The sequence below is a fragment of the Balaenoptera musculus genome, chromosome 2 (genome assembly GCF_009873245.2).
Source record: "Balaenoptera musculus isolate JJ_BM4_2016_0621 chromosome 2, mBalMus1.pri.v3, whole genome shotgun sequence".
NCBI lineage: Eukaryota > Metazoa > Chordata > Mammalia > Artiodactyla > Balaenopteridae > Balaenoptera > Balaenoptera musculus.
In genome coordinates this window covers 81,424,871-81,713,228 of record NC_045786.1, presented here as the reverse complement: position 1 = coordinate 81,713,228, position 288,358 = coordinate 81,424,871, and the positions used below count along the sequence as shown (strand labels likewise).

The following is a 288,358-nucleotide window of genomic DNA, read 5'->3' as shown; positions in this document are numbered from 1 at the left end:
AGTGGCTGTACAAATTTACATTCCCACCAAGTGTGTAGGAGGGTTCCCTTCTCTCCACACCCTCTCCAGCAGTTATTATTTGTGGATTTTTTGATGATAGCCATTTTGACTGGTGTGAGGTGATATCTCACTGTAGTTTTAATTTGTATTTCTGTAATAATTAGCGATATTGAATATCTTTTCATGTGCCTCTTGGCCATCTGTATGTCTTCTTTGGAGAAATGTCTATTTAGGTCTTCTGCCCATTTTTTGATTGGGTTGTTTGTTTTGATGATATTCAGCCTCATGAGCTGTTTGTAATTTTTGGAGACTAATCCCTTGTCAGTCACATCATTTGCAAATATTTTCTCCCAATCTGTGGGTTGTCTTTTTGTTTTGTTTATGGTTTCCTTTGCTGTGCAAAAGCTTTTGAGTTTAATTAGGTCCCATTTGTTTGTGTTTTTTTTGGCTGCATTGAGTCTTTGTTGCTGCGCGTGGGCTTTCTCTAGTTGCAGTGAGTGGAGGCTACTCTTCGTTGCAGTGCGCGGGCTTCTCATTGTTGTGGCTTCTCTTGTTGGGGAGCATGGGCTCTAGGTGCTCAGGCTTCAGTAGTTGCAGCACGCAGGTTCAGTAGTTGCGGCACGCAGGCCCTAGAGCACATGGGCTTCAGTAGTTGCGGCACGTGGGCTCAGTAGTTGCTGTGCGTGGGCTCTAGGGCATGTGGGCTTCAGTAGTTTTGGCATGCAGACTCAGTAGTTGTTGCTCATGGGCTCTAGAGCGGAGGCTCAGTACTTGTAGCACACGGGCCTAGTTGCTCCGCGGCATGTGGGATCTTCCTAGACTAGGGATCAAACCTGTGTCCCCAGCACTTGCAGGCAGATTCCCAACCACTGTGCCACCAGGGAAGTCCCTCCATTTGTTTATTTTTGTTTTTATTTCCATTATTCTGGGAGACGGATCGAAAAAGATATTGCTGTGATTTATGTCAGAGAGTGTTCTGCCTCTTTGACAGTTTTATAGTGTCCAGTCTCACATTTAGGTCTTTAATCCTTTTTGAGCTTATTTTTGTGTATGGTGTTAAAGAGTGATCTAATTTCATTGTTTTCACATGTACCTGTTCAGTTTTCCCAGCACCATTTGTTGAAGAGGCTGCCTTTCTACCATTGTGTAGTCTTGGCTCCTTTGTCGTAGATTAATTGACCATAGGTGTGTGGATTTATTTCTGGGCTTTCTTTCCTGTTCCATTGATCTATGTGTTGGTTTTTGTGCCAGTACCATACTATTTTGATGACTATAGCTTTGTAGTATAGTCTGAAGTCAGGTAGCCTGATTCCTCCAGCTCTGTTTTTCTTTCTCAAGATTGCTTTGGCTATTCAGGGTCTTTTGTGTCTCCATACAAATTTTAAGATTTTTTGTTCTAGTTCTGTGAAAAATGCCATTGGTAATTTGATAGGGATTGCATTGAATCTGTAGATTGCCTTGGGTAGTATAGTCACTTTGAGAATATTGATTCTTCCTATCTGCAAACACGGTATATCTTTCCGTCTGTTTGTGGGTTTTTTTTATTTCTTTCATCAGCATCTTATAGTTTTCTGAGTACAGGTTTTTTACCTCCTTAGGTAGCTTTATTTGTAGGTATTTTATTCCTTTTGATGCAATGGTAAATGTGATTGTTTTTGAATTTCTCTTTCTGATCTTTTGTTGTTAGTGTATAGAAATGCAACAGATTTCTGTGTATTAATTTTGTAACCTGCAACTTCACCAAATTCATTGATGACCTCTAGTAGTTTCCTGGTAGCATCTTTAGGATCTTCTATGTATAGTATCATGTCACCTGCAAACAGTGACAGTTTTACTTCTTCTTTTCCATTTTGGTTTCCTTTTATTTCCTTTTCTTCTCTGATTGCCATAGCTAGGAATTCCAAAACTATGTTGAATAAAAGTGGCAAGAGTGGACATCCTTGTCTTGTTCCTCATCTTAGAGGAAATGCTTTCAGCTTTTCTTTTCTTCTTGTTTTTTTTTACAATGATATTTTATTTATTGATAGAATAATGAATATAATTGAAATGGGAAGATAAAATCACACTAATGACATCAAAGAAAACATTTATAGAATTTTGGAAATTAGAAAGAAGTTTTAAAATTTAGATTATTTTTTATAAACAGAAAGTAAAAAGTGTCAAGTGGCAGCACTGTCAATCCAATCATGTCCAATTGTTCTTTGTTGTTCCTGATACCACATGTTATTCACTTTGACACTAAAACTCACCACTGGAGTTAAAATGACTCGGCCCAACCAAAGTTCTTTTGTTAAGAGTGCAGAGTAGCAGTAAGACAACTAGACAGTGATCAGTTAAATGGCATTTTTCTATATGCCAAGAGTTGTGAGACTTGGCACTTAAATCTTAGTTAACAAAAAAAAAAAAATCATTGTCAGATACTACAGCTCTATAGGGAAATTGAATCACAGAAGAGAATCCCAGTCTTAGAAATGTGATTCACATAAATTTAATTGATTCATATAATACAAATAGTCCAGAATTGACTCATGTAAATAGTCCAAGAGAAAATCATATCTGTAAGAGATTTCAACCATTCATTTGAAAGAAAAGGACTCTTCTATTGAAAAGAAAATATAGATTGGGCAGGGAGAAAGGTGATCACTGAATAATAGAATACCTTGACTAAGAAGCTGAATTAAACAAAACTGTAGTTGTTGAGAGTTTCTTCAGTGTTGAGGATAATTAAGATATATGGCCAACTCTGAATTCCTCCACAAAATAAGATTATCTCAAATTTAGAAGTCATGCATATTTTGAAAAAGAAAACAAATAGTAAATGAAAGAATTAATTAGCTAAGGAGGTTGAAGAAGATTACCACGTGAGAGGTTGGTGATATTATTCCCTGCGGGGCGCATCTGCCTGTCTCTCAGTGATGGACATCATTGCCGCGGTGAACAAGAATGGAAACTAGAAGACAGTTTACAGAGAAGCGTTTCTTTGTTAAATAGAGACCAATTTCAGATTTGGGAGAGCAATAAAATTTGTCACACATGATTGACATAACAAGCAGTGACAGTTTTCCTTTGATACTTGCAAACTGTTCCAGCTGTACAGCACATGACTGATCTACTGGAGGTAAGGGGTATCAGTAAAGGTGGTCAGAGACAAAAAAGGAAAACCAGAATATTTTGAACCCCTTGCATAAGTGAGTCTATTAAATTGTGAGTCTGTTGAACACTCACATGACCAGTGGGGAAAAAAATACATTATCTTAGAATATATGATTATGTGTGTTTGTGGGTGTGTATATCCACACACCTCACCTCACTCACTGGCCCCAGGAGAAAAATAACCTGCTTTATTTCATTTATCCCAAAGATGATGGATTCTCTAAGAGACAATGATGAACAATATGGGTTTTCTTGTTTTGTTTGTTGACAAAGACAACTCTAATAAGCCCAAATCAATAAAATGTGTCAAAATGTTTTATACAACTTACACTTATGGAATCAGAGTGTATGTTACTTGAATATCACAAAGTTTTTTCCTGCTTTCTGGCATCATCCTTCCCTTTACTAGTCAAATTAAACAGCTCAAATACTCATTCTATACATAGGAGGGTCATAACCCTCCCTCACCAGTCCCTCCACTACCAGTGTCAGTGGCCACTTGTGATATCGGGTGTGGTTGGTTTAACGCTTACTTCTGACCCACTTCTCTCTGCATCTCAATTATCCATGATTGCTGATCTCGGAACCATGTCCCAGCTCTGCCACAGGCCTCTGCTCCCTTTATCCCTGGCCATTGCCTGGATCACCAGGATGCTCTTCCTTCTTCTTTCATTTGTTGAAGGACAACGTACATAAAGTTAATGTGTAATAGACCTTAACCAATCATTTTATGTGTAAAAGAGAGGGTTTAATAGTCAAATAAACAATTTTCAATCTAGTCTCACACATCACTGTTCTTAGAAATATACAAGCATTCTTCTCCGTATGGAATCCCTCACCATTTCCACTTGAAGTTCTAAGCCTCCTACTTGCATGTCTGCTTCTTATGAAATCCATAAAAAAAAAAAAAACAAATCCCACAAAACAAAACAAAACCTAAAATAAAACAAGCAAACCAACCCTACGAAACAAAACAACGTCCCTGCTAATGCCATCAATATGTCACATACTTATCACTTTACTATGTAGTCATTTAAATCTATGCCTAAAATATCTCTGATTTATGTTATACTTATCTTTTACAACTTTGCAATCTATCAATTTTTTCTCCCTCTAACAAAATACAGTTTTGTTTCAAAAGGAAATTCAGCTTTCCCTTTAGGCCCATAAGTTCATATAGCAACAGATTTTAATATATCATTTCTCCCCAAAATGTAAAGATGTAAAATATAGAGGATAATGGAGATTGTTAAAAAGAAATTTTAGACTACATTAAAATTATAATAAAATGTAATAATGCTAAGGCTACAAAAATGAAAACAGTAATCTAGAAAAAGAATTGTGTTTGCTATACTAATTCAGTGCTTATCAAATACCTATTTTGAGATAAGCAGGGGATTCCCAATGGAAGAAATGTCATAAACAAGTTGCAAAGGGAAAATTTTGGATCATCCTTGATTTTTTCTGAATATCAATTAATTTCTTAAGGAATACCTACAAATGTGTTCCTTTGATTTTCATAGATCAGGCATAGCTCCTCCTTTTTTTTTTTTTTTAAAACATCTTTACTGGAGTATAATTACTTTACAATGTTGTGTTAGTTTCTGCTGTATAACAAAGTGAATCAGCTATACGTATACATATATCCCCTTATCCCCTCCCTCTTGCGTCTCCCTCCCACCCTCCCTATCCCACCCCTCTAGGTGGTCACAAAGCACTGAGCTGATCTTCCTGTGCTATGTGGCTGCTTCCCACTAGCTATCTGTTTTACATTTGGTAGTGTACATATGTCCATGCCACTCTCTCACTTCGTCCCAGCTTACCCTTCCCCCTCCCCATGTCCTCAAGTCCATTCTCTACGTCTGCGTCTTTATTCCTGTCCTGCCCCTAGGTTCTTCAGAACCAGTTTTTTTTTAGATTCCATATATATGTGTTAGCATACAGTATTTGTTTTTCTCTTTCTGACTTACTTCACTCTGTGTGACAGACTCTAGGTCCATCCACCTCACTACAAATAACTCAATTTCGTTTCTTTTTAGGGCTGAGTAATATTCCATTGTATATATGTGCCACATCTTCTTTATCTATTCATCTGTCAGTGGACACTTAGGTTGCTTCCATGTCCTGGCTATTGTAAATAGAGCTGCAGTGAACATTGTGGTACCTGACTCTTTTTGAATTACGGTTTTCTCAGGGTGTATGCCCAGTAGTGGGATTGTTGGGTCATATGGTAGTTCTATTTTTAGTTTTTTAAGGAACCTCCTACTGTTCTCCATAGTGGCTGTATCAATTTACATTCCCACCAACAGTGCAAGAGGGTTCCCTTTTCTCCACACCCTCTCCCACATTTATTGTTTGTAGACTATTTGATGATGGCCATTCTGACCGGTGTGATGTGATACCTCATTGTAGGTTTGATTTGCATTTCTCTAATGATTAGTAATGTTGAGGATCCTTTCTTGTGTTTGTTGGCATTCTCTATATGTTCTTTGGAGAAATGTCTATTTAGGTCTTCTGCCCATTTTTGGATTGGGTTGTTTTTTTCATATTGAGCTGCATGAGCTGCTTGTATATTTTGGAGAATAATCCTTTGTCTGTAGTTTCATTTGCAAATATTTTCTGCCATTCTGAGGGTTGTCTTTTCATCTTGTTTATGGTTTCCTTTGCTGTGCAAAACCTTTTAAGTTTCATTAGGTCCCATTTTTTAATTTTTGTTTTTATTTCCATTTCTCTAGGAGATGGGTCAAAAAGGATCTTGCTGTGATTGATGTCATAGAGTGTTCTGCCTATGTGTTCCTCTAAGAGTTTTATAGTGTCTGGCCTTACATTTAGGTCTTTAATCCATTTTGAGCTTATTTTTGTGTATGGTGTTAGGGAGTGTTCTAATTTCATTGTTTTACATGTAGCTGTCCAGTTTTCCCAGCACCACTTATTGAAGAGGCTGTCTTTTCTCCGTTGTATATTCTTGCCTCCTTTATCAAAGATAAGGTGACCATACGTGCATGGGTTTATCTCTGGGCTTTCTATCCTGTTCCATTGATCTATATTTCTGTTTTTGTGTCAGTACCATACTGTCTTGATTACTGTATCTTTGTAGTATAGTCTGAAGTCCAGGAACCTGATTCCTCCAGCTCCGTTTTTCTTTCTTAAGATTGCTTTGGCTATTCGGGGTCTTTTGTGTTTCCATACAAATTGTGAAATTTTTTGTTCTAGTTCTGTGAAAAACGCCATTGGTATTTTGATAGGGATTGCATTGAATCTGTAGATTGCTTTGGGTAGTATAGTCATTTTCACAATATTGATTCTTCCAATCCAAGAACGTGGTATATCTCTCCATCTGTTGGTATCATCTTTAATTACTTTTATCAGTGTCTTATACTTTTATGCGTACAGGTCTTTTGTCTCCTTAGGTAGGTTTACTGCTAGGTGTTTTATTCTTTTTGTTGCAGTGGTAAATGGGAGTGTTTCCTTAATTTCTCTTTCAGATATTTCATCATTAGTGTATAGGAATGCAAGAGATTTCTGTGCATTAATTTTGTATCCTGCTACTTTATCAAATTCATTGATTAACTCTAGTAGTTCTCTGGTAGCATCTTTAGGATTCTCAATGTTTAGTATCATGTCATCTGCATACAGTGACAGTTATACTTCTTCTTTTCCGATTTGGATTCCCTTTATTTCTTTTTCTTCTCTGATTGCTGTGGCTAAAACTTCCAAAACTATGTTGAATAGTAGTGTTAAGTCTGGGCAACCTTGTCTTTTTCCTGATCTTAGTGGAAATGGTTTCAGTTTTTCACCATTGAGAACGATGTTGGCTGTGCGTTTGTTATAAATGGTCTTTATTATGTTGAGGTAAGTTCCCTCTGTGTCTACTTTCTGCAGGGTTTTTTTCATAAATGGCTGTTGAATTTTGTCAAAAGCTTTTTCTGCATTTATTGAGATGATCATATGATTTTTACCCTTCAGTTTGTTAATATGGTGTATCACATTGATTGATTTGCATATATTGAAGAATCCTTGCATTCCTGGGATAAACCCTATTTGATCATGGTGTATGGTCCTTTTAATGTGCTTTTCGATTCTGTTTGCTAGTATTTTGTTGAGGATTTTTGCATCTGTGTTCATCAGTGATACTGGCCTGTAGTTTTCTTTTTTTGTGACATCTTTGTCTGGTTTTGGTATCAGGGTAATGGTGGCCTTGTAGAAAGAGTTTGGGAGTGTTCCTCCCTCTGCAATATTTTGGAAGAGTTTGAGAAGGATGGGTGTTAACTCTTCTCTAAATGTTTGATAGAATTTGCCTGTGAAGCCATCTGGTCCTGGACTTTTGTTTGTTGGAAGATTTTTAATCACAGTTTCAATTTCAGTGCTTGTGACTGGTCTGTTTATTTTTTCTGTTTCTCCCTGGTTCAGTCTAGGAAGGTGGTGCTTTTCTAAGAATTTGTCCATTTCTTCCAGGTTATTCATTTTATTGGCATAGAGTTGCTTGTAGTAATCTCTCATGATCCTTTGTATTTCTGCAGTATCAGTTGTTACTTCTTTTTCATTCCTAATTTTATTGATTTGAGTCCTCTCCCTCTTTTTCTTGATGAGTCTGGCTAATGGTTTATCAATTTTGTTTATCTTCTCAAAGAACCAGCTTTTAGTTTTATTGATCTTTGCTATTGTCTCCTTCATTTCTTTTTCATTTATTTCTGATCTGATCTTTATGATTTCTTTCCTTCTGCTAGCCTTGGGGTTTTTTTGTTCTTCTTTCTCTAATTGCTTTAGGTGCAAGGTTAGGTTGTTTATTCGAGATGTTTCCTGTTTCTTGATGTAGGCTTGTATGGCTATAAACTTCCCTCTTAGAACTGCTTTTGCTGCATCCCATAGGTTTTGGGTCATCGTGTTTTTATTGTCATTTGTTTCTAGGTATTTTTTGATTTCCCCTTTGATTTCTTCAGTGATCACTTCGTTATTAAGTAGTGTATTGTGTAGCCTCCATGTGTTTGTATTTTTTACAGATCTTTTCCTGTAATTAATATCTAGTCTCATAGCGTTGTGGTCGGAAAAGATACTTGATACGATTTCAATTTTCTTAAATTTACCAAGGCTTGATTTGTGACCCAAGATATGATCTATCCTGGAGAATGTTCCATGAGCACTTGAGAAAAATGTGTATTCTGTTGTTTTGGGGTGGAATGTCCTATAAATATCAGTTAAGTCCATCTTGTTTAATGTATCATTTAAAGCTTGTGTTTCCTTATTTATTTTCATTTTGGATGATCTGTCCATTGGTGAAAGTGGGGTGTTAAAGTCCCCTACTATGATTGTGTTGCTGTCGATTTCCCCTTTTATGGCTGTTAGTATTTGCCTTATGTATTGAGGTGCTCCTATGTTGGGTGCATAAATATTTACCATCGTTATACCTTCTTCTTGGATCGATCCCTTGATATTATATAGTGTCCTTCTTTGTCTCTTGTAATAGTCTTTATTTTAAAGTCTATTTTGTCTGATATGAGAATTGCTACTCCAGCTTTCTTTTGATTCCCACTTGCATGGAATATCTTTTTCCATCCCCTCACTTTCAGTCTGTATGTGTCCCTAGGTCTGAAGTGGGTCTCTTGTAGACAGCATATATACGGGTCTTGTTTTTGTATCCATTCAGCCAGTCTGTGTCTTTTGGTGGGAACATTTAATCCATTTACATTTAAGGTAATTATCGATATGTATGTTCCTATTCCCATTTTCTTAAATGTTTTGGGTTTGTTATTGTAGGTGTTTTCCTTCTCTTGTGTTTCTTGCCTAGAGAAGTTCCTTTAGCATTTGTTGTAAAGCTGGTTTGGTGGAGCTGAATTCTCTTAACTTTTGCTCATCTGTAAAATTTTTAATTTCTCCATCGAATCTGAATGAGATCCTTGCTGGGTAGAGTAATCATGGTTGTAGGTTTTTCCCTTTCATCACTTTGAATATGTCCTGCCACTCCCTTCTGGCTTGCAGAGTTTCTGCTGAAAGATCAGCTGTTAACCTTATGGGGATTACCTTGTATGTTATTTGTTGCTTTTCCCTTGCTGCTTTTAATATTTTTTCTTTGTATTTAATTTTTGATAGTTTGATTAATATGTGTCTTGGTATGTTTCTTCTGGATTTATCCTGTATGGGACTCTCTGTGCTTCCTGGACTTGATTAACTATTTCCTTTCCCATATTAGGGAAGTTTTCAACTATAATCTCTTCAAATATTTTCTCAGTGCCTTTCTTTTTGTCTTCTTTTTCTGGGGCCCCTATAATTCGAATGTTGGTGCGTTTAATGTTGTCCAGGAGGTCTCTGAGACAGTCCTCAATTCTTTTCATTCTTTTTTCTTTATTCTGCTCTGTGGTAGTTATTTCCACTGTTTTATCTTCCAGGTCACTTATCCGTTCTTCTTCCTCAGTTATTCTGCTATTGATTCCTTCTAGAGAATTTTTAATTTCATTTATTGTGTTGTTCATCATTGTTTGTTTGCTCTTTAGTTCTTCTGCCTCCTTGTTAAACATGTCTTGTATGTTCTCCAACCTATTTCCAAGATTTTGGATCATCTTTACTATCATTTCTCTGAATGCTTTTTTAGGTAGACAGGCCTATTTCCTCTTGATTTGTTTGGGCTGGTGAGTTTTTACCTTGGTCCTTCAGCTGCTGTGTACTTCTCTGTGTTCCCATTTTGCTTAACTTACTGTCTTTGGGGTCTCCTTTTCTCAGGCTGTAGGTTCATAGTTCCCATTGTTTCTGGTGTCTTCCCCCAGTGGATAAGGTTGGTTCAGTGGGTTCTGTAAGCTTCCTGGTGTAAGGGACTGTTGCCTGTGTTCTGGTGGATGAGGCTGGATCTTGTCTTTCTGGTGGGCAAGACTGCATCCAGTGGTGTGTTTGGGGGTGTCTGTGACCTTATTATGATTTTAGGCAGCCTCTCTGCTAATGGGTGGGGTTGTGTTCCTGTCTTGCTAGTTGTTTGGCATAGTGTGTCCAGCATTGTAGCTTGCTGGTGGTTGAGTGGAGCTGGGTCTTTGTGTTGAGATGGAGATCTCTCGGAGAGCTCACGCTGATTGATATTATGAGGGGTCGGGAGGTCTCTGGTGGACCAATATCCTGAACTCGGCTCTCGCACCTCAGAGGCTCAGGCCTGACACCTGGCTGGAGCACCAGACCCTCTCAGCCCAGTTCATGCCCTTCCCATCACTCTGCCAGCTCCTGCCTCCAGCCTCCCTCCCTTTGGGTTTGATCTTTACTTCCCACACTGGGTGGGGGGCAGAGGGCAGTGCAGAGGATGCCAGCAGGCCGTTGCCCCACTGCGTCCTCATTCACACCCCACGCCAGGCTTGCTGCGTCTCTCCCAGTCACGGGGCAGGGTCCTCAAAGACAGCCTGACTGCCGGAGAGATCCACAGATCCGGCGAGGAGCTTTGCCTGCATTCTTTTTCTGAGATCATGGATCATCTTCACTATCATTATTCTGATTATTTATTTCTGGAAGGTTGCGTATCTCCACTTCACTTAGTTGTTTTTCTGGGTTTTTTATCTTGTTCCTTCATCTGGGACATAATCCTCTGCTGTTTCATTTTGTGTAACTTTCTGGGATTGTGGTTTTTGTTCTGCAGCCTGCAGGACTGTATTTCTTCTTGCTTCTGCTGTCTGCCCTCTGGTGGATGAGGCGGGAGGGACTGGTGGTGGGTAGAGCTGGGTTTTGTCCCTCTGGTGGGCAGGGCTGTGCTCAGTAAAACTTTAATCTGCTTGTCTGCTGATGGGTGGGGCTCTTTTTCCTAGTGTTGGTGGTTTAGCCTGAGGCAACCAAGCACTGGAGTCTATAGGCTGTTTGGTGGGGTTAATGCTGGCCTCTGGGAGGCCTCACGCCAATGAGTACTTCCCAGGACTGCTGCTTCCAGTGTCTTTGTCCCCACAGCGAGCCACAGCTGCTCCCTGCCTCTGCAGGAGACCCTCCAATACTAGCAGGTAGGTCTGGCCCAGTCTCTTATGGGGTCACTGCATTTTTCCCCTGGGTTTTGGTATACAAAAAATTTTGAGAGTGCCCTCCAAGAGTGGAGTTTCTGTTTCCCCCAGTCCTGTGGAAGTCCTGCAGTCAAATCCCACTGACCTTCAAAGCCAGATTCTCTGGAGACTCCTCCTCCCATTGCTGGACCCACCAGCTGGGAAGCCAGACATGGGGCTCAGAACTTTCACTCCATTGGGAGAGCTTCTGCTGTATAATTGTTTTCTAGTTTGTGGGTCACCCACCTTGCAGGTATGGGATTTGATTTTATCGTGATTGTGCTCCTCCTACTATCCCGTTGTGGCTTCTCCTTTGTCTTTGGATGTAGGGTGTCTTTTTTGGTAGGATCCAGCGTTTTTTTTGGTCAGTGGTTGTTTAGCAGTTAGTTGTGATTTTGGTTTTCTCTTAAGAAGAGGTGAGTGCCCATCCTTCTACTCTGCCATCTTGAGGTAATCCTCAGTACTGATCTTGAGAGTAAGAATGGGGGACAGGCATGGATTCCAAAAGAAGGAAAAGAGCTCCCACTTTGAGGAGCTTACACTCTCATTTTACACTCAGCTGTTGCCCTATTGCCAAGCAGCAGGATGAGAAGAATATTCATATTGACATACTGGCAAACATTTACATGTTTTTAAATGAATTTAATTTTTCAGTTTTTAAGTGACCTTCAGTAGATACGTTCCTATTGGTGATATAACACAAGGAAGCTGGTATTTGGAAAATTCACTCATCTATTTGATTTCCTCTCAAGAGCTAATTCCGAGGTGTGCATTTTACTCATGGCTACATGTAGTGATTAGATAAACTAGATAACTGTTAAATCTCTAAGGTAACTGTTAAGTCTGAGCTAGTTTAAAATGTGATTGCAGGGGTTCTACCCTAGCCACGTTTTCTACTGATCTGTTGCTCTTTGCTTTTGGGATCATGGAAAGAAAGAGAGGGGGAGAAATGTTGAGGGAGAAGGATAATGGTATATGAGGAGCACTCCTTAGAAGTTTGAACTCACTGGGTTGTAGAATTAGATATAGATTCAGAGACTTCCCCTCCCCCAAATCACTGAAGCTGTGATAAGAGTTAATAGGTGCTACTACCTAAGGTATTCTCTTTCTTAGTCCACTCATGGAGCTAAGCAACAATGTAGACATGAAAAATGAACTTTTATTTGAATTTGAAGCACATCGTTTGAATTTTTTTCCTACAGCACATATATGGTCTGGCTGAGGCATAAATTGAGAGATTGGGAAAGGATAGTCTTTGATTTAACTTTTGCCACCAACAAATCACATGTGAATAAACAAGAGTTAATTGAATACAATACATAGCAAAAGTCAAATGCTGTATTTGTAAGCATTTCTCCAAAGGTGTGAATATTGCAGTCCCCAACCCACCGAAAACAAAATCAAAACCGTTTATTCACACTAGTGGGTGTGTTTAGCCCTAGGTACCCAGTGTTGGCCTGGCCTTTGTAATTGACTTGAGTGCTTCTGCCCCAGTCATTACAAAGCTCCCATCTCAGGGCAGGACAGTGAGGAGTCGGGCATGAGTCTTGCTGATGGCTTGTCTTTTCCAAAGCGTGTTTTGTGGAACTGGGCCTTTAGGGCTGCAGTTTCCTGCACAAATCTTGGCCTCCGTATTTTCTCCTGCAGTCTGGTTTCTGGTTTGGATGCGCCCAGATGACCGGTGACACCCCACAGGAAGTAAGTGTATAAAAGGCCAGAGGCCACGGTTGTTCATGGGAGGAGGACTACCTGGCAAATGTGGGTGGTTTCCATGTGGAATACTGTTGAGAAGTGCTCCAGGGCAGGGACTGACCAAACTTTTTTACTGGTCGAAGCACTTGTCTGAATTTCTTGGGATGAAAATCATTCCCAGCAGGTCGCTGGTCTCATCTGGTTGCAAGGATAAGTCATGTTTCTTCTGCATCTTTTCAACACATTGACCTTGCAACGTCTGCACGTGGAAGCGTCTCAGAAGTGTGACCAGGGTGACCTTCATCATCACCATGGCAATGTATTTCCCCACACAGGCCCGGGGCCCAAAGCCAAATGGCTGAAAGTACCTGTAAGGAACCTAGGAAAATGATCAGACAATTAGCCAGAGAAGTAAAGGCTAGAGTCATGCATATCTGTTTGATTCATCCTGAAAACACTGTGAGTCAGAATGCTCGGTTTCGGCGACTTGGCCATACTGCTCCTTCACGGAGAGGAATGACTGTAACTCAGATAATTATGCCTCTTTCTCCCTCCAGTTTGATTCACCCTTTGTGATATGGACACAACTTCAAACAATCCCCAGTTTTGCTTTTCATGTAAATATTCAACTAGCTCTGTGGGAAGGCCATGGCTTTACTGCTGTTCTGCCAGTCATTGAGGCAAAGATTTTTTTTGTGCCAGGCCATATAACATGATGAAAAGGACTAATTTAGGCAAACTTGTGGATTCCCCACCTATTAGTGCCAAGGATCTAAATATTTTTAATCCCCGTTTGGGCTCACATAGTGCCTGACACGTAATAGATGCTCAATAAATTATTTTTGACCAATTACCAACATGGCATGGGTTGCTTATATAGAAATGGAATGAATTAGAGAACTGGTTTAACTAAGATCATATCTCTTCCCCATATGCAAATGGAAAAAGGGAGCACAGCGGGAACTATTTGGATAATTCAGGTTAAAACAAATCATTGCCTAGAATTTGACATAATGGAGGCATAATCACCAGTACACTTCAGTTATAGAAAAAGAACAAGATGAGGCTCTTCTAATTACCAAGTTCTATTTAGAATGGGGCCTAGTGCTTGTGGGGCCATTTGGGAAACCAAAGGCCCACTGCGAAAACCAAATCTTTTCTTCTCATTTGATTTCCATCTGAAGCAGAAGTGGATTTCCTTGACTTAGATGATGCTACGGCTGAATCTACATGGTGACAAGGTGATAAGTTTAAATGGAAACATGGGTTGGTTAAACAAAATCGCCTCATTTTAGGCAAATTAAGGGCCTGAATTGTTCACCTTTTGATATACTGTGTGGCCTCCATGAAGACATTCCTGAGAGCTGGAGAGCCAGCCTCCTTGGCTTGAGGACAGACATGGTGGCCATGTTCCAAACTAGGGGAAATGTATTTTCCTAGTGAGGTGTGAAGAGAATGAGTAAATAGAATGAAATATACACGGTGCAAAGACAGAAACAGAGAGGATTTAACAGTTGACATTTTCAAGAGTGGCAAACTTAGTTTTAAGGAAGGGCTCTTACATTCTTGGCAAAGTTTTCAAGAGTAAATTCATTGGGCTTGGGGAAAAACTCGAGTCTATGCATTCTTCCAATATTCAGGATAATGTTAGTCCCCTTTTTCACTGGGTAGCCATCGATGACATCATCCTCTAAGGCTTTGCGCATGACCAGGTCCAAGACAGGCTGGTACCGCATGCTCTCATAAATAAAGTTTTCCATCACTTTTAGTTTTTGAATATCATCATTCCTTATGTCTCTTTCACCTGTAGAAGAAGATAAAATAGTCAAAGCTCAGGTTAGTTTCAATATACGATCAGTATTAAAAATACTACACTTTCGATAGAACAGTTTTCTCTTGGTTGAAAAAATTTATATCTATAATTCTAATGTAAACCAGCAACCTGGGTAAAATATCTTATGTTTGGTCCACAGAGTATCTTATGAAAATTCAGATTTGAAGTCAATTTTCTTAATACCTGGGGTTTTCATATTAAAGTCTAAATTTCTAGAAAAAAAAAAAAACAGGTAAAATTGGACCCACATCCCCACATGGCAACAGTGAGCTGACGTTGAATGGCTGATGAGCCCTTTAGAGGGACACCCTCTCTGCAGCATCATGTAGACCTACCCAAACTGCTTCAAACATTTACTTGCCGCCTTTGGGGTTCTTGAGTTTTGTCTCCTACTCTAAATTCTAGAAGGCATTCATTCCTTTTCTAGTCAAAGTAAGATGGTAAGTTTAATCCGGTTCAAAGAAATTTTCTCTTCTGGTATCCTGTGCAGTCATTTGTTAGAAAATATCACTGATAGTCCCTCTTCCTCATCTCATCAAGAACAACCTGGTGTGGTAGTGTGGCAAGAACCCCCTCTCCCCACCACAACAAAAGGGGTGCCTCAGATCAGCCCTGGTTGAACTGGGGATTGACGGATCCCCCGATGTCTCAGGTTGGCCTCACACTCGTCAGAGAGGTTCAGATTACTCTCAGAATTGGCAAAACTTCAAAGCATCCTCAAATGGGGTACCACTTCTGCAGAATCAAAATCAACCCAGGGTCCTGAGGCAGCTCTGTCTCCTGTACAACTATGTTATTCAGGAGTGGTCTCACTTAGTCAGAGAGCTCTAACCACCCAGACCCTCACATACTGCTCTCTGTACACTTAAGAGTTTAATGGGGTGTGTTTATCTGGGGTGGGGAGGTAGAGGGCAGATGATGGAGTAGGTAACCAAAGGTGTACCCTTGGAATTAATTACCAGGCATGCGGGTCTAGAGGGAACACGTACACATGTGCTAGTGGTTGTTTGGGCTTTCCATCTGTGCAGAGGTCTGTTGAAGCATCAAGGGAACATCATGGGGCGCAAGCACTTTTCACCTCTCAAGGAAATTGTATTAAAGGTTAATGATCTCAAGAGCAATTTCCCCTGTGTTACCTGTACCCCCATCATTCTGTGACTCTCTCTCTCACTCCACTGAGCTTGTTTCTTGAATTCTATTTTTCTCACGAGACTGAGAGCCCCAGGACTGCAGGGATGGCACTGGCTTGTTCACCGCGGTGCCCTTGCACCTGGCACAGGACCCATAACCTGAAAAGGGTGCTTGAGAAAACATTCCAGAATTTGAAACCCGGATGTCATTCTGGCTCCTTGCTATCTACCTTCCCAGGCAGTGGCCGTCCTATGGCAACACATCTGCAGAACACTTTCACATATTTAATCCTTGTATGAAATTTCCCCATGTCATCTGTTTCAAGCAGCACTCAAATGGTTTTAAAGATAAATAAGATAAAAAGTTTAAAAAATACATGGTGCCTTTTAACAACAAAATAGGTTGTTTCACAGAGACCTGTAAGTTAAGAAAGAAAAATCTATATCATTACTGATACCCCTTCGCATGTGTCTGAAATGTGTTCCTAAAGAGATTACTTATGTGAAGCACATTCCAAATAAGGTATTCTGTTTTCTCCAGAAAGCAATTCTGACTTCTTCTGAACGTGGCAGTGTCTCCAGGGAAGGGTGGGGATATCAGAAGCAGTGGCAGAGTGATGCTGAAGCAGAGGCAGAGGAGGGAGGGGGCAGAGTTGGGAAGAGCTGAGCAGGGACCTGGAGGCTCTCCTGCAGAGGAGGAGGAGAGGGTGGGGGAGGGAAACTGCTCGCTCCCCTGCCTCTGCTATCATCACCCTTTCCTCCTCCCTCTGCCACCACCTGGAAGAACGGGCTGCTTGAAACCCAGAAACACTGCAATAAATGATAGCCATTTCCCTGGGTGGACCCTCAAAAGCCTTTTGTCACTGATAAGGTAGCAAATCCTCGTGGATGATCCCATGTTTTTTTAAACACAGACAAATAGAACCGCATATATGTGTTCATGTGCCCATCAGAAAAGACCTTGAAGAATACACATCAAAATATTAACAGTGATTCCCCCTGGGGAATGGGAAGGAGAGCGGAAGAGACCAGGAGATAGTACTTTCTGCTTTATACATGTCTCTATTATTTGGAGTTTTTCCAATGAGCGTGTATTTTTTTATATTAGGAAAACACAGAAAGCTGTCTGGCGTAATGAAAATATGACACAATGATTTGCTTTATTGTTCTCTGCGTGGATTCCAGAAAAGATTTTTGACATAAGAATTTTAGGACATAGTAGCAGATATTCAAAAGGAATTATTTTCTAATCTCTACTATTTGTTTGATAAATTCTTACCAACAACAGTCTGGATTTCCTTCATTATTGCTTCTTCAACCTGGGGGTGCTTTGCAATGAGAAGCAGCATGAAGAACACAGAGACGGACATGGTGTCCGGTGCTGCGATCAGCATTTCCAGTACGCACTGGTTCACATTCTCTCTTGTCAGGTCACCACGTTTCTGAACAATTGAAAGTGGGGAGAAACTTTGGCAACATGAATGAACGGTTCAGAACAGGAGGGGAGGTGGCACTCGAGGATTAATAACCTCAACAAAATGAAATCATAGAAACTATGTGTCTCTGGGACGGATGATGGACATTTGCATTAACAATCTTCAGCTCAAAGCTGAAGAACTTAACCAAATACCTATGTGTTTAGTGTCTTTAGACTCCCCAGTTTTCATATTTTTATTGTGCAGAAACACAGAAGTTTCAGTCTTAAAGGTCAATCTTACCTGATGTCTAATTGGGGGCTATTGGATTAGGCATTATAGAAATACTGGAGCATATAGTCAAAAGCAGAAACATGCAACAATTAACAGGAGAGAATTTTTAGACACTGATACACAAACAGTCATACACATATGTTGTATGGGAATTATGGGTAGTTCAGGTCTGTACCTCAGCCAAAATCAACTCAGTGGCAAAATCCATAGAGTCTTCCAGTTTCTCTGCTATGAAAATCCTGCGTCTTTTTTTTTCTACCAGAATTTCCATTTCATCTTTCAACTCCTTGCTGGAAAAAGCAGTGAAAATATTATCTACTTGTACACAGATATGACATCTAGATAAATGGATTTGTTTGCCATGTTTAAAAATAAAATGATCTGCTTTAGTGGAAGCCATTAGTGCTCATGAATAACTGAATTTATACTTAATTCTTCACAGATATCCTTAAATTACATACACATTATATCATGTTAAGGAACCAGAGTTAGCCCAGTTATCTCGGCAGTGGTAGCAAAATCAAGGCTGTAACTGTAGTTAAGGGTTGAAAACTGGTACCAAATGGCTAAATCCAATTACGTTTTCTGCTATTTGATTGGGCCAGCACAGTGCTTAAATTAAACGTCAAAAACCAAAGCCAGTGAATGCCTTTAGTGGGAGCATGCACTCTCCAGTCTGCCATGGGCACCTGCATTTCCTGTGTCTTATATTCACCCAGCCTACTTTTATCTTCATAGTCCCTAAGACTATTGAGTTTGAGGTTCCTCTTCTACATAGGAAGTATTCTTCCTGATATTTATCTCATACCTTGCAGTTTCTGCCTCATAGTAAGACTAAGTAAATATTTGTTGAACGAATGACTGGCTGCATCAGTATGCATATGCATTTTGACAGTGTGGAGGAGGGAAAAGCACCTTGGATAAAGGGTCAGGTTCTGGTCCAGGTTGTTGTCGTTCACATAACCTAGTTTAAGTCTCTGAGTCTTATGTCTCTTTTAAAGTGAAGGGATCAGGCTAGATGAACAATAAGGCCACCTTGAGATCTCAATTCTGTTATCTTTGACTTTGTCTTTAAGTGTATGCATTCACGTATAATTGTATTGTTCCCGCCAATCTCAGGGAACACTATTCTGTATTATGTTAAATGTACAATAAATCTTTCTTTCAAATTCTTGTTGGCACTGTTGCCTACACACTTAAATACTCTGTTGACCTAAATAGTCTCTGTGTTTACTGTAGTTCAGCAGGAAAGTAAGGGAGGATTCTTTAAGATTCCTCCTATTTTTTTTTTTTAATAAATTTATTTATTTATTTATTTTTGGGTGTGTTGGGTCTTCGCTTCTGTGCGAGGGCTTTCTCCAGTTCTGGCGAGCGGGGGCCACTCTTCATCGCGGTGTGCGGGCCTCTCACTGTCGCGGCCTCTCCCATTGCGGAGCACAGGCTCCAGACGCACAGGCTCAGTAGTCGTGGCTCACGGGCCTAGCCGCTCTGCGGCATGTGGGATCTTCCCAGACCAGGGCTCGAACCCGTGTCCCCTGCATTGGCAGTCAGATTTTTAACCACTGCGCCACCAGGGAAGCCCGATTCCTCCTATTTTTAAAAGTTTTTTTGGGTATCTCAAGGAAGATGTTTAAACATTCTGAGAGATATTCTTCAGGGTAGTATTTTCATTGTGTCCTTCTAAATAAGGATGCCTACTGTTGTGTATCTCTGTGAGTATGCTTATAGGCACACACACACACCATTCCAAATATACAGCAGGGATATATTCACATTCATTCATTCATCTACCCATCCATTTGTTCTGCAAATATTTGTTGAGTATCTCCTACACTTATTCAATGGGGGGCTAGAATGCTCATAGCATTCCTACCTGAGCAGTGGCCCCCAAATGGTCTGGGATGTATTGAAATGCCCCTAGACTTTGAATTCATAGAGAATTTCTTGATAGAGCTGCATCCATTTCTAAGCATCTACTTCCTCCCTGGGCCAGATTCAGGGGCTTGTGAATATCCACTGTGTCCTCCTATTCAGGTTAAAAGTTGCTTCTGCTTAAATGTATGTATTTGAATATGTATGCCATTAAAAACTAGGAGAACTGAGATCAAGGGCAGTTTCTAGGAAATAGGAAGTCTCTGACTTACAAACTTGTGTTACAAGAATGCCTCTGTGAGTCTGTTGTTTGGAACTCTGAATGTACTTTATACCAAAATAATGGTGGCAAGGTTACTAGTCCAGGCCACAAACACCTATTTAATGTATTCTGGGGCTGAAAAGCCTTACACTTGACAAAATAAAAAGTAGAAAATAATACTGCTCTAATATTGGGAATTCAAAGAGGCATAAATATACAATTGAATAAATAGGGAAGGAAGCTGATGTCACATAATCCTTTCAATAAATATTTTTAAAAAGTATTGGTATGATAGAGAAAGACAAATAGTCTATGATCTCACTTATATGTGGAATCTTATAAAAACAATAACAAAAACAAAAGCAAAAATCCCAACCTCATTGTTACAGGGAACAGATTGGTGGTTACCATGGGGGTTGGGGGTTGGGGTGGATGTGAAATGGGTGAAGGGGGTCAAAGGTACAAACTTCCTTCCAGTTATATGCTCAGTAAGTCATGGGGATGTAATGTACAGCATGGTGACTACAGTTAATAATACTGTGTTGCATATTTAAACGTTGCCAAGACAGTAGATCTTAAAAGTTCTCATCACAAGGAAAAAATTTTGTAACTATGTATGGTGAAAGATGTTAACTAGAGTTAATGTGATGATCATTTCTCAATATATTCAAATATTGAATCATTATGCTGTACACCTGAAACTACCATAATGTTATATGTCAATTATGCCTCAGTGAAGAAAGAATTGACGTTATTGCAGGGGCATTGTGGAAGGAGATTAAAAGCTTTCTCTAGGTCTTTACCGTAGTAGGAGATAGAAGATATAAACTAGTTCACTAACCATTGGCAAATATTATGTAGAGATGGAATGTTGCTGAGCTAAATTTAAAGTAATCAAAGAGAAACTGTTATACAGTTAAACTGTTATACATAAATTTATATGGGCCTTCTGACCATAACAAAGTTAAACTAACCTCCAAGAACTATACAGTGAGACTCTTCAGACTACCACCAAACCTGACCACAGTGAAGGGATGAATCCTTTATCTTATTGGTTCAGATCACAATAAGCTAAGTGAAATGTATTCAATATAAAGAACCAAGCGTCCAAATCATCTACCTGATACTCACCAACCACTTGAGAATATATAAAGCAAAATCAAGTTGACGTCCTCCCTGGAGACTAATATTACTGAATTTCAAAATACACAAACAGGATAAAGTTGGGCCTTTAAACAAGTTTGGGAAATTTTAGAAATGAAGAATTTAAGATAGTCGGGTACATCTGGGGAAGATATGAACTGTGGGATGGGGAAAGCTACCATATTTATTGCCTATTATATGTCATGCTCTTTGCTAATTGCGCTACATATAGGATCTCATTAACCTATATCCCCACCCCAGAAGGTGGGTTATATTTTACTTTAAATAATTTCCCAAGGCCATATGGTTACTAAGTGGGAGAGACAGGATGCAAACCAGGTCTGTCTACCTCTAGATCCCTTGGACTTTACACTGGTGTTTAGAGGTGGCACGTATAGTGGCTGGCTGCTTACACTCTAAAAACCCATTGATTATCCAATAGGCCATTAGACATTTGTCCAGTCTTCTGCTAGACTAGTCTGAGACCAAAGCAAAGCCACTCAATGACAATTTTAGGGTCCCCGAAGATACGTAACTAAATAAACAACACATCTCATGAACGTTCATCATGAAAAAATTCTTTTGCAACTACTGTCAGTTCCTACAAGTTGAATTAAGTTAAATTCATTCAGAAGCAGCACAACAGTATGATTTCATGTTTCCATTTTTCTAGACATGTAGAGAGAATTTTGACAAATAATAATGATAGATTCAGCCAACCTTTCTCTTCAACTCAAAATACACTGCAGTGTCACAGTTCCAGAGATGGAGTTCTCAGCCTCCTAGGGGAAAACTGCCCTGGGCCAAAGGCTTCCTTTCCTCTGTGGTCTGGCCACATGCTGCTGCCAAATTGCTATAAGAAGTGTTTCATCAGCAACTTAATCAACAGCTCCCTGTGGTTCTGGAGAGGAGAAAGCTTGCCAAAGAGGCCAGCAATAGCTAAGACACAACACAAATCAATCTCACCGATAAATATTCCAAAATGTGTTACTTACACAGACTTTTCATACTTTCTGCATAGCCAAGAAATCTTAAAGAAGATGTCTGGTTTGAGAAGGAGAGCTTGCCATGCATCAAAATAACCCTGGATTTTAACCACGATGGCTCTTTCTGGAAAAACAGAAAAAGATCAGAGCAGATGAGCAAAAATGTGAGCCCAAGAACTGTACACTGATCAGAGAAAATCCCCTGGAGACTCTCCTACCATCTGGGACTCTAAGCAGGGCAAGGTTCCACCTTCACTGGGTGTTTCAGCCACATGAATGCCACCAAACAAATCAAGACCAATTTATTCTGCTTGTCTTCTAAATTGGCCAAGTTAGTTAGAGATTTGCCAGTTTTCAAGTCTGCTAGAGACACAGCCTAGAATCTCACATACTTCTCCTTGGCTGAGCCTCCAACTCCCTCCTATTTTCCTGACCATGGGAAATAAGAAGGGTACTAGTAATTATGGCCATTATGTCCTCAATTCTGGTACCTGGAAAGGCAAAAAGCCTCACCACTCTGCTATTTATATTTCAGTCCAGAGTGTAGAATTCTTCTTGAAATCTTCAGTACCTTGTCCTGAGTCTCGTGCACAGTCAGCTCTTAATGGATGTTCTTGAACTAAATTGAATACTAGAGAAAAGAAAACCCCTGCTTTTTTCAAATTATAAACAAGGGAAGGGAAGAGGCATTTATTTTCAACTGCTAAATACCAGGATCAGGGTAAGGTGCTTTACAAAAGAGATTTCATTTAATCCTTACAGTCTTGCTAGGGGAGTGAGAATGTCATCATTGTGCAGCTGTAGAAGCTGCAGGTCACAGAAATGAAGAAGCTTGCCCAACACCGTAGAGCCAGTGTGGCAGGAAGTCCCTAGGCTGGAGCTCAGTTCTGTCTGACCTCAGGGCCATGTCCTTTCCTCTTTGGTGCACTGGGTCCCTCAGGCCAATTGAGAGTTTAATAAGGACCCGGTGAGCAGAGGGAAATACACATAAGTCTGTATGGGTTATGCAGGTTCTTAGACTGCAGTCTGCATCCATAAGTTAACAGAGAGCTGTACAATTCCCTTTGCTTGATCCCTCCTAAGAATCAAGGCCAGTGGGGAACCAAGGAGCAGGGACTTATAAAATAGGTACCTGTCATACCTTAGGAGAGATGTGCGTGGAACAGGCAAACAGGACTTTCAGAGTCCCTGTGTGAAAGGGGATGAGGCAAGAGGCTGTGACTAATGTCCTCAGAGTGAATGGGGCTCCCATCCTAATGTCAATCAGCTGGGGTTCCTATGACTCTGGTAAGGAATCATTAAAGAGCCGGGGAGATGAGGCGGAGAGAGTGGAGCAGAGAAAGGGAGGGCTTATTGCTTGTCTGCTTGTCCAAATGTGGTCAATCAGGGAGCAGGTGTGATAGCTCAGCTGGTTTGTGCAAGTGTGAAGATCGTGCCTTGTTCTTATGCCTGTGATGTTCTTCCCTCAGATCTGCACATGGCTCATGGTCACACTTCATTTGGGGCTATTTTCAGATGTCCTCTCCACAGAGGCCTTCCTGACCACCCTTTCTCTCCACAAGAGCTTCGGCCTCCCTCTGACTTCCCCCTTCACTCTTTAGACTTTTGCCCTGCTTTGTTTTTTCTTCAAGGCACTTATTATTGCCTAAAATATTACTAGATAGTTACTTGTTTACCATACATATCTCTACTGGGATGTAAACTCTTTGAAGGCAAGGACTTTGTCTTGTCCACTGCTCTGTCCCCAGAACCTTAGCCTGGCATAAAATAGGCAATCAGTTAAGCATTAGTCGAAAACAACCCAATCAAAAAGTGGGCAGAAGACCTAAATAGACATTTCTCCAAAGAAGACATACAGATGGCCAATAGGCACATGAAAAGATGCTCATCATTGCTAATTATTAGAGAAATGCAAATCAAAGCAACAGTGAGGTACCACCTCACATCAGTCAGAATGGACATCATTAAAAAGTCTACAGGGACTTCCCTGGTGGTCCAGTGGTTAGGACTCTGTTCTTCCACTGTAGGGGGCATGGGTTCGATCTCTGGTTGGGGAAATAAGATCCTGCATGCTGTGCGGCGTGGCCCAAAAAAAAAAAAATCTACAAATAATAAATGCTGGAGAGGGTGTGGAGAAAAGGGAACCCTCTTACACTGTTGGTGGAAATGTAAATTGGTGGAGGCACTATGAAAAACAGTATGGAGATTCCTCACAAAACTAAAAAAAGAGTGGCCATATGATCCAGCAGTCCCACTCCTGGGCATATACCCAAACAAAACTATCAATGTAATTCAAAAAGATACATCCACCCCTATGTTCATAGCAGCACTATTCACAATAGCTAAGACGTAGAAACAACCTAAATGTCCATCGACATAGGAATAAAGAAGATGTATATATACACAATAGAATATCACTCACCCATTAAAAATAATGAACTAATGCCATTTGCAGCAACATGGATGGACCTAGAGATTATCATATTAAACTAAGTAAGTCAGAAAGAGAAAGGCAAATACCATATGATATCACTTATATGTGGAATCTATAATATGACACAATTGAACATATCAATGAAACAAAAACAGACTCACAGACATAGAGAACAGACTTGTGGTTGTCAAGGGGGATGGCAGTGGGGGAGAGAAGGATTGGGAGTTTGGGATTAGCAGATGCAGATAATTATTTATAGGATGTATAAACAACAAGGTTCTACTGTATAGCACAGCGAACTATATTCAATATCCTGTGATAAACCATAATGGAAAAGAATATGAAAAAGAATATATATATGTAAGACTGAATCACTTTGCTGTACAGCAGAAATTAACACAACATCGTAAATCAACCACACTTCAGTAAAATTAAAAAATAAATATTAGTTGAATGAATGTATGAATCAATGAACACTGCTTGAAATCAAGTCAGGAGAAATTACATTAAGCTGACAGCAGCAGAATGGAATGAATCCACATGATTAATGTTTGTTCTTTTGTTGGCGGTAGAGTTGCATGTATGTGTTTAATATTTGTTTCTGTAATATAGTGAGGAAAGCAGTTTCTTGAGTGAGACATCTTGCCAGGATTGTTATAAATGCTAAGTGACAAAGTTTATGTGAAGCAACTTTTTATACTGCTTGGCACATAAGTAGACACTAAATTAATGTTAGTTATCATCATTTCCAGCAGCAGCAGTACCCTTATCATCATATAGATAGAGTCAAAGTTTTCATATTTATTGGCTTTGTGAGAGAGGTGTGTATGTGTATTCATATATATATATAGTATGTATATGTGTGTATGTGTGTATATATATACGTATATATGTACATATTTATACATTGTGGCAAAAAGAATGGTTGGAAATGGTTAAATACATAGGTTTGGTGGTAGGATATATTTATGAATAAATCAAATGATCACATCTGTTAAGTTTCAGCTGTGGGTAGGATCTTATTTCCTAGTGCAATGAGGAGAGATACAAAAGAAATAGAAGATGGCGCCTGCTATGGATATTTATGATCGTATAAGTGAACAAGGCAGACATACCAGGAACAATTTTTAGGAATACTTAGAAAAGTTTAAAGAAGAGCAGTGTACAAAAGAGCATATCTTTACTTGAGTCTGTTATCCTTCTCATGCCCTGTTTAATAAAGGGCCCAATGTCAAGTCACAAGAATGAAAATTTCAGTACCGTCCAAGGGGATCCCCAGGAAGAGCTTGTTAGAGGTGTCCAGCATGATGCGCCGCATGAGGGTCAACACGTCCACATAGCCCAACTCGTTGCGGACCTCCTCCAGCCTGTCCAGATGCTTGGTGATGGAATCAGCACAGACGGTCACCATGCGCACCAGGCCGGGGCCAGACAAAGCTGAAGGGTACACGTCAGAGTGAGCCGCCTCCAACTCCAGGGCACACAAACTATCAGGCAATTTTGGCGTTTTGTGTTTGAAGCTTAATTGTCCACATTTTTATTATGGGTGGAGATTTTCATATCCTTCTTTATACTTTTTCTGTATTCTCTTAATTTTCTCCATAGCAGGTTATCACATTTATGGTTAAAAATGAATGATTGAATAAATAAATAAATAAATATTTTTAAAACAAACTATTCAAAATTAAACTTTTCTTCATACGATGACATATTTGTGAGACAGCAAATGAAACATTACTTGTGGTCATAAATCACAAATCAATGATTTTCCATATTTATTATATACATTTTCCTCTAAAGAAGGTTTGAATTTGGCCAGGGTGATGTATTATGTTTCAGTGGGTGGCAGAATATTGCTGCAGAACTATTCAAATTGGATCTTACCTTTTAGATCTAAGGTGCTTCCTGTTTAATTGTAGTTCATATGTGTAAAATGCTAGTCTTCTAAATTACCAAATGTACCCTTCTCTTAATTTCGGTTTCTTTTCAAACAAATCCAGATTTATTGTACTTAGTTAATGTCATAACAGCAAAACAAATCTTTGTTGTTTGAGCAGTCTTCCTCACAGGACTGGGAACTGTTTTAGGGCAGTGACAACCTATTAACATTGTACTTCAAGGCCATAGTACATGGTGGCCCTTGATTTATATTTGTCAAATTGAGGAATGAATGAATGAGTGAATGAAATGAATGAAACCAGGTAGACTGAACTGCCTCTGATTTCTCCCTTTGCTTGGCTCCTAACCCTCTGAGCAGCTAGTGGTCCTGAAGGTAGGTGGTCTAACCTGAGAGTTTAACTCTTAAAAATTCTTTCTCTCCTTGTTCTGAGTTTCTTTAAGATTTCTTTAGTAGTAATCACTTTTTTTTTTTTTTTGGCCACCCCTTGTGGCATGCAGGACCCTAGTTCCCTGACCAAGGATCAAACCCACGCCCCCTTCACTGAAAGCGTGGAGTCTTAACCACTGGACCGCCAGGGAAGTCCCTTTTATGTCTTTTTTATTCAGACTTGCTGTTAAAGGCAGAGTCCTCAGACAAAACAAATCAGCTGTGCTGCAGAAGCCCCTGAAGGCACACTTTGCAAATAAGAAAGGAGACCTGGTGAGTGGTCCTAGACTATAAGCATTTCCACCCATATATAAAAAAGAAGTTTGGGTTGGCAGCATACTTTCTTACTTTAGGAGGGACTTGGAGATATGAAAGGCCAGGATGCTGTTTCCTGGGTGACTGTCACATCCACAAGTAGGACAAATGATTCCTTAATGACTCAGTACTTTGCATGGAAGGGTCGGCTTTATCACTCCCAGGCTGATGTATGATTTGCCTCTATGTTCAAGAGCTTGAAGCCACATTTCAAACATATAAACAGAATGTAATATCACTGAAAGGGTCACAGGCCGAGGAATGTGGGCAGCCTCTAGAAGCTGGAAAAGTCAAGGAAACACTTTCTCCCTAGAGCCTCCAGAAAGAAACACAGCCTTATCAGTGCCTTGATTTTAGCCCTGTGAGGCCTATGTCAGACTTTTGACCCATCAAATTGTAAGGTAATGAACGTGTGGTTTGAAACCACTAAGTCTGTGTCAATTTGTTAAGCAGCAGTAGGAAACTAAGGTAGTGGAATCTGTGCTAGAGTTGTGCTGAGTCTTGGTGATGGGCAGCTCTGTGGAGGGGGATCACCACTAGACTGGGACAGGCATAGTTTTTCCCTGTCTCGGCAGCTACACAGGAGGCATCTAGGTTCACTACAGAGGCTGGCTGGAGGGAAGAATATCCATGGTCCCTGGTCAGACCTACAACCCATCTAGCACCAGAGTCCATCAATGATAAGGTTTCTAGTACATGACCATCTTCTCTGATGTTAATGTCAAAGGTTGGTCATGTTTATTTCCCAAAGGCTTCCATTCCATCGGCATATAGTAAAGAGGGAAATCACTAGATAGGGAGGTTCGGGATCTGGTCTCTGCTCATTGATTCCTCGCTGTGTTGCCTGGGGGGAAATCAGAAGCGCTCTAAAAATGTATTTACTTAAGTATAAAACTCAGAGGCTAGACAAGATACAGCCCTTCTCAGTTCTAAAATTCTCTAATTTGCAAATTTCTTTCTGTTAAAACATCTGGGATGTCAGTCAGTGATTCAGCAAACATGTTGGCATTGTTAAATCAACTATATGGCTGATACACTAAATTCTTAACTGAAGTGACCTTAAGTATATAGGGTGCCAATTCCCCTTCACATTCGTGAAATTGTTTGTGTGTTAACAAGAAAAACAGAGTTTGTGGTGGTTAAATATGTAGGATCTGGGGTTGTATCCTATGCTACCATTTACTAATGGTGGAAACTTGGGCAAGGTACTTAACCTCTTTATGCCTCAGTTATCTCATTTGTAAAATATAAGTGATAAAGAGTATTTACCACATGGGGTTGCTGTGGGATTAAAGTAACAAGTGCTTAAAACACTGCCTACTACATAGTACATGTATAATGAATGTTAGCTCTTACTATTTCAAAACTGTGAAGCAGCAGAAGTTAAAAATGGTTTCAAGAAGGCATATTCATAGACAAAAGAGCAGAATGTAGCCAGACATCTGAATACCTTTCATAAAGTAAGTTCTAGCAGCTTTCCAGAGGACTGGATTATTGTTAAATATGATGCCTTTCTCATGCATGCCAATGCACTGCAACCCAAGTTTGCTGCCGAATCGGGATGTGTAGTGGTTGTACTTCATTACGTGGAACACACTTGAGGACCTGCAGAGAAAGCAAACCTTGGGGTTACCTGTTGAGGGTCAGGAGAACTCAGTGTGATGAGTTTGCTTACCAGGTGGCTCTCATACCAAATGCCTGTTGATCTAAATGCAATGCATAATTTCTAGTATTCAGATTAAATAAGCACTTGTGTTAGCACAAGAACCTCCTTCTCCAGTTGAAACATTTCTACCTGCTAGCTCTCTGTTTGAGCATCCCTAAAGATCGAACACACACACACAGAGTTATTCGTTATTTCCCCGTACCTAACTCCAAGTCACTAAAATACGACCCTCTAACGTTGTCAGAGCTGCAAGGCTGTAAGAAACTGAACCCTCCACAACACCATATTCCTGAGAGCCTCCAGCCCCCAAGCAGCCCCACTCCAGACAGTGCTCCCCATGTAGAAGTGAGCCTCATAATCAGAAGTTGCTGGAATAACTGAAGTCTTACCTCTTTAGTTTGGAAGCAACAGTTCTGCCTTGTACCACCCATCCCCCAGAGGCTCTAATCAGGCCTGGTCCCTCCAGGGGGGTATCATTCTAGGACTGAAGGACATCTCCTGGGCACCTCTGGCCCTGGGCTTGGCTGGCTGGGCTGGGCTGGAAGGCTCTCTGTGGTGGTGACAGCAGCTGTCTTGGGGCTCTGCATCCATCATGGTTCATCAAGGTCTCCAGGGTCACAGAGTTCTCCCAGGACATAGGACACGCTGAGCCATTAGATAGCCCTTGCTGTGGCAACCCTGGGACCTTGCCAGGAACCCAGGCTTCCTTGAACTTCCTGGTTCCTCTTCCACTGCTCTGCCCTCTATTCCCACCCCCAGGCCCGGCTGTTAAGGCCTGAGCTGGGCCTTTAGAGCAACTAGGAAGGAGCAGGCAGCCCCTCCCCACCCATCTCCTCCTCTAGGACTTGCTTTCTGCCCCAAATCCCAGTCTAATTGGGGCACGATAAGGCAATGAGCATTATAACATGTTGTAAAATCCTAAATGAAGACATCATGGGACCTCCGTGTGTGAGGAGAATATTGTCTTCTTAGGACAGTGGTACAGAATTCTTCTGCAGAGACTCACTTTGTTGAGAAGATGTTTTATTTATTTATTTATTTATTTATTTATTTGGTTGGTTGGTTGGCTGCACCAGGTATTAGTTGTGGCAGGCGGTCTCCTTAGTGTGGCATGTGGGCTCCTTAGTTGTGGCATGCACGTGGGATCTACTTCCCTGACCAGGGATCGAAGCCAGGCCCCCTGCATTGGGGGCATGGAGTCTTAACCACTGCACCACCAAGGAAGTCCCGAGAAGATGCTTTATTAAGATTGCTTATAAATTAGGCTATGGCATTGGAAGGATAAATGGATCATTTAAATAATTTGATGATTGAGAGGATAAAGGATAAATGGATAGTTATTCTCTTCAAGATAAAAGGTGGGGTGGGTTTATTAGATGGTGGATGCAAGCAGCACAGGGAAGGCTTGAGAGGAAACAGCTGAGATGAACCCATGTTTATGACGATTTGGGGAGGAGAGGGACTCCTCATTCACTGCTCAGTGAAAGAGGGACTTTAGAAGAAAAGAATGTCTGTTGGGAACTCATGAAGTTAAGAATCAGGTGTGGGAGGTATAAACTAATTTTCATCTACCAAGAGAAAAATTAAATTCTGCAGGTGACTGCATTTCCTGTGCAAAGGGGCTGAGGTTGGAAAAGGTTCATGCAGGGCTTAGACAGAAGCAGGCTACCTGGGTGAGGGCTAAGTGGTGTCTGTGACCATGATGAGCACGGCTCAGGAAGCTGGAAGTCCAAAATGTCCTCCTTAATAAGCTATGTGGTTGACCCTCCTTATGGTGAGTGAGATGGAGGGGGTATGAACACAGACGGGATGGAGTTTATCAGAGCATAGGAAGATATAAGCAGGACATGTGGTGTTTGTATGTCCATTGTTTTCATAAGTGCCAGTGTTTGTATTATAGGCGAAGACTGAACACCAAACACCCCTTGGAGAAATCAAACGAGATTATCTAAAGGTACAGAGGAAAGTCAGTTCAGTGAGGATACACGGCAGACAGACCAGGGCAGAAGGAGGTGCAGACAGCCACCCCAAAATCCTTACCCACAGGGGCACCTAGATATGGTGAGGGAGGGAGGAGAGAGAAGTCATGTCTCAGCCACCTCCCTCCAAGTTCAGCCTTTTTACCTATGACCCTGGTAATGCCACCTCTGAGGCGTGGGGCCCTCGACTGACTCTGCTGCTGAGTAGACAGTAGGACCCCAGGGTTTGTGCTCAGACACAGACAAGGTCTCATGTATCACCCTCCACCTCCCTGTGCTAGCAAAGCTGTTCCAAGCACATTATCCAGACTCCTCTGTGGGGCAGGACAACAGGCTCTTCAGATTACAGGGTTTATGTCACAGTGTTTATACATGGACCACACGGCCAAGTGCAAATTCCCCTTAGTAACATGTAAGCATGGCAGTTCTGCAACTTCAAAAAATTTCCACTTGAGTAGCTTTAAATTGATAGCCATTTTTCTTGGAGATAATCAGAAAAAGGAAGCGGAGTTTGGGAATTAAAAAGGGGCAGAGTGGAGAGCAGAGAAGGAGTAGAGGTTTTCTGCAGTGCAGCTACGGGATACATGAAGAAAGCCAATGCATTAGTCTGTGTTTTGGCCGTGTTTACAGGGCAGGAGCCAGAACGTATATAAAAGTTGCCCATCCTGTGTGCCCTGGTGAGGAGCTGCCATAGGCAGAGCTAAAGTGATAGAACCATTAACTTCGGGGCTCGAGAGGTAACCTGCTCAGGTCTGCTAGGAAAGTTAAAATAGATCTTCCAGAGCTTTCCCACATGAGGATTACCCATTATCCCATGTCTCCAAGGCCAGAGTGGAGTTCAGAGACACAGATCATAACATCAGAAAGGAACCAAACATTTGGGCAGAGGAATATAAAGAAAATATGCACATTATTGCAGGAAAGTAAAATATGTTTATGAACATCTTTTTGATACTGCAGATGAGGGAGAATCTGGTGTGCAGGGGATAGAAGATGGAAAGAATTGCACAGTGCTCAATTGCACAAATTCAAGATGCATAACATTTCTGGTGTTAGCTTTATTTTAGATGTTATCTTTTCTTATTTTGGTGAACTTAATATTGTTGAAGTTTTTAAGTTCAACACGAGTAAACAGGTGTTCACTGCAGCTTTGCTATTTTGTCCCCACTTCTCCACTGAAGTTTTGTTTCTCAACTGCAAATTTTCCTACTATGGGTGTTCTCTGAACACATAACCCTCAAAGATGGGGAGTGGCTACTATAGCCTATGTAACTTTTCTTACACTGGGCTAGGGTGGCCATCTTCTCATTAGTTCCTCTCTCTCTGAGTTGACATTTGGCTCCTAAGAGGATGACTTCATCTCAGTGAGGTTGTTCAGTAAATGTCTGTGAGGACATATTCCCATAGAAGACAGTGGGCCAAAGAGCTCATCTCTGGCTGAGTAGATTAGGCTGTAGGCTAAGTATTTAATCCATCACATTTGTGATGTATTCCAAGAGCTTTAAAAGGAAGCCCCTGAAATAATGGCAATGGAGAGAAGTGAAAACACGATTAGTACCCGAATGAATTATTTACTTGATATTTGTTTCAGGAAGAAAACTCTATTTTTAATCAAAATGCTCTCTACTAAGTCAAATATATTCTTGCATTGATGCAAGATAATATTCATCAAATTATCCTGAGTTTTGGACAAGTTTTTCTCTTGCTAGCAACTGTAAAAACAAAAACAAAAATCCAGATACTTCTTATGTACATTCCAGGGAATTAATTTGACTGACACACAGATAAATTTTTGTCCTGTGTAGAAACATCATGCTATAGTAAGGACTAAAATTCTTATTAATTAATAGATTTCAGAACTTTAGCTATTCTTATCTTCCCCTACTCTATAATCAAAGCAGAAAGTAATTTGTATACTCTTTATTCACAAACTCATATCTGAAAATTTTAAGTGTTTAGACAACAAGCAGAATACTATTTTTCTGGTCTGACCTTCAGAGCTTTTCCGTATATCGTGAAACACATTGGTCTGTCCATATGTTTTGAGGAATTACTGGTCAGTTAAAAACTTCAACCCAATTAAATGTTAGTTAATAAAGAGCGAACGTTAAATCAATTGTCCTTTAGGGGGCGCCAACATCTCAGTTATCCTGAGACAGAGGCTCTGACTTGGCAAAGAATGAAGTAGGCAAGACAGAAATGATACACATAGCAAGCAAACTGTCACCAAGGACGAGCAGTTTAAAATAAGGTCACTTATCAAAAGTAGGCTGGCTTTATCTAACTGGAGTAAATCGGGAAAGTGAAGAAGGGAAGGCTGGTGATGAACTAGGGATGTCAGCCCAGGGCTCCCCTGATATTCAGGAGAACACTAGAGGTCTCCTTCCGACAGTGTGGGCTGGCCTGTAACACCAGGTGAGGGAGATGTTACATTGACTGACTGACTGACTGACTGGCTGGGAGAGTGAGGAGTTCTCACCACTGAGGAGAGACAGAGTGAGTCCCCAAGCTCAGAAGGGACAGTGGGCAGTGTAAGATGCCTGATCCCTGGGGTCATTATTCTTCTTGAAACGTGACTGAAGTCAAAAGACATCCCCAAAGATGGCGAACCTAACGTCTCTTCAAAATGAAAAGTAGCCAGGAAGTAAGTCCTTAGGTGGTAAAGAAAAAGCCACCCTCCCGTTCTGAGTTTAAAGAACTCACACACCCGTGGTCAGGTTCAAGATTGATGAGTACTAGAAATAGGGGGGAGGCAATCAATGGAATATTTGGTACCAAACATTTATAAACACGTGCCTTGTGTAGACCTGTTCTGTGCCTGTGACTTACACTCCATCAATTCTACCACGTTTTCCCTGTCCTTTGCCCTCTAATATCCTTACCCAGGTTTGATACTGAGGTCACTGCAAGAGAAGAAGAATCTTTGTAACAAAGAGATCTGACTGTAACCACCCTAAGCTGATCAAATTTAGTATCACTAATATGGGACCACCTTCTCTGGTCTCTTGATGTGATGCAATGTGAAGTGCCTAGGACTAACAGGAACGTATTATTACACAACAATTAACCTGAATCGAATAGAGCCTATAGACCTAGTGTTCAGTTTATAAGCAATACCAGGAGTAGAAGAATATGTTCAATGACACCATAATGAGACAATGAGAGAAATTTGGAATGTGGGACATCCTGTAAGACAACTGATGTGGTCTCTTCAGAAGGTCAAGGCCATGGGGAAAAAAGGCGGAGGACTGCTCTTCTAACTTTCCTGTTCATTTGAACTTTTCTTACTAGAAAGTTGGAAAAGTATTTTCTTGTCGATCTTTAGAGTCTCTCCTTTTCATGCATCCTCAACTCCCTTGACCCTCTGCTTACTTTGTCCTAGTTGCCTGGTAAAACCTCAACCCTGGCTGAATCCAGCTCTCAGTTTAGCTTACTCTGTGCTTGCACCTGACAGCTGAATGGGGCCGGGGGAAAAAACCATACATGCACACGGACACACACACACACACACACACACACTCACACTGGCAGGTCTCAGTTAAATTTCAAGTGGGCCCTTAGTGCAGCTGGCAGTTCTACTACATTTCCCAAGTCCAGTCACTCTCTTGCTTTCCTGGATGACTGTTATATCCTGTCTCCTCTGTCCCCCAGTGTTGTAGTTCCTCACCTTTAATCTCAGCTACAGACTTTATTTCCTATTTTACTGAGAAAACAGAAGCAACTGGAACCTCTGCAAGTCCAACCACCAGGATCAGTGCCCATATATTCAACCTTCCCTCCTGTTACTGTGGATGAACTTCCAGGTCCCTTTTCAAGGCCACATCCACTTGTTACCTGGACCCGCTTGTCATCTCACCTGGCACACTCCTCCTGTCTGCTGCATCAACACTTTCCTCTGTAACTCATCATTCCCATCAAAACACACATGTCATAATATCTTATATCTTAACAAATAAAAACTCCTTGGACCAAACATCCCTTTCAGCTCTGTTCCATTTCTCTGCCTCCTTTATGGCAAACTCCTGGAAAGAGTGTCTATACCTGCTGCCTCCAATTCTTCTCTCCCCATTCTCTACAGTGGTCAGACTTTTGCCCCCAGCACTCCACTGAAACTGCCCTTGTCAAGGTCACCCATGACCTTCCTCCCTGGTGCTAAATGCAATGCTCACATCTCTGTCCAGTCATGTGGCACTATCTGGAGAGTTGACAATTCCATCCTCTCTGACATGCATTCTCGCTTGGCTTTCAGACCACCACGCTCTCCTGGTTTTCCCTTCTCTGTGTGGCTGTCCTTCTCAGCCTCCTTTGCTAGTTTCTGACTACAGTCGAAGGTCTGAATGGTTAGAACTTCCTTCTTAATATCCTATTCAGCAGTACTAGGCAAGTCAAGTCAGAATATCTGAAATGGAATCCTGATTTCTCCCCATCCCAGAGTTGCTCCACCCACCTCATCTTCTATATAGCCCATATCTACCTGATAATGGTGTGGACAACCATCCTGGTTTGCCCAGCTTAAAAATCCCACAGCGTGGGAAATCCTCTGGTTCCAAGTAAACCAAGACAGTTGTTCACCCTACTGATAATACTATGTTTTAGCCTTTTATTGTTGGTATATTAATACTGTAACAATATATTCCTCTACAAGGGTAGGGATTAGGGAGTGATTTGTTCATGATGATACCTGTCGTACATAATAAAGTTCTCAATAAATATTTATTTAATGAATGAATGGAGAGCCAATAATTTCTATGGTAGTTTAGGATCATCCAGTGCTTAGTATAATTCTCAATAGTGGATGCTTACAAAATAAATGAATGGATTCCCTATAAATTTATACACAATAAATACAGGTATACAAATACTATAACAATAATTAGTATTTAAATGGCTAACAGATGTGCAAATATGACCCCAATTAGCATGTTAATTGCTAATTCCCCTTTATGGATGCTACCCACATTCTCCTTTTTGATACTATTACAAACACTAACACATACACACAACATACAGTGTCATGCGTAACGTCTGTAGACCCTCAGTAATTTAGAGCATCCCTGCCTGGGAATCGTGCACACTTTACGCACTTTAAGATGATCAGATGGAGCTCCCTCCAGAGCCCCCAGTTGCTCAGGCAGAATCCTGGCAACACTCGTGCCTGACGTCCGCCCCTGAAGTTCTGCAGCACCCCCAACTTCAGAACTCAGCTGACTTGAAAGTTGGGGCATAATCTCAGCACAGTTGTAATGACTACAGATGTCAAACTTTTCGAAAGAGAAAAAATCTGGCAAACTATTCAGAGAAAAAGAAAAAGCTTTCTGAGGTCCAATGGGGTCTTTTCAAGAGGTACGGGTAGTTCTGGAAGGACCTGAAGAGCAGACAAGGGAAGGAGATGGGGACAAACATGTCCTATTCCCGCGGGGAGCTCAGCCCTTAACAACAAAATTGAGCAGCTCAGAGGCAATTATAGAGAACACAGAGACTCCAACCAGAGAAAAGCCTATGAGGACAGAACAGGGAAAGAACTGGGAGAGCTGGGGGAAGGGTAGAGTGGGATGTTGTCCAGGTCCTCAGCGTGAATCAGCACCTGACCCTGTCAGGGTGGCTAAGGTCACCTTCCTAACTAAGATAGCAGAGTGATCAGATGCCACCTGTGCTGTAACGAGGATCCTATTTCAGGAATTGCCTTTGGGGTTCCTGGGAATTTGTCTGGTGATCTAAGTATCTAGTGTCTAAGAGCAATTTCTGTCCTGTTCCTCTGGTCCTTTCTCACGTGCTTCATTCTTCCCTCCAGGTCTAGTCTTGCACTCCCACCACCTGAGCTACACTTAAGGGTAAGAAAATTAGACAGAACCCCTCCAACCTGCTTAGGTGTTTCCCCAACCCCAGGGAAAGGCCCCCTGCCCCAGAAGCTTCTTACCTTCTCTCCTCCCTCAAGCTCTGCAGCACATTGGAATCACCTGGGGCTCTAAACACTACCGATGCCTGGGTCCACCCCATCAAGAGACTGTAACAGTTGGGTTGTGGCCTGGGCAGTGGGGTTTTGAACAGCTCCCTGGGTGACTTTCATGTGCAGCCCGGGTGAGAAGCACTGCTCTAGATCCTGAGCTGCAGGCGTCATCCTTTTGGATGAATATCCTGCAGGTCCCTTTGCCTGTATCTGAGGGAAAGGGGTGACAGGGAAGGCAGACGCTGACTTGAGGAGGGCTGGAAGGCAACTTGCTGTGCTGGGGGATCCAAGAGCAGAAGGCAGTGTCCCAGTCCTCCAAGCCCAATCGCCATCTGTTCCAGGACATTTCTGAGGCTCTAGTCAGTTGTACAAGTGAGTAAAGTGTTGATTTTGAAAGTGAGAGCATATCAAATTCACTTAAATTTGGCTAGGCAGAGCTCCATAGACCAAGAGAAGTAAAATACAAGAGTAACTCTGGCCTCGCCGTTAGAGCAGTGGATCTGAAATTGGAGTGTGCCTCAGAATCACCTGGAGGGCTCGTGGAAACAGATCGCTGAGCCCCGCCCCCAGATTTTCTTATTTAGTGGGTCAGGGTGGGACCCAAGGATGGGCATTTCTCACAAGTTCCCAAATATGTGGATGCTGCTGGTTTGGGGGCCACCGTCTGAGAACCACTGCACTGGGGTGTTTCACTGTGAACCCAATGAAATGACATTTCCACCTGAAGCTATTTATGGTTAGATGTGTAACACGGTCTGCCTTAGCTACTCGTCAAACTTTTACAACACCAAACTGAGTGAAATGAAAAAAAAAAAAAAAAAAGGCAAAAACCGAGATATTTGTTTGGTTGAAAATAACATTTTAGGATAGTAAGAAATATTTGGAAGAATAACATTTTTCTCCCCTGTTCCCTTCTTTCATGTATTTGGTTCAAGGAATTAGTCTTTGAGTTCATCATGGTGTTTTATGAAATGATGTTCATTATCTTGGCCTGAAAACAATCAATGTAGTTTCCAGAAATGCTTTACTTACTTTTGGGCAATAGTGTGTATCTGAACAAATGATTCTAATAAATCAGTAAAATCTCCTGGTCAGTCTTAGTTTGTATGTAAATCCTATCAAGGATTATAAATATAAAAAAATCGTGAATGAGACAGTTTGAAGCTAGCTTTGCTGACAGTCTAAGAAAGAGAGCTGAATGTTCAGAACATCTAGTGAAGTGTGCTCTCTTTTAAACTCTCCGTTTTCTATGACCAATCAGTAAGAAAACTAATATTTCAGAAGCCTAGTTTTTCACAGTGGGCGCACATTTTGTTAACCCTGGAGTGAATTCAATCTGCTAGTTATCCAGAAAATATAACAGAGCAGGGGGAATTGGAGGAACACCATTTCTTTTAACCGGCAATATTATTTCTGATTTATGTAAAATCACTCAGCAAGGACACTGGCACAGAGTCACCAATGGGATAGCAGTGTATGAATGGCGCCTTCTTCACTGTCTACCCTCCTAGAGTTTCTTGGTAGCCTGGCATTAGAAACATGACAACAAATTGATATAGTCAGATTTTTCTGTCTCAGGCTTTTGCTTCTGTTATTGTTTTTTTTGTTTGTTTGTTTGTTTTATGCTTATGGTAGAGATAAGGCTAACAACTTAGGAAAGTAAAAAGTTAATATCTCTAAGTACGTTTTGTCAAAGCCAAATCACCTGGATCTAAGTTTCTACATTCACTGCTCAGGGAGATTTTGAATGATTTCTCAACTTTCCAGAGTTCTTTATCTGTGTACCTTTGGCTTCAAGCAAAGCCCAATTATTCCACTTGTCTACAGTTTTAGATTTTTACCTGGAAATCACTCACCTTCCTTTAAGTAGTAAAAACATAGTCTTCGAAACAAAGACAGCAAGATATCAAAATCAGTTTGTTTTTTAAAAGGAAAAATCCCAGCCTTGATATTAAATATACATCTTTGATTATTAACAGACTTACTTGCTAATAATGACAGTTTCCTCTCCATATATCCAGGCTCTCATGAATTCTCCATACGTCTTATTGTAGTAATTGCAGGCACTGCCAATCCCCATCCAGAGGAACCTGCAGTAGGAAATGAGGGGCCCAATTCCCAGAAAATAGCCAGGACCTAGGAAAGTCATCAGATTCCAATCAGTATTTCCTCAACACCAGAAGGAGCAATTACTTTAAATTACTGATGTTCTTGTTCTTTTTTATCTAAATGTTCTTTTAATCTTCTGACATATAGGTGAATTACTTAAAAAGAAAAAGGGAAAAAGATTTAAAAAACAACATAAGCGTAACATGAGGCTCTTCACAGCTCCGAGTAAAAAGTATTCCAGAATACATAGTACTCCAGTTCCATTTGATCTCAAGCATTTCATTCTGAATGGACTGGAGTAGTTGTCTATTCTTTAAATTTATTTATTTATTTATTTATTTTTGCCTGTGTTGGGTCTTCGTTTCTGTGCGAGGGCTTTCTCTAGTTGCGGCAAGCGGGGGCCACTCTTCATTGCGGTGCGCGGGCCTCTCACTATTGTGGCCTCTCTTGTTGCGGAGCACAGGCTCCAGACGCGCAGGCTCAGTAGTTGTGGCTCACGGGCCCAGTTGCTCCGCGGCATGTGGGATCTTCCCAGACCAGGGCTCGAACCCGTGTCCCCTGCATTAGCAGGCAGATTCTCAACCACTGCGCCACCAGGGAAGCCCCAGTTGTCTATTCTTGCTGTGTTAAACGGTGTCAATGAGTTTCAAATACAAGTCAATCAGTCCCTCTGGTAGCAGGCATGAAAACCAGGACAAGTGACAAGCTGACAGATCTGTCTGGCTGCCTAGTTTTGTCTGAAAACTTTGGGCTTGAAAGCACCGGTCAACGGAATGGGTGGGTTTGAATTAGTTTGTGGTTTTGGTGTCATCTGTTTAACTGTGAGAAACATGGTCTGCAAAGACAATGTCCAAACAAAAAACATCCATTCCTCTTTTTTTTCCTTCAAAAGGATTTGGTTTAGGAAGAGAATCTTAAGCTAAATCTCATTAGACAAAATAAAGCTAAGCATTGAGGAATGAGGCAGTGGGTCTGATCAGTGTCTAGACCAGAGTCTGAGTCCAGTGATGTGGTTTTAGTGAAGAGCTGTGGTCCTTACACCCTTGCTGATGCAGACGATGACAGAATTGTGAAGACTGTGAACCTGGTGAGCAGCCAGGGGAGTTGCTGTTGCTTGTGTCAGAGAACAAACTTGGCAGCTTGATTTTAGTGGTGGTGGTGGTGAAAAGTTTGTCGAAAGCTTGTTGGAATGGTTTTAGGAGTTTTATTGTAAAGTTATACCATTTCTATATATTACTCCTTTAATTCCGTTCTGTCAGTGAAATAGTCATGGAGCCAAAACTCACACAACTGTCTGAGACAGTACAGTACTCTCACTGCCTGGTCTGGAGTTCTGTAATAATCTACATAACCTAAGTTTTTGCATGAATCATCTAAATTGGAAGTTTAGCCCCAGATTTGACAAACAAGGATTACTCCTTAATCTGAAGTAGCTGGGTTAATGTGGACAAGACTGTCTGCTTTTTTGTCTCTAAAGTGAAGGTCTTTGTTAATGTCTACAGAACCAAAACGAATTTTAGTTTCTTTGGTCAGGGGGTCTTAATCTTAGGATTGTTCTAATAGTGCTATGAATAGATGACTGACTTTATATTAAAATAATTTCATTAAGTTCTTAAAAGAATTAAGCAAGCTGATTTGATTGTATACATATTTCCTTAAAATATCATCAGATATACTGACCTCTTATCAACTGACATATTATGCATAATAACAAAATACTTTGCTAAATATTTACAGCTTGAAACATTGTAGACTGTCAATAAATATTTCCTGAATGAATTTTAAAAGTTAATTAGACTTGTGTAAAGCATGAAGATTTAAATGTTATCCTTATTTAGAATATTTTAGGTGTATTTACATTTTGATAAAAATGGAAAAATATATTATTTCTCATACACTTAGTCCATGTGAAGTCAAACGTCTGTCTGTTTGGGAATAGACTTATTCAACAAACATTTACTTCATATGCTAGGGCCATGAGGAACAAAGACATACAAATCAAGGCTTCACTTTTCAGTTTTTATGTAAAAGCTTCGTGCCATGTAGAAAGTCTTAGTATTTGGGAACCACCATTCTAATTTAAAATATGAAAGTGGAGAGCTGTATCTCCTGAAAAAGGGAGATTGTGATTGTGTTGAACTCCCTTAGGAGTTGAGAACCTGAGTGTTCTAACCAGAGAGAATTAGAGTTTTGAGTCCTTAGCGATCCATCTTATGTCAGCTTAATTCATCCAACAAACACTGAGACCCTTCTAGGTATAGATATAGCTCCAAGTTAGACCTGTGATGGTATGATAAGTATAACTAGGTCCCCATCAGGTCCTGGGCAGGGAAAAGAAATGTGAAAAAAAGCACAAAATCAAATAATTATCACACAATATGATCCTTTCACTTAATGTGTATATCTTATACCTTCCGGTTGGAGAGAAGAATGCTCTAGGCGGGGAGAAATTTTGGTAGAATATTAGGGAAGTACTCTGGTTGTGTCTACATTACACTGCTCTCTGCTTCTCAGATTTGGGAATGCTCATCTAGGCATGTGTGAGTGCAGGAGTCTCTTGCACACCCTCAGGGGAGCAGTAAATACGTCACTGCATTTTTGTGCAGAGATGGCCTCCATGAAGCCAGCAGCTGGGGCCTCCCACCCTCTGTCCTAATCACGAAGCTGTTACGTTCCATGCTGGGTGTATACCCTAGAGAATCCTGTGCACACGAATGTTCATAGCAGCACTGTTCACAGTAGCCCCAAGCTGGAGACACCCTAAATGTCCATCACCAGTAGAATGGGAGATTAAACCATGGGGTGTTCATATAACTGCATACCATATGAACTGCAGCTGCATGCCACAACCTGGATGAAACCCACAGGCAAAAAAGTGAGCAAAAAAGCAAGATAGAAGAATAATGTAGGATTCTATTGCTAAAGCATGTAAAACCAGGCAAAACTAAAGTACGTTGTTTGGAATATGAAATTCGGTGAGAAATCTATAAAAAAGCAGGGGAGCGATCGGTAAGAAATAGAAGGTTGTTTACTTCTGGGGATGAGAGAGGGTATGATTGAAAAGGCACAAGAGGAGTTTCTAGGATGCTGCTAACATGCTACTTCTTGTCCTGGTCTGTGATGACATGTTTATTTGTGCATTTTCTGTAAAACAGATTTTTAATGGGCAAAAGGAGACTATTGCCATGTCCTTTTTTTCCAGTGCTCCCATAAAGAATGTGGTGCCCAGGGCAGAGAGGGCCTCTGGGGGAGAGGACCCACATGCAAGGTTGGGCATCGCCCTGTATCCTTGGGGAAGGGGAGAGCTGCCACGTGCCAGGTGACTATAATCCTGGCAGAGATCAGTGAACCTGGGGCAGTTTCCCCAAATTGAAGCTTACAGAACCCCCAAATAGGAATGATTCTTTCCTCTCTGAACCCTCACGGCCCTCGCTGGCACTAAGTCCTCTGCCTATGTGTGTCACCTTTGCACACTCCTCGAGCCCCCTGTCCCCATCACCTGATAATGCAGGGCCTCTCAGTAAGTGTGGGTTTAAGAAGCTTAGATTTGAGTCCCAGTTTCATCACTTACTAGTTACGGACACCTAGCCTCTTTAAGTCTCAGTTTCTTCATCTGTAAAATAGGCATCAACACACTCTACTCACCAGAGTGCCCAGAGGTTCACAGGAGAAAATGGGTGTGAAACTGCTTTGAAAACTGTAACTTACTAGAGGGCTTTGGCTCATTGTACCCTCTCAACTCTTTGGCTTCACTGACCCTGAGATTCCCCATATGTATAAAGCTAAGAACCCAGAGAGCCAGTGCTTGGAGGGATCTGGCAAAAGGAGTTCAGAAGTATTGGTCAGCAAGACCCATCCAACAAGGCCAGTGTCCTCACCTTCCCTTCCCCAACCAGGAGTCGCGGGATCTCAGCCTGGGCCAGAGGTTTCTAGAACTAGAAGGTTCTGACCAGACCTCACATTTTCCCAAGGAAAGCATGGAACTAGAATCTCGCTGGTAGCAAAATGATCATCTACCTGGGATTTAGGTCTTCCTGGTGGTTCCCCTATTGCCACTCTCCTTCCAGTTGAGACGCTGGCAAGCCATCTCCCTTCTGTGGCTTTAAGCCCTCCCCCGTGAACTGAGGAGTTTGAACTCCATAGTTACTCATACTTGTCACAACGGTTTGCCTGGACAAGGCAGAGCCCTTCTCTGAGGCTCAGTTTCCCCTTCTGGCAAATGAACGGGTTGGGCTCCATTCCGTGGCTCTGAACCCTGACTGCTCAGGAAAGCCACCTGGGAAGATGTTAAAAAATCAAAAACCCACATGGCGACCCTCCTCAGGCAGGGCTGAGAACCACAGGACTATGTGATAGTGTCATAGACTGTCAGTGTATGACAGCATGATGTCCCCAGCCCAGAGGTGGTGGACAGAGTGAGCTACCATCTAGGCTCCTGGTCCAGGGCTTCAAGGATGCCAGTTCTTGTGTTTGCCCCTCCCCAAAGGTCCAAGGGAGTTCTACCATCACCTGCAACATAAACATCTGGGGGGACTTGTTAAAAAATACCTCCTCCCTCACCTCCACCATTCACGGACCCTGACTTGGGTGCCCACTGGGGGAGGAGAAATCCAGTGAGGAAGGAGCAGTGGTGGGGAAGGGGTTCAAGTTAAAAGACTGTGGAACAGTCTTCCTTCAGACCCCCATCAGGAGTAGAGAACAAAACAAACTAAACATTCCATTCCATTGGGCCTTATAGTAAACTAAAATACCAGGCTGAACTGGGCAGAGAGACAGTCAGTTCTCTGGAAAACGATGGAGAATCCAGACCCAGGGCACTTTGCAGCAGCGCCACACTCCCACTCGACATCACTCTGTGAAGAGACCCACGACGCTTGAAAGTGTGTAAGGACTCTGCTCTTGAAATAAAGCCTTATCGGATATCTTATGGAACTGGGGACAGATGCCTGCTATGAGGAGTTTTCCCTGAAAACTAAAAAACCATCTGATATTTCTGAGTTAATCTGGTAGTGTGGAGTGATGGGGTTTCTACTGGAATTATCTGGATAATTATATTATACTCTACTTTTGATTGATCCACAGAGCTTGTGGAAGTTTTTTTTAGGTTTTCAAGGGAACTATAGTCATCCCCATTTTTCTTCCACTGTCTAGGTCCCATCCAGCCCTTGTGGTGGCACCAACATCACCACCATGCCCCAAAATAAAAGAAAATAAAGAATGGGATAAAGAGAAGGAATAAGTTCAAGAAAGGGAGAGGGCAGAGGACATGGATGAGGCAAAGTGGGAGGGAGACAGAAAGGAGTACAGAAGGCATTCCAGAGACTTGTTCACCTTTAGAGGAAAATTGGAATGAATTTGAATGAAAAAAAAAACACCTGGAATTTTACCTTGCTCCACTCCATCGCAAACTTACTTTAAAGGATACTTGTGCCAAGTCTATCTTACCAAAACAAAATGCCGACTGGAAGCGGTTATCTAGTATATTTTTTAGTGCTTTCATTTAACATGTACAGATAATTGGTATAAAAGTATTCACCTTCACCATTGTAAAGCAATTATACTTCAATAAAGATGTTTAAAAAAAAATATTCACCTGAATTCATTTGCTAATATGCTGTGGGCTTCAGCCATCTCCTCAGGTTTACTCTTCGCTGTTTTGCAAATTTCCTTTACCCTCATGGACCAAAAGCCCAAGGAAACACTCTCCTTAGATACAGAGCTAAATGACTGTGTTACCTGGTATTGAGGATGTGTTTTTATAATTCCAAACCAAGAGAAGAAAGCCAGTGAGCAGCAGGATTGCAATGCTGGCAACAGGCGCAACTTCGGTCACCATGCTGGTGACGTTATAATGCCTTGGGTTCAGCACTTCCAAAACCATCTTGTGTTGCTTGATCTTAGGGGAAGCAATTTAAAGTCCTGTGGAAATCAGAGTGGCAGAAAAATTAGAGAATCCCCCAAAGGTACATCTAGGACTCCTGTTGCTTCAGAGGATGCTGTACTGTAGAGATGGGTGCTTTGTTTGATAACGTGATTGGACACTTAGACAAGACAGATTTGTAGTTACAAGTCAAAACAATCAAGCCCAAGAGAGATCTTTTGGCTTGAAGTGCAGCATTTCTGACCTTGGTAGAATCTCATGTTTGTTTAGACTCTTGGTCTGATAGAACCATATCATCTTGCCGTTGAGTAGGTAAGAGTGACTGAATTCTCAACTGAGAGCTAAATTTCTTACAAAATACATGAAAATGAAGCTCATTCCAGTGGTGGAGTCATTCTGTGACTTCATCAGCAGATTTTGTTTAGGCAGTCTTTTTCCCTGGTGGACAAATCAACTGAAAAGAAAAAAAAAAAAAAAAACATCCTCCAACCCCTTTCCTTGCTCAAAATTACTTCCCTAAAAGGGTAAGCTTCTCCAGTAAGAAGGTGTTTCATGGGCATCATTGAGGCAATCTCAGAGCCTCCCATAAAGTTGTCTGTTGAATTCAATGTAACTCACTCAGGGCAGTCTTTTTCTATTGGCTTTGATGAGGCTTAAAATCTCTTGCACCACGCTAGATGAAGCAGTGTACATGGAGGCCAATGTCAGAGTGAGTAGGAAAGAAGAATAGGAGAGGAAGGAAAAAGGGAGAGAAGAAAGAGAAGGAATAGGGAAGCAGGAAGAAAAGAGAGGACAGACATAGTAGTTGCCACCAGAAATAGGCTCAGGTGCCATTCAGCAACCAAGCTCCCCACAGCAGCCAGTCTCCTGTGGAGGACAATTTTCAGTTTGATTTGATGATTCTGTTTTTTTTGTTTTTTGTTTTTTTAAATTGGAGTGCAGATATATTTTTTTCTAGTTTTACTGAGATTTAATTGACATACAGCAGGTGTACAACATAATGATTTGGCTTATATACATCCTGAAATGATTATCAAAATAGGTTTAGTGAGCATCCATCATCTTGTAGAGATACAACACTAAAGAAATAGAAAAAATATATTTTTTCCTTTTGCTGAGAACGCTTAGGATTTACTGTCTTAACAACTTTTATATATAATGTACAGAAGTATTAATTATCTCTGTCATGTTGCACATTACATCCCTAGTCCTTATTATTGTATAACTGGAAGTTTGTACCTGTTGACCACCTTCATCTAATTCACCCCTCTTCCAAACCCCCACCTCTGGTAGCCACAAATCTGATCTCTTTTGTGTGAGTTTGTTTCTTTGTTTTTGAAGTATAATTGACCTACACAGTATGTTGGTATCTAGACACAACATAGTAATTCAATATTTCTATACAGTTAGAAATGATCACCATGATAAATCTAGCTGTCATCTGTCACTGTACAAAGATACTACATAATTACTGACTATATACCCCAAGTGTACATTTCATAATCATGTCTCATGTATTTTGTGACTGAAAGTTTGTACCTTTTAATCTGCCTCACCTATTTCTTTCTTCCCCCCAACCTCCTCCCCTCTGACAACTATTTGTTTGTTCTCCGTATCTACGACTCTATTTCTGTTTGACTACGTTTGTTCATTTGTTTTGGTGTTTAGATTCCACATATGAGTGAAATCATGAGTATTTCTCTTTCTCTGTCCAACTTATTTTCACTTAGCACAATACCCTCTAGGTCCATCCATTCTGCTGCAAATGGTAAGATTTCATTCTTTTTTATGGCTTAACAATATTCCATTAAACACACACACACACACACACACACACACACACACACACACACCTTCTTTATCCTCATCTATTGATGGGCACTTAAGTTGCTTCCATAATTTGGCTTCAGTGAACATAGGGGTGCATATATCTTTTCTAATTAGTTTTTTGTTTTCTTGGAATAAATACCAGAAGTGGAATTGCTGGATCATATGGTAGCTCTATTTTTAATTTTTTGAGGAATCCCCATATTCTTCTCCATAGTGGCTGTACCAGTTTACATTCCCACCAACAGTGCATGAGGGTTCCCTCTTCCCCACATCCTTGCCAACACTTGTTATTTGTTGTTTTTTTGATAATAGCCATTCTGACAGGTGTGAGGTGATATTGCGGTTTTTGTTTGCATTTCCCTGATGGTTAGTGATGTTGAGCATCTTTTCAAGTGCCTGTTGGTCATCTGTATATCTTCTTTGGCAAAATGTCTTTGCCCATTTTTAAGTAGGTTTTCTTTTTTTTTTTTTTTTTTTGAGTTATATGAGTTCTTTGTATATTTTGGATATTAACCCCTTGTCAGATATGTCATTTGAAAATATCTTCTTCCATTCAGTAGTCTTTTTGTTTTATTGATAGTTCCCTTTGCTGCACAAGAGATATTTAGTTTGCTATGGTCCCTATTCTTTATTTTTGCTTTTGTATCGCTTGCCTGAGGTGACATATCCAAAAGAATATTACTAAGACTGAAGTCAAAGAGCATACTGCTTATGTTTTATTCTAGAATTTTTATAGTTTCAGGTCTTAGATTTAAGTCTTTAATCAATTTTGAATTTATTTTTGTATGTGGTGCAGAAAGTAGTCCAGTTTGATTCTTTTGCATGTAGCTGTCTAGTTTTCCCAACACCATTTATTGAAGAGGCTATCTTTTCCCCATTGTACATTTTTGCCTCTTCTGTGGTAGATTTTTAAAATATTTATTTATCTATTTATCTGGTTGCACCAGGTCTTAGTTGTACACGTGGGCTCCTTAGTTGTGGTTCCAGGGATCCTTTAGTTGGGGCTCGCTGGCTCCTTAGTTGCAGCACACAGCCTCCTCAGTTGTGGCATATGAACTCTTAGCTGCGGCATGCATGTGGGATCTAGTTCCCTGACCAGGGATTGAACCCAGGCCCCCTGCATTGGGAGCGTGGAGTCTCATCCACTGCGCCACCAGGGAAGTCCCCTTGTTTTGTAGATTAATCGCCCTTTATGTCTGTTAATATTTGCTTTGTATATTTAGGTCCTCCTTTTTACGTGCATATGTATTTACAATTGTTATATCCTCTTGTTTTATGGATCCATTTATCATTAAGTAATGTCCTTCTTTGTCTCTTGTTGCAGTCTTTGTTGTAAAGTCTATTTTGTCTGATATAAATATTGCTAACCCACCTTTCTTTTCATTTCCATGTGTATGGAATATCTTTTCCATCCCCTTACTTTCAAGCTGCATGTGTCTTTAGAGCTGAAATGAATCTGTTGTAGGCTGCATATATGTGGGTCTTGTTTTTGGATCCATTTAGCCACTCTGTGTCTTTTGATTGGAGCATTTAGTCCATTTACATTTAAAGTAATTATTGATAGGTATGTACTTGTTACCATTTTGTGCATTGTTTGGGGGTTGTTTTTATGGTTCTCTTTTGTTCCTTTCTTCTTCTTTTGCTCTCTTCCCTTCTGATCTGATGGTTATATGTAGTATTATGCTTGGATTCCTGGCTTTTTGAGTGTGTGTATCTATTACAGATTTTTTGGTTTGTGGTTACCATGAGGTTTAAATATAGCAATCTATGTAAATACATGATTATTTAAAGTTACTGATCTCTTATGTTTGAACACATTTTAACAACCCTGCATTGCCCCCCACCACCACCCCACTTACTGTTTTTGAACTATATTTTAGATCCTTTTGTTTTTCATATCCTTTAACTACTTATTGTAGATATAGAAGATTTTACTACTTTTGTCTTTGAAATCCCACTAGCTTTTTAAGTGGTTTATCTACTACCTTTACTGTATATTTGCCTTTACTAATGAGATTTTTTTCCTTTGCTAATGAAATTGTCATATTTCTAGTTATTGGGAGTCTTATTCATTTAGAGAAGCCTTTTAAACATCTCTTTTAAAGCTGGTTTTGTGGTGCTGAACTCATTTTTAGCTTTTTCCTGTCTGTAAAACTTTTGCTCTCTTTTTTTTTAATGTGAAGGAAACACTTGTTGGGTATTCTTAGTTGTAGGTTTTCCTCTTTTAAAACTTTAAATGTATCCTGCCACTCCTTGGGCCTGCATAATTTTGCTGAAAAGTCAGCTCATAGTCTATGGGATTTGCCTTGTACGTAACTTGTTGTTTGTTTTTTCCCTTGCTGCTTTTAAATTTCTCTCTTTATCTTTAATTTTTGCCATTTTATTTACAATATTCCTTGGTGTGGTCCTTTTTGGATTGATTCTATTTGGGACTTTCTGTGCTTCCTGAACCTGGATGTCTCTTTTCTTTCTCAGGGCAGGGAATTTGTCAGTTATTATGTCTTCAAATGTGTTCTCTGCCCCTTTCTTCTCCTTCTGGGACCCCTATAATGTGAATGCTAGTATGCTTAATGTTTTGCCAAACCTCTCTTAAACTGGTAGGTTGGTTTTGTTTCCCAATCTTGGAGAAGTGGCCTTATGTAGGAAATGTCCTATGGGGCCCAGCAGTGCACACCCCTCTGGTCACCTGAGCAGTATGCTTTAGGGATATCCTCTTTGTGGACTGCGTGTGTCTGTCTGTTGTGGCAGGCTGACTACTGTGGGTGTGGTGGTTGATGTGGCTGCACCCACGTCACTTTGTTGCCAGGCCCTGCCTTGTGCATAGGCTGCCACCTATGCGTAGGTGGGCAGGGCTGGGAGTGACTGGCTATGGAGCCCTGGGAAAGAGGGTCCTTGTGCTAATGCTGGTCTGGTGGTGGGCAGAGCTTGGTCCTGGGGTGGCTGGCTGTGGGTCCAGGGCTCCCAGAGTTGGATCAGCCTGTTGATGATGGGGCCATGGCTCAGAAGGAGATGGGTCTGGTGTCCTCCTACTGGTGGGCAGGGCCAATTCCTGACTTGGGTGACTGTGGGGTCTGGGGTGACCCAGAGCTAGTGACAGCATGCTGGTGACTGGGGCCAGATTCTGTCATTGCTGGCTGAGGGGCCCAAGGTGTCCTGGAGCTGGTTCAGGCCTGCTGCTGGGCAAAGCTGGGACCCAGGGCATGGTCGGGAGGTGATACTGGGCTCCTAGTGGGTGGGTTGAGTCTTGACACATTGGCTGCAAGGCTGTGGTGGTTCTAGGGCCACTGTCATCCCACTGGTGGTTGGAGCTGGGCCCCAGGGCTTTCTAGGGATTGTTCCCACCCACAGGTGGGTGAGGCCAAGGTCTGGGGCTTGTGCTGGCAAACTAACGGGTGGAGCTGAGCCCTGGCTTCTCTGGCTATGGGGCTGGTATTCCTGGACCTGGTGTTGGCTTACTGGTGGGTGGTGCCGGGGCCCAGGGTGTCCTGGGGGTGGTGCTGGCCCACTGGTGAGTGCCCCAGATCCTAACATAGCTGGCTGCATTCCTTGATGGTCCCAAGGCTGGTGTCCACCCATGGGTGAGACCAGGTCCCAGGCCTGGGGTGGCTCTTTGGTGGCTGGAGCTGTGTGCTAGGGTCTCTGGCTGCAAGGTCTGGAGTTTCTGGAACAGGTGTTAGCCTGCTTGTGGGCAGTGCCAGGGCCAACGGAGTCACAGGGCTGGTGCCGGCCTCCTAGTGGGTAGAGCTGGGTCCTGGGTCTCTGGCAGCAGGGCCCTGGGGGTCCCAGAATTGGTGTCAGCCTGCAAGGGCTGGGACCTAACCCCTTGTGGGTGAGGCCAGGTTTAGGGCTAATGTAGGGCTTCTGGTGGGTGGGCTTGGGTCTGATGGCTAGCGTCAGGGTCTTGGAGGTCCTGGGACTTTGCTGACCTCTTGGTGGGTAGGGCCAGTCCTGGGGCTGCTGGGTTCCCAGGGTGTCCTTCAGCAGCAGGCCTGCTGGTGAGTGGGGCAGTATCCTTGCCCAGCTAACTGCCTGGACTGGGGCTTCCCAGAACTGGCACAGACTCGCAAGTGGGCGAGGGCAAGTCCCTGTACTAATAATCTAAACAGAGAATTCCACAATGGTGATTACCAGCACCAGTGTTCTCTTGGTGGGATGTGCTGTCATTAATGACTGCTGCCAGTGTCTTAAGTCCCTAGGCTGATTTTCAATTGCCTCCTGCCTCTCTGGGAGGCTCTCCAAGATGAAAAAGTAGGTCTGACCCAGGCTCCTTTCAAATTACTGTTTTAGCCCTTGGTCCTGGAGCATGTGAGATTTTATGTGCGCCCTTTAGGACTGGAGTTTCTCTTCCCGCAGCACACTGGTTCTCCGGAAAGTAGCCCCACTAGCCTTAAAGCCAAACGTTCTGGGAGCTCCTCTTCCTTATGTAGGATGCCCAGCTGGGGAGCCCAATATGGGGTTCAGATGTCTGACTCATTGGGGAGCACATCTGCAATCATAATTATCCTCCCATTAGTGGGTTGCCCACCTGGGGTGTAGGGATCTTAACCATGTCTCCCGTCCATCCTACCTGTCTCGTTGTGGCTCCTTCTTTATATCTTTAGTTGTAGAAGATCATTTCTGCTAGTCTTCAGACCTTTCTCATCAGTAGTTGCTCTGTAAATAGTCGTAATTTTGGTGTGACCCTGGGAGGAAAGGAGTTCAGGATCTTCTTGGCCACACCCTCCTTCCTATGAGATTGAAGGAATGTGTGAGGATTCTGTAGGCATTCCTTTTGTTAATTTCAATGTGGGCTCTGTGGCTGGCAGCCCTAAGCAGCCTGAGGGCCACTGGGAAGGAGGTAAGAATGTGCAGGATGGGGGAGAATTTGGGGGCTGGTTGGGCCAGGCTTGGTCTCGGAAGCAGAGATGATTGGGCCCCAGGAAGAAAGGGGTGCAGGCCAGCCACAGGCAGGAGGGAAGAAGGAGCAGGGGCCCAGGGTTGGCTAGGGAAGAGGAGGGGAGGAAGGTCCCTCAGGAGAGCTGATATGGGGAGCAGACTGAGGCCAAAATTATTCCAATGCCTAAGAATGAACAGAAAGTCTAGGAGAGTCCTACTGCTGTCATGTTTCTGAAGTATGTTGTACTTATATCCTCAAGTGCTTTTGTTCTTTTTAAAAAATTTAAATTATGAAATATGCGTGCACACAACACACAGAGTATTTTGCCAACCATGGACACCCCTCCTATTTGCCACATTGGCTTTAGAACCCCTGCCCGTCACTTTAGAGAACTAGAACTGTACAACTAAGTCCAAGCCCTCACCCCCTCTTCTCTCCGCAGAAGTGCCTATGCTCCAGAACTCAGCCCTCCATCCTTGTGTGCATGGTTTTAAATGTGCCCCCGTCCCCTGCAGGAACTCTGATGGGAGTGTCTGTAATCAGAGTCCATGGCACTGCAGAGAGAGCCAAGGCTGGATACACAGGTTCAGAGACAGGTGCTTCTGGGTAGGAGGGGTTGCTCAGGACATGGAAGCCTTGGGGAGCTGCAAGTGCCTGAGGACATGCGGAAGCAAGGGGTCTTGAGGGCTGGCACTTGGGAGACCAGGGCTGTGGAAAACCTGTAGGTGGTGGGTCTGCAGGGGTGGATTTCCCCAGTGAATTGCAGGGAGATTGTGGTGTAAACCCTCCCAGTGACCTCATGTGTGACCCCTTTCTGTGACCCATAGGCCATCGGAAAAATGGCAAAGATAATGAAATGCCCGGAAACCAGTGAAGGCTCTGCAGTGTGCATGTGCTGGTTGGTGTGTGTGGTGCAGGAGGTGAGGAAGGGTACCGTGGGCTTCTGCTTACTCCCCCAATGCTGCTCTCAGCACAGGAAGGGATGCATCTGGGCCTCTTGCCCCGCTTTTCTGTTTTTCTCAAACGCTGGGACTGAAATGTAGAGGGCAGAGACTTGCACATGTGTGGAATAATTAGTGACCCAATTATCCCATTTTATTGAACCAAAGACACTCACCAACACTGTGTCAGGCACTGAGGAGTGTACAGAGGTGACCAGTTTAAAGTTTCTTGCCCCAGGAGGTTCACAGTGTCTGGGGACAAAGGCCTGGGTCCCAGCCCCAGGGAGAGGCTGCCATGGGAGAGAGATCCAGGCCAGTGTGAAGGACCACAAATGTGTTCGAGGTTCCTGCTGATGGGGTGAGAAGAGCTTCCCCAAGGAGAGGCGCTGAGACAGGAGAAGACTTCTTTGGGTACAAAGGGGCTTTTAAGCTGAGAGTTGGCAGGAGTGAAGGCAGGAGGGGATGAAAGGTACATGGAGGAGGGCACATGAGTGGTGAGCTGGAAAGGAGCAGCTTTGGTGACAGAAATGGCCAATGGGCAATCCTTGGAGTCCCCCACCCATAGGGGCCCCTGTAGGCTTCTTCATGGCATTGTGTGGGGTGGAGGCAATTGCAGGCCTCAGCAGCCTGAGTAACCAGGAGACCCCCTTAATGGGAGCTCATGGATTTTACTACTTATTAACTTCCCCTGCTGGCGCACAGGGTCTTAGCAGCTATTTCAAGGTTCCCTCTTCCCTCAAAGATTTCTGGGCATTCTGGGTGTGTCTGATGTGACGCCAGGCCTTTGCTGATCCATAATGAGGATCCCCCTGCTTCTCCCTATCCCTCCCACTGAACCCTAGTTTGCCAGTGAGTCAGAACCCCAGTTGTATACATGGTTAAAGTCTTTTCTCAAAAGGTCTTCGGGTCCATGTCTTTCAGGAGATGCAACTAGATGCTGGGATGCTTCACCTCACACCACCCATGAAAGGTTTCCAAATCTGCTTGTGGCCCCAGCTGGAACTCCTGATGCAGATGAAGAGAGGGAGGGTGGGCATGACACAACCTTGGTTGAGTACATGCTATAATGGCAGGATCAGGGCCTCTTAGGCATCTCATCTCATTGCATCCAATGTGTGGGGTACATTCTATCCTCATTTTCTAGCTGGGGAAACTGAGACCAGTATTTCCATGATAACAAAACTTGTACAGCTGGAAAGCAGCAGAACTGGCCAGGTCTATGTGGCTCAGAAGCCCCTTCCATCACACCTTCTTGTCTTTCTTCTCCGCTTACCTCCCGATGTTGTAGAGAAGGAAGTACAGCTGGCAATATGGTCACACACAGTCTCTGAGCCAAGACTGGCATTTGGGGAGCTCTCTACCAGCAGACCTTTGTTCTTCTCCCAACTCTCCGCAGCCCTTCTCTGGGCCTGAGGTCTCTGATCTGTAGAATGGAAGTGTTATTCTGCTCATCTCCATGGTCCTTTCAGCGGTGACAGGTCGTGATTTGTGCTCTGCCCCCCCCCCCACCCTCATCAAGGATGGTCAGGAGGCCCTCAAAAGATGCCAGTCACATGGTAGAGTGCCATGAGCCATGCCTGAGCATCTGGACAGTGGAAAGACTTCCTGGGTGGACCTGGGCTGCTTCCCCAGAAAGAGGAGCCAGCAGTGGTGACTGGAGAATCTGGGGCAGATAAAGGGTTCTGCCTTCAGGTTTGGGGGGCCTTATTTTATGTTCAAAGGAGCATATTTTCTTCTTTTTATCCTACACCTAGCCAGCTTTACAGTAGGAAGTAAACAAGCAAGTAGACAAATCTATAAGATATAATTCTGATTGGCAAAGCAGGGTGTAGCTGTTTTCTAAGGAGACTTGGCTGCCAGTAACCAGCTGTGAGACCGTGGACAAGTTGCTTCATTTCTCTGGGCCTCTGCTTCCTTTTTTGGTCAGTAGTTGTCTGGATTAGGTACTGGGTGGTCTGACATTCCTTGGCTTTGTGAATGAAATGGTAAATATGAGTAGCATCAGGGCCAGCTCCATGGGCATGTGAAGTGTGCAGTCACATGGGGTCCTGTACTTAGAAGAGCCCCATGCTTGGATTAATGTTCTGCTCTTACTGTCTTGATTTTAATACTTTTTTTTTTTTTTTTGAGCAAAGGGCCTCAGATTTTAATTTTGCTCTGGGTCCCACAGATTGTGAAGCCAGTCCTGGCTGGCAGTGGCTGTCCTCTGTTCCAAGGTCCTGGAGCCCTCTACCAAGTTGTGAGGTGGGGAATTTTCCCCTGGCCCTTCATATGACCTTTCGAATCCTCTTCTGTCCCCTGGAGCTAAGGCCTGCTGCAGACACGGGCTACTACTCCAGGGTCTATATCGTGTCCTTCTGCATGTGCCCATCTATGGCTCCCCCCACCAGCACCCGCACTTCTTCCCACTCCGTTTAGTGACCCAAGCTCTGTGCTTTCCCATGGTAGGGGCTTAGTGAACATTTGTGGACTAAGCAGTTGTGTAAATGTGTGATTGGTTAGTGTGTTAGTGAAACAGCTCAGCAAATGTCCTGGTGGAAGGCGCCCTGGTCTAGGAATCAGTTCTGGGCTCTGCTCACGACACTCCCTGAGCCTCCTTTGCCTAAGGAGCAAGAGAGGGGCTTGGGGAGATAGTTGGAGCTCTCCACCAGCACTGCCACTCTGAGACAGGCCTTGCCGGCACCTCTGCCGTCATGTCACCAGGTCCACCTGACACAGACACCTGTCCTGGAGAAAGTCACCTCAACTGACCAATGACCAGAGGTCATACATGTTCTCCTCCAGTAGACCTCTGGGGACTCACACGTCATATAGGAGCAGGATGTAATGCGGTGTTGAGGAGAGAGATTAGGGAGGAGATAGAGGTGGTTTAGAGATGAGAGTGATTTCCTAAATTCCATTTTGAAGTCAGTTTTCAAAATCAGAGACTTGGAGAATACCCCTCTCCCCACAAAGAAACACCAGATTGTGAGAGACAGGAAATGTCCATCCAGAATTCCATTTTTCAAAGACAGGATCTGGAAGGTAATAGCCTGGCCTCCTGCTCTCGGGGACTGGAAGCTGAGTGGATGTTCTTCATGGCCTCAAGCAGCTGGGCTGACACGATTTTGACTGGCTATTTACTTACAATATGGCCAATGAAAAAATTAATCAATCTAAGCAGTAAATGGAAACTTTTATTTGAGCCAACTGAGGTTTATAACCAAGGAGACAGTCTCTGCAAAAGTTCTGAGAACTGTTTCAAAGAGTCACGGTGGGGAGGTCAGTGTATATGTGATTTTGGTGAAGGCGTACGTGCAATGAAGCACTCATTTCAGTACAGGATTGCTAGTATTCATGAGAAACAAACAGTTAATGGCTTCTGTGCTTTTCTGACTATTTGAAGATGCAAGAAACTGGGTACATAAAAAAATTTCTTTGGAAAATATCGAATTATCTGAAGGCCTGTGCCTGAATTCCATTCAGTGGGTACTGTAGGTGAGTGACTGCAGTGGCTAATGACTTGATTCTTGTCAAACTGGATGGTGGGCAACCCTCTTTATTTTACAATCACTTTCCTTTTGGTCTTAATTTCAACCAAGTTTTGGTAGGCATTTCATGACCAATTTGTCCTAAGGTGCCAGGAAGCTTCATTCCCATGTCATGTGAGGATTTTGTTATTACTTATTACTAGACGAGGCTCTGTTAACAGTAGCCAAGTCTCTGGACTGCCTGTCTTACTAGTCTGTTATGGTGCAGGAAATGGTTCCCTCTTGTGTTTCTTCCCATATCTAGAGTTACACTATTGAGATCATTGATCTTCTAGGACTATATATTTGGTGAATAATTTCAGGTTGCCTAATCATCATTCATTTTATCTGAGGCTCAGTCACATGTTTAGTAATGCAAGAAACAATAATCTTGTAAATAGGCAGATACAGGTAATATAGCTAATAACATTGGTGAGATCATAAGTAAGTATTTAAGCTAAGGACTTCCATTAAGTTTGGTCCAGTATCTCCCCAGGTTGTCTGACCAGTCTGACCTGCACCAACCACTATCATTAAGGGAAATGATATATTGGCATTGTACATAAAGTATTCCAAAGATGTTTACATGTACAAGGTGAATGGTGGGTCATTATAACCATTACAGGAATGAAAAAGAAATGTTATCTTCTAAGTAGTTATGTGATTGGCGTCAGAAGAAGAAAAAGGGATCTTTATGGTTAAGCAGGTATTTCTGCCATTGGGGAGGTCTGGTTAATGCATAATGCAGATGCACAATGCACATTAGAGAGGAGGAAAGGGGCCAAAGGGCAGAGAAAAAGCTTTATGTTGAAATTTTTCTGGTCTTGCCTTAAAATGTGAATTTTTATTTTACCAACTTCAGTCAATTTACTGTTGAGGTATTAAAGTGAACTCAGAAAGCAGTTAACAGCAAAATCATCTCCTTTATTTCAAGGGGATTATTTATAGAAATCTTGCTTTAATATGCCAACTATATCTCCTCACAGGAGGGCCTTAGTCGTACTTCACTCCAGGGGAAGCTCTCAATTCCTTTCCTTTCCTTTGCTTGTGAAAAAGCTCTTTAGCCTCCCAATAGTCATCTCCCCCTGACATCTGAAGGAAAACAGGTCTGTTTCCTAGTGAGTTTGGTCTGAGAAGGGGCTACAGTGGGGAAAGCACAGCTGTTTCTGTGTTGCCTTTGAGCTAAGTCTATAGACATTTGTAAGTCTAGTCTGAGATATCATAAGAAGAAGTGGACTGTCTGTGCACCAAGAGACCCCAGAAGGGCATTACCATGGAGGATTGACTATCATCTAAGTTTTGAACTCTGCCTTGTGGGCTTGTGCATATGTCTTCCCCACTCTCAGCACCCGTCAGTCCACTCAGGCTGATGGAGTTTGCAGAGACAAACTCCAAGCCTAAATGTCAATGTGCTGATTGATAGTAAGAAAGTGTAACTGCCAGATGGACTGCACATTCAGGCACTCTCTGTCTGCAGGTACACAGCAAGGCAGATGAGAATCACACTGTCTCTTGATGAGCATGAGAGAGGGGAAAGAGGATTTAGTTACAGGATGTGGGTTCATTTAATGGCACCAGATTTCAGCAGCCCTACAGACCCATCTCCCCGGGAGGGACATGTTCTTCCAAGTGGAACAGAGCTTGTGAGGCCCTGACAAGGCCCCTTCTTCCAGCACAGCGCATGAGTGAGCACTGCCAGTAACTACCTTACCTGGTTTCCACGGCTGACCAGCTTTCTTCAGATTGATTCAGTCTTTCTGAAACTATGTTAATACTATCTGGTCTTGTTTGAATGGGAAGCAGGCTGCCTAGGGTATCTGTTGTGGATCAGGTTCTCTGGAGAGCAGACTCTGAGGCAGAGACTCGTGTGCATTGGGAGTGCTCTTGGGATGAACACCTATGGTGGAGTGAAGGAAGCAGGATTAGGAAGAGGGAGCTGAATGGCCATGCAGAGTGACAAGGTCAGCCAGTCCCATGGGAGGCCCTGGAGCTGGAGTGGTCCCTTAGAGTTGTTCTGTATCAAGGTAAGGGACCCAGGCTTTGTTCCCTGTATCCATCACTGGATGTGGGTTATCACCAGATGTGGGTTATGGGAAGGGGTCATGGCTTTGGGTGAGGTCGCTCTCTTCAAATGAGAGCAAGTCCTAGAGGAAAATTCATCTGAGCCATAAGATGCCAACACTCCTGCAGCTAGGGCAATAGATGCCTCAGTTGTACAACTTATACTCTTTCAGTCCACACTGTGACTTGTGAATATGAACCCTGATCCCAGAGCCTGATTCACAGTGACTGTTGAGCTCCGTACAAGCCCAGCCATGTCCGTGCAGCGGCATGTGAGATGAGAGTCAGAAGTGGCTGCATGGGATTTCATTCATTTGAAACCTTATTATTAGTTGTTATTGCCTCAGGCATCCTCAGGGATGGTAAATCCACAGGGTGGAGGGAACATATGGCCATCACATCCAGTGGTGTGGTCGGAATCTGGGTTATTACCACACTAACCGTACACCTCCTCTCCCACCGTGCAGAGGGACTACTATCCTTGAGCCCTCTGTTCATTCTTCTGTGTCTTTCCACCTGCAGCTCCCTGTGCCTGGGATGCTCTCTGCCTAACCTTAGCCCACCTCTAGCTGATAAACTTCTTCAGGGTCATCTTTCAGGCCAGCTCTTTCCATGGCCTAGCAGAGTTTCTCATGCCCTCTCTGAGACCCCAGAGCACCTGTTATCCCTGCTTCAGGCTGCTTTCTCCGTAATTGTGGGTCTGCTGGTCTTTCTTCTGCTGAGCTCCTTAAGGCCAGGGACTGGATCTCACCCCATATGTATATCTGAGCACAGAGCCATACAGACTCGGTGCATGAGCTGAATGGATGAAGGAAGGAACTTGAAAGCTTTGAGTCAGAAATGAAGGAGAGCAGTCAGGCTGAAGAGAAGGCGTGGTGGATTGAATTAGAAAGAGTTCATGTCAGGAAGCCCAGCAGGGAAGCTCCTCATCCTTCTTGACCTGAGCTGCACAGTTTCACCTGAAACCTTCTGTCAATACGCCCTTTCCCATGACCACAGGTGGTACCGCCCTCATTTCTCTACCCTGTGCCCAGTGCTGTGGCTGAATATACCAGCAGTCAGTGCCCAGTCAAAATGTGTTTAATAAATGAGGAGAAAGGGTTAATTTATTTTGAAAGCAAAAATGATAGGCTTGGATGACAGGCTGTAGTAGCTGGAGAACAAGGAGGGCACGTGTCACAGGCGAAGGCAGGTTTGAAGGTGGAAGAATCAAGTAAATCAGGTTTGAACATAGAGTACTATCAGCTCACAGGGTCCGTACACTGAATACGGATATTTAGGTCAACAAAGCAGCACTCCAGTTAAGAGAAAATGTGGAAATCGTATTGCAGAGCAGAAGAGGAGCATGGCACATAGATCAGGTGAGAGCTCCTGTTCTATTTGTCATGCTTCACCTTAAATACTGCAAGCAATTTTTCAAGATCTTTCAAATACCATGTGCTTCTATTCAGAAATGACGAGTATGGGTTTCCTGCCCAGACTGCCCTGGCTTCTCAGTGGCTGTCCCTCGGAACCTTCCTTTGCTGTTTCCCATTTAGAAATGTTCACTAAGTGTCCACAGAGACTCACTTGCCTCCCTGCAGAGCACCTGCTTTTTGATAAGCTACAAAATTAGCCTCACCATATTCTAGCTCCATAAAAATAGATTTGTCTTTGTAAAACACCACACAAAACTTCATTATATAAAACAGTTGAAAATTTACCAAAGATGTATATATATATATATAAGGAGTGGAAAAACCATTCAGAATAAACATACAGACAAATGTAGCGACTTGTTTTTTTCTCTAACCAGGCACTATCCTGCCTGACTTTTCCTGAGAGACTCATCCCTCCAGGGGTTCTGGCTGGCTCTCTTTCTGAGTTCTGTCCATCTGCCTCAGCTTCTGTTCTAGGATTTTGTGAAGTTTATTTCTGCCTTTTCTGAGGTTTGAAAGAAACTGCACTGTTTTCCTCTTTCTTCCTACATAGATTTTCACACAAAACACAGGGACGAAAGCCTTGTGGTAGGGGTGACTTCTTGAACCAGTTGAAGATGGACCGAGAAGGTTGTTTAAGCTGCCTGAACAGAATCACTGATTTTGTGGAGCTGGGGTGAGCCATCAAACTGCACTGATCTCATATTTCTTGTAAAATGAGGATAATCATAACATCTCCCTCATGAGGTTGTTTTAAGATTAGATAAGAAGAGGACAACAAAATGGTCTTTTGTTTTTGTATGTAGACCTAGATTCATTTTCTACTACTGTGTGTTGGTGACTGATATAGAAAGAAATAAAATTTTCTTCCTTCCATTAAGTGATATAAACTTAGGGAACTTTTGAACTATTTAACTATTTATAAACATTTAACTATGTACGAGCCGCAATCAGAAGATGGTAGAAAAGAATTCATTTGCAATAGTAACAAAACAGATAAAATACCCCCCCCCCAAATAAATGTAATGATCTAAATAGATATATATCAAAAACACATTTAATACAGTGGAGAAAAGACAGCTTCTTCAGTAAGTGGTGCTGGGAAAACTGGACAGCTACATGTAAAAGAATGAAATTAGAACACTCCCTAACACCATAACACAAAAATAAACTCAAAGTGGATTAAAGACCTAAATGTAAGGCCAGACACTATCAAACTCTTAGAGGAAAACATAGGCAGAACACTCTATGACATAAATCACAGCAAGATCCTTTTTGACCCACCTCCTAGAGAAATGGAAATAAAAACAAAAATAAACAAATGGGACCTAATGAAACTTAAAAGGTTTTGCACAGCAAAGGAAACCGTAAACAAGATGAGAAGACAACCCTCAGAATGGCAGAAAATATTTTCAAATGAAGCAACTGACAAAGGATTAATCTCCAAAATTTATAAGCAGCTCATGCAGCTCAATATCAAAAAAACAAACAACCCAATCCAAAAATGGGCAGAAGACCTAAACAGACATTTCTCCAAAGAAGATATACAGATTGCCAACAAACACATGAAAGCATGCTCAACATCATTAATCATTAGAGAAATGCAAATCAAAACTACAATGAGGTATCACCTCACACCGGTCAGAATGGCCATCATCAAAAAATCTACAAACAATAAATGCTGGAGAGGGTGTGGGGAAAAGGGAACCCTCTTGCACTGTTGTTGGAAATGTAAATTGATACAGCCACTATGGAGAACAGTATGGAGGTTCCTTAAGAAACTAAAAATAGAACTACCATATGACCCAGCAATCCCACTACTGGGCATATACCCTGAGAAAACCATAATTCAAAAAGAGTCATGTACCACAATGTTCATTGCAGCTCTGTTTACAATAGCCAGGACACGGAAGCAACCAAAGTGTCTGTCGACAGATGAATGAATAAAGAAGATGTGGCACATATATACAATGGAATATTACTCAGCCATAAAAAGAAATAAAATTGAATTATTTGTAGTGAGGTGGATGGACCTAGAGTCTGTCATACAGAGTGAAGTAAGTCAGAAAGAGAAAAACAAATACCGTTCTCTAACACATATATATGGCATCTTAAAAAAAAAAAAAGGTCATGAAGAACCTAGGGGCAAGACGGGAATAAAGACACAGACCTACTAGAGAATGGACTTGAGGATACGGGGAGGGGGAAGGGTAAGCTGGGACAAAGTGAGAGAGTGGCATGGACATATACACACTACCAAATGTAAAATAGATAGCTAGTGGGAAGCAGCCGTATAGCACAGGGAGATAAGCTGGGTGGTTTGTGACCACCTAGAGGGGTGGGATAGGGAGGGTGGGAGGGAGGGAGACGCAAGAGGGAAGAGATATGGGAACATATGTATACGTATAACTGATTCACTTTGTTATACAGCAGAAACTAACACACCATTGTAAAGCAATTATACTCCAATAAAGATGTTAAAAAAAAACCCCACACATTTAAAATGCTGTATTAAGTCACATCAAAAAAGGAGGATACAAAAGAAGCCTTGAGCATTAAAAAGGTCTGCTGTGTTTGAGCTCTGTATACTTGAGAAGACTTTGATACTGATACATCCGTATCAAAAGATGTAAAGTCTCCCTAAATTAATCCAGAAATATGTTACTTTCATGATAAAACTCACCGTTGTATGCTTATAAACTGATCCTAAGGTCACATGAAAAAGAAATAAGTGGAACTGCCCTGGCGGTCCAGTGGTTAAGACTCCATGCTTTCATTGCAGGAGGCACGGGCTCAATCCCTGTTCGGGGGAACTAAGATCCCACGTGCCATACAGTGCAGCCAAAAAAAAAAAAAAGAATAAGCATATTCTTGGAGAAAAAATTGTGGAAAAGAATGAGTAATGAAGAGAGACTTGTCATGCTAGACATTATAATGTTATAAATCTACAATAATTAAGATAACCTGGTGAAATTGCATGACTAGATCATTAATATAGACTAGAAAGTAAGACAAATACATATGGGAATTTATTACCTGATGAAATTTGCATAGGTTAGGGAAAAGGTAAATTATTCATTCAGTGGTTTTCAGGCAACTAGATCACTATATGAAAAAAAAGTTGGATCTCTCACTTTCAACACCAAATTAAATTCCAGGTAGACAAAAAAAGAGAAACATAAAGAATGAAATAATAAAAGTAGTATGTGAAAATATGAGCAATTTAACTAATAATAGTAGAAAGGGTCTTCTAAGAAAACACATACACATACACACACAAACACAAATTGGTAAATTCTACTGCATAGAAATAACAAAAAATTGTGCATAAAAAAAGAATACTCAAACAAAATTAAAGGAGAAAGGGCCACACAAAACTGGGAAAAACGCTTACAACCTGTGTAACTGATAAGGGGCTGTCTTCCATAATATATTTCTTTATTCCAAAGTTATTTATTCATATGTAAAAAAAACTTCTGCAAGTAAATATGAAATAGACAAATAAGAACAAAGTTATCAAAAAAGGAAATATAAATGATTCAAACATGAAAAGATGTTCAACTTCAGTGTATAATAATAGAAATGCTAAGAATGCCAAGAATAGAAACAACCCAAGTGCCCATCAACAGATGATTGGCTTAAGAAGATGTGGCATATGTATATATATGCATACATATACACACAGTGGAATATTACTCAGCCATAAAAAGAATGACATATTGCCATTTGCAGTAACATGGATGGACCTAGAGAATATTATACTTAGTGAAGTAAGTCAGACAGAAAGACAAATATTGTATGATATCACCTATATGTGGAATCTAAATAATAATACAAATGAATCTATATGCAAAATAGAAACAGACTAACAGACATAGAAAACAAACTTGTGGTTACCAAAGGGGAAAGGGAGGAAGAGAGGGATAAATTAAGACTATGGGAGTAACAGATACAAACTACTATACATAAAATAGATAAGCAATAAGGTTTTACTATATAGCACAGGGAATTATATTCAATATCTTATAATAACCTATAATGGAATATAATCTAAAAATATATATATAACTGAATCACATTGCTGTACACCTGAAACTAACACAATACTGTAAATCAACTATACTTCAGTTCAAACAAATTCACTTAAACATGGAGATACCACTACACACCTATTAGAATGGCTAAAATCCAGAGCAATGACAGCACTGAATGCTGGGAGGGTGTGGAGCATCAGGAACTCTCATTCATTACTGGTGAGAATGTAAAATGGTATAATCCCTATGGAAGACAGTTTGGTGGTTTCTTACAAAACTAAACATAGTCTTACCATACAGTCCAGCAATTGTGCTCCTTGATACTTACCCAAAGGAGTTGAAACTTATGTCCACACAAAAACCTGCACACAAATGTTTATAGCATTTTTGTTCAAAATTGCCAAAACTTGGAAGCAACCAGTATGTCCCTCAGCAGGTGAATGGATAAATAGACTGTGATACATCCAGACAATGAAATATTATTCAGCACTAAAAGGGGGAAAAAAAAAAAAGAACTATCAAGCCATGAAAGACATGGAGGAAGCTTAAATGCGTGTTACTAAGGGAAAGAAGCTAGATTATAAAGGCTACATACTGTATGATTCCAACTATATGACATTCTGGAAAAAGCAAAACTATGAAGACAGTGAAAGAATCAGTGGTTGCCAGGGGTTATTGGGGAGGGAGAGAACAGAAACTTTTGGGGACAGTGAAATTACTATGTATGATACTATAGTGGTGGATACGTGTCATTATACATTTGTCCAAACCCGTAGAACAAATACCACTAAGAGTGAACCCTAATGTAAACTATGGACTTTGGGTGATTATGATGTGTCAGTGCACATTCAATGATTTTGGTACATGTACTTACTATGCTGGTGGGGAATGTTGATAGTTTAGGAGACTGTGTGGTTGGGATATAGGAGGTAAATGAGAACTCTCTATTTCCCACAATTTGCTGTGAACTTAAAACTTTTCTAAAAAATAAAGTCTTTTTAAAAAAATTTTTAAAAAAAGAAATGCAATTAAACATATGATGAGATATCTTTTAAAAAAACCTATGAGATTAGCAAAGACTGTCAACCTAGAAAAACCAAGGGACTTTTTCAAAGGTGAAGGCTTGTGAGCCAGACAAACGGATTCTATGCTTCTAAGAATTGCTCTGTTTGGATTTTGGACTTCTTGAAGAAAGGTAGATGTCTGTGAAGTAAACTGGCATTTAAAAATAGAGTTTGCAACAATACTGCAATTACAATTGTTGCAGGCAAAAATCATCAGTAGATGCTAAAAGTAGTGGAAAAGTCACGATTGAGATACAGTATTTATACAGTCTCAAACTACCTTCCTATAAGCTACTTATTAATAACAAAGTGAGAAGTAGTAACTGTATGGTAGTGAATCCAGGCAGCCACCATCCTGTAAGGAAGCCCAACTGGCCACATGTAGAAGTTCTGAGGCTCCCAGTAACAGACATCAAGTAGGTGATGTATGTGAGTAAAGGAGCCTTCAGAAGATTCTAGCCTTTAGACTTCAAGTTTTCCAGCTGAGAACTCCAACATCATGGAGCAGAGACAAGCCATTACTGATGTACCTTGTCCAAATTCCTAAACCCCAGAATCCATGAGCATAATGAATGGCTGATCAATGGTGGTGAGTTTGGGGATAATTTGTTATGTAGCCCTAGTAACTGGAACAGGTGGCATCTGCCAAATTTCTCCACCATAAAGTTACCATTTTTTCCTTTGTAAGAAGTAAATAATTTGCTAGGAAATACTTTGAGACTAGATAAATATCTGTTCCTCATTAAGTTTTCACCCTTATCAAACTAGTTTTAGTGTCCTTTGATGATTTTTTAATTCCATCATTCCTTCTGTATTTATTAGTTAGCACTTTTCTATAAGGAAGAGTTTTATCCGTTCCCCTACTTATGAATGTATGTATGTATCTATTCATAACTGTGTGATCTTATGGATTCTTATTTTATACAGTGGAATATAACACACTTTTATTATTGATGCTCAAATTGTTGCAGATTTGGCCAGTAGAAGTTCCTCTGAGCTGATCCTGGGTCATTTTCCCAAGTACTCATTGAGCATCTCCTTAGTTTCTGGTACAAAAAGATGTCCCAGGCTCATCTTGTGCTTTTCATGGTCCAGTTCTGGAATACAAGGCTTTTCTCCAAGGAGCCCTGGTCATTTTAGTGAATAATGGTAGCTAGAAAACAAGACATAAGTGCTAGATGTGTTCATTGCTATTGGGGTGTCATTGCTTTAAGTGCTCTCAGTGGACAGAGCTAGAAAATTATTTATATACCTATTTATCTGTTAAAAAGCTTGAGTTCATATGGATACCTCCAATTTCAATCTATAACCTCAGGGAACATGCTAATGTTTCCTTTATCCATGTTTGTAACTCTTTTCTTTGATAGTAAGAAATCTGGCCCTGAGTCCTCTTAAAAAATTTACTCATTTGCTCAAAACTAGGATACACAGAAAGTAGTTTTAGAGTTACTAACCCATGAACTGAGAAATGCAGTCTACTAACTGTAGTTCAGCATTTGTTTTCAGTCATTTTTTAGGTAAAATTTATATAGTGTAAAATGCACGTATCATAAGTGTACAGTCTGATATGACACATGAGCACACACATCTTCCTCCTACTGAGGCACAGAACATCTCGTCACCCCAGAAAGTCCCCTCATGCCTCTCCGGAGTAAACCACTTTTCTGATTTTTTTTCACTATAGATAGTTTTGTCTTTTGTAAAACTTCATGTAAATAGATTCATACGTTGTCTACTCTTTTATGACTGGCTTATTTCACTCAGCATAATGTCTATGAAATTCACCCATCATCTATCAGTAGTTTGTTGATGATTATTGCTGAGTAGTATCCATCTTATACCACAGTTCATTTATTCATTTTCCTGGAGGTAGAAATTTGTATTGTGTTCTGCTTTTGATCATTATGAATAAACTGCTATGAGGGGGCTTCCCTGGTGGCGCAGTGGTTGAGAATCTGCCTGCTAATATAGGGGACACGGGTTCGAGCCCTGGTCTGGGAGGATCCCACGTGCCGTGGAGCAGCTGGGCCCGTGAGCCACAACTGCTGAGCCTGCGCGTCTGGAGCCTGTGCTCCGCAACAAGAGAGGACGCGATAGTGAGAGGCCCATGCACCGCGATGAAGAGTGGGCCCCACTTGCCACAGCTAGAGGGAGCCCTAGCACAGAAACGAGGACCCAACATAGCAATCAATCAATCAATCAATCAATCAATCAATAAATCTTAATAAAAAATAAACTGCTATGAATATTCTTACACAAGTCTTTTTGTGGATATACATTTTCATTTCTTTTGAGCAAACACTTTGGTGCAGATGTACAACAGGCATGCTCAACTGTATAAGAAAATAACCTTTCCAAAGTTGCACCATTTTACGCTCCCACCAGCAGTTTATGAGAGTTTCAGTTGCTTCACATCCTCATCAACATTTGGTATTTTCAGCCCTTGTAATTTTAGCTATTCTAGTAGTTTCAATTTTTATTTTGAGTGGCAATGACTTGGAGCATTCTTCCCCAACATTTTAAGCATGGGCATCCCCAAGTATTGGGGTTTGGCTCATTCTCCATTCTCTCTCTTCCTTTGAATTTAGTTCAGGGAGGGGGGAGTGTTGTATGGTTCTTCAATTAAGCCTGAAGAAATGTATCAGAAAGTTCAAGGATGCTCCTTATGTTCCTAATTCACATTTCAATAAGCTTTTATTAATGAGACAAAAGGTTGTGATTAATCATGTGCATATAATTTACTTGTGTTCTGTTTTGAGATATATTTATAAAGAAAATGAGTATCTGGCATTCTTTACATGCTAACATTTCCAGAGTTTTTATGAAAATTATACAAGTGGAAAGATGAATTCTCATAAAATTTTCTTAACAGCCTTTTTATTTTTAGAAAGTAATGCAAACTGTTCAAGGCTAGCATCAACATATTACCAGACCAATAACTGTACTGGGTGTTTTAATAATACTTTCCTTTGTGCATACTTTCAATATGGCCACCACACCACTATACAGTATTATCTGCACTTTATATATGAAGAAGTGTGGGCCTCATGAGAGAGGTGAAGCAACTTGCTTAAGACCTCACAGTTGGTAGCAGATCAGGAATTAAAACGAAGGAGTCTGTGTCATGGCCCATGCTGATTCCATTAGGAGCTGCCGGCGCCTCCTGGTGAGCGCAATGTATTCCTTGGCTCTAAAAGCATCTTGTTCCTTTGTTTCAAACAGCACCATGGAACATCTCAGGGGCCATATCCAGCCAGGGACAGGGAATGTCTAAATTCGGATGAGGGCAGGGGTGGTAGACCCCAGAACTTTCAGGCAGGGGCAGATGTCTCAGCTCGTTTCCCCTAGAGAGGGACGCATCTTCAGTTGAGCATAGGTGGGGAGTGGCATTGTGACCTGCGCTCTCTGGCCCTCCTTCCATGATGGGGAGCTGAAAGAGGCCCTGGTGTATTCCAAGGACTCAGGAATCTCTGTCAGGATTTTCAGGGCCTGGATTGGAACGTCCAAGAGGGCTGAGCCTACCCTCTGCTCCTGAATGCAGGGTCAATAAATTCTTCACCTCCTCATTCCTGATTCTCTGGTCAGAGAATTTCAGTCATTTCAAGGCAGCCTCCATCCATATTTCTAGGTCCTTCACCTGGGTCCACATTACAGTGCCAACGCCCTTATCCAACTATTTCATTTCTTGTTCTTCGTTAAGAGGTTTTAGTGGCATAATAGCTCAGGAAACATCCTCCAGCTACAATATACAAGTTATTTTCCAAAGGTAAACCTCAACCTAAACATTGATATGTCTAATAATATACTTGTCCAGTGTAGATGTTTCTCAGACTGTGGACAACTTTGACTGCAGTTACAGCACCAGAGACAAAGTAATTTGTAAGGGCAAACTCTTTGAAGAGTTGTGTCTATAGGCTGAAACTTACATCATTTTAAAAAATACAGACTTTCATAAAATAGAAACATTTATGGTTGAATCTAAAGATTTGCAGGAAGTCCCTGGTGGTCCAGTGGTTAGGACTTGGCACTTTCACTGCCAAGGGCCCGGGCTCAATCCTTGATCGGAGAATTAAGATCACCCAAGCCGTGTGGTGCAGCCAAAATAATAAAAAAAAGTAAAAATATAAAGATAAGCTACTTGGGTGTCCATGATAATACTGCATTTGTGGCAAAGAGTGGACCTTCCTGAGGAGACCATGAGACACAAATATGAACCTGTCCTCTTTTTTTTTTGAACTTGTCCTCTTCTGTGTGTTAGAATATTAAAAAAAAAACACCCAGTAAAATCATGAGTCTTATGCAAACATAAAGGAAGACTTGGCCAAAGATTTTATCTAACTCATTGATCGAATGAGTTCATGGATAAGATGTTCTCATTTGCCGTCAAAAGAACCGCAAATTTGTATGAGGTAAAGGAATGTTAAAATAACCTTGTATACGGACTTGAAACTTGCTTTATTATTTTTTTAGGAGTTCAAGAATTTATTTACTTGTCTTTAGACAAGAATTCTTTGCATTGCTATACCTTATTTTGAATTTTCAGAGTTGTAAAATAAATCAAAGGCAATGAGAAGCACAGAGCCCTCACAGAATCGGAAAAGATTCCAGCATCCCATTGAAAGTCTATCCAGTAATCTCCTTTGCCTACTCCAAAGTCTTACATTTTTCCTCGCATTTGAATGATTTTCCTTGGATCATCTCCTCTCTTTCCTGGTTTCTGGGACAGAGTTTTCCCTCTTTGTCAGGAAGCCTTAGATTGTGGGCTTTGGAACCAGGCAAACCTGGGGTTCAGATCTCAATTCTGCTTTTACTAGGCATGTGGCCTCATTGAAATCACTTCTTCCCTGAGTCTACTTCTTACAGTTGATGTGAGGATTAAAGTGCCTGGTACACAGATATAACAGAACCAAACCCTTACTTTCTACTTTGTGTGGGACATGGATGCAAATCTAATGTAGTCAAACCTATCACTACCCCTATTTTAGAGACGTGGAAACTGAGGCGCCAGGTGTTTACGGCGCTAACCCAGGGTCATGCTGTTGGGTCATGTGGTGGAGCTGGAATTCAAACCCAGGCCAGGTGGTTCTGGTGCGACACTCAGCCTGCACTCAGGAAATGAAGGTGCCATGGCACTGCTTAGTTTCTTTAATCCAACCACGTCTTGATATGAGTGAGTTAGCTGACTACCCTAGGAAGCCAGCTACGGAGTTGGTGGTCATGCCTCACTCCCTGGTCACTCTCTACTCCTCTGTGTCACTGGGGTGGGTGCCACAGGGTGCACTGCTCTCTCTGGAACCTGCTGTGTCAAGACCCATGGATCTCTTGTTTTGTTGTTTTTATTTTTTATTGAAATCTAATATAAAACTTGTAGAAAAAGGCACAGCTCAATGAATTTTCACAAAGTGAACATATATGCATGTAAGCAGCAGATCGAGAAACAGAACATGGCTGGCACACCCAGAGAACCCCAGAAGTTTTTCATTATATCATCTAGTAACTTGAGATTTATGGAAATAATTCAAATGGACTCTTCTAGAAGAGCATAAACTGACAATATAATTTTAGGGTCACCCTCAAGCTATGTCAGTTCAAGCAAAAGTAAGAGAATCACTTGAAAATTATGTGGAACAGATAGTTGGAAAGACATATAATTTTCCAAAGTCTATCCAAGGCTTCTGAGGATAACTGAGTTCCCAAATAATTTCAGTTACTGTTTTATGCTCAGGCAGTCCTGTGGTTTAGAGTTTAACTTCCCTGTGCTTGTCTGTGTCCTGCAGAAGTCTGGTCAGCACCAGGTCTCAGCACACACTGCTTCTGAGGGTCCAGGATAACCACCTTTAGCCGGCACCTCCTGGTCCTTCCTCTTTCCCATCCCATGACCCACCCTGGTCCTCTCACCAGCTTCCTTGTACTCAGTGTGTCCTCTAGTTTCTTCATCCCACACTCTCCATCTTCATAGGCTACTTTCTCCACCATGGTCCTTCAACATCTTCTGCCCTGAGGCAAATATTCAAATCAGACAGGTAAAGCCCTTACTAAGAAAGAAAAGCTGATGTTTGTGTTGGTTTTTCTTGAACTCTGTAGACCAGATACCAGCATTGAGAGAATTCCCCACCTGCATCCCTTCTCTAGAAGACCAAGTCTCTGAGCAGAGCCAGAAGGAAGAATCCAATAGAAGAATATGGATTAAAAGTGGGGTTTCAACCACCTCAGCTAATTACAATGACTACTATTAAAAAATGGAAATTAACAAGTGTTGATGAAGACGTGTAGAAATTGGAAACTGGTGCACTGCTGGTGGGAATGTAAAATAGTGCAGCCACTATGGAAAATAGTATGGCTGTCCCTCCAAAAATTAAAAATAGAATTACCATATAATCCAGCTATTCCTCTTCTGGTACATAACCAAAAAAGCATATTCACACTACTCAAAATGTGGAAGCAGCCCAAGTGCCTATGAATAGATGAATAGATAAACAAAATGTGGTATATACATACAGTGGAATATTATTCAGCCTTAAAATGAAGAAAATCCTGACACATGCTACAACTTGAATGAACCTTGAGGACATTATGCTAAGTGGAATAAGCCAGTTGTAGAAGGACAAATACTGTATGACTCCACTTATATGAGATACCCAGAGTAGTTAAAAATTCATAGAGACAGAAAGTAGAATAATGATTGCCAGGGGCTGGAGGGTGGAGGGATTGGGAAGTTATTGTTAAATGGGTATAGAGTTTCAGTTTTGGAAGATGAAAAGTGTTCTGGAGATGTATGTTGGTGATGGTTGTGCAACCATGGGACTGTACTTAATATCACTGAATTGTATACTTAAAGATGGTTAAAGTGGTAAATTTTGTGTTATGTGTATTTTACCAGAATAAAAAAATTTTATAAAAGAAAAAGGTAAAAAAGTGAGTTTTCAGTTCACATCTCCCACCTGAGCATCTCATGCCTGTGTTGTTACCATGAGCTTGATGCCAATCCTTAGAAATGCAAGGATGACCTGAATATTTTATATGTCTATTCATTTCCTCCAATTTCCCCTGTAATCAATAGAACCAAGGTTCATGGGCACAAGAAAAGCGATATGAATACAGGCCAAGTAGAGCACGTCTGGCCCACATCCAGATGTTTTTGGAGTGAAGTGTTGAAGCAGTCAGCTGCATTCATCAATGGGCAGAATGTCTTTTGCCATTTCTGCCTCACTTAGCACAGGCTTTCTGAGACACTGCCTTGCTTTATGCTTTGGGAAGGGAGGGCCAGGGTCCGGCCAGGAACAGAGGACAGCCATGTGAGTCCAGGAGGTGAATGCAGTGCTGAACTGAAATTTCGACCCCATCCCTGGGCTGGTAGTACCACCATCGAGGCAGCGAACAGCCTGACATACCGGGCTGGGTGTAGCCTGAGCTTTCTGGAGGGGAAAATGAGAGTTGAGTGGGCATGCACTGGGCTGAGAAACAGGAGACTGAGTTTCTTCTTTGTTTTGGTGTTCATGAGCTGTGTGGCCTTAGGCAGAATTCTTAACATCTAACCTTCAGGGTTTGTAGATGGTAGATCTTTTTGCTCCAGCAATAACATTCCATAAATCTACGAAAAGAATAAAAATCATGTAAAGAATTTCTCCTGAGTCCCTGAGATATGATTAATTCCTAATGAGAAAATATGCAATTGTTTCATCCTAATGAACTTGTTACTTTTATTTCCATGGTCTATAATTGTAAGGTCTTTTGAAAGGGGTGGGTTGATTAACTTCTCTCTTTTGTTTTCTTGTGATTAAAAGATGAAAGCTTCTTTGATTGCCTTTATGGCCACCTTTAGGTTACTGGCATTCATATCATAAACAACTAGAAGCTTTGAGAAAGTATCAGCATTGAGGGTACATCTTCTTGAGATTGAGTATAAAGCAGGTTGTTTCATAAGAGCTGTTCCTCCCCATGCTGTTGTTAAATGTGTTCCAAGTGGCCTGACAGGAAACATGCTCATAAAGGCCTCAGAGAGTGCTGATCAGAATGCATATCATTGGAAACATGCGTAGCCAACTGGAAAACCGAAAATGACTTGACAGGTTGTGATGAAGGGAATGTAAAAGCTGGGGCAGCATTGGACTCAGAAGGATTAAGATGATCCTGTTTGTAGGTACCTGCATCCAGCAATTCTCTTGGAAATGTCCCATCTCTGGTCACGTAGACCAAGTCACAGGTGATTCATCCAAGGAGGCAAATGAGGCCAAGAGGAGCAGGGCAAGGGCTGATCTATACAGACGAAGCAGCCAAAGTTCAGTCTTAGTGCTCTCCAGGGTAGGAGTAAGCAATGTTAGTCCTAAGTTACAAATCTTTTTTTTCTTTTTAATTTACAGTTTGCAAAAGTTTACTGTCATTGTCGTTTATTATTGGTCTTACCTGCAGTAAGAATGGCAGGACAGATTTCTGCATTCAGTGTCTCTCAGCCTTTCCATGTAGCAGAAACAACACTGGACAAGGAGCCAGTGTCTCTTATGCTCTTCCCCTACCCATTGTCTATCATGGGGACGCCATTAAGCTTCTCCAGGGCTCAGTTTCCACATTGAGTAGAGTTGGGGGTGGAGACAAGGTCTGAGCCATATGCTCGTAAAGGCCCTGCCTCTCCGAGGGTCTTTGAGGCTTTGATTTATTTGAGGGTCTCAAATGTAAAGCCTGACCCTAATAGTAATTTTGGGTGCAGAGGAGAGCTGGTCTCTGATTGAAGGTTTAGGAAATTGGGCACCTGAGCAAAAGATTAAAGGAGCAGAGATTCTATAGGTTCGGGAAGGGACTACTAAGGGCAGTCCTCAGTTGTGACAGTAAAATGATCACTGGACTTTGGGTCATAATATCTGGATTCAAGCCTCTCTTCTTGGGTCCTCTGGCTTCCACTCTCATCCCCCAGGAACCGTTCTCCACACAGCAGCCAGAGTGATTATTTCAAAATATAAATTAGGTCAACTCATCATCCTGCTTAAACCTTCCAGAGACATCTGATTGAACTTAAATTGCACATGCCTCATTAGTGTGCTGGTAAATATTTGACAACTGGTTTTCTTGGAAGGGGCTTCTGGGAGGAGAGAGAAGAGACTTGATTAGTAGTATTTGCCTATTTCCATGGTGTAAATACTGCCATTATGGACAACTTCTAGCTGCCAACTTGACAGTTAACAGCTCACAAAATTCCTGTAACCTGAATAATTGACTTGTGTGAGCTGCGAAGAGGTGGACTCAGCATAACCCTCTTAAAAGCCAGCTTCTTACTGTGGCCCTTGTGGCCCAGCATGGTCTGCTGTCTTAGGTCAATCTGCCACAACCAAATACTACAGCCTGGGTAGCTTAAACACGGAAATTAATTTTCTTATGGTTATGGGGACTAAAGTCTCAGATAAAGGTCCGGCCAGTTCAGTTCTTGGTGAGGAATCTCTTCTTGGCTTGTAGACGGCTGCCTTCCAACTTTGTCCTCATGTGATTAAACTGCTGTCTAGTATCTCTTCTTGAAAGGACACTAATCCTATTAGGTCCTACTCTTCCCAACCTTATGGGAAGACTCACTTAACCTTAATTACTTATGTAAAGATCCTATCTCCAAATATAGTCACATTGGTGTTTAGGGCTTCAACGCATGAATTTAGGAGGAACACAGTTCAGTCCATAACATCTTCATCGTTTTCCTCATCGTTTTCACCTTGTTTCATGCTCCCTTCTGATCATGACACTGCAGCTAGACCGCCTGTGAGTCCAGGAATACTTCAAGCTTCATCAAACCCAAGGCCTTCTTACTTGCTCTTCCTCTCTCTAGAAAATTTTTTCTCCAGATGTTAAATTAATCTGTCAATCTGGTCTTAATTTCAGTATCTCAGGGATGCCTTATCTGACCATCTAACGTTAAAACAGAGCCTCTAACCCCATCATATCTCATCGTCCAGTCTAATTCCTTCACAGCCCTTACCATTATCTGAAGTGATATTGCTCATTATCTGTTAGCTTATTTATTTTCTGTTTCAACATATAAACTGCAAGGGAACAGGCACTTAGAACAGGGCCTGGCTACATAGATGTGCTAATATATGTTTGTTGAAGAAATAAGTGAGTAATAGGGCAACAGTGCATTATTTTTGTTGTAAGATGGAAGTTACTTAAGCATTAGGAAAAGCAATTCAATTATGGACATTTATAAAATTCAGAGTGTTTCTTTTTTAACGTTCACATAATTTAATTTTGATCTAGAAATGAGTGTAGATAGACCTCTTAAGACAAGATTAGGACCCATCTTTTCTTCAAAGTGAGCTATGTGAAAGACCACTGAGCCAGGAAGAGACAGGTGGAGGAAGAAAACGGAAAGATGCACTGGACCATCCATTTTCCTAAGGGCCACGGGAAGAGAGGACCAAAGGAAGAGCAAAGAAAGAACATGGACACTCTCTGAACCCCTTCGCTGCCCCTTCCGTGTGTGGTTCTATCCAGTACTCCAATCTATGTCTAATCAAAGGATCCTGGGAGGCACATGTTATACCCACTTTTTCAGATGGGTCAAACTAGGCTCTGGGAAGTTACGCAACATGCCCCCTGACACATAGCGGTAAACAGCAGAGCTAGAATTTAATCCTAGGTTCAACTAGTTTCAGCCTTTGCCTGACTGTGCACGTCTAGTGGAGGCAGCACGTGGCAGTAAAGGGAGTGGGCTCTTTTTCAGGGAAAACTCTCTGAGCAAAGAAACCACAGAAGTGATGATGGAAGATGCCTGAGAGAAGATTTTTGTTGTGGGATCCTTTTTCTTAGTATATTGGGAGGCATGAAGGGACATGTCTGCATTGTCTGACTCCTTGTAAGAGTTTGCTGTGAGCATCAGAAGGGTGGAGAAAGCACATGGAATTGATCCTATATCAGGAAGAAAGTCCAGGATTCCCAGGAGAGTTTTGTAGCACTTTCTCTGAGAAGGACAAGATGCCATTTGGTAGCTTCTGTGAGCTGTGGCTCTTTGGAATCATACAGTGTGATATTCACAGTCTTGGGGCAAGTGGCTGCTTGCCTTGGGTCTCAAGATGGGCGGTTTGTGCAATAGAACTGAAGGACGGGGTGCATTTCCTTCCAGGGCCTTCCCCTCAGGGTCCCAAGGGAGTTACAGCCACACAGGGAACTGAAGACCTGACCAAACAGGGATGAAGATTCAATAAGCACAGGTGCGAGTATGGTGAGTGGGTCTTGGGTGTCACGTAGGAATGTGAAAACTTCCTTTGATCAATACTTGTAGAACTTTAACTTGCAACCAGATTGCTTGGGGATCATGTTGCAATGCAGATTTGGGCTCGGCAGGTCTGGGTTGCTCCTGAGAGTCTCCATCCTAACAGGCTCCCAGGTGTTGCTCCTCCTGCTGTATGGACTTCACTGTTAAGACTTTAACAGTGCTCACCTTGGACCACCTAGGTCTGCATCAGCATGACCTGGGAGCCTGATAGAGGTACAGAATCTCAGGCTCCACACACACCTACTGAGTTAGTAACAAAATCCCCAGGTGACTCAGATGTTCAAGTTTAGCTAACATTGCTCTAGAAAGTGAGAACTGCCAGCCATGTCCTGGGAGGGGGTATAGTGGGGGAGTGTAAATAATGATTCCGCCCCGGCCCCCCCCCCCAAATATGTCCACATCCAAATCCCTAGAACCTGTGAATGTGACCTTATTTGGAAAAAGAATCTTTGCAGATGTAGCTAAGGATCTTGATATGAGATCATTCTGGATTACCTGCCTGAGCCCAATCAAATGATGAGTGTGCCTAGGAGAGAGAGGCAGAGAGAGATTTGAGACAAACCCAAAGTGGAGGAGGCGACGTGACCACAGAGGCCGAGATTAGAGTGATGTGGCCACAAGCTCAGCAGGCCAAGAAGAAACTGGTGAGATAGGAAGGATTATCCCATGGAGGCTCCCAGGAAGAGCAGCCCTGCCTACATCCTGATTTCAGACTCTGGCCTCCAGAACCGTGAGAGAACACATTTCTGATGTTTTAAACCTCCCAGTTTTTGGTAGTTTGTTAGGGATGGTCCAGGAAATTGATTCAGGGAGGAAAAGCCACACCTCATGTAGGCAAGAGCTTGTTGTGGTAAAAGGGGGTTGGGCGCCTCAGCTTCACAGCTCACAATAAAAGGCCCATGAAGCCAGTGAACCGGTGACCCTGCCCAGAGCAATTCAGGAAGGTGGCTGGGGTGTAAGAGAAAGAAAAAGGATGCTCAACATCACTGATCATTAGAGAAATGCGCATCAAAACTACCGTGAGCTATCACCTCACACTGGTCAGAATGGCCATCATCAAAAAATCTACGAACAGTAAATGCTGGAGAGGGTGTGGAGAAAAGGGAGCCCTCTTGCACTGTTGGTAGGAATGTAAATTGATACAGCCACTATGGAGAACAGTATGGAGGTTCCTTAAAAAATTAAAATTAGAATTATCCTATGACCCAGCAATCCCACTACTGAGCATATACCCAGAGAAAACCATAATTCGAAAAGAGTCATGCACCACAATGTTCATTGCAGCACTATTTACAATAGCCAAGACATGGAAGCAACCTAGGCGTCCATTGACAGATGAATGGATAAAGAAGATGTGGCATGTATATACAATGGAGTATTACTCAGCCATAAAAAGAAACAAAATTGAGTTTTTGCAGTGAGGCGGATGGACCTAGAATCTGTCATACAGAGTGAAGTAAGTCAGAAAGTGAAAAGCAAAAACCGTATGCTAACACATATATATGGAATCTAAAAAAAAAAATGGTTCTGATGAACCTAGGGGCAGGACAGGAATAAGGACGCAGACGTAGTGAATGGACTTGAGGACACGGGGAGGGGGAAGGGTAAGCTGAGACGAAGTGAGAGAGTGGCATGGACATATATACACGACCAAATGTAAAAGAGCTAGCTAGGGGGAAGCAGCCGCATAGCACAGGGAGATCAGCTTGGTGCTTTGTGACCACATAGAGGGGTGGGATAGGGAGGGTGGGAGATGCAAGAAGGAGAGGATATAGGGATATATGCATACATATAGCTGATTCACTTTGTTATACAGCAGAAACTAACACACCATTTTAAAGCAATTATACTCCAATAAATATGTGAAAAAAAAAAGTAAATGGAGATAACGGAGGTTCAGGAAGATGAGTGAAATGTGGGAGGTGGATTTGCAGAGGAAGAAGAAAGAGAAGAACAAAAAGCAAATACAAACACATGGCATATTTGAGGGGAGAGGACAGCAGACCTGGGAGCAGCAGCCAGGGCAGGAGTTCCCTGACCTGAGACAGGCTGAGGGGCACTACAGAAGGCAGGGGCTACCAAGAGAACCCCTGTGGAAGTAGCCACAAAAGATCTACCAGAAGTAGGAGCACAGGTTACTGGAGAGAATAGAATGAGATCTAAGATGGAGAACCAGCAATAATTGCATTGAAATATGACAAAATATGTTCTTTTAGTTGATTTGCAAATGAGTTATACTTACAAATACACATAGTGTTACCTCTCCTGGTAACCAGTGTGATCAAATATGATCGTTGTGCACAAAATACCACATACTTGGGATCCTTGTGGTCAGGACTGATGATGAAGCTAAGAGAGGTTCTTCTGGAAGATGGCCTCTTGAGACTGTATATTCCACAGGACCAGTTCTTTGGCTTCCTTTAGAAAATGTTCAAGTGCTGACCACTTTGTTTTAGAACTGGTACCAACTCACAGACTTGAGGAATCTCAGTGGCAGAGGAGGTCCCAAGGTTCATGTAGTGTAACTCCCTAATGAGCAGGAACCCCTTCCCTAGTAGCCCTGACGGAGAGGTATCCAGCTCCCCCTGCTTGGCCATGTTTCTCTTGTTTTAAATGTGTAGCCAGGTCTTGTTCACTGTCCATGTCAGGCTGGTTCATTGGCATTTAGTGGCCTTACATGCAAAGGACACAGTTTAGAATATGTACATGTGACACCAATTATTTTTGTGAATCTAATAGAACTTGGTTTTCTTGTTGGCTCAAAGATTCTTTCCTCATTCATCCACCAAAAATGTACTGAGTTCAGGCTTTGTGTCAGATAGTGAGATGAATAATACATAAATGACTAGAGAAAATATATCAATTAATTTCCTTTGATTCCTTAATATAGACAAATCGATATAACTGGTTTGACCCACCCTTGGCTGGTGGTTGGAGAGACAGGCCAGAGTCCCAGGTCATTGTTGTTGGGCTCATTCCCATGGTGGAGTGGCTAATCAGAGCTAAAATAGGAGCAAAAATGTATCACTTTCTCAATACCTGAATTTCTGCCACCCCATACCACAATTTTAACATCTCTACCAATGAAAAACTACAGGCATATATATTTATAATGTATTTGATTTTACAAAGGACCAAATCCCACTCTTAGTTGTTGTAGCTTTCAGGAAAGGTCATAGACTTTGCATAAGTCAGGGATTCAACTTTCTAGCTAAGAGATATGGGCAAGTTACTCTTTGAGAATCAGTTTTGTCATTTGTAAAATGTGGAATAATTTCTACCTTGCGTGACTGTTGTGAGGTTTAAATGAGATAACCTGGTCCATGGTAAGCACTTGGAGATGGAGAGCTGTTAGTGTGGCTCATTAACAATTTATAACAATTCTTTCGTCTTCCACTTGCCTCCAGGACAACACACAAAGAAATGTCATCCACACCTGCTATATCACAGGCGGGAATCTCTCCAAAGTGACAACTGATTTCTCTTTTCCAGTTTTTGGTTGTTTCTAAATCTCTGTGAGTAGTAAAAGTAGCAAGCTGCATTTGGGGAAGGTTGTAAGCTTGCCTGAGGGAAAGTTTTGGAGGCCAGGCAACGGGTTAATTTCCCCTGGGGAGGGAGGTACTAGTGAGCCTGATCCAGCTCATGGATGACTTCGGTTTGTCTGACACTGAATTTTAGAACACTGAACCTACGTTCAATGCCTGTAGGTGAGACGTGCTCCTTTTCTTCCACAAGTTCTCCTTACAGTTGTCCTGATCATAGGTGTCTCACTCCTCTAGACATTCTGATTGTGGAACCCTTACTAGCTAGCCACCACTCCATAGGTAGGACCAGCTTCATGTGTAGGTAAAGTAGGTGCTATTATTTTAGGGGTATCTGGAAGGCAGCACCTCCTTTCTTCCCTCCTTTACTTCCACGAACCCTGCTTGCTGATGCTTATAATTCTTTTAGACAGTTCCTTAGAAAAACAAAAACCTATGTTGGAAGGGAGGAAAACATTTTGAATATTAGCTATGCTTTATAACGTGAGTAGTTAAGTTTAGCAGATCAAGAAAAAAATCGGGGGGGGGGGCAGGTTTTGATAAGAGAACTTGAGACACTGAGCCTGTGTGTTGGGGTTTGTGTGGGTAGGTTTGAGAAACTCTATGAAGCAGGTAGCAAAGGAATATAAGTGGATGGAAGGGCAGAATTTATCTGTAAAATGGGGGTGTACCTGCCACTTAGTATTGTTGGGAGAATTAAATGAAATGATTGTGTAAAGGACTTAATATAATAAGAAAGTAAGTACAGTTACTATTGTTTTTCTTGGTCTGAAAGAATGAACACCTGTCACAATAAACTGGAATGGGAAAGAGGCAGAAGAGTGAAGTGTTCTCAGCTCCTCATCCATCCAAGCTGCACTAGGCTAGAAGAGGAAGCCTCCGTGCCTGTGTCTGGCTGGGTCTCCTCCATGCCAAACACCTGGCCATTTGGAAATAACCAGATGAGTGACTGTTTCATTCATAGCTGACATCCTTGCCAAAAGAAGAGATTGCCTAACAGCTGTCTCCATCATAATGGGCTTCTTAGCACTTGTCAGTTTGGCCTAAATGGAGAGAATTTTATGGCCATCATGAGGTCTAGTTTGCCCCCTGTGTGTTTATAGTAAATTACTACTTTTTTCTCCACTGTCTGTTTTTTTTCATGCAGGACCACATCTGAAATGAATTGAAATTGTGCAAAACTAGAAGTGTTCCTAGTGGTTAGGTCATAACTTAATGGAACCTGATAATTTCCAGTTGAGGCAGCTGATAGAATCCACACGTTAATACTACCACCTTATACTAAGTGAAGTTTTACAGCACTTTCCCATGCACTACGTCTCTTGAGAAAGAGCCTCCAAACATGCATGGGAAGTGGGTAAGGCAGGTAGAATCATCCAGATTTTCTGGATGAAGAAAGTAAAGTATTTCCTGACTTAGATTCCTTGGGTAATGAGGCAGGGAATGAGCAAGGCTTGAAAGGGGTTTACCCAACACCACATGAGGGAGAGCCAGGAACCTGGGACTAGACTCCTCAGCCTTCCAGCAGTGAGTCCTGCTGCAAAGAGGTGGCATGATGGAGGGGCCAAGACTTTGGGATGAGAAATGGACTAGAATCCAGCTCCTTTACTGGCTGGGTCCTTGAGGGCAAGTCTCCCCAGATCCCTGGGCCTCTGTCTTGTCATCAATAATGTGGGGCCTCTTGGGGCAGTTATAGTAATGTGAGAGTTGTCGTGAAGCTTAAAATGAGATCGTAATGTTGAAGCATCTGGCACATCTTCTGCCCCCTCCACTGCATGAAAAGAGGTTTCAGGGTGTCATGATCAGCCTAATTACTGAGCATCATTATTTTCAGGCCCAAGGCTTATTGAGATGTTGCCCTATACCAGACACTGTGCTGAGAGCAGCACGTAAATTATCCCTTTAATCGCCACATCAACCTTATGAGGAATTTATTATCCCCATTGGATTGATGAGAAAAGTGAGGTATGAAAGACTAAACAGTTTGACCAAAGCATACATTTAAGAAATGGCTGAGCCCAGATTCAAGGCTTCATTGCCTCCTTTTTTATAGATTCGTGGAGCTGAAAGGAACTTTAAAAATCACCTGGGCCACAGGCTCAACTTCCATGTCTCATAACTTAAGAACTTAAGACTTTGACATATCCATCTGAAAGTACACAAATTCCATTCGACTCGTCAGTTTGAAAAAGTTTAATTTAGCCTGACTTTCTACAAGTACAGGTAAGAGTTTCAGTCCCAGAGACCAACTAATACAGGAGATTGAGGAGGGCCCAGCTAACATTCTTTCCATGGGCCAATGCCACACACTTCTGTGGAATATTAGCACCGTGAATGGTGAAGGGTGCTGCTTAGAAATAAAAAGTGACAACTCCCAGCTGGCATTTCTGAATACGTGGGGCCTTTCTGAATGAGATGATTTTCCATTTGGGGGAGGGAATAGTAAGATGTCAATGAAGGCAGGGGTAGGTGTCTGGAACATCCAAAGACAGGAGACTACAGTTTTCCTCACAATTTGAAAATGATAGAAACCTTATATTCATGCATTTCACTAATAGTCTATACATCCCAGTTTGTTTTTTTTTAACATCTTTATTGGAGTATAATTGCTTTACAATGTTGTGTTAGTTACTGCTGTATAACAAAGTGAATCAGCTATATGTATACATATATCCCCATATCTCCTCCCTTTTGCGTCTCCCTCCCACCCTCCCTATCCCACCCCTCTAAGTGGACACAAATCACTGAGCTGATCTTCCTTTTGCTATGTGGCTGCTTCCCACTAGCTATCTATTTTACATTTGGTAGTGTATATATGTCCATGCCACTCTCTCACTACGTCCCAGCTTACCCTTCCCCATCTCCATGTCCTCAAGTCCATTCTCTACATCTGTGTCTTTATTCCTGTCCTGCCCCTATGTTCTTCAGACCTTTTTTTTTTTTTTTTTAAGATTCTGTATGTATGTGTTAGCATATGGTATTTGTTTCTCTCTTTTGGACTTACTTCACTCTGTATGACAGATTCTAGGTCCATCCACTTCACTACAAATAATTCCTTTTCTTTTTATGGCTGAGTAATATTCCACTGTATATATGTGCCACATCTTCTTTATCCATTCATCTGTCGATAGACACTTTGGTTGTTTCCCTGTCCTGGCTATTGTAAATAGAGCTGCAGTGAGCATTGTGGTACATGACTCTTTTTGAATTAATGGTTTTCTCCAGGTATATGCCCAGCAGTGGGATTGCTGGGTCGTATGGTACTTCTATTTTAAGTTTTTAAAGGAACCTCCATAAGGTTCTCCATAGTGGCTGTATCAACTTACATTTCCACCAACAGTCAAGAGGGTTCCCTTTTCTCCACACCCTCTCCAGCATTTATTGTTTGTAGAGTTTTTGATGATGGCCATTCTGACCGGTGTGAGGTGATACCTCATTGTAGTTTTGATTTGCATTTCTCTAAAGTTTAGTGATGTTGATCATCCTTTCATGTGTTTGTTGGCAATCTGTATATATTCTTTGGAGAAATGTCTATTTAGATCTTATGCCCATTTTTGGATTGGGTTGTTTATTTTTTTGATATTGAGCTGCATGAGCTGCTTGTATATTTTGGAGATTAATCCTTTGTCTGTTGTTTCATTTGCAAATATTTTCTGCCATTCTGAGGGTTGTCTTTTTGTCTTGTTTATGGTTTCCTTTGCTGTGCAAAGCTTTTAAGTTTCATTAGGTGCCATTTGTTTATTTTTAATTCCATTTCTCTAGGAGCTGGGTCAAAAAGGATCTTGCTGTGATTTATGTCATAAAGTGTTCTGCCTATGTTTTCCTCTAAGAGTTTTATAGTGTCTGGCCTTACATTTAGGTCTTTAATCCATTTTGAGTTTATTTTTGTGTATGGTGTTAGGGAGTGCTCTAATTTCATTCTTTTACATGTAGCTGTCTAGTTTTCCCTGCACCACTTATTGAAGAGACTGTCTTTTCCCCATTGTATATTATTGCCTCCTTTACCCAAGATAAGGTGACCATATGTGCATGGGTTTATCTATGGGTTTTCTGTCCTGTTCCATTGATCTATATTTCTGTTTTTGTGCCAGTACCAGACTGCCTTGATTACTGTAGCTTTGTAGAATAGTCTGAAGTCCAGGAGCCTGATTCCTCCAGCTCCGTTTTTCATTCTCAAGATTGCTTTGGCTATTCAGAGTCTTTGTGTTTCCATACAAATTGTGAAATTTTTTGTGTTAGTTCTGTGAAAAATGCCATTGGTAGTTTGATAGGGATTGCATTTAATCTCTAGATTGCTTTGGGTAGTATAGTCATTTTCACAATGTTGATTCTTCCAATCCAAGAACATGGTATATCTCTCCATCTGTTTGTATTGTGTTTAATTTCTTTCATCAGTGTCTTATAGTTTTCTGCATACAAGTCTTTTGTCTCCTTAGGTAACTTTATTCCTAGGTATTTTATTCTTTTTGTTGCAGTGGTAAATTGGAGTGTTTCCTTCATTTCTCTTTCAGATTTTTCATCATTAGTGTATAGGAATGCAAGAGATTTCTGTGCATTAATTTTGTATCCTGCTACTTTACCAAATGCATTGATTAGCTCTAGTAGTTTTCTGGTAGCATCTTTAGGATTCTCTATGTACAGTATTATGTCATCTGCATACAGTGACAGTTTTACTTCTTCTTCTCTGATTTGTATTCCTTTTATTTCTTTTTCTTCTCTGATTGCTGAAGCTAAAACTTCCAAAACTATGTTGAATAATAGTGGTGACAGTGGGCAACCTTCTCTTTTTCCTGATCTTAGTGGAAATGGTTTCAGTTTTTCATTATTGACAACGATGTTGGCTGTGGGTTTGTTATATATGGCCTTTATTATGTTGAGGTAAGTTCCCTCTATGCCTGCTTTCTGGAGGGTTTTTTATCATAAATGGGTGTTGAATTTTGTCCAAAGATTTTTCTGCATCTATTGAGATCCTCGTATGGTGTTTCTCCTTCTGTTTGTTAATATGGTCTATCACATTGATTGATTTGCATATATTGAAGAATCCTTGCATTCCTGGGCTAAACCCCACTTGATCATGGTGTATGGTCTTTTTAATGCTCTGTTGTATTCTGTTTGCTAGTATTTTGTTGTGGATTTTTGCATCTATGTTCGTCACTGATACTGGCCTGTAGTTTTCTTTTTTTGTGACATCTTTGTCTGGTTTTGGTATTAGGGTGATGATAGCTTCGCAGAATGAGTTTGGGAGTGTTCCTCCCTCTGCTATATTTTGGAAGAGTGTGAGAAGGATAGGTGTTAGCTCTTCTCTAAATGTTTGATAGGATTCACCTGTGAATCCACCTGATCCTGGGCTTTTGTTTGCTGGAAGATTTTTAATCACATTTTCAGTTTCAGTGCTTGTCATTGGTCTGTTCATATTTTCTGTTTCTTCCTGATTCAGTCTAGGAAGGTTGTGCTTTTCTAAGAATTTTTCTGTGTCTTCCAGGTTGTTCATTTTATTGGCATATAGTTGCTTGCAGTAATCCCTCATGATCCTTTGTATTTCTGCAGTGTCAGCTGTTACTTGTACTTTTTCATTTCTAATTCTATTGACAAGAGTCTTCACCCTTTTTTTCTTGATGAGTCTTGCTAATGGATTATCAATTTTATTTTCTCACAGAACCAGCTTTTAGTTTTATTGATCTTTGCTATCATTTCCTTCATTTCTTTTTCATTTATTTCTGATCTGATCTTTATGATTTCTTTCCTTCTGCTAACTTTGAGGTTTTTTGTTCTTCTTTTTCCAGTTGCTTTAAGTGTAAGGTTAGGTTGTTTATTTGAGATGTTTCTTGTTTCTTAAGGTAGGATTGTATTGCTATAAACTTCCCTGTTAGAACTGCTTTTGCTGCATCCCATAGGTTTTGGGTTGTCATGGTTTTTTTTTTTTTATTTGACATTGAATAACCAAATTTTTTTTTTGAATTTTAGAATTTAATTTACTTTTTTATACAGCAGATTCTCATTAGTTACCCATATTATATATATTATTGTATATATGTCAATCCCAATCTCACAATTCATCACACCACCACCACCCCCCCTCCCCTTTCCCCCGTTGGTGTCCGTACATTTGTTCTCTACATCTGTGTCTCTATTTCTGCCCTGCAAACCGGTTCATCTGTACCATTTTTCTAGGTTACACAAAAATGCGTTAATATACGATATTTGTTTTTCTCTTTCTGACTTACTTCACTCTGTATGACAGTCTCTAGGTCCATCCACGTCTCTACAAATGACCCAATTTCGTTTCTTTTTATGGCTGAGTAATAGTCCAATGTATATATGTACCACATCTTTGTTAAAATTTTTATTTATTTATTTATATTCTTTTAATGTTTATTATTTATTTATTTATTTTCCTTATTACTCATCCATTTTACACACATCAGTGTATACATGTCAATCCCAATCTCCCAATTCATCACACCACCACCACCATCCCCCCACCGCTTTCCCACTGGTGTCCATACGTTTTTTCTCTACTTCTGTGTCTCAGTTTCTGCTCTGCAAACTGGTTCATCTGTACCATTTTCTAGGTTCCATATATATGTGTTAACATACGATATTTGTTTTTCTCTTTCTGACTTACTACATTCTGTATGACAGTCTCTAGATCAGTCCATGTCTCTACAAATGACCAAATTTTGTTCCTTTTTATGGCAGAGTAATATTCCATTGTATACATGTACCACATCTTCTTTATCCATTTGTCTGTCGATGGGCAATTAGGTTGCTTCCATGACCTGGCTATTGTAAATACTGCTGCAATGAACATTGAGGTGCATGTGCCTTTTTGAATTACGGTTTTCTCTGGGTATATGCCCAGTAGTGGAATTGCTGGGTCATATGGTAATTCTACTTGTAGTTTTTTAAGGAACCTCCATACTGTTCGCCATAGTGGCTGTATCAATTTACATTCCCACCAACAATGCAAGAGGGTTCCCTTTTCTCCACACCCTCTCCAGCATTTGTTGTTTGTAGATTTTTTGATGATGCCCATTCTAACTGGTGTGAGGTGATACCTCATTGTCGTTTTGATTTGCATTTCTCTAATAATTCGTGATGTTGAGCAACTTTCCATGTGCTTCTTGGCCACCAGTATGTCCTCTTTGGAGAAATGTCTATTTAGGTCTTCTGCCCATTTTTGGATTGGGTTGTTTGTTTTTTTAATATTGAGCTGCATGAGCTGTTTATATATTTTGGAGATTAATCCTTTGTCCGTTGATTCATTTGCAAATATTTTCTCCCATTCTGAGGGTTGTCTTTTCGTCTTGTTTGTAGTTTCCTTTGCTTTGCAAAAGCTTTGAAGTTTCATTAGGTCCCATTTGTTTATTTTTGTTTTTATTTCCATTACTCTAAGAGGTGGATCAAAAAAGATCTTGCTGTGACTTATGTCAAAGAGTGTTCTTCCTATGCTTTCCTCTAAGAGTTTTATAGTGTCCAGTCTTACATTTAGGTCTCGAATCCATTTTGAGTTTATTTTTGTGTCTGGTGTTAGGGAGTGTTCTTATTTCATTCCTTTACATGTAGCTGTCCAGTTGTCCCAGCCCCACTTATTGAAGAGACTGTCTTTTCTCCATTGTATATCTGTACCCCTTTGTCATAGATTAGTTGACCATAGGTGCATGGGTGTATCTCTGGGCTTTCTATCTTGTTCCATTGATCTATGTTTCTGTTTTCGTGCAAGTACCATATTGTCTTGATTACTGTAGCTTTGTAGTCTGGTCTGAAGTCAGGGAGTCTGATTCCTCCAGCTCCGTTTTTTCCCTCAAGACTGCTTTGGCTATTCAGGGTCTTTTGTGTCTCCATACAAATTTTAAGATTTTTTATTCTAGTTCTGTAAAAAATGCCATTGGTAATTTGATAGGGATTGCATTGAATCTGTAGATTGCTTTGGGCAGTATAGTCATTTTCACAATATTGATTCTTCCAATCCAAGAACATGGTATATCTCTCCATCTGTCGGTATCATCTTTAATTTCTTTCATCAGTGTCTTATAGTTTTCTGCATACAGGTCTTTTGACTCCCTAGGTACGTTTATTCCTAGGTATTTTATTCTTTTTCTTGCAATGGTAAATGGGAGTGTTTTCTTAATTTCTCTTTCAGATTTTTCATCATTAGTGTATAGGAATGCAAGAGATTTCTGTGCATTAATTTTGTATCCTGAAACTTTACCAAATTCATTGGTTAGCTCTAGTAGTTTTCTGGTGGCCTCTTTAGGATTCTCTATATATAGTATCATATCATCTGCAAACAGTGACAGTTTTACTTCTTGTTTTCCAATTTGTATTCCTTTTATTTCTTTTTCTTCTCAGATTGCCATGGCTAGGACTACCAAAACTATGTTGAATAATAGTGGTGAGAGTGGACATCCTTGTCTTGCTCCTGATCTTCGAGGAAATGCTTTCAGTTTCTCACCATTGGGAATGATGTTTGCTTTGGTTTTGTCGTAGATGGCCTTTATTATGTTGAGGTAGGTGCCCTCTATGCCCACTTTCTGGAGAATTTTTATCATAACTGGGTGTTGAGTTTTGTCCAAAGCTTTTTCTGCATCTATTGAGAGGATCATATGGTTTTTATTCTTCAGTGTGTTAATATGGTGTATCACCTTGATTGATTTGCATGTATTGAAGAATCCTTGCATCCCTGGGATAAATCCCACTTGATCATGGTGTATGATCCTTTTAATGTGTTGTTGGATTGTGTTTGCTAGTATTTTGTTGAGGATTTTTGCTCCTATATTCATCAGAGATATTGGTCTGTAATTTTGTTTTTTTGTAGTCTGTTTGTCTGGTTCTGGTATCAGGGTGATGGTAGCTTCACGGAATGGCTTTGGGAGTGTTCCTTCTTCTGCAGTTTTTGGGAAGAGTTTGAGAAGGATGAGTGTTAGCTCTTCTCTAAATGTTTGATAGAATTCACCTGTGAAACCATCTGTTCCTGGACTTCCGTTTGTTCGAAGATGTTTAATCACAGTTTCAATTTCATTACTTGTGATTGGTTTGTTCATATTTTCTATTTCTTCCTGGTTCAGTCTTGGAAGATTATACCTTTCTAAGAATTTGTCCGTTTCTTCCAGGTTGTCCATTTTATTGGCATAGAGTTGCTTGTAGTAGTCTCCTAGGATGCGTTGTATTTCTGCAGTGTCTGTTGTAACTTCTCCTTTTTCATTTCTAATTTTATTGATTTGAGTCCTCTCCCTCTTTTTCTTGATGAGTCTGGCTAATGGTTTGTCAATTTTGGTATCTTCTCAAAGAACCAGCTTTTAGTTTTATTGATCTTTGCTATTGTTTTCTTTGTCTCTATTTCATTTATTTCTGCTCTGATCTTTATGATTTCTTTCCCTCTGCTAACTTTAGGTTTTGTTTGTTCTTCTTTCTCTAGTTCCTTTATGTGTAAGGTTAGATTGTTTACTTAAGATTTTTTTGTTTCTTGAGGTAGGCTTGTATTGCTATAAAATTCCCTCTTACAAGTGCTTTTGCTTCATCCCATAGGTTTTGGATGGTCGTTTTTTCGTTGTGACTTATCTGTAGATATTTTTTGATTTCCTCTTTGATTTCTTCAGTGATCTCCTGGTTAGTTAGTAACGTATTGTTTAGCCTCCATGTGTTTGTGTTTTTTACCTTTTTTTCCCTGTAGTTGGATTTCCAGTCTCATAGTGTTGTGGTCAGAAAAGATGCTTGATATGACTACAATTTTGTTAAATGTACTGAGGCTTGATTTGTGACCCAAGATGTGATCTATCCTGGAGAATGTTCTGTGTGCACTTGAGGAGAAAGTGTAATCTGCTGTTTTTGGATGGAATGGCCTATAAATATCAATTAAATCTATCTGGTCTATTGTGTCAATTAACACCTCTGTTTCCTTATTAATTTTCTTTTTGGATGATCTGTCCATTGGTGTAAGTGAGGTGTTAAAGTCCCCCACTCTTATTGTGTTACTGTCGATTTCCTCTTTTATAGCTGTTAGCAGTTGCCTTATGTATTGAGGTGCTCCTATGTTGGGTGCATATATATTTATAATTGTTATATCTTCTTCTTGGATTGTTTCCTTGATCATTATGTAGTGTCCTTCCTTGTCTCTTGTAACATTCTTTATTTTAAAGTGTATTTTATCTGATATGAGTATTGCTCCTGCAGCTTTATTTGATTTCCATTTGCATGGAATATCTTTTTCCATCCCCTCACTTTCAGTCTGTATATGTCCCTAGGTCTGAAGTGGGTCTCTTGTAGGCAGCATATATATGGGTCTTGTTTTTTGTATCCATTCAGCGAGCCTGTGTCTTTTGGTTGGAGCATTTAATCCATTCATGTTTAAGGTAATTATCGATATGTATATTCCTATTACCATTTTCTTACTGGTTTTGGGTTTGTTTTTGTAGGTTTTTCTTCTCTTGTGTTTCCCACTTAGAGAAGTTCCTTTAGAATTTGTTGTAGAGCTGGTTTGGTGGTGCTGAATTCTCTTACCTTTCGCTTGTCTGTGAAGCTTTTGATTTCTCCATCGAATCTGAATGAGATCCTTGTTGGGTCGAGTAATCTTGGTTATAGGTTCTTCCCTTTCATCACTTTAAATATATCATGTCACTCCCTTCTGGCTTGTAGAGTTTCTGCTGAGAAATCAGTTGTTAACCTTAATGGAGTTCCCTTGTTTGTTAATTGTCGTTTTTGCCTTATTGCTTTCAATAATTTTTCTTTGTCTTTAATTTTTGTTAATTTGATTACTGTGTGTCTTGGCATGTTTCTCCTTGGGTTTATCCTGCCTGGTTCTGTCTGTGCTTCCTGGACCTGGGTCACTATCCTTTCCCATGTTACGGAGGTTTTCGACTACAATCTCTTCAAATATCTTCTCAGAGCCTTGCTCTCTTCTCCTTCTGGGACCCCTGTAATGTGAATGTTGTTGCGTTTAATGTTGTCTCAGAGGTCTCTTATGCTGTCTTCATTTCTTTTCATTCTTTTTTCTTTATTCTCTTCCGCAGCAGTGAATTCCACCATCTGTCTTCCAGGTTACTTATCCGTTCTTCTGCCTCACTTATTCTGCTACTGATTCCTTCTAGTGTATTTTTCATTTCAGTTATTGTATTGTTCATCTCTGTTTGTTTGTTCTTTAATTCTTCTAGGTCTTTGTTCTTTAATTCTTCTAGTTCTTTGTTAAACATTTCTTACATCTTCTTGATCTTTGCCTCCATTCTTTTCCTGTGGTCCTGGATCATCTTCCCTATCGCTATTCTGAATTCTTTTTCTGGAAGGTTTCCTATCTCCACTTCATTTAGTTGTTTTTCTGGGGTTTTATCTTGTTCCTTCGTCTGGTTCACAACACTCTGCCTTTTCATCTTTTCTGTCTTTCTGTGAATGTGGTTTTTCTTCCACAGGCTGCAGGATTGTAGTTCTTCTTGCTTCTGCTGTCTGCCCTCTGGTGGATGAGGCTATCTAAGAGGCTTGTGAAAGTTTCCTGATGGGAGGGCCTGATGGTGTGTAGAGCTGGGTGTTCCTCTGTTGGTCAGAGCTTAGTAAAACTTAAATCCACTTTTCTGATGTTGAGTGGGCCTGGGTTCCCTCCCTGTTGGTTGTTTGGCCTGAGGCGACCCAACACTGGTGCCTACCCAGCTCTTTGGTAGGGCTAATGGCGGACTCTGGGAGGGCTCACACCAAGGAGTACCTCCCAGAACTTCTGCTGCCAGTGTTCTTGTCCTCATGTTGAGCCATAGCTACCCCCTATCTCTGCTGGAGACCCTCCAACACTAGCAGGTAGGTCTGGTTCAGTCTCCCCTGCGGTCACTGCTCCTTCCCCTGGGTCCCAATGTGCAGACTACTTTGTGTGTGCCCTCCAAGAGTGGAGTCTCTGTTTCCCCCAGTCCTGTCACAGTCCTGCAATCAAATCCTGCTAGCCTTCAAAATCTGATTCTCTAGGAACTCCTCCTCCTATTGCTGGACCCCCGTTTGGGAAGCCTGACATGTGGCTCATAACATTCACTCCAGTGGGTGGACTTCTGTGGAGTAAGTGTTGTCCAGTTTGTGAGTCACCCACCCAGCAGTTACGGGTTTTGATTTTATTGTGATTGCGCCCCTCCTATCATCTCATTGTGGCTTCTCCTTTGTCTTTGGATGTTGGGTATCTTTTCTGGTGAGTTCCAGTGTCTTTCTGTTGATGATTGTTCAGCAGTTAGTTGTGATTCCAGTGCTCTCGCAAGAGGGAGTGAGCACATGTCCTTCTACTCTGCCATCTTGAACTAATCTCCTCGTTGTGTTTTCATTTTCATTTGTTTCTAGTTATTTTTTGATTTCCTCTTTGATTTCTTAAGTGATCTCTTGGTTATTAAGTATTAGTTATTTATTGTTTAGCCTCCATGTGTCTGTATTTTTCACAGATTTTTTCCTGTAATTGATATCTAGTCTCATAGCATTGTGGTCAGAAAAGATACTTGATATGATTTCAATTTTCTGAAATTTACCAAGGCTTGATTTTTGACCCAAGATATGATCTATCCTAGAGATTGTTCGTTCCATGAGCACTTGAGAAGAAAGTTTATTCTGTTGTTTTTGGATGGAATGTCCTGTAAATATCAATTAAGTCCATCTTGTTTAATGTGTCATTTAAAGCTTGTGTTTCCTTATTTGTTTTCATTTTGATACATCCCAGTTTTCTGAGAGTTAATGAAAACAGACTTCACAACACATTCAGAGTGCTATGTTAAGTACATTAAGTACTTAATAATGAGGTAAAATTCTGAAGAGAAAACAGGATTTTCAAACATATGCCCTTCAGCCCAGTGAAGAGTCAATGACACTCAGAATTCTTAGACCAAGCCTGTACAAACATATGGGGTTTGTCAATACAGGAGAAAGAGAATTTCAAGTTGAGTAATTACCCAGATAATTTGATTCTGGGAGAATTTGCTTTCATCATGCAAACCAGCAGTTCCCCTCTTCCTGTCCTCCTCTGGTCTCCACCTCCTAGTCCTGTTTTCCCCTAGCATATTTTTGTATCTGCATTATCTATAGACAACTATATCCACCTCCATTTCACTTTGACTGTATAGATGATGGCCTTGGCTACGTGTATACACATTAAATACAGTAGATGTTCAAGGGAATTGGATGGGTGAAGTGCAGTGGTCCAAAATCTGTTTTCCTCCACTGTACAGCTCTAGTCACAGTAAACTGTGTGTTTACAGTCATGTCGTGAGTTAATGCGAATTAATGAATTTAGACATTAAGTCTAAAATCCTGGACTGTCTTTTGGAGATCTGGATTATTTGGATGCTTGTCTAGACTTGACTACAGACATATCCAGGTGCACAGGCCTATTTCAACATATGTTTAGGCCATGTAGATGGTCCAGATAATTCTAAATTCAAGTATTTCCTACTTTTTAAAATTGAAGTATAGTTGATTTACAACATTGTGTTAGTTTCAGGTATACAGCAAAGTGCAAATATTTCCTGCTTTACTAATGCCCATCCCTGACCACTTTGGATACCTCTCCCTTTTACCTGGATTCTGGGTCAATTAGAATGTCTCTGAGCCAGAGTGTTGATTCAGTACTGATCTTGAGAGTAAGAATGGAGGACAGTAGGAAGCTGCATGTCACCAGGCATGGCCAAAAAAAAAAAAAAAAAACGAATGGGGGACCGGCATGGATTCCAAAAGAAAAGAGCTCTGCCAAATAGCAGGATGAGAAGAATATTCAGGTTGACTCAATGGCCAAGATTTACAAGTGTTTAAATGAGTTTAATTTTTCAGTTTTTAAGTGGCCTTCAGTATACACATCCATATTGGTGATATAACAGAAAGAAACTGGTATTTGGAAAATTCACTCATCTATTTTATTCTCTCTCAAGAGTTAATTCCGAGGTTTGCATTTTTACCCCTGGCTACATGTAGTGATTAGATAAACTAGATAACTGTTAAATCTCTAAGGTAACTGTTAAATCGGAGCTAGGATAAAATGTGATTGTAGGGGATCTACCCTGGCCATGTTCTCTAGTGATCTGTTGCTCTTTTCTTTTGGGGCCATGGAAAGTAAGATGGGGAGAAATGTTGAGGGAGAAGGGTAATGGTATATGAGGAGCACTCCTTAGAAGTTTGAACTCACTGGGTTGTAGAATTAGATATAGATTCAGAGACTTCCCCTCCCCCAAATCATGGACCTGTGGTAAGAGTTAATAGGTGCTACTACCTAGGGTATTCTCTTTCTTAGTGCACTCATGGAGCTGAACAACAATGCAGACATGAAAAAAGGAATTTTATTTTAATTTCAAACCCATTGTATATGAATTTCTTGCCTAGAACACATATATAATCTGGTTGAGGCATAAATTGAGAGACTGGGAAAGGACAGTCTTCCATTTAACTTTTGCCACAGTTAAATCACATGTGGTTAAACAAGAGTTAATTTAACATAATTCATAGGAAAAGTCAAGTGCTGAATTTGTAAGCATTTCTCCAAGGGTGTGAATATTGCAGTCCCCAACCCACCGAAAACACAATCAAAATCCCTTTATTCATACTAGTGGGTGTGTTTAGCCCTAGGTACCCAATGTCAGCCTGGCCTTTGTAATTGACTTGAGTGCTTCTGCCCCAGTCATTACAAAGCTCCCATCTCAGGGCAGGACAGTGAGGAGTTGGGCATGAGTCTTGCTGATGGCTTGTCTTTTCCAAAGCATGTTTTGTGGAATTGGTCCTTTAGAGCTGCAGTTTCCTGCACAAATCTTGGCCTCCGTATTTTCTCCTGCACTCTGGTTTCTGGTTTGGATGCGCCCAGATGACCAGTGTCTCCCAGCTCACTGACACCCCACAGGAAGTAAGTGTATAAAAGGCCAGAGACCACAGCTGTTCATGGGAGGAGGACTACCTGGCAAAGGTGGGTGAGTTCCATGTGGAATACTGTTGAGAAGTGCTCCAGGGCAGGGACTGACCAGACTCTTTTAGTGGTCGAGGCACTTGTCTGAATTTCTTGGGATGAAAATCATTCCCAGCAGGTCGCTGGTCTCATCTGGGTGCAAGGATAAGTCATTTTTCTTCTGCATCTTTTCAACGCATTGACCTTGCAATGTCTGCACGTGGAAGCGTCTCAGAAGTGTGACCAGGGTGACCTTCATCATCACCATGGCAATGTATTTCCCCGCACAGGCCCGGGGCCCAAAGCCAAATGGCTGAAAGTACCTGTAAGGAACCTAGGAAAATGATCAGACAATTAGCCAGAGAAGTAAAGGCTAGAGTCATGCATATCTGTTTGATTCACCCTGAAAACACTGTGAGTCAGAATGCTCGGTTTCGGCGACTTGGCCATACTGCTCCTTCACGGAGAGGAATGACTGTAACTCAGATAAGCCTCTTTCTCCCTCCAGTTTGATTCACCCTTTGTGATACGGACACAACTTCAAACAATCCCCAGTTTTGCTTTTCATGTAAATATTCAACTAGCTCTGTGGGAAGGCCATGGCTTTACTGCTGTTCTGCCAGTCATTGAGGCAAAGATTGTTTTTGTGCCAGGCCGTATAACATGATGACAAGGACAAATTTAGGCAAAGGTGTGGATTCCCTGTCTGTTAGTGCCAAGGATCTAAATATTTTTAGTTATACAAATATTTAATGGGACATCTCTGCCTGTCTTGTCCCCATTTGTAATCACATAGTGCCTGGCACTTAATACACGCTCAGTAAGTTATTTTTGACCAATTGCCAACATGGCGTGGGTTGCTTATATAGAAATGGAATGAATTAGACAACTGGTTTAACTAAGATCATATTTCCATATGCAAATGGTAAAAGGGGGCACAGAGGGAACTATCTGGATAATTCAGGTGAAAAAAATCTTTGCCTAGAATTGACATAATGGAGGCAGAATCTCCAGTACACCTCAATTACAGAAAAAGAACAAGCTGAGGCTCTTCTAATTACAAAGTCTTATATAGAATGAGGCCTAGTGCTTGTGGGGCCATTTGGGAAACCAAAGACCCACTGCAAAAACCAAATCTTTTCTTCTCACTTGATTTCCATCTGAAGCAGAAGTGGATTTCCTTGACTTAGATGATGCTACGGCTGAATCTACATGATGACAAGGTGATAAGTTTAAATGGAAAAGTTAAGTTTAAATAGGTTAATTAAAGAAAATTTGCCTCATTTTAAGCAAATTAAGGGCCTGAATTGTTCACCGTTTGACCTATTTTGTGGCCTCCATGAAGACATTTCTGAGAGCTGGAGAGCCAGCCTCCTTGGCTTGAGGACAGACATGGTGGCCATGTTCCAAGCTAGGCAAAATGTGTTTTCCTGATGAGGTGTGAAGAGAATGAGTAAATAGAATGAAATATACACGGTGAAAACACAGAAACAGAGAGGACTTAACAGTTGACATTTTCAAGAGTGGCGCACTCAGTTTTAAGGAAGGGCTCTTACATTCTTGGCAAAGTTTTCAAGAGTAAATTCATTGGGCTTGGGGAAAAACTCGAGTCTATGCATTCTTCCAATATTCAGGATAATGTTAGTCCCCCTTTTCACTGGGTAGCCATCGATGACATCATCCTCTAAGGCTTTGCGCATGACCAGGTCCACAACAGGCTGGTACCGCATGCTCTCATAAATAAAGTTTTCTACCACTTTTAGTGTTTGTATATCATCAATCCTTATGTCTCTTTCACCTGTGGGATCAGATTAAAAGGACAAAGGAGGTCATGTTAGTTTCAACATGTGATGGGCATGAAACTCCTAGTTTCAGATCAGTATAGTTATAGGTCAGTTTGGTCTTGGTTGAAAAAAATTATATATATAATTCTAAAATACTTTATGTTTGGCCCACAGAGTGTCTTATGAAAGTTTAGATTTGAAGTCAATTATCTTAACATCTGAGGGGTTTCATAGAAATGTCTGGACTTGTAGAAAAATAAAAAAACAGGTAACATTGGACTCACATCCCCACATGGCAATAGTTGGCTGAGAGTGTGTGGCTGATGAGCCGTTTAGAGGGACTTCCTCTCTGCAGCATCATGTAGACCTACCTAATCTGCTTCAAACATTTATTGCCACCTGTGTGGTTCTTTTTTTTTTTTAATTTTTATTTATTTATTTATTTATTTTTGGCTGTGTTGGGTTTTCTTTTCTGTGCGAGGGCTTTCTCCAGTTGCGGTGAGCGGGGGCTACTCTTCATTGCGGTGCGTGGGCCTCTCACTGTTGCTGCCTCTCCCATTGCGGAGCACAGGCTCCAGACGCGCAGGCTCAGTAGTTGTGGCTCACGGGCCTAGCCGCTCTGCGGCATGTGGGATCTTCCCGGACCGGGGCACGAACCCATGTCCCCTGCATTGGCAGGCGGATTCTTAACCACTGCACCACCGGGGAAGCCCTCCTGTGTGGTTCTTGAGTTTTGTCCCCTACTCTAAATTCTAGAAGACATTCATTCCTCCTCTAGTCAAGTGAGATGGTGAGATTAATGATGTTCACAGAAATTTTCTCTTCTGGTATCCTATGCAGTCATCTGTCAGAAAATATCACTGATAGCTACCCACCACCAGTTCCTCCAATCAGGAAACTTGCAGAAGCCTCTTAGATAGCCTCATCCACCAGAGGGCAGACAGCAGAAGCAAGAAGAACTACAATCTTGCAGCCTGTGGAACAAAAACCACATTCACAGAAAGATAGACAAGATGAAAAGGCAGAGAGCTATGTACCAGATAAAGGAACAAGATAAAACCCCAGAAAAGCAACTAAATGAAGTGGAGATAGGCAACCTTCCAGAAAAAGAATTCAGAATAATGATAGTGAAGATGATCCAGGACCTCGGAAAAAGAATGGAGGCAACGATCGAGAAGATGCAAGAAATGTTTAACAAAGATCTAGAAGAATTAAAGAACAAACAGAGATGAACAATACAATAACTGAAATGAAAAGTACACTAGAAGGAATCAATAGTAGAATAAGTGAGGCAGAAGAACGGATAAGTGACCTGGAAGACAAAATGGTGGAATTCACTGGTGTGGAACAGAATAAAGAAAATGAATGAAAAGAAATGAAGACAGCATAAGAGACCTCTGAGACAACATTAAACGCAACAACATTCACATTACAGGGGTCCCAGAAGGAGAAGAGAGCAAGGCTCTGAGAAGATATTTGAAGAGATTGTAGTCGAAAACCTCCGTAACATGGGAAAGGATAGTGACCCAGGTCCAGGAAGCACAGACAGAACCAGGCAGGATAAACCCAAGGAGAAACATGCCAAGACACACAGTAATCAAATTAACAAAAATTAAAGACAAAGAAAAATTATTGAAAGCAATAAGGCAAAAACGACAATTAACAAACAAGGGAACTCCATTAAGGTTAACAACTGATTTCTCAGCAGAAACTCTACAAGCCAGAAGGGAGTGACATGATATATTTAAAGTGATGAAAGGGAAGAACCTATAACCAAGATTACTCGACCCAACAAGGATCTCATTCAGATTCGATGGAGAAATCAAAAGCTTCACAGACAAGCGAAAGGTAAGAGAATTCAGCACCACCAAACCAGCTCTACAACAAATTCTAAAGGAACTTCTCTAAGTGGGAAACACAAGAGAAGAAAAACCTACAAAAACAAACCCAAAACCAGTAAGAAAATGGTAATAGGAATATACATATCGATAATTACCTTAAACATGAATGGATTAAATGCTCCAACCAAAAGACACAGGCTCGCTGAGTGGATACAAAAAACAAGACCCATATATATGCTGCCTACAAGAGACCCACTTCAGACCTAGGGACATATACAGACTGAAAGTGAGGGGATGGAAAAAGATATTCCATGCAAATGGAAATCAAATAAAGCTGCAGGAGCAATACTCATATCAGATAAAATACACTTTAAAATAAAGAATGTTACAAGAGACAAGGAAGGACACTACATAATGATCAAGGAAACAATCCAAGAAGAAGATATAACAATTATAAATATATATGCACCCAACATAGGAGCACCTCAATACATAAGGCAACTGCTAACAGCTATAAAAGAGGAAATCGACAGTAACACAATAAGAGTGGGGGACTTTAACACCTCACTTACACCAATGGACAGATCATCCAAAAAGAAAATTAATAAGGAAACAGAGGTGTTAATTGACACAATAGACCAGATAGATTTAATTGATATTTATAGGCCATTCCATCCAAAAACAGCAGATTACACTTTCTCCTCAAGTGCACACAGAACATTCTCCAGGATAGATCACATCTTGGGTCACAAATCAAGCCTCAGTACATTTAACAAAATTGTAGTCATATCAAGCATCTTTTCTGACCACAACACTATGAGACTGGAAATCCAACTACAGGGAAAAAAAGGTAAAAAACACAAACACATGGAGGCTAAACAATACGTTACTAACTAACCAGGAGATCACTGAAGAAATCAAAGAGGAAATCAAAAAATATCTACAGATAAGTCACAACGAAAAAACGACCATCCAAAACCTATGGGATGAAGCAAAAGCACTTGTAAGAGGGAATTTTATAGCAATACAAGCCTACCTCAAGAAACAAAAAAATCTTAAGTAAACAATCTAACCTTACACATAAAGGAACTAGAGAAAGAAGAACAAACAAAACCTAAAGTTAGCAGAGGGAAAGAAATCATAAAGATCAGAGCAGAAATAAATGAAATAGAGACAAAGAAAACAATAGCAAAGATCAATAAAACTAAAAGCTGGTTCTTTGAGAAGATACCAAAATTGACAAACCATTAGCCAGACTCATCAAGAAAAAGAGGGAGAGGACTCAAATCAATAAAATTAGAAATGAAAAAGGAGAAGTTACAACAGACACTGCAGAAATACAACGCATCCTAGGAGACTACTACAAGCAACTCTATGCCAATAAAATGGACAACCTGGAAGAAACGGACAAATTCTTAGAAAGGTATAATCTTCCAAGACTGAACCAGGAAGAAATAGAAAATATGAACAGACCAATCACAAGTAATGAGATTGAAACTGTGATTAAACATCTTCCAACAAACAAAAGTCCAGGACCAGATGGCTTCACAGGTGAATTCTATCAAACATTTAGAGAAGAGCTAACACTCATCCTTCTCAAACTGTTCCAAAAAATTGCAGAGGAAGGAACACTCCCAAACCCATTCTGTGAGGCCACCATCACCCTGATACCAGAACCAGACAAAGACACTACAAAAAAAGAAAATTACAGGCCAATATCACTGATGAATATAGATGCAAAAATTCTCAACAAAATACTAGCAAACAGAATCCAACAACACATTAAAAGGATCATACACCATGATCAAGTGGGATTTATCCTAGGGATGCAAGGATTCTTCAGTATACGCAAATCAATCAATGTGATACTCCATATTAACAAACTGAAGAATAAAAACCATATGATCGTCTCAATAGATGCAGAAAAAGCTTTGGACAAAATTCAACACCCAGTTATGATAAAAACTCTCCAGAAAGTGGGCATAGAGGGCACCTACCTCAACATAATAAAGGCCATCTACGACAAACCCACAGCAAACATCATTCTCAATGGTGAGAAACTGAAAGCATTTCCTCGAAGATCAGGAACAAGACAAGGATGTCCACTCTCACCACTATTACTCAACATAGTTTTGGAAGTCCTAGCCATGGCAATCAGAGAAGAAAAAGAAATAAAAGGAATACAAATTGGAAAACAAGAAGTAAAACTGTCACTGTTTGCAGATGATATGATACTATATATAGAGAATCCTAAAGATGCCACCAGAAAACTACTAGAGGTAATCAATGAATTTGGTAAAGTTGGAGGATACAAAATTAATGCACAGAAATCTTTTGCATTCCTATACACTAATGATGAAAAATCTGAAAGAGAAATTAAGGGAACACTCCCATTTACCATTGCAACAAAAAGAATTAAATACCTAGGAATAAACCTACCTAGGGAGACAAAAGACCTGTATGCAGAAAACTACAAGACACTGATGAAAGAAATTAAAGATGATACCGACAGATGGAGAGATATACCATGGTCTTGGATTTGAAGAATCAATATTGTAAATTTCATGTAATGTGTGAAACATTTACATTAACACATGAAATTTCTAAAAATCTTATATGTTCTGGTATAATGTTATAAGTCATAATCCTAGTTGTTACTTTAAAATGTATATCTCAGAAATAACTAATTTTCTTGTCAACTGCAAAAAAAAAAAAAGAATATTGTGAAAATGACTATACTGCCCAAAGCAATCTACAGATTCAATGCAATCCCTATCAAATTACCAATGGCATTTTTTACAGAACTAGAACAAAAAAATCTTAAAATTTGTATGGAGACACAAAAGACCCTGAATAGCCAAAGCAGTCTTGAGGGAAAAGAACAGAGCTGGAGGAATCAGACTCCCTGACTTCAGACTATACTACACAGCTATAGTAATCAAGACAATATGGTACTGGCACAAAAACCGAAATATAGATCAATGGAACAAGATAGAAAGCCCAGAGATAAACCCACACACCTATGGTCAAGTAATGTATGACAAAGGAGGCTAGGATATACAATGGAGAAAAGACCGTCTCTTCAATAAGTGGTGCTGGGACAACTGGACAGCTACATGTAAATGAATGAAATTAGAACACTCCTTAACACCATACACAAAAATAAACTCAAAATGGATTAGAGGCCTAAATGTAAGACCGGACATTATAAAACTCTTAGAGGAAAACATAGGAAGAACACTCTTTGACATAAATCACAGCAAGATATTTTTTGATTCACTTCCTTGAGTAATGGAAATAAAAACAAAAATAAACAAATGGGACCTAATGAAACTTCAAAGCTTTTGCACAGCAAAGGAAACCATAAACAAGGTGAAAAGACAACCCTCAGAATTGGAGAAAATATTTGCAAATGAGTCATCGGACAAAGGATTAATCTCCAAAATGTATAAACAGCTGATGAAGCTCAATATTAAAGAAAAAAACAACCCAATCCAAAAATGGGCAGAAGACCTAAACAGACATTTCTCCAAAGAAGACATACAGATGGCTAAGAAGCACATGAAAAGCTGCTGAACATCACTAATTATTAGAGAAATGCAAATCAAAACTACAATGAGGTATCACCTCACATCAGTTAGAAAGGACATCATCAGAAAATCTGCAAACATCAAATGCTGGAGAGGGTTTGGAGAAAATGGAACCCTCTTGCACTGTTGGTGGGAATGTAAATTGATACAGCCACTATGGAGAACAGTATGGAGGTTCCTTAAAAAACTAAAAGTAGAATTCCCATATGACCCAGCAATCCCACTACCGGGCATATACCCAGAGAAAACCATAATTCAAAAAGACACATGCACCCCAATGTTCATTGCAGCACTATTTACAATAGCCAGGTCATGGAAGCAACCTAAATGCCCATTGACAGACGAATGGATGAAGAAGATGTGGTACAATTATACAATGGAATATTACTCAGCCATGAAAAGGAACGAAACTGGGTCATTTGTAGAGACGTGGATGGATCTAGAGACTGTCATACAGAGTGAAGTAAGTCAGAAAGAAAAAAACTAATATCGTATATTAACACATATATTTGGAACCTAGAAAAATGCTACAGATGAACTGGTTTGCAGGGCAGAAATTGAGACACAGATGTAGAGAACAAATGTATGGACACCAAGAGGGGAAAGCAGCGGGGGGTGCGGGTGGTGGTGTGATGGATTGGGAGATTGGGATTGACATGTATACATTGATGTGTATGAAATGGATGACTAATAAAAAACTTTTGTATAAAAAAGTAAAGAAAATTTAAAAAAAAAAGAGGAAAATATCACTGTTAGTCTCTCCTTCTCATCTCATCAAGGACAACCTGGGGTGGTAGAGTGGCAAGAATGCTGTCTCTCCACCAAAACAAATGGGGTGCCTCATCAGCTCCAGGTGAGCTGGGGATTGATGGACACCTCCATTGTCTCAGCTTGGCTCGACACTGGTCAAAGAGGCTTGGATTACTCTCAGAATTGGCAAAGCTTCAAAGCATCCTGAAATGGGGTACTGTTTTTGCAGAATGAAAGTCAACCCAGGGTCCTGAGGCAGTTCTGTCTCCTGTACAGTTAGGTTATTCAGGAGTGGTGTCACTTGGTTAGAGAACTTTAACAACACAGCCCCTCACGTACTGCTTTTTGAACACAGTAAGAGTCTAATGGGTGTATTTATCTGTGGTGGGGAGTTAGAAGGCAGATGATGGAGAAGGTAACAAAAGGCATACTTTTAGAAGTAATTACTAGTCTTGTGGGTCTAGGGGGAACAAGTATACAGGTACTAGTGGTTGTCCCAGGTTTTTTTTTTGTTTTTTTAAAAAATTTTTATTTATTTATTTATGGCTGTGTTGGGTCTTCGTTTCTGTGCGAGGGCTTTCTCTAGTTGTGGCAAGCGGGGGCCGTTCTTCATCGTGTTGCGCGGGCCTCTCACTATCGCGACTTCTCTTGTTGTGGAGCACAGGCTCCAGACATGCAGGCTCAGTAATTGTGGCTCACGGGCCTAGCTGCTCTGCGGCATGTGGGATCTTCCCAGACCAGGGCTCGAACCCGTGTCCCCTGCATTAGCAGGCAGATTCTCAACCACTGCGCCACCAGGAAAGCCCCGGTTGTCCCAGTTTTATCTTTCAAGAGGACTGTCGTGTCAGGGGGATATCATGGGGCACAAGCACTTTTCACCTCTCAAGGAAATTGTATTAAAGGTTTATGATCTCAAGAGCAATTTCCCCTGTGTTGCCTGTATCCCCATCATTCTGTTACTCTCTCTCTCTCACTCCACTGAGCTTGTTTCTTGAATTCTCTTTTTCTCACGAGACTGAGAGCCCCAGGACTGCAGGGATGGCACTGGCTTGTTCACCGCGGTGCCCTTGCATCTGGCACAGAACCCATAACCTGAAAAGGGTGCTTGAGAAAACATTCCAGAATTTGAAACCCGGATGTCATTCTGGCTCCTTGCTATCTACCTTCCTAGGCAGTGGCCCTCCTATGGCAACGTGTCTGCAGAACGCTTTCACATATTTAATCCGTGTATGAAATTTCCCCATGTCATCTATTTCAAGCAGAACTCAAATGGTTTTAAAGATAAATAAGATAAAAAGTTTAAGAAATACATGGTGCCTTTTAACAACAAAATAGGTTGTTTCACAGAGACCTGTAAAGTCAAGATAGAAAAATCTATATCATTACTGATACCCCTTCGCATGTGTCTGAAATGTGTTCCTAAAGAGATTACTTATGTGAAGCACATTCCAAATAAGGTATTCTGTTTTCTCCAGAAAGCAATTCTGACTTCTTCTGAACGTGGCAGTGTCTCCAGGGAAGGGTGGGGATATCAGAAGCAGTGGCAGAGTGATGCTGAAGCAGAGGCAGAGGAGGGAGGGGGCGGAGTTGGGAAGAGCTGAGCAGGGACCTGGAGGCTCTCCTGCAGAGGAGGAGGAGAGGGTGGGGGAGGGAAACTGCTCGCTCCCCTGCCTCTGCTATCATCACCCTTTCCTCCTCCCTCTGCCACCACCTGGAAGAACCGGCTGCTTGAAACCCAGAAACACTGCAATAAATGATAGCCATTTCCCTGGGTGGACCCTCAAAAGCCTTTTGTCACTGATAAGGTAGCAAATCCTTGTGGATGATCCCATGTTTTTTTAAACACAGACAAATAGAACCGCATATATGTGTTTATGTGCCCATCAAAAAAGACCTTGAAGAATACACATCAAAATATTAACAGTGATTCCCCCTGGGGAATGGGAAGGAGAGTGGAAGGGATCAGGAAATATTACTTTCTGCTTTATACATGTCTCTATTATTTGGATTTTTTTCCAACGAGCATGTATTTTTTTTTATATTAGAAAAACACAGAAACGTGTCTGGCATAATGAAAATATGACACATTGACTTGCTCTATTGTTCTCTGGGTGGATTCTAATAAAGATTTTGACATAAGATTCTTAGGACATAGAAGCTGATATTCAGAAGGAATTGTTTTCTAATCTCTATTGTTTGCTTGATAAATTCTTACCAACAACAGTCTGGATTTCCTTCATTATTGCCTCTTCAACCTGGGGGTGCTTTGCAATGAGAAGCAGCATGAAAAACACAGAGACAGACATGGTGTCCGGCGCTGCGATCAGCATTTCCAATACGCACTGGTTCACATTCTCTCTTGTCAGGTCACCACGTTTCTGAACAATTGAAAGTGGGGAGAAACTTTGGCAACATGAATGAACGGTTCAGAACAGGAGGGGAGGTGGCACTCAAGGATTAATAACCTCAACAAAATGAAATCATAGAAACTATGTGTCTCTGGGACGGATGATGGACATTTGCATTAACAATCTTCAGCTCAAAGCTGAAGAACTTAACCAAATACCTATGTGTTTAGTGTCTTTAGACTCCCCAGTTTTCATATTTTTATTGTGCAGAAACACAGAAGTTTCAGTCTTAAAGGTCAATCTTACCTGATGTCTAATTGGGGGCTATTGGATTAGGCATTATAGAAATACTGGAGCATATAGTCAAAAGCAGAAACATGCAACAATTAACAGGAGAGAATTTTTAGACACTGATACACAAACAGTCATACACATATGTTGTATGGGAATTATGGGTAGTTCAGGTCTGTACCTCAGCCAAAATCAACTCAGTGGCAAAATCCATAGAGTCTTCCAGTTTCTCTGCTATGAAAATCCTGCGTCTTTTTTTTTCTACCAGAATTTCCATTTCATCTTTCAACTCCTTGCTGGAAAAAGCAGTGAAAATATTATCTACTTGTACACAGATATGACATCTAGATAAATGGATTTGTTTGCCATGTTTAAAAATAAAATGATCTGCTTTAGTGGAAGCCATTAGTGCTCATGAATAACTGAATTTATACTTAATTCTTCACAGATATCCTTAAATTACATACACATTATATCATGTTAAGGAACCAGAGTTAGCCCAGTTATCTCGGCAGTGGTAGCAAAATCAAGGCTGTAACTGTAGTTAAGGGTTGAAAACTGGTACCAAATGGCTAAATCCAATTATGTTTTCTGCTATTTGATTGGGCCAGCACAGTGCTTAAATTAAACGTCAAAAACCAAAGCCGGTGAATGCCTTTAGTGGGAGCATGCACTCTCCAGTCTGCCATGGGCACCTGCATTTCCTGTGTCTTATATTCACCCAGCCTACTTTTATCTTCATAGTCCCTAAGACTATTGAGTTTGAGGTTCCTCTTCTACATAGGAAGTATTCTTCCTGATATTTATCTCATACCTTGCAGTTTCTGCCTCATAGTAAGACTAAGTAAATATTTGTTGAACGAATGACTGGCTGCATCAATATGCATATGCATTTTGACAGTGTGGAGGAGGGAAAAGCACCTTGGATAAAGGGTCAGGTTCTGGTCCAGGTTGTTGTCGTTCACATAACCTAGTTTAAGTCTCTGAGTCTTATGTCTCTTTGAAAGTGAAGGGATCAGGCTAGATGAACAATAAGGCCACCTTGAGATCTCAATTCTGTTATCTTTGACTTTGTCTTTAAGTGTATGCATTCACGTATAATTGTATTGTTCCCCAATCTCAGGGAACAGTATTCTGTATTATGTTAAATGTACAATAAATCTTCCTTTCAAATTCTTGTTGACACAGTTGCCTACACGCTTAAATACTCTGTTGACCTAAATAGCCTCTATGTTTACTCCAGTTCAGCAGGAAAAGTAACGGAGGATTCTTTAAGATACCTCCTATCTTTGAAAGTTTTTTGGGGGGGGCATCTCACGGAAAATGTTTAAACATTCTGAGAGATATTCTTCAGGGTAGTATTTTCATTGTGTCATTCTAAATAAGGATGCCTACTGTTGTGTAGATCTGTGAGTATGCTTTATAGGCGTGTGCACAAACACACACACACACACACACACCATTCCAAATATACAGCAGGGATATATTCACATTTATTCATTTATCTACCCATCCATTTGTTCAGCAAATATTTGTTGAGTATCTCCTACATTTATTCAATAATGGGCTAGAATGCTCATAGCATTCCTACCTAAGCAATGGCCCCCAAATGGCCTGGGTTGTATTGAAATGCCCCTAGACTTTGAATTCCTAGAGAATTTCTTGATGGAGCTGCATCCACTTCTAAGCATCTCCTTCCTCCCTGGGCCAGAGTCAGGGGCCTCTGAATATCCACTGGGATTCCCCCTATTCAGGTTAAAATTTGCTTCTGCTTAAATGTATGTATTTGAATTTGTATGTCATTAAAAACTAAGAGAATTGAGTTAAATGTCAGTTTCCAGGAAATAGGAAGTCTCTGACTTACAAATTATATTGCAAGAATTCCTCTGTTTGTACCAAAATAATGGTGGCTAGGTTCCTAGTCCAGGCCACAGACACTTATTTAATGTATTCTGAGACTGAAAAGCCTACATTTGACAAAACAGAAAGTAGAAAACAATACTGCTCTAATATTGGGAATTCAAAGAGGGAAAAATGTAAAATTGAATAAATAGGGATGGAAGTAGATGTCCCAGAAACCTTTACATAAATATATTTTTAAAAATATTGGCATGAAAGACAAATTCTATATGATCTCTCTTATATGTGGGATCTTAAAAAAACAATAACAAAAGGAGAAATCCCAACCTCAGTTTTACAAGAAGAGATTGGTGATTGCCATGGGTGCTGGGGGTAGGTTGGGTGTGAAATGGGTGAAGGGGATCAAAGGTACAAACTTCCCTCCAGTTATATGATCAATAAATCATGGGGATGTAATGTACAGCATGGTGACTACAGTTAATATACAGTATTACATATTTAAAAGTTGCTAAGAGAGTAGATCTTAAAAGTTCTCATCACAAGAAAAAAGTTTTGTAACTATGTATGGTGGAAGATGTTAACTAGATTAATTGTGATGAACATTTCTCAATATATTCAGATATTGAATCAGGCTGTACACCTGAAACTAACGTAATGTTATATGTCAATTATGCCTCAATAAAAAAAGTATTGGCATTATTGCAAAGGCATGCAGGGGAAGGAGATTAAAAGGTTTCTCTAGGTCTTTACTGCTCTAGATCAGAGGAGATATTACATAGTTCACTAACCATTGGCAAATTTATATAGAGAGGGAATGTTGTTGAGATAATTTTAAAGAAACCAAAGAGAAACTGTTATACAGTTTCATGTTATAAGTTTCTATGGGCCTGCTGACCATACTGAAGCTAAACTAATGGCCAAGTTTAACTGCGGACCAATAAGACTCTTTAGACGACCACAAATTCTGAGAGCAGTGAAGAGATGAACCATTTATCTTATCGATTCAAGTCACAATAAGCTCCAGTAGAAACAAAGAGAAATGTTTAAAGGGCCAACTGTCCAAATCATCCACCTGATACTCATCATCCACTTGAAATATATAAAGCAACATCAAGCTGACTTCCTGGAGACTAATATTACTGAATTTCAAAACACGCAAACAGGATGAAGTTAGCTCTTCAAACAAGTTTGGGAAATTGTAGAGATGGAGAATTTAATATAGTCAGGGACATCTGGGAAGGATATGAACAGAGGGATGGGGAAAGCTAACATGTTTACTGCCTACTATGTGTCATGCTCTGTGCTGATTGCCCTACATAGAGGATCTCATTAACCTATATTGCCACCATGGAGGGTATGTTATATTTTACTTTAAAGAACTTCCCAAGGACATTTGGTTACTAAGTGCTAGAGATAGGATACAAACCAGGTCTGGCTACCTCTAGATCCCCTGTGCTTTCCACTGGTGGTTAGAGGTGGCATGCATAGTGGCTGGCTACTTACACTCTAAAAACCCACTGATTATCCAATAGGTCATTGGGCATTTGTCTAGTCTTCTGCTAGACTAGTCTGAGATCAAAGCAAAGCCATTTAATGACAGATTTAGGATCCCCCAAGATATAAGATGCATAACTAAACAAACAACACATCTTATAAAAATTCATCATGAAAAAATTCTCTTGCAACTACTGTCAATTCTTACAAGTTGAATTAAGTTAAATTCATTCAGAAGCAACACAACAATAAAATGAATTATGTTTCCATTTTTCCAGGCATGCAAAGAGAATTTTGACTAATGATAAGGATAGGTTCAGCCAACCCTTCTCTTCAACTCAAAATACACAGCAGTGTCCTAGTTCCAGAGATGGAGCTCTCAGCCTCCTAGGGGAAAACTGCCCTGGGCCAAAGTCTTCCTTTCCTCTTTGGTCTGGCCACATGCTGCCAAATTGCTGTAAGAAGTGCTTCACCAGCAGCTTAAGAGCTCCCTTGCGGTTCTGGAGAGGAGAAAGCTTGCCGAAGAGGCCAACAATAACTAAGACACAACACAGATCAATCCAATCTCAGCAATAAATATTCCAAAATATGTTACTTACACAGACTTTTCATACTTTCTGCATAGCCAAGAAATCTTAAAGAAGATGTCTGGTTTGAGAAGGAGAGCTTGCCATGCATCAAAATAACCCTGGATTTTAACCACGATGGCCCTTTCTGGAAAAACAGAAAAAGATCAGAACAGATGAGCAAAAATGTGAGCCCAAGAATGGTACACTGCTCAGAGAAGATCCCCTGTAGACTCTCCTACCACCTGGGACTCTAAGCAGGGCAAGGTGCCACCTTCACTGGGTGTTTCAGCCACATGAATGCCACTAAACAAATCAACAGTAATTTATTCTGCTTGGCATCTAAATTGACCACGTTAACCAGAGATTTGCCAGTTTTCATGTTTGCGTCAGAGACACAGCCTAGAATGTCACATCCTTCTCCTTGGCTGAGCCACCAACACCTTCTGTTTTCCTGACTGTGGGAAATGAGAAGTAATTAATGCTGTTATGGCCTCAATTCTGGCACCTGGAAAGGCAAAAAGCCTCCCCACTCTGTTGTTTATATTTTCGGTTCAGAGCGTGGAATTCATCTTGGGATCTTCAATGCCTTGTCCTGAGTCTTGTGCACAGTCAGATCTTAACGGATGTTCTTGAATTAAATTGAATACTAGAGAAAAGAAAACCCCTGCTTTTTTCAAATTATATACAAGAGAAGGCAAGAGACATGAAGATGCAGAAACTGCAGTTCACAGAAATGAAGAAGCTTGCCCAACACCATAGAGCCAGAGTGGCAGGAAGTCCCTAGGCTGGAGCCTGGTTCTATCTGACCTCAGGGCCATGTCCTTTCCTCTTTGGTGCACTGGGTCCCTCAGGCCAAATGAGAGTTTAACAAGGACCCAGTGAGCGGAGGGAAATACACATAAGTCTGTATGGGTTATGCAGGTTCTTAGACCGCAGTCTGCATCCATAAGTTAACAGAGAGCTGTACAATTCCCTTTACTTGATCCCTCCTAAGGATCAAGGCTAGTGGGGAACCAAGGAGCAGGGACTTCTAAAATAGGTACCTGTCATACCTTAGGAGAGATGTGCATGGAACAGGCAAACAGGACTTTCAGAGTCCCTGTGTGAAAGGGGATGAGGCAAGAGGCTGTGACTAATGTCCTCAGAGTGAATGGGGCTCCCATCCTAATGTCAATCAGATGGGGTTCCTATGACTCTGGTAAGGGATCATTAAAGAGCTGGGGAGATGAGGCGGGGAGAGTGGAGCAGAGGAAGGGAGGGCTTATCGCTTGTCTGCTTGTCCAAATGTGGTCAATCAGGGAGCAGATGTGATAGCTCAGTTGGTCTGGGCAAGTGTGAAAATCGTGCCTTGTTCTTATGCCTGTGATGTTCTTCCCTCAGATCTGCACGTGGCTCATGGTCACACTTCATTTGGGGCTATTTTCAGATGTCCTCTCCACAGAGGCCTTCCTGACCACCCTTTCTCTCCACAAGAGCTTCAGCCTCACACTGACCTCCCCCTTCACTTCCTAGCCTTTTGCCCTGCTTTGTTTTTTTTTAAGGTACTTATTATAGCCTAATATATTACTAGATAGTTAGTTGTTTACTGTCCATATACCCACTGGGATGTCAACTCTTTGAAGGCAAGGACTTTGTCTTGTCCACTGGTCTGTCCCCAGAACCTAAGCCTGGCATAAAATAGGCAATCAATAAATATTAGTTGAATGAATGTATGAATCAATGAACACTGCTAGAAATCAAGTCAGGAGAAATTACATTAAGCTGACAGCAGCAGAATGGAATGAATCCACATGATTAATGTTTGTTCTTTTGTTGGCGGTAGAGTTGCATGTATGTGTTTAATATTTGTTTCTGTAATATAGTGAGGAAAGCAGTTTCTTGAGTGAGACATCTTGCCAGGATTGTTGTAAATGCTAAGTGACAAAGTTTATGTGAAGCAACTTTTTATACTGCTTGGCACATAGTAGATACTAAATTAATGTTAGTTATCATCATTTCCAGCAGCAACAGTACCCTTATCATCATATAGAGTCAAAATTTTCATAGTTAGTGGCTTTGAGAGAGAGGTGTGTATGTACATTTATGTGTGTGTGTAGATAGATGGAATGTGTATATGTGTTTGTATGTGTGTGTATATATATAAATATACATACATATATACACATTTATATGTATATATCATGCCCAAAAGAATGGTTCGTAATGGTTAAATACATAGGTTTGGTGGTAGGATATATTTATGACCAAATCAAATGATCACATCTATTAAATTTCAGCTGTGGGTAGAATCCTATTTCCTAGAGCAATGAAGAGAGATACAAAAGAAATACAAGATGGCCCCTGCTGTGGATATTTATGACCTTATAAGTGAACAAGGCAGACATACCAGGAAAAATATTTGGGAATACTTAGAAGGGTTTAAAGAAGAGCAGTATGCAAAAGAGTATATCTTTCCTTGAGTCCGTTATCCTTCTCATGCCCTGTTTAATACAGGGCTGAATGTCAAGTCATAAGAATGAAAATTTCAGGGCTTCCCTGGTGGCGCAGTGGTTGGGAGTCCGCCTGCCGGTGCAGGGGACGCGGGTTTGAGCCCTGGTCCGGGAGGATCCCACATGTCGCTGAGCGGCTGGGCCCGTGTGCCGCAGCTGCTGAGCCTGCGCTCTGGAGTCCGCGGGCCACAACTGCTGAAGCCCGCCTGCCGCGGCTGCTGAGGCTTGCGTGCCTGGGGCCCGTGCTCTGCAGTAGTAGAGGCCACAGCAATGGGAAGCCTGTACACCGCAATGAAGAGTAGCCCGTGCACTGCAATGAAGAGTGGCCCCTGCTCGCCACGGCTAGAGGAAGCCCGCGCACAGCAACGAAGACCCAAAACAGCCAAAATAAATAAATAAATAAATACATTTTTTTTTAAAGTGAAAATTTCAGTACCGTCCAAGGGGATCCCCAGGAAGAGCTTGTTAGAGGTGTCCAGCATGATGCGCCGCATGAGGGTCAACACGTCCACATAGCCCAACTCGTTGCGGACCTCCTCCAGCCCGTCCAGATGCTTGGTGATGGAATCAGCACAGACGGTCACCATGCGCACCAGGCCGGGGCCAGACAAAGCTGAAGGGTACACGTCAGAGTGAGCCGCCTCCAACTCCAGGGCATACAAACTATCATGCAATTTTGGCGTTTTGTGTTTGGAGCTTAACTGACCACAAATTTTTATTCAATAAATGGGTGGAAATTTTCATATTCTTTACATTTTTCTATATTCTACTAATTGTCTACTAGAAAGTATCACTTTTATGATTAAAAATGAATGAATGAATGAAAAATCTTTTTAAAACAAATGATTCAAAATTAAACTTTTATTCTGCCTATGACAAATCATTTGTGAGATTGCAAATGAAACATTTAGTATTTGTGATCATAAATTACAGATCAGTAATTTTCTATATTATGTACATTTCTCGCTAAAGAAGGTTTGGATTTCACTTGGGTGATATTTTATGTTTCAATGGGTGGCAGAATATTGCTACAGAACTATTCAAATTGGATCTTCTTACCTTTTAGATCTAAGGTGCTTCCTGTTTAATTGTAGTTCATATGTGTAAAGTCCTAGTCTTATAAATTACCAAATGCACCCTTCTCTTAATTTTGGTTTCTCTTCAAACTACATCTAGATTTATTGTACTCAATCAATGTCATAACAACAAAACAAAACTTTGTTGGTTGAGCAGTCTTCTTCACAGGACTGGGATCACTGGGGACAGTGATAACCTATTAGCACTGTACTTCAAGTCCATAGTACAGGGTGGCCCTCGATATATATTTGTCAAAAGGAGGAATGAATGAATGAGTGAATGAATAGATGAATGAATGAATGAAACCAGATAGAGTGAACTGGCTCTGATCTCTCTCTTTCTTGGCTCCTGACCATCTGAGCATCTAGTGGTCCTAATGGTAGATGGTCTAACATGAGTTTAACTCTTAAAGTCCTCCTTTCACTGTTTGTTCAAGGTTGCTCTAAGCTTTCTTTAGGAGTAATCTCTCTTTTTTATGTCTTTTTTATTCAGACTTGCTGTTAAAGTCAGAGCCCTCAAACAAAACAAATCAGCTGTGCTGCAGAAGCCCCTGAAGGCACACTTTGCAAATAAGAAAGGAAACCTGGTGAGTGGTCCTAGAGTCTAAGAATTTCCACCCATGTACAAAAAGGAAGTTTGGGTTGGCAGCATAATTTCTGACTTTAGGAGGGACCTGGAGATATGTAAGGCCGGGATGCTGTTTCCTGGGTGACTGTCACATTCACAAGTGAGATAAATGATTCCTCAGTGAATCAATCCTTTGCATGGAAGGGTTGGCTTTGTTTATCACTCCCAGACTGATGCATGATTTGCCACTCCCAGACTGATGTATGATTTGCCTCTACGTTCAAGAGCTTGAAACCACATTTCAAATGTATAAACCACATTTCAAACGTATAAAAGGAATGGGGAGCCTCTAGAACCTGGAAAAGGCAAGGAAACACTTTCTCCCTAGAGGCTGCAGAAAGGAACACAGCCTTGCCAGTGCCTTGATTTTAGCCCCGTGAGACCCATGTCAGACTTTTGAGCCATAAAACTGTAAGATAATGAATGTGTGGTTTGAAGCCAAAGGCTTCCATTCCAGCAGCATATAGTAAAGGGGGAAATCACTAGATAAGGAGATTTGTAATCCAGTCTCTGCTCCTCCATACCTGGCTATGTTGCCTGGAGGAAGAATCACAAGCTCTCTAGAAATGTACTCCTTAAGTATAAAACTCAGAGGCTGGATGAAATGACATATACAACTCTTCTCAGTTCTAAAATTCTGTAATTTATTTGTAAATTGCTATCTTAAGACATCTGGGATGTCAGCCAATGATTCAGCAAACATGTTGGTTACGCTAAATCAACTATATGGCTGACATACTAAGCTCTTAACTGAAGTGATCTTAAGTATATAGGGTGCCAATTCTCCTTCACATTCATGAAATTGTTTGTGGGTCAACAAGAAGGACAGAGTTTGTGTTGGGTGAATACGTAGGCTCTGGGGTTGTATCCTGTGCTACCATTTGCTATTGGTGGAAACTTGGGCAAGTTATTTAAACTCTTTATGCCTCAGTTTTCTCAGTTCTAAAATGGAGGTGATAAGGGTATTTAACACATGGGGTTGCTGTGGGATTAAAGTTATCAAGGGCTTAAACAGTGCCTACTACATAGTACATGTATAATGAATGTTAGCTCTTACTATTTCAAAACTGTGAAGCAGCAGAAGTCAAAAATGATTTCAAGAAGGCATATTCATAGACAAAAGAGCAGAAAGTAGCCAGACATCTGAATACCTTTCATAAAGTAAGTTCTAGCAGCTTTCCAGAGGACTGGATTATTGTTAAATATGATGCCTTTCTCATGCATGCCAATGCACTGCAACCCAAGTTTGCTGCCGAATCGGGATGTGTAGTGATTGTGCTTCATTACGTGGAACACACTTGAGGACCTGCAGAGAAAGCAAACCTTGGGGTTACTTGTTGAGGGTCAGGAGAACTCAGTGTGATGAGTTTGCCTACCAGGTGGCTCTCATACCAAACGCCTGTTGATCTAAACGCAGTGCATAATTTCTAGTATTCAGATTAAATAAGCACTTGTGTTAGCACAAGAACTTCCTTCTCCAGTTGAAACATTTCTACCTGCTAGCTCTCTGAGCATCACTAAAGATCAACACACAGACACACACACACACACACACACACACACACACACACACACACACACACACACACACAGAGTTATTCATTATTTCCCCTTCTCTAACTCCAAGTCACTAAAATACTCCCCACTACTGTTGTCAGAGCTGCAAGGCTGTAGGAAACTGAACCCTCCACAACACCATATTCCTGAGAGCCTCCAGCCCCCAAGCAGCCCCTCTCCAGACAGTGCTCCCCATGTAGAAGTGAGCCTCATAATCAGAAGTTGCTGGAATACTGAAGTCTTATCTCTTTAGTTTGGAAGCAACAGTTCTGCCTTGTACCACCCATCCCCCAGAGGCTCTAATCAGGCCTGGTCCCTCCAGGGGGGTATCATTCTAGGACTGAAGGACATCTCCTGGGCACCTCTGGCCCTGGACTTGACTGGCTGGGCTGGCCTGGAAGGCTGTCTGTGGTGGTGACAGCAGCTGTCTTGGGGCTCTGCATCCATCATGGTTCATCACGGTCTCCAGGGTCACAGAGTTCTCCCAGGACACAGGACACGCTGAGCCATTAGATAGCCCTTGCTGTGGCAACCCTGGGACCTTGCCAGGAACCCAGGCTTCCTTGAACTTCCTGGTTCATCTTCTACTGCTCTGCCCTCTATTCCCACCCCCAGGCCCGGCTGTTAAGGCCTGAGCTGGGCCTTCAGAGCAACTAGGAAGGAGCAGGCAGCCCCTCCCCACCCATGTCGTCCTTCAGGACTTGCTTCCTGCCCCAAATCCCAGTCTAATTGGGGCACGATAAGGCAATGAGCATTATAACATGTAAAATCCTAGCTGAAGACGTCAGGTGGCCTCCATGTGTGAGGAGAATATTGTCTTCTTAGGACAGTGGTACAGAATTCTTCTGCAGAGAGACTCACTTTGTTGAGAAGACGTTTTATTAAGATTGATTATAAATTAGGCTATGGCATTGGCAGTATAAATCAATCATTTAAATAATTTAACATTTGAGAGCATAAAGGATAAATGGATAGTTAGTCTTTTCAGGATAAAAGGTGGGGTGGCTTTATTTCTTCTATTGTATTTTCAATATGCAAATCCAGATACTTCAATTTGTATTCCAGGGAATTAATTTGACTGATACATAGATAAAATTTTGTCCTGTATATGACATCATGCTATAGAAAGGACTGAAATTCTTATTAATTAATAGACTTCAGAATTTTAGCTCTTCGTACCATCCCCTAAATCACTCTATAATCAAAGCAGCAAGTAAGTAATTTGTATAGTCTTTACTCACAAACTCGGATCTACAAATTTTAAGTGATTAGGTGACAAGCAGAATACTATTTTTCTGCTCTGACCTTTAGAACTTTTGAGTATATCATAAAACACATTGGTCTGTCTATATGTTTTGAGGAATTACTGGTCAATTAGAAACTTCAACCCAATTAAATGTTAGTTAATAAAGAGCGAACGAATAAATCAGTTGTCCTGTAGGGGGCGCCAACATCTCAGTTATCCTGAGACAGAGGCTCTGACTTGGCAAAGAACAAAGTAGGCAAGACGGAAGTCATACACACAGCAAGCAAAGTGTAACCAAGGACGAGCAGTTTAAAATAAGGTCACTTATCAAAAGTAGGCTGGCTTTATCTAACTGGAGTAAATCAGGAAAGTGAAGAAGGGAAGGTTGGTGACGAACTAGGGATGTCAGCCCAGGACTCCCCTGATATTCAGGAGAACACTAGAGATCTCCTTCCCACAGTGTGGGCTGGCCTGTAACACCAGGTGAGGGAGATGTTACATTGACTGACTGACTGACTGACTGACTGACTGGCTGGGAGAGTGAGGAGTTCTTACCACTGAGGAGAGACAGAGTGAGTCCCCAAGCTCAGAAGGGACAGTGGGCAGTGTAAGATGCCTGATCCCTGGGGTCATTATTCTTCTTGAAACGTGACTGAAGTCAAAAGACATCCCCAAAGATGGCAAACCTAACGTCTCTTCAAAATGAAAAGTAGCCAGGAAGTAGGTCCTTAGGTGGTAAAGAAAAAGCCACCCTCCCGTTCTGAGTTTAAAGAACTCACACACCTGTGGTCAGGTTCAAGATTGATGAGTACTAGAAATAGGGGGGAGGCAATCAATGGAATATTTGGTACCAAACATTTATAAACACGTGCCTTGTGTAGACCTGTTCTGTGCCTGTGACTTACACTCCATCAATTCTACCACGTTTTCCCTGTCCTTTGCCCTCTAATATCCTTACCCAGGTTTGATACTGAGGTCACTGCAAGAGAAGAAGAATCTTTGTAACAAAGAGATCTGACTGTAACTACCCTAAGCTGATCAAATTTAGTATCACTGATATGGGACCACCTTCCCTGGTCTCTTGATGTGATGCAATGTGAAGTGCCTAGGACTAATAGGAACGTATTATTACACAACAATTAACCTGAATCGAATAGAGCCTATAGACCTAGTGTTCAGTTTATAAGCAATACCAGGAGTAGAAGAATATGTTCAATGACACCATAATGAGACAATGAGAGAAATTTGGAATGTGGGACATCCTGTAAGACAACTGATGTGGTCTCTTCAGAAGGTCAAGGCCATGGGGAAAAAAGGCGGAGGACTGCTCTTCTAACTTTCCTGTTCATTTGAACTTTTCTTACTAGAAAGTTGGAAAAGTATTTTCTTGTCGATCTTTAGAGTCTCTCCTTTTCATGCATCCTCAACTCCCTTGACCCTCTGCTTACTTTGTCCTAGTTGCCTGGTAAAACCTCAACCCTGGCTGAATCCAGCTCTCAGTTTAGCTTACTCTGTGCTTGCACCTGGCAGCTGAATGGGGCCGGGGAAAAAACCATACATGCACACGGACACACACACACACACACACACTCACACTGGCAGGTCTCAGTTAAATTTCAAGTGGGCCCTTAGTGCAGCTGGTAATTCTGCTACATTTCCCAAGTCCAGTCGTTCTCTCGCTTTCCTGGATGACTATTATATCCTGTCTCCTCTGTCCCCCAGTGTTGTACTTCCTCACCTTTAATTTCAGCTACAGACTTTATTTCCTATTTTACTGAGAAAACAGAAGCAACTGGAACCTCTGCAAGTCCAACCACCAGGATCAGTGCCCATATATTCAACCTTCCCTCCTGTTACTGTGGATGAACTTCCAGGTCCCTTTTCAAGGCCACATCCACTTGTTACCTGGACCCGCTTGTCATCTCACCTGGCACACTCCTCCTGTCTGCTGCATCAACACTTTCCTCTGTAACTCATCATTCCCATCAAAACACACATGTCATAATATCTTATATCTTAACAAATAAAAACAAATAAAAAAATAAAAACAAATAAAAACAAATAAAAACCAAACATCCCTTTCAGCTCTGTTCCATTTCTCTGCCTCCTTTATGGCAAACTCCTGGAAAGAGTGTCTATACCTGCTGCCTCCAATTCTTCTCTCCCCATTCTCTACAGTGATCAGACTTTTGCCCCCAGCACTCCATTGAAACTGCTTTTGTCAAGGTCACCCATGACCTACCTCCCTGGTGCTAAATGCAGTGCTCACATCTCTGTCCAGTCATGTGGCACTATCTGGAGAGTTGACAATTCCATCCTCACTGACATGCATTCTCGCTTGGCTTTCAGACCACCACGCTCTCCTGGTTTTCCCTTCTCTGTGTGGCTGTCCTTCTCAGCCTCCTTTGCTAGTTTCTGACTACAGTCGAAGGTCTGAATGGTTAGAACTTCCTTCTTAATATCCTATTCAGCGGTACTAGGCAAGTCAAGTCAGAATATCTGAAATGGAATCCTGATTTCTCCCCATCCCAGAGTTGCTCCACCCACCTCATCTTCTATATAGCCCATATCTACCTGATAATGGTGTGGACAACCATCCTGGTTTGCCCAGCTTAAAAATCCCACAGCGTGGGAAATCCTCTGGTTCCAAGTAAACCAAGACAGTTGTTCACCCTACTGATAATACTATGTTTTAGCCTTTTATTGTTTGTATATTAATACTGTAACAATATATTCCTCTACAAGGGTAGGGATTTGGGGGTGATTTGTTCATGATACCTGTTGTACATAATAAGTTCTCAATAAATATTTATTTAATGAACGAATGGAGAGCCAATAATTTCTATGGTAGTTTAGGGTCATCCAGTGCTTAGTATAGAGTAAATTCTAATAAATGTATGTTTACAGAATAAAAGAATAAATTTCTTATAAATTCAGAAATGACTAAAACAGATATACAAATACTATAACCTTAATTGTTATGTTAATTGTTAACATATGGCCAAATATCATCCTAATTATCATGTTAAATGCCAGTTCCTCTTTATGGATGCTATTCACATTCTATTTTTGATATTCATGACAAACACTAACATATACACATGACGTATAGTGTCATGCATAACTTCTGTAGACCCTCAATAATTTAGAGCATCTCTGCCTGGGGAATCATGCATACTTTATCTACGGATGATCAGATGGACCTCTCCCCATAGCCCCCAGTTGCTCAGGCAGAATCCTGGCAGCACTGGTGCCTGACTCCCCACCCCATCCTGCTCCAAAGTTCTGCAGCCCCCCACTTCAGAACTAAGCTGCTTGGAAAAGTTGGCCCATAATCTCTACACAGGTGTAATAACTACAGACGTCAAAATTTTCAAAAGAGAAAAAACCTGGCATATTATTCAAAGTAAAAGAAAGCTTTCTGACGTCCAGTGGGGTCTTTTTAAGAGGTATGGGTAGTTCTGGAAGGATCTGAAGAGCAGACAAGGGAAGGAGATGGGGACAAACATGTCCTATTCCTGTGGGGAGCTCATCCCTTAAGAAAATCGAGCAGCTGGGGCTTCCCTGGTGGCGCAGTGGTTGAGAGTCTGCCTGCCAGTGCAGGGGACACGGGTTCGAGCCCTGGTCGGGGAGGATCCCACATGCCGCGGAGCCACAACTAGGCCTGGGAGCCACAACTGCTGAGCCTGCGCGTCTGGAGCCTGTGCTCCGCAACAAGAGAGGCTGCGATAGTGAGAGGGCCGCGCACCGCGATGAAGAGTGGCCCCCGCTTGCCGCAACTAGAGAAAGCCCTCGCACAGAAACGAAGACCCAACACAGCCAAATATAAATTAATTAATTAAAAAAAAAAAAAAAAGAAAATTGAGCAGCTGGGAGGCAATTAAGGAGAACATAGAGACTCTAACCAGAGAAAAGCCAGTGAGGACAGGAAAGGGAAAGAACTGGGAAAGCTGGGGGAAGGGCAGAGTGAGTTTTTGTCATGTTCTCAGCGTGAATCAGCACCTGACCCTGTCAGGGTCGCTAAGGTCACTTTCCTAATTAAGACAGCAGTGTTGCCAGATGCTACCTGCACTGTAACGAGGATCCTATTTCAGCAACTGGTCAGGGTTCCTGGGAATTTATCTGGTGATCTAAGTATCTAGTGTCTAAGAGCAATTTCTGTCCTGGTCCTCTGGTCCTTTCTCATGTGCTTCATTCTTCCCTCCAGGTCTAGTCTTGCACTCCTACCACCTGAACTACACTTAAGGGTAAGAAAATTAGAACCCCTCCAACCTGCTTAGGTGTTTCCGCAACCCCAGGGAAAGGCCCTCTGCTCTGGAAGCTTCTTACCTTTTTTCCTCCTCAAGCTCTGTAGCACATTGCAATCATATGGGGGGCTCTAAACACTACTGATGCCCGGGTCCCTCCTTCCCAGGAGACTGTAAAAGTTGGGTTTGTGGCCTGGGCAGTGGGGTTTTGAACACTCCTTGGGTTATTTAATATGCAGCCAGGGTGAGAAGCACTGTCCTAGATCCTGAGCTGCAGGCATCATCCTTTATTTAAAAAGTAGTAAAAGAGTGGCCCCCGCTTGCCGCAGCTGGAGAAAGCCCTCGCACAGAAATGAAGACCCAACACAGCCGTGAATAAATAAATAAATAAATAAATAAAATTAAAAAAAAAAAAGTAGTAAAAACACATCTTTAGCAACAGACATCAAGATATCGAAATAAGTTTGTTTGGTTTTTAATATGAAAATCCCAGCCTTGATTTTTAAATATGTCCCCGATTATTAACAGACTCACTTGCTAATAATGAGGGTTTCCTCTCCATATATCCAGACTCTCACGAATTCACCATATGTCTTGTTGTAGTAATTGCAGGCACTGCCAATCCCCATCCAGAGGAACCTGCAGTAGGAAATGAGGGGTCCAATTCCCAGAAAGTAGCCAGGACCTAGGAAAGTCATCAGATCACAATCAGTATTTCCGCAACACCAAAAAGAGCAATTGCTTTAAATTACTGCTATTCTTGTTCTTTTGATCTGGATGTCCTTTTTTATCTTCTGATGTATATAGGTGAATCACACACATAAAATGATTAAAACAACAACACAAGTTAACATGACGCTCTTCACAGCTCCATGAGTAAAAAGTAGTCCAGAGTCTACACCACTCCAGTTCCATTTGGTCTCAAGCATTTCCGTCTGAACGGACTGAAATAGGTGTCTACTCTATTCTTGCTGTGTTAAATGGTGTCAATGAGTTTCAAATACAAGTCAATCAGTCCCTCTGGTAACAGGCACGAAAACCAGGACAAGTGACAAGCTGACAGGTCTGTCTGGCTGCCTAGTTTTGTCTGAAAACTTTGGGTTTGAAAGCACCAGTCAATGGAATGGGTGGGTTTGAATTAGTCTGTGGTTTGGGTGTCATCTTTTTAACTGTGAGAAACATGGTCTGCAAAGACAATGTCCCAAAAAGCATGCATTCCTTTTTTATTTCCTTCAAAAAGGATTTGGTTTAAGAAGAGAATATTAAGCTAAATCTCATTAGACAAAATAAAGCTAAGCATTGAGGAATGAGGCAGTGGTCTGATCTGTGTCTAGACCAGAGTCTGAGTCCAGTGATGTGGTTTTAGTGAAGAGCCGTGGCCCTTACACCTTGCTGACGCAGGCGATGACAGAATTGTGAAGAGTGTGAATCTGGTGAGCAGCCAGGGGAGTTGCTGTTGCTTGTGTCAGAGAATGAACTTGGTAGCTTGATTTTAGTGGTGGTGGTGGTGAAAAGTTCGTCAAAAGCTTGTTGGAATGGTTTTAGGAGTTTTATTGTAAAGTTATACCATTTCTGTATCTTATTCCTTTAATTCCATTCTGTCAGTGAAATAGTCGTTCAGCCAAAACTCACACAACTATCTGAGACAGTACAGTGCTGATAATTTAGATAATCTAAGTTTTTGAGTGAATCATTTTAAATTGGATGTCTAAGCCCAAATCTGGCAAACAAGGTTTATTCCTTAACTTTGAAGTAGCTGGGTTAATGTGGAAAAGATTATCAGGGTATTCTTTTTGCCCTTAGTGGAAAGTCTTTATTAATGTCTATATAACCAAAACAAGTTTGGGAGTCTTGGGGTCAAGGGGTCTTAATCTTAGGATTGTTCTAATAACATTATATGTAGATGATTGACTTACAGAATTTTTTATGGGACTGGGGACACATGCCTGCCATGAGGAATTTCCAAGAAACTACAAAACCGTCTGATATTTCTGGGAATTTTGAGTTAATATGATAGTGTAGAGTGGTGTGGTTTCTACTGGAATTATCTGGATAATTATATTATACTCTACTTTTGATTGATCCACAGAGCTTGTGGAAGATTCTTTCAGGGTGTGAGGTTCCAAAGGAGCCATAGTGTTCCTCATTTTTCTTCCACTGTCCAGGTCCCATCCAGCCCTTATGGTGGTACTCACAGCACCTCCACACCCAAGAATAAAAGAAAATGAAGAGTGGGATAAAGAGAAGGAATAAGTTCAAGAAGGGAGAGGGTAGAGGACATGGATGAGGCAAAGTGGGAGGGAGACAGAAAAGAGTACAGAAGGCATTCCAGAGACATTTTCACCTTTAGACCAAAATTGGAATGAATTTAAATTAAAAAAAATCCAAAACCTGGAATTTTACCTTGTTCCACCCCATCTTAAATTTACTTTAAAGGATACTTTTGCCAAGTCTGTTTTACCGAAACAAAATGCAGACTGGAAGGGATTATCTAAGATATTTTTTAATGCTTTCATTTAACATATGCAGATAATTGGTAGAAAAATGTTCACCTGAGTTCATTTGCTAATATGCCTTGGGCTTCAGCCATCTCCTCAGGTTTACTCTTCGCTGTCTTGCAAAATTGTCTTTACCCTCATGGACCAAAAGCCCAAGGAAACACTCTCCTTAGATACAGAACTAAATGACTGTGTTACCTGGTATTGAGGATGTGTTTTTATAATTCCAAACCAAGAGAAGAAAGCCAGTGAGCAGCAGGATTGCAATGCTGGCAACAGGCGCAACTTCGGACACCATGCTGGTGACGTTATAATGCACTGAGTTCAGCACTTCCAAAACCATCTCGTGTTGCTTGATCTCAGGGGAAGCAATTTAAAGTCCTGTGGAAATCAGAGTGGCAGAAAAATTAGAGAATCCCCAAAGGTACATCTAGGACTCCTGTTGCTTCAGAGGATGCTGTACTGTAGAGATAGGTGCTTTGTTTTATAATATGATTGGACATTTAGACAAGACAAATTTGTAGTTACAAGTCAAAACAAGCAAGCCCAAGCCAGTATCTTTTGGCTTGAAGTGCGGCATTTCTGACCTTGGTAGAGTCTCAGTTTTGTTTAGACTCTTGGTCTGATAGAACCTTATCGTCTTGCCCTTGAACAGGTAGAGTGACTGAATTCTCAACTGAGAGCCAAATTTCTTACCAAAAGACATGAAAATGAAGCTCATTACAGAGGTGGAGTCATTCTGTGACTTCATCAGCATCTGGTTTAGGCAATCTTTTCCCCTGGAGGCCAAATCAATTTTTTTTTTTAAAAAGCAATCCCTCACCCCTTTCCTGTTCAAAATTACTTCCCCCAAAGAGTAAGGTTTTCCAGTAAGAAGGAAAACTTCTAACTTCTCACTCTCTTCATCCATTCTTCTTCTGACCTTTTGACCATCTTTATGACCATAACCTTAAACTCTTTATCATGTAGATTGCTTATCTCCACTTCACTTAGTTCTTCTTTTGGGATTTTATCTTATTCCTTCATTTGGAACATATTTCTCTGGTCCCTCATTTTGCCTAATTCACCATTTTTATTCCTACGTGTTTGGTAGGTTGGTTTTGTTTCCAATCTTGGAGAAGTGACCTTATGAGCAAATGTCCTATGGGGCCCAGCAGCGCACTGGTCACCCAAGCAGTAAGCTTTAGTGGTGCCCTCTATGTGAACTGTGTGGGTCTGTCTGTTGTGGCAGGCTGACTACTGTAGGCATGGTGGTTGGTGTAGCTGCACCTGTGTCAGGTTGGTTGCCAGGCCCTGCCTTGTGCATAGGCTGCCACCTGTAGGTGGGCAGGGCCGTGTCATGAAATGATTGGCTACAGAGCCCTGGGAAAGGGGGTCCTTGGGCTAATGCTGGTCTAGTGGTGGGCAAAGCTTGGTCTTGGGGTGGCCAGCAGTAGGTTCAGGGCTCCCAGAGTTGGATCAGCCTGTTGATGGGTGGAGCCATGGCTTAGGGGTATCTGAGCCTGGTGTACGCCCACTGGTGGGCAGGGCCAATTCCTGACCTGTGTGGCCGTGGGCTCCGAGCTGACCCAGAGCTAGTGATAGCCCACTGGTGAGTGCACCAGACCCCGACACAACTGGCTGCAGTGCCATGGTTTTCCCAGGGCTGTTGTCCCCCCAGTGATGGGTGAGGACAGTCCCAGGCCTAGGGGTGACTCACTGGTGGGTGGCTCTGTGTCTGGCTTCAAGGTCCTGAGTTTCTGTTGTAGATGTTAGCTGGCTGGTGGGCAGTGGCAGGGCTGAGGAGGGGCCTCAGGGCTAGTGCTGACCCTCTGGTGGGCAGAGCTGGGTCCCAGGGTCTCTGGCTGCAGTGCCCTGGGTTTCAGGAGTGGGCGTCAACCTGAGGGTGGCTGGGACCAGTGCTGGGGCCTACCTGTGGTTGGTGAGGCTGGATTTAGGGCTAATGTAGGCCTTCTGGTGTGTGGGCCTGGGTCTGATGGCTAGTGTCAGGGTCCTGGAGGTCCTGGGGCTTTGCTGGCCTATTGGTGGGTAGGGCCAGCCCTGGAGCTACTGGGTACTCAGGGTGCCCTTCGGCAGCAGGCCTGCTGGTGAGTGGGGCAGTATCCCTGCCCAGCTAACTGCCTGGACTGGTGCTTCCCGGGACTGAGGCAGACTCGCAAGTGGACAAGGGCAGGTCACTGCACTAATAATCTAGACAGAGAATTCCACAATGGTGATTACCAGCACCAGTGTTCTCTTAGTGGGATGTGCTCTCATTAGTGACTGCTGCCAGTATCTAAGTTCCTAGGCTGAGTTTCAGTTGCCTCTTGCCTCTCTGGGAGGCTCCCTAAGATCAACAAGTGGGTTTTACCCAGGCTTCTTTCAAATTACTTCTTCTGCCCTTGGACTTGGAGCATGTGAAATTTTATATGCACCTTTTAGGACTGGATTCTCTATTCTCCACAGACCTCTGGCTCTCCCAAAAGTAGCCCTACTGGCCTTAAAGCCAAATGTTCTGCAGGATAGAGAGCCCAGAAATAAAGTGCATTGACCATGCACTTGTGGCCAATTAATCTACAACAAAGGAAGCAAGAAAATACGATGGAGAAAAGACAGTCTCTTCCAAAAGTGGTGCTGGGAAAACTGGACAGTGCGGTAAAACTGGACAGCTACATGTAAAAGAATGAAATTAGAACATTCTCTAACACCATATACAAAAATATACTAAAAATGGATTAAAGACCTTAATGTAAGATCAGATACTGTAAAACTCCTTATAGGGAAACATAGGCAGAACACTCTTTGACATAAATCGCAGCAATATCTTTTTGGATCTGTCTCCTAGAGTAATGAAAATACAAACAAAAATAAACAAATGGAACCTAACTTAACTTAAAAGCTTTTGCACAGGAAAGGAAACCATAAACAAAGCAAAAAACCCACTTAGGGAATGGGAGAAAATATTTGCAAACGATGTGACCCACAAGGGATTAATTTCCATAATATACAAACAGCTCATGCAGCTCAATATAAAAAAAAACAAACAACCCAATAAAAAAAATGGGCAGAAGATCTAAATAGACATTTCTCCAGAGAAGACATACAGATGGCCAACAGGCACATGAAAAGATGCTCAATATCACTAATTATTAGAGAAATGCAAATCAAAACTATAGTAAGGTATCACTTCACATGGCTCAGAATAGCCATCATGAAAAAGTCTACAAATAATAAATGCTGAAGAGGTTGTGGGGAAAAAGGAACCCTCCTACACCACTGTTGGTGTGTAAATTGGTGCAGCCACTATAGAAAACAGTATGAAGTTTCCTTAAAAAACTAAAAATAGAGCTAACATATGATTCAGCAATTCCACTTCTGGGCATATGTCCAGAGAAAACTGTAATTTGGAAAGATACATGTACCCCAGTGTTCATAGCAGCACTATTTATTACAATAACCAAGACATGGAAGCATCCTAAGTGTCAGTTGACAGATGAATGGATAAAGAAGATGTGGTATATATATACAATGGAATCTTACTCAGCTGTAAAAAAAAAAAAAAGAAAGAAATAATGTCATTTGCAGCAACATGGATGGACCTAGAGATTAACATACTAAGTGAAGTTAGTATCAAAGACAAATATCATATGATATTGCTTTTATATGTGGAATCTAAGAAAAAGATACAAGTGAACTTATTTACAAAACAGGAACAGACTGACAGACATAGAAAACAAGCTGTGGTTACCAAAGGGGCAAGGTTGGGGGAGGGATCAATCCCAAAGGGATCAATCCCAAAAATCCCAATATTTATTGGGATTAAAATATATACACTACTATATACAAAATAGATAGCCAACAAGGACCAACTGTATAGCCCAGGGAACTATACTCAATATCATGTAATAACTGCTAATGGAAAAGAATCTAAAAAAGTATATACATATAAATCAACTATATTTCAATAAAAACTAAGTAAAAAAATAAATAAGTTTGATTTTAGCCATTACAGAAATACAGAAGTTCTGGGGGGGGTGCTCATCTTCTTGGTGTAGAACGTCCAGCTGGGGAGCCCAATGTGGGGTTCAGACGCCTGACTCATTGGGGAAGACATCTGCAGTCATAATTATCCGCCCATTAGTGGGTTGCCCACCTGGGGTGTAGGGATCTTAACCATGTCTCCCGTCCCTCCTACCTGTCTCGTTGTGGTTCCTTTTTTATATCTTTAGTTGTAGAAGATCCTTTCTGCTAGCCTTCAGACCTTTCTCATCAGTAGTTGCTCTGTAAATAGTCGTAATTTTGGTGTGACCCTGGGAGGAAAGGAGTTCAGGATCTTCTTGGCCACACCCTCCTTCCTATGAGATTGAAGGAATGTGTGAGGATTCTGTAGGCATTCCTTTTGTTAATTTCAATGTGGGCTCTGTGGCTGGCAGCCCTAAGCAGCCTGAGGGCCACTGGGAAGAAGGTAAGAATGTGCAGGATGGGGGAGAATTTGGGGGCTGGTTGGGCCAGGCTTGGTCTCGGAAGCAGAGATGATTGGGCCCCAGGAAGAAAGGGGTGCAGGCCAGCCACAGGCAAGAGGGAAGAAGGAGCAGGGGCCCAGGGTTGGCTAGGGAAGAGGAGGGGAGGAAGGTCCCTCAGGAGAGCTGATTTGGGGAGCAGACTGAGGCCAAAATTATTCCAATGCCTAAGAATGAACAGAAAGTCTAGGAGAGTCCTACTGCTGTCATATGTTTCTGAAGTATGTTGTACTTATATCCTCAAGTGCTTTTGTTCTTTTTATAAAATTTAAATTACGAAATATGCGTGCACACAACACACAGAGTATTTTGCCAACCATGGACACCCCTCCTATTTGCCACATTGGCTTTAGAACCCCTGCCCGTCACTTTAGAGAACTAGAACTGTACAACTAAGTCCAAGCCCTCACCCCCTCTTCTCTCCGCAGAAGTGCCTATGCTCCAGAACTCAGCCCTCCATCCTTGTGTGCATGGTTTTAAATGTGCCCCCATCCCCTGCAGGAACTCTGATGGGAGTGTCTGTAATCAGAGTCCATGGCACTGCAGAGAGAGCCAAGGCTGGATACACAGGTTCAGAGACAGGTGCTTCTGGGTAGGAGGGGTTGCTCAGGACATGGAAGCCTTGGGGAGCTGCAAGTGCCTGAGGACATGCGGAAGCAAGGGGTCTTGAGGGCTGGCACTTGGGAGACCAGGGCTGTGGAAAACCTGTAGGTGGTGGGTCTGCAACGGTGGATTTCCCTAGTGAATTGCAGGGAGATTGTGGTGTAAACCCTCCCAGTGACCTCATGTGTGACCCCTTTCTGTGACCCATAGGCCATCGGAAAAATGGCAAAGATAATGAAATGCCCGGAAACCAGTGAAGGCTCTGCAGTGTGCATGTGCTGGTTGGTGTGTGTGGTGCAGGAGGTGAGGAAGGGTACCGTGGGCTTCTGCTTACTCCCCCAATGCTGCTCTCAGCACAGGAAGGGATGCATCTGGGCCTCTTGCCCCGCTTTTCTGTTTTTCTCAAACGCTGGGACTGAAATGTAGAGGGCAGAGACTTGCACATGTGTGGAATAATTAGTGACCCAATTATCCCATTTTATTGAACCAAAGACACTCACCAACACTGTGTCAGGCACTGAGGAGTGTACAGAGGTGACCAGTTTAAAGTTTCTTGCCCCAGGAGGTTCACAGTGTCTGGGGACAAAGGCCTGGGTCCCAGCCCCAGGGAGAGGCTGCCATGGGAGAGAGATCCAGGCCAGTGTGAAGGACCACAAATGTGTTCGAGGTTCCTGCTGATGGGGTGAGAAGAGCTTCCCCAAGGAGAGGCGCTGAGACAGGAGAAGACTTCTTTGGGTACAAAGGGGCTTTTAAGCTGAGAGTCAGCAGGAGTGAAAGCAGGAGGGGATGAAAGGTACATAGAGGAGGGCGCATGAGTGGTGAGCTGGAAAGGAGCAGCTTTGGTGACAGAAATGGCCAATGGGCAATCCTTGGAGTCCCCCACCCATAGGGGCCCCTGTAGGCTTCTTCATGGCATTGTGTGGGGTGGAGGCAATTGCAGGCCTCAGCAGCCTGAGTAACCAGGAGACCCCCTTAATGGGAGCTCATGGATTTTACTACTTATTAACTTCCCCTGCTGGCGCACAGGGTCTTAGCAGCTATTTCAAGGTTCCCTCTTCCCTCAAAGATTTCTGGGCATTCTGGGTGTGTCTGATGTGACGCCAGGCCTTTGCTGATCCATAATGAGGATCCCCCTGCTTCTCCCTATCCCTCCCACTGAACCCTAGTTTGCCAGTGAGTCAGAACCCCAGTTGTATACATGGTTAAAGTCTTTTCTCAAAAGGTCTTCGGGTCCGTGTCTTTCAGGAGATGCAACTAGATGCTGGGATGCTTCACCTCACACCACCCATGAAAGGTTTCCAAATCTGCTTGTGGCCCCAGCTGGAACTCCTGATGCAGATGAAGAGAGGGAGGGTGGGCATGACACAACCTTGGTTGAGCACATGCTATAATGGCAGGATCAGGGCCTCTTAGGCATCTCATCTCATTGCATCCAATGTGTGGGGTACATTCTATCCTCATTTTCTAGCTGGGGAAACTGAGACCAGTATTTCCATGATAACAAAACTTGTACAGCTGGAAAGCAGCAGAACTGGCCAGGTCTATGTGGCTCAGAAGCCCCTTCCATCACACCTTCTTGTCTTTCTTCTCCGCTTACCTCCCGATGTTGTAGAGAAGGAAGTACAGCTGGCAATATGGTCACACACAGTCTCTGAGCCAAGACTGGCATTTGGGGAGCTCTCTACCAGCAGACCTTTGTTCTTCTCCCAACTCTCCACAGCCCTTCTCTGGGCCTGAGGTCTCTGATCTATAGAATGGAAGTGTTATTCTGCTCATCTCCATGGTCCTTTCAGCGGTGACAGGTCGTGATTTGTGCTCTGCCCCCCCCCCCCCATCAAGGATGGTCAGGAGGCCCTCAAAAGATGCCAGTCACATGGTAGAGTGCCATGAGCCATGCCTGAGCATCTGGACAGTGGAAAGACTTCCTGGGTGGACCTGGGCTGCTTCCCCAGAAAGAGGAGCCAGCAGTGGTGACTGGAGAATCTGGGGCAGATAAAGGGTTCTGCCTTCAGGTTTGGGGGGCCTTATTTTATGTTCAAAGGAGCATATTTTCTTCTTTTTATCCTACACCTAGCCAGCTTTACAGTAGGAAGTAAACAAGCAAGTAGACAAATCTATAAGATATAATTCTGATTGGCAAAGCAGGGTGTAGCTGATTTCTAAGGAGACTTGGCTGCCAGTAACCAGCTGTGAGACCGTGGACAAGTCGCTTCATTTCTCTGGGCCTCTGCTTCGTTTTTTGGTCAGTAGTTGTCTGGATTAGGTACTGAGTGGTCTGACATTCCTTGGCTTTGTGAATGAAATGGTAAATATGAGTAGCATCAGGGCCAGCTCCATGGGCATGTGAAGTGTGCAGTCACATGGGGTCCTGTACTTAGAAGAGCCCCATGCTTGGATTAATGTTCTGCTCTTACTGTCTTGATTTTAATACTTTTTTTTTTTTTTTTTGAGCAAAGGGCCTCAGATTTTAATTTTGCTCTGGGTCCCACAGATTGAGAAGCCAGTCCTGGCTGGCAGTGGCTGTCCTCTGTTCCAAGGTCCTGGAGCCCTCTACCAAGTTGTGAGGTGGGGAATTTTCCCCTGGCCCTTCATATGACCTTTCGAATCCTCTTCTGTCCCCTGGAGCTAAGGCCTGCTGCAGACACGGGCTACTACTCCAGGGTCTATATCGTGTCCTTCTGCATGTGCCCATCTATGGCTCCCCCCACCAGCACCCGCACTTCTTCCCGCTTCGTTTAGTGACCCAAGCTCTGTGCTTTCCCATGGTAGGGGCTTAGTGAACATTTGTGGACTAAGTAGTTGTGTAAATGTGTGATTGGTTAGTGTGTTAGTGAAACAGCTCAGCAAATGTCCTGGTGGAAGGCGCCCTGGTCTAGGAATCAGTTCTGGGCTCTGCTCACGACACTCCCTGAGCCTCCTTTGCCTAAGGAGCAAGAGAGGGGCTTGGGGAGATAGTTGGAGCTCTCCACCAGCACTGCCACTCTGAGACAGGCCTTGCCGGCACCTCTGCCGTCATGTCACCAGGTCCACCTGACACAGACACCTGTCCTGGAGAAAGTCACCTCAACTGACCAAATGACCAGAGGTCATACATGTTCTCCTCCAGTAGACCTCTGGGGACCCACACGTCATATAGGAGCAGGATGTAATGCAGTGTTGAGGAGAGAGATTAGGGAGGAGATAGAGGTGGTGTAGAGATGAGAGTGATTTCCTAAATTCCATTTTGAAGTCAGTTTTCAAAATCAGAGACTTGGAGAATACCCCTCTCCCCACAAAGAAACACCAGATTGTGAGAGACAGGAAATGTCCATCCAGAATTCCATTTTTCAAAGACAGGATCTGGAAGGTAATAGCCTGGCCTCCTGCTCTCGGGGACTGGAAGCTGAGTGGATGTTCTTCATGGCATCAAGCAGCTGGGCTGACACGATTTTGACTCGCTATTTACTTACAATGTGGCCAATGAAAAAATTAATCAATAATCAATCTAAGCAGTAAATGGAAACTTTTATTTGAGCCAACTGAGGTTGATAACCAAGGAGACAGTCTCTGCAAAAGTTCTGAGAACTGTTTCAAAGAGTCACGGTGGGGAGGTCAGCGTATATGTGATTTTGGTGAAGGGGTACGTGCAATGAAGCACTCATTTCAGTACAGGATTGCTAGTATTCATGAGAAACAAACAGTTAATGGCTTCAGTGCTTTTCTAACTATGGGAAGATAAAAGAAACTGAGTTCATAAAAAATTTCTGTTGAAAATATCCAACTATCTAAAGTCTTGTTCTGCCAGTTTTCCCTTAGCATAGAGTGCCTCACCCTGATCCTCACCCTGAATTCCTTTCAGGGTACATTGCATGTCTGTGATGGCAGTGGCTAATAATTTGATTCTTGTAGAACTGGATGGTGGGTAACATTCTTTATTTTACAGTCCCTTCCCTTTGTTTAGGTTTTAATTTCAACCAAGGTTTGGAGGCATTTCATGACCAATTTTTCCCAAGGGGCTAGGAATGTTTATGCCCATGTCAGGTGAGGATTTCATTGATAGGCCACTTATTACTGGACTAGGCCCTCTTAACAGTAGCCAAAAGCCTCTGGACTGCCTGTCTTACTAGTCCATTATGGTCCAGGAAATGGTTCCCTCTTGTTGCTTCTTCTCATATCTAGAGTTACACTATTAAAATCATTGATCTTATAGGACTGTATATTTGGTCAATAGATTCAAGTCATCTAATCATCAATGATTGTATCTGAGGCTCAGTCACACATTTGGTAATGCGAGAAATAATCATCTTCTAAAAGAGGCAGAATACAAGTAATATAGCTAATAATATTAATAGGGTCCCAATAAGTATTTAAGCTAAGAACTTCTGCTAGGTATGGCTCAGTGTCTCCCCAGGTCATCTGAGCAGTGTGATCATCAACTGCTGTCTTTAAGGGAAATGATATAATGTCATTGTACATAAAAATAACCAAGATATCCACAGGTAAAAAGTGAGTAGTGGGTCATTGTGACACCTTACAGCGTTGAGAAAGGAATGTTATCTTCTAAGGACTTACCTGGTTGACGTCAGAAGAAGAAAAAGTGATCTTTATGGTTAAGCAGGTATTTTTGCCATTGGGGAGGTCTGGTTAATGCATAATGCAGATGCACAGTGAACATGAGAGAGGAGGAAAGGGGCCAAAGGGCAGAGAAAAAGCTTTATGTTTAAATTTTTCTAGTCTTGCCTTAAAAGGTGAATTTTTATTTCACCAACATCAATCAATTTACTGTTGAGGTTTAAAGTGAACTCAGAAAGCAGTTACCAGCAAAATCATCTCCTTTATTTCAAGGGATTACTTACAGAAATCTTGATGTAATATACCAACCATATCTGCTAACAGGAGGGCCTTGGTCCTTGCTCACTCCAGGGGAAGCTCTCAATTCCTTTCCTTTCCTTTGCTTGTGAAAAAACTCTTTAACCTCCCAACAGCCATCTCCCCTGACATCTGAAGGAAAAGAGGTTTGTTTCCTAGTGAGCTGGGTCTGAGAAGGGGCTACACTGGGAAAGCAGAGCTGTTTCTGTGTTCCCTCTGAGTTAAGTCTATGGACATTTGAAAGTCTAGGCTAAAATATCATAAGAAGAAGTTGACTGTTTGTGTACCAGGCGACCCCCAGAAGGGCAATGCCATGGTGGATTGACTGTCATCCAAATTTTAGGCTCCACCTTGTGGGCTTCCACATATATCTTTCCCACTCTCTCAGCACCCATCAGTCCACTCAGGCTGATGGAGTTTTCAGGTGGTGGGCTCCAAGCCTGAATATCAATGTGATAATTGAAAATAAGAAATTTTAACTGCCAGAAGGACCACGCATCCAGGCACTCTCTATCTGCAGGTACACAGAAATGCAGATGAAAATCACACTGCTTCTTGATGAGCATGAGAAATGGGAAAGAGGATTTAGTTACGAGATGTGGGTTCATTTAATGGCACCAGATTTCAGTAGCCCTACACATCCAGCTCCCCAGGAGAGAAGTGTTTTTCCAGGTGGAACACAGCTTATGAGCCCCTGACAAGGCCCCTTCTTCCAGCACATGCATGAGTGAGCACTGCCAGTAACTACCTTACCTGGTTTCCATGGCTGACCAACTTCCTTCAGATTGATACAGTCTTTCTGAAACTATGTTAATACTATCTGGTCTTGTTTGAATGGGAACCAGGCTGCATAGGGTATCTGTTGTGGATCAGGTTCTCTGGAGAGCAGACTCTGAGGCAGAGACTTGTGTGCATTGGGAGTGCTCTTGGGATGAACACCTATGGTGGAGTGAAGGAAGCAGGATTAGGAAGAGGGAGCTGAATGGCCATGCAGAGTGACAAGGTCAGCCAGTCCCATGGGAGGCCCTGGAGCTGGAGTGGTCCCTTAGAGTTGTTCTGTATCAAGGTAAGGGACCCAGGCTTTCTTCCCTGCATCCATCACTGGATGTGGGTTATCACTAGATGTGAGTTACGGGAAGGGGTCATGGCTTTGGGTGAGGTCGCTCTCTTCAAATAAGAGCAAGTCCTAGAGGAAAATTCATCTGAGCCATAAGATGCCAACACTCCTGCAGCTAGGGCAATAGATGCCTCAGTTGTACAACTTATACTCCTTCAGTCCACACTGTGAATTGTGAATATGAACCCTGATCCCAGAGCCTGATTCACAGTGACTGTTGAGCCCCGTACAAGCCCAGCCATGTCCATGCAGCGGCATGTGAGATGAGAGTCAGAAGTGGCTGCATGGGGTTTCATTCATTTGAAACCTTATTATTAGTGGTTATTGCCTCAGGCATCCTCAGGGATGGTAAATCCACAGGGTGGAGGGAACATATGGCCATCACATCCAGTGGTGTGGTCGGAATCTGGGTTATTACCACACTAACCATACACCTCCTCTCCCACCGTGCAGAGGCACTACTATCCCTGAGCCCTCCGTTCATTCTGTGTCTTTCCACCTGCAGCTCCCTGTGCCTGGGATGCTCTCTGCCTAACCTTAGCCCACCTCTAGCTGATAAATTTCTTCAGGGTCATCTTTCAGGCCAGCTCTTTCCATTGCCTAGCAGAGTTTCTCATGCCCTCTCTGAGACCCCAGAGCACCTGTTATCCCTGCTTCAGGCTGCTCTCTCTGTAATTGTGGGTGTGCTGATCTTTCTTCTGCTGAGCTTCTTAAGGCCAGGGACTGGATCTCACCCCATATGTATATCTGAGCACAGAGCCATACAGACTCGGTGCATGAGCTGAATGGATGAAGGAAGGAACTTGAAAGCTTTGAGTCAGGAATGAAGGAGAGCAGTCAGGCTGAAGAGAAGGCATGGTGGATTGAATTAGAAAGAGTTCATGTCAGGAAGCCCAGCAGGGAAGCTCCTCATCCTTCTTGACCTGAGCTGCACAGTTTCACCTGAAACCTTCTGTCAATACGCCCTTTCCCATGACCACAGGTGGTACCGCCCTCATTTCTCTACCCTGTGCCCAGTGCTGTGGCTGAATATACCAGCAGTCAGTGACCAGTCAAAATGTGTTTAATAAATGAGGAGAAAGGGTTAATTTATTTTGAAAGCAAAAATGATAGGCTTGGATGACAGGCTGTAGTAGCTGGAGAACAAGGAGGGCACGTGTCACAGGCGAAGGCAGGTTTGAAGGTGGAAGAATCAAGTAAATCAGGTTTGAACATAGAGTACTATCAGCTCACAGGGTCCGTACACTGAATACGGATATTTAGGTCAACAAAGCAGCACTCCAGTTAAGAGAAAATGTGGAAATCGTATTGCAGAGCAGAAGAGGAGCATGGCACATAGATCAGGTGAGAGCTCCTGTTCTATTTGTCATGCTTCACCTTAAATACTGCAAGCAATTTTTCAAGATCTTTCAAATACCATGTGCTTCTATTCAGAAATGACGAGTATGGGTTTCCTGCCCAGACTGCCCTGGCTTCTCAGTGGCTGTCCCTCGGAACCTTCCTTTGCTGTTTCCCATTTAGAAATGTTCACTAAGTGTCCACAGAGACTCACTTGCCTCCCTGCAGAGCACCTGCTTTTTGATAAGCTACAAAATTAGCCTCACCATATTCTAGCTCCATAAAAATAGATTTGTCTTTGTAAAACACCACACAAAACTTCATTATATAAAACACTTGAAAATTTATCAAAGATGTGTGTATATATATGTGTATATATATATATATATATATATATATATATATATATATGGAGTGGAAAAACCATTCAGAATAAACATACAAATGTAGCGACTTGTTTTTTTCTCTAACCAGGCACTATCCTGCCTGACTTTTCCTGAGAAACTCATCCCTCCAAGGGTTCTAGCTGGCTCTCTTTCTGAGTTCTGTCCATCTGCCTCAGCTTCTGTTCTAGGATTTTGTGAAGTTTATTTCTGCCTTTTCTGAGGTTTGAAAGAAACTGCACTGTTTTCCTCTTTCTTCCTACATAGATTGTCACACAAAACACAGGGACGAAAGCCTTGTGGTAGGGGTGACTTCATGAACCAGTTGGAGATGGACCGAGAAGGTTGTTTAAGCTGCCTGAACAGAATCATTGATTTTGTGGAGCTGGGGTGAGCCATCAAACTGCACTGATCTCATATTTCTTGTAAAATGAGGATAATCATAACATCTCCCTTATGAGGATGTTTTAAGATTGGATAAGAAGAGGACAACAAAATGGTCTTTTGTTTTTGTATGTAGACCTAGGTTCATTTTCTACTAAGTGTGTTGGTGATTGGTATAGAAAGAAATTAAATTCTCTTCCTTCGGTTAAGTGATATAAATTTAGGGAATTTATGAACTCTTTAACTATTTATAAACATTTAACCATATAGACGCAGCAATCAGTTAGAAGACAGGATGGAAGAAACGAATTCACTTGCAAGAGTGACAAAACAGATAAAATACCTCCCTAAATAAATGTCATCATATAAATGGATATACACCAAAAACACAATTAAAACGCTAAATTAAGCACACCAAGAAAGGAGGTTACAGAAGAAGCCTTGAGCATCAAAAAGGTCTGCTATGTTTGAGATTCTGTATATTTGAGAAGACTTTGATACTGATACATCTATATCAAAAGATGTAAAGTCTCCCTAAATTAATCGAAACTTAATTACTTTCATGACAAAATTCACATTTTTATGCATATAGATTGAATCTAAGTTCACATGAAAAAGGAACATATTCTTGGAGAGAAAAATTGTAGAAAACTGTAAATGAAAAGGTACTGGTCATATCAAATATTATAATGTTATAAATCTATAATAATTAAAACAACATGGTAAAATTCATGACTAGATCATTAATATAGAATAGAAAGTAAGGCATATACATATTGGGAATTTGTTACGTTATTAAAGTTGCATCAGTTAAGGAAAATGTAACTTATTCATTTAATGGTGTTCAGACAACTAGATCATTATATGAAAAAAAAGGTGGATCTCTAAATCACTTTTCGCACCAAATTAAGTTCCAGATAGACCAAAAAAAACCATGAAGAATAAAATAATAAAAGTAGTATGTGAAAATATGAGTGATTTGACTAATAATAGCAGAATTTTCAAGGATCTTTTATTAAACCACAAACACACACACACACACACAAATTGATAAATTCTACTACATATATATAACAAAAAGGTGTGCATAAGAAAGAATACTCAGAGGGCAGACAGCAGAAGCAAGAAGAACTACAATCCTGCAGCCTGTGGAACAAAAACCACAGTTACAGAAAGATAGAAAAGATGAAAAGGCAGAGGACTATGTACCAGATGAAGGAACAAGATAAAACCCCAGAAAAACAACTAAATGAAGTGGAGATAGGCAACCTTCCAGAAAAAGAATTCAGAATAATGATAGTGAAGATGATCCAGGACATTGGGAAAAGAATGGAGGCAAAGATCGAGAAGATGCAACAAATGCTTAACAAAGATTTAGAGAATTAAAGAACAAATAAACAGAGATGAACAACACAATAACTGAAATGAAAAGTACACTGGAAGGAATCAATAGCAGAATAACTGAGGCAGAAGAATGGATAAGTGACTTGGAAAACAGAATGGTGGAATTCACTGCTGTGGAACAGAATAAAGAAAAAAGAATGAAAAGAAATGAAGACAGCGTAAGAGACCTCTGGGACAACATTAAACGCAACAACATTCACATTATAGGGGTCCCAGAAGGAGAAGAGAGAGAGAAAGGACCCAAGAAAATATTTGAAGAGACTATAGTTGAAAACTTCCCTAACATGGGAAAGGAAATAGCCACCCAAGTCCAGTAAGTGCAGAGAGTCCCATACAGGATACACCCAAGGAGAAACACGCCGAGACACATAGTGATCAAATTGGCAAAAATTAAAGACAAAGAAAAATTATTGAAAGCAGCAAGGGAAAATTGACAAATAACATACAAGGGAACTCCCATAAGGTTAACAGCTGATTTCTCAGCAGAAAATCTACAAGCCAGAAGGGAGTGACATGATATATTTAAAGTGATGAAAGGGAAGAACCTAAAACCAAGATTACTCGACCCAAGAAGGATCTCATTCACATTCGATGGAGAAATCAAAAGCTTCACAGACAAGCGAAAGGTAAGAGAATTCACCACCACCAAACCAGCTCTACAACAAATGCTAAAGGAACTTCTCTAAGTGAGAAACACAAGAGAAGAAAAGGATCTACAAACACAAACCCAAAACAATTAAGAAAATGGTCATAGGAACATACCTATCAATAATTACCTTAAATGTGAACGGATTAAATGCTCCACCCGGAACACACAGGCTTGCTGAATGGATACAAAAACAAGACCCATATGTATATGTTGTCTACAAAAGACCCACTTCAGACCTAGGGACAGAGTCAGACTGAAAGTGAGGGCATGGAAAAAGATATTCCATGCAAATGGAAATCAAAAGAAAGCTGGAGTAGCAATACTCATATCAGATAAAATACACTTTAAAATAAAGAATGTTACAAGAGACAAGGAAGGACACTACATAATGATCAAGGAATCAACCCAAGCTGAAGATATAACAATTGTAAATATTTATGCACCCAACATAGGAGCAACTTAATACATAAGGCAACTGCTAACAGCTATAAAAGAGGAAATCGACAGTAACACAATAATAGTGGGGGACTTTATCACCTCACTTACACCAGTGGACACATCATCCAAACAGAAAATTAATAAGGAAACACAAGCTTTAAATGACACAATAGACCAGATAGATTTAATTGATATTTATAGGACATTTCATCCAAAAACAGCAGATTACACTTTCTTCTCAAGTGCGCACGGAACATTCTTCAGGATAGATCGCATCTTGGGTCACAAACCAAGCCTGAGTAAATTTAAGAAAATTGAAATCATATCAAGCATCTTTTCTGACCACAACACTATGAGATTAGAAACGAATTACAGGGAAAAAACCGTAAAAAACACAAACACATGGAGGCTAAACAATACACTACTTAATAACCAAGAGATCACTGAAGAAATCAAAGAGGAAATCAAAAAATACCTAGAGACAAATGACAATGAAAACACGATGATCCAAAACCTATGGGATGCAGCAAAAGCAGTTCTAAGAGGGAAGTTTATAGCTATACAAGTCTACCTCAAGAAACAAGAAAAATCTCAAATAAACAATCTAACCTTACACATAAAGGAACTAGAGAAAGAAGAACAAACAAAACCCAAAGTTAGCAGAAAGAAAGAAATCATAAAGATCAGAGCAGAAATAAATGAAATAGAAACAAAGAAAACAATAGCAAAGATCAATAAAACTAAAAGGTGGTTCTTTGAGAAGATAAACAAAATTGATAAACCATTAGCCAGACTCATCAAGAAAAAGGAGAGGAGTCAAATCAATAAAATTAGAAATGAAAAAGGAGAAGTTACAACAGACACCACAGAAATACACAGCATCCTAAGAGACTACTACAAGCAGCTCTATGCCAATAAAATGGACAACCTGGAAGAAATGGACAAATTCTTAGAAAGGTATAACCTTCCAAGACTGGACCAGGAAGAAATAGAAAATATGAACAGACCAATCACAAGTAATGAAATTGAAACTGTGATTAAAAATCTTCCAACAAACAAAAGTCCAGGACCAGATGGCTTCACAGGTGAATTCTATCAAACATTTAGAGAAGAGCGAACACCCATCCTCTCTAACTCTTCCAAAAAATTGCAGAGGAAGGAACACTCCCAAACTCATTCTATGAGGCCACCATCACTCTGATACCAAAACCAGACAAAGATACAACAAAAAAAGAAAATTACAGACCAATGCCACTGATGAATATAGATGCAAAAATCCTCAACAAAATACTAGCAAACAGAATCCAACAACACATTAAAAGGATCATACACCATGATCAAGTGGGATTTATCCCAGGGATGCAAGGATTCTTCAATATACGCAAATCAATCAAGGTGATACACCATATTAACAAACTGAAGAATAAAAACCATATGATCGTCTCAATAGATGCAGAAAAAGCTTTGGACAAAATTCAACACCCAGTTATGATAAAAACTCTCCAGAAAGTGGGCATAGAGGGAACCTACCTCAACATAATAAAGGCCATATATGACAAACCCACAGCAAACATCATTCTCAATGTTGAAAAACTGTGAAAGCATTTCCTCTCAGATCAGGAACAAGGCAAGCATGTCCACTCTCGCCACTATTATTCACCATAATTTTGGAAGTCCTAGCCGTGGCAATCAGAGAAGAAAAAGAAATAAAAGGAATACAAATTGGAAAAGAAGAAGTAAAACTGTCACTGTTTGCAGATGACATGATACTATACATAGAGAATCCTAAAGATGCCACCAGAAAACTACTAGAGCTAACCAATGAATTTGGTAAATTTGCAGGATACAAAATTAATGCACAGAAATCTCTTGCATTCCTATACACTAATGATGAAAAATCTGAAAGAGAAATTAAGGAAACACTCCCCCTTACCATTGCAACAAAAAGAATAAAATACCTAGGAATAAACCTACCTAGGGAGACAAAAGACCTGTATGCAGAAAACTATAAGACACTGTTGAAAGAAATTAAAGATGATAATGACAGATGGAGAGATATACCATGTTCTTGGATTGGAAGAATCAATATTGTGAAAATGACTATACTACCCAAAGCAATCTACAGATTCAGTGCAATCCCTATCAAATTACCAATGGCATTTTTTACAGAACTAGAATAAAAAATCTTAAAATTTGTATGGAGACACAAAAGACCCTGAACAGCCAAAGCAGTCTTGAGGGGAAAAAATGGAGCTGGAGGAATCAGACTCCCTGACTTCAGACTATACTACAAAGCTACAGTAATCAAGACAATATGGTACTGGCACAAAAACAGAAACATAGATCAATGGAACAAGATAGAAAGCCCAGAGATACACCCACGCACCTATGGTCAACTAATCTATAACAAAGGAGGCAAGGATATACAATGGAGAAAAGAAAGTCTCTTCAGTAAGTGGGGCTGGGACAACTGGACAGTTACATGTAAAAGAATGAAATTAGAACACTCCCTAACACCATACACAAAAATAAACTCAAACTGGATTCGAGACCTAAATGTAAGAGCGGACACTATCAAACTCTTAGAGGAAAGCATAGGAAGAACACTCTTTGACATAAATCACAGCAAGATCTTTTTTGATCCACCTCCTAGAGTAATGGAAATAAAAACAAAAATAAACAAATGGGACCTAATGAAACTTAAAAGCTTTTGCAAGGCAAAGGAAACTACAAACAAGACGAAAAGACAACCCTCAGAATGGGAGAAAATATTTGCAAACAAATCAACAGACAAAGGAGTAATTTCCAAAATATATCAACAGCTCATGCAGCTCAATATTAAAAAAACAAACAACGCAATCCAAAAATGGGCAGAAGACCTAAATAGACATTTCTCCAAAGAGGACATACTGATGGCCAAGAAGCACATGGAAAGCTGCTCAGCATCACTAATTATTAGAGAAATGCAAATCAAAACTACAATGGGGTATCACCTCACACCAGTTAGATTGAGCATCATCAGATAATCTACAAACAACAAATGCTGGAGAGGGTGTGGAGAAAAGGGAACCCTCTTGCACTGTTGGTGGGAATGTAAATTGATACAGCCACTATGGAGAACAGTATGGAGATTCCTTAAAAAACTGAAAATAGAATTACCATATGACCCAGCAATCCCACTACCACGCATATACCCAGAGAAAACCATAATTCAAAAAGGCACATGCACCCCAATGTTCACTGCAGCACTGTTTACAATAGCCAGGTCATGGAAGCAACCTAATTGCCCATTGACAGACGAATAGAGAAAGAAGATGTGGTACATATATATAATGGAATATTACTCAGCCATAAAAAGGAACGAAACTGGGTTATTTTTAGAGACGTGGATGGATCCAGAGACTGTCATACAGAGCGAAGTAAGTCAGAAGGAGAAAAACAAATATCGCATATTAACGCATATATATGGAACCTAGAAAAATGGTACAGATGAATTGGTTTGCAGGGCAGAAATTGAGACACAGATGTAGAGAACAAACGTATGGACACCAAGGGGGGAAAGCGGCGAGGGGGGGCATGGTGGTGTGATGAATTCGGAGATTGGGGTTGACATGTATACACTGATGTGTATAAAATTGATGACTAATAAGGACCTGCTGTATAAAAAAATAAATAAAATAAAATTCAAAAATTCAAGAAAAAAAATGTCCAAAGTGGTACCTAGTAAAACTATGCTATGGTCCCCCCCCCCAAAAAATAAAGAATACTCAAGCAAAATTAAAAGAGAAAGGTCAAACACAGAACTGAGAAAAATGCTTGCAACCTGTGTAACTGATAAAGAGCTGTCTTCCATAATATATTTCTTTGTTTGATAATTACTTCTCCATATATAAAAAAACTCCTGTAAGTAAACATGAAATGGATAAATGATAAGAACAAATAGTTATCAAAAAAGGAAATATAAATGATTCAAACATGAAAAGATGCTCAACTTCAGTGTATAATAATAGAAATGCAATTTAATGTATGAGATATCTTTTTTGGTTGCCTTTTGGATTAACAAAGATTGTCAAACTAGAAAAACTAGGGGCTTTATCAAAGATGAAGTCTAGTGAGCCAAACAAATGAATTCTATGCTTTCAAGATTCAACCTATACTCTGTATGGATTTTGGACTTCTTGACGAAATGCAGATGTCTGTGAAGTAAACTGCCATTTAAAAATAGAGTTTGCGGCCTTCCTTCGTGGTGCAGTGGTTAAGAATCCGCCTGCCCATGCAGGGGACATGGGTTTGAGCCCTGGTCTGGGAAGATCCCACATGCCACGGAGCAGCTAAGCCCATGCGCCACAACTACTGAGCCTGCGCTCTAGAGCCCGAGAGCCACAACTACTGAGCCCGCGTGCTGCAGCTACTGAATCCCATGTGCCTACAGCCTGTGCTCCACAACAAGAGAAGACGCCACATTGAGAAGCCGGTGTATTGCAACGAAGAGTAGCCCCCGTTCGCAGCAACTAGAGAAAGCCCGTGTGCAGCAACAGAGACCCAACACAGCCAAAAATAAATAAATAAATAAATAAATAAATAAATTTATTTTAAAAATAGAGTTTGCAACATTACTACAACTATAATTGTTGCAGGCAAAAATCATCAGTAGATGCTAAAGAGTGGAAAAGTCATGACTGAGATACAGAGTATTTATACAGTTTCAAACTACCTCCCTATAAGCTACTTATTAATAACAAAGTGAGAGGTAGTAACTGTACAGTAGTGAATCCAGGCAGCCACCATCCTGTAAGGAAGCCCGACTTGCCACACGTAGAAGATCTGAAGCTCCCAGTGACAGACATCAAGTACGTGATGTATGTGAGTAAAGGAGCCTTTGGATGATCCCAGCCTTTAGATTTCAAGTTTTCCAGCTGAGAACTCCAACATCATGGAGCAGAGACAAGCCATTACTGATGTACCTTGTCCAAATTCCTAAACCCCAGAATCCATGAGCATAATGAATGGCTGATCAATGGTGGTGAGTTTGGGGATAATTTGTTATGTAGCCCTAGTAACTGGAACAGGTGGCATCTGCCAAATTTCTCCACCATAAAGTTACCATTTTCCCTTTGTAAGAAGTAAATAATTTAGAAGGAAGTACCTTGAGACTAGATAAATATCTGTTCCTCATTAAGTTTTCACCCTTATCAAACTAGTTTTAGTGTCCTTTGATGATTTTTTAATTCTACCATTCCTTCTATATTTCTGAATTAGCATTTTTCCATAAGGAAGAGTTTTTCTGTTCCCCTACGTATATATGTATATATGTATGTATCTATTCATAACAGTGTGCTTTCATGGATTCTTATTTTACACAGTGGAATATAGCACACTTTTATTATTGATGCTCAAATTGTTGCAGATTTGGCCAGTAGAAGTTCCTCTGAGCTGATCCTGGGTCATTTTCCCAAGTACTCATTGAGCATCTCCTTAGTTTCTGGTACAAAAAGATGTCCCAGGCTCATCTTGTGCTTTTCATGGTCCAGTTCTGGAATACAAGGCTTTTCTCCAAGGAGCCCTGGTCATTTTAGTGAATAATGGTAGCTAGAAAACAAGACATAAGTGCTAGATGTGTTCATTGCTATTGGGGTGTCATTGCTTTAAGTGCTCTCAGTGGACAGAGCTAGAAAATTATTTATATACCTATTTATCTGTTAAAAAGCATGAGTTCATATGGATACCTCCAATTTCAATCTATAACCTCAGGGAACATGCTAATGTTTCCTTTATCCATGTTTGTAACTCTTTTCTCTGATAGTAAGAAATCTGGCCCTGAGTCCTCTTAAAAAATTTACTCATTTGCTCAAAACTAGGATACACAGAAAGTAGTTTCAGAGTTACTAACCCATGAACTGAGAAATGCAGTCTACTAACTGTAGTTCAGCATTTGTTTTCAGTCATTTTTTAGGTAAAATTTATATAGTGTAAAATGCACGTATCATAAGTGTACAGTCTGATATGACACGTGAGCACACACATCTTCCTCCTACTGAGGCATAGAACATCTCGTCACCCCAGAAAGTCCCCTCATGCCTCTCCGGAGTAAACCACTTTTCTGATTTTTTTCACTATAGATAGTTTTGTCTTTTGTAAAACTTCATGTAAATAGATTCACACGTTGTCTACTCTTTTATGACTGGCTTATTTCACTCAGCATAATGTCTATGAAATTCACCCATCATCTATGAGTAGTTTGTTCATGATTATTGCTGAGTAGTATGTATCTTATCCACAGTTCATTTATCTATTTTCCTGGGGGTATTAGTTTGGGTTGTGTTCTTTTTTGACCATTATGAATAAACTGCTATGACTATTCTTATGCAAGTCTTTTTGTGGATATACATTTTCATTTCTTTTGAGCAAACACTTTGGTGCAGATGTGCAATAGGTACGTGCTCAACTGTATAAGAAAATAACCTTTCCAAAGTTGTACCATTTTAAACTCCCACCAGCAGTTTATGAGAGTTTCAGTTGCTTCACATCCTCATCAACATTTGGTATTTTCAGTCCTTTTAATTTTAGCTATTCTGGTAGTTTTAATTTTCATTTTTTTGAATGGCAATGACTTGGAGCATTTTCCCCCAACTTTTTAACCATAGACATCCCCAAGTCTTGGGGTTTGGCTCATTCTCCATTCTCTCTCTTCCTTTGAATTTAGTTCAGGGAGGGAGAATGTTGTATGGTTCTTAAGATTTTTGCAATTAAGCTTGAAAAAATGTATCAGAAAGTTCAAGGATGCTCCTTACATTCCTAATTCACATTTCGATAAGCTTTTATCAATGAGACAAAAGGTTTATAATTAATCATGTGCATATAATTTACTTGGGTTTGTTCTGTTTTGTAAAGCTGATATATTTATAAAGAAAATGAGTATCTGGCATTGTTTACATGCTAACACTCCCAGAGTTTTTATGAAAATTATACAAGTGGAAAGATGAATTCTCATAAAACTTTCCTAGCAGCCTTTTTTATTTTTAGAAAGTTATTTTTAGACTGTTCAAGGCTAGCATCAACATATTGCCAGACCAACAATTGTACTGGGTGTTTTCATAATACTTTCCTTTGTACGTACTTTCAGTATGGCCACCACACCCCTATATGGTATTATCTGCACTTTATAGATGAAGAAGTGTGGGCCTCATGAGAGAGGTGAAGCAACTTGCTTAAGACCTCACAGTTGGTAGCAGATCAGGAATTAAAACGAAGGAGTCTGTGTCATGGCCCATGCTGATTCCATTAGGAGGTGCTGGGGCCTCCTGATGAGAGCAGTGTGTTCCTTGGCCCTAAAAGCTTCTTGTTCCTTTGTTTCAAACAGCACCATGGAACATCTCAGGGGCCATATCCAGCCAGGGACAGGGAATGTCTAAATTCGGATGAGGGTGAGGGTGGTAGACCCCAGAACTTTCAGGCAGGGGCAGATGTCTCAGCTCGTTTCCCCTAGAGAGGGACGCATCTTCAGTTGAGCATAGGTGGGGAGTGGCATTGTGACCTGCGCTCTCTGGCCCTCCTTCCATGATGGGGAGCTGAAAGAGGCCCTGGTGTATTCCAAGGACTCAGGAATCTCTGTCAGGATTTTCAGGGCCTGGATTGGAACGTCCAAGAGGGCTGAGCCTACCCTCTGCTCCTGAATGCAGGGTCAATAAATTCTTCACCTCCCCATTCCTGACTCTCTGGTCAGAGAATTTCAGTCATTTCAAGGCAGCCTCCATCCATATTTCTAGGTCCTTCACCTGGGTCCACATTACAGTGCCAACACCCTTATCCAACTATTTCACTTCTTGTTCTTCATTAAGAGGTTTTAGTGGCATAATAGCTCAGGAAACATCCTCCAGCTACAATATACAAGTTATTTTCCAAGGGAAAACCTCAACCTGAACGCTGATATGTCTAATAATATGCTTGTCCAGTGTAGATGTTCCTCAGACTGTGGACAACTTTGACTGGAATTATAGCATGAGAGACAAAGTATTAATTTGTAAGGACAAAAATCTAGAAAATATTTCAAAGAGATGTGGCTATAGGCTGAAACTTATGTCAGTTAAAAAAATACGGACTTTCATAAAATAGAAACAGTCATGGCCAAATCTAAAGATAGGCTACTTATAGGAATTCCCTGGAGGTCCAGTGGTCAGGACTTGGCACTTTCACTGCTGAGGGCCTGGGTTTAATCCTTGGTTGGGGAACTAAGATCCCACAAGCTGCACTGTGAGGACAAAAATTAAATAAATAAAGATAGGCTACTTGGGTGTCCATTAAAATACTGTGTTTACGGCAAACAGTGTACCTTCCTCAGAAGACACTGGGGCACACATCTGAACCTGTCCTCATCTGTGTGTTAGAGGATTAAAAAAAATAAAATCATGATTCTCATGCAAACATAAAACAAACACATGTGAAAGATTTTATCAAATTCACTGATTGAATGATGACACTTATAAGATATTGTAACTGGTTCAAAGAAGAATTCAAAAGACCGCAGGTTTGAATGGGGTAAAGAAATGTTGAAGTAACTTTGCATATGGACTTGCAACTTGCTGTATTATTTTCTTGGGGGTCCAGAATTTATTTTCATGTCTTTAGTCAAGAATTCTTTGTATTGCTATCCCTTATTTATAATTTTCAGAGTTGTAAAGTAACTAAAGGCAAAAAAGGCACGAAGCCCTCATAGAATCGAATAATTTGAGAAGGTTCTAACATCTCATTGAAAGGCTATCCAGTAAAGGAAAGTAATTTCCTTTACTTATTCCAAAATCTTACATGTTTCCTCACACTTGAATGATTTTCTTGATCATCTTTTCCATTTCCTGGTTTCTAAGAGAGAGTTTAACTCTTTGTCAGGAAGCCTTAGATTGTGGGCTTGGGAACCAGGCAAGCCTGGGGTTCAGACCTCAATTCTGCATTTACTAGGCATGGGGCCTCATTGAAATCCCTCCTTCACTGAGTCCACTTCTTACAATGGATGTGAGGATTAAAGTGCCTGGTACATAGATACAACAGAACCAAACCCTTACTTGCTACTTACTCTGTGTGGGACGTGGATCCAAATTTAACGTAGTCAAACCTATCACTACCCCTATTTTAGAGATGTGGAAACTGAGGCACTGGGTGTTTAAGGCACTGACCCAGGGTTATGCTGTTCAGTCATGTTGTGGAGCCGAAATTCAAACCCAGGCCAGCTGGTTCTGCTGCAACACTCAGCCTGCACTCAGGAAATGAAGGTGCCATGGCACTGCTTAGTTTCTTTTTAAAAATAATTTATTTATTTATTTATTTATTTTTGGCTGCATTGGGTCTTCATTGCGGTGCTCAGGCTTCTCATTGCAGTGGCTTCTCTTGTTGTGGAGCACAGGCTCTAGGCGCACAGGCTTCAGTAGTTGTGGTGCGCGGGCTCAGTAGTTGTGGCACACGGACTTAGTTGCTCCACAGCATGTGGGATCTTCCCAGAACAGGGATCAAACTTGTGTCCCCTGCATTGGCAGGCAGATTCTTAGCCACTGCGCCCCCAGAGGAGTCCCTGCTTAGTTTCTTTAATCCAACCACATCTTGACATGAGTGAGTTGGCTGACTACCCTAGGAAGCCAGCTATGGAGTTGGTGGTCACACCTCACTACCTGGTCACTCCACCCCTGTTTGGCACTGGGGTGGGTGCCATGTGGCTCAGTGCTCTCCCTGAAACCTGCTGTGTTAAGACCCCAAGATCTGCTTGTGTTGTTTGTTTTTATTTTTTTATTGAAACCTAATATAAAACTTGTAGAAAAAGGCACAGCTCAGTGAATTTTCACAAAGTGAATGCATATGCGTTTAAGCAGCAGATCAAGAAACAGAACTTGACTGGCACCCCAGAAACCAGCTTGTGCTGTCTGCCAGTCACTACCCCAAGGGTAACCACCACCCTAACTGCTAACACCATAGTGCCACTTGCCTTTGATCCTTATGTAAAGGTAACCACATCGTCTGCATTCTTTTTTTTTTTAATAAGAGGCTCTTTTCTTTTTTTTTTTTTAAATTTATTTATTTGTTTATTTATGGCTGTGTTGGGTCTTTGTTTCTGTGCGCGGGCTTTCTCTAGTTGTGGCAAGCGGGGGCCACTCTTCATCGCGGTGCGCGGGCCTCTCACTATCGCGGCCTCTCTTGTTGCGGAGCACAGGCTCCAGACGCGCAGGCTCAGTATTTGTGGCTCATGGGCCTAGTTGCTCCACGGCATGTGGGATCTTCCCAGACCAGGGCTCGAACCCGTGTGCCCTGCATTGGCGGGCAGATTCTCAACCACTGCGCCACCAGGGAAGCCCTCGTCTGCATTCTTTTGTGTCTGGCTTCTTTCATTTAATATTCTGTTTGAGATTCATATTGAATGTAGTTGTAGTTTGTTCATCTCACTGCTGTATGAAAATGTAATTTATTTTCCAGTCTATGACTGATAGACATTTTGGTAGTTTCCAATTTATGGTTCCAGCATACACCTTTTGGCTCACAGAGTTACTACTGCCATTATCTGGGAAAACAAGAACATCCAAAAATTGTTTTTTACTGAGCACACATACAGCATACACATTTATTCAGCCCCAGATAGAGCCTAAGGTAGGGCACCTGTGGTGAAGGACAAATTATTTTTCTTAATTTCAACCCATGGTTGTCTGATACTTAAAAAATACAACAAAAATAAATTAGAAAATGAAATGAGAAATGCTCAAATCAGTCTCTGTCTCTTCACTGAGACAAGTCCTCTGCTCATGTACTTAAATAATGTGGCTGTGTCACATTGCTGTAAAATGTTTAAAAGCTGACTCTCTATATCTGTGTTTATCTCATCGTGAACTCCAGCTTGTAAATTCTTTCTTCTGGATTCTATGGAGATAAAACTAATGTTCATAGTTACAATAGAGATTGGGCTTTTTAAGGAGTTTCTACAAGGTACAAAAGAAGAAAATTCTTAGCACTTTATTTGTCAACATCACATTTACCAAAACACAGTCACAATAAATATGTTTGTTTATGCTGACAGCCAGGGAGCTCTGAGGAATGGTATTCAGCTCTCAGCATCACGAGAAGTATTGTTTTCCTACTTAAAGTAGAACATAGTTACAATATCAGAAAAATTGTCCAACTTTCTGTGTTCATGGCACACTTTGAACTATTAATGCTTTCGATGACCCATCTAAAATAATCAAAGACTCCGAACACCACTAAGGATTTAAACAGTGCTTAAGATTGTTACAATAAAATTACAAGGTACAGCAGTCTCGCCTTATCAGAGGTTTTGCTTTCCATAGGTTCAGATACCTGCAGTCAACCAGGGTCTGAAAATATTAAATGGACAATTCCAGAAGCAAACAATTCATAAGTTTTAAATTGAGTGTCATTCTGATTGCTTGGTGAGATCTCGGGTTGTCTGGCTTGGTCCCTCCCAGCACGTGAATCACCCCTTTGTCCAGCATATCCTGCCCCATTGATCACTTCACAGCTGCCTCAGTTTCCATCCACTATCATGTTATCATGATACTTGTGTTAAAATCACCCTTATTTTAAAAGGGTTTAAAATCACCCTTAATAAAGTCCCCAAGTGCAAGAGTAGCAATGCTAGCAAATCGGATATACCAAAGAGAAGATGTAAAGTGCTTCCTTCATATGAAAGTTTTCAAATTACGAAGTAAAGAAAAAAAAATGTATGCTGAGGTTTCTAAGATCTATGGTAAGAAAGAATCTTCTGTCTGTGAAATTATGAAGAAGGAAGAAGAAATTCATGCTAGTTTTGCTGTCTGATCTCAAACTGCAGAGTTACGGCCACAGGGCTTCCCTGGTGGAGCAGTGGTTAAGAATCTGCCTGCCAGTGCAGGGGACATGGGTTCGAGCCCTGGTCCGGGAAGATCCCACATGCCGCGGAGCAACTAAGCCCGTGCGCCACAACTGCTGAGCCCGTGTGCCACAACTACTAAAGCCCGTGTGCCTAGAGCCCATGCTCTGCAACAAGAGAAGCCACCGCAATGAGAAGCCCACACACCACAATGAAGAGTAGCCCCTGCTCACCACAACTAGAGAAAGCCCGTGCACAGCAACAAAGACCCAACGCAGCCAAAAATAAAGAAACAAACAAAAAGTTACGGCCACAATGTGTGGTAAATGCTTATTAAATTGGAAAAGGCATAAAATTAGTGCAAGATATTTTGAGAGAGAGAGAAAAAGGCCACATTCACATAACTCTTATTACAGAATATTATCATATTTGTTCTATTTTATTATTAGTTACTGGTAATTTCTTACTGTGCCTAATTTATAAATTAATCTTTACCACACGTATGTATACATAGGAAAAAAGGATTGCACATACAGGGTTCAGTACTATCTGAGTTTTCAGGCATCCACTAGGGGTGGTGGATTGTTTCCCCAGGATAAGGGGGGAAGTAGTGTAGTGCACTGTAATTACAACTACATGGTGACGATGTTTCAGGCGGATTGTAAGTGCACGCACAGTTGTGGCTTTGTTCACTTAGTCACCTGGGAAACATTTGAAAAGAATTTTTGATGCCCTGGTGGGGCTCATTTTTGTCAAAGAGCAAGTTTCCACACATCCCTGTGTCCTTGACACAGTCGCCCGGAGTTCCTGTCTTTTCCTCTCAGAAGTGATAGCCCCTTGGGCTACACTGAATCACACTCCTACTCAGCTCAGCATTCTGTCTGGCAAAATCACTGATATCATATGCAACAAAGACATTTCACACAAATGTGACTGCTCCGTGGTGAGGGATTTGAGGAACCAGAAGCTGTAGTACAGGATGGAGCAGCACTGGTCCCAGCATCTGTAGACGAGCCTCAGACAGGAACCTTCCTCAGCACAGCATTAGGGGCACCTATTTCCTCATCATAAAGCACCAAATTCACAGATACCAGCCAAGTTTTAAAAGACTAACCACAATAGAGATATAATCTAGGTGCCACATCCAGCACCCTGGGAGGAAGTAATCAGCCTCCTGAAGGATGGAAGACCTGGTAGCTAGTGAGAACCCTTGGTCTTGATAGACATTAACAAATGTTTTCATTATATTGTCTAATAACTTGAGATTTAGGGAAATAATTCAAATGGAATCTTCTAGGAGAGCATTAACTGACAATATAATTTTAGGGTCACCCTCAGGCTATGTCACATCAGGCAAAAGTAAGAGAATCACTTGAAAATTATATGGAGCAAATAGTTGGAAAAATATATAAATTTTCAAAGTCTGTCCAAGGCTTCTGAGGATAACTGGGTTCCCAAATAATTCCATTTACTGTTTTATACTCGGTCAGTCCTGTGGTTTATGATTTAACTTCCCTGTGCTTGTCCATTTCGTGCAGAAGTTGGGTCAGCACCAGGTTCTCAGCACACTCTGCTTCTGAGGGCCGGGATAACCACCTTTAGCCAGCACCTCCTGGTCCTTCCTCTTTCCCATCCCATGACCCACCCTGGTCCTCTCACCAGCCTCCCCATACTCAGTGTGTTCTCTAGGTTCTTCATCCCACACTCTCCATCTTCATAGGCTACTTTCTCCACTGTGGTCCTTCAACATCTTCTGCCCTGAGGCAAGTATTCAAATCAGACAGGTAAAGCCCTTACTAAGGAAGAAAAGCTGATGTTTTTGTTGGTTTTTCTTGAACTCTGTAGACCAGATACAAGCATTGAGAGAATTCCCCACCTGGGTCCCTTCCTTAGAAGGCCAAGTCTCTGAGCAGAGGCAGGAGAAGGAATCCAATAGAAGATTATGGATTAAAAGTGGGGTTTCAACCACCTCAACTAATTAGAATGGCTACTATCAAAAAATGGGAATTAACAAGTGTTGATGAGGACGTGTAGAAATTGGAACTTTGTACGCTGCTGGTGGGAATGTAAGATAGTGCAGCCACTATGGAAAATAGTATGGCTGTCCCTCCAGGAATTAAAAATAGAATTACCACATAATCCAGCTATTTCTCTTCTGCATATATAGCCAAAAAAATTGTAAGTAGGGACATGAAGAGACATTTATACACCCACTTTTTTTTAATAAACATCTTTATTGGAGTATAATTGCTTTACAATGGTGTGTTATTTTCTGCTTTATAACAAAGTGAATCAGCTGTACATATACATATATCCCCATATTTCCTCCCTCTTTCATCTCCCTCCCACCCTCCTTATCCCACCCCTCTAGGTGGTCGCAAAGCACCGAGCTGATCTCCCTGTGCTATTACACCCATGTTTATAGCAACATATTCACAGTAGCCAAAAGGTGGAAGCAACCCAGGTGCCCATCAACAGATAAATGGATAAACAAAATATGGTATATTACAATGAAATATTATTGAACCTTAAAAAAGAAGGAAATGCTGACACATGCTGCAAAATGGATGAACATTGAAGACATTATGCCAAGTGAAATAAGCCAATCATAAAAGGACAAATACTGTATGATTCCACTAATATGAGGTATTAGATTCACAGGTACCAAAATCACAGAGACAGAAAGTAAAGCACCCAATCAAAAAAATGGGCAGAAGACCTAAATAGACATTTCTCCAAAGAAGACATACAGATGGCCAAGAAGCACATGGAAAGATGCTCAACATCACTGATTATTACAGAAATGCAAATCAAAACTACAATGAGGTATCATCTCACATCAGTCAGAATGGCCATCATCAGAAAATCTACAAACAACAAATGCTGGAGAGTGTGTGGAGAAAAGGGAACCCTCTTGCACTGTTGGTGGGAATGTAAATTGATACAACCACTATGGAGAACAGTATGGAGGTTCCTTAAAAAACTAAAAGTAGAATTACCATATGACCCAGCAATCCCACTACTGGGCATATACCCAGAGAAAACCATAATTCAAAAAGGCACATGCACCCCAATGTTCACTGCAGCACTGTTTACAATAACCAGGTCATGGAAGCAATCTAAATGCCCATCTACAGACAAATGGATAAAGAAGATGTGGTACGTATATACAATAGAGTATTACTCAGCCATAAAAAGGAACGAAATTGGCTCATTTGTAGAGATGTGGATGAATCTAGAGACTGTCATACAGAGTGAAGTAAGTCAGAAGGAGAAAAACAAATATCGCATATTAACGCATATATGTGGAACCTAGAAAAATGGTACAGATGAACTGGTTTGCAGGGCAGAAATTGAGACACGGATGTAGAGAACAAACGTCTGGACACCAAGGGGGGAAAGTGGGAGGGGGTGGTGGTGGTGTGATGAATTGGGAGATTGGGACTGACACATATACACTAATATGTATAAAATGGTTAACTAATAAGAACCTGCTGTATAAAAAAAATAAAATTTTTAAAAAAAGAAAAGAAAAAAAAAGAAAGTAAAGTAATGGCTGTCAGAGGCTGGGGGTGGTGGAGGAAATGGGAAGTCATTGTTAAATGAGTATGGAATTTCAGTTTTGTTAGATGAAAAGAGTTCAGGAGATAGATATTAGTGATGATTGCCCTACAATGTGAATGTAATTAATATATAATATCACTGAACTATACAGTTAAAGATGATTAACAAGGTAAATTTTGTGTTAAGTGTATTTACCAGAGTAAAAAAATTTTTTTAAAGGAAAAGAAAAAAAAGGGAGGTTTAAGCTCGTGTCTCCACATCTGTGCATCTCATCAGTGTGTTATTACCACTAGCTTGATTCCAGTTCCTTAATAACACAAGGACGACTTGAAAACTTCATGTGCCAATTTATTTCCTCCAATTTCCCCTGTAATTAATAGAACCATAGTTCATGGGGAAAAGAATAACTAGAATATAGGCCAAGTATACCAAGTCTGGCCCACATCCAGATGTTTTTGGAGTGAAGTGTTGAAGCAGTCAGCTGCATTCGTCAATGGGCAGAATGTCCTTTGCCATTTCTGCCTCACTTAGCACAGCCTTTCTGAGACACTGTCTTGCTTTACGCTTTAGGACCGGAGCACTGGGGTCAGGCTAGGAACAGAGGACAGGCAGATGACTCCAGGAAGTAAATGCAGTGCTGAACTGAAATTTAGACCCCCATCCCTTGGCTGGTAGTACCACCAGCGAACAGCGCGACATGCTGTGCAGAGTGTAGCCTGAGCTTTCTGGAGGGGAAAATGACAGTTGAGTGAGCATGTACCGGGCTGAGAACCAGGAGACTGAGTTCCTTCCTCGTCTTGGTGTCCATGAGTTGTGTGGCCTTAGGCAGAATTCTTAACCTCTAAGCCTTTAGGGTTCTGTAGATGGTAGATCTTTTTGCTCCAGCAGTAACATTCCTTAAGTCCATGAAAACAGTAAAAATCATGTAAAGAATTTCTCCTGAACCCCTGAGATATGATTAATTCCTAACAAGAAAACATGGAATTGTTTCATCCTAATGAACTTAAGTTACTTTTATTTCCATGGTCTATAATTGCAAGGTGTTTTGAAAGGGGTGGGTTGATTAACTCTTTTTATTTCTTTTGTTTTCTTGTGATTAACAGAGGGAAGCTTCTTTGATTGCCTTTATGGCCACTTTTAAATTACCTGCATTTGTATCGTTAACAGCTAGAAGCTTTGAGAAAGTATCAGCATTGAGGGTACATCTTCCTGAGACTGAGTAAAAAGCAGGTTGTTTTATAAGAGCTGTTTCTCCCCATGCTGTTGTTAAATGCTTTTAACCCAAGTGGCCTGACAGGGAACATGCTCATAAAGGCCTCAGAGAATGCCTATCAGAATGCATATCATTGGAAACATGAGTAGCCAACTGGAAAACCGAAAACGACTTGACAGGTTGTGATGAAGGGAATGGAAAAGCTGGGGCAGCATTGGACTCAGAAGGATTAAGATGATCCTGTTTGTAGGTATCTGCATCCAGCAATTCTCTTGGAAATGTCCCATCTCTGATCATGTAGACCAAGTCACAGATGATTCATCCAAGGAGGCAAATGAGGCCAAGAGGAGCAGGGCAAGGGCTGATCTATACAAAAGAAGCAGCCAAAGTTCAATCTTAGTGCTCTCCAGGGCAGGAGTAAGCAATGATAGTCCTAAGTTACAATTTTTTATTAATTTTCAGTTTGTAAAAGTTTCCTGCCATTGTCATTTATTATTGGTCTCACATGCAGTAAGAATAGCAGGACAGATTTCTGCATTCAGTGTCTCTCAGCCTTTCCATGTAGCAGAAACAACACTGGACAAGGAGCCAGCGTCCCTTGTGCTCTTCCCCTACCCATCTGTCTATCATAGGGAAGCCATTAAGCTTCTTTAGGCCTCAGTTTCCACATTGAGTAGAGTTGGGGGTGGAGACAAGGCTTGAGCCATATGCTCTTGAAGGCCCTGGCTCTCCGAGGGTCTTTGAGGTTCCGATTCATTTGAGGGTCTCAATTGAGAAGCCTAACATTAATGGTCATATTTTATTGAAGTATAGTTGATTTATAATATTGTGTTAGTTTCAGATGTATAGCAAAGTGTTTCAGTTACGTATATGTTTTCAGATTATATCCCTTTAAGGTTATTACAAGGTATTGAATATATTTACCCATGCTATACAGTAAATTCTTGTTGCTTATCTATTTTATGTCTAATAGTTTGTATCTGTTAATCCCATACTCCTAATTTGTCCCTCCTTCCACCCCTCTTCCCTTGGGTAACCCTAAGTTTGTTTTCTATGTCTATGAGTCTGTTTCTGTTTTGTATATACATTCATTTGTATTATTTTTTAGAATCCACATATAAGTGATATCATATAGTATTTGTCTTTCTCTGTCTGATTTACTTCACTAAATATAATATTCTCTAGGTCCATTCATGTTACTGTAAATGTCAATATTTCATTCTTTTTTAATGGCTGAGTAATATTCCATTGTGTATTCCATATTTTCTTAAGCCAATCATCTGTTGATGGGCACTTGTTTGTTGCAATGTTTTGGCTGTTATAAATAGTGCTGCTATGAACTATGGAGTGCATATACCTTCTTGAATTAGAGTTTTCGTTTTTCCAGATGTATACCCAGGAGTGGGATCGCTGGATCATATGGAAGCTCTATTATTAGTTTTTAGAGGAAACTTGTAGTGTTCTCCATAGTGGCTGCACCAATTTACATTCTCAGCAACAGTGCAGGAGGGTTCTCTTTTCTCCACACCCTCTCCAGCATTTATTATTTGTAGACTTTTTGATGATGGCCATTCTGAGCAGTGTGAGGTGACACCACATTGTGGTTTTGATTTTTGCATTTATCTAATAATTACTGATGTTGAGTATCTTTTCATGTGTCTGTTGGCCATCTGTATGTCTTCTTTGGAAAAATGTCTGTTTGGGTCTTCTGCCCATTTTTTTGATTGGGTTGTTTGTTATTTTGATACTGAGTTGTATAAGCTGTTTGTATGTTTTGGATATTAACCTCTTTTTTTTATTTGCATTATTTGCAAATATTTTCTTCCATTCTATATGTTGTCTTTTCGTTTTGTTTATGGTTTCCTTTGATGTGCAGAGGCTTTTTAGTTTGAGTAGACTCATCTAAGAAAATACTGCTACAATTTATGTCAGAGAGTGTTTTGCCTCTATTCTCTTCTAGGAGTTTTATGGTTTATATTTAGAGTTTTATGTCTTATATTTAGGTCTTTAAGCCATTTTTTTTTTCTTTTATTTATTTATGTATTTATTTATGACTGTGTTGAGTCTTCGTTTCTGTGCGAGAGCTTTCTCCAGTTGCGGCAAGTGGGGACCACTCTTCATCGCGGTACGCGAGCCTCTCACCATCGTGGCCTCTCTTGTTGCGGAGCACAGGCTCCAGCCGCGCAGGCTCAGTAATTGTGGCTCACGGGCCCAGTTGCTCCGTGGCATGTGGGATCTTCCCAGACCAGGGCTCGAACCCGTGTCCCCTGCATTGGCAGGCAGATTCTCAACCACTGCGCCACCAGGGAAGCCCCCTCTTTAAGCCATTTTGAGTTTATTTTTGTATAAGGTGTGTGAGAGAGTGTTCTAATTTCATTGATTTACAAGTAGCTGTCCATCTTTCCTAACACCACTTGTTGAAGAGACTGTCTTTTCTCCATTGTATATTCATGCCTCCTTTGTCATAGATTAATTGACCTTAGGTGCATGGGTTTACTTCTGGGCTCTCTATCTGTTCCACTGATCTCTATATGTCTGTTTCTGTGCAAATACCACACTGTTTTGAATACTGTAGCTTTGTAATATAATCTGAAATCTGGAGGGGTTATGCCTCCAGCTTTGTTCTTTTTCCTCAGGATTGCTGTGGCAATTATTGGCCCTCTGTGGTTCTGTATAAATTTGAGAATCATTTGTTCTAATTCTGTGAAAAATATCATGGGTATTTTGATAGGGATCGCATTAAATCTGTAGATTGCTTTGGATGGTATGGCCATTTTAACAATATTAATTCTTTCAATCCAAGAGCAAGGGATATCTTTCCATTTCTTTTAATCATCTTTAGTTTCCTTTATCAATGTTTTATTGTTTTCAGCTTATTTGTCATTCATCTCCTTGGTTAAGTTTATTCCTAAGTGTTTTGGGGGGGGCGTGATTTTTAAATAGGATTTTTTTTTTTTTACTCTCTCTTTCTGACATTTCATCGTTAGTGTAAAAAAATGGAACAGATTTCTGTATATAACCTTGTATCCTACTACCTTGCTGAATTCATTCATTAGTTCTAATTGTTTTTGTGTGAAGACTTTAGTTCTCTCTGTACAGTGTATGTCATCTGCATACAGTGACAGTTTTACATTTTCCCTTCCAATTTGTGTACGTTTTATTTCTTTTTCTTGTCTGATTGCTGTGGCTAGGACATCTAACACTGTGTTAAATAGGACTGGTGAGAGTGGGCATACTTGTCTTGTTCCTGAATTTAGTAGGAATGCTTTCAGCTTTTCACTGTTGAGTATTATGTTGGCTGTGGGTTTATCATAAATAGCTTTTATTATGTTGAGGCATGTTTCCTCTGTTCCCACACTGGTGAGAATTTTAATCATGAATGAGTGTTGAATTTTGTCAAATGCTTTTTCTGCATCTGTTGAGGTGATCATGTGGTTTTTGTCTTTTCTTTTGTTAACGTGGTGTGTCACATTGATTTTTGTATGTTGAACCATAATTGCAACCCTAGAATGAATCCAACTTGATCATGGTCTAGGATCCTTTTTATGTATTGTTGGATTCAGTTTGCTAATATTTCATTGAGGATTTTTACATCTGTATTCATCAAAGATATTGGCCTGTAATTTTCTTTCTTTCCTTCTCCCTTCCTTTCTCCCTTCCTTTCTTTCTTCCTTCCTTCCTTCCTTCCTTCCTCCCTTTCTCCCTTTCTCTCTTTCTCTCTTTCTCTCTTTCTTTTTTTTTTTTCTCTCTCTTTCTTTATTTCTTGTTTTGGTATCAGGGTGATGGTGGCTTTATAGATGAATTTGGGAGTATTCCCTCCTCCTCAGGGTTTTGGGATATTTTGAGAAGGATTGGTACAAGTTCTTCTCTGTATGTTTGGTGGATTTCTCCAGTGAAGTCATCCAGTCCTGGCTTTTTGTTTTCAGGGAGTTGTTTTATTTTTTTTCTTTTTCTTTTTAAAGATTCCATTTCACTTCAGGTAATTGGCCTTATCAAATTATCTATTTCTTCTTGACTCAGTTTTGGCAGGCTGCATATCTCTAGAAACTTGTCCATTTCTTCTAGGTTGTCCAATTTGTTGGCATATAATTGTTCATAGTATTCTCTTATAATTATTTGTATTTCTGTGGTATCAGTTGTTATTTCTCCTCTTTCATTTCTTATTTTATTTGTTTGGGTCCTCTTCCTTTTCTTCTTGGTGATCCTGGCTAGGGGTTTGTCAGTTTGTTTATCTTTTCAGAAAACTAGCTCTTAGTTTTATTGATCTTTTCTGTTTTTTAAATTTTAATTTTATTGGAGTATAGTTGATTTACAACATTGTGTTAGTTTCAAGTGTACAGCAAAGTGATTCAGTTATACATATACACATATTCATTCTTTTTTTAGATTCATTTCTCTTATAGGTTATCACAGAATATTAAGTAGAGTTCCCTGTGCAATACAGTATGTCCTTGTTGGTTATCTATCTTATATATAGTAGTGTGTGTATCTTCATCTCAAGCTCCTGATTTATCCCTCTCCCCATGTTTCCCTTTGGTAACCATAAGTTTGTTTTCTATGTCTATAAGAATGTTTCTGTTTTGTAAATAAGTTCATTTGTATCATTTTAAAAATTAGATTCCACATATGAGTGATATAATGTAATATTTGTCTTTCTCTGTCTGACCTATTTCACTTAGTATGATAATCTCTAGGTCCATCCATGTTGCTGCAAATGGCATTATTTCATTCCTTTTTTATGGCTGAGTAATATTTCATTGTATATATGTCCACATCTTCTTTATCCATTCCTCTGTTGATGGACATTTATTGGCTATTGTAAATAGTGCTGCAGTGAACATTGGTGGGCATGTATCTTTTCGAATTATGATTTTCTCCAGATATATGCCCAGGAATGAGATTGCTGGATCATATGGTAGTTCTAGTTTTAGTTTTTTAAGGAACCTCCATACTGTTCTCCATAGTGACTGCACCAATTGACATTCCCACCAACAGCGCAGGAGGCTTCTCTTTTCTCCACACCATCTCCAGCATTTATCATTTGTAGACTTCTTGATGATGGTCATTCTTACTGTTATGAGGTGGTACCTCATTGCAGTTTTGATTTGCATTTTCTAATAATTAGCAATGTTGAGCATCGTTTCATGTGCTTTTTGGTCATCTGTATGTCTTCTTTGGAGAAATATCTACTTAGATCTTCTGCCCAGTTTTTGATTGCATTGTTTATGTTTTTTAAGCTGCATGAGCTGTTTCTATATTTTGGAAATTAATCCCTTGTCGGTCACTTAGGTTGCAAATATTTCCTCCCATTCTGTGGGTTGCCTTTTCGTTTTGTTTATGGTTTCCTTTGCTGTGCAGAACTTTTAAGTTTACTTAGGTCCCATTTGTTTATTTTTGTTTTTATTTTCATTACTTTAGGAGGTGGATCGAAAAAGCTCTTGCTGCGATTTATGTCAAAGAGTGTTCTGCCTATAATACTCTAAGAGTTCTATAGTGTCTGGCCTTACATTTAGGTCTTTAATCCATTTTGAGTTTATTTTTGTGTATGGTGTTAGAGAGTGTTCTAATTTCATTCTTTTACATGAAGCTGTCCCGTTTTCCCAGCACCACTTATTGAAGAGGCTGTCTTTTCTCCATTGTATATTCTTGCCTCCTTTGTCATAGATTAACTGACCATAGGTGTGTGTTTTATCTCTGGGCTTTCTATCATGTTCCATTGATTTATATGTCTGTTTTTGTGCAGGTACCATACTGTTTTGATTACTTTAGCTTTGTAGTATAGTTTGAAGTTAGAAAGCCTGCTTCCTCCAGCTCTGTTTTTCTTTCTCAAGATTGCTTTGGCTAGAGTCTTTTGTGTTTCTACACAAATTTAAAAATTTTTTTGTTCTAGTTATGTGAAAAATGCCATTGGTAATTTGATAGAGATTGCATTGAATCTGTAGATTGTGGGTAGTACAGTCATTTTGACAATATTGATTTTTCCAATCCAAGAACATGCTATATCTTTCCATCTATTTGTGTCATCTTCGATTTCTTTCATCAGTGTCTTATAGTTTTCAGAGTACAGGTCTTTTGCCTCCTTTCGTAGGTTTATTCCTAGGTATTTTATTCTTTTTGATGTGATGGTAAATGGGATTGTTTCCTTAATTTCTCTTTCTGATCTTTCATTGTTAGTATATAGAAATGCAACAGAGTTCTGTGTTTTAATTTTGTATCCTGCAACCATACTGTAGTCATAGATGAGCTCTAGTAGTTTTCTGGTAGCATCTTTAGGATTTTCTATGTCATGTCATCTGCAAACAGTGACAGTTTAACTTCCTTTCCAATTTGAATTCATTTTATTTCTTTTTTTTCTCTGATTGCTGGGTCTAGGACTTCCAAAATTATGTTTAATAAAAGTGGCAAGAGTGGACATCCTTGTCTTGCTCCTGATCTTAGAGGAAATGCTTTCAGCTTTTCACCATTGAGTATGATGTTAGCTGTGGGTTTGTCATAAATGGCCTTTATTATGTTGTGATATGTTCCCTTTTTGCCCACTTTCTGGAGAGTATTTATCATAAATTAGTGTTGAATTTTTGTTGAAAGATTTTTCTGCATCTATTGAGATGATCATATGGTTTTTATTCTTCAATTTGTTAATGTGGTATGTAACACCGACTGAGTTGCAAATATTGAAAAATCTTGCATCCCTGGGATAAATCCCACTTGATCATGATGTATGATCCTTTTAATGTGTTGTTGGATTTGGATTGCTAGTATTTTCTTGAGGATTTTTGTGTCTGTTTATCAGTGATATTGGCCTCTAATTTTCTTTTTTTGTGATGTCTTTGTCTGGTTTTGGTAGCAGGGTGATGGTGGCTTCATACAATGAATTTTGGGCTATTCCTTCCTCTGCAATTTTTTGGAATAGTTTGAGAAGGATAAGTGTTATTAACTCTTCTCTAAATGTTTGATAGAATTCAGCTGTGAGGCCATCTGGTCCTGGACTTTTTGTTGTTGTTGTTGGAAGTTTTTAAATCACAGTTTCAGTTCAGCACTTGTGATTGGTCTGTTCATATTTTCTATTGCTTCCTGGTTAAGTCTTGGGAAACCGTACGTTTCTAAGAATTTGTCCATTTCTTCTAGGTTGTCCATTTTATTGGCATATTGTTGCTTTGTAGTAGTAGTAGTAGTCTCTTACTGTAGTAGTCTCTTATGATCCTTTGTATTTCTGTGGTGTCTACTGTAACTTCTCCTTTTTCATTTCTAATTTTATTGATTTGAGCCCTTTCCCTTTTTTTCTTGATGATCTTAATTATTTCCTTCCTTCTGCTGACTTTGGGTTTTGTTTGTTCTTTTTCTAAATCTTTTAGGTGACAGGGTTGTTGTTGTTGTTGTTGTTGAGATTTTTCTTGTTTCTTGAGGAAGGCCTGTATTGCTATGAACTTCCCTCTTAGATCTGCTTTTGCTGTGTCCCATAGATTTTGTAAGTTTGGGTTTTCATTTTCATTTGTCTTGAGGCATTTTCTGAGTTCTTCCTTGATTTCACCATTGACCCACTGGTTTTTCACTGGCATGTTTAGTTTCCATGTGTTTGTTCTTTTCCCATTTTTCTTTTTGTGATTTATTTCTAGTTTCAGACTATTGTGGTCAGAAAAGATGCTTGAAATAATTTTTATCCTTTAAATTTGTTGAGGCTTGTTTTATGATCTAGTATGTTGTCTATCCTAGGGAACGTTCCATGTGCACTTGAAAAGAATATGTATTTTTTTGGATGTAGTGTCCTAGATAACAATTCAATCCAACTGGTCTGTAGTGTCATTTAGGACCTCTGTTGCCTTATTAATATTCTGTCTGGATGATCTGTCACTTGATGTCAATGGGTGTTAGTGTCTCCTACTATTATTGTATTCCTGTCAGTTTCTCCCATTGTCTCTGTTAGTACTTGTTTTACATATTTAGGTGCTCCTATACTGGGTGCATATATGTTAATGAGTGTAATAGTCTCTACTTGTATTGATCCCTTTGTCATCACATAATGCCCTGCTTTCTCTTTCTTTATGGCCTTTGCTTTAAAGTCTATTTTGTCAGATATGAGTATTGCTTCCCCCTGCTTTCTTGTCATTTCCCTTTGAATGAAATATCTTTTTGTATCCCTTCACTTTCAGTCTGTGTGTGTCTTTCTCCCTCAAGTGAGTCTCTTGTAGGCAGCATATTATAGGTTCTTGGTGTGTTTTTTTTTTAATCCAATCTGACACTTTAAGTCTTTTGACCAGAACATTTAGTCTATTGACCTTTAAAGTAATTATTGATAGGTATGTACTTTTAGCCATTTTAAATCTTGTTTTCCATTTGATTTTGTAGTTCTTCCTTGTTCATTTCTTTTTGTTATTCCTTTTGTGGTTTGATGATTTTCTTTTGTAGTATGCTTGAGTTCCCTTCTTTTTTATTTTTGTGAGTCTGTTATATGTTTTTGATTTGTGGTTACCATGGAGTTCAAGTATGTTGACCCATAACTGTATCTGTTTGCTTTAAGCTGGTAGTCATTCAAGTTCAAACCCATTCTAAAAGAGGTACATTTTTATACTTCCCCTCCCATGTTTTGTGATATTTGTGTCCTATTTTACACATTTATGCTTATCCTTTTACTATTAATTGTAGTTATAATTGCTTTTACAATTTTTGTATTGTTCTTTAGTCTATGTATTGGCTTATTTAAGTGATCTTCAATCTTTTTATATGTTTACCTTTCCTATTGTGATTTTCCCTTTTCCATAGTTACTTGCTTCTTTTCTATTTAGAGAAGACCTTTAAATATTTCTTTTAGCATAGGTTTAATATTGCTGAATTGTTTCAGTGTTTACTTGTCTGAGAAATTCTTTATCTCTTTTTCTATTCTAGATGTTAATCTTACTGGGTAGTGTATTCTAGGTTCAGGTATTTCCCTTTCAGGAGTTTTGAATACATCATGCCACTCCCTTCTGGCCTGCAAAGTTTCTGGAGAGAAATCAGCTGATAGCCTTATGGAGGTTCCCTTGTACCTGGCTTTGTTTTTCTCTTGCTGCCTTTAGAATCCTCTCTTTAACTTTTGCCATTTTAATTATGATATGTCTTGGTGTGGATCTGTTTGAGTCCATCTTGTTTGGGACCCTCTGTTTTTCCTGTACCTGGATATCTGTTTCCTCCTTTAGGTTTGTGAAGTTTTCACCCATAATTTCTTCAAATACATTTTTGATCCCCTTTTCTCTGTCTTCTCCTTCTGGAACCCCTATTATGTGTAGGTCAGCATGCTTTGTATTATCTCTTAAATCTCTTACGTTGCTTCTGTGAATGAAAAAATGTTTTCTGCCGTATCAGTAAACAAAGGATGTTGCAGCTATCAAGCTCCCCCACACCCCCACCCCTGACGGTGAGCCCTGAGGGAACTCAGGATGGAGACAAAAGGGATGCCCACTGCCAAGCCCTCAGCTACTGCAGCGACCCCCATCATTGCACCCTGAGGGGACTAAGGATTGGAAAGAACAAGATACTGGTCCTAGATAGCTAAGGAGCATATCAAAGAAATAGTTTCAATGAGCCCAGACTCTTGCATCTTCCCATACATAGAAAAGTCATGAGTTTATTAACTTAAGGTATCTGTTTTTTTTAAAATTAATACTGATCTTTTGAAGTTCCGACTACCTGGTCTTTATTTCAAGAACTCCTATATATCCTGGCTCATCCCTTACTTCTTTGGAGCAGTCCCTTAGAGCTATCTGAGAGGCTGCATCCTGAGCCTAAGTCCTCAGTTTTGTCTGCCAAATAAAACACAAGTCTCAACTTTTAGGTTGTGCATCTTTTTTTCAGTTGACACTCATTTTCTTTTATCTGTCTTTCTGTCTGATGTTACATTTGTGTGATTTTCATTATCCTATCTTTCAGATCACTTGTTCGTTCTTCTGTGTCATTTAGTCTGCTATTCATTGCTCCTAGATTGATTTTTAATCTTGGCAATTGAATTGCCTAATTTTGATTGGTTCATCTTTATAGTTTTTAGTTCCTTGTTACAGTGATCTACTTTTCTATTGATAATCTTTCTTAATTACTTTAGCAATTTAATTACCTCTTTTTTGAACTCAGGGTCTAGTAGAATGGTGAGATCTGATTATTTGTTCTTCCAGGTGATTTCTCTTTTTCTTTTAATTGGGAGTAGTTCCTCTGTCTTTTCATTTTACTTAACTTTCTCTGTTTCTGTGAATTTAGGAGAAACAGTTATCTATTGTGGTCTTGAAGTGGTGTTTTTATGTGGGAGAATACCTGGGTAGACTGCGTGTATCTGATATTTTTGGTGTGAGGGCTGTTTTTGGTGCAGATGCCAGCCATGTCTTTCCTCAGAGTGTGCTGGCTGTTATCCCTTTGATAGGGTATGTGGTTGATATTGTAGTATCGAGAGGCTGTACGGGATGTGAGGTGGGTATTCCTCTTTGCTCTATGGTTGTCACCACCATGTCAGGGGCAGGGTCTGCTCAATAGTTGTTGGAGTAGAAGCCCTGAGGGTTGGGTTTGATCAGGCTCCATTGCCCTTGAGTGCTCCATTTGCCCTGCCCCAAAGGAGATGATTGCTGAAGCAAGTGAGGCCCACGTGGTCACAGAGGACTTAAGTGCCACCTGTGTAGGCTTCTGTGGTTCCACTCAGAAGCTGCCCAAGGTCATGCCCCTTTTTGTTATGTTCATCCCAGATCTAGTACAAGGCTGTGGTGCGGAGTAAGCTGGGGTGGGGGGGTCAGGGCATTGTGGCTGCAGGAATTGAGATGGCTGCGCTGCCACTTGAGATCTGGGTTGCCTCTGTGGAAGACTTCTCCCATGACCTGTCTGCTCCAGATCTAACACTAAGCCATGTTGTGGAGTGGACAGGCACTCTGCCTGGAAAATAACCACTGCATACTCCTTCCCAGTGCCTGTCTGCTGGAGATTTAGCACTCAGCTGCTGCACATTGTTGTAGTGCTACTCCGTGTGCACTGATGCTGTCCACTGCATACCCACCCACTGCCCCATACATGTGCTGACAGTGGGCTTTGCAGCTCCACCCGGATCACACCCTAGGCCCTCCAGGCTGTCTCTGCATAGCTGAACCTAATCTTTGCTCAAATCTCACATCAGGTTATGGTGTGGAGTGAGTAGGGGCCAGGGCTTTTGCCTCTTCAGATTGGGAAGTACAGTGAGGCTGCAGCCGCCAGTGCAAGGCTCTCTCTACCCTGACTGTTAGCAAGCCAGCATGTGCACACTCATCTTGAGTAGAATCTAGGCTTCTCCAGCCTTTCTATCTGTCTCAGTGGATTTCCCAGCAGGCAAGCGGGCTTGTCTCCTCCATGCGGGATCCCAGAACTCAGATGCCCAGATTGTGGCTCAACCTGCTCACTCCCCTGGGTGCCAGTCCACCTGTGTGGACCTTCTGTTCCTTACAGATCCCTCCCAGGAGCACAAGTCCCAATCCAAAGCCTTTTTTTTTCCATCCTACTCGGTCACATGGAGATCTTTCTTACAGCTTTGGTTGATAGGAGTGCTTCTGCCAGGTTCCAGTTAGTCTTCCATGAGAATTGTTCTACATGTAGGTGTGTTTTTGATATGTTTGTCGGGGGAGGTGAGCTCCACATCCTCCTACTCAGCCATCTTGATAATGCCCAATGGTAATTTTTTGGTGAAGAGGAGAGCTTTTTGCTGATTGAAGGTTTAGGGAATTGGACACTATAACAAAAGGCAAAAGGAGCCGAGTTTCTGTAGGCTCTGGAAGAGAATACTAAGTACAGACCTCAGTTGTGACAGTAAAATGAGCACTTGACTTGGGGTTAGAAGATCTGGATTCGAGTCCTTCTCATTGGGTCCCCTGGTTTCCACTCTTTTTTTTCATTCTTTTTTAAATGTTTTAAACTTTTTATATAATTTTTAGAGGTTAATTTCTATTTGCAGTTATTACAAAATATTGGCTATATTCTCCGTGTTGTACAGTACATCCTTGAGCCTATCTTATACCCAATAGTTTGCACCTCCCACTGCCCTCACCCCTCCACACTGGTAACCACTAGTTTGTTCTCTATATCTGTATGTTTCTTATTGTTGTATTCACTAGTTTGTTGTATTTTTTAGATCTCACATATAAGTGATATACAGTATTTGTCTTTCTCTGTCTGACTTATTTCACTTAGCATAATGCCCTCCAAGTCCATCCATGTTGCTGCAAGTGGCAAAATTTCATCCTTTATTTATGGCTGAGTAGTATTCTGTTGTATATACATGTACCACATCTTCTTTATCCATTCATCTGTTGATGGACACTTAGGTTGCTTCCATATCTTGGCAACTGTAAATAATGCTGCTATGAACATTGTGGTAGTGGGGGTGTATGTATCTTTTTGACTTAATGTTTTGGGGGATTTTTGGATATATACCCAGGAGTCAAATTGCTGGGTCCCTGGCTTCCACTCTTATCCCCCAGAAACCATTCTCCACACAGCAGCCAGAGTGATTATTTCAAAAAGTAAATTAGATCAACTTATCTTCCTGCCTAAACCCTCTGTTGACTTCCTATTGCACCTAAATTGCACATACTTCATTAGTAAGTATTTGGTAACTGGTTTTCTTAGAAGGGGGTTTTGGGAGGAAAGATAAGAGCCTTGATTTGTAGCATTTGCCAATTTCCATGGTGTAAATACTCCCATTATGGCCAATATAAAGATACCAACTTGATGGTTAATAGCTCACAAAATTCCTGAAACCAGAACAATTCACTTTTATGAGCTGAAATGAGCGGACTCAACATACCCCCTGCTTAAAACCCAGCTTCTTACTGTGGCCCTTGTGGCCCAGCATGGTCTGCTGTCTTAGCTCAATGTGCCACAACCAAATACTACAGCCTGGGTAGCTTAAAAATCAGAAATTAATTTTATTATTGTTATGGAGGCTCAAAGTCCCACATCAGTGTCTGGTCAATTCAGTTCTTGGTGAGGAACCCCTTTGTGGCTTGCAGACAGCTGCCTTCTCACTGTGTCCTCACATGGTGGAACGAGCTCTCTGGTATCTCTTCTTATAATGACAGTTATGACCTCACTTAACCTTAATTACTTTGGTAAATATCCTATTGTCACATATAGTCACATTGGTGTTTAGGGCTTCAACACATGAGTTTTGGAGGGACACAATCCCATCCATAACATCTTCATTCCTCATCATTTTCACCTTGTTTCATGCTCCTCTCTGATCATGACAATGCAGTCATACCACCTGTGAGCCCTCAACTACTCTAAGCTTGATCCCACCCAAGGCCTTCTTACTTGCTGTTCCCTCTATCTAGAACTTTCTTCTCCTGAGCTTGACTGGTTACTCTTGTCAATCTGATCTTAACTTAAATATCTCAGATGATTTACCTGACCATCTAACACCAAAATAGAGCCCCCAAACCCATTATATCTCATCACCTGGTTTATTTCCTTCTCAGCTCTTACCACTATCTGAAATGGTCTTACTCATTATCTGTTAACTTATTTTCTGTTCAACATATAGGTAAAAGGAAATAGGCACTTAGAACAGGAACTGGCTACCTAGCGGGTGCTCAGTATAAGTTTATCAAAGAAAGAAATGAGTAATAGGCAAGAATAAATTATTTTTGTTGCAAGACGGTAGTTACTTAAGCATTAGGAAAAACTTAATTCAGTTCTGGACATCTATAAAATTGGTTTCAGCGGTTTTGTTTTTAGTTGAAATAGTTTAATTTTGATGTGGAAATGAGTGTAGATAGACCTCTTAGGACAAGATTAGGACCCGTCTTTTCTTCAAAATGAACTATCTGAAAGACCACTGAGCCAGGAAGAGAGAAGTGGAGGAAGAAGAAGGAAAGATGCACCGGGCCCTCCATTTTCCTAAGGGCCGTGGGAAGAGAGGACCAAAGGAAGAGCAAAGAAGGAACATGGACACTCTCTGAGACCCTTCGCTGCCCCTTCCATGTGCGGTTCTATCCAGTACTCCAGTCTCTGTCTAATCAAAGGATCCTGGGGGGCATATGTTATACTCACTTTTACAAATGGGTCAAACTAGGCTCTGGGAAGTTAAGCCACTTGCCCCACAACACACAGCTGATAAATAGCAGAGCTAGGATTTTAGACTAGGTTCATCTAGGTTCAGCCTTTGCCTGACTGTGCACGTCCAGTGGAGGGAGCAGGCTGGCAGTAAAGGGAGTGGGCTCTTTTTCAGGGAAAACTCCCCTGAGCAAAGGAACCACAGAAGTGATGATGGAAGATGCCTGAGAGAAGATTTTTGTTGTGGGATCCTTTTTCTTAATATATTGGGAGGCATGAAGGGACATACCTGCATTGTCTGACTCCTTGTAAGAGTTTGCTGTGAGCATCAGAAGGGTGGAGAAAGCACATGGAATTGATCCCTATATCAGGAAGAAAGTCCAGATTCCCAGGAGAGTTTTGTAGCACTTTCTCTGAGAAGGACAAGATGCCCTTTGGTAGCTTCTGTGAGCATCACAAGTGCTATGGCTCTTTGGAATCATGCAGTGTGGTATTCACAGCCTTGGGGCAAGTGGCTGCTTGGCTTGGGGCTTCAGTGGACTGTTCGTGCAACAGAACTGAGTACAAGGGAGGACAGGGTGCATTTCCTTCCAAGGCCTTCCCCTCAGGGTCCGAGGGGAGTTACAGCCATGCACGGAACTGAAGACCTGACCAAACAGGAATGAAGACTCTATAAGCACAGGTGCAGAGTATGCTGAGTGAGGTCTTGGGTGTGAAGTAGGAATATAAAAACCTTACCTGATCAGTGCTTCTGGAACTTTAACTTGCAACCAAAGTGCTTGGGGATCATGTTGCAATGCAGATTCAGGCTCGGCAGGTCTGGGTTGGGCCTGAGAATCTTCATCCTAACAGGCTCCCAGGTGCTGCTACTGCTTCTCTATGAACCTCACTACTATACTCTTTGCTCACCTTGGACCACCTAGGTCTGCATCAACATGACCTGGGAGCCTGTTAGAGATGCAGAATCTCAGGCTCCACCCACATCTACTGAGGCAGGATCCCACACGTACTTAGTAACAAAATCCCCAGGTGACTCAGATGTTCAAGTTTAGGAAACATTTCTCTAGAAACTGAGAAGTGCCAGTCATGTGCTGGGGAGTGGGGCATAGTGGGTTGAAAAATGACACCCAAAATATGTTCACATCCAAATCTCTGGAACCTGTGAATCTGACCTTATTTGGAAAAAGAGTTTTTTCATATGTGATTAAGTTAAGGGTCTTGAGATGAGATCATCTTGGATTACCTTGGTTAACCCATATTTACAGATAGGTCTACTGAGGTTCATATTGCTGAGAAGACACCCAAATAATTTTCAGAATATGCACAGCTATGAAGGGAAGTTTGGCCAGGTGATATCAAACAGCTACTGGATTTGGAGCTGGAATCCCTGGGGGGCAATCCTAGATGTGGCACTTATGGTGTGACATTGGACAAACCATGCAACCTCCATGTGGTTCAGTTTCCTCATCAGAAAAAGGGCGACTTCTCTGCCTTCCTTACTTAGTGTTTGGGTGAATGGGTGCATAGGGGTACAAATGAAATGATGGATGTGAAAGGGTTAATGTTAGAGACCATAAATGTCATGGTCCATGGTAAGGCCTTGAAGATGGAGAGCTATTAGTTGTGGCACATTAACCATTTATAACAATTCTTTCCCCTTCACACTTGCCTCAAGGACAACACACAAAGAAATATCACCCACACCTGCATCATCATGGGCAGGGATTTCTCCAAAGTGACAGTTGATTTCTATTTGCCTGTTTTTGGTTGTTTCTAGAGCACTATGAGTAGTAAAAGCAGCAAGCTGTGTTTGGGGAAGGTGGTAAGCTTGCCTGAGGGAAAGTGTTTGTGTCTAGGGAAAGTGTTAATTTCCACTGGGAAGGGAGGTAGTAGTGAGCCTGATCCAGCTCATGGATGACTTCGGTTTGTCTGACACTGAATTTTAGAACACTGAACCTACGTTCAATGCTTATAGGTGAGACGTGCTCCTTTTCTTCCGCAAACTCTCCTTACAGTTGGCCTGATCATAGGTGTCTCACTCCTCTAGACATTCTGATTGTGGAACCCTTACTAGCTAGCCACCACTCCATAGGTAGGACCAGCTTCATGTGTAGGTAAAGTAGGTGCTATCATTTTAGGGGTATCTGGAAGGCAGCACCTCCTTTCTTCCCTCCTTTACTTCCACGAACCCTGCTTGCTGATGCTTATAATTCTTTTAGACAATTCCTTAGAAAAACAAAAACCTATGTTGGAAGGGAGGAAAACATTTTGAATATTAGCTATGCTTTATAACATGGGTAGATAAGTTTAGCAGATCAAGAAAAAAATCGGGGGGGGCAGGTTTTGATAAGAGAACTTGAGACACTGAGCCTGTGTGTTGGGGTTTGTGTGGGTAGGTTTGAGAAACTCTATGAAGCAGGTAGCAAAGGAATATAAATGGATGGAAGGGCAGAATTTATGTGTAAAATGGGGATGTACCTGCCTCACAGTATTGTTGGGAGAATTAAATGAAATGATTATGTAAAGGACTTAATATAATAAGAAAGTAAGTACAGTTACTATTGTTTTTCTTGGTCTGAAAGAATGGACACCTGTCACAATAAACTGGAATGGGAAAGAGGCAGAAGAGTGAAGTGTTCTCAGCTCCTCATCCATCCAAGCTGCACTAGGCTAGAAGAGGAAGCCTCCGTGCCTGTGTCTGGCTGGATCTCCTCCATGCCAAACACCTGGCCATTTGGAAATAACCAGATGAGTGACTGTTTCATTCATAGCTGACATCCTTGCCAAAAGAAGAGATTGCCTAACAGCTGTCTCCATCATAATGGGCTTCTTAGCACTTGTCAGTTTGGCCTAAATGGAGAGAATTTTATGGCCATCATGAGGTCTAGTTTGCCTCCTGTGTGTTTATAGTAAATTACTACTTTTTTCTCCACTGTCTGTTTTTTTTCATGCAGGACCACATCTGAAATGAATTGAAATTGTGCAAAACTAGAAGTGTTCCTAGTGGTTAGGTCATAACTTAATGGAATCTGATAATTTCCAGTTGAGGCAGCTGATGGAATCCACATGTTAATACTACCACCTTATACTAAGTGAAGTTTTACAGCACTTTCCCTTGCACTACCTCTCTTGAGAAAGAGCCTCCAAACATGCATGGAAGTGGGTAAGGCAGGTAGAAACATCCAGATTTTCTGGATGAAGAAAGTAAAGTATTTCCTGACTTAGATTCCTTGGGTAATGAGGCAGGGAATGAGCAAGGCTTGAAAGGGGTTTACCCAACACCACATGGGGGAGAGCCAGGAACCTGGGACTAGACTCCTCAGCCTTCCAGCAGTGAGTCCTGCTGCAAAGAGGTGGCATGATGGAGGGGCCAAGACTTTGGGATGAGAAATGGACTAGAATCCAGCTCCTTTACTGGCTGGGTCCTTGAGGGCAAGTCTCCCCAAATCCCTGGACCTCTGTCTTGTCATCAATAACGTGGGGCTTCCCGAGGCGATCATACTAATGTGAGAGTTGTCATGAAGCTTAAAATGAGATCGTAATGTTGAAGCATCTGGCACATCTTCTGCCCCCTCCACTGCACGAAAAGAGGTTTCAGGGTGTCATGATCAGCCTAATTACTGAGCATCATCATTATCAGGCCCAAGGCTTACTGAGATGTTGCCCTATACCATACACTGTGCTGAGAGCTTCACATAAATTATCCCGTGTAATCGCCACATCAACCTTATGAGGAATTTATTATCCTCACTGGATTGATGAGAAAACTAAGGTATGGGAAGATTAAACAGTTTGACCAAAGCATGCATTTAAGAAAAGGCTGAGCCCAGATTCAAGTCTTCACCACCTCCTTATTTACAGAGTCGTTGAGCTGAAAGGAACTCTAAAAATCACCTGGGCCACAGGCTCAACTTCCATGTCTCATAATTTAAGAACTTTGTTACAAGAAGTGTTTTATTTATTTATTTTTTTTTTTTAAGAGGAGAACTCTTTTACTTTATTTATTTATTTATTTATTTATTTTTGGCTGTGTTGGGTCTTCTGTTCGTGCGAGGGCTTTCTCCAGCCGCGGCAAGCGGGGGCCACTCTTCATCGCGGTGCAGGGACCGCTCTCAAGAAGTGTTTTATTAATAAATTAAAATACTAAGGTTTGTGAAACATTTGCTTTGGGTTATAATTAGAGTAGATTTAAGGTTATTTTTGCAGTAATTCTTATATTCTTATAATAATTTTGACTTGTACTTTGAAATGCTTTCTTGGTGGAAGAGAAAGAGGCAGGTATACCTAATGGGCGGGGCTTGATGACCAGGTTGCCTTCTCTAAATGTACTCCTTTTGTCTGTTGACCTGGTGGAAACAGGGTATGGCAGCGACTCCCTAAATGTAGGCCAAAACCTGCTAAAAGCTGCAGTAAGGGAATGAGTGAGATCTTGTTTGAGTTGAGCCATGGAGCGTTCAGCTCTTGACTTTGCTTTTTGAGCTAAGTCCAACTGAAAGTACTGCAAATTACATTCAACTCCTTACTTTGACAAAGTTTAATTTAGCAAGTCTTTTTGCAAATACAGGTGAGAGATTCAGTCCCAGAGACCAACTAATACAGGAGATTGAGGAGGGCCCAGCTAGCATTCTTTCCAGTGGGTCAGTGCCACACACTTCTATGGAATATTAGCACCATGAATGGTGAGGGGTGCTGCTTAGAAATAAAAAGTGACAACTTCCAACTGGCATTTCCCATTATGTGGGATCTTTCTGAATGAGATGATTTTCCACTTGTGGGAGGGAGGAGTAAGATGTCAATGAAGGCAGAAGGGGGTTTCTAGAACACCCAAAGACAGAAGACTACAATTGTTCTCACAATTTGAAAATGATAGAGCCCTCATATGCATTCATTTCACTAATAATTTATACATCCTAGCTCTTTGAGAGCTGGTGAAAACAGAATCCACAGCACATTCAGAGTGACAATTAAGTATTTAACAATGAGGCACAATTCTGAAGAGAAAACAGAATTTTCAGATGTATGTTCATCAGCCCACTGAAAAGTCAATGATATTCCAAATTCCTTAAGCCTGTACAAACATATGAGGTTTGTCAATACAGGACAAACAGAGTAACAAGTTGAACAATTACTCAGATAATTTGTTTCTGGGAGAGTTTGCTTAGATCATGCAAACTAGTACTTTCCATCTCCCCTTCCCCCCTCACCCCCGTTTTCCCCTAGCATATTTTGGTATCTGCATTTATCTATATACAACTATATCCACCTTCCATTTCACTTTGACTGTATAGACAGACTATGGCTTTGGCTACATATATGCGCATTAAATACAGTAGATGTTCAAGGGAATTAGATGGATGAAGTACACTGATCCAAAGTCTGTTTTTCTCTACTGTGCAGCTCCAACCAAGGACAAAGTAAACTGTTTGTTAATAATCACCAAGTGAATTAATGAGGACACACTATGTCTAAAATCCTTGCTTTTCTTTCAGGGATCTGAATTGTTTGGATACTCATCTAGACCTGACTACAGACATATCCAGATACACAGATATATTTCCACATATGTTTACATCATATAGATGATCCAGATAATTCCAATTTCAAATATTTGCTTCTTACTAATGCCCATCCTTGAATTCTTAGGATACCTGCTTCCCCTTTACTTAGTTTCTGAGTCAGTTAGAATATCTCTGAGCCAGAGTGTCAATTCAGTGTTGATCTTGAAAGTAAATATGGGGAGAAAGAATGGGGGATGGGCGTGAATTCCAAAAGAAAGAAAAGACCTCCCACTCTCAGGAGTTTACACTCTCATTTTATACTCAGCTGTTGCCCTATTGCAAAGCAGCAGGATAAGAAGAATATTCAGGTTGACTCAATGGAAAACATTTACATATTTGTAAATGAGTTTAGTTTTTTAGTTTTTAAGTGACATTCAGCAGATACACTCTTATAGCGATATCAATATAACACAAGGAAAGTAGTATTTGGAAATTTCACTCATCTACTTGATTCGCCCTGGAGAGAAAATTCCAAGGTGTGCATTTTTCCAAGGCTATATAGTGATCCAATAAACTAGATAAATGTTAGATCTCTAAGGTAACTGTTAAATCTGAGGTAGGATAAAATGTGATTGCAGGGGTTCTACCCTAGCCATGTTCTCTACTGATCTGTTGCTCTTGGCTTTTGGTGTCATAGAAAGAAAGAGAGGGGGAGAAATGTTGAGGGAGAAGGATTATGGTATATGAGGAGCACTCCTTAGAAGTTTGAACTCACTGGGTTGTAGAATTAGATATAGATTCAGAGACTTCCCCTCCCCCAAATCACTGAAGCTGTGGTAAGAATTAGTAGATGCCATTACCTGAAGTTATTTCTTGGTGACTGTACTCCTGGAGCTAAGCAACAATGCAAACATGAAAAAAGGAATTTTATTTTAATTTGAAATGCATTGTGTGAATTTTTTTCCCTACAGCAGATAAATGGTACTAATTATATATTTTACTCAGGCTATTAATAAGTTACTTTGTATTACCTGACTCTACACCTATTGTATCAGAGGTAAGTGACTGAGGAATAAATTGAGAGACTGGGAAAGGGTAGTCTTCAATTTAAGTTTTGCCACAGACAAATCACATGTGGATAAACAAGAGTTAATTGAATATAATTCATAGGAAAAGTCAAATGCTAAATTTGTAAGCATTTCTCCAAGGGTATGGATACTGTAGTCCCCAACCCCCTGAAAACCAAATGAAAGCCCCTTTTGAACCTAGGTACCCAGATGTTGGCCTGGCCTTTGTAATCACATTGATTGCTTCTGCCCCAGTCATTACAAAGCTCCCATCTCAGGGCAGGACAGTGAGGAGTCGGGCATGAGTCTTGCTGATGGCTTGTCTTTTCCAAAGCGTGTTTTGTGGAACTGGGCCTTTAGGGCTGCAGTTTCCTGCACAAGTCTTGGCCTCCGTATTTTCTCCTGCACTCTGGTTTCTGGTTTGGATGCGCCCAGATGACCGGTGACACCCCACAGGAAGTAAGTGTATAAAAGGCCAGAGGCCACGGTTGTTCATGGGAGGAGGACCACCTGGCAAAGGTGGGTGGTTTCCATGTGGAATACTGTTGAGAAGTGCTCCAGGGCAGGGACTGACCAAACTTTTTTAGTGGCCGAGGCACTTGTCTGAATTTCTTGGGATGAAAATCATTCCCAGCAGGTCGCTGGTCTCATCTGGGTGCAAGGATAAGTCATTTTTCTTCTGCATCTTTTCAACACATCGACCTTGCAATGTCTGCACGTGGAAGCGTCTCAGAAGCGTGACCAGGGTGACCTTCATCATCACCATGGCAATGTATTTCCCCGCACAGGCCCGGGGCCCAAAGCCAAATGGCTGAAAGTACCTGTAAGGAACCTAGGAAAATGATCAGACAATTAGCCAGAGAAGTAAAGGCTAGAGTCATGCATATCTGCTTGATTCATCCTGAAAACACTGTGAGTCAGAATGCTCGGTTTCGGCGACTTGGCCATACTGCTCCTTCACGGAGAGGAATGACTGTAACTCAGATAAGCCTCTTTCTCCCTCCAGTTTGATTCACCCTTTGTGATACGGACACAACTTCAAACAATCCCCAGTGTTACTTTTCATGTAAAATACTCAACTAGCTCTGTGGGAAGGCCATGGCTTTACTGCTGTTCTGCCAGTCATTGAGGCAAAGATTGTTTTTGTGCCAGGCCATATAACATGATGACAAGGACAAATTTAGGCAAAAATGTGGATTCCCTGTCTATTAGTGCCAAGGATCTAAATATTTTTAGTTATACAAATATTTAATGGGACACCTCTGCCTGTCTTGTCCCCATTTGGACTCACATAGTGCCTGACACTTAATACACGCTCAGTAAGTTATTTTTGACCAATTGCCAACATGGCGTGGGTTGCTTATATAGAAATGGAATGAATTAGACAACTGGTTTAACTGAGATCATATTTCCATATGCATATGGAAAAAGGGGGCACAGAGGGAACTATCTGGATAATTCAGGTTAAAAAAATCATTGCCTAGAATTGACATAATGGAGGCAGAATCTCCAGTACACCTCAATTACAGAAAAAGAACAAGCTGAGGCTCTTCTAATTACAAAGTCTTATATAGAATGAGGCCTAGTGCTTGTGGAGCCATTTGGGAGACCAAAGGCCCACTGCAAAAACCAAATCTTTTCTTCTCATTTGATTTCCATCTGAAGCAGAAGTGGATTTCCTTGACTTAGATGATGCTACGGCTGAATCTACATGGTGACAAGGTGATAAGTTTAAATGGAAACGTTAAGTTTAAATGGGTTGGTTAAAGAAAATTTGCCTCATTTTAAGCAAATTAAGGGCCTGAATTATTCATCTTTTGACCTATTGTGTGGCCTCCATGAAGACATTTCTGAGAGCTGGAGAGCCAGCCTCCTTGGCTAGAGGACAGACATGGTGGCCATGTTCCAAGCTAGGAGAAATGTGTTTTCCTAGTGAGGTGTGAAGAGAATGAGTAAATAGAATGAAATGTACACAGTGCAAAGACAGAAACAGAGAGGATTTAACAGTTGACATTTTCAAGAGTGGCGCACTCAGTTTTAAGGAAGGGCTCTTACATTCCTGGCAAAGTTTTCAAGAGTAAATTCATTGGGCTTGGGGAAAAACTCGAGTCTATGCATTCTTCCAATATTCAGGATAATGTTAGTCCCCCTTTTCACTGGGTAGCCATCGATGACATCATCCTCTAAGGCTTTGCGCATGACCAGGTCCACAACAGGCTGGTACCGCATGCTCTCATAAATAAAGTTTTCTACCACTTTTAGTTTTTGCATATCATCAATCCTTATGTCTCTTTCACCTGTAGAAGAAGATAAAATAGTCAAAGCTCATGTTAGTTTCAATATACGATCAGTGTTAAAAATACTATACTTTCCATAGAACAGTTTGCTCTTGGTTGAAAAAAAATTTATATCTATAATTCTAATATAAACCAGCAACCTGCGTAAAATATGTTATGCTTGGTCCACAGAGTATCTTATGAAAATTCAGATTTGAAGTCAATTATCTTAACACCTCGGCTTTTCATATTAAACTCTAAATTTCTAGAAAAATTAGAAAGGTAAAATGGGACCCACATTCCCACATGGCTCTGCAGTATCATGTAGACCTACCCAAACTGCTTCAAACATTTATTTATCTGCCATCTCTGTGGTTCTTGAGTTTTGTCCCCCACTCTAAATTCTAGAAGACATTCATTCCTTCTCTAGTCAAAGTGAGATGGTGAGTTTAATCAGGTTCAAAGAAATTTTCTCTTCTGGTATCCTGTGCAGTCATTTGTCAGAAAATATAACTGATAGTCTCTCCTCCTCATCTCATCAAGAACAACCTGGTGTGGTAGTGTGGCAAGAACCCCCTCTCCCCACCACAACAAAAGGGGTGCCTCAGATCAGCCCTGGGTGAACTGGGGATTAACGGATCCCCCCAATGTCTCAGCTTGGCCTCACACTTGTCAGAGAGGTTCAGATTGGCCAACTCTCAGAATTGGCAAAACTTCAAAGCATCCTCAAATGGGGTACCACTTCTGCAGAATCAAAATCAACCCAGGGTCCTGAGGCAGCTCTGTCTCCTGTACAACTATGTTATTCAGGAGTGGTCTCACTTAGTCAGAGAACTTTAACCACCCAACCCCTCACATACTGCTCTCTGTACACTTAAGAGTTTAATGGGGTGTGTTTATCTGGGGTGGGGAGGTAGAGGGCAGATGATGGAGTAGGTAACCAAAGGTGTACCCTTCGAATTAATTACCAGGCATGCGGGTCTAGAGGGAACACGTACACATGTGCTAGTGGTTGTTTGGGCTTTCCATCTGTGCAGAGGTCTGTTGAAGCATCAAGGGAACATCATGGGGCGCAAGCACTTTTCACCTCTCAAGGAAATTGTATTAAAGGTTAATGATCTCAAGAGCAATTTCCCCTGTGTTGCCTGTACCCCCATCATTCTGTGACTCTCTCTCTCAGTCCACTGAGCTTGTTTCTTGAATTCTATTTTTCTCATGAGACTGAGAGCCCCAGGACTGCAGGGATGGCACTGGCTTGTTCACCGTGGTGCCCTTGCACCTGGCACAGGACCCATAACCTGAAAAGGGTGCTTGAGAAAACGTTCCAAAATTTGAAACCCAGATGTCATTCTGGCTCCTCGCTATCTACCTTCCCAGGCAGTGGCCCTCCTATGGCAACGCGTCTGCAGAACGCTTTCACATATTTAATCCGTGTATGAAATTTCCCCTTGTCATCTATTTCAAGCAGCACTCAAATGGTTTTAAAGATAAATAAGATTAAAAGTTTTTAATAATATGATGCCTTTCTACAACAAAATAGGTTGTTTCACAGGGATTCTGTAAAGTCAAGAAAGAAAAATCTATATCATTACTGATACCTCTTCGCATATGTCTGAAATGTGTTCCTAAAGAGATTACTTATGTGAAGCACATTGCAAATAATGCATTCTGTTTTCTCCAGAAAGCAATTCTGACTTCTTCTGAACGTGGCAGTGTCTCCAGGGAAGGGTGGGGATATCAGAAGCAGTGGCAGAGTGATGCTGAAGCAGAGGCAGAGCAGGGAGGGTGCGGAGTTGGGAAGAGCTGAGCAGGGACCTGGAGGCTCTCCTGCAGAGGAGGAGGAGAGGGTGGGGGAGGGAAACTGCTCGCTCCCCTGCCTCTGCTATCATCACCCTTTCCTCCTCCCTCTGCCACCACCTGGAAGAACGGGCTGCTTGAAACCCAGAAACACTGCAATAAATGATAGCCATTTCCCTGGGTGGACCCTCAAAAGCCTTTTGTCACTGATAAGGTAGCAAATCCCTGTGGATGATCCCATGTTTTTTAAAACACAGACAAATAAAACCGCGTATATGTGTTTATGTGCCCATCAGAAAAGACCTTGAAGAATACACATCAAAATATTAATAGTGATTCCCCCTGGGGAATGGGAAGGAGAGTGGAAGGGATCAGGAGATACTACTTTCTGCCTTATACATCTCTCTATTATTTGAATTTTTTCCAATGAGCGTGTATTTTTTTATATCAGAAAAACACAGAAACCTGTCCGGCATAATGAAAATATGACACATTGACTTGCTCTGTTGTTCTCTGGGTGGATTCTAATAAAGATTTTGACATAAGATTCTTAGGACCTAGAAGCTGATATTCAGAAGGAATTGTTTTCTAATCTCTATTGTTTGCTTGATAAATTCTTACCAACAACAGTCTGGATTTCCTTCATTATTGCCTCTTCAACCTGGGGGTGCTTTGCAATGAGAAACAGCATGAAGAACACAGAGACAGACATGGTGTCCGGCGCTGCGATCAGCATTTCCAATATGCACTGGTTCACATTCTCTCTTGTCAGGTCACCACGTTTCTGAACAATTGAAATGAGGAGAAACATTGGAAAAGTGAATGGTTCAAAACAGGAAGGAGGGTGGCACTCAAGGATCAACAGACCTCAACAATATGAAATTACAGAAATTACAAGTCTCTGGATTTGACAGTGGACATTTTCTTCAGCTCAAAGCTGAATAATTTAGACGTTTATCTATGTATTTAGTGTCTTTTCACTCCCCGGTTTTCATATTTTATATTGTGCAGACACAGAGAAGTTTAAATCTTAAAGTTCAGTCTAATCTGATTGTCTAATAGTGGGCAGTTTTAGTTGGGCATTATAGAAATACTAAACCAAATATTTAAAAACAGAAACATGCAACAATTAACAAGAGGAAATTTTAAGACATCTATACACAGTCATACATATATGTTGTGTGGGAATTATGGTTAGTGCAGGTCTGTACCTCGGCAAAAATCAACTCAGTGGCAAAATCCATACAGTCTTCTAGTTTCTCTGCTGTTGAAATCCTCTGTCTTTTTTCTTCTATCAGAATTTCCATGGCATCCTTCAAATCCTTGCTGGAAATAAAAGTAAAACTATAATCTACTTGTACTCAGTTAAGACACCTAAAAAAATGGATTCATTTGCCATTTGTTTAAATAAAACAATCTGTTTAAGTTGAAGCCATTAGTTCTCATGAATAATTGAATTTATACTTAATTCTTTGCAAATATCCATAAATTACATATACATTACACTTCATATTAAGGAACCGGAGTTAGCCAAGATGTCAAGGTACTGGTAGCAAAATCAAGGCTGTAACCTATAGTTAAAGGTTAAAAACTGTTACCGAAAGGCTAAATCCAATATATTTTTTAAAGTATTGGCATGATAGAGAAAGATGCATACTGTCTTTCTCACTTGTATATGGAATCTTTCTCACTTACATGTGGAATCTTAAAAAAGTGCAAGATTATAGATACATGGAACAGATTGTTGTTTACCAAGGCAAGAAGTTGGGGGTGGGAGCAAAATTGGTGATGGGGATTATCAAAAGGTACAAACTTCTGGTTTTAATAATAAGTCATGGGGATGTAATGTACAGTATGGTGACTATAGTTCATAATATTGTGTTGCATATTTGAAGGTTGCTAAGAGAGATCTTAAAAGTTCTCATCACAAGAAAAAATTTTGTAACTATGTATGGTGACAGATGTTAACTAGACTTTTGTGATGATCATTTTGCAGAATATATTGATACAAATATTGAATCATTATGTTGTACAACCAAAACTAGTATAATTTTAAATGTCATTCATACCTTAACAAAAAACAAGTATTGGCACACTGCAAGGGTATTGCAAAAGAATTTCTCTAGGTCTTTACTGCTCTAGGTCATAAGACATATTACCTAGTTCACTAACCATTGGCAAATGTTACACAGAGAGGAAAGTTGCTAAGCTAATTTTAAAGAAACCAAAGAGAAACTGTTATACAGTCTCATGCAATAAGTTTCTATGGGCCTGCTGACCATACTGAAGCTAAACTAATGACCAAGTTTAACTGCAGACCAATAAGACTCTTAAAACCACCACAAATTCTGACCACAGTGAAGAGATGAATTGTTTATCATGTTGATTCAAGTCACAATAAGCTCTGGTAGAAACAAAGAGAAATGTTTAAAGGACCAACTGTCCAAATCATCCACCTGATACTCATCATCCACTTGAAATATATAAAGCAACATCAAGCTGACTTCCTGGAGACTAGTATTACTGAATTTCAAAACACACAAACAGGATGAAGTTAACTCTTCAAACAAGTTTGGGAACTTTTAGGGAGAATTTAAGATAGTCAGGGACATCTGGGAAAGATATGAACAGAGGGATGGGGAAAGCTAACATGTTTACTGCCTACTGTGTGTCATGCTCTGTGCTGATTGCCCTACATAGAGGATCTCATTAACCTATATTGCCACCACGGAGAGTATGTTATATTTTACTTCAAAGAACTTCCCAAGGACATTTGGTTACTAAGTGGTAGAGATAGGATACAAACCAGGTCTGTCTACCTTTAGATCCCCTGTGCTTTCCACTGGTGGTTAGAGGTGGCAAGTATAGTGGCTGGCAACTTACACTCTAAAAACCCACTGATTATCCAATAGGCCATTGGGCATTTGTCTAGTCTTCTGCTAGACTAGTCTGACACCAAAGCAAAGCCATTTAATGACAATTTTAGTATCCCCCAAGATATAAGATGCATAACTAAACAAACAACACATCTTACAAAAGTTCATCGTGAAAAAATTCTCTTGCATCTACTGTCAATTCTGACAAATTGAATTAAGTTAAATTCATTCAGAAGCAACACAACAATAAAATGATTTATGTTTCCATTTTTCCAGGCATGCAAAGAGAATTTTGACTAATGATAAGGATAGGTTCAGCCAACCCTTCTCTTCAACTCAAAATACACAGCAGTGTCCTAGTTCCAGAGATGGAGCTCTCAGCCTCCTAGGGGAAAACTGCCCTGGGCCAAAGTCTTCCTTTCCTCTTTGGTCTGGCCACATGCTGCCAAATTGCTGTAAGAAGTGCTTCACCAGCAGCTTAAGAGCTCCCTTGCGGTTCTGGAGAGGAGAAAGCTTGCCGAAGAGGCCAGCAATAACTAAGACACAACACAGATCAATCCAATCTCAGCAATAAATATTCCAAAATATGTTACTTACACAGACTTTTCATACTTTCTGCATAGCCAAGAAATCTTAAAGAAGATGTCTGGTTTGAGAAGGAGAGCTTGCCATGCATCAAAATAACCCTGGATTTTAACCACGATGGCCCTTTCTGGAAAAACAGAAAAAGATCAGAACAGATGAGCAAAAATGTGAGCCCAAGAACAGTACAATGCTCAGAGAAGATCCCCTGTAGACTCTCCTACCACCTGGGACTCTAAGCAGGGCAAGGTGCCACCTTCACTGGGTGTTTCAGCCACATGAATGCCACTAAACAAATCAACAGTAATTTATTCTGCTTGGCATCTAAATTGGTTACGTTAACCAGAGATTTGCCAGTTTTCATGTTTGCGTCAGAGACACAGCCTAGAATGTCACATCCTTCTCCTTGGCTGAGCCACCAGCACCTTCTGTTTTCCTGACCGTGGGAAATGAGAAGTAATTAATGCTGTTATGGCCTCAATTCTGGCACCTGGAAAGGCAAAAGGCCTCCCCACTCTGTTGTTTATATTTTGGTTCAGAGTGAGGAATTCATCTTGGGATCTTCAATGCCTTGTCCTGAGTCTTGTGCACAGTCAGATCTTAATGGATGTTCTTTAATTAAATTGAATACTAGAGAAAAGAAAACCCGTGCTTTTTTTCAAATTATACACAAGAGAAGGGAAGAGACATATGCACATGCAGAAACTGCAGTTCATAGAAATGAAGGAGCTTGCCCAACAAAGCAGAACCAGAGTGGCAGGAAGTCCCTAGGCTGGAGCTCAGTTCTGTCTGACCTCAGGGCCATGTCCTTTCCTCTTTGGTGCACTGGGTCCCTCAGGACAATTGAGAGTTTAATAAGGACCCGGTGAGCAGAGGGAAATACACATGAGTCTGTATGGGTTATGCAGGTTCTTAGACCACAGTCTGCATCCATAAGTTAACAGAGAGCTGTACAATTCCCTTTACTTGATCCCTCCTAAGAATCAAGGCCAGTGGGGAACCAAGGAGCAGGGACTTCTAAAACAGGTACCTGTCATACCTTAGGAGAGATGTGCGTGGAACAGGCAAACAGGACTTTCAGAGTCCCTGTGTGAAAGGGGATGAGGCAAGAGGCTGTGACTAATGTCCTCAGAGTGAATGGGGCTCCCATCCTAATGTCAATCAGATGGGGTTCCTATGGCTCTGGTAAGGAGTCATTAAAGAGCTGGGGAGATGAGGTGAGGAGAGTGGAGCAGAGAAAGGGAGGGCTTATCGCTTGTCTGCTTGTCCAAATGTGGTCAATCATGGAGCAGGTGTGATAGCTGGTTTGGGCAAGTGTGAAAATCGTGCCTTGTTCTTATGCCTGTGATGGTCTTCCCTCAGATCTGCACATGGCTTATGGTCACCCTTCATTTGGAATTATGTTCAGATGCCCCTCCACAGAGGCCTTCCTGACCACCCTTTCTCTCCACAAGAGCTTCAGCCTCACACTGACCTCCCCCTTCACTTTCTAGCCCTTTGCCCTGCTTTGTTTTTTTTTAAGGCACTTATTATAGCCTAATATATTACTAGATAGATAGTTGTTTACTGTCCATATACCCACTGGGATGTAAACTCTTTGAAGGCAAGGACTTTGTCTTGTCCACTGGTCTATCCCCAGAACCTAAGCCTTGCATAAAATAGGCAATAAATATTAGTTGAATGAATGTATGAATCAATGAACACTGCTAGAAATCAAGTCAGGAGAAATTACATTAAGCTGACAGCAGCAGAATGGAATGAATCCACATGATTAATGTTTGTTCTTTTGTTGGCGGTAGAGTTGCATGTATGTGTTTAATATTTGTTTCTGTAATATAGTGAGGAAAGCAGTTTCTTGAGTGAGACATCTTGCCAGGATTGTTATAAATGCTAAGTGACAAAGTTTATGTGAAGCAACTTTTTATACTGCTTGGCACATAGTAGATACTAAATTAACGTTAGTTATCATCATCATTTCCAGCAGCCTCAGTACCCTTATCACCGTATAGATAGAGTCAAATTTTTCATACCTAGTGGCTTTGAGGCAGAGGTATGTATGTGCATTTATATGCATGTGTAGATAGATAGATAGAATGTGTATATGTGTTTGTGTGTGTGTGTGTATATATATATATATACACACACATACATACATATATACATGTATATATGTATATATCATGCCCAAAAGAATGGTTGGTAATGGTTAAATACATAGGTTTGGTGGTACGATATATTTATGACCAAATTAAATGATCACATCTGTTAAGTTTCAGCTGTGGGTAGAATCCGATTTCCTAGAGCAATGAGGCGAGATAGATACAAATGAAATAGAAGATGGCCCCTGCTGTGGATATTTATGATCGTATAAGTGAACAAGGCAGACATACCAGGAACAATTTTTAGGAATACTTAGAATGGTTTAAAGAAGAACAGTGTACAAAAGAGCATATCTTTACTTGAGTCTGTTATCCTTCTCATGCCCTGTTTAATAAAGGGCCCAATGTCAAGTCACAAGAATGAAAATTTCAGTACCGTCCAAGGGGATCCCCAGGAAGAGCTTGTTAGAGGTGTCCAGCATGATGCGCCGCATGAGGGTCAACACGTCCACATAGCCCAACTCGTTGCGGACCTCCTCCAGCCTGTCCAGATGCTTGGTGATGGAATCAGCACAGACGGTCACCATGCGCACCAGGCCGGGGCCAGACAAAGCTGAAGGGTACACATCAGAGTGAGCCGCCTCCAACTCCAGGGCACACAAACTATCAGGCAATTTTGGCGTTTTGTGTTTGAAGCCTAATTGTCCACATTTTTATTATGGGTGGAGATTTTCGTATTCTTCTTTATACTTTTTCTGTATTCTCTTAATTTTCTCCATAGCAGGTTATCACATTTATGGTTAAAAATGAATGAATGAATAAATAAATAAATATATTTAAAACAAACTATGCAAAACTGAACTTTTCTTCATATGACGGCATATCATTTGTGAGATTGTAAATGAAATATTTAGTACTTATGATCATAAATCACCAATCAGCTATTTTCCATATTTATTATATACCTTTCCCTCTAAAGACAGTTTGGATTTGGTCAGGGTAATATTTTTTGTTTCAGTGGGTGGCAGAATATTGCTATAGAACTATTCAAATTGGATCTTACCTTTTTGATCTAAGGTGCTTCCTGTTTAGTTATAGGTCATATGTGTAAAACGCTAGTCTTCTAAATTACCAAACATACCCTTCTCTTAATATCAGTTTCTCTTCAATCTACATCCAGATTTATTGTACTCACTCAATGTCATAACAGCAAAACAAATCTTTGTTGTTTGAGCAGTCTTCCTCACAGGACTGGGAACTCTTTTAGGGCAGTGACAACCTGTTAGCGTTGTACTTCGAGTCTGTAGTACGTGGTGGCTCTCGATATATTATGTATTTGTCAAATAGAGGAATGAATGAATGAAACCCAGTAGAGTGAACTGGCTCTGATCTCTTACTTTGCTCTGCTCCTGACCGTCTTAGCACTAGTGAGTCATGATGGTAGGTGGTCTAACATGAGTGTTAACTCTTAGAATCCTTTCTCTCCTTGTTCTAAGTTTAAGTTTTCTTTAGGAGTAATTGGTTTTTTTATGTCTTTTATTATTCAGACTTGCTGTTAAAGTCAGAGTCCTCCAACAAAACAAATCAACTGTGCTGCAGAAGCCCCTGATGTCACACTTTGCAATAAGAAAGGAAACCTGGTGAGTGGTCCTAGAGTCTAAGCATTTCCACCCATATATAAAAAGGAAGTTTGGGTTGGCAGCATACTTTCTGACTTTAGGAAGGACTTGGAGATATGAAAGGTGGGGATGCTGTTTCCTGGGTGACTGTTACATCCAGAAGTGGGACAGATGATTCCTTCATGAATCAATCCTTTGCATGGAAGGGATGGCTTTGATTATCACTCCCAGGCTGATGTATGATTTGCCTCTATGTTCAAGAGCTTGAAGCCACATTTCAAACATATAAACAGAATGTAATATCACTGAAAGGGTCACAGGCCGAGGAATGTGGGCAGCCTCTAGAAGCTGGAAACGTCAAGGAAACACTTTCTCCCTAGAGCCTCCAGAAAGAAACACAGCCTTATCAGTGCCTTGATTTTAGCCCTGTGAGGCCTATGTCAGACTTTTGACCCATCAGACTGTAAGGTAATGAATGTGTGTTTTGAAGCCACTAAGTCTGTGTCAATTTGTTAAGCAGCAATAGGAAACTAAGGTAGTGGAATCTGTGCTAGAGTTGTGCTGAGTCTTGGTGATGGGCAGCTCTGTGGAGGGGGATCACCACTAGACTGGGACAGGCATAGTTTTTCCCTGTCTCAGCAGCCACACAGGAGGCATCTAGGTTCACTACAGAGGCTGGCTGGAGGGAAGAATATCCATGGTCCCTGGTCAGATCTACAACCCATCTAGCACCAGAGTCCATCAATGATAAGGTTTCTAGTACATGACCATCTTCTCTGATGTTAATGTCAAAGGTTGGTCATGTTTATTTCCCAAAGGCTTCCATTCCAGCAGCATATAGTAAAGAGGGAAATCACTAGATAAAGAGGTTTGGGGTCCAGTTTCTGTTCATCCATATCTGGCTATGTTGCCTGGGGGAAAAATCACAAGCTCTCTAGAAATGTACTTCCTTAAGTATAAAACTCAGAGTCTGGAAGAGATGACATATACAGCCCTTCTAGTTCTAAAATTCTCTAATTTTTTTGCAAATTGCTTTCTGTTAAAACATCTGGGAAGTCAGCCAGTGATTCAGCAAACATGTTGGCTATGTTAAATCAAGGATATGACTGACACACTAATTGACATACACACTAATTGAAGTGACCTTAAGTATGTAGGGTGCTAATTCTTTTTTACATCCATTTCATGGATGTAAAAACAGAAAGAACAAAATTGAAGTGGTTAAATATGTGGGCTCTGGGGTTGTCTTCTTTGCTACCATTTACTAATGGTGGAAATTGGGTAAGGTACTTAACCTCTTTATCCCTCAGTTTTCTCATTTGTAAAATGTAAGTGATAAGAGTATTCACCACACGGGGTTGCTGTGGGATTAAAGTATCAAGTGTTTAAAACAGTGCCTACTATGTAGTACATGTATAACGAATGTTAGCTCTTATTATTTCAAAACTGTGAAGGAGCAGAAGTTAAAAATGATTTTAAGACAGGCATATTCATAGACAGACGAGCAGACTGTACCCAGCACCTGAATACCTTTTGTAAAGAAAGGTCGAACGGCTTTCCAGAGTGCTGGATTATTGTTAAATATGATGCCTTTCTCATGCATGCCAATGCACTGCAACCCAAGTTTGCTGCCGAATCGGGATGTGTAGTGACTATGCTTCATTATGTGGAACATACTCGAAGACCTGCAGAGAAAGCAAACCTTGGTGTTGATTTTTAAGGGTCCAGAGAACTCACGGTAATGAGTTTGACTACCAGTTGGCTCTCATAGCAAATGCATGTTGATCTTGACAAAATGCATAAATTCTAACGTTCAGATTAAATAAGCACTTGTGTTAGCACAAGAACCTCCTTCTCCAGTTGAAACATTTCTACCTACTAGCTCCCTGTTTGAGCATCACTAAAGATCAATACACACACACACACACACACACATGCACAGTTATTCATTATTTCCCCTTCTTTTTAACTCCTAGTCTCTAAAATATTACCCACTACTGTGGTCAGAGCTGCAAGGCTGTAAGAAACTGAACCCTCCACACCACCATATTCCTGAGAGCCTCCAGCCTCCAAGTAGCCCCACTCCAGACAGTGCTCCCCATGTAGAAGTGAGCCTCATAATCGGAAGTTGCTGGAATGATTGAAGTCTTATCTCTTTAGTTTTGGAAGCAGCAGTCCTGCCTTGTACCACCTGTCCCACAGAGGCTCTAATCAGGCCTGGTCCCTCCAGGGGTGTATCATTCTAGGACTGAAGGACATCTCCTGGGCACCTCTGGCCCTGGGCTTGGCTGGCTGGGCTGGCCTGGAAGGCTGTCTGTGGTGGTGACAGCAGCTGTCTTGGGGCTCTGCATCCATCATGATTCATCACGGTCTCCAGGGTCACAGAGTTCTCCCAGGACACAGGACACGCTGAGCCATTAGATAGCCCTTGTTGTGGCAACCCTGGGACCTTGCCAGGAACCCAGGCTTCCTTGAACTTCCTGGTTCCTCTTCCACTGCTCTGCCCTCTATTCCCACCCCCAGGCCCGGCTGTTAAGGCCTGAGCTGGGCCTTCAGAGCAACTAGGAAGGAGCAGGCAGCCCCTCCCCACCCATCTCCTCCTCTAGGACTTGCTTCCTGCCCCAAATCCCAGTCTAATTGGGGCACGATAAGGCAATGAGCATTATAACATTTTGTAAAATCCTAGCTGAAGACGTCATGGGGCCTCCATGTGTGAAGAGAATATTGTCTTCTTAGGACAGTGGTACAGAATTCTTCTGCAGAGGAGCTCACTTTTGTGCGAAGATGTTTTATTAAGACTGCTTATAAGTAAGGCTATGGCATTTGAAGGAAGAGTGGATAATTTGAATAATTGAAAGGATAGGGTTTTCTATGTATAGTATCATGTCATCTGCAAACAGTAACAGTTTTACTTCTTTCCAGTTTGTATTCCTTTTATTTCTTTTCCTTCTTCGATTGCTGTGGCTAGGATTTCCACAACTTTGTGGAATAAAAGTGGTGAGTGGGCATCCTTGTCTTATTCCTGATCTTAGAGGAAATGCTTTCAGCTTTTCACCATTGAGTATGATGTTAGCTTTATGTTTGTCATATATGGCCTTTATGATGTTGAGGTAGGTTCCCTTTATGCCCACTTTCTGATGAGTTTTTTTCATAAATGGATGTTAATTTTTATCAAAAACTTTTTCTGCATCTATTGAGATGATCATATGATTTTTTTAAATTAATAGTAATCTTTTATTTATTTATTTATTTTTATATTTATTTTTGGCTGTGTTGGGTCTTCGTTTCTGTGCGAGGGCTTTCTCTAGTTGCGGCAAACGGAGGCCACTCTTCATCACGGTGCGTGGGCCTCTTCACTATTGCGGCCTCTCTTGTTGCAGAGCACAGGCTCCAGATGCGCAGGCTCAGTAGTTGTGGCTCACAGGCCTAGTTGCTCCACGGCATGTGGGATCTTCCCAGACCAGGGCTCGAACCCGTGTCCCCTGCATTAGCAGGCAGATTCTCAACCACTGTGCCACCAGGGAAGCCCAATCATATGATTTTTTTAATACTTTTTTTAATGTTTTTTTTATTTTATTTTTATTTATTTTTGGTTATGTTGGGTCTTATTGCTGTGCGCAGGCTTTCTCTAGTTGCGGTGAGCGGGGGCTACTCTTTGTTGTGGCGCGCGGGCTTCTCAGTGCAGTGGCTTCCCTTGTCGTGGAGCACGGGGTCTAGTTGTGCAGGCTTCAGGAGTTGTGGCTCTCGGGCTATAGAGCGCAGGCTCAGCAGTTGTGGCGTATGAGCTTAGTTGCTCCGCGGCATGTGGGATCTTCCCAGACCAGGGCTCAGACCCGTGTCCCCTGCATTGGCAGGCGGATTCTTAACCACTGCACCACCAGGGAAGCCCATCATATGATTTTTATTCTTCAGTTTGTTAATGTGATGTGTCACACTGATTGATTTGTAGTTATTGCAAAAATACACAAACAACGAAAGATGAGAAAAAGAAATTAAGGAAAAAAATCATTTACCATCACATCAATAAGAATAAAATACCTTGGAATAAACCTACCTAAGGAGGCAGAAGATCTGTACTCTGAAAACTATAAGACACTGACACTGATGAAAGAAATTGAAGACGACACAAATGGATGGAAAGATATACTGTGTTCTTGGACTGGAAGAATCAATATTGTTAAAATGACTGTACTGCCCAAGGCAATCTACAGATTCATTGCAATGGCAAATTATCAATGGCATTTTTCACAGAACTAGAACGAAAACAATTTAAATTTGTGTGGAAATACAAAAGACCCTGAATAGCCAAAGCAATCTTAAGAAAGAAAAGCGGAGCTGGAGGAATCAGGCTCCCTGACTTCAGTTTATACTACAGAGTTAACAGTAATCAAAATAGTATGGTACTGGCACAAAAACAATAATATAGATCAATTGAACAGGATAGAAACCCCAAAAATAAACCCACGCACCTATGGTCAATTAATCTATGAGAAAGGAGGCAAGAATATACAATGGAGAAAAGACAATGTCTTCAATAAGTGGTGCTGGGAAAACTGGACAGCTATATGTAGAAGAATGAAATTAAAAGTTCTCTAACACCATATGCAAAAATAAACTCAAAATGGATTAAATACCTAAATGTATGACCAGATACTATAAAACTCCTAGAGGGAAACACAGGGAGGTCACTCTTTGACATAAATTGCAGCAATATCTTTTTAGATATGTCTCCTAGATTAATGGAAATAAAAACAAAAATAAATGGGACTGGACTTCCCTGGTGGCACAGTGGTTAAGAATCTGCCTGCCAATGCAAGGGACACGGGTTCGAGCCCTGGTCCAGGAAGACCCCACATGCCACAGAGCAACTAAGCCCGTGCGCCACAACTACTGAGCTTGCATGCCTAGAGCCTGCAAGCGACAACTACTGAGCTTGCGTGCTGCAACTACGGAAGCCCACGCACTTAGAGCCTGTGCTCCGCAACAAGAGAAGCCACCGCAATGAGAAGCCCGCACACAGCAATGAAGAGTAGCCCCTGCTCACCCCAACTAGAGAAAGCCCACGTGCAGCAACAAAGACCCAAAGCAGCCAAAAATTTTAAAAAGTAAATAAATTTAAAAAAATAAAAAATAAATGGGACCTAATTGAACTTAAAAGCTTTTGCACAGGAAAGGAAACCATAAACAAAACAAAAAGACAACCTACAGAATGGGAGATAATATTTGCAAATGATGCGACTGACAAGGGATTAATTTCCAAAATATACAAACAGCTCATACAATTCAATTAAAAAAACCCAATCAAAAAATGGGCAGATGAGCTAAATAGACATTTCTCCAAAGAAGACATACAGATGGCCAACAGGCACATGAAAAAATGCTCAACATTGCTAATTGTTAGAGAACTGCAAATCAAAACTGCAATGAGGTATCACCTCACACCAGTCAGAATGGCCATCATGAGAAAGTCTGCAAATAACAAATGCTGGAGAAGGTGTGGAGAAAAAGGAACCCTCCTACACTGTTGGTGGGAATGTAAATTGGTGCAGCCACTATGGAAACAGTATGGAGTTTCCTTTCAAACCTAAAAATCGAGTTACCATATGAACTAGCAATCCCACTCCTGGACATTTGTCCAGAGAAAACTATAATTTGAAAAGATACATGCACCCCAGTTTTCACAGCAGCACTATTTACAATAACCAAGACATGGAAGCAACCTAAATGTCCATCGTCAGATGAATGGTTAAAGAAGATGTGGTACATATATACAATGGAATATTACTCAGCCATTAAAAAGAATGAAATAATGCCATTTGCAGCAACATGGATGGAGCTAGAGATTATCATAGTAAGTGAAGTAAGTCAGACAAAGAAAAATATATGATATCGCTTATATGTGGAATCTTAAAAAAAAAAAGATACAAATGAACTTATTTACAAAACAGAAAGATACTCACAGACATAGAAAACAAACATACAGTTACCAAAGGCAAAAGGGGGTTGAGATTAACATATACACACTACTGTATATGAGATAGATAGCCATCAAGGACTTACTGTATAGCACGGGGAACTATACTCAATATTTTGTAATAACCTATAAGGAAAAAGAATCTGAAAACGTATATATATATATAACTGAATCACTGTGCTGTACACCTGAAACTAACAAAACATTGTAAATCAACTCTACTTCAATAAAACATTTTAAAAAGACTAAAGTCAAAAAAAACCCCAAAAGGTATGGGTCTGCATCCTGGCCTCAATAGTTACCATATATATGACATTGGGGAAAACATTTATTCCCTTTATTTTCAATACTGACACAAATAATAACACCTATATTATAAGCTATTATAAAATGTAAAAATGCTAATAATTATAAAAGCCCCTGATTTCACATTGTTTATTTTGCTTACTTTTATTAGATCTGCCAATGTATATACGTGATAAATATGCCTTGAATAAAATTAATGAATAATATTTAAAAATAATTGAAAGCATAAATGGATAGTTATTCTCTTCAGGATAAAAGGTGGGGTGGGTTTATTAGATAGTGGATGCAAGCAGCACAGGGAAGGCTTGAGAGGAAACAGCTGAGATGAACCTATGTTTATGAGGATTTGGGGAGGAGAGGGACTCCTCATTCACTGCTCAGTGAAAGAGAGACTTTAGAAGAAAAGAATGTCTGTTGGGAACTCATGAAGTTAAGAATCAGGTGTGGGAGGTATAAACTAATTTTCATCTACCAAGAGAAAAATTAAGAAATTCTTCAGGTGACTGCATTTCCTGTGGAAAGGGGCTGAGGTTGGAAAAGGTTCATGCAGGGCCTAGACAGAAGCAGGCTACCTGGGTGAGGGCTAAGTGGTGTCTGTGACCATGATGAGCACGGCTCAGGAAGCTGGAAGTCCAAAATGTCCTCGTTAATAAGCTATGTGGTTGACCCTCCTTATGGTGAGTGAGATGGAGGGGGTATGAACACAGACGGGATGGAGTTTATCAGAGCATAGGAAGATATAAGCAGGACATGTGGTGTTTGTATGTCCATTGTTTTCTAAGTGCCAGTGTTTGTATTATAGGCGAAGACTGAACACCAAACACCCCTTGGAGAAATCAAATGAGATTATCTAAAGGTACAGAGGAAAGTCAGTTCAGTGAGGATACACGGCAGACAGACCAGGGCAGAAGGAGGTGCAGACAGCCACCCCAAAATCCTTACCCACAGGGGCACCTAGATATGGTGAGGGAGGGAGGAGAGAGAAGTCATGTCTCAGCCACCTCCCTCCAAGTTCAGCCTTTTTACCTATGACCCTGGTAATGCCACCTCTGAGGCGTGGGGCCCTCGACTGACTCTGCTGCTGAGTAGACAGTAGGACCCCAGGGTTTGTGCTCAGGCACAGACAAGATCTCATGTATCACCCTCCACCTCCCCGTGCTAGCAAAGCTGTTCCAAGCACATTATCTAGACTCCTCTGTGGGGCAGGACAACAGGCTCTTCAGATTACAGGGTTTATGTCACAGTGTTTATACATGGACCACACGGCCAAGTGCAAATTCCCCTTAGTAACATGTAAGCATGGCAGTTCTGCAACTTCAAAAAATTTCCACTTGAGTAGCTTTAAATTGATAGCCATTTTTCTTGGAGATAATCAGAAAAAGGAAGCGGAGTTTGGGAATTAAAAAGGGGCAGAGTGGAGAGCAGAGAAGGAGTAGAGGTTTTCTGCAGTGCAGCTACGGGATACATGAAGAAAGCCAATGCATTAGTCTGTGTTTTGGCCGTGTTTACAGGGCAGGAGCCAGAACGTATATAAAAGTTGCCCATCCTGTGTGCTCTGGTGAGGAGCTGCCATAGGCAGACCTAAAGTGATAGAACCCTTAACTTAGGGGCTCGAGAGCTAACCTGCTCAGGTCCGCTAGGGAAGTTAAAATAGATCTTCCAGAGCTTTCTCACATGAGGATTACCCATTATCCCATGTCTCCAAGGCCAGAGTGGAGTTCAGAGACACAGATCATGACATCAGAAAGGAACCAAACATTTGGGCAGAGGAATAAACAGAAAATATGTACATTATAGCAGGAAAGTAAAATACATTCATAAACATCATTTTGATAACTGCAAATGAGGGAGGATCTGGTGTGCAGGGGATAGAAGATGGAAGGAATTGAACAGTGCTCAATTGTGCAAATTCAAGATGCATAACATATTTCTGGTGTTAGCTTTATTTTAGTTGTTATATTTTCCCTTACTTTGGTGAGGTAAATATTGTACACGTTTTCGTGTGTTCACTACAACTTTGGTTCTTCCTCGCCACTTCTGTACTAAAATTCTGTTTCTCAACTGCAAATTCTCCTACTATGGATGTCTTCTGAACACATAACCCTCAAAGATGGGGAGTGGCTACTATAACCTACATAACTGTTCTTGCACTGTGCTAGGGTGGCCATCTTCTCACTAGCTCCTCTCTATCCAAGTTGCAACTGGCTCCTAAACGGATGACTTTGCCTTAATGAGGTTGTTCAGTAAATGCCTGTGAGGACATATTGCCATAGGAGACCCCGGGCTAAAAGAGCTCAGCTCTGGCTGAGTAGATAATGCTGTGGGCTAAGCACTAGCCAAACCCACACATTTGTGATGGATTCCAAGGTCCCATTTAAACTTTAAAAGAAAGGCCCTGAAATAATGGCAGTTCTGTGAAATGAAGACAGAATTATTATATGAATAAATTATTTACTTGATATATATTTCAGGAAGAAAATCTTATTTTCAAATCAAAATACTCTCTACTAAGTCAAATATACTTTTGATATAATTCCAGATAATATTCAAATTACCCTAAGTTTTGGACAAGTTTTTCTCTTCCTAGCAACTATAGAAGCAAAAGACAGGGCTTCCCTGGTAGTGCAGTGGTTGAGAATCTGCCTGCCAATGCAGGGGGCATGGGTTTGAGCCCTGGTCTGGGAAGATCCCACATGCTGCGGAGCAACTGGGCCCATGAGCCAAAACTACTGAGCCTGCGCGTCTGGGGCCTGTGCTCTGCAATAAGAGAGGCCGCGATAGTGAGAGGCCCACGCACCGCGATGAAGAGTGACCCCCGCTTGCCACAAATAGAGAAAGCCCTCGCACAGAAACGAAGACCCAACACAGCCAAAAATAAATATTAAAAAAAAAAAGCAAAAAACAAAAATCCAGATGCTTCTATTTCTATTCCAGGGAATTAATTTGACCAACTAGCCAAAATTTTGTCCTGTATGGAAACATCATGCTATACAAAGGACTGAAATTCTTATTAATTAATAGATTTCAGGCCTCTAGCTTTCTTACCTTCCACTACCTCATTCTATAATTAAAGCAGAAAGTAAGTAATTTGTATACTCTTTATTCACAAACTCGGATCTACAAATTTTAAGTGCTTAGAGGACAATCAGAATACTATTTTTCTGCTCTGACCTTTAGAGCTTTTGTGTGTATCATAAAGCACATTGGTCTGTCCATATGTTTTGAGGAGTTACTGGTCAATTAAAAACTTGAACCCAAACTTCAACTCAGTTAAATGTTAGTTAATAAAGAGCTACCATTTAAAATCAATGTGTTCTTTAGGGGGCGCCAACATCTCAGTTATCCTGAGACAGAGGCTCTGACTTGACAAAGAACAAAATAGGCAAGACAGAAGTGGTACACACAGCAAGCCAAGTGTGACTAAGGACAAGCAATTTAAAACAAGATCACTTATGACAAGTAGGCTTTATCTAACTGGAGTAAATCAGGAAAGTGAAGAAGGGAAGGTTGGTGATGAACTAGGGATGCCAGCCCAGAGGTCTCCTGACATTAAGGAGAACAGTAGAGACCTCCTTCCCACAATGCGGGCCAGCCTGTAACACCAGGTAAGGGAGATGTTACATTGACTGACTGACTGACTGAGAGAGGGAGGATTTCTCACCACTGAGGAGAGACCAAGTGAGTTCCCAGGCTCAGAAGGGACAGTGGGCAGTGTAAGATGCCTGATCCTTGGGGGTCATTATTCTTCTTGAAATGTGACTGAGGTCAAAAGACATCTCCAACGATGGCAAACCTATTGTCTATTCAAAATGAAAAGTAGCCAGGAAATAAGTCCTAAGGTGATAAAGAAGAAGCCACCCTCCCATTCTGAGTTTAAAGAACTCACACACCTGTGGTCAGGTTCAAGATTGATGAGTACTAGAAACAGGGGGGAGACAATCAATGGAATATTTGGTACCAAAATTTTATAAACACGTGCCTTGTGTAGACCTGTTCTGTGCCTGTGACTTACACTCCATCAATTCTACCACGTTTTCCCTGTCCTTTGCCCTCTAATATCCTTACCCAGGTTTGATACTGAGTTCTCTGCAAGAGAAAAAGAATCTCTGTAACAGAGGGATCTGACTGTAACCACCTGAAGCTGACCAAATTTAGTATCACTGATATGGGACCACCTTCCCTGGTCTCTTGATGTGATGCAATGTGAAGTGCCTAGGACTAGCAGGAACGTATTATTACACAACAATTAACCTGAATCGAATAGAGCCTATAGACCTAGTGTTCAGTTTATAAACAATACCGGGAATAGAAGAATATGTTCAATGACACCATAATGAGACACTGAGAGAGATTTGGAATGTGGGACATCCTGTAAGACAACTGATGTGGTCTCTTCAGAAGGTCAAGGTCATGGGGAAAAAAGGCGGAGGACTGCTCTTCTAACTTTCTTGTTCATTTGAACTTTTCTTACTAGAAAGTTGGAAAAATATTTTCTTGTCGATCATTAGAGTCTCTCCCTTCCATGCATCCTCAACTCCCTTGACCCTCTGCTTACTTTGTCCTAATTGCCTGGTAAAACCTCAACCCTGGCTAAATCCAACTCTCAGTTTAGTTTACTCTGTGCTTGCACCTGGCAGCTGAATGGGGCCGGGGGAAAAAAATACACACACACACACACACACACACACACACACACACACTGGCGGGCCTCAGTTAAATTCAAGTGGGCCCTTAGTGTAACTGGCAATTCTACTACATTTCCCAAGTCCAGTCACTCCCTCGCTTTCCTGGATGACTGTTATATCCTGTCTCCTCTGTCCCCCAGTGTTGTAGTTCCTCACCTTTAATTTCAGCTACAGACTTTATTTCCTATTTTACTGAGAAAACAGAAGCAACTGGAACCTCTGCAAGTCCAACCACCAGGATCAGTGCCCATATATTCAACCTTCCCTCCTGTTACTGTGGATGAACTTCTAGGTCCCTTTTCAAGGCCACATCCACTTGTTACCTGGACCCCCTTGTCATCTCACCTGGCACACTCCTCCTGTCTGCTGCATCAACACTTTCCTCTGTAACTCATCATTCCCATCAAAACACACATGTCATAATATCTTATATCTTAACAAATAAAAACTCCTTGGACCAAACATCCCTTTCAGCTCTGTTCCATTTCTCTGCCTCCTTTATGGCAAACTCCTGGAAAGAGTGTCTATACCTGCTGCCTCCAATTCTTCTCTCCCCATTCTCTACAGTGGTCAGACTTTTACCCCCAGCACTCCATTGAAACTGCTCTTGTCAAGGTCACCCATGACCTTCCTCCCTGGTGCTAAATGCAGTGCTCACATCTCTGTCCAGTCATGTGGCACTATCTGGAGAGTTGACAATTCCATCCTCACTGACATGCATTCTCGCTTGGCTTTCAGACCACCACGCTCTCCTGGTTTTCCCTTCTCTGTGTGGCTGTCCTTCTCAGCCTCCTTTGCTAGTTTCTGACCTTCCTTCTTAACTTCCCGTTCAGCGGTACTAGGCAAGTCAAGTCAAAATATCTGAAATGGAATCCTGATTCCTCCCCATCGCAAAGTTGCTCCACCCACCTTATCTTCTGTATAGCCCATGTCTACCTGCTAATGGTGTGGACAGCCATCCTGGTCTTTCTGAGTTTTAGCTTAAAAATCCCACAACATGGGAAATCCTCTGGTCCCAAGTAAGCCAAGACAGTCATTCACCCTACTGCTCTACTATGTTTTTCCCTTTTATTGTCCGTGTATTGACACTGTAACTATATATTCCTCTACAAGGGTAGGGATTTGGGGCTGATTTGTTCATGATACCTATTGTACATAATAAGTTCTTAATAAATATTTATTTAATGAATGAATGGAGAGCCAATAATGACTATGATAGATTAGGATCATCCAGTGCTTAGTACAAATTCTCAATAGTGGATGCTTACAAAATAAATGAATGAATTCCCTGTAAATTTATACATGATTAAAACAGGTATACAAATACTATAACAATAATTAGTATTTAAATGGCTAACTGATGCGCAAATTTGACCCCAATTAGCATGTTAAGTTCTATCTCCCCTTTATGGATGCTACCCACATTCTCCTTTTTGATACTATTACAAACACTAATACATACACACAACATAAAGTGTCATGCGTAACGTCTGTAGACCCTCAGTAATTTAGAGCATCCCTGCCTGGGAATCGTGCACACTTTACGCACTTTAAGATGATCAGATGGAGCTCCCTCCAGAGCCCCCAGTTGCTCAGGCAGAATCCTGGCAGCACTCGTGCCTGACTTCCCCCCCACCCGAAGTTCTGCAGCCCCCCCGACTTCAGAACTCAGCTGACTTGAAAGTTGGGGCATAATCTCAGCACAGTTGTAATGACTACAGATGTCAAACTTTTCGAAAGAGAAAAAATCTGGCAAACTATTCAAAGAAAAAGAAAAAGCTTTCTGAGGTCCAATGGGGTCTTTTCAAGAGGTACGTGTAGTTCTGGAAGGACCTGAAGAGCAGACAAGGGAAGGAGATGGGGACAAACATGTCCTATTCCCGTGGGGAGCTCAGCCCTTAACAACAAAATTGAGCGGCTCAGAGGCAATTATAGAGAACACAGAGACTCCAACCAGAGAAAAGCCTATGAGGACAGAACAGGGAAAGAACTGGGAGAGCTGGGGGAAGGGCAGAGTGGGATGTTGTCCAGGTCCTCAGCGTGAATCAGCACCTGACCCTGTCAGGGTGGCTAAGGTCACTTTCCTAACTAAGATAGCAGAGTGATCAGATGCCACCTGTGCTGTAACGAGGATCCTATTTCAGGAATTGCCTTTGGGGTTCCTGGGAATTTGTCTGGTGATCTAAGTATCTAGTGTCTAAGAGCAATTTCTGTCCTGGTCCTCTGGTCCTTTCTCACGTGCTTCATTCTTCCCTCCAGGTCTAGTCTTGCACTCCCACCACCTGAGCTACACTTAAGGGTAAGAAAATTAGACAGACCCCTCCAACCTGCTTAGGTGTTTTCCCCAACCCCAGGGAAAGGCCCCCTGCCCCAGAAGCTTCTTACCTTCTCTCCTCCCTCAAGCGTTGCAGCACATTGGAATCACCTGGGGCTCTAAACACTACCGATGCCTGGGTCCACCCCATCAAGAGACTGTAACAGTTGGGTTGTGGCCTGGGCAGTGGGGTTTTGAACAGCTCCCTGGGTGACTTTCATGTGCAGCCCGGGTGAGAAGCACTGCTCTAGATCCTGAGCTGCAGGCGTCATCCTTTTGGATGAATATCCTGCAGGTCCCTTTGCCTGTATCTGAGGGAAAGGGGTGACAGGGAAGGCAGACGCTGACTTGAGGAGGGCTGGAAGGCAACTTGCTGTGCTGGGGGATCCAAGAGCAGAAGGCAGTGTCCCAGTCCTCCAAGCCCAATCGCCATCTGTTCCAGGACATTTTTGAGGCTCTAGTCAGTTGTACAAGTGAGTAAAGTGTTGATTTTGAAAACGAAAGCACATCAAATTCACTTAAATTTGGCTAGGCAGAGCTCCATAGACCAAGAGAAGTAAAATCCAAGAGTAACTCTGGCCTCGCCACTAGAGCAGTGGATCTGAAACTGGAGTGTGCCTCAGAATCACCTGGAGGGCTCGTGGAAACAGATCGCTGGGCCCCGCCCCCAGATTTTCTTATTTAGTGGGTCAGGGTGGGACCCAAGGATGGGCATTTCTCACAAGTTCCCAGATATGTGGATGCTGCTGGTTGGGGGGCCACCGTCTGAGAACCACTGCACTGGGGTGTTTCACTGTGAACCCAGTGAAATGACATTTCCACCTGAAGCTATTTATGGTTAGATGTGTAACACGGTCTGCCTTAGCTACTCGTCAAACTTTTAGAACACCAAACTGAGTGAAATGAAAAAAAAAAAACAAACAGGCAGAAACCGAGATATTAGTTTGGTTGAAAATAACATTCTTGGATAGGTAGTAATATTTGGAAGGATAACGTTTTTTCTCCCCTGCTCCCTTCTTTCAAGTATTTGGTTCAGAGAATTGGGCTTTTGAGTTCACCATGGTATTTTCAGAAATGATGTATATCATCATGGCCTTAAAAAAAATCAAGGCGGTTTCCAGAAATGCTTCACTTACTTCTGTGCAATAGTCTGTGTATCTGAAGAAACAATTCTAATAAATCAGTAAAACACCCTGTCAGTCTTAGTTTGTGGGTAAATCTCTGTCAGGGATTATAAATATAAAAACTCATTAATGAGACATTTTGGCAGATAGCTTTGCTAAAAATCTAGCAAAGATAGCTGAACATCTATGATATGTGCTCTCTTTTAAACTCTTCATTTTCCATGATCAATCAGTAAGAAAACTAATATTTCACAAAGCTAGTTCTTCAGTCAATGCATATTTTGTTAACCCTGGAGTAAATTCAGTCTGCTAAAGTTATCTGGAAAATATTAAGTGTATGGGCAGCAGGAGAATACCATTTCTTTTAATAGGCAATATTGTTCCTAATTTATATAAAATCACTCAGCAAGGACACTGGCACACAGTCACAAATAGGAGAGCAGAGTATGAATGGCTTCTTCATCTGCTGTCTGTCCTCCCAGAGTTTCTCAGTAGCCTGGCATTAGAAACACATCAGCGAATTGATACAGTCAGAATTTTTTTCCTCTGGTGTTTTTTGTTGTTGTTGTTATTATTGCTTGTTTGTTTGTTTTGATGCTTACTTGTACAGCTAAGACCAAAATCTTAGGAAATAGGAAAGCATAAAAGGCAATACCAAAAAAAAAAAAAAAAAAGGTAATACCTCTCCCTCAAGTGTGTTTTGTCAAAACCAAATCACCTGTATTCTAAGTTTCCACATTCACTGCTCAGAGAGATTTTGAATAATTTTCAGTCTTCCCAGAGTTCTTTATATGTACCTCTGGCTTCAAGCAAGACCCAATTATTCTACTTGTCTCAAATGTTAGATTTTTACCTGGGAATCACTCATCTTTATTTAAGTAATGAAAACATAACTTTGGAAACAAAGATGGCAAAATATCAAAATAAGTTTGTTTTTTAATAGGAAATATCCCAGCCTTGATTTTTAAAATATGTCACTGATTATTAACAGACTTACTTGCTAATAATGAGGGTTTCCTCTCCACATATCCAGACTCTCATGAATTCTCCATACGTCTTATTGTAGTAATTGCAGGCACTGCCGATCCCCATCCAGAGGAACCTGCAGTGGGAAATGAGGGGCCCAATTCCCAGAAAATAGCCAGGACCTAGGAAAGTCATCAGATTACAATCAATATTTCCGTAACACCAAAAAGACAAAGTACTTTAAATTACTGTTGTTCTTATTCCTTTATATCTACATGTCCTTTTATATCTTCTGATGTATATAGGTGAATCACATACACAAAATGATTAAAACAACAACACAAGTTAACATGAGGCTCTTCACAGCTCTATGAGTAAAAAGGTGTCCAGTTGACACCACACCAGTTCCATTTGGTCTCAATCACTTCTGTCTGAACAAACTGGAATAGGTGTCTAGTCTATTCTTGCTGTGTTAAACGGTGTCTACGGGTTTCAAATACAAGTCAATCAGTCCCTCTGGTAACAGGCATGAAAACCAGGACAAGTGACAAGTTGACAGATCTGTCTGGCTGCTAGTTTTGTCTGAAAACTGGGTTTGAAAGCACCAGTCAACGGAGTGGGTGGAGTTGAATTAATTTGTGGTTTTGTTGTCATCTTTTTAACTGTGAGAAACATGGCCTGCAAAGACAATGTCCAAACAAAAAGCATGCATTCCTTTTTTATTTCCTTCAAAAAGGATTTGGTTTAAGAAGAGAATATTAAGCTAAATCTCATTAGACAAAATAAAGCTAAGCATTGAGGAATGAGGCAGTGTGTCTGATCTGTGTCTAGACTGGTCTGAGTCCAGTGATGTGGTTTTAGTGAAGAGCCGTGGCCCTTACACCCTTGCTGACGCAGACGATGACAGAATTGTGAAGACTGTGAATCTGGTGAGCAGCCAGGGGAGTTGCTGTTGCTTGTATCAGAGAACAAACTTGGCAGCTTGATTTTAGTGGCGGTGGTGGTGAAAAGTTCATCAAAAGCTTGTTGGAATGGTTTTAGGACTTTCACTGTAAAGTTATACCATTTCTGTATCTTACTCCTTTAATTCCATTTTTTCAGTGAAATAGTCCTGGAGCCAAAATTCACACAACTGTCTGAGACAGTACAGTGCTATAATAATTTAGATAATCTAAGTTTTTGTTTTGTTTTGTTTTGTTTTCTTTGGCTGTGCAGCATGGCTTGCAGGATCCCAGTTCCCTGATTGAACGTGGGCCATGGCAGTGAAAGCTAGGGATCCTAACCATTAGGCTACCAGTGAACTCCTTAGATAATCTAACTTTTTGCATGACTCATGTAAAGTGGAAGTTCAGTCCCAAATTTGGCAAACAGGTTTACTCCTTAACTTTGCATTAGCAGGATTAATGTAGCAAGTACTACCAGGTTCTTTTGTCTTTAAAGTTCTTTGTTAATGTCTATAGAACCAATATAAGAATTTGAGTTCTTTGGATCAAAGGTTCTTAATCTTAAGATTGTTCTCATAACACTACATTATACAGTTATATAGTCAGATGACTGACTTTATATTAAACTAATTTCATTGAGTTCTCAAAAAGAATTAAGCTGATTTGATTGTATACATATCTCCTTAAAATGTAATCAGACATACTGACCTTTTATCAATACAAATATGCATAATAACAAAATACTTTGTATTTACAGCTTGAAACATTGTAGATCCTCAATAAATGTTTCCTGAATGAAGTTTTACAATTTATTAGACATGTGTAAAGAATGAAGTTTTAAATGTCATCCTTATTTAGAATATTTTAGGTGTATTTACATTTTGATAAAAATGAGAAAATATATCTCATACATTTAATCCATGTGAAGTCAAACACCAGTCTATTTGGGAATAGACTTTTTCAACAAACATTTACTTCATATACTACGGCCATGAGGAACAAAGACATACAAATGAAAGGCTGCACTTTCCATGTTTTATCTAAATGTTTGTTGCTCTGTGGGAAGTCTTAGTATTTGGAAACCGCCAATCAAATTTAAAACATGACAGTGAAGAGCTGTATCTGTTGAAAAAGGGAGATTGTGATGAACTCTGCTAAGGCTGAGAACCGGAGTTTTTTAACCATAAGAGAATCAGAGTTTGAGTCTTTAGCAGTCAATCGTATTTCAACTTAATTCATCCAACAAACCCTGAAACCCTACTAGGTATAGACACTAGCTCCAAGTTAGGGACCCGTGATGGTATGGTAAGTATAACTAGGTCCCCATCAGATCCTGGGCAGGGAAAAGAAATGTGAAAAAAAGCACAAAATCAAATAATTATCACACAATATGATCCTTTCACTTAATGTGTATATCTTATACCTTCCGGTTGGAGAGAAGAATGCTCTAGGCGGGGAGAAATTTTGGTAGAATATTAGGGAAATACTCTGGTTGTGTCCACATTACACTGCTCTCTGCTTCTCAGATTTGGGAATGCTCATCTAGGCATGTGTGAGTGCAGGAGTCTCTTGCACACCCTCAGGGGAGCAGTAAATACGTCACTGCATTTTTGTGCAGAGATGGCCTCCATGAAGCCAGCAGCTGGGGCCTCCCACCCTCTGTCCTAATCACGAAGCTGTTACGTTCCATGCTGGGTGTATACCCTAGAGAATCCTGTGCACACGAATGTTCATAGCAGCACTGTTCACAATAGCCCCAAGCTGGAGACACCCTAAATGTCCATCACCAGTAGAATGGGAGATTAAACCATGGGGTGTTCATATAACTGCATACCATATGAACTGCAGCTGCATGCCACAACCTGGATGAAACCCACAGGCAAAAAAGTGAGCAAAAAAGCAAGATAGAAGAATAATGTAGGATTCTATTGCTAAAGCATGTAAAACCAGGCAAAACTAAAGTACGTTGTTTGGAATATGAAATTCGGTGAGAAATCTATAAAAAAGCAGGGGAGCGATCGGTAAGAAATAGAAGGTTGTTTACTTCTGGGGATGAGAGAGGGTATGATTGAAAAGGCACAAGAGGAGTTTCTAGGATGCTGCTAACATGCTACTTCTTGTCCTGGTCTGTGATGACATGTTTATTTGTGCATTTTCTGTAAAACAGATTTTTAATGGGCAAAAGGAGACTATTGCCATGTCCTTTTTTTCCAGTGCTCCCATAAAGAATGTGGTGCCCAGGGCAGAGAGGGCCTCTGGGGGAGAGGACCCACATGCAAGGTTGGGCATCGCCCTGTATCCTTGGGGAAGGGAGAGCTGCCACGTGCCAGGTGACTATAATCCTGGCAGAGATCAGTGAACTGGGGCAGTTTCCCCAAATTGAAGCTTACAGAACCCCCAAATAGGAATGATTCTTTCCTCTCCGAGCCCTCACGGCCCTCGCTGGCACTAAGTCCTCTGCCTATGTATGTCACCTTTGCACACTCCTCGAGCCCCCTGTCCCCATCACCTGATAATGCAGGGCCTCTCAGTAAGTGTGGGTTTAAGAAGCTTAGATCTGAGTCCCAGTTTCATCACTTACTAGTTATGGACACCTAGCCTCTTTAAGTCTCAGTTTCTTCATCTGTAAAATAGGTATCAACACACTCAACTCACCAGAGTGCCCAGAGGTTCACAAGAGAAAGTGGGTGTGAAACTGCTTTGAAAACTGTAACTTACTAGAGGGCTTTGGCTCATTGTACCCTCTCAACTCTTTGGCTTCACTCACCCTGAGATTCCCCATATGTATAAAGCTAAGAACCCAGAGAGCCAGTGCTTGGAGGGATCTGGCAAAAGGAGTTCAGAAGTATTGGTCAGCAAGACCCATCCAACAAGGCCAGTGTCCTCACCTTCCCTTCCCCAACCAGGAGTCGCGGGATCTCAGCCTGGGCCAGAGGTTTCTAGAACTAGAAGGTTCTGACCAGACCTCACATTTTCCCAAGGAAAGCATGGAACTAGAAGCTCGCTGGTAGCAAAATGATCATCTACCTGGGATTTAGGTCTTCCTGGTAGTTCCCCTATTGCCACTCTCCTTCCAGTTGAGATGCTGGCAAGCCATCTCCCTTCTGCGGCTTTAACCCCTCCCCCGTGAACTGAGGAGTTTGAACTCCATAGTTACTCATACTTGTCACAACGGTTTGCCTGGACAAGGCAGAGCCCTTCTCTGAGGCTCAGTTTCCCCTTCTGTCAAATGAACGGGTTGGGCTCCATTCCGTGGCTCTCAACCCTGACTGCTCAGGAAAGCCACCTGGGAAGATGTTAAAAAATCAAAAACCCACATGGCGACCCTCCTCAGGCAGGGCTGAGAACCACAGGACTATGTGATAGTGTCATAGACTGTCAGTGTATGACAGCATGATGTCCCCAGCCCAGAGGTGGTGGACAGAGTGAGCTACCAGCTAGGCTCCTGGTCCAGGGCTTCAAGGATGCCAGTTCTTGTGTTTGCCCCTCCCCAAAGGTCCAAGGGAGTTCTACCATCACCTGCAACATAAACATCTGGGGGGACTTGTTAAAAAATACCTCCTCCCTCACCTTCACCATTCACGGACCCTGACTTGGGTGCCCACTGGGGGAGGAGAAATCCAGTGAGGAAGGAGCAGTGGTGGGGAAGGGGTTCAAGTTAAAAGACTGTGGAACAGTCTTCCTTCAGACCCCCATCAGGAGTAGAGAACAAAACAAACTAAACATTCCATTCCATTGGGCCTTAAAGTAAACTAAAATACCAGGCTGAACTGGGCAGAGAGACAATCAGTTCTCTGGAAAACGATGGAGAATCCAGACCCAGGGCACTTTGCAGCAGTGCCACACTCCCACTCGACATCACTCTGTGAAGAGGCCCACGACGCTTGAAAGTGTGTAAGGACTCTGCTCTTGAAATAAAGCCTTATCGGATATCTTATGGAACTGGGGACAGATGCGTGCTGAGGAGTTTTCCCTGAAAACTAAAAAACCATCTGATATTTCTGAGTTAATCTGGTAGTGTGGAGTGATGGGGTTTCTACTGGAATTATCTGGATAATTATATTATACTCTACTTTTGATTGATCCACAGAGCTTGTGGAAGTTTTTTTTAGGTTTTCAAGGGAACTATAGTGATCCCCATTTTTCTTCCGCTGTCCAGGTCCCATCCAGCCCTTGTGGTGGCACCAACATCACCACCATGCCCCAAAATAAAAGAAAATAAAGAATGGGATAAAGAGATGGAATAGGTTCAAGAAAGGGAGAGGGCAGAGGACATGGATGAGGCAAAGTGGGAGGGAGACAGAAAGGAGTACAGAAGGCATTCCAGAGACATTTTCACCTTTAGAGCAAAACTGGAATGAATTTGAATCAAAAGAAAACAAAAACAATCCTGGAATTTTACCTTGCTCCACTCCATCTTAAACTTACTTTAAAGCATACAAGTGCCAAGTCTATTCTACCAAAGCAAAGTGGATACTGGAAGGGATTATGTAAGATATTGTTTTAATGTTTTCATTAAACATGTGCAGATAATTGGCTAAAATTTTTTCACCTGAGTCCTCATTTGCTTATGTGCCGTGGCCTTCAGCCATCTTCCCAGGTTACTCTTCGTCGTTTTGCAAAATTTCCTTTACCCTCATAGATCAGAAGCCCAAGAAAACAATCTTCTTAGGTATAGAAATAAATGACTGACTTACCTGGTATTGAGGATGTGTCCTCATAATTCCAAACCAAGAGAAAAAAGCCAGTGAGCAGCAGGATTGCAATGCTGGCAATAGGCATAACTTCAGACACCATGCTGGTGATGTTATAATGCCTTGGGTTCAGCACTTCCAAAACCATCTTGCGTTGCTTGAACTCAGGGGAAGCAACTTAAAGTCCTGTGGAAATCAGAGGGTCAGAAGAATTAGAGAATCCCCCAAAATGTACATTTACGACTCCTCTTGCTTCAGAGGATGCTGTACTGTAGAGATGGGTGTTCTGTTTTATAACGTGATTGGACACTTAGACAAGACAAATTTGTAGTTACAAGTCAAAACAAGCAAGCCCAAGCGAGATCTTTTGGCTTGAAGTGCAGCATTTCTGACCTTGGTAGAGTCTCAGGTTCGTTTAGACGCTTGGTCTGATAGAACCTTATCATCTTGCCCTTGAGTGGGTAGAGTGACTGAATTCCCAATTGAGAGCCAGATTTCTTACCAAAACACATGAAAATGAAGCTCATTCCAGAGATGGAGTCATTCCATGACTTCATCAGCAGATTTTGTTTAGGCAATCTTTTTCCCTTCAAGCCAAATAAATTTTTTAAAAAAGCATTCCCCAATATTCTTCCTTGCTCAAAATTACTTCCCCAAAGGGTAAGCTTCTTCAGTAAGAAGGTGTTTCATGGGCATCACTGAGGCATTCTCACGTTATCTATTGAATTCAGCATGATTCACTCAGGACTATCTTTTCCTATTGGCTTTGACAAAGCTTAAAATCTCTTGCACCATGGACTTGATGAGCAGTACACATGGGCCTATGATAGAGGTAGTAGGAAAGAAGACTAGAAGAGGAAGAATAAAAGGAGAGGAGGAAAAAAGAAGTGGGGAAGCAGGAAGAAAAGAGAGGACATAGTTGATGCCACCAGCAGTAGGCTCAGGTGCCGCTCAGCAACCGAGCTCCCCACAGCAGCTGGTCTCCTGTGCAGGACAATTTTCAGTTTGATTTGCTGATTCTGATGTGGTTTTCTCTTCTTTTTTTTTTTTTTTTCCTCTTGGAAAGCATATTTTTTTCTGCTTTATTTAGATGTAATTGACATACAACAGTACATAAGTTTAAGGTATACACCATAATGATTTGACTTACATACATCCTGAAATGATTATCAAAATAGATTTAGTGAGCATCCATAATCTCATACAGATATAACATTAAAGAAATAGAAAAAAAATATTTTTTTCTTGTGATGAGAACACTTAGGATTTACTCTCAACAATTATCATATATAAGATGCAGCAGTGTTAATTATCTTTTTTTTAAACATCTTTATTGGCGTATAATTGCTTTACAATGGTGTGTTAATTTCTGCTTTATAACAAAGTGAATCAGCTATACATATACATATATCCCCATATCTCCTCCCTGTTGCGTCTCCCTCCCAGTTATCTTTATCATATTGTACTTTATCATCCCTAGTACTTATTTATCTTATAACTGGAAGTTTGTACCTTTTGACCACCTTCATTTAATTCCCCATCCCTCCACCCCCTGCCTCTGGTAGCCACAAGTTTGATTTCCTTTTCTATGAGTTTGTTTTTGAGGTATAATTGACCTACAACACTATGTTGGTTCCTGGTACACAACATAGTGATTTGATATTTTTATACATTTCAAAATAATCACCATGGTAAATCTAGTTGTTATTTGTCACCATAGAAAGATGTTACATAATTATTGACTATATTCCCACACTGTACATTTCATACCCATAATTCACTTACTTTGTGACTAAAAGTTTGTACCTCTTAATCTCCTTCACCTATTTTTTTCCTCCCCCAGACCCCTCCCCTCTGTCAATCACCTGTTTTTTCTCTGTACCTATGACTTTCTTTCTGTTTAGTTATATTTGTTTTGGTTTTTAAATTCCGCATATAAGTGAAATCATATAGTATTTGTGTTTCTCTGTCAAACTTATTTCACTTAGCATAATACCCTCTAGGTCCGTCTATGTTGTCACCAATGGTAATAGTTCATTCTTCTTTATGGCTGAGTAATATTCCATTTTATACACACACAGACACACACACACACACACACACACACACACACACACACACACACCCCACATCTTCTTTATCCATTCATCTGTTGATGAGCCCTTAGGTTGCTTCCATATCTTGGCTATTGTAAGTAATTCAGCAATAAACATACGGGTGCATATATCTTTTTGAATTAGTGTTTTCATTTTCTTCCATAAATAAAGAAGTGGAATTGCTGGGTCACAGGTATTTCTATTTTTAATTGTTTGAGGAACCCTCATACTTTTGTCCATAGTGGCTGCAACAATTTACATTCCCACCAACAGTGCACAAGGGTTCCTTTTTCTCCACATCCCCACCAATACTTATTTGTTCTCTTTTTGATGATAGCCATTCTGACTGGTGTGAGGTGATATCTCATTGTGATTTTGATTTGCATTTCCTGGATGATTAGAGATGTTGAGCATCTTTTCATGTGCCTGTTGGCCATCTGTATGTTTTCTTTGGAAAAATGTCTATTCAGGTCCTCTCTCCATTTTTAAATTGGGTTGTTTGTGTTTTTGATGTTGAATTTTATGTGTTCTTTGTATATTTTGAAGATTAACCTTTGTTGGATATGTCATTTGAAAATATCTTCTCCCATTCAGTAGGTGGTCATTTTGCTGATAGTTTCCTTAGCTGTACTAAAGATTTTTTGCCATAGTCCCATTTTTATGTTTGCTCTTGTTTTCCTTGCCTGAGGAGACATATCCCCCAACATACTGCTAAAACTGATGTCAAAGAGTTTATTGTCTGTGTTTTCTTCTAAAAGTTTTGTGGTTTCAGGTCTTACTTTGAAGTCTTTAATCCATTTTAATTTATTTTTGTATATGGTGTGAGAAAGTAGTCCAGTTTGATTCTTTTGCATGTAGCTGTCTGGTTTTCTCAATACAATTTATTGAAGGGGCTGTCTTTTTCCCCATTGTATATTCTTTGCTCTTTGTTATAGCTTAATTGCCCATATGAGTGTGAGTCATTTCTGCACTCTCCATTCTGTTCCATTGATCTATGTGTCTGTTTTTTGTGCCAGTACCATATGAGTTTGATGACTGTAGCTTTGTAGTATAGTTTCAAATCAGGGAGTGGGATACCTCCTGTTTTGTTCTTCTTTCTTAAGATAGTCTTGGCTATTCTGGGTCTTTTTTGTTTCCATACAAATTTTAGAATTACTTGTTCTTGTTCTTTGAAGAATGTTATGGGTGGGTTTTTTTGTTTTTTAATTTATTTTTTATTATTTTATTTTTAACAATTTATTGGAGTATAATTGCTTTACAATGGTGTGTTAGTTTCTGCTTTATAACAAAGTGAATCAGTTATACATATACATATATCCCCATATCTCTTCCCTCTTGCGTCTCCCTCCCTCCCACCCTCCCTATCCCACCCTTCTAGCTGGTATTGAATCTGTAGATTGCCTTGGGTAGTATGATCATTTTAACATTATTAGTTCTTCCAATCCATGAGCACAATATAGCTTTCCATCTGTTTGTGTCATCTTCAATTCCTTTCATCGGTGTCTTATACTTTTCCAAGTATAGGTCTTTTACCTCCTTAGTTAGATTTATTCCCAGGTATTTTATTCTTTTTGATGTGATTGTGAATGGGATTGCCTTTTAAATTTTTTCTGTTAGTTTCTTTTTAGTGTATAGATGTGCAACAGATTTCTGCAGATTTCTTGCAGAAGTCTTCTGCAACTTCACTGAATTCATTGATGAGCCCTAGTTTGGGTTTTTTTTCTGGTTTTTTTTTTTGGGTTTTTTGGTGGTGTCTTTAGGATTTTCTGTGTGTAGTGTCAAGTCATCAGCAAACGGTGACAGTCTTACTTCTCCCATTCTAATGTGGATTCCTTTTATATCTTTTTCTTCTCTGATTGCTGTGGCTAGGACTTCCAAAACTATATTGAATAAAAGTGGTAAGAGTGGGCATCCTTGTCTTGTTCCTGATCTTAGAGAAGAATATTTCAGCTTTTCAACATTGAGTATGTTGTTAGCTGTGGGCTTGTCATATATGGCCTATTATGTTGAGTGATGGTTCCTCTATTCTCACTTTGTTGAGAGTTTTTATTATAAATGGATGTCGAATTTTGTCAGAAGATTTTCTGCTTGTATGGAGATGATCTTATGATTTTTTTTTAGAAACTTCCAGTGTTGGAAGAGATTTTTTTTTGTTTTTTGTTTTTTTTGTTTTTTTTTTAAATTTTTATTTATTTATTTATGGCTGTGTTGGGTCTTTGTTTCTGTGCAAGGTCTTTCTCTAGTTGTGGCAAGTGGGGGCCACTCTTCATCGCAATGCGCGGGCCTCTCACTATCGCAGCCTCTCTTGTTGTGGAGCACAGGCTCCAGACGCGCAGGCTCAGTAATTGTGGCTCACGGGCCCAGCTGCTCCGTGGCATGTGGGATCTTCCCAGACCAGGGCTCGAACCCGTGTCCCCTGCATTGGCAGGCAGATTCTCAACCACTGCGCCACCAGGGAAGCCCTCTTATGATTTTTTATTCTTCAGTTTGGTAAGGTGGTGAATCAAATGGATTGATCTGCAGATATGGAACCATCTTTACATCCCTGGGATAAATCCCACTTGATCATGATGTACGATCCTTTTAATGTATTGTTGAATTTGGTTTGCCACTATTTTGTTGATGATTTTTACATCTATGTTCATCAGTGATATTGGCCTGTAATATTCTTTTTGTGTGTTATCTTTATCTGGTTTTGATATCAGGGTGATGCTGGCCTTGTAGAATGAGTTTGGAAGTGTTTCTTCCTCTGAAAAGTTTTGGAATAATTTGAGAAGAATGAGTGTTAACTATCTTCTAACTCTTTGGTAGAATTCACCTATGAAGCCATCTGGTCCTGGACTTTTGTTTGTTGGGAGTTTTTTTTTCTGATTCAATTTCATTAATGGTAATTGGTCTGCTCATATTTTCTACTTCTTCCTGATTCACTCTTGGGAGATTGTACATTTCTAGGAATTTGTTAATTTCTTCTAGATTGTGTATCTTACTGACATATAATTGTTGGTAGTAATCTCTTATGTTCCTATGTATTTCTGTGGTGTCGGATGTAACTTCTTTTTATGATTTTATTGATTTGGGCCCTCTTTTTTCTTGATGAGTCTGGCTAAGGGTTTTCCAATTTTGTTTATCTTTTGAAAGAACCAGCTCTTAGTTTTATTGATATTTTCTTTTTTTTTTTTTTTTTAGTCTCTATTTCTTTCATTTCTGCTCTGTTTTCATGATTTCTTTCTGTTTTCATTTTCCTTTGTTTCCAGGTATTTTTTAAATTTCCTTTTTGATTTCTTCAGTGACCCATTGGTTGTTTAGTAGCATATTGTTTAGCCTCTATATTGTTTGTGTTTTTTATAGTTTTTTCTTTGTAGTTGATTTCTAGTCTCATAGCTTTGTGGTGGAAAAAGATACATGATTTGATTTCAATCTTCTTAAATTTACTGAGACTTTGTTTTGTAGCCTAGGATGTGATCTATCCTGGAGAATGATTCACATGAACTAGAAAAGAATGTGTATTCTGCTGCTTTTTGATGGACTGTTCTGTATATCTGTTAAGTTATTCTGGTGTAATGTGTCATTTAAGGCCAGTGTTTCCTTTTTGATTTTCTGTCTAGATGATCTGTCCATTGATGTAAGTGGGGTGTTAAAGTCCACTGCTATTATTGTATTACTGTCAATTTCTCCCTTTATGTCTGTTAATATTTCACTTTATGTATTTAGGTGCTCCCATGTTGGGTACATATACATCTATAATTGTTATGACTTATTGTTGGATTGATTCCTTGATCATTATGTAATGTCCTTCTTTGTCTCTTGTAACAGTCTTTATTTTAAAGTCTGTTTTGTCTGATATAAGCACTGGCTTTCTTTTTCTTTCCCATTTGCATGAAATATCTTTTTCCATCCCCTCACTTTCAGTCTGTGTGTTTCTTTAGATCTGAAATGAGTTTCTTGTAGGCAGCATATATATGGGTCTTGTTTTCATATCCACTCAGCCATTCTATGTCTTTTGATTGGAGCAGTTAGTCCACTTACATTTAAAGTAATTTTTTTTTTTTAAAAAAAAGGGGGGACTTCCCTGGCAGTCCAGTGGTTAAGACTGCATGCTTCCACTGCTGGGGGCAAGGGTTCGATCCCTGGTCGGAGAACTAAGATCCCACATACCGCGCGGCGTAGCCAAAAAAAAGATAAAAAAATAATTGTTCATTGGTATGTACTTATTGCTATTTTGTTAATTCTCTTTGGCTTGTTTTGTGAGGTTTTTTTGTTTTGTTTTTGTTTTTTTGGTTTTTTTTTTTTTTTGGTTTCTTTCTTCTTTTGCTCTATTCCCTTGTGATTTAATGGCTATTTTTAGTGTTATGTGTGGATTCCTTCCTCTTTTTTCTGTGTGTATCTGTTATAGATTTTTAGTTTGTGGTTAAGAAAAGGTTTGTATATACTAATATATATATATATACACATAGTCATTTTAAGTTGCTGATTTTTTTAAGGTTTGAATGCCTTTTAACAACTCTGCATTTTCTCCCTCCGCTCAACATTTATTGTTTTTGACATCATATTTTATAGCCAAATCCTGACATGGCTGGCTGAGGGGCTCAGGGTGACCTGGAGCTGCTGTAGGTCTGCTGTTGGCCAGGGCCAGGGCCCGGGGCATCCTAAGGTGGTGCCTGCCTGCTGGTGGGTAGGCTGGGTCTTGACCTGGCTGGCTGTGGGTCTGCTGTGATCCTGGAGTTGTTGTCTTGCCAGCTGGTGGGTAGGGCTCAGGCACAAGGTTTCCCAGGGCTGGTGCCCACCCACTAGTGAGGCCAGGTCCTGGAACTACTGCCATCCCAGTGATGGGCAGAGCCAGGTCCTGTGTTCTCTGGCTATAGGCTCAGGGGTCCCGTAGCTGGTGTTGGCCCCTTGGTGAGTACACTGGATCCTGACACAGCTGGCTTCAAGGCCTTGGTGGTCCCAGGGCTGTGGCCCAGGGGGTCCTAAGGCTGGTGTCCACCCACTGGTGGGTGAAGCCAGGTTCTGAGTTGCTGCCAGCTCACTGGTGGGCAGAGATGGGTTCTGGGGTCTCTAGCTGCAGGACCCCAGGGGTCCCAGAGTTGATGTTGGCCTGTAGATGGGCAGGGCTGGGGCCCAAGGGATCTCAGGGCTCATGCCTCCCTGATGAGTAAAGCTGGGTCCAGGGCTAGTGCCAGCCCATTTGTGGGTAGGGCCAGATCCCAGGGTGGCTAGAGGCTCAGGGGTTCCTAGGGCTGCCGGCCTGCTGGTAGGTGGGGCTGTGTCCCCACCCAGCTAGCTTCCTGGCCTGGGAGGTTCCAGGACTAGTGCCAGTGCGCTAGTGGGGATGGGCCAGGTCCTGGTGCTAATAAGCTAGAGGGAGGATTCCAAAATGGTGCTTACCAGCACCAGCGTCCTTGTGGTGGGATGCGCTCCCCAAAATGGCTGCTGCTGGTGTCTTCATCCCCAGGTTGAGGTTCAGTTGCCTCCTGCCTTTCTAGGAGGCTCTCCAAGATCAGCCAGTGGGTCTGACCCAAGCTCCTTTCAAATTACTGCTTCTGCCCTTGGTCCTAGAGCATGTGAGGCTTTGTGTGCACTCTTTAAGAGTGGAGTCTCTTATTTCCCACAGCCCTCTGGGTCTCCTGAAAGCAAGCCCTACTTGCCTTTAAAGCCAAATGTTCTGGAGGCTTGTCTTCCCACCGTAGGACCCCCACCCCCACCCCAGGCTAGGGAGTCCATTGTGAGCCCCAGACCACTGGTTTATTGGGGGGCACCTCTGCAATTGTAATTATCCTCCTGGTGGTGGGTCACCTACCTGGTGGTATGGGTCTTGACTATACTCCATATATGCCCCTCTTACCTGTCCTATTATAGTTCCTTCTTTATATCTTTAGCTGTAGAGATCTTTTCTACTAGCCTTCAGATCACTTTCATGGATAGTTGCTCTGTAAATAATTGCAATTTTGGAGTGCCCATGGAAGGAGGTGAGCTCAGGGTCTTCCTACTCCGTCATCTTGGCCACTCCCCTCTGCTGTGTTTTTCCACAACGGAATGTTGAGTCTTTATTTTCAGTAAGGTTTTCCAATACCTATCCTCTTAGAAGAGAGTTTCAGGGATGGTGGTTTGTTGAAGAGACTTAGATTGAATAGCCTTGTGTAACAAGGAAAGAGCAACCATTCCATTCAGTTCCTGGTGCCAGGTGACCACTCCAAGGATTACCTTCTCTTGGAAGGTGCTCTAAGTTCCCAAGACTTGCAATGTCTCTGAAACAGACTTTGGCTGGGTTTTACCTAGTAATAGAGTTCTAGATTCTTAACCAGGACTTCTAAGTGGATTTCAGGGGCTCTGTGAACTCCCTGAAATGCTGCGTAAAATGTTGTATCTGCTCAGCTGCACTTTTATGGGGCAAAGAAGCCATAACTTTCATCAGGTTCCTGAAGAATATATAATTACATTTCTCTCCTGATTTATATGAGATCTTAGATACACAATCAAAGATCCATTTCCGGCAAGTACAGAAATTTCATGACATAGTTGAATTCATTCAGTTGCTTGATTCATTCTATTGATTCATCCTATTATTCTACCATTTAAATAATCATTAACAGTTAAGTGCAAGGCACTAAAACTGCCTACACATATGTTGGGCAGTTTTTTTCTTTTTTTAAATATATATAAGTTGAGACTGAAACGTCAGCAATGTATCTGCTATCATCTGGTTCCTTTGTTAATGAACAGCTTCTTTGAACAGGTTGAGTTTTTAGGTTTTTAATTTCCAGAGTGGAATTTTACATCATTCTGAGTAAGCTCCTTGTAACTTTCTGCCAGTCAGGACCCTCACTGTTTCTGTTTATATTGATGAAACCTGAAACCAGTGTTAAAAGCGTAAGTGAAGAAAGTGGTTGTGACAAAAAGGAGGAAGATGTCCTAGAGGAAGTGATGCGGGCAAAAACTTCATGTTTAACAAACTCTCAGAGAGATGTTACAATGTTGAAAGCACAAAGTATAAAATGTTGGAAGCTGATGCAACTTTATAAAGGAGTATGACAGTTCACCAAGGCATAGAAAAGATGTTCCCTCAGTGTTCTAAGTTCTACAAAAAGAAGGTAGCAAGAACTGTTCAAATACTCTTGTTGAGTTTTTTTTAACAAAGAAAAAAAAAAAACAAAACACTAAGAATTGCAATGTTTCTAATGTTTTAAATTACAGTGTATTAAAATATTGGTTTTACTATTTTTTTCACTTCCATATACACTTAAAACCTATACTAAGGGAGTTTTTCATGTTTCAACAAAATTTTTAAAGCTCACAGTACAGTTGTATTTTTTTTTCTTGATTTTTAAGATTACCTTGCATAGTTTCAGTTTGCATGGTCATTTTTACTGTCCTGCACTACTGTGCAAAGTTAGCACTGCCTGTATTTCTAAAAGTTTGATGGGGCAAGGAAGCCTGGTTCCTCATCTTCCTCAAAAGTATGTCATAAAGATGCCTAAAAGAGCACTATTTAAAGACCCAAAAGAATGAGAATTTTTTTTTAATGCTTACATAGCATTTGTTGTGTGTCAGACATTGTTCCCAGCACTTTACAAATATTAAGTCATTCATCCTCACAACAACCCTGTGAGCTAAGTATGATGGTACCCATTTTACAAATGAGGAAACTGGAGTGTGGGTACGAATTTTGCCCTTGGGCACCCAGTTTGTTTGTCGTGGAGATGGGATTGGAATCCACGGAGTCTGTCTCCAGAGCCCATGCCCTGAATCATGCCATTTGGTGCCTGTTATGGGATTCATTTGGTCTCAACATTCAGGGACCTTTCAGTCATTTATGTTCATTTCCAGGCTATTCAGAATGACTCCCTTTAAAGGAGTTAGCTTTTCAGATCTCTGAATGCACAGCTGGAAAGATCCTTAAGGATTCTCTCCTCCTTGCACATTGGTTTTCCTGTCCAGTAGAACATTCCAATGGGCCACACAGACAGGTTGAACATAGGCCTTTGAGGTGTGGTACAGGAATGGAGGAAGGTCCTAGAACTTCAGAGAGGTTACTTATATGTCCCCTGTGCCAGGAATACCCTCGCCTCACCCCCAAACATACATATACACACATGTGGCCCTAAAGTGCCACAGGCCTTCAAAAGCCATCTCAAATACCTGGCTTTCCAGGCATTTGTTTGCAAAGTGGTCTCATTCACTGGGGCATCCCACGCCTCCTGATGAACCAGGCCTGTGCTCCCATGCTACATGGACCACAGATATCCTGACACCTTAATGCCCGACAACCTCAGGGTAAGGAAATGCCAGGCCAGAGTCCCCAGTCTGAGCCAGGGCAAAGTCCGCTGGGGGCACAGCAGAACCCGGGTATCCCAGTGCTTTGGGGTCAGGATGTACTCTGGGCCTTGCAGTACCAAAAGGGGCTCCCAGATGCCCTGATACAGCCCTGACTCTCTGCCAGGGTGGGAAGGCAGGCCCTCACCTTGCAGAAGTGCTGCCCGGCTTGGCCAGACCCTACCAAATCCTACCTTGCAGCATGGGGGCGACCTGTCCAGCAGGGTCTGAGGGCCGAGTGCCAAGCCTACCCTCCTTCTCATTCTCTCCAGTACACCTGGTCCGTCTCTCTTTCTTGCCCCCACTCCCAGAGGAACGTGACCCAGCCACCTTGGTTCTCCCTGCCACACCTTCTGATTTGGGTCCCCACAGACAGGGGGCTGCCTACTGGGGCTCTTGCAAGGAACAAGACAGATGTGATCAGCCCCCAGGGGCTAACAGACAGGGTCTTGGAGGAGGAGTTACAGATCTTTACTGAATGGTTCCCCAAGTGAGTGAGAACATCCAGTTGGGGGCAGGGAAGCCTGTGTCTGCAGAGTGTCCTGTCCCAGGGAGGGGCTGTGGAATGGAACTGGTGGCCTGGGACGGATGGGAGCAGGGGGAGGGTGAGCATGATGCGAAGCAGAAAGAAGGATCAGCAAGGAACAGGAAGAAAGCTGGTGACCTGGGCCCCAGAGAGCAGGGGCAGTTTGGGGTGTATTGGGGCTTGCAATGGCGATAGGGGACACCTGTGCAGAGCTTTGCAGGTGCATTAGAAAGGTTAGAATTTGTCTTAAGAGAAATGAGAAGCCAGTGAAGGGCTTTAAGCAAGGGATCAGCAAAGTCATATCTGCATTTTAAAAATCTGAATCACTTTGGCTGCAGTGGGAAGAATACGATGGAGGGAGGGGTATTGGAGTGTGTGAAGGAGAGCAGCCTGGAGGCTTCCATAGTTTTTCAGGTAAGAGAGGGAGGTACCGTGGTCTTAAGGGGTCGAAATAGAGACAAATAGACAGGTTCACTAAGTTGGCATGACTCTCATGATTTAAATCTAATGATATAAGGAGAGAGGAGAGTGTTAAGTATGTCTCCTAGGTTTCCAGACTGTGTACCTAGAGGGGTGGTGTGCCGTTCTCTGAGCCTGGACCAGTTTTGAGGTGTGGAGAATTCTTTTAGATTTTGGAAATTTTGAGTTGGAGGAATTGTTGGAACATCCAAGTGGTGATATATGGTCTATAACTCAGGGGAGGTGTCTGAGCTGACATATGAGCTATGGAGACTGTATAGACTGAGAAGGGTGTCTTAAGGGACACCAAAATTTGATGACAGAATAGAGGAGGATAAATCTTGTAAGAAAAGGTGAGTTTACAAAGAAAGCTGGGGAGGGTTGGCCCAAGAGCTATCAGGAGACCAGAAGAGGCTGATCATGGCTAAGTGCCAGCATCTCTAATGAACAAGGAGGCGTGGCTGGGTTGCTACAATAATAGAGACAGAGAGGAAGGTAGAAGCTGGAGAATGTCCAAAAGGCATGAATCTCCAAAAATTAATTTTTTCTTTTTTAAAAAATATTATGACAACCGTTACTGCTGTTTTACAAGGGGAACAAACAACCTGGATGTGGTGTCAGCAGTGCCTTGAAGAGTGTGGCCAAGACCTGATGCCTGTAGCATCAGTTTCACTGTCACCTGGAGCTTTTCACCAAGTGCTCTACATGCATTAGGGCTCAATCATCACAACGACCTTCTGGAATGAGTTCAATACATTATACCTCCATTGTACAGATGAGGAAACTGAGCCTCAGCATGTCAAAGCAAGTGGTAAAGTGGGAGGCGAGCACCAATCTGTGGGAGCTGAAAGCCCATTCTTTTAACCCAAACCACTTTCTGCTTCCCCTCACTACATGCCTGGTTCCTTTTCTGGCTGCCCTGATACAGGCCTCTCCTCGTTTTCCTTATGTATCTCTGGCTTCCTCCTCTCCTCTTTGCAGGTTAACTTCTTTTTCTTCCAAATAAATAACCCATGTCTACTGTTACCATTTCCTTTATACCCATTGCCTCTTAACTTCTGGCTTCTGCTTTAACTACACTCATGATACCAGTCCCTCAGAGGTTACATACAACCTTCCCACCTCTTAATCCATACCTTTTCCCCCTCCATCTTTGTTCTTCTGATCTCAGTCTGTGGCTTTGGACCCATTTGGCCGTTTCTCCTTTTTTTTTTTTTTTTTTTTTTAAACAATGGCATGAAGTCCTTCATGACATGCCTGAAAGCCAGTGCCATCATTTCAGACTTTATATTTTTTTATTTATTTATTTATGGCTGTGTTGGGTCTTCGTTTCTGTGCGAGGGCTTTCTCTAGTTGCGGCAAGCGGGGGCCACTCTTCATCGCGGTGCGCGGGCCTCTCACTATCGCGGCCTCTCTTGTTGTGAAACACAGGCTCCAGACGCGCAGGCTCAGCAATTGTGGCTCACGGGCCCAGTTGCTCCGCGGCATGTGGGATCTTCCCAGACCAGGGCTCGAACCCGTGTCCCCTGCATTGGCAGGAAGATTCTCAACCACTGTGCCACCAGGGAAGCCCCCGTTTCTCCTTCTTGTATCGGTTTGCCCATGGCTGATGTGATAGGCTTTTCCTTTTCTCCCATTGCTCCTTCTTATTCCTCTGTACCTGTTCCTAGCTCCCCTGCAGTCCCTGAACCCTGAGCATTTCCCAGCCTAAGAGCTTAGCCCTCTGCTTCATACTCCTTTTGAGAACTCATTTCTTTTCCTGACTGCAGCTCTTGCTGCTGTGTGGGTGCCCCACCCCCAGTTCCCTTCTTGGCCCAGTCCTCTTTCTTTAACTCCATATCTGAAGCCTCCAGTGCCTAGCGAACATCAGTACTTAGATGCCTCACCATCACTCCACACTTATGGTTAAAACCAAAACCATTGACTTCCTCCTAACCTCCTCCTCCCACCCCAACCTTCTCATACATCATTTTCCCAGTCATTCAACTTCAAAATTTTGGGGTTTTGCTGTTGTTGTTGTTGTTGTTTTACTTACCCCTTCCCCTTACTTTCCTACCCCCTAGGAATATTCACCCCCTGTCCCAGCCTAAATATGTCATCACAGGGCTTCCCTGGTGGTGCAGTGGTTAAGAATCCGCCTGCCAATGCAGGGGACACGGGTTCGAGCCCTGGTCCGGGAAGATCCCACATGTCGCGGAGCAACTAAGCCCATGTGCCACAACTACTAAAGCCCGTGTGCCTAGAGCCTGTGCTCCGCAACAAGAGAAGCCACCACAATGAGAAACCCGCGCACCGCAACAAAGAGTAGCCCCCACTCGCCACAACTAGAGAAAAGCTCACGCACAGCAACGAAGACCCAAACGCAGCCAAATATAAATCAAATAAATAAATTTTAAAAAAATATGTCATCACAAAGTTCTAGGGATATTCCCTAAAAATGTCTTGTCTCTGACACAAGATTTTCCTTTACCTTCAGACCCATATCTTAATTTTTGTAATGGACCTTAACCCTACCCTCTGCTCCATTAATGATCAAAGAGTATTCTCAGTGGCCAGTTGAAGACAAATCCATATCTGCCTTCTAGACTTTTTCCAAAACTTACCTCAAAATCTCTAATACCCAATTGTTTTCAAAAGCCCCTGTTGGGAAAACTCCCCCCAAATTGGGGATTCCTGGTGGACCCTCATTCTACTCTTGGCATTCCCAAGGTTTAATGACTTTAAGGGCTACACGGGTGACACAGCTGTGGAGATGGGTAGACGTTATAGAGCCCAGGACTCCTCTCAAAGTTTCAGGTATGATGCCAAACAAAACACCTCTCCGTGGGCCCAATCCAGACTCCAGCCCATTCGCAGCCATTATTAATTATCTGAATCAAGTGCCACAGACTTCAAGGAGCTGCACGCTTGGAACTGGTGTGGGAGTCCTTTCTGCAGCTGCCTTTGCCTAGTCACGCTCTGGTGCCAGGCCTTAAGCTGACTATGAGTGACTTTATTGGATCAGCCCTACACAATTCATGGTTTCATCTAAAGGGATGTTAAAGAGAATAGATTAAATCATTTATATTTATCCTTCTGAGTTGGATGTGCATGTTTCCTCAAATCCCTTACCTAATAAAATGAGGCATTAATTCTTAAAAGTCATCTCCTTCCTCCTGTTTCATCTCCTAGAAGATGAGTTCCCCAAGGCTGGGGATCTGGGTCTACCTCCTTCACAACCGTATCCCGCTCCTAGAACAGTGTCCAGGCCTTTGCATATGCTTGCTACAAACCTGTTGCCTGAGTTTGTACTGTTTCCACCTCTGTCCAGATTTTATTCCCCATTGTAACCTCTCTGATGTTCTTCCTCTCAGACCTTCCCTTTCAGTTCATCCTGCACACTGCTGCCAGATTGTTTTCCAACTCAGTTTTCATTACATCAATCCCCTGTTAAAAACCCTTTTTTGCTTCCAGTTACTGCAAGGCTTCCAGATGTATCCTTAGTCAGCCTTATTTCTTGGTTCTCTTTACCCACACTCTGACTCCTCACTGAACCACAGGCATCGTACCTGGGAGTTCTCGTGTCTCCTCCCTGTCACCCCAGCTCTGCTGGTTCTGCCCCGCAAGCCTCCCAGGAGAGGTCTGCTTCTTCCTTGCCTTCCTTGAGCCTTCTTTTCCCTGGTGTAAATACCCCTCCTCCTTTCCCTTTGACATGGGTCCTGGGATACTCTTGCTTTCAACTGCCAAGTCACTCTATAACTCAGAGTTGTGGAGACTTTCATTAAACAAACATTTATTAAGGATCCTGTCTGAGCAAGGTGCTACATTCAGGCATGAGAGGTGTAGGGAAAGTTCCGAGGAAGGTGTTGGAAGCCAGGACATCATGTGAGGACCACAGGTCTCTGAGGCAGAACTGCCCATGAACTCCTACATTGTGGAAACACAGGTTATCAGAGCTGGAAAAAATCTCCGAGATCTTCCAATAGTACAGTTCTCTCCCTTGAAAACTGAACCAACCACATGAGATCTGGGGAAGTAAGGTCACATACCAGTGGTCACTTAAAAGTGGGAAAGGTTTACTGTGTGCACATTCTGCTATCTGATTTCCATGCCCTGGCATTGGGGTCATGACACTGATGGTTTAGTCATTTTTCCCAACATGCTTCCAAGTGAGTCCCTGGGAATTTCTTATTCTGGAGCAGGAGAGCTTGTAGAAACCAACAAGGGAAATCCGGTGGGGTAAACATTGTGTGGTTGGCCTGGACTCCCCTTTAGGGCACCACTGGGAGACCTCAGCCACTAGCTTTCCAAACACATAGGGAAGACTATTAATGGTGCATGAAAGGCAAGTTTCCCTCTCTGGTAAATGCACAGGCTGCCAAAATCCACATTTCACATGAGCACACAGACCCAAAGCTCTTGGGCATCAGGCAGGACTGGGGCTTTCTTACTCATCTTTGAGGTCCCATGACTTCAGTGCATGTCTGTGGAAATGAGCTTTTCTTCACAGTTGCTTACTGGCCAACCACCAGCAGGCCTTGGCTGCCCTTTTACTTCAGCTTTCATCTTTGCGCCTCTGAGGGTGCCCTCTTGTCCCTCAGATACCTAATCCATTGTCTTCCCAATGGGCTGTGTCTGATATCCTGTCCCAAGAGAGTTTGTTTTCAGGTATAATCAGCAGTGACCACTGGAAACGCCTTCTAGATCATGGCCCTTTCAGGCCATGAGACAAGGGTAGGGGATGTTGAGAGACCGGAAGCCCACCATGGGGCCTTCAGAGCCTATTGTACAGGAGCTGCCTGACATCCAAACCATACTTTTTCTCACTAGCAGGCTGAGCCTGTCTCGTGGAGAGGCAGAAACAATACCCAGGCTGGGTATCGTTCCCACAGCAGCAGTCATTTCTCTAAGAGGTTTCCTACCACTTCACTTTTCAACTCATTTGTACAAGATCTAACATGTTGTCTGGCATCAGAGGGTATCAGTAGTGGGATTTTTCAGTACAATTTTGGCTTTAACCTGAGGTGAGAAAAGGCAGAAGTGACAGTTTCACAGCAGCAGGATTTGGGGTCATGGGCCTGAGTTCAAGTCTTGGCTCTGTGGTTAAACAGCCCTGTGACCTTGTTCATTGCCGAAGCCTCCCTGAGCCCTGGTTGAGGATGTGAATTCTCTCTACCTCAGGACACTGAGATGAGGGTGAAAGTGAAACCTCTGGAACCATTTGTTCCTCAGGCTTCAAAGTCTCTCTGGCACATGGAGTTATGCGACTCCATGACTCTGGGGGCAACAGTGGGAGGTTCTCAAGTGGGGCTACTTACGGCAGCCCCGATGCCACCAGTCAGAGAGGCCACGGAACCTCTTTCTTGCGGTGAGATTCAGAGCCATACCTGAGCCTTGGTGTCCAAGATTTACCACACCGAGGTCCCAAGTGGCCTTGCTTTGGCTCATCTACCTGGATGTGATTAAGGCTCATCTACCTGGATGTGATTAAGTCCTTCTAAGGGCAGCAACAAACCCGCCTCTTGCACAGAAGCCCCAGCTGCCTCTGCAGTGGGACGTCCTTTCATCGTTACCACAGCACAAGTTCCTTCAAGGCAAAGCCTCACATCTCACTCCTCTCTGGGGCCCCCAGGGAGGCTACCATGAGTGCCTGTACCTAGTAAGTGCTCAGTAAATGTTGGTGAAGTGAATGAATGAGTGGTTGGCAAGTTAAGCTTTTTAGGCCTGGGGTCATCAAAGAATGATGTGTTCACATGTACCCAGAGGAATGTTTTCCCTACCCTATCTCTGATTCCAAATGCCAAATTCCAGCAATGAAAAGGCCTGCAGCTGCCACCCAAAGAGCCAGATAACAGCAGCAATACTGGCCTCTCCTTGTGAGCTTATCTGTTGTTTAATGAACAAACTGTGAGGCCACAGAGATGGCCTAGAGCAGGGCCAATCTCTGGCAAGGGAGCCACCGGCTGACCCGAAATGCTGGGGTTACTTAACCTCTCTGGAACTCCTTTCCTTATCTATAAAACAAGGGGATTGGGCCACATGACCTCTTCTAGCTGTGTATCTGATGCCCAACGTTCCTACCCTTTGTCTTAGCTTCCCCTCATAGCCCTCCCCAATGCCTTTACCCTCTTCACCTTTCTTGGTTCTTTCCTTCTGCACCGCTGCCTTTGGCCAGCCAGTGGCATCTGTAGGCCCAGGTGCCCTGAGCTGATCTGGGATGTCAGGGAACGTGAGGTGCAAACGGCCATCTTCTCCAGCTCTTCTCATTCTCTTTAGAGCCCCAGACCCATTCTGAGAATTTAATGAAAGCTGTGGAGAAACACACTCAGTAATCGGTATGCTTTGAATACAATACTGGGTTCTGGACCCACTGCAGCCCATTCACAGACGTCAAATTAACAACTCCTAAGTCAGGTTCCTTCATCCACCTTCCACCTCAGGTTCCCAATGTCCCAGGGGCTCTTTCCAGATCAAAACCACCTTCACTGACCAGTAGAGTGTGATTTCCAGGTTGCAAGTGAATGAGCTTTCCTTTGGGCATTTAACTTTTCACCTGGACCCCAAATCTACAGATGAAGCCTTGATGGTATGGTGGTGGATTATGCAGCCAGTGAGAAATATTTACGGGGAGAATGGGGGACACGTCTGATCCCTGAAATCCCATCTGTGGCCCACTTCACACTGGCACTATCCATGGCTGCACTTAGCCTCAGTGGGCATCAAGACTTGTGGGATCTCTGGGATTCTGCCACGGAGGAGCCCATCTCATGGAGAGCAAGTGCATGTGCAGACTACTGTATTCACTCCCAAAATGTAGTATCTACAGTCACCCAGCCAGTGTTCTAGGCTCTAGGAATATAGCAATGAACAAAATGAGGCCCTTGCCCTCAAGGAGTTCATTTGGACCAGACAGAGTCACCTATATTACTATTAATATAAGTCAAATTACAGGTGTTCAAACAGAGGCATAAACAACGATAGGACAGAGAAGAAACTGATTGATTATCCTGGGAAGGTTGGGTATGGCCTAATGAGCAGGCCTGGAAGGAGGAGTATTATTTTACAAGACATCGAGTTGAGGAAAAGGCATTGCAGGTTGAGAGAATGAGAAAAGAATTGACAGGGGAAACTCAGAGCTCCTCCTGCATCCTTGCCCATGCCATTTGCTTTCCTGGGTTCAGATGGACTCCCTATCACTGTGTGCATTTACTGCTACAGCTCTGCCTCAGTTTCTTCATCAGAAAAATTGTGAAACTAAAAGTGTTTCTTGATATGGGGTAACTATGAGGAGGAAATGAATTAAAGCATGTTGAGGCCTTATCAGAGTATCTATATGAAGCACACAGTAAGATTTCAATAAACGTCGTTATTGCTATTAGTCTTCCGTCTCCAACAAGAGCATAGGTTAATAAGGGACAGTCCTGAGAATAGCGGGTGAGAGCAGAGGCTCTGGACTGGAGTAGTGTCCTTGGGGGTCACTGAAGAAATGTGTGCTTGCTGGCAGGTCACCGCACCTCTCTTGGGTACTCTGAGGGGCCGGGGAATGGGGTAGTCTCTAAGCTCCCTTGGTGGTCTAGAGGTCAGCGATTCTGTGACCCTGGTGTCATAGAGTAATTGGGGATCATGTGAGATGCTGAGGTGGCATGAACACAACTCTAGGGCCCCTCTTCACCCACACTTCCTTTTCTGTGTTATTTCCCCACATTTCCTATCCACGCACTTCGTTCTCCCTAGTCAGAGGAAATCATCTCACCAAAATAGTTTCCAGGGGCTAATCCTTCAGCTTGTTTTCTCTCCTGGGGGTATTCTCATTTTAACAGGCACCTGGAGCAGTTCTGTGGAGGTCACAAAAGACATGTGTGGCGCTCTTTCCGTTCTGGGGGAGCCTACAGGCTAGGAGCAGGAAAAACTAATAAGCATGATATCTTCACAAGCATGATGAGATACTGGCATAGAGATGTGGCCAAACAAGCCTTTGTGTGAAAGGTGGGACTTGTTCTGAGCCTTGGAATGTGGTTAGGATTTTGATGGTGAGCAGAAGAGAGGGCTTTGGCAGTGCTTGGAGGTAGGACTGAGTGAGGTGGTTGGAGATAATGAGACCAAAGAAGATGGATTCATGTTGAGAAGCATTAATATCCACTGGTGGAACTGCAAGTAGGGGTGGGGATGATGAGAGAGGAAACATGAGAGGATACATTGCTCTCTTACTTGACTCCCTGGCTTCTAATTTGTTTACATACTCTTATGCTAGGAACTAGCATATGTGTACCCCTATACAAGGAAACTAGAGGAAGTTTTGAGAAAACAGGAAATTCTACTAGCTAAACTATCTGTGTGGGTGCTAATAGTAGAACTAACTTATGAGCCTTGCAACAAAATTTTAAATTTACATCTAATTTAACTTACATCTCATCGTCAATAAGAACTGAGTTTGATCAACTTTTCCACCACACTTGGCTTCAAATGGCTTTTTACTGCTTCCCAAATCAAGTCCATCTTCAGTGGGTGAAGAACTGGCCCCGCTGAGATACTTGTATGTGGCCTCTTTATACTGCTGAGAATTTAGGAGGTCCTCTTCACTTCTGGGACATTTTTTGCTAATATTTCTTTGAATACTGCCTTACCTCCATTCTCACTATTTTTGCTTCCTAAATCAACAGTTAGACAAATATTGGGTCTTACAGATCCATCCTTCATGTTTCTTACCTGCTCTTTTATATTTCCCATCTCTTTTATCACTTTGTGCCACATTCTAAGATAATTCCTTGACTGAATCTCCCAGCCATCCTTCAACTGTTATCTATTTGGCTTTTCAGTCCATTCATTCAGATTTATATCTCAAAAATCAAAGTATTAATGTCCATTATCTGTTAATTTTTTATGGATGCAATATCTGCTGGTATCTCTGAGGCTATCAATTCAACATATTCTAGAGCCCTGTTTTGACTGATCATTAAGTCTCTTTCCCTGGGTGTAAACTCATCTTTTATTTACAGTTTGTGAAACAAACTCCCTTCCATGGTATTGGCATTCATCAAATGTTTGGTGAGTCTTAATCATGTGCTCATTTTTGTGGCTGAAATTCCTTATCAGTCAGCTGATAGGCTGCTTCTGTTTGCCCACCTTTTGGGGAAAGACAGCAAGAAGCCGGATGTTCTGCTGCGGATTGTACTCTAATCTGTTTTCAGGACGAGTGAGGAAGGAGTGGAACGTGCTACTAGTCAGAATACCTTAGCAGTTAGGTTTCTGGGCTTGGGCATATCCTGCGTCTCCCGCTCCAACCCTCCCTATCCGAAGCTTCTTTGGGCAGAGCCCCACTTCAGCTGCTGCTTGGTAGGGGAAAGAAGATATATAGGAGCTCCTGAGGCCAGTTCACAATCTGCTGGTTGCCCCAGTTTTCTCCTGCTCTCATTATCCACTGTCCAGGAGAAGACCCCCATTGGGTTTTGTCCTGCTTTGTAGGGAGACTCTTCTCTCCTGTATGTATTTTGATTTCTTTCCTTTATCGGTTGATCCCATCAGTTTTTATACTGCCGGAATTTCTGGCCCAAGGAGGGCTCCTCTGCTTGTTTTATAATTCAGTTGTGAATTTTAAAAATATCTATCAATTCCAGAGATTTGGGGTGACAAGGGAAGGCTGTAGTGTGTGCTTCACCCACCATCTTGAACCAGAAGTTTACTGAGGATATTAAAAATAAGGTGTCACAGATTTCCAAAAGCAGTTCCAAAGAAGGGGCTCCAGTGATGTTTTGGTGATATCATTGAAATGGGCAGTTAGGCTCACAGGAGAATCACTTGTTTGGTCATGAAATGTCTGATGCAGTATAGTTAACTTATCAGTCATGGGGCTCTGAGGCCACACCCTGTGACACTAAAGAAGCATCATTGATGTCATAGGTGCTCTAGACACCACCTAAGGAGGGGTCCAGAGTTGGGTATGGTAACAAAGGAAGCGTCAGGGGATAAATATTGAAAAGAGATATACTTGGAAACCCAGAAGAACAAACATAGGCTAGACATGGAGGTCAGTGGCCTGGCTGGAGGAAAGAAAAGCAAGCAGAAAAGCAAACGCATAAAAATGGCTTCTCGGAGAATGGGTGGAACAGAGAACATGGGTGATTTTGTCCAGGCATGAGAATTCCAATAAAATAATCAAAATTTCTATAAGGCATGGTAAACTTGCAAACAGGGACTGGGTGAATCCTTAATAAGTGATAGAGATAGTTTGAAAAAGGCTCCGAATGATCTGTGACCAATTGGAACTTGGAAGTAAGACATAAATAGCATTGTTACAGTTTTTATGACGCTATATTGTCAATGTAGCTGTATCATAGCAGGAAACAATTCACTTTACAGTTTTGCCCCATACTGTGTGATTTGGGGCAAGTTACTACACCACTCTGAGACTTCAGTTCCCTTGCCAGTAAAATGGAGATAATAGAACCTTCCTTGCCTTGAGATGAAATATCTATATAAACCATAAAGTGATATAATACAAATGGCAGGCATGATTTTTCTGGAGGCTCCTTCTAACTCTCCTGGAGTTTAGGAGCAAAGCAGAAATGAACCATCTAGTGACCCCTGAAAGGGAGATAGAAAGCATCTCCAGCCTCAGGTAGGGGGTCCCTACAAGGTCCTAATATGCCACCGCCAGTCCACCAGACACATTCTCTCAAATACTCCACTCCTTCACTGAGGGCCTTCTGTGCTTCTGCCAGGTGATGGGCACGTGAGGAACATGGCTGACAGGTCCAGGTCGACCTAGATCTCGTGACCCAGTAGTGAAGGCAGGCCTTGAACTAGTAAGTGTAAAAATGAGATGAGGTTTATCAAAGGAAGCATGTTGGGTCCTATGGGAGTATGTAACAGGAAACTTCTTTCAGTTTACCCCAGATGAGGTCAAGTGCCCCCGTAAGCTGAGTCTTAAAGATAGTAGGTGTTTACCAGGAGAAAGAAGGGCAAAGGGGGGACCTATTCTAGGGAGAGGGAACAGTGTGTACAAAGACCCTGATGGTTAAGAAGACAAGGCTCTTACCAAAAGTGGGAAATCTCCCTCTTTCCAAATTATGCAGCATTATTCCAGTAATTGGGAGCAGACATTATTTGTGCAGAAGGTCTCTGGAAGAGCTGGGCTGTAATTTCTCACATGGTTTCTTCTTTTTTTTTAAAACATCTTTATTGGAGTATAATTGCTTTACAATGGTGTGTTAGTTTCTGCTGTATAACAAAGTGAATCAACTATACGTATACATATATCCCCATATCTCCTCCCTCTTGCGTCTCCCTCCCACCCCTCTAGGTGGTCACAAAGCACCGAGCTGCTCTCCCTGTGCTATGTGGCTGCTTCCCACCAGCTATTTTACATTTGGTAGTATATATATATATGTCCATGCCACTCTCTCAATTCGTCCCAGCTTACCCTTCCCCCTCCCCGTGTCCTCAAGTCCATTCTCTACATCTGCGTCTTTATTCCTGTCCTGCCCCTAGGTTCTACAGAACCATTTTTTTTTTTTTTAGGTTCCATATATATGTGTTAGCATACGGTATTTGTTTTTCTCTTTCTGACTTACTTCACTCTGTATGACAGACTCTAGGTCCATCCACCTCAGTACAAATAACTCAATTTCGTTTCTTTTTATCTCACATGGTTTCTTGACCTGTCACGGGAGTGAAGAATGGGACTAGACCCTTGTACAGGTGGGCTCCCCTGAATTGACTTCTACCATTTCTCATTAAAGTCATTCACGACATGGGACACAAAAATGAATCCCTGTCTCCATAAAAACTCAGTTAAAGTAACGCAAAGGAATCTTTACTCAACAGAATATTTGAGAATAAACTTAATTTTCAGTTTGTATGCTTCAAGTGGGTGGGGAGGGAGGCATTCTGATGTTCCCACTCCTCAGGACTGACATCAACACCACTGTTGAAAGTTTGGAAACCCTTCACCCCCTGGGTGAAAACTGTCCCTGGAGCCCAAGTTTAGTTGAGAGAAAAGTTGTGACTTGCCTGCTGGTGATGCCAAGATCTACATGGAAGCTGTTATCAGTAGTCCTGAGAAATCAGCCCCAGGGGGTACAGAGGAAAACTTGCACTTGTTACGATAGGATGTAGGTAATGAGATTACTTCTGGACAAGCGCCCCGGAGGTGACAGGCTCTGTAATGATGGTGACTCTGTAAGAGTGATGAGAGCCACCCTGGAAATTTCCCTTAGCAATGATTCTGGTCTCTGTGACCTCCAGGGCCTGGACCACAAAAACCTCTGGGAAGGGTGCAGCTCAAAATACTTTTGGCTCTTGAGTTCATAGCCAGTAGCAGCTTTGCCTCCAGGCTGTGGTGTGGGGAATCCAAACTGGCCTTGGCTCGTTGGACCCTGTGCCCCAGTGCCTGAGCCCGGGTAAGATCAGTCCCAAACAGCACCATTTTCATTGCCGTATTTTCCTCCGATTGTTATTCCAAAGTGCTAAACCGTGTAAAAACAGCAGCAACACATGAAGGTCAAGTCCTCTTTCTCTGACCTCTCCTGGTGTCTTTTAGAATTACTCTCAATCTATGGATCCTAATACTACTTGTGGATCACCAGAGGCATTTTGTTTGTGCCTATGTGTACAATATCAGTAAATGCACACACATGCATGCATGTGTGATCATAATAATAGCTAACACTTACTGAGCACTTACTGTGTGCCAGGTACTGTTCTAAGTACTCTGTAGGTAATATTCTTATTTAATCTGTATACCAGCTTTAGGAGGTAGGTACTACTGATATGGAAGTCCAGAATCTACCAGCAGCTTGCCCAAGTTCACTTAGCTACTGAGTGGTAGAACAAGACTCAGATCCAGGCAGTGTTCTGCCCCTTGCTTTCTTCTCTCTCCTCTCCTTTGTACTGGGCATTTTATATCCTACCTACTTCCAGAGGACTGGAGTCTCTTTAAGCAGGCACTAGGTAGGACTCTAGGGCCCTGCCAAGGGATGGGATGATGTTTTCCTCCTTTTCGCTAGGATTGCCTGCTTTCCAAATCACTGTCTCTTCTCTATAAAGCTTTCCAGATCTTCCCAGCCTACAGTCACCTCTCCTGCCTTTGTTTTCCTTTACTGCCCACGACCACAGTCAGCTTTTGGTATACATCCTTGGTGACATTTCTAGCATGTCTTTATCCCAGTACAACCCAGGTGCAGGCCTCTGTGTGCATGTGACTTGTGGTGTGTGGCTTGACTCTCAGGTTAGATTGTAAACTATCCTGCCTGTCTCCCCCTTCCCCTCCTAGCAGGACCCCTATTAGTCTATGCAGCATATTCGTGTGATTTAGAGAAAGCCACCTCTGGGAGGATAAACTTTGGAAAAGATGTCCCTTCGGTGGAGCTTGGACTGGATTCCAGGCCCTCCTGCTCCCCACCCTCCTTCCCCACCCTATCCCTCACCATCTCCCACCCTGAGCCAACCTCCCTGTGTCTGGCAGAAGGGCTAACAAGGAGGTGCTCCATACATTATCTGTCGGCTGCTTGTAATTCTAAGCTAGGGCCTGTTGAAATGTTACAAAGATTTACAAAATCTAAGAGGATTATAAGGATGGTTTTCCCTTTAAAATGTAAATCTGGTTTATTCAATTGAAGAGTTTAAATCCAAAAAAAGTGGGGAGCCAGCTTAAGTGGATGACTAAATGTCCAAGGAACCAAAGTTGGCTGCAGCAAATGCTGCTCACGACAACTTTGACAAAAGCTTGAGAAAGTGGGAAAGTCTGAGGAAGCTGTGGGTTAAGTACCCCTGCCTCTGCCCACCACCACCATTTACAAACCATGGCAATTTAGGAAAATCACAAAATCTCTCTCCCAGCCCCAGATTGTGCATCTGTAAAACAGGGCTAATGATGCCTGCCCTCCCACCATTCAGAGCACAATGTGATCATTAGAGGAGAAAGAAGTTAGTGAAAACCACCTACAGAATCATGGTAGGCAGAGTTAGGATTTAGGATCACTAATGCCAGGAACATCTGTCAAGCAATCACTAAAGCAAAAAAAAAAAAAAAAAAAAAAATTTCTTGCTATGTGCAAGAAAAGATGGTATAAGGAAAGAACCCCAAAAGAGACACATTCTGCTCAACTCCTCAGTCCCAAGGGGGATTTTAGGGAGTGAATTGGACACTGCGCACAGCTTCTTCTGGTTCCAAGACAACCAGCTCCTTTGCTGAGGGAGACTTCATAAGGCTTTTTTGCAGAGTTGCCATAGGTTGAGCATTGAGGGGGCAGTGTTATCAGGGCTAGAGAAACCAGGAATAGTAGGACAGTTCTCCAAATGGAAGAGTGCCAAGCCTCGGAATTAAGTCTTACTAAATGGCTTTAAAAATGAGTCAAACGGGGGAGTTATGGTGCAGGCACCAGCGTTTCAGCAGATTTGGAAAGCCCTTTAGAGGTGGAGATAAATGTCAGACAGATGGGGAGAAACTATAGAAGGCCAGGGGGAGTGGGCAGAGAAGAGGCTGAGGGTTTCAGAGCGGGCAAAGGCAGGGGATGCACCACATGGGGAAAATGACCCAAAATATGTTTATCATTCATTCACTCATTAACTTTTCTAGAACCCTGAACTCCAACTAAGTGCAAAGCAAGGTGTTAGGATTCCAGTATGGGTGGGTGGAGGGTGTGGGGGGCAGGTAGGAAGGACGCTAAGAGAATGTTTTCTCTGCCTTTAAGAAGCTTCTGATACAGCTAAAGAGAAAGACATGAATACAAATAAAAATAGCAAGGTTTTATGTGATAAACTCCACAGGGAAGGAGTATGCAAATGACAAAGGTGGAACAGCAAACGGATTACACTCTGCTCAGAGGAGGAAGATGGGGATCGGGAGCTGTCTCCCAAGGAGGCAGTCTTTCTGGTCTTGCGGTATCGTTAGGGTTCCACTGGAACTAGATGGCAGGGTGCTCTTGGTGACAGCATAGGACATGTATTCAAACATATTTTGAGTATTTTCATGGAAGCGTTGGTCCTAAAGGGCTGCTGAAGCCCTAGTCAATGTTGGGAATTTTTAAGAAAGGCATTAAATATGAAGACGTCTGTATAAGCCAATCCACATCATATATGAGTTAAACCATGTTATTATTTGCATCCAGTGTGACTAAAAATGCCTGGCCCCTTTTAAAAGGCTAAAGCATGCACACATAAATAGCTTACAAACAGGTTAATTGAACCAGCGGAGCAGGAATGAGATTACCATGGGTTTTCAGGATATGAGTCATTTAGAAGCTCAGAGGTGGTGCCTCAAGCTATTGTGGAACTAAGAGATTGTTTCCTCCCAAACCAAAGGAAGGAGCAGGCCAGGCTCATCCAAGACCTTTAGATAAATCTTGTAAGATAAATGAGTTATAAGCATTATTAACATGACCCACCAGAATTTTGTTTAAAAATTAAAGATGAGAAGATGCTTTTAATTAACTGTAAGTCAAGAAAATAAAGACAGTAAATATGCTTCTTTCAGTTTATGATTTTTTTCAACTGTTTTAGTTTGAAGTAGCTATTTCATCAGAGATGGCACAATGCCTGGATACAGTCAACTACATAAGCACTCGTGTTATATACAACTGGCATACAACTGGCAATAATACTGACCATTTGAATCAAGTGCAGTGGGGATGAAGAGGAGGGAAAGAGTCATTCTCCCTGGAGTAATCCAGGAGATCTTTATAAAGATCATGATGGAGGAACAGGATTCCAAGGAGTTAAATGTGGGGGCAGGTCCTTCCAGGGAAAAAGAACAGCATGTATGTGAGGGCCCACTGCAGGGGATGATGGGTCAGTACGAGAATCCTGTGATTCGGGGCAATCTCTCACTTCCTACCATCCTACCCTGATATTCAATTGTCATTTTATCTCTGAAAGTCTCACCTCTCCCTCTTTCTTCCTATTCTCAATGCCACCCATGAGCTAGGGCTTTCATAAGCTCTCCTCTGGAACAGATTCACATGAATGCCCCTGCCCCTGTTCTCTCCTTCCACAAAGTCTTCCTCCTTACTGCTGACAGCTAGCTTTCCAAAATACACCATATCACTCCTCTGCTTCAAAGCTTGAAGACTCCCTCACTCCTCAATGTTCGTTTTACTTTTATTAATACAGGATTCCTCTATTTTTGGCAAAAGAAATTATCTAGATTTCCTATTCTGCACTAAGGAAAAGATAGTTTGAATGTAAATCTGGAACAAAAGACTGCGGTGACAAGTTCTAACTATTAGACAATCCCATGAAGGCAGATGTTTGCTTCCTCTTTTGGCAGACAGAGCACAGGCCCACTGAGTGGAACTTTGCATTGAAGCTCAGTCACTTTTTTCTAGGCTGACCCAGTGGATTATAGGAATGGTAGATAAAGAAGATATTGCTCACCTTCATGGAGCTTATGGTTCTAGCAGAGGAAACGATAAATAGATAATCACCCAAATAAGTACTTAATTACAGTTCTGTGATAGAAAAGGTAAGAATTCAGGAAGGATTAAACCAGGGTAGGGATGGATTTAAGGCCTTGGGAAAAAAGTTGAAATTGCCAAGGGAGAGTATTATATGAGAATTTCCAAAGAACTCAAGAATTTAGAATTTAGGAGGAGGTGGAACAGGCAAAAGATCCTCAGAAAGAACAGTCAGAAGGTATAAAGACGACCACAAAAGTATTTTTGTCACCAAAGCCAAGAGGAGAGAGTGTTTCAAGAAGGAAGACGTGGTTAATTGTATTGAATACTGCCAAGAGGTCAAGACCAATGAAGGCAGGAACTTCACAGTGGATAAAGCAAGAAAGCTACTGGTGGCCCCAGCAAGAGCAGTTTCTGCAAGCTGGTGAAGTAGGAAGCCAGAATGGAAAGAAGAAAGAAGAAGAATCCTGTATTAATAAAAGAAGAGCAGGTAAGAGCTTGAGGGATGTGTGGAATGAAGGGAAGTTTTGTTTGCTTGGCTTTATTGGTAATGAAGGATTCCAGCATATATTTGAGTGCTAATGGGAAGAATGCAGGTGTGAAGAAGAGGTTGAAGATTGGGGAAGGAGAAGGTACACCTAATGGAACAGGACCCCTGCTTAGGTAGGAGGGGATGAGATCCGGGGCACAACGTGTGGAGGGACTGGCCTTGGTTGGAAGAAGGACATGTGCTTCATTGTACTATACATGGGAGGAGAGGACAGGTGCAAATGCAATCCATCAGTTTTCTCTGCCATGCTTCTTATCTGGGAATAAAGGGGTTGGAAGCATAAAGCTCTGAGAAGAGGAAATAAAATTTGTGAAAGTGGCGGGAGCTTCTAGCAAAGCATGGTAAAACTGCTGAGCAGTGTTGAAGACCCAAACAAGGTTGGAGAACACGAAGTTAGAGCCATGCCCAAGTACTCAGTTGTGCCATACTCTCCAGTAATACTGATGTACTCAGGCACAGGCATAAGTAAGTCTGTGGGGCTTTGCCAGGCAAGGACAATGAAGAGGGGCACAATGGATTTAGGACACTGTAGGAAGAACTACGGCCTCTAAGCTAGATACAGAAGAAAATAAAGATAGGAGGAGATTCATGGACATAGAGAAAGTGGTGAGGCCACTGGCTTGAAGATCTCAATGAGGCTGGAGAATTATTTCAGTGAGGGGACTTAAGCAAATGAGCTGGAAGGTGGTGGTGAGAGAATGAGATGCCAGAGGAGGTGCAGTTTCTGATGATGACAAGCTCAGAGCTATGCCCCTGGGAGTGTGCTGAGCTGGAGGGAGAAGGTCACTGAAGGTGTAATCGTCAAGGAACTCTGCAGCCAGGGTGTTGCTTTGATCAGCCATAAGGACATTTAGTGCCTTAGGATGATGGGGTGGAGAGGAAGACATGGAGAAAGAGGCTAAAGCCTTCAGTGACTAGGGGAGTCAGGGTAAGGGGGTGGACAGTGTGAACCTCAAACAGTATTTTAGAAAGAAAAAGAGAGTAATGGTCCAGAGACAGCACCCTGGAAGACACCAACCCCAGCTCCCAACACTGAAATTGGAGTATGTATGATTGAAAATACATCCTCTACCTGAGAGGGTAGAAAGGAAAACAGGGTCCTCAGGGGTCAGCGAGATGGAATTGGAAGGATCACTGGGGAAGAAGAAGAGTTTGGTGGAGCCTGGGGAAGTAGGGAATGGGAGCTGGAGTTGCGGGGGAGGGAGGGAAGGCAGAAAGCAGTAGCAGTTTCTGAAATAGCAAGAAGGCTTGGTAACAGCTGTGGCAGCACCTCTCAATGAAATCTGGCGATACTACCCTCAAACAAGTTCAACTGTATCAACTTTGGACACTTTGTAGATGGCTAGACCACCCAAATTATGATGAGCATGGTGGCCAGATCATGGTTTCTGAAGCCCTTTATGTCACTTTAAAGTGCATAGATGATAAATTACACAAAACCAATGTAGGATTGTGCCACCAGCCTTACAAAAACAACGCATAAGTATTCTGACATCTAAGCCAATTAAATTTTTTTATGTTAAGTCCTATTTCATCTGCCTTTCCAGTCCCCTCCCCTGCCACTTGCCCTGCACTGCACCCAGCTGTACCAAACTAGTCCTAACTTCCCAAGCCTGCTGCCCCCATTCGAGCCTCAGGTTGTGTGTGTGATATTCCTCCATCCAGTATAACCCCTGGGCTGTGGGCAGGTTAGCTAGTGTTACTTGGTTTACCTTTATCCCCTCCTCATTAAATAAGCGGAGCATTTTCCCTTGCCTCAGGAAAGCAGAATGCAGAAGGAAAAAAATACTTTCCTGGCTTTTGAGTTTCAGAATCCAGGCCCTGTAGGCGTAGGCAGGACGGGCTACAACGGTGGTTTTGGGAAAAGGAAAGGAGCCAAGGCTTCTTACCTCCTCCTCCCACAGAGAGCTGAAGCTTCCTCAGGCTGGAGGGAGAAGGAGAGACAGAAGAGGAGAGCTGAGAGACAGGAGACAAGTTGCCTGGATAAAGACAACCTAGGACCTTGCTTCCTCTCTGGGCTCTCTGCAGGAAGCAAGGCATGACTGCCTTGCTCTTATATTTCCCCCTCCTGACCAGAGTTTCTGTCATTAACCCACCCAGCCTGCTAACCTGTCTTGTTTTGACTTACATTATGCTTTAAATTTGCTTTCATGGCCATTATTTAAAGTTTTGGATATCTTATGTTTTAAAAGCCCAGATTTCAGGCCTCTCTTGAGGAAAACTCTGAGGATCTGCCCACACTGGACCCACATTCCCTGTGGCAACAAGCTGTTGTCCCTTTCAGTGGGCAGGGGTTCCCCATTCCCTTTGAATATTATCCTTTGATTGTTGCCTGCCTGAACTTTGTGGCTGTAGAGCCTCAGATCCCTGATGCCCAGTGAGCTGAGTGTCAGGCTACAGGCTAGCATATATGACCAGTCTTGATACATCTAGTTATAACCTCAGAGACAAAGCAAATCTACCTTCCCCCAACACAGAAAACTAGCTGGTTTCCTTGGTGGAAAGCTGCAATAACCCTCTCCTCTCTCCCCAAGTCTGCCCAGACTCAGTGGAGGAAAGACTTACCTTTCGCCTTGCAAAAAATGCCAGACCCGATGCTTTTCTGCCAGGCTCCGAGAAAAGCAAAGAAGAATATGTGATAATGCTCTTATAGGTCACATTACTGGCACAATGATTTATATCCGCTAACAGAGCAGGGCAAACATTGGCCCAGCCTAAGAGGTTAAGTTAGGCACCCAAGAGGTTTAGTTATGTCAGCTAATTAGTGACAGAGTTTAGGACCCAGGCCTCCTCTCTTCCCAGCCAGTGCCCTTGAAGATTAGACTGCTTCATTCTGCCTCGGGGAAGGGCTGGTGGGAGGCCCTTCCCCTGGGACAGAAGGAAAAGCACATCTGCCAGTTCATTCTCCAACCATGGAGTCAAGGATTAGGGCACAATTTTGATCATACCCTGACTCACTTAATGAAACTTTCCAAGTTTATTTTTACTTCTAAACGTGTGAGTTTAACAGCTATGTTTCCTAAAAAGAGCTCATATCTGCTCCTGCCCTTCCACAATAAGCTTTCTAAAAGCTGACCTGGACTGTGTGGAGAAAGCTAGAGGCAATGAACTCCCAGATCAAAGAGATACCACTAATCTATGACGGGCCTGGGCACACGAAGGTTTTCTAGGTCTGCTCTTCCCTCTTGCTCTTTTGTTGAAGCTGGATCATTGTCTGACTAGGAGCATTCATTCTGGAAGGGAAAGCAAGGTATTGAAAGTGAGCTTAATGCATTTTACTACTCTCTCTATGGACTTGGCTGTTGTCATGGTTACTTTTTTCAAAACAACAAATTGGTACTTTCACCCTTATTCCACACTGGAGAGGAAATCAGAGAACAGGGAGCTCTGCATCCAGAGGAATCTTACGAGAGCAGTATTTTCCTTGCTTCTACCCTGATATACTTCCTGCTCTGTAGAGCAAAGCTGCCCTATATTCCAGACTTTTCATTACAACGCTTGGGTCTCTATCATTCCTGGGCGGGCTGAATTGAGCCACATCTTTCCCCTGAGTGTGGTTGGAAGCTCTTGGGAGCAAAATAAGCCCAGCTCCTGTGCTGGTGGCAATCCACAGCTGGAGCGACTGGGCAGGCAGGCGCGTCTGGAAGGAGCACAGTGATCTCTGGCAGGCAGTCCCGAAAAGGCGGAGCCCCTTGCTCAAAAAGCAGGTGGGGGGCGGGGGTGGGGGGGGGGGGGGAGCATTTTCCTTTCTTCCACGGTCTTTCCACCTGTCACTGTGTTTTAAATTTGCCGTTTGATATTGCGGTCTCTCAGGCACAGGGATACTCTCGGTGCACATTCAGACCCTCACAGGCACATGGGGGGTGGGAGGGCACCCTGTGATGACTCAGTACCCTTGGCTGTGCGCCGGTCCCGTCCTTCTCCGCATAAGTGCCCAGCAGCTTTCACTGAGAAGGACGCAGAAGGAGCGGGTAGCCAGAACTCAGGAAGCGGCAGGAGTCGCGACCCTGCCTTAGCCAAGGGTCCAAGTTCCTGACGCATCCACTGTCCCATGGGACTTTGCTTACAAAACACAGATTGAAAGATTGAGTCAATATGGTCACTGCAAAGCATTAAACAGCAAGCACAGCCCCCTTCTGAGTGAGCGCCAGGCCCTATGTGACTCCAGGGGTCGATTGCCCAGGCAGCTGGCCTGCCTGCTCCACTGTCAGAGGGAAGGGTCCTCCTTGTGCGGACCCCAGCCTAGCCTGCAGGAGCGCTCCAGGAGCTTTAACGCCACAGCTGGTTGACACTAGGCATTGCTCCTTTCTCCACTTTCTCCCCCAGCCTAGGGGAAAGGCAGATACTAAACAGACAAGTAGGGAAGAAAAGTACCAGACTCATTCCTCCCTACGTTTCTTCTAGGACACTGTTCAAATCTTTTTATTGTATTGGTGGGATTGCATTAGTTACACCAGCTCTCACCTACCTCCCTCATCCTTTTAAAACCACTTTATTGAAGCATAATGGATATACAATAAACCTCAAATATTTAAAGTGTACAATTTTATGAGTTTTAACATGTATTTGTATATCTATATATATGAATGAGGTCATCACCAAAATGAAGATAACATTTTCATCACCCTCTTGTAATACATCCCTTTCTCCCTCATCCCCAGACACTACAAATCTGCTTCCCATCGCTATTGATTAGTTTACATTTTCTAGAATCTTATCTCAGTGTAATCAGAGTCTGTACTCTTTTTTTTTTGTCTGGCTTCTTTCCTTCAGCATATTGATTTTGAGACTCATTCATGTTGTTGTTCCTATCAACAATTTCTTCCTTAATATTGCTGAGTAGCATTCTATTATATAGTTAAACCACAGTTTATCCATTCACTTGTTAATGAACATTCCGGTTGTTTCCCAGTTTTTTGGCTGTTTCAAATAAGGCTACAATGAATACTAGCACACAAGAATTGAAATGGCTGTGTTGTACGGTAGCTATATGTTTAACCTTTTAAGAAACTGCCAAATAATCTTCCAAAGTACCAGAAGCATATGAGAGTTCCAGTTGCGCCACATTCTCACCAACACTTGTTATCTGTCAGTATTTTCATTTTAGCCATTCTAGAAGTATCTGACTGAGGTCTTAATTCGCATCTCCCTAATCACTAGTAATTTTGAGCTATTTTTAGTGAGCTTACTGGCCATTCACATATCTTCTTTTGTGAAACAGCTGGTAAAATATTTCCCCTGGTTTTTTGTTTGTGTTTTTGTTTTGTTTTGTTTTTTGGGTTTTGTGTGTGTGTGTGTGTGTGTGTGGTGCCACACGGCTTGCAGGATCTCATTTCCCTGACCAGGGATTGAACCCTGGCCATGGCAGTGAAAGCCTGGAATCCTAACCACTAGGCCCCAGGGAACTCCCTCCCCTGTTTTTTAAAATTGGTTTGTCTTATTGAATTTTGAGAGGTTTTTAAAAAATATATTCTGGATTCAAGTTTTTTTGTTTAATATATGTGTTCCAAATATTTTCTCTTAGTCTGTGGTCTGCTTTATTTTCCTAGTTTCTATTGAAAATCAAGTTTTTAATTTTTGTTGAAGCCCAACTATCAATTTTCTTCTATGGTTCATGCTTTTTTGTGTGTGTTCTAAGGAAACTTTGCCACTTTAAGATCACAAAGATTTTTCTCTTGTTTTCTTCCAGAAGTTTAATAGTTTTAGGTTTTACATTTAGGTCTGTGATTCATTTTGAGTTAATTTCTGAGGTGAGGTTTGATACCTCTTCCATTCTCCACCCCCTCATCCATATCCAGTTGATCCAGCACCATTTGTTGAAAAGAGTTTTCCTTCCCCATTGAATTGCCTTGGTACCTTTGTTTAAAATTGGCAGTATATGTGTGGGACTCTTTCTGGACTCTCTATTCTGTTCCTTTGATATATATGTTTATTTTTTGCCAATACCAAACTGTTTTGATTACTGTAGCTTTATAGAAAATATTGAAATATAAAGGTAAGGTTGGTAAATTGGAAGGTAAGTTCTCCAACTTTGTTCTTTTTAAATATTACTTTGCCATGAAGGTGTACTGCTCAGATCTCCTTCCAAAGAACCTGCTATTGGTTGCATAGTTGATGGCTCCACCCTTTGGATTCACCACCAAGTTCACAAAAAGGCTATCTTTCTCTTGGTAGCTTGCAACCAATGACTGAGTATGGTGGGGGTATGGTGATAGCCCATTCCATCCAATGCAGGACTCTTCCAACAGGCAGTCTTTGCTTGGGAACTCCCCTTTCCTGACTAAAACTCCCAGCACTACACTGTAGTCTGAAAGCCCTTTCGCCCTTTCCACACAATTCTTCTTTCCCCCTCTCCTTTCATGGGTGTCATACCTGCATTGGAATCTGACAGCTTCCTTTCTACTTCTGCTCCCGCCTCTTTTATCCTCCCCAGTCATTTTCCTCTAGAAATCTCTTGCATATGTAAATCCAGTCTTGCTGCCTGCTTCTCAAAGGTCCCTAACTGACCATACTTTGGTTATTTTAGGTCTTTTGCATTTCTGTATAAATTTTGAAATCAGCTTTGTTTTGTGAAATTCTACAAAAAACAAATAAACAAAGCCTGATGGAATTTTAATTGACAGTTCATTGACTCTACAGAACAATTTAGGCAGAATTACCACCTTAACAATCTAGTCTTATATCACAAATCTGATGTAGCTCACCATTTATTAGGTCTTCTTCCATTTCTTTCAGCAATATTTTGTACTTTTCAATGTAGAGATCTTATACATCTTTTGTTGGATTTACTATGAAGTATTTTATTGCTTTTGGTCTTACTGTATTGGAATTGTTTTTTTTTTTAATTGGGGTATAGTTGATTTACAATGTTGTGTTAGTTTCAGGTATACAGCAAACTGAATCTGTTATACATATACATGTATCCACTCTTTTCTTAGCTTCTTTTCACATATAGGCCATTACAGAGTATTGAGTAGAGTTTCCTGTGCTGTACAGTAGGTCCTTGTTAGTAATCTATTTTATATATAGTAGTGTGTATGTGTCAATCCCAATCTTCCAGTTTATCCCAGCCCCCTCTTACCCCCTGGTAACCATAAGTTTATTTTCTACATCTGTGACTATTTCTGTTTTGTAGATAAGTTCATTTATAGCCTCTTTTTAGATTCACATATAAGCGATATCATATATTTGTCTTTCTCTGTCTGACTTACTTCACTCAGTGTGATAATCTCTAGGTCCGTCCATGTTGCTGCAAATGGCATTATTTCATTCTTTTATATGGCTGAGTAATATTCCATTATATATAGGTATGTACCACATCTTCTTTATCCATTCCTCTGTTGATGGGCATTTAGGTGGAATTGTTTTTAAATTTTTATTTTTCAACTGATTGCTACTGGTGTATAAGAATACAACTGAATTTTGTATATTAACCTTGTATCCTGAAACCTTGCTAAATTCAGTGCTAGTCCCAGTAGTTTTCTCTCTGCTCTCCTCACCTTTTTAAACAAAAATTTTCATAGGACTCCAGTGCTCTGGTAAGAGTAGGGTGTGGGTAGCTGAGGCTTCAGCCTTTGTCTCCCCAGAACTTCCCCACCCCCAACACCTTCGAAAACAGCTTCTGAAAATTTCTGAAGAATTCCAAGACTCCAGGTAACATATCTAAACAACCCACTGTCCTAGGGGAGTTGGTATTTACTGAGTACCTTTCCCCATATTTTATAGGCATTTTATCTCATATTAGTCTTTAAAAAGAAAAAGAAAAAACACCTTGTGAGGTAAGTAGAAGCAGTTCCATTTTAAAGATGAAGAAATAGAAGTTAAATCTCCTTGATATTGTCTCACAGTTGATTTCTGTCTGAGGAAGGATTAAAATCTGTCTGTCTGACTCCAAAGTTCATGCTTTTTCCTCCCCAGCCTGACGCAGGCAGAGGCAGACAGCTGGATTTTAAAATGGATTTATGCTGACAGCCAAACCTTTGGATTGACTAATTCTGCATCTGTCCAGCATATGGGCTTGTGGGTCAGGAGGCCTGACTGGCCTCTCGTGCTCCACCCCCAGGGTGCCTACCACCCTGTCTAGTTCACCAGCTTCCTGTTCCACCCACACTGCCATTTGAGGGTACCAGTGACTTCTCTCTCACCAGTCTGATGAATTGTTTGCCAGTCTAAGAAATTTTTACTTCTCTGCTCCTTTGCAGAGAACATCTTCTTGGAACAGTTTGCTTCTGGGTCTCTTCTAAAGCCTCTGGTCACCTTTTATCTGTTTTCTGTCCTGATTCCTTATTGTGACCTCTTCTCATTAATCACCCATGGTCACTTAGTCTGCAGACTGAGGTCTTCTGTTTTGTCCCTCTCCACACTTATTCTTGGAAACACTCCTTCAAACACCTGTAGGAGCAATACCCCTCTCATCAGGTCTGCCACTTTAGTTGCCTAAAGTTATGGTCCCCAGGCTTCCTGGGTGTTCCAGAATACCCCCACTGGCCCCATAAAACGATTAAAATATCTTGGAAATTCTAATGGTTTAACATCTAAATGATGTTTTCCATGTTGCCCCCTCCCCCACCTTCCTGTACTCTCAGAAGAGCACAAATTCTTAGACCCCATATGTCTTGATTTGTGCTTTGGAGGACATATTTAACATTTCCAAGGAATGTCCCCCACTTGAATAAGCACATTTATAATATCTAAACCTTATGGAAAAATAAGCTTACCAGCTAATTCCAAATTTCTTTTACTTCAAGGCATACCACCATTCTCTTTGTTTTCTTTCCTCCTTCCCTTCTTTCATCTAATCACCAAGTCTAGCCCATTGTTTGCTCTGAACCAGTCTCCAGTTAGGCTTTATCCTCTGCAGCTATTGCCCAGGCCAGGACCTCATCCGTTCACTCCTGATTAGCTCGAGGATTTCAAAAGACTGATCTTTTAGTTGGTAGTATGCCCCAGACAGTGTCAATGACACACAGACAAAACTCTTTTCCTCTGGCACTATTTGTCACAGATGTCTAGTGATATTCAAAAACCAAGAGCCTACATCAGCAGATTTTAATTGGCTCCCCATTTTCTGTTCACTTAATCCAAACTCCTTTGTCTGATCTTTGTTTTCTACCAGTGTACTGTATCACCAAGTTCATTGTTCATATTATTCCTCAATATGGAACACCGAGAAGAAACCCAAGGTTTGCTGGCCCTTTTATGTCAGGGGTCCCCAACCCCTGGGCTGCGGACCACTACTGGTCCGTGGCCTGTTAGGAACCGGGCTGCACAACAGTAGGTGAGCAGAAGGCTAGCGAGCAAAGCTTCATCTGCCGCCCCCCATCACTCGCATTACTGCCTGAACCACTCCCCGCCGCTGCCGCCCCTGCCCCCGTCTGCGGAAAAATTGTCTTCCACAAAACCCGTCCCTGGTGCCAAAAAGGTTGGGGACCGCTGTTTTATGTGACCTGATCATTCTTTCCCCCATGCTGTCTGCCCATTTTACTCCACATGTCATGAATGCCAATTTTCTGTCAATCTTCAATTTTCCCTCTCATTGTAAATCCTAGCCCTATATTTTCCTATCCTAGGATTTCTTCTCTAACCCTTTCCAACCTTCAGAATGGATGTCCTAGAGTAAATCTTTTAGAATGTACTTAGCAAATATCTTACTTGCTATCAATCTAGCTCTGACGAGTAGAAGCTCCCACATTAACTGTAAATGAATATTATTAGGCTCTGAGCTTCTTCAAGACAAGGACCATGTCTGATTTAACTTTATATCACCAGTATCTAGTCCGGTGCCAGGCACATCATTTAAGTGCAGTAAACACATATTGAATAAATAATCACCACTTTATGGTATTGCCCCCTTTGGCAGTTTCCTTAAATGCAGAAGTTTCAGCTTCCTCATCTGGAAAATAGTGCTCAGAATATCAGCATCGTAGATTATGAACATTAAATAAGAAAACCTTTGTAAAGGCCCTAGCACAGAACTTGGCACAGAGAGCTCAATCCATGTGAGTTCACACCTTCCGTTTAAATTTTTAGAATTGTCATCAGAACTGTAGAGTTCCCATAATTGCATATCAGGGTTATCTCTGTTAGAGCCTCTTTTGGGGTAGTACCAAATTCAAGTGTGGGTTCAACAGAAGGAAGATCCACAAGGACTACTGCTTATAGTACCCTTTGTTATCAAGTTTTGGTATGGGGCCTGGCTGAGACAGTTCTGACATGGGATATATGCTGGTTTATCTTTTTAGGGGATTCCATAAATGCATAATCTGTTTGGACACTAGGCTTCATAATGGCAGGGACTGTTTTTCCATCCCCTTCCTTCCTTTCCATACAGGAGGGAAATTATATGATCAACATATTGAATAGCCTTTGGACACTTCAGTGTGTTTACTGCAACAATGAACTCTGCATATTTGCATCCACCAGGGAGAATGAAAATTATTAATCCTGAGGAGCTGTTAAGTCACTTTCATAGATTTAATAATTTTCATACTTTTGGAGTGGCAGGCATCCCTAAACTGAATTATACCCTCAGTTTTTCTACCTGTAAAATAGGAGTAATAGTTTGTACTCTTACCTTCTTCTTAGGATTAATAATTATGATACAGAGGAAAGAGCACTGGACTGGGAGTCAAGAGAACTGAGCTCTATCCGTCACTTTGACCAGCTGCATAGATCTTGGGCAAATCACTTCAGCTCAGTTTCCTCATCTCCAAAATAAGAAGTCTAAATTAAGCAAACTCCAAGTCAGCTCCCAAATTTCAACTGATATGCTTTTTAAGAAATGAAATAAGTGGCCCTCTTCTTGTACCCAGGGATGCCAGGTGAGAGGAGACTTTCTGAGCACTATATAGAGAGGGGGATTTGGCCTGTGCTGTCCATGGTAGGTATGTGGCATCTATGTGCTGACCGTATGTGTCCTAGCACCACACACCAGGAAGGAACTCAAAGAAGGTGGGCATGTCTGATTGGAGGCAAGAACCATATGGAAGTAGAGGCATGGGAATTACTTGGATACCTTTGCACAAAGATAATTATTATGCTTTGTACAAAAGTAGAACCTATTACCATGCATTCTTCTCAGATTTCCTAAGCTGCCCACCAGCCCTCTGATTTATGGTTGGAGGGATTACCCATGGGTATACCCCAGCAGAGAGGGATTGGAAAAAGAAATGGGAGGTTGCCTCTTACACCTGTTAGAGTGTTAGTCCTTCCTCCAGGGACGGACTCAAGTGTAGCAGGTGAAGAGCTGCCCCTGGTATTCACTTGATGATCATGCCAAGTTCAAGGCAGATCACCTCCAACCCCAAACCTTTTTGGATCCATATCACACCTTAGAATCTATATGTGCCTATATATACCATCGTATTTCCCAGTTGCAGGAAAAGAACCACAGGGTTTCCAATCAGAAGACTTTTGAGTTTGACCTTGGGCGAGATTCTTCAGGTCTCTGAGCTGACTGATGTAAGGATCAAAAGAGATAGGGGTGTGTAAAGTGCTTTGTTCCAGGGTTAGTCACAGCTGCCCTGGCCCCCACTCCTCTTAGATCTCCTCCTCAAATACTGTTTCAGGGAAGTTTTGTTAAATTAACTCTCTAAGACTAATCCCTTTGTCAGGGATATTTGAAGAGGGGGTAACAACGTGAGCCAGAGGGTTTAGAACCAGAGTAGACAGGGCACTGCTGTCCTGCAACTTTGAAGCGACGTCCTCAGGAGAAAGCTCTGCTTTCTGTAGCATCATCTCACCCACCCCTACTCCACCTACACCTGGGTTCTCTTCCCAGCCACCTTAACTTGCTGGCATGTCACTTGACCTGCTTCCTCTCTACCTGTGCAGTTCCTAACTGTTGTGATCTGGGGATGCCCCCCAGGGAGCCCTGCCTCAGGCTCTCTTCTCACAGAAATGGTACCTCAGAGAGTCCTACCCCACTTCACTTGGGATGCACATCATGGCAAGGAATGGCGACGCGCCCTGTGGCCACTGCTACCACAGCCCAGCCAAGTGCCCCCTCCAGTTCGTAGCCTGTGTGACAACCATGGAAAATGCGGGGTCTGAGTCACTCCAGCCAACAGAACTGGGGGTTAAGGAGTCTCTTCTGTGAAAAGATGCCTAAATCTTTACTGCCAGCCCACCTACTAAGAACTTTTGCTTTACTAAGACCAGAGGGACTGTTTGAAGGTCAGTTTAAAAGAGTTGCTTGTGCTATTGTGGCACAAGGAGAGCGCATGGGCTGGGGAGTCAGACTGGCCCTGTGTGTAAACCCCAACTTTGCCATTCACTGTTCAGGCAACATCTTGGCAAACTGCCGAATCCGGTTTACACGTGTAAAATGGAGCTGCCGATGCCTTTGCACAGCTGTTGTGAGGATTAAACAGAACTGCACTTTGTAAAGCACCTAGCCCAAAGGGGCTGCTCCAAAGGTTTTTTTCTTGCTTCCCTGTCACCGGAGAATGACCAAATTATCTCAAGTATGACTCATTTAAGAGGGTGAATTTTTTTCTGGTAAAAAGCCAGTCCTGTTGTAATTGATCAGGCTCCTGCCTGACCATTTCAATTTAGGTGTTAAGGTGTCCAAAGTAAGTGGGTGCTCTGGCAGTAGGGACCTCCCACAAAGAAGGACTGTCTGTCCCCCACACCCCCTCCCCACCCTAGCAGCTCAATCCCAGCCGAAGGTTAGAAGGAAAAGGAGCATCAAGTTTTGTCTAGGATTTTTAGACATCAAGTAAGGATTATGATGGAAACTTTTCATTCATGAAACTAAAACTATCCTTTTTCCTGGGAAGCCCTCACTAATGGAGAGGCTCACTTTGATTTCCTGGTTTATGATTTATACTGAGACCATTTGTATGTATGTGTGTGTGTGTTGCAGAAGTAACTAATCCCAACACAGCAGAATAAATTGGCTTAGTCTATAGTGGCCAGTCCGTCCTAAGTCTCTCATTGTACATCTCAAATCTTGTAATTGTTTGTCCATCTTGGTCAGATGGCTCATTAAGACAGCCAAAGTCACAAGCTCTACAGTGCCTGCTGTGGGCCCCCTTTGTTTCCTTACGCATAGAAAAAATGTAGAAGATGTGACCCTCAAAGGCCACAGTGGCTAGGTCTGAAAAATCTTAAAGAACCACTGCAAAAACTTAGCTATCACTTGCAATAGAAATGTTTCCATACCTTTGCTTATTTTAATTCCCCTTCATATTTATGAGACTGTGGTACACTTAAAAGTAGAAACACATCCAGACACAGCCAACACAAGTTATATCTTATAGTTATTTATCCAAGTTCCTTAAAGCCACAAACAAGTTTCCACAATAATGACCAGACTGCAAATATAAGTACAATAAATCTTTAGTTCTAAAGGACAAAGCTATGTTTCTCTGTGCTTTCATAGTACATTGCTTTTAAAAAAAAGAAAGAAAGAAAGAAAGAGAAAGAAAGAAAAGAAAGAAAAAGAAAGAAGAAAAGAAAGAAAGAAAGGAAAGAGAAAGAAAGAAAAAGAAAAGAAAGGAAGGAAAGAAAGAGAGAGAGCGAGAGAAAGAAAGAAAGAAAGAAAAGAAAGAAAGAAAGAAAGTTTCTGCAATTCAATTTAAAATACCCAGGTTGTTAACTTCCAAGCAAAGCAATCACAAGAAGGAATTCTTTCTGCCTGAAATTCGTAGCAGTAACAGAAATACAAGTCATAAGCAGTTTTTTAAATCAAGTGTCATCATATTGTGCTCATAAGGAGCATTTTCTTAACAGAGGAATTGTAGGTCCCAAATTTTCTGGGACTATCCTGATTTTGAATGCCCTGACTCATTGCCAACTCTGTATTTAGACTAAGTATCCCATTTTCTGGTTCCAAGAAGATGTCAGCACACTTCAACTTAAAGATAAGTGACACGCACAATTCTTATAAAAAACGAAAGTATCACAACTTGTCTTTATTGAAACTGCAATTTTCTAAAGTTTGTTTGCTTAGATCTGTGATATCTCTATGTAATGTTGTTTCCAAGTTCAATTAGGGAGATTTTTATTTCGCTCTCACAAAACATCTTTTTATGCACTTTGAGTACCCCAAGTGGGTTTATAATTACACAGTCTTAACTGAAGGGGTTCAGAGGAAAAACAATTGTTCCTCATCTCTAACTCCAGCTTTCTAGAATGACATTTAAGTCTTCAACTCCTGGGTACCTGAAAAAAGGAAACAAGGTACAGATAGCTGGAATTTCTCCTGTTTTTAGCATTGGAATGAATCTTTTCTTATGGCAATGAAAACAAATAGGAAAATGTTTGCTTTTGTGCTATGAAAGAGAGAAAAGAAAAACCAGTCCATGAATATTTGCAATAGAAGACCATAACTTGCTACTGGAATCAACACTGGATTAAAAAGCTGAAGTTTGGAAGTGAAATGATTTTGCTACTCTTTAAATATTTAAGCAGCTTAACTATACATTAGGAAAAAAAATACACATATTCCCCCCGCAGTGCACACCACTCGGGGTGACATTTTCACTCTCTTATTTTGCCACAGTGTGGATTTTCCCCTTCAAATGAAAACCTACAGAAATGAACTCTGAAAAGGATAGATTGCTTCCCCCTTCTAGCCTCATGCCAGTAAAATACTTTAAGTGAACTGTTTTCTGATCACAAAATTCAAGTCCAAGTTGTTTTAAAAAATTAAGAAGCAGTATTTAATAGAATACATTCTATTAAAAGTTAGCCAAGACCAACTAATAAGATCTCAAAAAATGAACATATTTCAAAGAATTTTGTTCTCTTCAATAGTTGCATGAGTTTTTTTGTTTTTGTTTTTTCAGGAAAATGTGCAAATGTCAAGGTTACCTGGGTCTGCTGGTCACTTCTAGTTTTGGACTCTTGAAGATGGTGAGTTTTGCTAATGATGCGCGGCTGTTTAAGAACCCGGTGGATTTTCTGGCAATCACTCTTTGTGTGCCATCTTTTATAAAGGTGCTTCTTGTTGCTAAGAGATCAGTTGCTTAGAGACCAAATCATTAAAAAAAATATATATGTCAGGGGCCAACATAAATTATAACCAAATTTTGTCATTTCAGCTCGCCCTCTTAATGTTTGGCTTTTGTAATAGATCGTAACGTACCAAGAGAAGCCAATTACTAATCACAAATAGAAAACGGACCATGAGGAGGAGAAAAGATCTGTGCGTACGCTCCCGTGGACAGGGAGTAACGCCGCTGATCCCTGGGAGAGAGTTACAACCTCACAGGGCTCTCTGAAACTTTGACTCCTCGTGGGGGTCTGAGATGTACTGGGAATGTAGATTTCCGTATACACGTACACCTGTCCCAGGCAAACTTGAGTGCAGTTTGGAGTATGAAGACCTGGGAATTGTGAAGCTACTTTTGTCTTTTCCAAAGGAAAATTAAGAGAAAAATCTACACTTAGGAAAATGTTAAGTTGGAAATCTGAAGTGATCTTAGCCTTCAGCCAGGTATTTTTGTGTGTGAACAGTTACCACTGCTTCAGGTCCAAGTGTGTATGTGCTGGGAGGAGGGGGCTTGCATACAAATCTGCCTTTTATCTTCTCCCCCGTACTCAGCATAGCATTAACCAGGAGACAGCAATAAAAACAATCAGTTGGTTAAGTAGGTAAGGTTTGGCCTTGGGGTTCTTTCTCTCCCCCTTTGTGGCAATTTTGCCCATTGAGACCCTCCCTTCAAATTAACTGTCATCCAAGTATTACCCCTCACAGGGACATTTGCATTTTAGGAATATATTTTTAAATGAAAAACTCTTAAATTTCCTTAAGAGTCAAAGGAATGGCAGCATTCCAAGCTTCTTAACAGGTAGGATAGGCGATGTGTGGGAGCAAGATAAAGCTCTATACACCCTTTCACTGTATAACTCCATAACACAGCTCCATCCTCCATCTCCTTCCCTACCTCCTTCATCCTCCACAGGTCTCTTTGGTCCCATCTTAGGTGAGAAGAAAGCAAGCAAATAAGGGATCAAAGACTTGGAGTTAAGAATCAAGGTAAGAGGTAAAAAGAGTACCTAGGATCTTAGAGATTTTTTTTTTTACCAGCCTCCAAAGTGCTTGCCATTAGAGAAGAATTCATGCCTTTGGCTTGACCCCTAAAGGGTCTTGTGATGAACACACTGTGCGGGAGAAGGTGAGGCCAGGGCTAGGAGCTGGGGTGGAAGCATCAGGTGGGGCGATGAAGAGGTCTGGCTCTCATTCACTACTTCACTCTGGTCACTGTCAGATTAGCATCATCTCATCTCTCATTTACAAAGTAGATGAAAGACCCACAACCAGTTTGGATTTATTTAGAGATACATGGCAGTTAAAAAAAAAATTACAGCCTGTGCAAATGGGATGGGGCTCATGCTCAGCAGAAATTCATTACAAGAGGAAATGAAACACTGACTTTCCCCAACCCAAGCTGTGAGTCAAATGGACACAGGCATTTGAGTGTCACAGAATAAACTCAGGTATGTCACCAAGCAAACATTTTCCCTTAAAATCTCTTCCTCCTTTCTCATCCCCCCAGTTTTTCCTTATTGTCTATTTTTTGAGAAAGAAATGGAAGCAGAAAGGGAAGGGATCTGAAATAGGGGAATTACGGGTAGAAGAAGGCAAGAGGAGTTAAAATTTCCAAGTACAAGGTTGGTACTTAGGAAATGCTAGTTGAAGGAATGAGAGACACGTAGAAGAGGCTAAGGGGGAAAGAGGTCATGAACTTGATGGTATGTTCCTTGAGGCAGAAACCACCTTATCCTTTTTTTTCCCCAATTCCAAGTACTTTGTACAGGCTTTTGCATTTAGAACACAATCAAATGGTTTTGTTAAATTCTAAGTCAATGGAGAAAAAGCAGAAGGGATGGGCCTGAAGGGTTTGAACTAGTCCTTGGCCCTGTACCCCATGTGCCTGGTTCCTTCCAAAGGAGCAGGCTCTGCAGATGTTTGTAACTTGAACCTCGATCTAAAAATAAAACCTGCCTTTCTTCCTATTCATCCATTCTGGTCTTTCTACCCCTTTGGCTCTAATTTGGCTCTCCCCACCCTTGTGGCCATTTGCTTTGGATTCTTAGCTTCTACTTCTGGGACATGAGGCACCCCCGCCTGCCTTTTGGCCATCTCTTGCCTATTGGGAGGTAACTCAGGCACCACTCAGGATACCAATCCTTGGCAAGCTCCAGGCTTTCACTTGCCTGGGTAGAGGTGGGGAAATGCAGTGATCTGTGAAGGACCCACTCAGTTGTCAGCACTGTGTGGCTGAAGGAAATAGGCTTGGATCCATGAGGCCTTTGCCTGCAAGTGTCCCACATTGAAGCTTTGAAAGGAAAATTTTCACACGAATGAAACTGCTCACACCAAGGAATGTGGTCTGGTGTCATGTGGGGTCCTGCAGAGCAGCAGGCCACTCTTCCACAGATGCCTGGACCACAGAGCCCTCAGACTGATTCTATGACTGCCGGGAAGCTGCCCAGCCCATGTAAGCTCCATCTCCTGATCTCAGGAATGGGGGAGCACCTGGGAACCGAGAACAGTAAGCTCCTGCCTCCAGATCGAGAGATGGTACACTGAGAGACATCAAGCCCCAAGGCATCCTCTGCAGAAGTGGTTGCCACTGCAGGTGCCTTTCATTGGCAAAAGCAGTGTCCTTTGATGCCACTTCCAACTGAGCACCCAAAGATCTGTTGCCTCCTGCCCAGCTGCCAGTAGTTCCCCCAGGACTTGCCTCTCTTGACTGAACACCCAAGACACTATTATTTCTAGAAAGGTTCACAGATCCCCCTTCTTAGCTAGGAGGATCTTACTCCTATCCTGGAAAGGTTCCAGTGTGGTGGCCTGCAACTCTGTTCCTATGTCTCCAGGAAACTATTCCCAGAAGAGGCCAAAAGGCCTAGAAGAGAAGCGTGACCTGCTAGATAAGAATGGAGGCTGCTTCAAGTGTTTGAGGTCCTCTCTGGAAGGACCTCTGCATGCAGCCTAAGGCAGCTAGTAAAAGCTTAACCAATACCTAACAGGGTTGCTTTTTCCAAGCAATTTTACCTTGTTGGATGCCATGTGCTGGGCAGAAAGCTACTCCTAGAAGCCAGAGTACTAGAGGGCAGCAGAGGAGAACCTGCCCTGGAAAAGTCATCTCCAGACATCAGCCCAGTGACGGCTATTAAAGAATAGGGTTTAGGCAGTGGAGGGCAGCAAAGCACAACTGCCTCAAGTTGAACTTCAGGGCAACTTTGGTAGGCGTGAGGTAAAGGGGCAGAGGGTGTGTTCTCGCAGAGAAGGCTGCTCATTCTGGCCAGAGTTACTGCAACCAAGCTTGCCCTTGTGCTGATTACCTCTCTGGATTCAAAAGTCTTGTCACAATCCACAGGGACTTCTGGCATGCTAAGACCTGAGACACAGAGGCCTGAGTCAACAGCAAGCCAACCTTAAGACTCGTGTTATAGCTGTCTTCCCTGATTGCAGCTCCTCCTGGTCTCATCTCCTTGCAGTGATGAAGACCTTAAGGCATCACATGTCATCCTCCCCTTTTGGCATGTCATCACAGCTTTACTCAGCAAAAATTCCTCTGAACACCTTGCTCCCTATCCAGATTGTTTCCCAGCTTTGTGGGGTACACATCTGTCCACAGGCACACCCACCAGTTCTCCAGTAATTACCTAAAGAGCAAGGCCAGACACAGTGTATCACTTGCGTGCTCATGAAAGATTTGCCCTTGTACCTGTCACCAATAATGGGCCTGATCCAACTATCCAGGTAATGTACCTGTAACAACCCTCTGCCCCTTCTCTCCCGCTAGAACACCCCTTCTCTCCCCTCCCTCTCCCTCTCCACCCCGCCACAGAAAATATGGCTTCTACCCACACCATGTTCCCAAAGCTCTGGTCATACCAACACTCTGGCAGCCAGCATGCCATTGGGGGAGCTACAGCAACCCCCTTCCAGAAAGACTTCTGAGACACCTTGCTCTGACGTGTTGAAGACCACAACAGAGAGCCCACCAATGACCCCTGGGCTCCAGAGCAAACACATGTGTCCAACTCACCTTGTTAGTTACCAGACATTCAAGGCAGGGAGCTCTTGGACTGCAATTAGTATGACAAGTAACATAAAAAATGAGCACAGCCTAATAAACACCACCACACAGTCCAGTTTCATTGCTTTTCTTGGAGAAAGAACCATGATGTGCTTCTCATAGATTGTCTGGCCCTAGCTGACCCTCTTCACAGTTGATAATTTACCTCTAGTCACTGCCTCAGACAACTTTCAGGTATTAATTATACCCATCTGTGGAGTAGTTTACTGAGCGAGAAAAGAATGGGGAAAGGGATGGGAAACAAGAGAAGAATATGCTGTGGTGGGGAAAGGTGGAAGCAAACAGAAGCCGAGGGTCTGGTGCTCTTGAACTTACAAAGTTACATGTCCTCACAAGGTGCACACGTTAATATCCACACCGAACAAATTCCACAGTAACTTAACTCTAGAATCTTCTAATCCTCAAGAGAAAAAAAAAGGGGGATAATTACTAATTGTAACACAATTATAAGCCAACAATGTTGTTTTAGCAAAGTACAATTAAACTGAGCAAAATTGTAATAAATCAAAACTAGTCTCCATTCTCCTCCTTCTCTTCTCTGACCCACCTCTGAGTCCACCTATCCCTACTCTCCCTGTACATCCCCCCACCAAGCCATCTCTCATCTGCAGGTAAGCATCCCTCCTCCAATGCCCGTGCGCATGCACAACTGCTCATGCCTGGGACAGACACACATCTTAAAATGAGGTGGGCTAAGATAAAGGCCAAAAAGCACTAAACTAAACTTCTCTGTCTTCAGGCACCTGTTTTGTTGGTTTTTGTTTCCCCCCTTAAAGGTTGATTCCTGTCTGAACCACAGTCTTCAGCCAGCAGGGTGCAAAGTGCTTCTTATTTCACTTTGCACATTGCATTTCAAAGCCAAGTGTGCCCTAATCACCAGGCATGTCCAAAGCCCACTGTGTAAGAGTATCAGTCCTTCAATAGCTTAAAGTGAATCTTCCTCAAAAGAACAAATGTTCTCCTGCTGCCTGTGCTTCCGATACCATCACCTCCTTCCCATTCAGGATTTCCCAATTGTTTTCATCCTGCAGAGATGTGTTGATTTGTAAGCATGGAGCAGGTATCCAGTGGAAGGCTGATGAAAATCACCCAGAAGGAAATAAAAGGCAGGGATCCATGAACAGGAGATATACTGGCTTACATACAAGCAAGGTGTTGACACCTCATGCCCATGACATCTTTTTTTTTTCCCCCGTGTTTCTTTTCAATTTTTAATGTGGCTATGCAAAAATTCCAGATTACATATATAACTTAGACCTGTCTATACAGAGAAATTGTTTCAAATGTACTTTTTTTTTTAAAAGATCATTATTGGAGTATAATTGCTTTACAATAGTGTGTTAGTTTCTGCTTTATAACAAAGTGAATCAGTTATACATATACATACGTCCCCATATCTCTTCCCTCTTGCGTCTCCCTCTCTCCCACCCTCCCTATCCCACCCCTCTAGGTGGTCACAAAGCACCTAGGTGATCTCCCTGTGCTATGCGGGTGCTTCCCACTAGCTATCTATTTTACGTTTGGTAATGTATATATGTCCATGCCACTCTCTCGGTTTGTCCCAGCTTACCCTTCCCCCTCCCTGTATCCTCAAGTCCATTCTCTAGTAGGTCTGTGTCTTTATTCCCGTCTTGCCCCTAGGTTCTTCATGACCATTTTTTTTAGATTCCATATATATGTGTTAGCATATGGTATTTGTTTTTCTCTTTCTGACTTACCTCACTCTGTATGACAAACTCTAGGTCCATCCACCTCACTACAAATAACTCAATTTCATTTCTTTTTATGGCTGAGTAATATTCCATTGTATATATGTGCCACATCTTCTTTTTTTTGTTTTTTTTTTTTTTTTTTTTTTGGGTAAAGATTTAATTTTATTTATTTTTGGCTGCGTTGGGTCTTTGTTGCTCTGCACGGGCTTTCTCTAGTTGTGGCGACTGGGGACTACTCTTCATTGTGGTGCGCAGGCTTCTCCTTGTGGTGGCTTTCCTTGTTGCGGAGCACAGGCTCTAGCGTGTGGGCTTCAGTAGTTGTGGCTCGTGGGCTTAGTTGCTCCACAGTACGTGGGATTCTCCCAGACCAGGGATCGAACCCGTGTCCCCTGCATTGGCAGGCAGATTCTTTTTTTGTTTTGTTTTTTTTATAAATTTATTTACTTTATTTTTGGCTGTGTTGGGTCTTTGTTGCTGCGCGCGGGCTTTCTCTAGTTGCAACGAGCGGGGGCCACTCTTCATTGCGGTGCGCGGGCTTCTCATCGCCGTGGCTTCTCTTGTTGCGGAGCACAGGCTCTAGGCTCGCGGGCTTCAGTAGTTGTAGCACGCGGGCTCAGTAGTTGTGGCTCGCGGGCTCTAGAGCACAGGCTCAGTAGTTGTGGCGCACGGGCTTAGTTGCTCCGCGGCATGTGGGATCTTCCCGGGCCAGGGCTTGAACCCATGTCCCCTGCGTTGGCAGGCGGATTCTTATCCACTTCTAAAACAACAGCTCCAGGTTCCTCTGCCTGGACAACTCCCTCTTCATACTCTGTGGAGCTGTCACTGTCAGAACTACCTGATACCTGCAAGTCTTCAGAAACAGGATTCCTAGTCTCTGAATCATAAGAGGTGGCTGGCGAATAAGGCTGCATCCTGCTCACTTGAAAGTAAGCATCCAATGGTGTTCTCAACCTGGCACTGTTTGTCCTGTGAGACCCTCCGGCTCTTGCCCTCTGTGAAGCAGAACTCCTCCTCCTCCTAGTTCTCACTGGCCCCACCCTGTGTTCCAAAGTTGGTCTCAGGAATTCCAGCATGCCATGAAGTCTCCGCAGCCCATTGATGAAGCCGTTCATTGAATCCAATGAAGATGCTTGGGCAGTGTGGTTAGCACCAGATTCCTGCCTACGTTCCTCTGAAACTCCTGGATTGATGTTCTCCACAGTCTCTCCTCCTGGGAGCTCCTCTGTCACATCAATGGACATCCGTGGAGCAGGCTGAAGCAGGGGCAGTCCCTCTTAGCTGCTGACCACTTCATCAGGAGAGGGCTGGAGCAGGGGTGGTCCCCCTTGGCTGCTAACCACTGCAGCAGGTGCAGGCTCAAACAGGGGTGGTCCTTCCTGGCTGCTGACCACCTCAGTATGAGAAGGCTGGAGCAGGGGTGGTCCCCCTTGGCCGCTGACCACTTCAGGAGGAGCAGGCTGTTGTGCAGCACCATGATCTAACTGCACCTGAAGATCATATTTCATTGCTTCATGAGCCGTCACTCACCTGAAGCCAGAAAGACGCGGTCAGACTCGCCTGCCACATCTTCTTTATCCATTCATCTGTTGATGGACACTTAGGTTGCTTCCATGTCCTGGCTATTGTAAATAGAGCTGCAATGAACATTTTGGTACAGCCCATGCCGTCTTTTTTTTTTTTTAACATCTTTATTGGAGTATAATTGCTTTACAGTGGTGTGTTAGTTTCTGCTTTATAACAAAGTGAATCAGTTATACATATACATATGTTCCCATATCTCTTCCCTCTTGCATCTCCCTCCCTCCCACCCTCCCTATCCCACCCCTCTAGGTGGTCACAAAGCACCGAGCTGATCTCCCTGTGCTATGCGGTTGCTTCCCACTAGCTATCTATTTTACGTTTGGTAGTGTATATATGACATCTTGAGAGAGGTAAGCAGTGGCAGATTCAGAATATACCTCTAGGAGGCCTCTAGAGGGGACAGAAGGTACTGCTCCAGTCTTGCCGAGGATGATTCCAGCAGAAAAAGCTTTCGATCCATCCCGCCCATCATTTCCATCCATGGGGTGGCATCAATAGAGGGCAGGGTCGACAAGAGTGGGGTTTTGCCACCACATGTTCCTCCTAACACATAACTCATCCAGATGACACCCACTCCAAATGAAAAATAGACCTCTGGGAATGAGCTAGAAAATTTAATCAGTCTTCCTTCCTTACCGATCCTGTCCTTCCCAGTCCCCTAGACCAACCCCAATCAAAGTAATAGAAAGTGTAACTTCTAAGGAAAGGAAAAACAACCCAGTCTTGTCAGCCAAGAGAGAAAGTGGCTAACAACTGTCACGGGGTTAGCATGATTGTTTCCAAGAGCCACTGCTAAAGCAATGTAAACCTTGATGCAAATCAGGGAAGGTCTGTTTTGAAGCGACCAGGAAACTGAGCCCACTTGAATTTAGGGCTTTCAACAGTGTTGCTTCCTTGAGGCTGTTGTGAGCTGCCTCAGGTTCTCGAGCAGCGGCAGCTCAGACTTTGGTACCACGACCTGCAGATGGTACCTGTTCCCACACGGGGTCCCCAGGCGCCTCCTCCTCTGCTGGGCACAGACACCTTTGCTCTAACTCACCCTGCCGGTCTCCACCTACTCTCAAATGGCACCCCACTCTAATTTTTCAGTAAAACCCCGAAGTAATTATTATACTGACTCCTAATCCTCTTCAGTGATTCAGGGCTAAAACTCACCCCTGCAGGTCTCCCCCTACTCTCAAATGGCAACCTCCTCTAATTTTTCAGTAAAACCCCAAAGTAATTATTACACTGACTCCTGATCCTCTTCAATGATTCAGGGCTAAAACTATGAAAGGAAACAAAAGCACCACCTTCTGGGCATCCAACCCAAAGCAGGTCCAGGTCACCAGCTGATTTTATTGGTAATTGGTAATAGGAAATTCTGACCATGTGCATCTGGGAGGTGGGGCGTGAATTGAAGGTGGAAGGCTAAAACATTCAGTGCCTCAGTGAAATAGTCCATGGATGACTAGATTTGATATATATAAGCTAAAGAGTATTATTGGAGTAAAATATAAGCAATAGAAGGCTGTTTTCATACAACAGTTTAAAAGCACCTTGAATTTGACAAATCATCTCAAGATACTGGAGTCTCTATTTTTTCCCCAGCCTATCTTTCCCCAAAATTCATGAACCTCTGAAGAGTAAGAACCATGTCTTACTCATCTTCTAATCACTGGGCTGCTGATGCCTGTAGCCGTCAGTAGTTCGGCAGCAAATTTTGAAAGATTGGAAACTCTTTACCCTTTGCCTCATGTCCCCAGCCCCCACTTTCCCTGGTGCTTCTCAGGTCCTGACAGCTGAGCTACCTGAGCTCTCAATCCTGCCACATTCCCAGACCAATCACGTCTTGAGACAGGAATTCTTATTCAAGCAGCCACAGCTCTGCCCACTGTCCAAAGTGTGATGCCAACTTGCTGCCCACCCCCAGTTTTCTAATTTGGGCCTTGTTGCCTTGGAGCTGACCCCTAGCATTCCACAATTGCTACTCAAGGCAGATCTTCCACCATCCCATACTCCTTGGGATTCCCCTGCTGAAACCTGGACTGTTGCACCTAAGGCTTCACTACTGGGTACGGGTTCATCTGACCCCATTTCCTTGGTCTCGATGAGCTGTCCCGTAAGCACTCCAGCTCCACCACCTTGCCTGTGTGTGCTTCTGTGGCCCACTACAGAGACAGCGTTCACTTATCCCCCTAGCCTGCTCCCCTACCCTCATCCACCATCCCTTCCTTCCTGGAAACAGAAGCCCTGATCTGAACCCCTGGCCCAACAGTTCACTCGCAATTAAACTCAGACTATTCTCAGTGGTGACAGCAGCCTCTCTGCCCTCAGTCTGGTCTCTGCTTTGCCCCTCTGGACACCTCCACCTCCATTTCCTAAACCCCTGGTACTGACCATTTGTTTAAATCAAGACAGGGGATTACTGAGCCCTTTGCCCTCCCCTCCCAGCTGGCCCTCCACTTAGCATATGGCCACAGTTAGTGAGAGGGCCCTGCCATCTCCCAGCCTTTCTTGGCAACCTTCAACACAACAAAGGGATCTGCAGTATGGTGGTGACCCCACCCACTAACGCACACACACTGGATTCCAGCTTCCTTCTTGCACTGTCAAGAGAAATGGAAGGTGAACTAAGCAGGGAGGGGTTGCTCTAAACCAGGGTTATTGCTCTAGAACTAGGGTTTGGGGGTTGTTACATTCTTTTTTTTTTAGAAATTCACGTTCTTATTTATTTATTTATTTATTTATTTATGACTGTGTTGGGTCTTCGCCTCTGTGCGAGGGCTGTCTCCAGCTGCGGCAAGCGGGGACCACTCTTCATCGCGGTGCGCGGGCCTCCCACCATCGCGGCCCCTCTTGTTGCGGAGCACAGGCTCCAGACGCGCAGGCTCAGTAATTGTGGCTCACGGGCCCAGCTGCTCCGTGGCATGTGGGATCTTCCCAGACCAGGGCTCGAACCCGTGTCCCCTGCATTGGCAGGCAGATTCTCAACCACTGCGCCACCAGGGAAGCCCTGTTACATTCTTCATGGAAGGAGGGGTACAGATCTCTGACAATGAGACATGCTAAATTGTCTGGGGACAATCCCACTTTCTGTGGTGTTTTATTCATTTCAGTGAAGGTAATTTACTTTGTGCTTTACTAAATACACAAATCCTTACATTTCAAATGCCTTGTTACACTTTACACACATTTCCAAAAACATTTTAAAAAAGAATTCCTTCTCAAATTGTGAATTTGGGGAAAGGGGGCCCCCAGGTGAGTAGGTGACTGGGCCATGGCTATCTTGGCATAGTTCTGGGCATGGGACAGCTCTCCCAGTGGGCCCTGCACCTCACTTTAACCACAGAGTTCATGTTCCAAGAGTCCTCTCATCAACAGGGACATCAGCTTGGCTCTGCTTGTCATCATTCTTGGTTCCTTCCCACGTGAGGCTGCAAACCACCCTCCAACTTTAGCTGGGTGGGTACTTTGGAGCCTTTGGCCATGCTCATATGGCAGGTTTGCCTCCCGAACTCTCAGCTGCCCACTGTGTCCCCTTTCCTCCCCACTCCCATCAGACAGCCAGGATCCTTCATCATCCTCTCCACACCCTTGCCAGAAAACTTTCCTGAGTCTTTCATCTCTTCTTGTAAATGAGAGGCAACCTTGGCACCTTCTCTAGAGCTATTTGCTTTTTAAGCCTTTTTCCAGTGAATCAAGGAATAAAACCTGGCCCCTTTGAAGGGATTTATCATTAACCCTCAGGGGGCTGGAGGAGTTTTTCCAGTGCCCTGATGTCCTCCACAACGCTCCTGCTACCAGACCCAGCAGAGGCTGGCGAGGTCAAGCGTGAATAGCCCCCGTATTCCTCCACCATGCCCCCACCCCACCACCCAACTTCAGGCCCACCACAGAGTGAGCGGAAGGCAGACAGCGGGTGTGAAACTGAGGATGAGTTGCAAACCCATCTTTTGAAGACTGTCACTCCTGGCTAGTCCCAGCCTGCATGAGCCCACACTTCCCCAACTCCTCAGAGTTTCTTTTTATCTCACATTCCTGCTCAGCTTCCCAGGACCTAGCTGGGAATGAGGCAATGTGTTTCTCCTTGCACAGTGCCTGGCACATAGTAAACACTCAGTAAATGTTAGCTATTAGTAATAAGAAGAACAAATCCAGAATGAAATACTGGATGCTTACATAGAAGCTGCAAGGAACAGCCAGGGGACTGCCCAGTGGTGGGCAGCTAAATTCTCAGCACTTGGTGAAATATTCATTTAATGTTTCTGAACTGGAGGGAGTTTCAGTTCTTTCAAGTGGAAACAGAAGGCATTTTGCCAAATGACAATGATAAGAGTTCTTTATTATTCCTAAATCTCCAGGAAAGTTCAAAAAAGGTTTTTCACACACTGGCTGAACATCCTGCTCAATACCTAAGATGGAGGTTTATGACAGAACACCACCCACCTGTCTTCTGTCTTGGCTGCGAGAATTCCAACTGGTCAGGTGATGTAAAAGATTTCATAGGACCCAGCACTGTCTATGGAAGGAGGTAAAGCTAGTGAGATGTGTAAAACCAAATAAGCAAGCAATACTTGCAAGATTCTCACCTAAAGCTAGGGAACAGAAAGATGAACAGCCAAGGTTCTGCCTTCAGAGTCCAGAATTAATCTTGCTGCCTTAAGCCCAGGATCACAGCACTGCTTTCTTCCCTCCGCCTCCTCTGTCATGTTGCTCTACACATGGAGGTTGGAATTTTGCCTCCATTTCCTGAGACTCTGGATTTCCAGCTGGTCCTCTTGCACTTCCTTGATTTCTAACCTGCTCAGCCAGGGCACAGGTTTGCTCCCCCGCCTGAGACTTGCCACGCCCCCTGCCGTAAAGGCAAGAACCCAGCACCTAGATGCAGGTAAAGCCCCCACTTCACTTTGAGCATCGCCAGGGCCCAAAAGCATTGCCCCCAAGCTCTAGACTGGATACCATTGGGTAGAACACTGGCTGCCCTCCCCACCAGATGCCAGATACTGTGTCACTTTCATCCCAGCCTGCCTTGTGATTGAGCCAGTCAAAGTTTGGCAGAAAACTAGGTTGGAGGGAGATTATTTAAGACCTTGAAAGTCAAGATATGGTGGGGTCACTGCAGGTGTTTAAGCAGGGAATCCAAATGATCGGAACTGTACTTTAGGCAGTGGTGGTGGGCAGGGTGGATTGGATGGGCAGAGCCAGAAGGCTCTGGGAGGCTGGTTGCATGGACCCAAATAACTTCCCCTCAGGGTGGAAAGGAGGGGACCAATGTGAGAGATGGTTCAGAAGAACTGGCTTGGACTTGGGGAGGTGTAGGGGAAGGGGAACAACATTATTACATTAAACAACTAGATAATTGCAAAAACATCTTTTGAATGGTGTCTTCCCTGACTGGCTCCAGCCCCTATGAGCCCATGCTCTCCTAACTCCTCAGAGTTTCTATTTACTTGAGGTTCCCACTTAGTTTCCCAGGAACCACCTGGGGATGAGGCAAACCCACTTTGGAGGGAAAATGTCCATGCTAAGAAGAAAGGGACAAGGGGACCAATATCTAGCAAGTGCTTATGGCAGAATGAGCATTGGTAGCATTCATGGGACATGAGAAAAACGGACCTTGCTTCAAAGGCTACACATAAAAGTGCAGAGCCAGAATTCCAACCTAGGGGTGTGACCCCAAAGTCTTTGCCCTTTGCAGTGCAGAGTGTTTCTCTAGAGAAGCCAGAAAGAGGAACAAAATAGAGGGGGAAGATGACGGCTTTGAACGTGTTGAAGGGCTGGCAGAACAGGCAGCAGTCCAGTCAGCAGTTAGAACTGTGGGCATGGAGATCTGGAAATAGATCAGGACCAGCAGATACAAATCTGAGCATCAGTCACAAAGGAAACTCTGGGATACATCAAATCTCCAACATAGAAATAGAGATCAGGAAAGAAAGCTCAAGCTAGAACCCTGAGGGACATCCTTGGTTTAGGAACTAATGAAGAAGCAGAAAAGAAGCCATGAGAGCAGAAGGAAAGCCAGGAAAGGATCATTTAACTGGAGCCCAAGGAGGGCAGTGTAAAAACAGGAAAGAAAAGCCATCAGCTTAGAACACTTTATACTGACTAGTTGAAAAAATAAGAAGACGCCAGCAGCTTCAGCAATTAGGAACACTTGTGCTCTCCCATCAATCAGATTCAGTCAGATGGTGGGCAAAGGGGCTGTTGAGCAGCAAGTGTGGACTCTTCTTTCAAGAAATTTGGCAGTAGAAGAGGAGAGAACTGGAAAAGGTGGGGTAGGGGAGGAAGACCCTTCTGCGGACCAGGATTGCACAGGTTTAATCATTCATCTCATAATCTCTGCAATGCTCAGAGAGAGAAATCGTCCCTAACCAGATTATTTATTGGCCCTGGACAGACCATACTTTAGTAGCAACAGTTTTACAACACCTCCCTTTCAACTCAAACTCCCTGGTGGGAGTAATTTTGCAATTACCACTGGCTGTAAATTAACCAGTCTCTAATATGATGCTAGAATCTTGGCGGTCACCTCATCCAGCCCTCCACTCCATGCAGCAGCAGGAATAGCTCAGACTGGCAAAGGAGCTTGTAGACCCAAAAATCTACAGAAAGCTGTGAGCATTTTCAAAACGGGCCAATCATATCCAACTTTTGTGTATTTAATCTGTTCCTTGGCATTACCCATTTTTTCAGCCTTTGAATCAGAAGGGGCTGTCTTAGGAGGAACAATGTTAAAAACCAAGGGGAAAGGCCAGTTCACTTAGGGCCACAGGTGAAGGGGCCAAGTGGGAACAAAATCCAGCCCCTGCTTCCTTGCCTAGTTCTGTGTCCATCCAGACGGGACACCTTTTTCTAAATGGCACAAAGGAACGTAGGCTAGTGGGGGCTTGCTTATACATTTACGTCGGAAGAAGGGCTGGGGTCCTTCTGAGTGGGTTGAGAGTGGGTGCAGAGCAGCTGTCTCCTCAAGAGAACCCATTTTTTCCTGACGGGGCCCTCTAGCACTCGCGGGCCTAGTCCCCAGCAGCCAGGCTCTCTGGCTTTCAGCCCAGGGTTGAGGAGAGGCTGGGATTGCTGGGGCTGAGTGCTCCACAGGCCATGGTGGTCTTGGGTAGACAGGTCGGCTTCCAGAGGAGCACTGGATAAAATAGGGGAAGGGGCCAAGATGATCTGCCGAGTTGTGGGAACAAGCCTTAGGTGTTCAATGTCTGGTGCAAATAGTGTCAACTGCGAAATCTGTGCAAATTGTTTCAAACACAAAATTAACAAGTCTGAGCTAACCCTCACCCCTGTCCTTGAATGAGCTAAGTGAGAGCAGCCTACAAGAGGTTAAATCATGTGGAAAACCTTATTTTATTTATTTTTTTTAGGAAAAGAAAAGTGATATTTATTTTATTATTTTTTTATAGATCTTTATTGGAGTATAATTGCTTCACAATATTGTGTTAGTTTCTGTTGTACACCAGAGTGAATCAGCCATATGCATACATATGTCCCCATATCCCCTCCCTCTTGCACCTCCCGCCCATCATCCCTATCCCACCCCCTACGAAACCCTTATTTTAAAATGGAGCTACATTTAGTCAAGAACCACTTAATGTAGCGTATGTCTTCAAATCATTGCCATTTTCCAGAGAAAATGTGCTTTAATTCCTTGATGCCAAAGAATGTCAGCTGCATTGTGTAATGAAAGTAGAATAATTGAGCTACTTGTTCATTACAAAGCTCTCCAGCTGAATACCCCAAATTCTTCAGTGGCTGAGTGGGCTTGCAGTGAATTAACAACGTTCCTTCAAAAAAATTTTTTTTTGAGGTAGGACACAATATTTACAATAGAATTTTTTGTGAAGTGCTACTAAATTCTTTTTACTCCAAGAAGGATCAACGCATTATTCTTTGTTGATAATGCCAGGGTGATTCAGAAGGACAAGCAAAACGTTAACCAAGTGTTACACAGAAGTCCAGACAAGCTTTACTCTGGCCACTTTTCTCTCAGTTTCCGCCAGAGAAACTTGACGTTCGTTTTCCTAATTTACTGCCCCTTTCTCACAGAGTTCCTGCCAGTTGCCTTGCCTCCAGGTAACTGAAACACCAATTTTCCCCCATGAGCTGGAGAACCCCATAAAGGCAGAGACCATGTTGTATTTAACATCCCCGCCCTCAAAAACATGCAGTAGAGTACTTCACGCCTAGGAGGCTCTCAGGAAGGCACTGATGTTGGGTATAGAAAGCTAAGTTTAGGTGAGAGACTGGAATAAAAACGGATAAACGAAGTCCAAACTCAGAAAGACTGATGTCACCGGGTATGACTGACACAGTCTCCACATCTTTGCATTTCCTGGAAAGATTAAATGAAGTGCCAGCTGAGTCAGGGCTGTCTTGTCCCATTCTGGCTGGCTTTGGGAAAGCTGGCCGCACATTCAGTCACAAAGCTCCGGCAGCAGTGGGGTTTGGGGAGTGGAGAGAAGAGTGAGAAAAGAGAGAAGGGACACAGTGAAACGTGGCCAGACCAACGAAGGCAGGCAGCAGACAGAAGCATGCTTCCAGGAGTATGGGAGCATTTTAAAGATCACAGATAGGTTGAGTTTGAAGACAAGAGAGAAAAGACTCCGATTTCAGGAAGTTGCTCCTTGATTTGATTTTTCGGTTGATTCCAGAGAGGTGAGGCTAGAAGCTAGATAGCAGAAAGGTAAGAGGGGCTTGGTGGGAGGTGGGGACGACGAGACGAAGACCTAAAAGCTGGCAGGGGGGTGCCTATGTCAGACTGGGGCTGGGAAGGGGAGTGGACACTGGAGTTTTATTTTAACAGCAACCCTCTAGGCAGTGGTTATGGCAGAAGTGGCCTTGAGAGAAAGAATCTGAGGAGCAGAGGAAAAGTACATTCTTCCTCTGAAATTGGAAGGAAATAGAAAAGAATGGCTATAGATTTGATTTGCTTCCATGCATCTCCCTCTCCCAGGTCAAGATAGTATACGGGGTAACGGAATGGAAACTGTCACAGTCACTTCTTTGTAGCGTTGGCTGGTCGCTAAAAAGAACAAATGAGCAGTGGTGTGGATCCACTGACCATCAAAGAACACTGTCACCTCTGAACTGGTGATCTCTAGAGCCAATCCATGGACCAGTGTCCTTCCGTGCGAAACATCTCCCTGAAATGTGGACAATGAGGTCCTTTTCTTCATAGAGCTAAATTCAATGTAAAGGACTGTCCTTTATGCTAGATTATATCCTTTCCCCCTTTTTTTGGTATTAAAATGTTCTTTGCTGAACATGAAACAATGATAGTAGATCAGAGTTTGGGTTTTTCCATTAATATCTTTACTTAGCAAAAGAAAAAAATGCTGTTTCTTGTGCGTCCCCCTCTACCACCACCATCGTTTATTTTTTTCATAATCCTGTTTGTAAAATAAATTCGTGGGAACCATTGTTCTCAAACTAATGTTTCTATAGCTCTAAAATACAGTACAATTATTTTATATAAAGTATTTCAGAGCACCCAAGGAAAGACATTTTGGGTTTGGTCTCCCGGGAGGATTAACCCCCTTATGCCTGTGCTGCAGTCGAATTGTGAATTGTTTCCTGTTTCACCTTGAAGATGAGTGGGACGTCAAGTCTTTTCGACTCAACTATTTCCAAAAGGACCACGTGATGACTCTTGTGTACACCTCCCTCCAGACACACCAGTGAACAGGTATGTGGTGGGAAAGAAGCTCATGCAGCCCTGAGATCCCAGCCCTTTAGACCTGGAAGGAACTTTAGAGTTCATCTTGTCACCTAATCTGGATTATTCTATGAGGCCCTTTTTAAGGGAACAGATTTGCCCAAGGCTGTACAACCAACTAGCGGCAGAGCCGAGATGAGACGCCGAGTCTCCAAACCCCCAACCAGCCCTCACCCATCTCCACCTATTCCTAGCTCAGAATTATGGCAACCCCCTCTATTCCCAACAGGTGAGCCTCAAGGCCTACAGCGGGAGCCTTGGCCCAGCATGCTAGGCCTACTGGGTGGTACGTGGAGTAGAGTGCCATTTTCTCCTTTGTAATAATGGCTATTTGCCTCAAATGTTTAATGCCTTCCTGATTGTATGACTCGGAGCTGGTGCTGTAGCCTCAGTCCCCTCCCAGGGGTCTTTTCTTCCAATGACCCAGGGGTCAGTTCTTGGTCCACCTCTGCTTCCACAATTTCAACAAGGCTTTCCTGCAAACGCCTCCACTGCCCTGCTCCCTCCCCCACTTCCCTGTTCAGTGCCCACCCCCAAGAGTGGAATTATGTCTCTTGTGAACCAGACCTCATGGGAATTCCAGTTCTACCGATTGGCACAAAAATTCTCATAGTAGCCTGTGAGGCTGAAAGATCAGGAATTACAAACAAGAACACCTCTAGGGCTGGCAGAGACCTAGCAAAGTCACCTGATACTGTGACTGTAAGGGACATTGTGGACAGTGGCACCATGGGGCCATTAGAATAGGGGAGGATTTGGGCCACTCTGAGAAATGGGGGGAGGACCCAGGAAAGCTTCACAGAGAAGTCATTTGAGCTGGACCTGGAAGAATGAGTTAGAGGCAGAGAGAGGACTTTCCAAATCCAGCTCCCTGCCCCTTGTCATAGAACCAACCTTCCCCAGAGAGCAAAGCAGCAGCTACAGAGGAGAATCTCATTAAGAGCCAGAGAGGAGCTGCCAGCTGGGGTGCAGCTACTGTTTGGGGTAGTGTAGAACCAAATGGTCCTTCCTTACTGATTTGGGTTATGCCCCACCTGATAAAATAAGGTCATCTGTCCACTGACTATAAACTGCGATTTAATGCCCAAATGCCATTAAAGTTACTCTGTATTTTTGGCTTCTTTAATTATCTTTTTTAGAGTTTGTAGAATAATTTGAAATTTTTTTGAGCCCATGCCGTGAAAAATAAAGTGTAATAAATTAATGTTTTGACTATTACACTGGCAAGTTTAACAAGTTATATTGACATCTCACTACGATTTATGCCCTTGGGTAATGATACAACCACTTCATGGCGCATGTTATGATAAGGTGTTCAGTTGGAGATGTGTCATGAGCATGTGTTTTCATGTGTATCGTGGAAATTAACATAAAGGAATCCAGAAACAGATTCTATCTTTGTGGAAAGAGCATTCACATGGGAATCAGGAAGACTTAGCTTCTTTCCCCAGCTCAGCTCCTGGCACTAAGTGTCTCATCTCTAACTACCATCCACTTCACTTTCTCATCTGTAGAAGGGAAGCAGTTGCCTAGGGAGGGCAAAAATGTAATAGATGGTTTCTAAGGACTCTTCCAGCTCTGTCATTTCTATGATGAAATTCAAGGAATTCCTTTATTGAACAGTGGTCCAGAACATTCCCTCCATGCCTGTCAATCTTGTGTAACGTTTGCTTCTGAAACCCTGAATCCTTGGCTTTCTCAGGAGCTCTTAGCATTAGTAGTTTGCCGACTCAAAAATTCCTCAACTGCTAATGCTTATTGTCCCACTTTAGCTGTTGCTGAGAAAGAGCCAGCAGGGCTGGGGGAAGTGAGAAAAAGGAGCTGGATCTGGAGCAAAGAATCACCCCTGGGATAATGGGTCACTGCTTTTCTTTGAATTAGAAAATGAGGCCTGAGCTGACTGCAAATATGAGGTTGCTCATATGGCTAGCAGGAAGCTAGGAAGTGAGGTGCCCGAGGCCAGGCCCCCATCTGCCAGCTCCAGGCAGGTTTCTGGGAACCAACAAAGGCATTTTCTGGCTCCTTCAGTCCTCTGCCTCAGAAGGCTCCATTCAGAAGCGAGGAACCTTCTGCCAAAACAGAGGACATTTCCTCCTAAGCCCCCCTGTACTCCTTGCCATTGTGGGCGGCATCTTCTGTCTCATGGCACCTGGGCTTCTTGCCATCACCAGGGCTTCCTTTTGATCCCTGGTTTACATGGCTTTCTGTTGAGCAAATAAACACTCACTCGTCCCCGCCCCCAACAAGACAAAGGCGATTCATTCACAGGAGCTGCTGCCCAGCTGATAGGTGTTCTGGCCTCCTTGCAATGCAGCCAGGCATGCTGCTGACCCCAAAGGTGAAAGGCTTTATCAGCCATTCTCATCCCCCGGCTAGCCAGTTGCTACCCAAGATCATACAATAATTTTGATATTTGCCTTTCCTCCCCTACTCCTGCCTCCACAGCTCTTAGTGGCTCTTAGGACAGAGCTGTTTCCAAAGTGGCCTTTGATCAGGTCAGCTGGAGCCTGGAAAGGATGGGCCATGTGGTCAGGGTTGCCTTGCCGCAGCTGCTCAAATCCTACATCTGCAGACCTGGCTGTGCCTTTGGAAAGACAAGGCCATGAGGAACCCTTTCGGGGTACTTCCCCACATGGAGAGGGAGAGGGAACGAGAAGCCCCTTTGTAGGAATGTAATGGCTGAGAAAACAAGTCCACCTTTCTGGCTTATCCTGACTTTGGGGCTCAGCAATCTTCCTTTCACTTTTATCTTATGGCCTAGCGGGGGAGACAAGACCTTCACTAACATGCTCTCCAGCTTTTAGAGTTTAAGGGAGAGCCCAACCAAATGGTCGCTGAGTCTAGAGGAGGGAACATTGACTTCCAGCTGGACACTTATGCAAGGTTCTAGAGGTGGTGACATTTGAGCTGGGCCAGGAGGAGAGGTAGGATTTAACTCGGCAGAAATGGAGATGGGAGGGCTCTCATTTATGTAGCTGCCTCTGTGTGAAGGCAGGAGAATGCAGAGCCAGTCTGAGCAACAGGGAGAGTGGAGAGGCAGCCGATGAGGTAGGACAGACCACACCACCACAAATAAACACGCCCCTCCAGTTTGTCAGTCAGCCCACCTGGGAGTCCTGAGCCACCAGGAGTCCTGAGCCCAGTTTGAGTAACACTCTTCAGACTCTCTTCTTCATAGAAATTCATGAAGAGGATTTGGAGGGAGAAGTGACCCCTAAGAAGTCCTTAAAGGGCAGCTCCATGATCTCAACTCAACTTACTCCTTCTCTAGGCTTCTTTGGAATCATTCCAACAAATGTTTGGACTCATCCAACATTTTTCTACGTAAGTTACTGAGTGCTCTATGTTTTACCCCAAGCCACAACTGACAAGAATGGCTACAAACAGCCTATTAACTTGTCGTTTAGAGCTAAGAGTCTTTAGAAGTCATTTTGGTGCTTTTCAAAGTCATCTCCAGTGTGCAATAGAAAGAGGTTTGAGTCACTTGTGACAGCATTGAGTAAAACTGACCCCTTGCTCCCCTGCCAATAGTCAAAGCAGAGAGTTTCGGGAATAAGACCCTAAAGAGACTACTCCCACCATGCCTGCCAGGCCTGCAGCTCTAGAACCTCCTGTGCCAGAGGCCTGCAGAGTCTGAGCAGGCGCACCTCCAGCTCCTCCTCTAGCCCTAGCCCTACACTGGGAACCAGCTCCTGCTGCTTTTCCCTCCTACGAGGAATAGCATTTCCCCTGAATTATATCCATCTTCTGTGCCTTTTTAGTGTATCAAATGATCAGGGCTCCCTGTTAGTGTAACTGGTTTTTTATTTGTTTAAAAAATATAATAAGAAGGACATTCCCTTCAGGAAAATCACCACCCCTAGAAACAGAAAACAATAGTAGGGGACAGACTGAATTGGACACCAATATGATTGAAGGCCAGCAAAGTGTGATCAGAGCAACAGCAGGAAGGAGAAAGAGGCGAAGAGAAGTGAACAGAAAGCTAAGAAAGGAAACCACCTCCCTAAGGAAGATAACGGAGTCAGACCATGGGCAGGTGGGGATGGCTGTCAGAAGAGAAATCAGATCCAAAGAGACCTGCCACATTAAGGGTTGAAGAGGTACTTTGCTTGGGCTTAAAACGGGCATAGGAAAGCTGGACTTTGGAGGCAAACTACAAGGCAGACAGAGGCTGGAAAGACTCAGGACTGAGTTTGGAGGCTGAAAGAATACCAATGTGGGGAAATTCCCAAAGGCAATTTCTCACACTGGACTTGGCCATGTTGCCCCTTGTCGTTTGCGTCCTCCCCTCTGATACCCTGAGGTTATTTGCACTATTCTATAGTTCCCACCGTAGAAGGGCAGCCACTGAGCATGCACCTGAGGAGGCACAAAGCATTCTTTCCAAATTAGGTCAGTTTAGCCTTTCTGGTCCTGAGTTGACCAGAGGCAGGATTCACCTAATTCTGGGTGCAGGGGCTACACCTCCAAGGCCAAGGCTCCTCCCACTGAGCTAGGTGTATAAAAGGTCGAGCAGAGAATGAATGTCCCCTTGCCACTCCTGAGGCTTCTCAGGATCAGGGCCACAGGCCTGCATGCTGACCCTACTCTTGCTAACCCACCGTGCCTTCCTTCCTTTTCTTTTCTGGCCATCCAAGACATGAGTCTGCTCTCTCAGGCCTGAGTCTTCTGCTCTTTATCCTTTGATTGTCTAGACCTGATTTATCTGCCAGTTTCTTTTCCATAAAGTATCCTTGGGTTGCTTTGTCTTTCCAAGGCTAGGGTTACTGCTGGCTAAATTCAGCCCACTGAGAATGACTAGAATCCTGGAGAAATACTGGTTATGGTTGGGCTTAAAAACAAAAGTCCAAAGGGTGCGGTGCCGCCAAAGATTAAGCAAAAATTGTTCTTGAAAGTTGTATAAACGTTTTTAAAAGAGTAAAATTTGGGTAACAATTTCCCTGCCAAAGAAAAATTTTTACGAGATCCCTTCTGTAATCTCCACAAAATGGTAGAGCTACAATTCTAAAACGGCAACAAAGGGGAAAAGGAAAACTGGATTAAATATTTAAAGTATAGACTTCTTAAATACATTTCCCCTTTTGTATTTTATTATCATCCTGTTGCCCCTTCTTGACTTTTTTTTGTTCACATCAAGCAACTCATTGCCATCTTCTCCCCACCTTGGGTCAGTTCCAGTCCTCTTCTCACTTCTATCTGCCTACATTTTTCAAAACATGTGCCCATACTGTTTCTGCTGGCAGACATGAGCTAAACATGGACCTGACACTCTTGCAAATTCAAATGAACAGTCCTGAGCATCTTCACTCTTTGGGGTCCCATCTCCCATTCTACTGTGAAGCATCATTGCTCACCTGAGGGCGTTCACTGATGGAGAGACCTTGTCTAGGCCCAAAGGTATGTCACTGGCTCCCCTTCCAAATCACAGACACATAGGATAACGGTGCTGAGGGTCAGCCTAACCACCCTCAGAGAGCACTTGTCATTCCAAACCTGAGTTCTCAACTTTTAACCATTACTCCCTATAAACAACAACCTATTTTCCTCTGGGCAGTATTGGGCAAAATGTTAAAGGAGGCACAGTGTCATCCTTGGTGTCCTCTTTCTAGAGAATATGTCCAGAGTCTCCTGGCCTCTTTCTCACCTTTCTCCAGCTATCCCCCCCTACAGATCACAGTCTTGGACTGAAGGTGTCCGTCACCATAACTAGCACCACCTCCAATCTCTGCCTGTGGAAAGTTCCCTCTCAGCCTCCTAGGTCCAGCTCAAATGCGACCTCCTCTGGCAGCCCTTCCTTGATGTCCAGCCTGCATCTTTCTCTCTTCTGAAGCCCCATGACCCTTGGAATGGGCTTTGCTATGGTACTTGGTATTTTCTACCACTAGACAGTAAGCTCCTCGAGGGCAGGATCCATGTCTGATTCATCTCTGGGTCCCCTGCAGGCTGAGCTCAGTGAACCCTTTCTGAGGCATGCAGAAACGGCTAAGGGAGGAGTGAGGCTCTAACCATGGCACAATGTGCTATGCCAGTAGGTTAGGAGGAACTCGGGCCTGGAGTCTACTTCTTCCTAAGGCTGGTCCTTACCCCTCCCCTCCCCTTCTCACTCCCAACCGTTCCTAAAGGACCTCTCTGTTTCACTGTCTTCAGCCAACTGTCACTGTGGGACAGAAGCCTCTGGGAAGCCTTCAGCTGTTAACAGCTTAGAATGTTGCTGTTCCCAGAAGTCTCTGCACTGAAGGGAGGGCTGGGAGAGGGGAAGTGGGAGGAGGGTTGAAGGAGGTAAGGGTGTGAACCTTCACTTCCCAATGACTCCCCCCTTAGTATTCTGAGTGGCTTTCCTTCTCTTTATGTCTATGCCTTTTAGAAAGATGTATGTCCTGGCTCTTAGCAGCCCTTAAATTAATAGTAATCATTCTTAGTATTGTCATTACCAATAAGTCAAGAATAGCAACAACACAGACATGTAAAACACAGAGCCCACCCCAAATACCTGAGCACTTGGAGGTGCCAAGTAGGAGATACAGATGGATTTTGGTAGGCAGAGTTTCTGGAAAGAAGTTTCTGAAAGGAAGGAGTTTTGAAGTATCTGCCTCCCTGGTGGTGGAAACAGGCTGAGCAAAGACAAGGAGGTGAAAACAGCAGGTTGTGTGTGCACAGGGAATGGCCAATGACTGAAGAGAGGGCCCTTCTAAGAGACTGACAAGTGGAGCTTGTTAAAGGGCAGGAGGCAGTGGGAGGGGAGAGAGGGGCCAAGCTGAAGGGACACGTCATGACAAATTCAACTTGGAGTTGCAGTTGCATGTGCTGGTGGGTCAGTAAGAAGAAATGTCCCCTAGGAACCTGAAGTTCCCAGGCTGAGAGTGGAGAAGCAGGACCTAGGGTCACAGGTGTGAATGGATCTTGCAAAGCAGCAAGTGTGAGGGAAAGGGCAGGGATCAGGATGCAGCAGGGTCTCCAGATGGAAAGTGTTGCAGGCTGATAATATAGTAATAGGAGCAGAGCTTCCAGCCCTTCCAAGTTCATCAATTACAGCAGAGAAGTCCAGAAATATAAGGCCGGTGGGGGGGGGGAAAGTACAGGATGGAGGAGGAGAAGGTTGTTAGAAACCTGCAGTGTGCTCTACAGGCAACTTTGTTTAAAATAAATATTGACATTTTATTTAGTTAGTGATTTCAAAGATTAACATCTTCATTGCTTTTCTGGATTGGGAGATATATTGAGGGCTCAATAAATGTTGAGTTGAACTTCCCACTTGGCCCTCTCCCTGGTGCTAGGTTTGCATAAGTGTATCCCTTGTCTTGGGGGTGTTGTGGAAACCTTTGCTTTCTCCCCGTTCTTCTCCCTTTAGCTGCCAGCCAGGCAGTAAATCTTGCCAAATAAAGTCAACTTTACATGACTTACGCTTCTCCTCCACCCACTATCACTAAGCCAATGATTGCTGCAAAATCTTGAAGGGAGACAGCAGTCCTTTGCAGGAGTAAAACTCTCTCCCTATTTTTTTCCATCCCAAGTCATGTTAAAATGGTTTTCAGTGGATAGTGAGATGATGAGGGATGTTTATTTTCTTTAAATTTTATGCATTTTCCAAATATTACTTTGATAGTTAATTTTTTTGTTTTGAAAAAAGAAAAGTAGATTGGACAGGATGGAGTTATCACTCTTAGAAAGTCTTCCAAGAGAATCTCCATAAGCCATGGAATTCCCAGTGACATGACAATACCTCTGTTTCCTTCAAGAGAAAATTCTTAGCATAATATTCAAGGTTTTAAATTTATTTTTAAAAAGATGCATGAGCATAAACTCTACAAGGTAAACTTTAGGGTTGCACTTCAAAATAGATAGTTTACTACCGCCCCCCCCCCCTTGGCTGCTTCTCTTCCTTTCAATGTAGGACATCACCCATGAGTATCAACTCTTCAATGCATTATAGGAAAATGTGATTTTGGAAGATTCCTAAGAATAGAATTGTGAGGGCATAACCTATGTCATATGGCTAGCAGGGAAACTCAGCTAGCAGGGAAAACAGTCATATGGCTAGGACTGTCTCAAAAACAAATTCAGCCAATACAAACTTAACATGTGAACACAGGTGCTGCTCACTGGCCTCCACTGCTGCCTTGACACCCCCATGCTCTGGGCCAGCTGACGACTCCCTCTGTGTCCCCACATACTCTCTGCTGGCCTGCTGCTGGACCTTCCATTCATTGATCCAAACTTTACTGAGCACCTGGTACATGTCTTTGGCCCTGAGGTGACGGAATGGACATGACAGATCCCTGCCATGAAGAGACACACGGCCAAGAGGAGAGGCAGTTGTGCCAAGGTCACAGTATGACAAATGACTGCGGTCACAGAGGTCCATCCAGGATGTTAGCACAGCTCCCAATTCTGCTTGGGTGAAGGTGATGGGGAAGAAAAAAGGGAAGGCGGTCACAAAGAAGGGGACACTTGCATTGATTCACCAGGCACACTGCGGAAGCGGCTATGAGAGAGGAGCTGGGAGGTGATGAACCAGAGAGGAAAGCCAAGGCGGACCACATCAAGAGAAAGGCTCGGGAATGACAGTTATCTGGATCTTATTCTGCCAAAATGTGAAATGGAAGACTGAGCCACATTGACCTAGGACAGGAGGGAAGGAGATGTGGTAGGCGGAATTCTAAGGTGGCCCCCAAGATTCCAGCCCCCTGGTTCACATGGCTGTGTAAGCCCCCACCCCTTGCGAATGAGCAGGACTTACAAATATGATGTAATTTCACTCTCGTGATTGTTACCTTATATAGCAAAAGGGATTTGTAAATGAAATCAATGACCCTAATCAGGTGACTTCGAGATAATTTAAAGGGAGATTACTCTGGGTGGTCCTGAACTAACCAGGTGAACCCTTTAAAAGAGTTCAGGCCTTCAGAGAAGTCAGAATGATTTCAAGCAGCAGAGATGCTCTTCTGTTGACCTTGAAGAAGCAATGTGCCGTGTTGTGGAGAGGGCCACATGACAGGGAATGGCAGGTGGCCTCTAGGAGCTGGAACTGACTTCTACCAACAAGCAGTGAGCTTGGAAGAGAGCCCTAAGCCTCAGATGAGACTGCAGCCCCAGCCAACACCTTGATTTCAGTCTGAGCAGTGGACCCAGCTAACCCATACTTGGACTCCAGGCCCACGTGAGATACATTTATATTGTTTTAAGCCACTAAGTTTGTGGTAATTTGTTACATAGCAATAGAAAACTAGTACAGTCAGTAAAGGAGGGAGTAAATGTTGAGGACAGAGGATGTAAGATCTGGAGTCCTTGGAGAAGCTCGGAAGCAAGACAGCATCCTGGCCAGCTGGAGTCATTCAGTGAGAGGTGCTGAAATATAAAATCAAGCAAAGAAGACTTGCCCTCCTCCTAAGGATCCCCACGGTAGGGATTAAATCCATGTCTTTCCTTCTCAAGAGGAATGCTCAGGGGAGTGGTGCTGGCTACAGGTCTGTGAGTTCTCCCACCCAACAGGAGACTGGCATAGAGAAGAGAATCCGCAGATGAAATTTACACTCTGGGGAGGTGTCAACAGTGGGTTTCCGTCAAAGGCAAATCCTTCACTTTTGTCCCTTGAAACATGGCAAGTTTCTTCCCTGAAATTTAGTCGTTTCCTAGAACTTTCTTTCATGTTGTTACTTGCTACCGAAGGCACAAAAACAAGCTCCACCATTTTGTGGTGCATTTTCAATTCTTTTAGAATATTGTAAAAAAAAAAAAAAGCACAGCCATTTTATTTTTTCCCCCAGAAGAGCCAATATTTGTTTTTTCTTTCTTCTTTTTAAAAAAAATTTTGCAAGGGTCACTCCAGTTTCTTTTGAACTGGTGAATCATTTCGATATTTGAATCATTTTAAAGGGTTCAGATGGACTATTTCTTTAATCTTGGAAATAATTAGAGGTTATATAATATGCACAGGAAGAACAAATAGCTTTAAAAAGAAAACCCTCCATCTCTTTTTCTTCTACCATCTCAAGGGCCCTAAGTCTCCACTAAAAACAATAAAACATTTAAAATGATAAAGTTATCTTTAAATGAAATTTCAAAGCTCTAGTAGATTATGCAATAGAATATTAAGTGCCTATTTTGTGAGAAAAGTATGGCACAGTGCTGCTGTCACATCCCCACATGGAAACAAATTACAGACATAACAATACAGGATAATTATATGTGGCACGAGGAGTCCAGACAAAGGTGCAATTGCAGAGGAGGGGGAAGTTGCCTAGAGACCAGGTGACTAGCCTTGAGCCCATATTTGAAGGAAGGGTAATCTCCCATCAGTGATGAGGACTGAGAAGGCGGGTGGGGTGCTGGCATGGGGCAGGAAAAAGTTGGGAAGGTTGGAGGAATCTAGGCATATTTGTGTAGCGATAAGTGAACCAGTTGTGTTGAAGGTGGAATTCACAGCAGGAAGTAGAGATGTTTGGAAAAGCAGGCAGCTGTGGAAGGTTTTGATTATTGAGTCTAGATCTTTCCTGTATGCAGTGGAAAGCCACTAAAGTTGTTTGGATCCATCAAAAGCAAATGTTTTATGAAAATCCATGGTTGGTTGTGTTTGTCTGGATTGGTGGCAGGGAGACTGCTGGGAGTTTACGGTGAAAGTGACAAGGACCCAGCCAAGGCAGTGGCAAGGAGAGGAGAAGATGGCATTCAAAATATAATACACAAAAAAATCAAAAGGACGTGGTAGCTCTCTAGGGAATCTGTTGATGTCACAAGCCTTCAAAGGTTTTGGCTGGGACCCTGTATTTTGGTGCAGTCCAGTGCTCTCAGGCAATCTTCCTTTCTCTTTCCAGAGAAATATAATCATATGTGGTCTTAACTCTGACGTTTTTACAGAATTAGCTCATGACTAATTGAGAACTACAGGGATTAAAAATTAGTCACATCTGGAACAGAGCATTGTAATGGTGTAAAAGGCTGCTTGCTCTGGGGCAAGTGTGAGCCAACTTTTAAAGACGCTTTTTGGGTGCAAATTGATGCTAAGAGATGCTGCTTGGGCCCCAAGTTTCCATAGGCTTCCACATATCTTCTTACTTGGCTCCCTGCTAAGCTGTCAGTTTCTGGGTTGCCTCAGTTTCCTCCTCGAGAAATGTGTGTGATTCATCCTAATGCTAGTCTCATTTCCACCACTGCCATTTTGATATTGTTCTTGTCTCTACTCTTCAGCAGTCATGAAACTGAACGCAGTCACCCAGTGCCTCGTACCTGGATTCTAGTGAAATGAAGGATGGAGACACGAAGGGTAAGAGCTAATTAACTACTGAGCACCAACAGTGTACTAGGTCCTCTGCTAGAAACTAATGAATGTAAAGTGCTTAGCACAGTGCCTGCTACAGTTGCAGCTCAATCAATGTTCATTTCTTTTCTCCTTGTTATTAAATTATAAAGAGGGCATGAGATGGTGAGAGAAAAGGAGCCAGAAGGGAGATGGGCAAGGAGAAGCCCTGTCTGGTCTGCAATGCAACATGCAGGTAGCCCTGACCCTCCTGGAGCAGGAGGAGAAGCTGCTCCTCACTGACCAGTTAGGAAGGAGAGAAGCCTTCCACCTCAAAGCTCTTAGCTCCCCTCTGAGCCAGGGCCAGCATTGAGGCAGGGGGGGAACTAGGAGGGATAACCCTGCTCCTCTGCTGCTTCTGAGTAATGGGGGACAGTCTTCTATCCCCAGATCACCCTCCTGGTCAGAGGAAAGTGTCTTGGAAAATGATCCCTCCCTTAACTTAGCTTTTCTTCCTTTGTATCATGATCAGTTTCTGATTATTTTATTTTTTTAGAGAGGGGGATTAACACTTACTTGAATTATGATCAAAGGAGATCTAGTTCTGGAGAACCTGGAACCTGGCTTCCTAGTGGACTTCTTCCTCTCTTGTGAGCCTCCAGATCCCATTGTCAGGGGCAGGGTCTCTTTTCCCCAAAGTCCTCCTCAAAATGACACACTTGTCACACAGCAGACTGCTGTGGCTCTAGTGGTATGAGAAGGGAACATAGTTAGACCCTAAAGTCTTAGATGCTGACGCAGTGGAGAAAACAGAACCCATACTCAGGAGACCTGGGTTCTAGTCTATGTTTTGCTCTTAAGACCTTGAGAAAATCATGTCATCCTTTGAGTCGCAGTCTCCTTATGTACCATAGCAACCACAACGCTTATCACAAAGTCTTGCTGGATTGTGGTGAGAATGGCAAGACAATTGACACACAGAGCACCCTTGCCGACTTATGGCACCTACTTGTGCTAGTTAAATGGCTGACCCCTGTTCTTCCTCCCATTTTTATCTCCTTTCCCAGATTCAACACTCTGGCCTTACTTTGATGTAGAAAGAGAAGGTAAATGCTTTCAAATAGAAAAGGCCGCAGAGGTGGAGTGAGGGAGATAGTTTATCTCCCTTATGAAGGATTATCTCCTTGGCAGGTGGCCTCAGCTTCTCCCACTCTTATTTTTTTAAATATCAGATTCCATTCTTTTTCCATTTCAAGTGCCACTCTGGACACTCTCCAATGTCTTCACTTCCCTTTTGAGTTCTGGAACCCCAAACCAGGTTGTGTTCTCTAAGACTATATATAGTAGGTAGGCAAGAAGACTGCTACACAGAGTAATCTTGGCATTTTGTAGAGTTCACAAAACTAAAAGTAGTACTTTATATACTGTTTGGTAGAAGTGCTTTGTGGTTTGTTGCCCTCAGAGGAGAGAGGCAATATAGATGTTTTCTAGAAAGACAAAGCCCCAGAACTGGGCTGGGAAATGCTCTCTGACAATGCGTTGTGGTTTGGGGGCTCACAAGAGACCTCGAGAAAGATCTCAAGCTTGGGTCCTAAATTTCTAGTCCAAATTCCTGTTATTCTACTGGACTGTGAGCTCATTGAGGGCAGGGACCATATTTTAGCCATTTTTGTATCCCCAGGATATAGCACATAGGGGCATACAATACATCTTTGCTGAGTGAACATCTATATCAAGTGTCTACCCAAATAAGGCAGAAAACTTGGAGCCATAGACTCCTGGGAGCTGGCACCACCAGACCAGGGTATATAGGATCCCCAAACACAGGTTCTATCAGTGGGCTGCTGCCAGTAACACTTTGGGGAGCACCAACCAAAAGAGAAGGATTCCAAGTGTGTTGCTAGACTTCTGGTTCCAACCAAATGGAGGAGGCATGCTGCACTCTGTCTCTCCCACTGATTACAACTAAACACTGAACAACAACAACAACAAAGACAACTAACTGAGGACTTTGAACAGTAAATAAAGCAGGGGGATTGGGGAAAAAAATCAAAATATGATGAATGACCAATATGGTAGCAGCAAGTTTCCTGGGATTTTTCTCCTGGATTTGACCTGTCCGTGACTACTGTACAGAGTTATGAAACTGCATGGCAGTCATGTACAGCAACAACTCCAAGAAACAGCCCATTTTTCTGGCCAAATGACCTGGAAGATTGGACCCTACAAGCCAGAGAGTGTGGACAAAACCCTGTTCTTTTTTCTCATATTTTTTATCTTTTACTTCAGCTTTAAGGCCATAGGTAGCCCCCAGACTGCACTGCCACCATGCTAGCAGCTCAGGTACCTAAAATCCCTGAGAGAAAACCTATAACTCTGGATAGAGGAACTCAGAAAAATTCACATAACCCTGTTATGTAAAGAGTATGAGGGTAGTTCTTAGTTTTTTTTTTGTCTTGTCACTTTGTACTGATTTTAAGAGGACCCAGAGTCTCATTACATACCATACAAAATGTCCAGGTTACAATCTAAAATTATCCAATGTGATAAGAAGCAGAAAAATCTGACCAGTTATCAAGGAAAAGATATGATAATGTTGGAATTACTAGGAGAATAGTGTGCATCCTGGAAGCCTCAGAGAAGGAGAAGGGGGATGAGGGTGGGTTATGCTTAAACCTAAATCTAACCCTAACACCACAGCCTATAACCCTAACCCCTAACCTATAACCCTAAACCTAACAACCCTAACCTTGGACTCTAGACCCTCGATCCTGACACCTAAACTCTAATCTCTGACCCTGACCCTTTAACCATCACCCTCTATCCTGACTCTCCAACCCTGACCATAATCCTAACCCTAACCCTGACCCCTAAGTCCTGACACTGACTCTGACCACAGACCTAAACCCTAGCAAAGTGGATACCGAGAGATGTCTCTATAATCTCTCAAATAAACCAAGGGAATAAATCTTTATCACCTTACATTTAGCAATAGTTTCTTAGATCTGACACGAAAGTACAAGCAATGAAAGAAAAAAATAGATACATAGGATTTCCTCAAAGTTAAAAACTTTATCATCAAAAATGCTATCCAGAAAGTGAAAAGACAGCCCACAGAATGGAAGGAAATGTTTGCACATTTTATATCTAATAAAAGTCTATTTTTAGAATATATCAAGAAACTTACCAGGGACTTCCCAGTTCCTATGTAGACTTTTTCTATTAAAAAAATTATAACATTATTTATCAAAACCTAATGCTATGAAACAAGAGACCATTATCCTGCCAAGAGTTTTGCACCTTTTGTAATGGTGCAAATGACTGAAATGGAGATGCTCACAGAACCAAAATGGAGGTTGGCTTTCCCCAGCAGCTTCCTACAGAAACCTTCAAGCACCATGGGAAGCCTGGAATTTATTGCAAAGGAAAGGAAGCTCTATAGAAAACTTTCACTCCCAGTAAACTCATTTCAAATGTCATCATATTTTTCAGATGCTAAGGAATGGAATGGAATGCCCTCATTGCCTTGGATTCCTAGTGTAATGTCGTCTGTCAGAATACATTAATCCCCTATGTCTGTAAACACGATAATAACTACCACTTGTGTAGCATCTTACAGTTAACAGAGTAGTTCTCATTTCATGCATTTTCTCATTTCATCCTCCCAACCACTATCTTCCCAGGTAGATGAGAGCAATCACCTCCTGTTTTCTCAGAGAAAATAGTCTGAGAGAGGTTGAGAATTTTACCCCAGACCATCCAGCACTAAGCTGGAGAGAGCGCCAACTGTTCTGGCATCCAATTCTGTCCTCTTTTCCCACCACCAAGAACCAGAGGCCCTGGGCAATGCCAGAGCCAAGCTGTGAGCTACAGCTACTGGGCGCAGGGCCAGTTACCCCACTTTAGAAGGGTAGGATGTAGTAGATTAGATCCTCTCAGTTCATTCCTCCCGAGAAGAACACAGTGTTGAGAGTCAGCTCCAAGATGCTCTGTCCCTTTCACATTCCCTCATTTGCCCTCCAGCCAGGCTGCTTGGCTGGAGAGTCTCTCTGGTATTAGACACAGAAAAGTTCTCCATCCCCACACCCTGTGTATTAAGCCTCTTTTGAAAAAGTCTTCTCCTCCGTCCCTCTAGTGCCTGTGAACGTGCTTGGCTTTAAGTCAAGTAGGCTTGGGGACTGGTGGTTGTTTCTTCAGGTTTTGCCATTGAGGAGCTTTGAAGGGCTTTGCTGCATGGCCCTCACATCTGCTTCCACTTGGCTCTCCTCTCCACCAAGGAATTCTGTCCCCTCACATTCCTGCACATTCATTCAGCCTCCATGCTGCATTGATGTGCCCAGAGGTCTTCTTTCCCTCCCTGCATGAGCCATTTTCAGCTCATTTATTCACACATTGCCTCCATTTTCAAGAAAAATAGAAAGTAGTCTCTTTGAGTGTGATAACTCTGAGTCAGTGCATAGTGTCATCATTTCAAAACAAAAAGAAGTGAAAATGTGGGTGGGTTCATTCCCTGGCAAGGGAATAGGCCTTCTCTTCTTTGTTTTACCCTTAATGACTCATTCAACCTGAATCAAAGCTGAGTAGTCTTGGCCTTGGAACAGGAGGCTGGGGGTAGGAGGAGCAGAGGGTAGGCATCCTGTAAGCTGGGGCCGTGGGCCCAAACCCCAGGAACCATGTCCATGAGGCATGAAGAGGGCAGAAGGGACTGAGAAAACAGAGTGGTAGGGTGGTGCCATGCAAAGCCCTCGCTCATCTCTGGTCCTGGTTCTTCCCTCTATAAAAACTTCTAAAGGCTCACATGAGTGGGTTGGGAAAGGACAGGGCACATGACTCCACTGTAACTATTTCCCTGAATCACTGTGCTTTCCTACCGGGGCATTGGAGTCTTGATTCAGGAAAGGAGGTTTGACCCTCACCTGTTTAGGCACCTGGAGAGGTGGAGGGAGGAGGCTTTGGTGACAGACTTAGGTCTGGATCCCACCTCTGCCACTTCCTGGCTGTGTGACCTTGGAATAAGTACTTAACCTCTCTGAGTCTCAGTTTTCTCATTTGTAAAAAGAGATTAGTAGTACTTATCTTGTTAAGTCCTTGTGAGGATAAAATGTAACATTTTCGAAGTGCCTAGCACAATGCTGCTGAAATTATCTCCTAGACTTCCCTGGCTCACATACAGGATGTGTAGGGCAGTGGACAAGTTGGCTTGTTGGCCTTGGATAGCCATTTAATCTCCCTCAGTTTCTTCTTCGGTAAGATGGGATAACATGTGCTTCGCAAAAGGATTGTGAGCATTAGAAATGAAGGCATGAAGAGTCCAGCACAGCTCCAGGGCACTGTGGCTCCTTAAGTGGTGCTGCTGGTCAATTGGAGGTGATAATTATTTACCTTATAGGTCGCTGTCAGGGGCCAGTGCCCCGAGAAAGGGCTCCCTGGGAAGACTGCAGCAGTCCTTAGATCAGAGGCAATGTCAGAGACTGGAGGCTGGACCAAGACAGAAGATGCCAGCAGGTTTTGAGCCAGAGAACGTGAGATCAGGGGGCCATCAGCTGGAGCCAGTACCCAGAGGTGTGGGGCAGGGTGGTCAGACAGGGCATGATGCCTGGCAGGACACTTGCCCCCTAGGGCCAGAGAGGCTGCTCCACAGGCCCGGTTACGCAGCTGTGTCTTCCACAGTCTTGGGCTCAAGAAGTCTTTCTGCTGGGTCCACAGGCCTCACTCACAATGCAGGCTGCCAGGCAGGGTTCTGCAGGGGTCAAGAAATTGTAAAGCAGCACCCTGGTATAGCAGCTCTAAACATGGGGACCTGGGTCACTGCAAAAGACGCACAAGCATAAAAGCATTCCTTTGGGGGAAGGAGGACCTTTTGTCTTTTTCCTGGTGGAAGCTGAGATCTGTGGGGTTTTGGTCATGCTGGGCTGTCTAGTGGTCCACAGACCCCTTGAGGTTCCAACACAAATGGCCTTGGGATACACGAAGAACTCTGTACCACTCTGAAAGAGCAATGAGATTCATCTCCCCAGTCCCTCCTTTCAGCAAAAGTTTTAGTTGCACCCCCTGGAGAACCAGCTCTTTGTGGCTTTCCCAAGAAAACGACAAGCAAACCATCTGCTAAAAAGTCACACACCGTTGTGCCTCAGTACTCCTACTTGCTTCATTGTTCAGCCTGTGATGTCCTCTCCATTCACCAAAATCCTACCCATACACAAGGCCCAGCTCCAATCTCAACTCTTCCAGGAAGCCCTCGTATATCTCTCCAGCCCACAGCAATTATCCCTTCCTTAAAACACACGGATCATGCCGCCATTTTCTTTCTGGATAGCTCTTATTCCATGGCTTTGTTTCTTAACATCTGTCTGTGTTATTTTAACATTTTTCCTTATGAATGTTAGTTTCCTCTGTCTTTCTAGTTCCTTGCTTCCAGCTAGTCACCAAAGACTGTCGGTTGTACCTCTCAGCGATATCTCAAATCCATCAACTTCTGTCTACCTCTCAGGGCCTTTTTCTGGTTCAGGCCACCAGCACTGCAACAGCCTCCTAAGTGGTCTCCCCACATCTAGACCTGCCCCTCCAATCCATTCTCTACCCTGAGGCTAGAGGACTCTTTCTAAAATACAAATATGCCTCAAGCATTTTATCCCACTAGCCTCAAGATAAAATATAAACTCTCCAACAGGCCTTTCAAAGTCCTGCCCACCTTTCCAGTCACATTTCTCAACATTCCCCACGCCTCTCTTCCACCATGGTCACCAAGGCCTGTCCCACTCTGGTCATGATAAAGCCCTCTCAGCTCCTCATACACACACTCCTTTGGACATTCTATCTGGAGTACTCTTCCTTTCCACCCTCCGTGCCCCTCACACAGCACTCCCTTGGCCTACACATCCTCAGTCTTCAGGTCTCCACTTCAATGTTATCTCACCCACTAAGCCTTGACCCTACCCCCAACACCCTAGTCCAGGTGACATACCTGGAGTACCTTGTCCCCTCCCATCAGGGCACTTTTAATTCCATATTGTAGTTGCCTGTTTACTGGTCTCTGTCCTCCACTGGACTATAAGCGATTTCAGAGCAGGAAGCATGTCTGCTTCTACAGTTCACTGTTGTATCCCCAGTGCTGCACCTAGTGTCTACATTTAGTAGATGCTCAATAAATAATGTTTTAATGAATGAATGAAAAGAAGAATGAATCTGTACATCCACATCTTCAAGGGCAGCAACCATTTCTTATGCTTCTTTTCAGGACCTCGTTCAGGACCCTGTGCATTCTAGGTACAAAGGAAAGGAGGTAATTATTTGCTGTGAGCAAAAAAGCCTCATTATTTAAATAGCACGCTCCTCTATTTCTTGATGTTTCCCTCTCTCCAGATGGAAGGCTTTTTGAACTGCACACCAGCAGGGATGCAGCTGACAACATGGTGACCTAGATCTGCCTACAGGGGAGCTGGACAAGCAGCGTCCCCAGCCAGGATTGGGAGACCCACAGAATTCAAGGCCTCCAGAACCTGAATGGGCCACTTATCACAGAGGAGCAGAAAAACCCTTGATAGAGTCCAGAAACTCAAGTATTAGTCCTAGCTCCTTCATTAGTCACGGGACAATGGGCAAATTACTTAGCCTCTCTGGAGTTCAGTTTCCTCATTCGTAAAATGTGGTAAGGGAGAAGGGCCAAAATGTATCTTCACTTATAGCTCTGAATTGTCATTCTATGAAAAAACATGTCACCACATTCCCACCAGAGGTGAAGAAGAATTGGGCTGTTTCCAACCTAAAGATCAGGACACCAGTACCATTTCGAACAAGGTAAGTATTTTGTAATCATCTCATCCATTGTATGAGGCTTTAAACTTGGTAGTGCATTTGCATAATTTTTATTCTTTTAATAACTGTGGCAGAGGTAACCATATGGGTATGTCAGTATCTCTTCTCTCCCTTTTCCCTATCAATTTTATTAGAAATAGCAATATGCTCAGTTAAAAAGTATATTCCCCAGCCTCCCTTATGGCTAGAATGGCCATGTGACTAAGTTCTAGCCAATAAGATGATATGAGCAGAAGTCACATGTAGCATCCAGGAAGTCTCCCTAAAGGGAGAGAAGACAACTTTTGTGCTCTTTCTTCTCTCCTTTATGCTGGCTGAATGAGAATGAGAATGAGATGTCTGGAACTTGGCAGCCATAGTGTACCATGAGATGATGTGCTAAGAATGGTGGAACAGGAAGACAGAAGGAGCATTTGTCCCTGATACCTGGAGCCACCATCCCAGCCCTGGGCTACTTCTGTTGGACCTCTTTTCCATGAGAGAGAAATAATTTCTATCTTGTTTAAGCTACTATTTTCATTTTCCTGTCACATGTAAACAAACCTAATGCTAATCGATAAAATAATCATCTATTTTATGCAAGACCCTGTGCTAAATGCTGTAGGGAATGCAAAGGTGTTTAGACACACAAGATTTGGGCAAGTAGGTTCTGTCTGGGTATGAAGGAAAGGCTAAGAAAGGTTTAGCTTCGCAGGTCCATGTGGGTATGAAGAGGATTTACAGGAGCTGAGATCAGGGAATATAATGAAAGGAGTCTGAATGCCAGGCTAAAGAGGTTGGATTTGATCCTATGACAGACAAATAGAGCAGATGACCTTTCCCCCAATTTTCAAATGAAGAAATCCATGCCTAGGTTACAGGACTTGTCCAAGGTCACCCAGCCAGGGAGTGACAGAATCAGTCTCAATTCTCTTGACACTTAGTCCAGAGTCATCCCACAGTTCTGTTCTACCTTTGAAAGGATCTGGGGCAGAAAGAGTAAGAATGGATATTTTATACTTTGACATAGCCAGGTAACTGGACTGTGCACCCCTCCAATCACCCCCAAACCTCCAAGAGGAAGCTTTGGGAATTGCCAGAAGTCTAGGATCCAGACCTACCTTTAAGTCAGAGGACCCTTTCTGGGGTCCCTGCTTAGCCACCCCCATGAGGCTGCTGTGGCCAGGGTACTCCTTTACTGTGTAGTAAGTCTCCAAGTGTCAGGCACAGTGCTGCGTGCTCTACATACATTATCTAATTTACTGCTCTCAACGGCCTAACAAGAAAGTTATAATGCCCATCCCTATTTTACAGATGAAGATGAAGAAACAGAGGCTCAAAGAAATGAAGCCACCTACCCAGTGTTGCTCAGTTGATGGCAAAGTTGAGGTAAAAAGCCATGTTTGTTCAACTCCATATACCTGTTCTGAGCCCTACATTCTAACATCTTCCCAATCCCTGCCGAAGCATGGAATAGTCTCCTGTTCCTGCTCAGACTCCAAGGACTTATCTCGTTTGATGGGTTGACCAGTGCCAAGGATCTCCTGCCAGATTCCAGTTGTGCTCACTCCACCTGCCGTCAGGAGCCAGACTCCCATCCAGTAGTCACACCACCCATGCTCTGCACATGGCCCCATGTGGGTGAGGGATCTTCTGGGGAGAGAGTGGGCCCACAGATACCCAGACCTCTGTGACCTCAGGCCTCCCAGAGCTCTTAGTCTTGGCTGGTCATGGGGCAGG

The 288,358-nt window shown here is 42.1% G+C and overlaps 3 protein-coding genes and 1 long non-coding RNA gene across 5 annotated transcripts; 1 reads left to right on the top strand and 3 right to left on the bottom strand.

Moving 5' to 3' along the window:
- Nucleotides 1-12,969: 12,969 nt before the first annotated feature.
- On the bottom strand, nucleotides 12,970-44,660 carry LOC118890682 (aromatase-like). Its single transcript, XM_036843831.1, has 9 exons — nucleotides 44,288-44,660; nucleotides 38,428-38,578; nucleotides 28,301-28,455; nucleotides 25,470-25,646; nucleotides 21,785-21,899; nucleotides 17,688-17,802; nucleotides 17,083-17,245; nucleotides 14,402-14,643; nucleotides 12,970-13,218 (listed from the first exon to the last, which is right to left on the bottom strand). Exons 1-9 carry the CDS (start codon nucleotides 44,430-44,432, stop codon nucleotides 12,970-12,972), a joined length of 1,512 nt encoding a protein of 503 aa, XP_036699726.1. The 5' UTR covers nucleotides 44,433-44,660.
- Nucleotides 44,661-93,915: 49,255 nt separating this feature from the next.
- On the bottom strand, nucleotides 93,916-122,441 carry LOC118890683 (aromatase-like). The gene is made up of 9 exons (XM_036843832.1): nucleotides 122,297-122,441; nucleotides 120,135-120,285; nucleotides 113,702-113,856; nucleotides 111,283-111,459; nucleotides 108,388-108,502; nucleotides 104,616-104,730; nucleotides 104,011-104,173; nucleotides 95,387-95,628; nucleotides 93,916-94,164 (listed from the first exon to the last, which is right to left on the bottom strand). The coding sequence occupies exons 1-9, from the start codon at nucleotides 122,439-122,441 to the stop codon at nucleotides 93,916-93,918; spliced, it is 1,512 nt and encodes a 503-aa protein (XP_036699727.1).
- Nucleotides 112,422-250,381, top strand: LOC118890687. The gene is made up of 3 exons (XR_005018796.1): nucleotides 112,422-112,509; nucleotides 186,145-186,237; nucleotides 250,327-250,381. It is a non-coding gene; the product is annotated as an uncharacterized LOC118890687 (long non-coding RNA).
- On the bottom strand, nucleotides 175,165-224,107 carry LOC118890681 (aromatase). 2 transcript variants are annotated; one of them, XM_036843829.1, is made up of 10 exons: nucleotides 224,071-224,107; nucleotides 207,227-207,409; nucleotides 201,617-201,767; nucleotides 187,747-187,901; nucleotides 185,034-185,210; nucleotides 182,514-182,628; nucleotides 180,252-180,366; nucleotides 179,662-179,824; nucleotides 177,023-177,264; nucleotides 175,165-175,799 (listed from the first exon to the last, which is right to left on the bottom strand). In XM_036843829.1, exons 2-10 carry the CDS (start codon nucleotides 207,369-207,371, stop codon nucleotides 175,551-175,553), a joined length of 1,512 nt encoding a protein of 503 aa, XP_036699724.1. In that variant the 5' UTR covers nucleotides 207,372-207,409; nucleotides 224,071-224,107; the 3' UTR covers nucleotides 175,165-175,550. The 2 variants fall into 2 exon arrangements, with proteins under 2 accessions (XP_036699724.1, XP_036699723.1); XM_036843828.1 differs by lacking the exon at nucleotides 224,071-224,107 and having other exon boundaries at nucleotides 207,227-207,520.
- Nucleotides 250,382-288,358: the final 37,977 nt, after the last annotated feature.

Bases quoted from the DNA above. Each gene is read 5' to 3' on its own strand.
- LOC118890683 (XM_036843832.1), bottom strand. From the start codon at position 122,441: ATGGTTTTGGAAGTGCTGAACTCAGTGCATTATAACGTCACCAGCATG. The intron at 113,857-120,134 runs GTGAGTCTGTTA...CTTTCTCTGCAG, and splicing joins GAAACCCTCATTATTAGCAA to GTCCTCAAGTGTGTTCCACG. The intron at 108,503-111,282 runs GTACTGAAATTT...CTGTTTTTCCAG, and splicing joins CCTGGGGATCCCCTTGGACG to AAAGGGCCATCGTGGTTAAA.
- LOC118890682 (XM_036843831.1), bottom strand. From the start codon at position 44,432: ATGGTTTTGGAAGTGCTGAACCCAAGGCATTATAACGTCACCAGCATG. The intron at 17,246-17,687 runs GTACAGACCTGA...TCAATTGTTCAG, and splicing joins CTGAGTTGATTTTGGCTGAG to AAACGTGGTGACCTGACAAG. The intron at 14,644-17,082 runs GTAAGAATTTAT...CTTCTTCTACAG, and splicing joins GGAAATCCAGACTGTTGTTG to GTGAAAGAGACATAAGGAAT.
- LOC118890681 (XM_036843829.1), bottom strand. From the start codon at position 207,371: ATGGTTTTGGAAGTGCTGAACCCAAGGCATTATAACATCACCAGCATG. The intron at 201,768-207,226 runs GTAAGTCAGTCA...TGACTTTCCTAG, and splicing joins GGACACATCCTCAATACCAG to GTCCTGGCTATTTTCTGGGA. The intron at 187,902-201,616 runs GTAAGTCTGTTA...CTTTCTCTGCAG, and splicing joins GAAACCCTCATTATTAGCAA to GTCTTCGAGTATGTTCCACA.